Below are 288,358 nucleotides of genomic sequence, written 5' to 3' on the forward strand. Positions count from 1 at the left end.
AGAACCAGCCATCAGAACATCAAAGCAACATGTCGAGTGTGCCCAGGTTAAAAAACAAACAAAACACACAACATTAACATCGTATATTTCCTACCCCTCACATCCTCTCTTCTGTTGGAACACTCCCCCCCCCCCCCAGACTTCCAGCGTCTCAGATTTCTCAGTTTGTAGTTCTTTGTTGATCTAGCATGAATCAATCTACCATCTCCTTCCCTCAAGAACTAGTCCCACTCACCCCCCCTTTTTTGTTTACCACCACAGACTTCACCACCGTCCGTTAACCAGTTCAGTCCACCCAACTCTGCCATTTCGTTTGCCACCACAGCTAGAATTAAAGGAACACTCCTAATCTCCATGTGCCTTACCACCATAGCTTCAACATCCTCTAACGCCTAATCAAACCCTTTTTTAATGGAGCATACAATTGCTTTTCCTCCATCAACCCCTTTATATAGATTCTAACCCCTCTGCACTTACATCTTCCTTAAAGCTTCTCTAGACGAATCCACACAGAGGTTTCCTTGGGGTTGGAGCTCAAGCTTGGCCATTCTTGGGCCACTCTGTCGAGAGAAGAGGTCATCTGGGAAGGTAGTTAGTTTGCTAGCAGAAGCACCTTGGTGGTGGCTTCTTCTGAGGGCAGGGTGCACCGAAAGCTACTTTACAACTCATCTTTAATGGTCTCACTTATTGCCAAGTGTTGGAATTTCAGCCGTCTCCTAGATCTAGGCCCATTGCCTTCTTGCACACAAAGTTGTTGTATGTAAAGCCCACTAAGCCATACCACTAAGGCCTGGAGGTAGGCCATGGTAGATGGGCCACTCCGGTTTATGGAGTATTACTGCAATTTCTCACCCCAACCAAAGACTAACCGTAGTATGTACAGAAGCACGCATTGCTCCTTCCTATCCTGGCCCATCCCTTAGGGATCTTGCAGGCCTCTACCATCATCTAGGAATTGATTCTTATAACAGGCAGGTGATTTCCCTTAGGATTCCACAGGGAATAGGTGGCCCCATATGAAAGCAGCCAAGAAGATGGCCACAGAGGCGACCCTATAAATTCCAGAAGCAAACGCCTAAAAACATCCCTCTCTGATTGTGGAGTTGTCTTAAGGAGCCAAGTTACCCGTTCTGTGCAAGGACCAACTATGTACTTAAAATTATTTGCACTATGGGCAGCCACATATTACGTTAATGGCCCAAGCATCACTCCACACCATGTATGCCTACTCTCACACAAAACACACATGGCTACCATAGTAGGCTAAACCTAGACGGAATGAGGGAGTCAGATTTAAACGTGTACCTACTAACCACATTGAAGAGACTTAGCCACAGCCCGATTATGCTAGACAGCAGTGCAATTATTCCCTTACTTGAAGGGATACTTAAAAAAGGTGCGTTTACCATTTATTTTTTTACAAACAGTTCTACCATTTCTTCTTAGAGTCTAGTGTTCAGGGTACTTGTGTATTTTCATGATGCCACTTGGGAGTAAAAGGTGGCAGCAGACAACTGATGATCGGCTATTGTAGGATTCACTAAGTTTGGTAAATGAGCTGTGAAATCCACTAAAGCCTACAGGTACACAGTAGCACAAAAAGCACATATATTCCAGGAAAACAAACAAAAAGCAGTTTTTATTATTGAAAATGAGTTCTTCCCTCCACCTTTGACCCCCACAGCAGCCGGTCAGGATGTGGATTCAATCCAGCACAAATGGACTTTCAGGCAATCGAATTTAGGAATCCTTGCTTAATGACCCCAAGAAAATGATGACAGGCTCCAGAAACTGTTTCCTTAGTCCATGCGGTCAGGGTCTTTAGGAACCTCTTCCCGACTTACATACTGCTAGCAATTCCCCTAAACTATACAATCTCTCCAAGTGGTAGACTTAACAGAGCGGCCGAGGCCTAACTTTCAAGAGGTGTAGTGGGTTTGTTAACATGTATGGTGTACACACTTCATGTATATCCAATGAGAGATGGCCCCCACACTATATTTTTAATAAAAATATTATTTTCATACAAGAAAACTCCGAGAAAAACCACTACAGTTAAGTAAACTTTGCTAAACAAAAGATGTCACAACATATCAGATAATAAATAGTTTCAAGAATAATTCGTTAGATTTCAACAATGGGCCTTCCCCTAATAGAAAATGCATTAATGGGTAAGTTAACGGCTTACTTATCTAGTCTAGCAAGTTTAGAGAGACCAAAGGAGAGCAGTAATGCGCATTAGAAGCAGTGTTTTGCAGAAAATAAATTTAATTCAGCCGTAGTGTCCCCAAAGAGCAGTTCCTGAGGTTCTGGTGGAGGGAGTCCCCCAGAAGACCAATGGTGATGAAGACCAGGTCTGTGGTTTAAGGACCCTGGGTCTGACAAAGCAGTACTGAGATTTTTTTTTTCCCCACAGGTGCCCACTGTGCAGATTGTTGGTAAACAAGGGGGTGATGGCCCGGCTCTCCTTTCTAATTACTCTATAACAAAAAACACAATGCAGTGATTGAAACTGGTGGTGCTCGCAATCAAATGATCCTACAGAGCCAATGATCAGATCAACAATAAAAAGGTGGTCACAACGCTTGTGCGATCTGAACAATTGCTGCACAGAGCCCTAAAATATGCCAGTAAGGCAAGTAATTACATAGTTCATATTGTTTAATACAATTTGATAGCTCGATTTGTTAAATCAGTCACATTTAAAACATGGACTTTACAAATCTTGATTAACAGATTGTGTACATAACTTTACACACAACAAAAACAGAGCTCAATAAAAATCTAGTTTAATGATAACCAGCTGTGCTGTCTTGATCTTCAGAGACTGTCATCTATACAAAGAAAATATATACATTGTTCTCACAATTTTAAGTTGTCTCATACATGCTTACAAATATATTCAGATAGACTAACCCCATATACAAGATAAAGTGTTGGTTTTGAGAAACCCTGCTTAGCCAAGTGTAATCAGCAAATCTACCCCTTAACTGCTCAGGGTTTTCTCTCCCAGTGCGGAACCATTTTTTGGGACATTTCAGTATGTTGCACTCAATCCCTTGTAACATTTTTGTTATACAGGGCACAATTGCACCCTTTTCTTCCTACATGTAGGCAGTCATAACGCCACCATGGATTCCTAGTTTGCTGTAGGGAGGGGGAAAAGGGGTTTGGGGGGGGGGGGGGGAGGTGAGAAAATAAGCGACCAAATGTGTTTTTTCAGAAAATGAGGTACAAAAGAAGCCTGTGTTTCTTTCCTTTTAAGAGATAGGACTAAATGGTTTGCTCTTTTGAATTTGTCATTTTCCAAGCACAGGTGGAGTGGAAACAAAACATTTTTTATATAAAAAGGTGTTGAGAGAGGTAGGCGATTCTTTCTTTTTCCAATAGGACATGTTTGGACAGAATGGTCGAGGAGGGTAGGGAAGCTGAATGGGAACACAGAAAGGCATACATATCTGAAATATAGACAACATTCCAAGTTCAGGAAGGGGTAATTTGCACAGGTCAGGCAACAACTATGTAGCTAAAATTCCCATCGTTTGGGAACAAATTGGAAAAATTACAGAAAAAAAAAAAAGGTATGTACTGGCCATGTTTGGACTTGTAAGGTAATGACTTCTGTGAATATTGAGAAAAAGCAATGCACTGCTACAATAGCCCCCCCCCCCCCCCCCGGGATTCTAGGAAATCACACGTTTTTCATAATGTTTGACAAAACAAGAATGGCAAGCATACATTATTTAAAGGAGCACAGGCAGACATTTTGAAAGATAGGTGACTTGTGCAGGTTACAAAAGCGTGCAGTGCCTAAAGCAGCAACTAAATGTAGGTCACATTTGGGAAATTAAAGGGTTGTGTAACAAAGTGCAGTAGGAAATGTATGAAAACGTTATCAAAACCAAGAGAAAACAAATGTCCTACCTTCCCAAAGGTGTCCCGATAAAAATGGTATCTCACGCGTCAGTGGACTGACCTGGTCGCAAAGGGAAAACGCTAAACCACTGGCACATCAAACTCCCTGGAAAAAACTATTTGGCCATTTGGATAACCCACAGATTTGGCCCTGGGGTGTCGCAGCCACTAAGGAAAACAGGGAACCCCATGCATTTGTGAAAAGAAGACACCCATGGGAATCTAAAGAGGTCTGACTTTTAATCAACCTAGAATGTATTACTGACAAGGCCCAGCAAAGCCCAAAATGTAGGGAAAAAAACACTATTTTGAGACATTTTCTACCAGGAAGCCACTGAAACACAGCAGCAACAACAACAACACAGGTCCTACCTTCCCACATGCGTGTCCCTCACATGCGTGTGCACGTTTACCTGGGCGGAAAATAATAAGGCCGGTGATGCCGGTCTTCTGATTAAGTCCTTGTTTACAGTAAACACTGGTAAGTGACCCGCACAAGCGTTGCTGAGCATATCGTTGTTCTCCTTAGGTGTGGCACCATAGTCAAGGCGGCGCATGAGATCAACACTGCTTATGACAACAGTGAGAGACCCTTGAGTAAAGTGCATGGTGCTCTGGTTCACTAGAGCGCAGAGAGGACAGATAGACTGTGGGTACTCTTGATAGATAGAGACGGGGAGAAGTTGAACACAATCCTAGCCGTAATACAGTTGATAATAAAGTTACAGTATCAACTTGACAGTTCTGGTAACACTAACCTGGTTACCTGGGGACACACAAAGAGATGTTGGTTTATCTCGACAGCCTCATTCACAGTAGGGCACAGCGAGACCATTTGGAGCACAAGAAAACACCTGGCAAGCTAGATCTGAGAGACGCTGGGTGAGCGATTTGGGGAACTCTGATTACATTTCAACAGCAGTTCGTGATTGATGCACCTTGAAATGCTCTGTATGCAACCATGATTAGGTGAGTAATGCGTACATTTCCATTAACAGGACAGACCGACTCACGACTACAAGTAGAGGTTAGTTACTTTTTGCAACCAAGATGTTCTGCGATTCACAGATGTATACGCCCCTGGGTTAATTATAATTCCCTACATAATTTCAGGTCAACAGATGAACAATAAGAGACTAGAATTGGTTTATGAAGGAAAACTCCAAGTCCTGTGATGGATATAGTGCAATTACATGGTTACTCACCGTAGTGACCACCTTACTTCTAGTCCATAGCCCCCTTTCCTCCATACTTATGGGACATTCCTCCATCCTGTGGGATGGGACCAGAACACATGGTAAAAAGCATCACTTTTTTAAAAAAAAAAATGTCTCATTCCTCTTTTTACCTGGGGTACCGCACGCGGCCGTAACCCCGCCCTCCTTAGCTCCGCCCAGCGCATCACCCATCAATCCTTTTCTATCGCCAGGTCAGAGACCTTTAAGCAGTAATAGAGGAACCTTATTAGAGGGGACGGCGGGCGGGCGTATGGAGGAAAGGGGACTATGGACTAGGAGTAAGGTGGGCACTATGGTGAGTAACCTAATACTCCTATGTCCCATCCCCTTTCCTCCATACTTATGGGAGATTCCCAAGCACTCCTCACAGGAACTACGGGTGGATGGAAACCCCCTACTGAAAAAGGTTTTTTAGCACAGGCTGGCCAAACTGATCAGATCTGGAGCTCAGGTCCAAACAGTAATGTTTGCAAAAAGCCGATGGAGAGGCCCAAGTAGCTGCTTCCGCGATGGTCTGCCAGGGGACATACTTTTAAAAGGCAACAGCAGCTGCATTGCCCCGTACCAGATGTGCATAATCCCTTTAGGAAGCTGGAGACCCTGAACAGTGTAAGACTCCGTAATACAGGCAGCAATCCATCTGGAGATGGTCGCTTTGGAGGCCTGCTTACCCTGCGGGTTAACAAAGGTCATCAAAAGTTAAGAACTCCTAAATTCAGATGTTCTGTCCAGATAGAAGAGCTCTTAAGTTCTAACATCCAGGCAATGCAAAACCCTCTCAGCTTCCGAAGCCGAGTTTGGAAAGAAGACAGGCAGGGAGATTGACCGATTTAGGTGGAAATCAGAAACCACCTTTGGTAGGAAAGAAGGATTTGTCCTTAGGACCACTTTATCCTTGTGGAAAAATAAGAAGGGATGCTCCACAGACAAAGCTTGGAGCTCACTCACACGCCTTGCTGAAGTAACGGCGACCAAGAAAGACACCTTCCACGAAAGGTGCTTAAGATCTACCGTAGCCATTGGTTCGAAAGGCTTATGGCACAAGGCTGTAAGGACCACGTTCAGATCCCACGTCGGATGCTGTTTGCGAACAGGAGGGTAAAGACTCATGAAACCCGCAAAGTGCTGTTTAATCACTGGATTTGACAGTGAAAAAGAGCACTGGTCCGTGGATAGGTAGGCGGCCACAGCCGAAAGATAAGTCCTGCATGACAGTACCCGTACGCCCGACTCTGCTAGATGAGAGACGAAGGACAGCACTGTGTCAATCGTAGCCACCCTGGGGTCCAGCTGTTTGGCTAAGCACCAGCGACAGAACCAAAGCCACTTGCTTCTATACTGAGACCTCATCGAGGGTTTCCTGGCTGCCTGAATAATGCGCATGTTGTCAGCAGACAGGTTGAGATGTTCTAAAGATCTGAACTCAGGCACCATGCCGCCAACCCGAACGATTGTGGGGAGGGGTGCCACAGCTGTTGATCTCTCTGGTGAAGCATATCGGGAGCCAACGGAAGCCTGATCGGTGCACACACTGACAGATGCTGAAGCTCTGAAAACCAGAACCTGGCCGGCCACCACGGAGCAATGAGCAGAAGAGAACAGTTCACTGTGTTCTTCAGCTTGCAAATCGTCCAATGGATCAGGGGTGGAAAAGCATAGGCCCTCATGTTGTGCCAGGGAATCTCGAGAGCATCTCCCAGAGAGGAGGCTCCCAGCCCATTTCTGGAGGCATACAGAGGAAGTTTGTTTGCCAATGTTGTGAAGAGGTCCACCTCCGGAGTGCCCCAAAACAGGAATATCTGTAAGAGGACCTCAGTTTTCAATTCCCACTCGTAGCTGACCATTGTTTGTCGGCTGAGGGCATCTGCCGTAACCTTCAGCTGGCCCGGGATGTGTACTGCCACCAGCCAGACACCATGCTGAACCGCCCATTCCCAAATCTGAATGGCAAGATCCACAAGAGGAGGGGACTTGGTGCCCCCCTGCTTGTTGATGTAAAACATGGAGTCCACATTGTCTGTGCGGACACAAACCATTTTGTTGGCAATGACCGGCCTGAATGCCTTGAGCACCAGGAAGATCGCCAGAAGCTCCAGATTTATATGAAGGAACTGTCTTGGGGCGACTAGAGGTCGGAGACCTGAAGAAGATCCAACGTCACACCCCACCCCAGAAGGGAGGAGTCCGTCGTGATCGTCACCTTCTGAGCAAGGTCTTGAAAACCCGCACCCACCAACAGGTTGCTGAGAGACGACCACCACCCAAGGTCCATTCTCATGAAAGCCGGAATCGATATTATCTTTGAGTCCAGATCCACAGCCTGACGCCAAGAACTCTGAAGAGCCATCTGCGTCCGCCTCATCTTGAGCTGAGCAAAAGGAAGAGCCAATACACATTAGGCCATGATGCCCAGAAGCCTCTGGAACCACCACGCTGACATGCTGTCCGACTGCGCAAAAATCTGACACGTGGCCAACAGATCCACCATTCTGTCCCCGGTCAGGTAAACTCTGCAGTCGATCGTTTTCCAACAAAAACCCAGGAAAGTCAAGTCTTGAGAGACCATCATGGAAGATTACCACAAGTTCACTGACAGCCTAAGGTGAAACAAGAGCTGGAGGAGATACTGAAGATTGTTCGAGGCTTTCAGTGGACAAGGACTGCACAGCAGCCAATCGTCCAAATACGGATACACATGGATACCCTGAAGCCGAAGATGAGCTGCAATAACCGGCATCTTCGTAAAGACACGCAGTGCCGAGCTGAGGCCAAAAGGGAGCACTCGGAACTGGAAGTGCTCCTCCCCCACGTAAAACCGTAGGTATCTCCAGTGTAGATTCCAGATCAGAATATGCATATACGCATCCTGAAGGTCCACCACGCTGAGCCAATCGCCCTTCTGTAAAGAGGACTTTATCTGGCAAGGTGTGATCATCTTGAACTTCTCTTGGGGTAGGGAAAGATTGAACTGGGAAAGGTCTAGGATGGTGCACAGGCCAGCCTGGTTGGGTTTGGGCACCGTAAACAGTTGGGAGTAGAAGCCCTCCCCTCGCTCCCCTAGGGGAACGGGTTCCACCACTTTGAGATCCAGTAATTCCTGTATTTCGGTTCTGAGGGAGGGTGACCCTAACTGCTGGAAGGGGGGATTGCTGGGTGGGGAAGGGGGAAGAGGTAAGCGGAAGCCCGCCCGACAAGACCCACCGGTCCTCGGTTATGGTCTGCCACACCTCCCAATGAGACGCAATGCGTCCTCCCACTGGGGTCTTGAGCGAGCACAGAAAACCCTCATTTAGCTGGTTTGTCGGTGGCAGCACCACCTGAACCTGAGGAGGCGGCTGAGGAGCGTGAGAAAAACCGACTCCGTTGCTGCCTTCGGCAGGAATTTCCCGAAGGGGTGTCAACCCTGCAGGATTTTCGATCTAAAAAACCCCTGAAACCAGAGGAAGGCTGAGGGTTTGACAACAATCTCTGTGCCCTGAAAGGTGGTTTTATCACGACAGACAAGGACTTGGCGGTCCATTTGCTGTCCTTAGTTTTGGTCAGCTCCACGTCTGTTATAGAATGAAAGCGATCCTTGCCATCAAAAGGCAGGTCCAAAACCTTATCCTGCACCTCCTTAGAGAACTTGGTGGCTTGCAGCCAAGCCTGACGAGAGGTATCCACGCCAAGCATAAGGCCCCGGGCCGAGGTGTCGACTTGATGCGCCGCAGCCTCCAGCAGATCCTGTGCCAGGATCCTGGCATCCGACAATCCCGCTTTGAAATCTTCTAGCTTTTCAGGGGGAATGATCTCTTCAAACTCCGACAGACCTTCCACATTTTCATATTCGCCCCCGCTAACACCAGTTCTGCATTGGCTTGACAAAGCTGCAGGGTAGAGTTAGCGAAAATCTTCCTCCCAAAGGAGTCGAGAAGCTTGTCCTCTTTGGCCAGAACCTGTGTAGCCGTCGTAGAAGAGGATGACGCAGGTCTGGATTGCAAAGTGGCTGCAGCCACTACCGTGGAAGAGGGGGGCGGACACGATGCTAAGGCCACCTCTTCCGAAGAATGGAGCCTGTAACGTGCATCAATCTTCTTGTTGACAAACAGTCCAGAGTGTGGTTTCTACGGACCCCGGCTAAAAAGTCCTTCTGCAAGCTAAAAAGTCCTTATGCAAGAACAAGCCGGAATGCTCCGAAGGAGACAAGATGAACGCTCCCAAAAGCACGCCCTCCTGCGGGGCGCGTGCCTTGGGTACTAGAACATCCAACAGACACAAGTCCAGCAACCGGTTGTTAAAGGCTCAGACAGAGCGGGCTGGTCTTCGCTATCCTGATCGCCCTGCACGTCGTCCGACAGGTCCAGATCAGGCTGCTTCGCATCCGGCACCACAACAGCCTTGTCCACTGCGGACAACGGAGGCAGGGGTGGAAGAGTTGGGAGAGGCCCAGCCGGTTAGGGCGGCGCTGGCGGGAGGACAGGAACCGCAGCAGGGACCGTTGGTATGGGCGGGCATTTCTCCCTAAACAAGCCTTGAAAGTACTCCTTCATGGGGTCGGAAGGCATAAGCCTTTGAAACTTGATGAAAAAGGCAACCTCCGCCGATGATTTGGGCGCAACTGGAGGAGGCCTCACATGAGTGGAGTAATTGCAGGGGCAAAAGAGAGGGTTGCCAATAGGACCCTTCCCCAATGGTGTCCACATAATCAAGGGCGCCGATGCCGCAGGAAGCGAGACATTGTGCGGTAGGGGCATCCGAGCATTCCAGTCATAAACTGGACGAAACAGATGTGCACAAGAAACAGATGGTTACCTGAAAAACCACCCCCTACACCTAGGGCCGATGGCGTAGTTGTAAGGGATGTATCCAAAATGGCCACCGTGGTCTTGGTGGGAACGGCTGCCATTTTGTCAGCACCCGAGAACTGCGACACGTGTGGAAGTGAGGCAGGGGTCCCCACAGGTGGGCCAGGGGTCTTCATTTTAGCCTTAACACAAGGAACCTCGGCTGAACCGGTACTGTGTGGCCTAGGATGTTTCTGTGACATGCTAACAGCCAAACTAGCCTTCAAAGGTAGGACCTTGGCACTGCCGGTAACGGAGGGATTACGGTCCAAAACCTCACTCTGTGCCCCCTCAACAGATCTGGAGTCACTGCAAGAGCAGAAACGATGAGGAACACACCTCACCGACAAGACCTTAACAGACCTCTCAGAAATGTTGGCCACCTTAGCCTCTAAATGAGGGACCTTAGACCAGAGTCCGGTAAAAGCCTCTTCACGACGGGCCTCGAACTTCCGTTCGGTATCAACAACCTCGGCAGAGGCCTCAGGGCGTACCCCAGTGTTTCTACGGGAAGCTCCAGACAAGGAGACCTCAAAGCAAGCTCCGGTACCCGACGCCTCAGTAGAACGGGGCCCACAAATAGCCCCCACTTTAGGGGCCTCGGAATGTAATCCAGTGTCAATACGCCCCTTACGGAAGCCCTCAGAGAAATCTCTGGTACAGTTTTTAGGCCTGGAAGGCTCCTCAGGGTAAGCCCTGGTAAGAGCTTTTGGCGCTCCTCCCGGACCGGGAAGAAGTCCCCCGGCCAGGGTGCCCTAAAAACTGAACACACCGGGCGTTTCTTCTTCTCGTCGATGAAAGTTTGAAAATGCACCGGGGAAGTAAGGTGAAACACCTCCCACCGCTCCAAACGACGTTGAAGCGCCAGGACCGAAAGGGAGTCGCAATAAAAGCACAAGTCCCACTGGTGGTCCGGACCCAAACACTAAAGAAAGAGGATGGGGATCCGCCCCAGCGAAGCATCGCTGACAAGAACAACAATTTGGAAAGTCTAGCTGAACCGGCATAGACGGACTACCACGCGACCGCTAAACCGGAGCAAGAGAAGAGGAACTGGAAGGAAAAAATATTCCGAAGATGCAAGTGCGAGCGGAGAAAGTAACTGATTGGCGATGCGCTCAGCTGAGCTAAGGAGGACAGAGTTACGGGCGTGTGCGGTACCCCTCGTAAAAAGAGAGGAAGGGCACTTTTTAAAAAAATGATTTGATGCTTTTTGCAAAGTGCTCCGGTCCCGTCCCACAGGACGGAGGAATGTCCCATAAGTATGGAGGAAAGGGGACGGGACGTAGGATTATAGCCAAAACGTGTTGTCTAATTTATACAACCATTTGAGTGACTGTAGTAGAATTGCTATATTTGAATGACACTAGTGTGAATATTGAACACTTGTATTTGGAATTTTGACTTGTGTTAAAGACCCAAGAAAACCTGTGCAGCTTTAATTCCTGGTACACTTACTGCCCGTGGTTCTTGGGCAACACTGTAATAACCAAATATGATGATCAATTTGTTTTCTGAAAGTTTATTTTATTAAAATGTGTTAATTTATGAATCTCAGTTTTGAAAGTATCTAGAATAATAAATGCCTAGAAGGACATTGTCCGACACGAGTGCACATTGTTTACCTGTGGGCAACTACAGGCTTTTTTCTTTCAGATACAGGATCACCATTGGCCTGGTGACCATACCCATATGCAGCTGAAACGTCAGCAAGTCCAGCAGCAGTCCCAGGCAGCCCCCAGCAGGGATAGAGGGGAAAAGCTCCAACGCAGCCCAGCCACTCCAGAATGGTGGTTGGGGGTGATGTCCCCAGCCTTGGGCACCTGTCTCATGTGCGTCGACCGTCCCAAAATCCAGCAGCGTCCTCATCCCTCCCCAGAGGGAAAAGCTGCAATGCAGCATGGCCAGAGCTCTAGGACAGCCATGGGTGCTGCCCCCCCCCCCCCCAGCCTTGGGACGCCTGCCTCGCACGTGTGTCGAGCGCCCTCCAGTTCAGCGGCAGACATGGGGCAACTCAGCAGGGTTCCCATCCCTCCCAAGAGGAAAAAGCTGTAACGTGGCATGACCAGAGCTCCAGGATGGTTGGGGGTGCTGTCCCGATCATTGGTCACCTGTCTCCCATGTGGGTTGACCGTCCGCAAGCCCAGCTGTGCTCTCAGGGAGCCCCGGGAGGGTACCCATCCCTCCCCAGAGGGAAGAGCTGTAAAGCAGCCCAGTCAGATGTCTTGGAAGGCATGGGGTGCTGCCCCCGGCCTTGGGCATCTGCCTTGCCTGTGTGTTCACCTCCTCCCAGCCCAGCAGCCGTCATGGGGCGAACCGGCAAGGTCCCCGTCCCTCCCTGCAGAGAAAAACTCCAACATGGCTTGGCCAGAGATCAAGGACGGCCGGCGGTGCTGTGACAGGCAACAGGCCAAACAGCCCCACCCCCAAAATCCTTTCCCTGGTGGCCTAATGCTCCTTTCTGCTTCCTACGGGTGGAAAAATGGGGCCAGGCCCTCAATTTTGCCCCTGCCCCCCCGGGAAGCAGAAAGGAGGCGCCTTTCTGTGGGGGGATTCCAGAGAGGACTGTGCCAGCCCCTTGATGCCCCCAAGGGCGCCACTAACAATGTAGTGGAAACTGGTTTTGCCTTCCTTGGGGGTAAATGGTTGAAAAAGCATCCATCTGCCTCCAAAGGCAAAACAACATTGTGCCTCCTTTGTGGCTCTTTGTTGGGGTGGGGGTGTAGTTTGACCCAGGGGTGTGGGGGTACCCCCAAAATCAATTCCCTGGTGGTCTAATGCTCCTTTCTGCTTCCCATGGCTGGCAAAATGGGGCCAGACCTTCACTTGCCTGTTCCCCATGTGGGTGGATAGACCCACAGGCATGGGTCCATCCCCCTGATGTCCCCAAGTGTTCCCCTAACAATCTAGTGGAATGTTGTTTTGCCTTCCTTGGGGAACTGGGTGCAAAAGCAACCATCTGCCCACAAAGAAGGCAAAACAACATTGTGCCTCCTTTGAGGCTTTTGGGGTTGGGGAGGATGTAGTACGACCTGCGGGGACACACACACACACAAAATCAATTCCATGGTGCTCTAGTGCTCCTTTCTGCTTCCCTGGGATGGCAAAATGGGGCCAGATCCTCACTTTGCACCCCCAAATACCTTTTTTCTGCCTTCCTTGGGGGCAAATGGGTGCAAAACAACACCCATCTGCCCCAAAAAAGAAATAACATTGTGCCGCCTTTTTATTTTGGTGGGGGCCTGTTTTGGTAGTCCAGTGGGGAGGAACGAACGATCCTCGACCAGCAATCTGCTTGTGTGAGGGCTCGTCGGAATGGGGAGAGTCTCCCCTTTCCAACGAGCCCTCATATAGACAAATCGCCAAATGAATCTCTGCTACATTTACATGCAGAAGCTTTCATTTCCTGATGATGTTGGCGCACGCTGCGCAGACGGCAACCCCGACTCCCAGGCACGGAATGTTAAGTCCTCCCCTTCCCTGCCTGGGGGTCGGTGAGATCACGGGCGGAGCAGGTGGGGCAAAGAGGGGGAGGGGATCTGCCCCACCCCCCCAAAAGTTAAGCTGTGTGGAGGACGAGGTATCTCGTCCCCTGCACTGGAAACCTAGTGCGAAGGACGAGATAGCTCGTCCTCTGCACTTAAGGTGTTAAAGAAACCAAAGAATAAATTCATATTTTAATTTACTTGGTCATACTAAAAAACAAAATATCCTATTTCACCCAAACCTCCAAGACCTAACACTGCCATAACCACGTGCTCATGTGAAACCACCTTCACCCTTTGACAGTATAATATACTCTTGAACTCTTGGACTTCATAATCTGGATTAAAAAAAGTAAACAAAAAGTTCAATTATTAACACGCTCAGCCACTTGACATGAACCTTAAAGTGAAATTCACAGCCACTTACCCAACAATTAGACGGCTGTGTCTTCACACTCCATGAGGTTTCAAACTGCAGAGTCACACTCCTCCTTAAATATGGCATCCATTGTTACACAGACAAAACTACAATACTTGTTATTTTCTGACCTACCGTGTAAAAGTCACCATCTAAAATGTGACAAAATAAAATATGAAAAAATGGTAAATAAATAAAGTTTCACAGCAGCTTACTGTTATCTATGCCAGGGAAGTCCAAAGCATATGGCAGGGAGGACACTGGCAGAGAGAAAAGCCTACGGGTTTGGGGCTGCAACATGTTGCAGAGAGAGAGTTGGACGCGCTGCGTCATGTAACCAGAAAGGAACGCTAAGCTGAAACAGACACGCAGTGTCTTACCTGGAGGAGAGCAAGTGAATTAATTTGACGCAGAGCGTCCTGGAGCCCAGAGAGAGACACCAAAGGTGTTGGCATTAACACAATAGACTCTTGGTGGACCAGGAGTCCCACAAACAACGCCAAAACCACTCTGCAGACAGAGATGCAGAACCCAACTGTACTGGAAGTACCCTACGACCATCCTCAACAATGGCATGAAAAAGGAAACATTGCAGAATCAAGAGAGAATGCGGACAGCACAGAGAACCGCCCCCGGGCAGCTAGAAGTCAGTGACTGTATCCATAGGATCCCAGATAACATGAGATCCAGGAGGTGAACTGTGAATCGTTATGGGACCAATCATACTTGTTGCAGTCAAAGTAAAGAGACTGAGATCCTAAACCCCGGAGGAGTGAATGAGAATTGTTCTGGAATTAATCATACTCATCTCAGTCAAGATCCAAATAGTGAAACCTCAAGAAGGGAATGAGAATCAATACTGGAAGATTCAATCTTGTATCAATAAAGTACAAGGAAGTAAAATAGGAGACGTGTACATGTGGGATAACTTTACCCTGGGAGGAGAGAAGAACAAATCTATGTAGAGATAATCAAGACGACAATACTAGAACCCAAAAGGGTACTCATCAAGAAAAGGCGAAGTAAAGCCAAGTCCTATTTGCATAGAGATCAGCATTTAAGGGGGTTAAAGAGATACCTACAGTTACTGAGTGACAGTAGCAAATACTAGTTTCTTCTTCATACATGTTCTCAGAGGTATTGTTGAGTTGACCTTTAGGGGAAGCAAACCAACTACAGGAGAAAGGAGTCATTCTCATGTCTTTAGTAATTATAGTAGTAGGGTCAGTTATGCTTAGTTTGGACCATAGACAGATTTGGTTTAGGCATTCACGGACGACTGACTAGCACCATAGCTAGTTTTGTTGGTTATGGACGCCTTATGGCATAGGTAAAGTTATGCCCTTTCCCTTTTCTTTAATAAACTCATAGTGAAATGACTGAGTCAGTGTCCTTCTGACCAGTCACAGGCCCCATGTAATCCAAAGGGCAGGATGGTGAACTGGTACAGAACGCTTGGAGTGGAAACCACATTTTTTTTCTCAGTCCTCTTTCCAAAGCAGTATCTGCCAGTAGCTGTGGGTTAAGTCAATAGTGGTTATGTATTTAGCCCTTCCCAGGGACCAATGCCTTAAGTCATTGATGCGTGGCGTGGCATACGCTATTGTGATATGCTATTTAATCCCTTAACCCTTTAAGTGCCATGGGTATTTCTCCCCAGTGCCAGGGCCTTTTTTGGCGATTTCGGTATGTGGCCATTCAATGGCTTGTAACCTTTTTGTTACATGAGATATCTCGGCCAAATTTGGCTCCTTTTTCCCCCCACATGTAGGCGGTCGTAACGCCACCCAGGAATCCTAGGTCGCTGTAGGGGGGTGAGAGAAAATAAGCAAAAAGGGCGAAAATTTTGGGGTTTTTCAAAAAATGCCAATAAAATGATGTACAAAGAAGCCTGTGTTTTTTTCCTTGTAAGAGCTAGGAACAAATGGTTTGCTGTGCTGAGTTCCCCAATTTCCTGGCTTTCAAGAACAGGTTGAGTGGAAATGGAAAAAAAATATTTTGATGTAGTTATCAACCGTTTTGTGAGAGGTAGGCGACTTTGGCCATTTTTGCCAATTTGACATGCATGGACGGAATGGAAGAAAAGGGCAGGAAAGCCGAATTGGAGGACAGAAAGGCATATTTCTGAAAAGTAGACAAAATTCCAAGTTTAGGAAGAGGTGATTTGCGTAGGTCAGGCAACAACTAGGTAGGGGAAACTGCTATTGATTGGGGGGAAAAGCGGGAAAATGACCGAAAAAAAAGGTATGTGTTGGACATGGTTGGCTTGGTACGGCAATGGCTTCTATGCATTTTGAGAAAAGCAATGCTCCACTACATTCCCCCGACTCTTGCAGTTAGGAGAGCGCACATTTTTTGTAGTGTTTTACAAAACAAGCAATACCACAAGCCAAACACTGAGCCATGGTACACAGGAGTTTTACGCTCACGGCCTGACCAGACACACTTAGCATGTGTAAATCGGGAAAACCAATGTGGCGAGGAAAGGCAAGCATACATTTTTTGAAAGAGCACAGGCAGACCTTTTCAAGGGTAGGTGACTTGTGCAGGTTACAAAAGTGTATGGTGGCTAAAGCAGCGACTAAATGTAGGTCACATTTGGGAAATGAAAGGGTTGTGAGACAAAAGGGCACCAGCAAATGGGTCAAAACGTTATGAAAACCACACAAACACCACATGGCCTACCGTCCCGCGTTCCCACAGGTGTCCCGATGAAAACGGTACCTCACATGTGTGGATGCACCTACCTGGCTGCCAAGGGGAAAGCCTAAAACACAAGTAACCCCAAGTCTGTTTTCAGAGCGGAATCTCAGACATTCTGCCGACCGGCACAACATACAGATATGGGCCTCGGGTTTCCAAGCCACCGGGGAAAACAGGGAACCCCATGCATTTCGGAAAAGAGGACACCCATGGGAATTCGCAGAGGTATGATTTGCGCGCATCGCCCCAGAATTTATTACCCAGACACCCCCGCAAAGTCCGAAATGTGGGGAAAAAAAACGCATTTTCCGCACATTTTGCTCGGCGCACCCATCGAAACACACCCCCAACACCACATGTCCTACCGTCCCGCGTTCCCACAGGTGTCCCGATGAAAACGGTACCTCACATGTGTGGGTGCACCTACCGGGGGCGCAAAAGGAAAAGGGTAAGCCACTGGTAACCCCAAGCCTTTCGCCACTGCCCATTGTGTTCATGTGGGCAACCTACAGATTTGGGCCTAGGGCGTCGAAGCCAGCAAGGAAAACAGGGAACCCCATGCATTTTCCAAAAGAGGACACCTGTGGGAATCCACAAAGGTCTGCCTTGCAGTTTTTATTAGCCACAATCCCCGACAAAGTGTGATATTTGGTGGGGAAAAAACACAATGTTCACTTTGTCTGGGGTTCTGGGTAATAAATTCTGGGGCGCTTCGCGCAAGTCAGACCTCTGCGCATTCCCACGGGTGTCCTCTTTTGGGAAATGCATGGCGTTTCCGGTTTTCCTTGCTGGCTTCGACACCCTAGGCCCAAATCTGTAGGTTGCCCACATGAAAAAATTGTGCTGTGGCGAAAGGCTTGGGGTTACCAGCGGGTTACCCTTTTCCTTTTGCGCCCCCGGTAGGTGCACCCACACATGTGAGGTATCTTTTTCGTCGGGACACCTGTGGGAACGCGAGAAGGTATGACATCTGCTGGTGGCGACGTGTTTCGGTGAGTGGACACAGGGAAATGTCTCTGCAATTGGCTGGAAATGCAGACAATTCTCAGACATCTCCCTATGGCCACTCACCGAAACACACCGCCAACAACACATGGCCTACCTTCTTGCGTTCCCACAGGTGTTCCGATGAAAACGGTACCTCACGTGTGGGTGCACCTATCGGGGGCGCAAAAGTAAAAGGGTAAGCCACTGGTAACCACAAGCCTTTCGCCACTGCCCATTTTGTTCATGTGGGCAACCTACAGATTTGGGCCTAGGGTGTCGAAGCCAGCAAGGAAAATAGGGACCCCCATGCATTTTCCAAAAGAGGACACGCGTGGGAACCCACACATGGCCAAATTGGAGGGGCGGCCCATCTCATGTAGCCCTCCCCAGGGGCAGATAATGGGGGGGCTGTCATGCACTCGTCCCTGGGCTCAGGCGTCCGTTCCTAGGAGCAGATATCTGGTCCCAGGGAGGGCTGCATGACATGGCACCCACTCCGTTGCGGTTGGGGGGTGGAGGGGGTCAATACCCCATCCCATTATAAACTTCCCAGACCCTTTGGGGTGCCCGACAGCCCCCCCTAAAAAGCGTTCCACCATTTTCCATTTTTTGTTTACGAAACTTGCCCTGGTGCAGAGGGGCACATTGGTGTGCCAATCTGGCCCCGGGGTGCCCCAACCTTATTGCCTCACCCACTGGGGGGCCTGTCCCACCATTTGTGGCAGCCCTCTCCTCACCCACACCAAATGGAGGGGGGGGCACATCATGCAGCCCTTCCCAGGAGGCTAAGGGAGTTTTGGGTTGGGGGGGGCGAGGGCCACCACAATAGATGGGGCAGTAGGGTTTGGGCACCCTGGGGGCAGATTGCCACACTAATGTGGCCATCTGCACCAAGCGAAGTTGGGTAAACAAAAAAAATACAAATGCATAGGCTGCTTATTAGGGGGGGCTGAGGGCTACCCTAAATTAGCAGCGAATGATGTACTGCAACAGGGGGTGGCCCTCACCCCCCCACCACAAATGGAGGGCCCCACCTCATGCAACCCTCCCTGGGGCAGATAGGGGGGCCCCACCTCATGCATCCCTCCCTGGGGTCAGATGCCCCTTCCTAGGAGCAGATATCAGCCCCCAGGGAGGGTTGCATGAGGTGGGGCCCTCCATTTGGGGTGGGGGGGGGGGGGGGGTGAGGGCCACCCCCGTTGCAGTAAATCATTCGCTGCCAATTTAGGGTGCCCCTCAACCCCCCCTAAAAACCAGCCTATGAATTGGTATTCTTTTTGTTTACCCAACTTCGCTTGGTGCAGATGGCCACATTAGTGTGCCAATCTGCCCCCAGGGTGCCCAAACCCTACTGCCCCATCTATTGGGGGTCCTGCCCTACCTTTTGTGGTGGCCCTCTCCCCCCCACCCCAAATGGGTGGCAGGGGCACCTCATGCAGGCCTCCCTGGGCCACCTACAACGGCTGCGTGAGGTACACCCCACCTCCATTTGGGGTGGAGGGGGGGGAAGAGGGCCACCACAAAAGGTGGGGCAGGACCCCCAATAGATGGAGCAGTAGGATTTGGGCACCCTGGGGGCAGATTGCCACACTAATGTGGCCATCTGCACCAAGCGAATTTGGGTAAACAAAAAATATTACAAATTCATAGGCTGCTTTTTAGGGGGGCTGAGGGCCACCCTAAATTGGCAGCAAATGATGTACTGCAACGGGGGGGTGGCCCTCAACCCCCCCCACCCCCACCCCAAATGGAGGGCCCCACCTCATGCAACCCTCCCTGGGGGCAGATAGGGGGGGGGCCCCACCTCATGCATCCCTCCCTGGTGTCAGATGCCCCTTCCTAGGAGCGGATATCTGCCCCCAGTGAGGGTTACAAGGGGTGCCCCCTTTCTACTTCGGTTGGGGGGGCATCCCCCCCTTTCATTCAGTAAAAAATCCATGGTGGCTAGTGGCCCCCCACCCCCACCCCCTTTTCCCATCATTTCACTTTTTTTTTTTTACCATTCCCGTGGGGCAGATGGTCAGCCATCTGCCCCAGGGTTCACATGAATGTGCCCCCATGCTTTGGGGGCCGGGAGGGGGGGGAAGAGGGCTGCTTACTTGAAGCAGCCCCCTTCGCCCCCACTTCACAAACGGATCCATGGTGGTCTAGTGGGTTGCTGGTCACGGATCGAGCGCTCTGCGGCGATCCGTCACCAGCAATGCCTCATATATGTGGTGTCCTTGGAAAGGGGAGAACCTCCCCTTTCCAAGGACACCACTTTTTGCCAAATTCCTGGTGGTCTAGTGGGCCCCAAACCCCCTCCCACCTCCCCTCGATTTTATTATTATTTTTTTCCCCCCTTTTCATCCCTGGGGGCAGTGATCATCTGCCCCCAGGGGTCTCTGCTGCTGTGGCCCCATGCCTTGGGGCCACGGGGGCAGGGGGGCCCGCTTACCTAGTAAGCAGCCCCCTCCTCTGCCGGCGTCACAAACGGATCTGTATTGATCCGGTGGCATTGCTGCCCGCGGATCGCACGTCCTGCGCCCGATCCGCGGGCAGCAATGCCACAAAATGGGTATCGTTGTGAAGGGGAGAATCTCCCCTTTCCAACAATACCCGCCTCGATCTCGGGCTTGAAATACAGCCGGAGATCGAGGCGGACAAAGAAGGTCTCTTACCTTCTCTCTTCCCCACAGCAGCCGAAAATGGCTGCTGCAGGGAATTTACTTTCAGTTTCACGCCGACGTGCGTTATGCACGCCGACGTGAAACTGAATGTAATCCAGCCCCCTGGCAGTGAGGGGGGGACCTCCCCCTCACATAGCCCGGATTACAGTTTTGAGCGATCCGTGCTTTGTAGGGATCGCTCAAAACAAGGTGCCGAAAAGGACAAGCTATCTTGTACTTGGCACTGCGTGTGCACTGTCAAGGACAAGATACCTCGCCCTTGGCACTTAAAGGGTTAAAGCCCATACAGCAAGGGACACTGCCATCTGGGCTTGGGACCAACACAACGGGAAAACACCACTGACTGAAAGAGGGCTCAACGACCCTTATTCGCACCATGGATTTTACATATTACCTCTACGTCCCGTCCCCTTTCCTCCATACTTATGGGACATTCCTCCGTCCTGTGGGACGGGACCCGAGCACTTTGTAAAAAGCATCCAAAAATGTTGCACATTTTTTTAGTCCTTCCGATCTTTCTGCGCAGGGCCCGGCACGCGGCCGTAACCCCGATCATCTCGGATCTGCCCGTGCATCGCCCATCAGTCCTTTTCTCCGCTCGTTCGGGACTGGACGCACTTGCATACGCGGAAGATTTTCTTCCCTTTTTTCCTCTCTGGCTCTCGCTAGCGATCGTGTAATAGTCTATGTCGTTCAAACTAGACTTTCCAGATAGTTCGTGTCACCGACGCTTTGCGAGGGCGGACCCCCATCCTCTGAGTGTTTAGGTCCGGACCACAGTTGGGACTCCTGTTTTTACTGTGATTCCCTTTCGGTCCAGGCACTTCAACGTCGGTTGGAGCGCTGGGAGGAGGTGCTTCAACGTGCCCCTCCCTTGCATTTTCAAGCTTTTATCGACGAAAAGAAGAAACGCCCGGTAAATTCTTTACTTTTTAGAGCACCCCGGCCGGGAGATACCTTTCCGGGCTCTTCCCGACCCGGGAGGAGCGTTAGTCGCTCTGTCACCGGGGACTGCCCTGAGGTGCCTTCTGGGCCTAAAAATGGTACCAAAGTTTACTCCCAGGGTCTCCGTAAGAGGCCTGTGGATACCGGAGTACACTCCCGAGGCCCCTCCTGTGGGGGCTGCTTGCAGACCCAGTTCTACTGAGTCGTGGGGTACCGGAGCTAGCTCTGAGGCCTCTTTATCGGCTTCCCTCAAAAATAAAACCGGGGTGCACCCCGAGGACTTGGTTGGGCTTGGTGTTACCGAACAGATGTTCGAGGCCCGCGCTTGTAAGGCTGTTACCGGACCTGGGTCCGAGGTCCCTCGTACAGAGGCTAAAGTTACCAACATTTCTGAGAGGCTTAATCGGTGAAAGTGGTTTCTCACCGTTCCGCTCTTGTGGCAGCGCCGAGGTCCTTCCTGAGAAGGCTAATTTGGCTATTGGTATGTCGCAGAAACATTCCAGGCCTCCTAGTACCGGCTCTGCCGAGGTTCCTTACGTAAAGGCTAAAGTTAAGACCCCTGATCCATCGACGGGGACCCCTGCCTCACTTCCTCACGTGCCGCAGTTCCCCTCAGGTGATGGCAAAATGGCAGCCGTTCCCACCACGACGGGCATTTTGGGCGCTTCCCCTACAACTACGCCATCGGCTTCAGGTGTAGGGCTTGGTTCTGTGGGTGAACATAAAATTCCTTGTGCGCATCCTTTTCGCCCAGTTTACGACTGGAACGCTCGGATGCCCCTTCCGCACAATGTTTTGTTGCCTGTGGGGTCAGCACCTTTAATTTTTGTGGACACTTTGGGGGATGGGCCTTTGTGGCAACCCTCCCTGTTGCGTCCCTGGAATTATCCTCCTCATGAGAGGCCTCCTCCGGTAGCTCCAAAACAGTCCCCAGAGGACGCTTTTTTCGGCAAATTTCAGACGCTCATGCGTACCAACCCCATGAGGGAATATTTCAAGGGGCTTTTTAGGGAGATATGCCCACCCGCGCCTCCGGCTCCACCCGCTCCTCTGGTGGCTCCGCCCTTGCCTACGGTGCCTCCCCCGACCCTTCTGCCATTGCCCCCATTGTCCCCTGTGAACAAGGCAGTGCCTGATACGGTTCAGCAGGATCCTGACCTGTCGGATGAGGCGCAAGGCGATCAGGACAACGAGGACCTGCCCCGCTCTATTAGAGCTTTTCATGACCAGGTACTGGACATGTGCTTTTTGGAAGTTCCGGTGCCCGAGGCACCAGCTCCGCAGGAGGGTGTGCTTTCTGGGGCATTCGCCCTGTCTCCTTTAGAGCGTACTGGCCTGTTTTTGCAGAAGGACGTTTTGGCCGAGGTCCATAGGGTCTGGGAAAAGCCACACTCTGGACTTTGTCAATAAGAAAATTGACACGCGATACAGGCTGCATTCTTCGGAAGAGGTGGCCCTGTCTTGTACTCCCCCCCTCAGGTGGCTGCAACCACTTTACAGTCCAGGCTGCAGCGTCCTCTTCTATGACGGTTACTCAGGTTCTGGGGAAGGAGGACAAGCTTCTCGACTCCCTTGGGAGGAAGATTTTTGCTAACTCGGCCTTGCAGCTCCGGCAGGCCAATGCAGAACTAGTGTTAGCGGGGGCGAATATGAGGATGTGGAAAGGTCTGTTGGAGTTTGAGGAGTTCATTCCGGTCGAAAAGCTGGAAGACAGACGGGATTGTCCGATGCCAGGGTCTTGGCCCATGATCTGCTGGAGGCTGCAGCTCACCACGTAGACACTTCGGCTCGGGCCTTATGCTGGGAGTGGATACCTCCCGACAGGCGTGGTTGCATGCCACCAAATTTTCAAAGGAGGTGCAGGACAAGGTGTTGGACCTTCTGTTTGACGGTAAGGAGCTGTTCCATTCTACAACGGATGTGGAGCTGAGCAAGACGAAGGACAGCACCCAGACAGCTAAGTCCTTGTCAGTCCTGGTTAAAACTCCTTTTAAGACCCAGAGACCGTTATTGCAAAGCCGGCCCTCTTCTGGTTTTAGAGGTTTTCTAGCCTGGAAATCTCAGAGTGGATACCCCTTCGGGTAATAACCGCCCGAGGCAGTAACAGACTTGGTTTTTCTCCCGCTCCTCGGCCTCCTCGTGAGGTTCAGGTGGAAACACCGCTGAAAAGCCTACAAAATGAGGGTTCTCCGCGCTCGCACGAGACCCCAGTGGGAGGACGCATTGCATCTCATTGTGAGGTGTGGCAGACCATCACCGAAGGCAGGTGGGTCTTGTCAGTCGCTCGGGCGGGCTTCCGCTTAGCCCCTACCCTGCCATTCAACCCCTCCTTTCTAGCAGTCGGGGTCATCCTCCCTAAAAGCTGAGATTCAGAAACTTCTGGATAACAGCTGTGGAACCCGTTCCCCTTGGGGGAACGATGGGAGGGCTTCTACTCCCGGCTGTTTACGGTGCCCAAACCCAACCAGGCTGGCCTGCGCACCATCCTAGACCTTTCCCCGTTCAATCTTTTCCTACCCCAAGAGAAGTTCAAGATGACCACGCCAGATACGGTCCTCCTTGCAGATGGGCGATAGGATCAGCGTGGTGGACCTTCAGGATGCATTCAGGAGATATCTCGGCTTAACTGTGGGCGAGGAGCACTTCCAATTTCAAGTGCTTCCTTTCGGCCTAAGCTCGGCGCCGCGTGTCTTCACGAAGATGATTTCGGTGATCGCGGCCTATCTTTGTCTGCAGGGCATCCATGTGTATCTGTATTTGGACAACTGGCTCTTGCGCAGCCCGTGCCCTTTGAAAGCCGCCTGCAATCTTCAGTCTCTCCTCTAGCTCCTGTTCCACCTTGGGCTGTCGTTGAACTGGCGGAAATCTTCCATGACGGTCTCGCAGGACTTGATTTTCCTGGGTTTTCCCTGGAACACGATCGACTGCAGAGTGTACCTGACCGGGGACATAATGGCGGATCTGTTGGCCACATGTCAGATGTTTGCGCAGTCAGAGAGCACGTCGGCCTGGTGGTTCCAGAGGCTTCTGGGTCTCATGGCCTTGTGTGTGTTGGCTCTTCCTCTTGCCCATCTCAAAATGAGGCGGACGCAGATGGCTCTTCGGAGTTCTTGGCTTGAGGCTGTGGATCCGGACTCCAAGTTGATAACGAGTCCGGCTTTCATGAGAGCAGACTTGGACTGGTGGTCGTCTCAGCAACCTGTCGGCAGGGGCGGGGTTTCAAGACCCAGCCCTGATGATAACGGTCACAACAGACTCCTCCCTTCTGGGGTGGGGTGCGACATTGGACCTTCTTCTGGTCTCGGATCTTTGGCCGCCTCAGGACAAGCTCCTTCACATAAATCGGGAGCTTCTGCCGATTTTCCTAGCGCACAAGGCGTTCAGACCGATCATTACCAACAAAGTGGTCTGTATCCGCACAGAAAATGTGGTGTCGATGTATTACATCAACAAGCAAGGGGGAACCAAGTCTCTCCCCCTTGTGGACCTGGCCATCCAGATTTGGGAGTGGGCGGTTCTTCATGGTGTCTGGCTACTTGCAGTACACATCCCGGGCCAGCTGAGTGTCACGGCAGATGCCCTCAGCCGGCGGACGATGGTCAGCTACGAGTGGGAGTTGAAGGCAGAGGTCCTCTCATGGATTTTCCTGCATTGGGGCACACCGGAAGTAGACCTCTTTGCTTCGACAGCAAACAAGGAGCTTCCTCTGTATGGCTCCAGAAGCATGCTGGGAGCCTCCTCTCTAGGGGATGCTCTCGAGATTCCATGGCACAACATGAGGGCTTATGCTTTCCCGCCTCTGCCTCTAGTTCACCAGACGATTTGCAAATTGAAGAACTTGGTGAACTGTTCTATTCTACTCATAGCCCCGTGGTGGCCGGCCAGGTTTTGGTTCTCAGAACTTCAACACCTGTCGGTGTATCCACCGATCAGGTTACCGGTGACCCCCAATCTTCTTCACCAGGGGGAACAGCAGCTGTGGCACCCCTCCCCACAATCGCTCAGCTTGTAGGCATGGTGCCCGAGTTCAAGTCTTTAGAGTATCTTGGCCTGTCTGCGGATAACATGCGTATTATCCAGGCAGCCAGAAAACCCTCAACTAGGTCCCAGTACAGAAGCAAATGGCTCAGGTTCTGTCATTGGTGTTTAAACAAGCAGTTGGACCCAAGGGGGGCTACAATTGACACAGTACTGTGCTTTGTATCCTACTTAGCAGAGTCGGGCATTCACGTTCTGTCATGCAGGAATTATATTTCGGCGGTTTCCGCTTACCGATCTAATGCTCTTACTCTCTGTCTAACCCAGTGTTTAAGAGGCATTTTGCAGGCTTGACGCGCCTTTATCCTCCGATTTGTAGTCCGCACCTGACGTGGGATCTAAATGTGGTCCTGACGGCGCTGTGCCATAAACGTTTCGAACCAATGGCCACGGTGGACCTCAAGCACCTGTCGTGGAAGGTGTCCTTTTTGGTCGCCGTTACTTCAGCATGGCGTGCGAGTGAGCTCCAGGCTTTGTCGGTGGAGCATCCCTTCTTGGTCTTTCACAAGGATAAGGTGGTCCTACGGACAAATCCTACTTTCCTGCCGAAGGTGGTATCAGAGTTCCATCTGAACCAGTAATCTCCCTGCCAGTCTTTTTTCCGAACCCTGCCTCAGAGGCAGAAAGGGTTCTGCATTGCCTCGATGTTAGAAGGGCTCTTAAGTTCTATCTGGACAGAACATCCGAGCTTAGGAGTTCTTTTCAACTGTTTGTGACCTTTGGTAATCCACAAGGTAAGCAGGCCTCTAAAGCGACTATTTCTCGATGGATCGCTGTCTGCATTACGGAGACTTACACCGTCCAAGGGCTAAAGGTATTCATGCACACCTGGGGCGGGGCAAGGCAGCCGTGGTTGCCTTTCAGAAATATGTCCCCTCGGAGACCATCGCAAAGGCGGCTACTTGGGCCTCGCCATCCGCTTTTTGTAAGCATTATTGTCTAGACATGAGCTCAAGATCTGATGCTCAGTTTGGTCAGGCTGTGCTGAAGAACCTTTTTCAGTAAGGGTTTTTTCCATCCACCCATAGTTCCTTTAAGGAGTGCTTGGGAATCTCCCTTAAGTATGGAGGAAAGGGACGTAGGAGTGTAACCAGGTTACTCACTGTATTGACCACCTTACTCCTAGTCCAGAATCCCCTTTCCGCCATACGGCTGCCCGCCGTCCCCTCTAATAAGGTTCCTCTGTTATTGCTAAGAGGTCTTGGACTTGGTGATAGAAAAGGACTGATGGGCGATGCGCGGGGCTGAGCCAAGATGGGTGGGGTTATGGCCGCGTGCCGGGCCCCGCGCAGAAAGAGAGTAAGGCCTAAAAATGTATGCAACATTTTTGGATGGTTTTTACAAAGTGCTCCGGTCCCATCCCACAGGACGGAGGAATGTCCCATAAGTATGGAGGAAAGGGGACTATGGACTAGGAGTAAGGTGTTCACTACGGTGAGTAACCTGGTTATTCTCAACGGCTTTGACTCAGGCTTTGGGTATCCGATATGGTCGCTATCTGACCATGTGGTTGGGTACAGTGTGGTTGGTGCGATAGTCTGACGTTCGGCCCAGAAGTGTGAAGATAGTGGATTCTAACGAGTTCAACAGGAGATGTACTACATGTTGTTGTTAAATCCTTATTGATGTGCATGCCCTCTATGCTCCCTGGTTCCAATTGTGGGTGCATTTCCGGGGTTTCCCTTGAGGCGCTGGTGATTAGGGCCATCAATGGCTCTGGTTCTTCCCATTCCTTCAACAGGTTTACACAATAGGTCTATATAGTTGCCACCTGTCTTCTTGTAGTAACTGATACGTCACCGGACCGATCACACATTCATTTGTACAGGGCCCCTTCCAGAAGGAAAGTCATTTGTTCTCAATAGTGGGGGAGCAACACCATCACAATGTCGCCCAGCTGGAACGTTCAAAGCCTAGTTTCTCAGTTGTAATAGCTCTCCTGGACTCTTTGGGCCTGTTGGAAATGGTCTCTGCCCATGTCTTGTAGTTTCTTCATGTGTTTAGGTAGATGATGAGCGTATTCAGTTACAGACAACTCCAGTTGGTCCTCGTATTCTTCTCTGAGGTGGTTCAACAAAGTTCTTGGTCAACTCTCAGAGCAGTTCAATGGGAAAAAAATCCAGTAGATCTAGGTGTGTTCCTTAGCCTCACGAGTATCAAAAGGCAGCAATCTGTCCCAGTTACAGCTCCCTGGTCCATTGTCTTGCGAAGCATTTGCTTGATGGTTTGCTTGTGACGCTCAACCAAATCAAGCCGTCTTGGGGTGGTGGACTGCCAAACTTACAAAAAAGTGTACGATGTGTAGGGCCTGGCACATTAGTCAAATCAGGTTAGATGTAAAATCCATCCCTTGATCTGCGACGATCTTATTCGGTATAATCAACGCAGGTCATAAAGAGTATGAGTGTGTTACATACTTGAGGGCAGTGATGCTCCCAAGGTAAAAGCCTCAGAGTGCCTTGTTGCATAGTAAATCACTACTACGAGATATTTATGACCCCTACTGGAAGGGTCCAAAGGGCCTGCAATTTCCATTGCTATGCAGTGGAAGGGTTCCTGAATCAGGGGCATGTGTTGGAAGAGGGCTTTAGGTATATTGGCTCTGATTTTAAGTTAATATTCCAGGCACCTTCAACAGGAGTGCCGTTTCTCTGTATACGCCTCTCACCCTGCCCCAAAAAAATAAAAATTAATAATTTGCTGTACTATTTTACTCAAATTGTTTTCTCCAAGCTCTGGTGGCCTTCTACCACCTGGTTGTGGGCTGCTTCCAGCACCATTCTCCTGAACTTTAGCAGGACCAGTAATTGGAAAACTGGTTCACTGTCCTCTTTTTTTTCTACCAGGTAAACTAGGCCTTTTCCTTTCACAAAGTGTATCCTGGGTGAAGGGAGATGATCCTGCGCATTTTCTTGTATGTGTCGGAGGGTTGGCTCGAGCTCCTGAGCCATTCAGTAGATATCTTGTTTATCGCTTCTCCTATCAACAGCTAGCGGGCACATTGTCTGAGTGTGCCACATAGGTTTGTCAGCTCTTCTCCTTTCGGGACTTCATCTCTCTTTCGTCAGGTGTACCCATCTCTTTGTGGGCAAAAGGCACATTCTTCCACCACTCTATTTCGATAATCCAGATTATATCTGTAAATCCAGGTGCATCTGACCCCAGCACAAGGGGTTTAGTAAGGGAGGGCAAGACAGCAAAGTTTAAATGCATGACCAACCAGACCCAAAATCTGTATGGGTACTACTTTTAGGGGAAGTGGGGTTTATGTCACCATCTATACATCGGATACCTACAGCTCAGTCTTAATACTCAGTAGCACATTCTAGCTCTTCGCTTATCAGCGTTTGTAGACTTCGGGAATGCACCAGTGCTTGGGTGTTTATCTAGTAACTCCTTATCCCACTTCCTAGGTAACTGTTACACTGACTGACTTAAATGGCTAGTGGCAGTAGTTACTTTTTACTACCTTTTGTTCAGGTTACTAGCAGACTGATTTCTCAGCTGCAGTACAGCACCCATGGAGGACCACTTTTCCAAAATAGCCAGTCTTCTTTTTTCGCCATTTTTAGTTTGGCAGTACCTTCTGGGCTTTTACTCTATCCTGTACAATAGGTTTGGGTCCTTTGTGTGTTTTGCCTTTGGCAGGCTTCAGCCCTGAAGCCCGCCCAGGCTCCAGTTTCTGTGGGAAGGCAGGAAAAGAGGGAGGAGCCCAAAACATTGCTGTCCTTTGTCTGAAGGAATGCCTTGGTGAAACCAGTTGCAATTGGGCAGCTGGCTGTCCTAGACAGCCACCCTCCAGGTGATTGACAGCTGCGTGATTGAATGAATGTTATCCCGGATAAAAGGTGAGGATTTCGCAATTACAGAGTCAACCACTGGAACAAGGAATCCGAAGAAGACAAGCAGAGAAGCCCGCAGCACCTTCCGGGACAGTGAAAGCACCAGTGAAGCCTTGCAGCTGTGCTGACTTGTTTCCAGATCAACAGGGAAGACCCACAAAGGACAACTTCCTCCCTCTCACCTCCCCCCACCGACTTGGCTGTAACTTTGCTGGGCTGCAATATCCCAATACCCAGGGTACCTGGACCATCATAGAGTGCATTGTCTTCCGAAGAACGAATCTGGATGAAACTTCGCAGGCAGCCGTGTGGACCTACAGAAGCAGGAATTTTGTCAAAAGACCCCTCACCCAAGTTCAGAACCGAGGAAAATCCAACTGGGAGTATTCATTCCTTCGTAGCGCTGAGAAAAAGGCGCCAAAACCACAGAGCCAGTGAAGCAAGTGGAACCCATTGCTGCTTAGTCCCTCTCCAGAGTTCTGCCGCAGAAGCCCGCCAAAGGTCCCCCCCTTTCGTCACCACAACCAAGGAGCAGGAATCAAGATGTACATCAGGAAGTAAGTCAACTACACATTCTGCTTAATTTTTAAAAAGGTACTGCGAGGCTCGGGGTATAAATACCTTTTGCCATTTTCGGTGCTTCTTGGCTTGGGACGTGCTACAATCTTCAATTTCGAGTCGACCTCAACTCCCTCATGCAGGCCTTACAGCTCGTGCCCTAGCAGGTAGGTTCCCCTTGAGCTCCTGTGTTTCTTGAAGCACTACTGACTGATTTAAATGTTCTCTGAAGAACTGCATCAGAACTAGAACTAGCCACTTGACTTTGGGTGTACTGGTTTCCTGAAGGCTCTTCTTCTCAACCAAATTGGCTTTGTCAGTGCCGGTTCCTCCATACATTTTAAATTGTAGAACGCTTATTATTGCTAGGAAACTAGCAACTGTTACAATAGCCTTTCCTCCCAGAGGGCTGTAGGTAAAGCGTGCTCGATCTAACTCGACCCCCCGCCCAACAACTCAATTTTGTAAAAGTGATGATACTGACCTTTATTAATGTCACTGTGTGATGACATGTAAAGCATAGACCAAGTTACTCACCTGCATTATTGTTTCTGATATAATTTTATTCCATTTTCCATTTAATGTTATGGTTGGTTGCTGTATTTTTAGATGCACTGTGCATACATAAATATATATATTTTATATAACTTTAAGTGTGCAAGAGCTTACTTGGATCCTTGCATTGACCGATTTCAAGGGACTGCTCTACAGCTCACATTACCCCTCCTAAGATAAGCCTGGCTGCTCAGCCACTCTACCAATTTGTGTAGTACAGGCTTATATTAAGAGTTGGGTCCCCAATACCAAGACAGGAGTCTTATGAAGTCCCACACCAGATGGACATTAGACAAACATACCTAACGATTGCATGCAATGCGCCCCCGTTTTCCGCACTCATAACACTGGGGTGCACAAGGAGTTTGGGGGGGGTCAGGCTCGGTTGAGGGAGGCCTATTGGAATTCCAAATTTTATTGGTTTCCAAGCTTCCATTTTGGGCCTTGTAAGGACAAGGGCCCAGACAGCACAGGATAACCCCACAGCTGGGAGAGGCAGGGTTAATGAGCCGGGAGGGGGCGGAATCCAAGTAGTCAGTGTGCCTGTTGGGTGCTTTTCTCTAGTCAGAGAGAGATTAACGTTGTTAGTGTGTGTTTTGTAGGCCCCTCAGGAGGTGTGCGAAGGGAATGAGGAACCGTTAAGGTTGGCGTACTGAGACACAAAAAGAAACAGTGGAAGCTGAGAGAGAAAAGCCATGTTGGAGGCATTGTGGAAGAGTTGAAACCTCGAGTTGTCAGCCATGTAAGAGGCTGCCGTTGAAGTTGCCGGAGTAACCCAGATTTCCCTCACAGAGAAAGAAGGAAAACAAGACTACACACTGGATCCGCTGTGCGCGAAGCAAGAGAGGGACGCCCGGTCTCTCGTGACATAATAAGAACCAACAGTGTGTAAAGCAACAGACACACCCCGGTCTCCCCTTGAGATAATAAAGAAAACAAACATTGTGCAAGGTTAAGAGCAACTGATAAGAAATAAAGTTGGTGGGTTTTAACCAATAAAGGTGGTCTGGCATTATCATTGGCAACGTTTTGTGACATTTGGTGGCAAGCAGTGGGATACAAAAGGACACCATGGAAGCTCTATTAGTCCCTAAGTGAAGGACAGCATCAGCTACAACAGGCGTTGCAGGTGAAAATCAACAAGCCCAAGCCAATAGACAGATCTTCCAAAAAGCCATACAGCTTTAACAAATCCAATTGTTGGAAGCAGCTAATTTGAGAAGGCACACGCAAGTGATATGATATGGCATTTATAAAGTGCCAGCCACAGCACTGCAAAAATATACACCAGCAGAGGACCCAGCCCATTCTTTTGTGAACTTTGAAAGGGTGGCACGTAATGCACAATGGCTAGATGGAGTCACTTCCTCGCCCCTCTTATGACAGGGGAAATGCAAAGTGCCTACCAGGCAGCAAAACCGACAGGAGATACACCTTACATAGCTGTAAAAAGGGTGGTATTAGAATCGCTGGAACATGATGAAGCGGCCTACCAAGTGAAATTATGAGAAACCAGGTTGAGGCCAGAGGAAACACCCAGGCAGTTATTCTATTGGGTAAAAGAACAAGCTAAAAAATGGTTCAAACAGCCACTACCACAACACCAGATGGCTGAGAGAATTCTGTTAGAGCAATTTGTTGACGTCTACCCGCACCGATACAGCGAGGGGTACGGCAGCACTATAGACCCAGTTTGACGGAGGAAGTCAATACTGCGCCGGCCTATCAGAAGGCAGGGCAAGGAAGATTGCCGACAGTTGGTCCGTCGGGGAGAACACTGGGAGAGTCGAGACCGATCTCACCAGTAGAACTATTCAATGAAGGATGATGGTTGAACCCCATGAATAGAAGAATGGAGGTAGAGGGACAAAGAAATAGAACAGGAGGAATAGACCTAGCGGTATGGTGTGTAGGGGGCCCCAGTGTATCGACTGCAGGGAATGGGGCCATTTTGCACGAATATGCCCGAAAAGGAATAAAAGAAAGTCAGGCGCGCACTCTAGTTCCCAGTCATTTTAATCCTTAAACTAGTTATAGCAGGGTTTGATCCCAGCAATGTTAAAAAATATACCAGGGTTAAATCCCAACTGCCAGTTCAAATGCACAGTAGTTCTGCTCCTCCAAGTAATTTTGAGACTCAAAAAGGAGTCAAGTGGAGCTGAAAGACATTGGAACCTTTAAAGCCCTAAGAGAAGGAGATTACCCAGCACCTGGAGGCCTGCAACAAACCGCATATACGTATACCTGTGAGGCAGAGGTGGATGGCCAGCCCACTCGAGCCAAGATAGACTCAGGAAGTCTGCAGACGGCCGTCAGCACCGATCTGGTAGTTGAGATGCGTGAGAGCAATTCAAGCATACCGATTAGGTGCGTGCACGGGAATGTGAAAAGATATCCGTCGACAGATAAAACATTAAGTTAGAGGGGGAGCAAAGGCTGGCTAGAAAGCGCCCCATTTTACGATAGCGGGATTTACCCTCCGCCTACCAAGATGCCGGAAAGAATAAAGGAACCTACAATGGAAATGACTTGAGCAGGCGATATTTCACATAACCGTGACTGGAAAATAGATGAGCAAGGCGATAGCTTCAGGATGACCCAGGAGTTAAACCCCACCCTGAGGTATTCCCAAACAGCCAGGCAGGGAACTCAGAAAGGAGAAGGTCCCTACTTTGAGAAAATCAATGGACGGTACTACAGGGCCATGAACATACTGGAAGGAGGGGGTCGTCAGGTAACTGCTGGTGGCCGTTAAATATCGAGCCACCGTCCTGGAAGTGGCTCATCTACAAGTAGGAGAAGGACACCTGGGAGCAGAGAAGACTATCCAGAAGATCCTGGGGAGGTTCCTCTGGGCTGGGGTCCACAGACAAGCAACTTGATTCTGCCAACAGTGTGCAGAGTGCCAAAAGAAAAATAAAGCCAATGTTCCAAGAGCACCCTTGCACCTCATGCCATTGATATCGGAACCTTCATCGCATAGGAATGGATGTTGTGGGTCCCCTCGATCCAGGGCCATAAATATTTGTTGGCAATTGTGGGCTACGCCACTCAATACCCAGAAGCCTTCCCTCTTAGGAGCACAAATGCACAGAAAATTTGTGACATTTTAGTTCCATTCATAGCCCGCGTAGGCATACCCTGCAAAATTGTGACTGATAGGGGCACACACTTTAGGTCTACCATCCTCAAGCAGGTCTGTGAAACCCTACACATCGAACAGTTGAGAACAGCGCTATATATCATCCACAGACCGATGAGCTGGTGAAACAGTATATCCAGACAAATGAGCAGATGTTGAGGAAGCCCCTGAAACCAGAGGACAGGAATTGGGACTGACTGGTTCCATGGATACTAATGACCCTTCGCAACACACCGCAGTCATCCACAGGGTGTGCGCCTATTCGTAAGACCAGTAATGTGCCTCTTGGATCTATTGAAAGAAGGCTGGGAAAAGCAATCTCAACAAGAGATCAACCTGACTGAATATGCAGACCAGTTGAGGGAGAGAGTGGAAAACCTACAGACAAATCACACAAACACACCTTCAACAAGTTCAACGGGGACAAGAGAAACAATATAACCTGGGCACCCGAATGCAAACCTTTCAAGCGGGTGACAAGGTGTTAGTACTCCTTCCCACCTCCGAGAACAAGATGCTAGCCGCCTGGAGAGGTCCGTACACGATAGAACAAGTAATCGGATCAGTTGCAAACAGAGTACAACAAGAAGATTCCACTACAGACCTATCACGTCAATCTCCTGAAGAAATGGGTCGAGCCCCCTCTCAAATAAATACTGAGAGAAATGAGTTGGAAGAGATGCAACAAGGTGGAGAACACATCGGAAAGGAGGCACTAAACATCAATCCGCAACTGCGACCTGAGCGGAGAGAGCTGCATCATGTTATCAAAAAATTTGCCACAGTGTTCTCATTACCAGGACATACCAACCGGGCCTACCACAGCATCGAGACAACTCCAAGGAAGACGGTCAGGTTACGACCCTACAAGATGAGCAAGTGGGGTAAATCAGGCAACCAGACGGGTGCTTTTCACATAGATGGGAGGGGGGAGCCTCCAGGCCATCAACTGAAGCGTGGCTCTTCCCTTGTCCTGGTCCGGCCTTCCTTTCCAGGTCTGCTATACCTTCTTAGTATGCCCAAGTGTTAGCAAAGATTTCTCTTTACTGCACCTTTCCTTCCATTTTAATGGACCCCCAAACTTTTTGCTTTGATTTTTGATCATGTCCTGTACTTTTTACAGTGCAGTGAAGCCTTAAGATTCCCTACAATGTCTTTTGCTCATCGGTTATGGGGAAACTGACATGTCCTCCAGGCTGTCAGTACTGGGAAACATTGTTTCCCTTAGTCTAGTTACTTTGTCACTACTTTTAGTAACTTATCACTTGTGGTAACTTTTATAATTGTACAATGCATCCTACAATGGTGTAAACTTTTTGTTTTGCCCTAGACTAACACTCAAAGGATTTATGGTTACTCTAGGTGTGCTAAATGGACAATCCGGTGGCAGCTTACCATTTTTTGGTGCTTTTTGTTTAAGCCTTACCGCATTTACTGCGTTTGGCTACTAACTGTGCCTAGTGACCATGCCACAAGGTTTTTCACTTGTCCTTTGGCCATCTTGTTATTTAGCCTTCTTCCTGACTGGTGAGGCCAGGTAAATCCTTATATGGACTTCCAGTGCCCAGGAAAGCAGAAGCTTTTGGTGGGCTACTGGAGGGCTATGTGTGTTTGCTGACAGGATGTGGGCTGGGACTGTTTGGTCCAAATCCACACACGGGTTTCAGTGGGTCCGATTATTATGCACAGGCATTCCCAGGGGGTGGGGTATATATATATAGTTCTGCTATTGGGAGTCGGCTCCTAGCTGGCTTTTGGGAATAAGAGGATCCATGCACCCACTCTTCAGAGATACTGGAGTGACTTGAAGGAAGGAAAAAAAAAAAGAAAAAGGGCGGTAGCCTTCTTTTTTGTTACAGTGTGGCCTGGTTCTGGAAGGCAAGGTAAGTATCAAGGCAAAAAGGAAAGAGACTAGGCTACCCCTCCTTTAGGCTAGTGGTTTATTTAACTAGCTAAATAGGATCACACTCGAGGTAATATTTATTCAATGAAACTTTGTTTTATATGTAAGTTTAAAACATACATAAGAAGGGTTACACATTGTTAAATAAAAAAGAGGACAAGAGGACAGGTGTCTTGACATTGAGTCAAGCAAGAAATTCAACATGAAGAAATGACATTGTGTGCAGTAGCAAATACCTAACACATTTTCAACTGACAGTTGAAAATGTGTTAGGTATTTGCTACTACACAAAAAGTAATTTCTTCATGTTGAATTTCTTGCTTGACTCAGTAACTTGAAGGAGCTAAGACTCCTGTCCAGCTGTGAGACCTGTGAAGAGACCGGAGACTTGTCTGAAGGAGGCCTGGCAACCAACTTCTGCTGATGTCCTGGAGGAGCCCGGTCTTGCTACTGATCTTCAACAATCCTGCGACAGAGCTGCGACCCGTGGAGTGAACATCCATTCCAGATGTCTGCTCAGTACCCTGTGAAAATGAGCTGCCAGAACTGTCCCGGGACCGTCCTGTGGCCGACCAGCTCAGAGTTTGGGCTACCGTGCTGCTGACGTTGCCGTTCCGTGTGGAGGCCTGGAACTTGGAGGATCCTCAGCTTGTCCTACAAGACTTACCTCAGTGAAATTTCAGAGTCCTAGCGTCAAGGGGACCCGAGACAGGAGGGGAAAGTCAGACCACGACGAGAGGCCCTTTGCTTCGCCGTGCTGCAGCGACCACCGTCCGAAAGGGGCATAAGGCCCCAGACAACTTAAGGGAGGACTTTTGAAGATAGGGTTAATTAATTCTCTCTGTGGACCTGTAGTGCATAGCCTAATATGTACTTTGTTTTTACAGGGGTTTGATTTGTATTATACCCTACTCTATTAACTGTATATATGTAATCTATTCATACTGTTGCGTGATACTTCTACCTGTTTGTAGTCATTTTTCATAGTGATATTTGGCCATAAATAATAATTTATATATATACTGTCTTAGTGTAATTTGTGATTCCCATTGTGTGTACTCCTTGTGGACACTTTACAAGCTCACCACCTCTTGAGACTTAACCTAGACCCGTCGTCACTGCTACCTTGAACTGGTTTGGCTACAGCTCCCAGAATTGACCCAGGCTTCTATACATCTGTCCACCAGGCCAGAGTATAGAATCAGTCCTAAGAAATCCAGGTGTAAACCCGATGCCTTTCCATGGCCTCCTCTGGCCGGGTCAGAAAGGAGAAAAAACAACCCCCTCATTGTCCTGCCTCCCTTCCGATTGGTTGTCCCTGGTGTGCCATTCTGCTGTGTGTTTGGGATTGCCCTCTCCCTTCCAGGCGAACCCTGTCCTTCCTGGGGTCTGGGCGAGTTGCTTCCCCTGTTACAGACGTTGACAGGAAGCACTTGCGGTTTGTCAGCTATTTGAAGTGTTATGCTACCAATGAGAAACTCTTCAGGGCTCTTGCAGGTTGCCAAGGCCAGTTTAACAGAACCTTTGTCCTAATCAATGGATTGTCCACCACAGTAACACTTGCTGCAATGTTTCTCAACCCAGTGGTTGCTGGAGCATCTACTAACAGGACATGCAAGTACGGTCTGGTATTGGGTGGGCGGAAATCACTACTTCCCCACTTGAGCGGTCTCCCACGCAGAGGTCTGTAGGAGGTCTTCCCCAGAATCGCAGAGATCCTCAGAGTCTAGGCTTAAGGTCCGTAACTCCTGTTGATTTTTAAAACCCCAAGGTCTATCTTTTGGGTGGTCATAATCTTCAGAATCCCTTTGAGAGTTAAGGAATGATGGATTACCATTATCCCTATGGAGCCCACCCCAAGAAGATTGCCCATTTTTATTTTGGGGCCTTGAAGGCAGGAAGAATTTTCCCGATCAGAATTCTTCAACTCTGAGATGTCCCCTTGTTTTGTAAGATACCCCTTCAAGTGCGCAACAGCTGCCAGCTTCCCATGTCCAATACTCCAGTTAGTAAGGTGCTGATACAGCTCTGGTGAAAAAGTATTCCTAACATGAACAAGCATAATTAAATAAACCATGCCTTCAATGAGTTTACTAGTAACCCCTCGCCCACCTTTGAAAGTCACTCATGCATAACAGGTGGGATTTGTTCACTTTTTTTCCTTGCGATCCTTAACATTATTAAGGTATTTAAAGGGAGTCCTACCACACTCCACTATCAACTTGCTGTTTAGCCCAGCTAATACATAGCAGAGAAGCTTGCAGTTGTCCCAGCCCGAGTGCCATGATAGAGAACCGCTTCATGTTGCTGTAATTCTCTTGCTTAGCTCCCTCCATCCAGTCCAAATCGTGCTCAAACACTTTGAAGCAGTTCACCCATCGAGCATAAGAAAAAGCCTGCTCAGAAGCAAAAAAGGCAGCCATTGTACAAGCTTTTTTACAGTACTTAAACCAAAACACACACACACACAGACACGAGAAGGGTGCTCTTGGCCTTTGCTGCTTCAAGCCCGAACTCCTCGATTTTGAGTTCTAATTCGAGCTCTCTGGCCCAGTCAACTCTTGCCTTGTCATGTACCAGTATCTTTTCCGTCCTCCTTGAGGTTCAACTGCTCCAATCCAATTCCTTCCCGTCACATTACTTGTCCTTCTACCAAATTTGTTGTAGTTTGAGGGAATTCTGCATTATATTTTATTTATTTGCATTTGTAAAGCGCACTTACAGCCGATAGGCATCGAGGCGCTGTTGCATGATAATGTCTTAGTTACAGGAAGATTACTTAGCTCATGGTTACAGTGAGCGTGTATCCTAGCAGTGAGAACTTAGTAGGATGCATACATAAGTGGTTACATGTTGGGATATAATACATTTACAAAGAAGGTTACATCACAAAGAGTAAGGCATGCTGCATTGAATGGGAGTAAGGGTTTAATCATGATACCCTTACACAAACAGCAACGTTTTTATCACTTTTCAGAAGGCAAGATGTGACTCAAGACTCATACTTCTAATGTGAGGGGGGGTTGGGGGGTGAAATAGGGTGTTCTAATGGGCCGCAGCCAAGACAGGGAAGCTGGAACCTCCTGCGTGAATTTCCTGGAATTTACGAGTGGAGATTCTGTTAGTGTATGCCAATCTGGTGGGTCTGGCTGATATGGGTTTGGATATTATTTGAGAAAGGTAGAGGGAAGCCAGGTTAAGGACACATTTGTGTATCAAGGCAAGAGTTTTAAAGATGATCCGTTCTTTTATGGGGAGCCAGTGAACCTGCTTCCTGGTCTCAGAGACATGTTCCCTCTCGGCAATGCCGGTGGCAGCCCAAAGGGCATTATTTTGGACGGATTGGAGTTTGGTAATGTTTTTGGCGGACGTCTCTACAAAGAGGGCATTGCAGTAATCCAACCGAGGTCCAATTATTGCTCTAGCAATGGTGAGGCAGTTCTGTTCCAACAGAAAAGGTCTAGCTGCGTTGAACAATTTAGAATGGTATGCCGATGTTGATGCAATGACGTTGATTTGCCTGTTCGTAGAGAGGTTGGAGTCCAAGTAGACACCCAAGGTCTTGAGAGCTTTAGATACAGGGATCGGCATGTTATCAATCATGAAAGAGCTGTATTGTTTGTCCAGTTTCTTAAGGGTGGCAGGTGAACAACCAGTTTTCTGCCATCCATGTTTGGATGGTGGAATATATGAAGTTAAGGGTTTTCAGATCAGCCTCATATTCGCCGGTAAGGGGAATAAGGACCTGCGTGTCATCAGCATAATTAGTCTATGTGATGCCCAGTGCATCCAGAATGTTGAACAGTGGCCTCGTGAATATGTTATAAAGGGTAGGTGAAATGCAGGAGCCCTGTGGGACTCCGCATTTTATGTCGCTCAGGTGGGCACAGGCTGAGTCAGAAAAGACTTTCAGAACCCTTTGCTGGAGGAACAAGGTAATCCAAGCAACGGCCTTAGGGGAGAAGTTGGCAGCGGAACAGAGATGGTGGCAAAGAGTATTATGGTCTACCAAATCAAAAGCTGCAGACAGATCAAGGAGCAGAAGGAGAGCAGGTTTGCCTGCATCTTTGAAATCGTCAATTCGATTTTTAAGGTCTAGAAGTGCAGTTTCAGTCCTGGACGGAAGACAGACTGCCTGAGGCCAAGGAGGTTGTTCGCCTCTAGGAATATTTGGACTTGCAGGTAGGCTGCCTTGTCGCGGATTTTTTTTATAGAAATGGGACTTTGGTGATGCGTCTACAGTTCCCTGGGACCGTTGGGTCAAGTGCAGGTTTCTTAAGGAGAGGGCGTACCCATGCTTCCTTGAGAGCAGTTGTGACTGGAAGGAGACATTAATAAAGGCAGTAAGGAAGTGGGCCAGGGTAGGGGCACAAGCTTTGATCAGTTGTGCTGGTCAGGTGTCCCCTTTACAATGGGAAGGTTTAATGGATTTAAAGAGAGCTAGGGCGTCATGTTCGCTAAATTTCCTTTAAGGCAGAGGGAGGGGATTCACCAGACGTGCCACTGTGTACATTGGATATTTGATGGCTAAGTGCCTGTTGGCGAGCGAGGATTTTACTCTGAACGGTATTGTTTGTCAAGCGAGGTAGATTGAATAATATTGCACCACTTTGTCCTTGTGGAGAGTCTGGGGGGGGGGGGGGTGTGTGTGTGTGTGGGAGCGGGGGGGTGTTTCGAACTCTCAGAAGATAAAGATTTCTTTGGTCCCCGATTTGGCCTTTGATATCCTAGTAGGGGGCTTTGGCTTTGATTATGGCAGCTTTGTATTCTTTAGAGGTAGTAGTAAAAGCTGAGTTAGAGGAGTCATTAGGGTTCGCTTTCCAATGGGAGGGCATTGTCCTTTTCCTGGAGCGTAGCTCAAGAAGTTCTTGTGAGAACCAAGTATTGGAGTGCTTGGTACGTTTACATTTCCTTATGGTGAGTGGGGAGATCACATCAACTGCTTGGGTGAGGACGGATTTGAGAGCACTAGCCAGAATCGCTGGGTCATTAGAAAAAGGGGGCTGCAGCACAGGCCCCAGGAGGTTGGAAGTGAGATTTTCCTTGGTAAGCGGACAAGAGCTTCTGGTGAGTGCCGGAGGAAGTGGAGTAACTTGCTTAGTGGACCCATTTGTAGTATAGAGATCAAATTGAATGGAATGGTGATCAGAAAAGGAATGAGAGAAAGGTCTGTGACCATGAGAGAGCAGTTATGGTGGGCAACCCAGACAAGGGTGCGACCTTTAATGTGAATAGGTTCCGAGATAGCCCGAGTGAACCCGAAGGTAGATGATGCTTTATTGAAGAATACTGCTCGGGAGTCGTTGGGGTCGTTAAGGCCTAGGTTGATATCTCCCGGGAGAATGGATTTGGTGGGTTTTTTTCATATTATCAGCGTGTGTGTGAATCGGGGCTTCTTGGAAGTCCAAAACATGTCCTGGTGGTCGATAGGCGGCATGGAGGGCAATGGTACAGTTCGGGGAGGGGTTAACTTTAAGATGAAGATAGTCACTATTAAATCCAAGTTCCCCTTCTAATCGGAATGGTCTCTTCAGCAAAGAGCTACCCCTCCACCTCTCTGGTCTTGCCTAAAAATAGTGTAGCCTGATGGTATGGCTAGGGATGGGCCCGACGCTGCGTCAAGCCAGGTTTCACTAAGTATCAATAGGTCAATGTTTTCATTGGTGATGAGATCATGAACGTCAAGGTTATGGGCTAGGATTGAGCGGGCATTGATAAGGGCGCATCTAAGGGGGGCATAGGTTGAGGCCTTACGAGTGAAGGTAGGCAATGTAGTGGCATTCCTGGGGACACCAGGTGGTGAAGGAGGCAACAGATAGGCGACACGGACAGGTATATTACCTGTGGTGGCAGGTGTTGGAAGGTGAAAATTCAATGTAGAAGCAGAGGGTAAAGTCAGTTAGATCCAGTATGGTATTGGCTCGGGGGGGGGGGGATGAAGACATGTGCATTAATAGCTCCAATAACAGCATTATTTAGCATAGTCGATGCACGAGCACCCATGTGTGGCGTTTGCGAGACAGAATTGGCAGTATTTGGCATATGTGGTACAACAGCTTCAATGTTTGGCACAGGCAGGGCAGTATTGGCAGCACTTGACATATGTGATGCAACAATATCAGCGTTGGGCACATGCAAGGCGGAATTGGGCGCACTTGGCATATGTGGAGCAATAGTATTAATATTCGGCACATGCAGGGCAGAATTGCCAGCACTTGGTAAATACGAGGCAATAATATAAACATTTGGCACATGCAAGGCAAGATTAGTAATACTTGGCGTATGTAATGCAACATTATTACTATCTGGCATGGACAAGGCAGAAATGGTATTACTAGGCATGGGGAATACAGGAGTAACAGTGTTAAGTCATATGCAGTACAGCATTGCCTGTATTTAGCATGGGGAGGGCAGTATTGGCCTCTGGTAATACCCAGGAGGGGGGAGGGGGGAACCCTGAGGCAATCACGGCAGACCGTGCCATATGTGCATACCTAATGAAGTCAGGTGTGGCATCTGAGATTCCCAGGGTGGAGACGTGCAGAGTCCGTAAAGAGAAGTCCGGTGCTGAGGGGGACGACTGCAGGCAGGCTTGTGCCTCAATTAGTGGGTCGGGAGACAGCACGTGTGGAATGGATGTGGAAGTACTTTACCCTGCGGGAGACGTTTTTAGTACTGAAGAGGGCTCGGAGTGTGAGACACGGGGGCCCTACAGCGATTCCTGTAACAATGTCATATGGCATGCAGCTTGTACGGTATTTTTCAGGAATGAAAATCTGCTGGCTGGTTGGCTCATGAAGGTCCTTTGGCAGGCGTGTGCACCTGGTCCCAAGTCGCGCGTTCCTCATGTGCAGAGATGGATGGTGGGTGATACAAGGAGGAAATGGTGTGCGCACGGAGGCGCACGTTTCTGGTGGCTAATAGGGCCGATATGGATGTGTGCATGGTAACGGCAGGGCCCATCGGGACCACACATGTTTGGAATCGGGCGGTGCTTCTAGGTACAGCAATACCCTTACCTTGAGTAAAAGGGCGGGCTAGAAACGGTGCACTCCCCCCTCCATTTAAAGCAGGGAAGGGAGGACCGGGCAGCGTGGAGGAGCCAATCCAGGCTGTCTGGTGATAGGGTTGGGGACAGATTGGGGAGCAAGAGAAACAGTAAATTCAGAGCAATTTTCCTCCGCCTCTGTAGAGGACTGGTCAAAGACAGATTTGGGAAATCTAGCTCAGACTTTGTGCCATCAGAACCTAGTTCCCTTTCTACGTGTAATTCTCTTAGTTTTGTGTTTGTTCTAGGCACCAACAGTGAACACTTCCATTTTGTGTAGATTTACTTTAAAGGTAGGTAAATCCTGTATTTACTATTTTGTTTCTACTCTCTTTTGAAACCAGTAACCACAGCACTGAGCACCACTCGGAGAACCCGGTGAGGGAATCATTAGCAGCACTTGGGTCAGGAAGATACACCTAAAGACGGACCACAGAGCTTCAAGGCAATTCTCCTAAAGTGGTAACACCAATAAAAGGAGACTCCCTTCTATAGAAGGTGGCATTCTCCACAATGGGAGGGGCACAGGAAATTCATGGGACTGTACATGTTTTCCTCCAGCAAGTAAACAGTTAGATCATTAAATAACCATTTACGCTCCAACAATTTTTTAAACTCCAGTAACACCTTTTGCATGGAAATAAGTTATACAATCCTAATTCACTTTCAATCACTGCAGAACGTGCCGTTTCTCATCAGAGCTTCCCGTCGCTCCGGAGATTCTCCTGATCATGCATGACTGCCATATTTTTAAATATAGAAAAATGATCCACAGAGCAATACAGCTTTGTTCTAATAAGAACATTCGAGGGTGATCTCTAAAATGGCAACACAATTCATACATTGGGTGTTTATTGTATATAGAGTTTGGGAGATACAAAAGTTACAGGCATACCCATCCACTTAATTGTCATGTTCTTCATGTTTGAATTGGTTGTAAGCAGATCAATCACATTCAGAAATGGTCTCGTTTCCGGAATGAAACAGACAGGGTAGGAGACAATACACCCGTTGGCACCACAAGATTGCATCACCTATCAATCTAGTTTAATAAACAAGGCATTATAACCAGTGCTTACAAGCCAGCCAATGGGCCTAGCTACTTGTTCATCCAAAAATCTCTCACCAGCGGACTACATCATCCACAACGAAGTACATTTCACCATTTGGTTCTCTCCTCAATTTGCACCATTCCGTCACTGAAAGCAAAGCTCTTCATATTGCAGCTCTCCTGCAGAGCTTACATGGACAACCCATATCATCTTTCATAGTTACTATTCCCACACCAACTCTGCCAAATGCCAATTAAGTGAATTAGAAAGAATGCAAGTCGTCCACAATGTTCTAGGATTGCACTCTGTTTTAAAGCACACATTGTCAGTTTCAACTCACAAACACTCTTCCCACCATTAACTCCTCTGGCCCATGTTGGGTCATATTTAACCTTCTAGGCTTACAGTTGTCTAGTTAAAGAATGGTTGCCTCGTGAACATCCTAGGCAAGACGGTGGTACAATTTGAAGCAAGTATGCTCCTAAGGGGTAAATCAAGGCAAACCTATCCAATTACTTTGACGATCCAATTTCCCCCTATCCAAACTATACACAACTCATCTTGATTGGTATACTTCCGCTGATTAGGTGTGTACAGTCAGATTGGTCCTACTAGAGCCATACACATTCAAGGAAAGCTTTCTTGGATTCAACTGGTGAGGGGGGTTTGAAATCAAGTGGGGTTGGGGAGGGGGGTGGGGGGAAATCTCCCTAACTTTTTATTGGCTTCTATTCCTTATAAAATAAAATGTTTACAAATCACTTTAAAAGCCGTTATATACGACTTAAAAAGCAAAGTGAAATCGGGCCAAATTCTTTAGTTCCGTTTAACCAGTTTCATCAGATCCAATGTCCCTTCATTCAATGAAAACCATTTAAATCACTCAAAAGTTACAAATTTAAAAAAGAGCATAAAGGTATGCAACTTTTATTGATCACAAAGCATAAAATATAACAATATTTCCCTTCCAGCGCCCATCAGAGATGCTTAAAGCATTTGTGTATCAGACACTGAACCTTTTGCTTTGCGTGTGTAGCCACAGGCCTGTGGTGGGCTAACAAAACAGTTGTGCTCCTGTTAGAAATGCAACCCTACAAAAATGCCATGCCGACAGGCAGGTTGGATGGCACCAAGTATCCACATCTAAGAACAGGAAAGCCTGGTCTAGCAGACAGGATGAGAATTGGCCAGCACTGCCCTTTCACTAAAGCAATTACTCCCTGTGGCAAGGGCAAACTAGGGCTACAACTGCACCTGCCATCATAGACTTCAGCAGAAAAGCAAAGAAGGCTGGACGAAAACACCAGCAGACTCTGCAGAAGATCGAAGTACCTTTTTAACATCCCAGCGATGATGGGACTGCTGAAGCCTAGAATATAGGCATCCCAACAGGAAAAAGGGGTTGCTCTGGTGACTGTGGACATCAAAACATAAGGAGAATTTGTGAACAAGTTCAGAAGTCCCAATTCAATGTACATTTGCCATAAGTTAATTGCAGTTGGACTGAAGCGCCCTTGAATCTAAAATAAGATGCAGAATTACAGAAAAACATTGCAGGCACTACCCAGTCTTTGGCCCAGGAGGCTTAGTAAAGTGCTACAAACTGCAGGACTAAGACTGCACAGACTTCTTTCTCATCTCAGGTCAAGTCCGAGCTCGCGAGAGCATGAAGTAAAAGACAATGAAGGCTGCGATCAGCCCAGCTGACACATAGCAGAGGAGCTTCCGGTTGTCCCGTCCCGATCGTGCCATGGAAGAGAAACGCTTCACGCTGCCAGTTAACAAGCCCGTCACGCTCATGAAGTCAGAATCCTATGAAAGGGATGAAAGCAATTTATCAGAAAGTTAGTTTGATGGGATTGATACTAAGTAATTCAATTAAATAAGCACACAGTCAAACTCCTGTTCCTTCAGCCAGAGAGCAAACAGATTGACAGCCCATCTGCTGGGAAGCGTGCCCAGGTCTAACCAGATAAAACTGCATTTCACATGAAGCTTTACTGTAAACACCCTTGAACACAGACTGCCTGTGCCACAACCTTACCATGCCATCCACGTAGTTGTTCTGCTCTTCTGCATCTTTGTCAATGTCCAGGGCCAACTGCTCAAAAGAGAGGGAAATTAATTAGAAGGCAGAAAGAAACAAAGAGCTGGCCCTGTGCTAGTGGTAAAAATGCAATCAGCAGACTGTTAAAATGGATTTTTACAATCTGGCCTGCTGGGACAGATTTTAGGAGGCTACCCTAGTTCTAGTGAACAGGGTAACTCAGAAGTTAGCAAAACCCAATCAAGGTAGCAATGGGGAACAGTCAAGGCTATTCTCAGGAGAGTGGAGTCAGGGGTCCACACAATGAAGCACACAACAATTCCATTTAGACAGGCAAGTACAAAAAGACTATTTATTGTAGGCCCAAAACACACAATCGAAAATAAACTAAAGCAGGTGATAATCGCACAACACTAAATAATAAAGCATATATACAGTCACCAGAGGTTCTTATAAATGGATTTTGATGATTTCTAACGCGCACCAGGCAGACTTAACTGCATTCGCCGATGATTACTAAGTTTATATCGATAAAAATGACCAGTATATTCCGAATGTAGCGTCTGGCGTATAGATTTCTTAGGTTTACTTAAAGAGGAAGGTTTTTAATGCCTTTCTAAAGCTTTCCAGCGATGAGCATGAACGGATGGTAAGTGGTAGATGATTCTATACCTTTGGGCCAAAGGCCGAAAACCACCTATCCCCCTTTGAGACCTGCTTAGTCCGAGGTATGGACATTAGCATTTTATCTCCCGATCTAAGATCTCTAGATGGCTCAAGATGGTGAATCTTAGAACAGATATTTTGGTGCATTGTCATAATCGCACTTGTGCATCAGACAGGCTATCTTAAACTTGACCCCGGTCCTCCACCATCAGCCAGTGAAGAGATCTCTGTGAGGGCGACACATGATCTCTTTTTCCCAAATGGGCTATCAGCCTAACTGCTGCATTCTGTGCCCTTTGAAGTCTCATCTGTTTGGTGGGAATCCCTGTCAATAAACTGTTACAGTAATCGAGATGGGAGTTAGTTAATGCCCCCACAAACACTGCACGGTCTTCCGCTGCCACAAACGGAAGTACATTCCTAAGGGTGCGTAGTGAATAATCTAATGCCTTCACTTTGGCGCCTACCTGGGCTTCGCTGCCCAGGTTTTCCTGCCATATACATCCCAGATTCTTTACTTTCTTTGAGAACTGAATATCTTCTCCTAGGACCCGTGGGGTTATCTCTTGTTTTTCGGCCCTCAGCTTACTTCCTGCACTAAATAGTATTGCCTCTGTTTTGGTCGCATTAAGCTGCAGCTGATTGCATACCATCCATTTTTTTAAATTTCCTGCATGCACTGATCAATTTTCTTTTAAAAAGGCCTCATCTATGTTCTCCATTTCCACATAAATCTAGGTGTCATCAGCATACAAATGGAATCTCAATCCATACTTCCGTAAGATGTCAAATAGTGTCCGGATGTATAGATTGAAGATCAATGGCAACAGTGCTGACCCCTGTGTGACTCCACATTTTAGCCATAACAGTTCTGATAGAAACCCTCCCATTGTTACCCGCTGAGTCCTATCCTTCAGAAATGAGATGAACCATTTTACCACTACTTCTGAGGCTCTTCCCACCATCCCGATCCATTGTAGAATGATTTTATGGTTGATTGTGTCGAACGCAGCGGATAGATTCAGCATTAACAAGATTGTCGATCTACCTCTATCCGCGGCTTTCAGTAGATCGTCCTGAACTGCTAATAAAGCAGTTTCGGTTCCATGATTAGGCCGGAACCCCGACTGACATTCATCCAGGATATTCTTATTATCCACAAAGTCCTGAAATTGCCGCAGACTAGTTTTTCCAAGACCTAAGTCGTCCAACATAAGTTAGCTACTGGGCAGTAATTTTTAAAGACAGTTGGATCTAAATTTGGCTTTTTCAACAGAGGTTTTATCAGTGCTCCCTTCAGGGTATTTGGAACATAACCCTCCATTAAAGATTTGTTTATAAACTTTTGTTAAGAATGGCGCAAGATTTGCAGCCAACCGAATGGCTGTACACACCGGTATTGGGAATGCCAGATGCTTGGTAGGTTTCAGTTGGAGTATCTGGGTCAGCACTGTTTCCTTATCAACGCTTTTAAAGTAGAAGCTCTCAGCTTCTCCCCTTAGATCTTTTAACTCTTCTGGGGGTTCCTCCCAGTTTTCTCCAATTTTCATTTTGGAGATATTTTCCTGGATATCCAGGATTTTCTCTTAAAAAAAAAAATGGTTAAATTTGTTAGCCTGTTCCTGGCAAGCGATAGTAGGGGCTGCCATACACTTTGGATCCCTGAACTTTGCTACTATGTCAAATAGTGCCCTGGCTTGGTTCCCTGCCAGTTTAATTTGTCTTTGGAGGAACTCTTTTTGCTGTGAAGAGAGATAGTTTGTATTCCTTGGACAGGGTTTTCTTCCTGACTGTTACTGGCCTACACATATCAGTAAAGGAAAAAAGAGTGAGCCAGACATGTGATGTCATCAGTGATGTCATCAATTACATTTGTGATGTCATCTTTGATGTCCTGAGTGTTAGTCTTGGCAGTGCACGGCGGTGGCGCAAGTTATGGTTGCTTAGCTTACCATAACTGGGGAATTTCAGGGGTTTTTCGGTTTTACTTGGAACCATAACGTCCCTTTAACAAAGTTTTTTTTACTGAATATAGATATACATAGTGTGCATTTGATAGGGGTTTACTAGGATTCCCTTAGTTTATATACATGTAACATAGAACATACTGAACCCCAAGCTAGTGATTTTGATGTACGTGGAAATGTCCAGTACTTTGGGATGAAATGAGTGAAGACAGTGATACTAATGGTAGACACAACACTTCTATATATAGGCCTATATAAGCCAAGTAATAACCATTATTTTATGTGTACTTAACACTTTTTTTTAACAGACCATACAAACAGTGAAAATAATATACCAAGAGAGACATTAGAAAATGCTCTGCAGCGGATGGAACAGAAAATGGATATGCCAACGAAAAATATAATTTTGAAAACATTTTGTGGAGGACCACATAAAAGAAAACATTAAATATCACTGTCCCGCATGTACCTGTTCCCCCTCTCCATGTCCCAGTCAACTATCCCCAAACCCTCTCCAAAAAAAAAAAAAACGTTATGAGATTTCCATCCCTTCATCCCCTCCCATCCATCTCCAAACCCCTAACTCCCCTGTATGTTTCAATTTCTGCTTCCCCCTCTCACATACATTTTATATTTGTATAAAATACTATGTGTATTACTTTATTCCTCTGCGTCTTATTTTTTTGAAAAGGCAGTTGAGATATCCGCGGACAGTGCGGGTGTCTGGGATGTCAGCAATGAACCAAAATGGGGGTGTCCTGATGACATTATACCTGTTCGTACTGTCCGCAATGAAAGAACAAGTTACTCTTACCTGGTAACGGTCTTTCGATGGGATGGTCCGACGACGTATTCCATATCTATGACATGTAATCACCACAGCTGTGCTGCTTTGGAAAATCTTTGGCGTCTGCGTCGATGAGCCGCCCTCGAGGACCTCCTCCGACGGCACTGGATGTTACAAGTAGGACGCACGACGCCCGTAGCCTCAGTTGTAGTTTTTGCCCCAGAACGTGTGGCACCAGTCTTCTGCCAGTCTGACACACAAAGCCTTGCGGAAACGTAAGCTGCAATCGCATAAGAAATTCTGTAGCGGGGAAGGCAGGGAGGGAGCGATATGGAATACGTTGTCGGACCATCCCATCGAAAGAACATTACCAGATAAGAGAGTAACTTGTTCTTCGAGGGGATTGGGTCCTCCGACGTATTCCATATCTATGACAGACTCCCAAAGCAGTACCAATGCAAGGAGGTGGGAAAAGAATTTAGAAACCCAATCAAATTGCAGAGTAAAGGATCGCCTTGCCAAAGGCCAGATCCTGCCCACGGATGGAATCGAGGGAGTAGTGACGTACAAAAGTATGTACCGAAGCCCAGGTGGCTGCATCACAGATGTTACGAATAGGAACACCCCTCTGTAGGGCAGTAGAGGCAGCCATACCCCTGGTAGAATGGGCCCGCAAGCCGACCGGTGGGTCCTTACCCGCCAAGTGGTAACACTCAGAAATAGCCAGAATAATCCAGCGAGACAAAGTCTGTTTCGTCACAGCTTGTCCCAAACGCTTTCCAGCGTAACCAATGAAGAGTTGATCGTCCACTCTGACCCGGGACATGCGTGAAATATAAAAGCTTAGCGCTCTCCTAGGATCAAGCCTATGGAGCCTCTCATCTTCCTTACCAGGATGTGGAGGAGGATAAAACGCTGGAAGAACAATCTTCTGGCCTAAATGAAATTCCGACACCACCTTCGGAAGAAAGGAAGAACAAACTCTAAGGACAACCCTGTCCTTATGAAACACAGTGAAGGGTGGCTTAACTTAAAGTGCCTGTAACTCACTCACTCTGCGAGCGGAAGTGACCGCAAACAAAAATACAGTTTTAAGAGTTAACAGTCTCAAAGGGCATGAATGCAAAGGCTCAAACGGAGCACCCATCAGAAACTTGAGAACAAGGTTCAAATCCCAACCGGGCACCTGGAAAGGTGATGGAGGGAACACATTAGTGAGCCCTTTCAGAAACTGAGAAATTAAAGGAATTTTAAAATAGGAACACTCTTCAGACGAACGCTTAAATATGGACAGCGCCGCCAGGTAACCTTTATCGGTACCCACTTGCAAGCCCCTGTGGGCCAAAGAAAGCAAATAAGACAGAACCATGGGAATGTCACATGCAAAAGGATCCACATTCCTAACCCTGCACCAGTCGCAGAACTTACGCCAACGGTGCAGGGACTTTGTTGCGGGCCATCTGGCCGAGAGTAACACCTTCATCACATCTTCAGGGAGGTCCCAATCCTTATACCTCAACCTTTCAGAAACCAAGCGTGAAGGTTGAGGGATCTGACCTCTGGATGGAGAACCTGACCCCCCCCCCTCCCGTGAGAGCAGATCGTCTCGGTAGGGAAGACGACGTGGAGGGCAGATGGACAAGTCGAGAAGGTCCGGATACCACGTCCTCCGGGCCCACGCCGGAGCAATGAGGATCATCTGAGAACCGAACCTCCGCCGTACTTGCGGGATGACGGGGACTGGAAGAAACATGTACAGCAGGGGGAATGACCACTCCACCACAAACGCGTCTCCTAAGGATACTTTTGGAGGAAATTCCCACGAGCAGAACCTCTCGCACTTCCGGTTGACACTGGAGGCAAAGAGATCCACTTGAGGGGTCCCCCAAAGGGCAAAGATCTCCAGGAGAATCTCCTGAGCCAACTCCCACTCGTGAGAGATCACGCTCGACCTGCAAAGAGCGTCTGCCGTCTCATTTTCATCTCCGGCCAGATGAACTGCCGAGACCGAAACCTCCTGCTGGATTGCCCAGAACCAGAGCTGCATCGCCTCCCTGCACAGAGGAAGTGACCCTGCCCTCCCTTTTTGTTGAGGTAGTGCATGGCCACCATGTTGTCCGTCAGGATCAGGACATTCTTCCCTAGCCCAGTCGGCAGAAAAGCCTTCAGGGCTAGCCTGACGGCCCTCACCTCCAACAGATTGATATGGAGTCTGGACTCCGACGGAGACCAATGACCGCCGACTGTCAACTCGTTGGCATGAGCTCCCTATCCCATGAGGGATGCATCAGTCATGATCGTCACCTCCGGCCAGGGTAGCCAAAATGGAGCCCCCTTCATTAGATTGTCTTCGACGGCCCACCACAGAAGGTCCTGGGCGACCGGGGACGGCACCTGAACACATCCAACATCCTGCCGGAGGACTGAGACCACTGGAGCTTGAGTGCTCATTGCAAAGATCTCATCCGCAACCTGGCCTCTGGCACCAGAAGAATGCAGGATGCCATGAGGCCGAGCAATCTCAAGAGCTCGAACGCTGGGAGACTCTGGGCAAGCTGAAACTTGTGCACCATCTGCTGAATGTGAGGAGCCCTCACCTGGGGAGGAAAACACTGCCCCAGGTACGGGTTGAGCACTGCTCCGATGTACTGGAGCCTCTGAGTTGGTGTCAAATGGGACTTCTTTAAGCTGAGGGAGAAGCCCAGCTTGTGGCGGGAGTGGCAGGTGACTGACAGATTATCCAGGACTTGCTCAGGAGAGCGCGCCCTGATCAACCAATCGTCCCGGTAGGGGTAGACGTGAATCCCCCCTTTCCTGAGGTGCGCTGCCACCACTACCATGAGCTTGGTGAAGACCCTCGGGGTGGAGGGCAATCCGAACGGCAAGACCCAAAACTGAAAGTGCGAGTCGCCAACCACGAACCTCAGGTACGTCTTGTGCTTTGGAAGTATCGGCACATGAAAATAAGCGTCCTTGAGGTCGAGAGACACCAACCAGTCCTGAAGTTGAAGGGCCTTGAGGACTTGAGAGAGAGTAACCATCTTGAACTTGTCCTTCCTGAGGAGTTTGTTCAAACCGCGCAAGTCCATGATGGGTCTCAATCCCCCATCTTTCTTGGAAATCAAAAAATAAGGGGAATACCATCCCTTGTTCCTCTCCGCTACAGGCACCAGTTCTATGGTGCCTTTCTCCAGCAGGGATTGAATTTCCTGCGCAAGGAGCGGATCCAGACTCTTCACAGAGAGATTCCCCGGTGGATTGTCTTGAGGCCTCTGCCAGAAAGGAAGACAGTAGCCGTGGGTTATGATCTCCAGAACCCACACATTTGAAGTAATGGCGTGCCGCTCTGCAAGATGCTGCGCCAGCCTTCCCCCCAACCGGCGAACCATGGGACATGGCCTCATGACTGAGCTGAAGCGGCTGCGGCGTTGCCTGAGGGCAAAGAGGCAACAGCCCGAGCGGCCTTGGCACCTCGAGTACCTTGTTTTCCACCTCTGGCACACCTACGGTGGCCCCTTTGACTGCAGCTCCTCTCGCTTTGCCCAAGGATGAGTAATAACGAAAGGAACCTCCCCTCCATTGCTGTCCCCTAGGACAAAAAGACAGAGGTTTGGCGAACTGCAGCGCCCAACGACTTTGCTGCTGCTTTGGAGGTCTGCAACCTCTCAAGGCTCTCGTCAGCCTTGCTGCCAAAAAGATGTTCCCCCGTCAAAGGGAATGTTGAGGAGCAGGGCCTGCACATCAGGAGCAAACCCCGACTTCCGCAACCACGCAAACATGCGTATTACGGTGCACGCCGCCATGGAACAGCCGACGCAATCTGCCATGTCCAAACCCGACTGAACGGCCTCACACATCCTGATCCATGGCAAGGAAACCATCCCGTTCGTCCCCTTGGGGAATATATTCAGCCGCTAAGGAAACATAGTTCCACAGAGTGTGCGTGAAACACGACAAGGCACATACAGAGTTGGCTGCCTGAAGCGCCATACCCCCTGAAGAAAATACTTTCTTCGCCCAGCCGTCAAAATGCTTGTTGTCCCTATCAGGAGGGATGGTAGGATACAACGCCTGCTTTGCGGGGGCCGTAGCCGCCTGCACCACCAAACTCTCCGGAGTGCGATGCTTGGTAGCAGGGGTCGCTACTGGCTGGGTGGTATTTTCGCGGCAAAGACTTGCCCACTGCCGGGAGACTCTCCGGAGCAGTCCAAGCCGCCGCCACCCTTCTCTGTAGAGCCATATGGAATGGCAGTACCGGGTCAGTTGGTGGACCTTGGTCGAGGATATCCGTAAGGTCATCCTGAAGAAAATCCCCTGGGGGAGCAGACCACCCCAAGTACTTGGTGACCACAGACATAAGGCACCGGTACGAGGAGTCGGCATGAGTGCCAGGCTCAGGCCTACAAAACTCCACCTCCGGAGAGGTGTCCAGTCCACTGGCGTCATGCAGGGACTGCCGCAGGTCCTCAGTTTGGCTATGGCCCGAAAGAATCTTGACTGGCACCGTAACAGGAACCATGCCATCAGAGTCCTCCTGCACCTCTGAAATGAACTCAAGATGGCGGTATGAAGGCACAGAATGTGGAACAAAGCCATGCTTGACCTTGGCCAGAGCCTTTCTAGGGGGTTCCACTGAGCCTCGGGGTACCCCCGTCGAAACAGCCTCGAAAGGCGTCGAGTGAATCGGCGTTGACGCTGAACGCGGCGCTGACAGCATCGACACAGGCCTCGAGGCCGGAGCCCCAAGCGTGTCCCTCGACAGCCTGGGCGCCGATGACTTCTTCAGAGGCGGGGCCTCGAAATAGTCTGTCGACGACCTCAGCGCCACCGGCATCGACATCTTCCTCGAAGACACCAAAAGTGCACGCGGTCTCGAGCGCGTCGAGGACCAGGACCTGGAACGGGCATGACGAGGACGATTCCCCTTGTCCAAGCGGGACCCCTCCTGCGAATCGTGCCAACCAACCGAGCCCGAATGCATGCGAGCAGTGTGTCTCGACCGATCCCCACTCAGAGGCGCGGACGGACCACTGCCCTGTGATTCGAGAATCGCTAACATTTTCTTCCCGAAGGAAGCCTAGTCCTCCGGCGTCGCATGCTTGGTGGTATAAGCGACCCGCTGACGGGCGGCGTCCTCGGTGAGGAAGGGGACCGATGACGGCGCTTCCGGGAGTGCCTTGAAGAGGCAGAGGAGTGGCGGAACCGAGACCCACTGGACTTCCGACGACGCGGAGAGTCGCCCCTCGAATCGTCTGTCGAAAGCCCCACAGACCTCGACTTCTGTGGCTTAGACACCTTACCTACCAACAACAACTTCTTCTTGCGCTCCCGTAAGGCTTTGGACGTGAGCGATTGGCAGTCGACACAGTCATCCGTGCAATGGGCCTCCCCCGAGGCACCAGAGGCAGGCGTTGTGCGAGTCTGTCACCGACATCTTGGACCCACAGTCCCCGCACTTCCTAAAGCCCGTACGCGGGGTGGAAGACGAGGTAGACATATTCACGAAGAAATTCTTCACAATACGAACAGGTTTGAAGAACCGAGAAAGAACAGAAACTCCAAAGAGTGGAAGCGCGCCGAGATCTCCAAAGCGAACACGTTCGCGGAAAAAACTTAACTGAGGCTACGGGCGTCGTGCGTCCTACTTATAACATCCAGTGACGTCGGCTGTCAGAGGAGGTCCTCGAGGGCGGCGTATCGACATCATCAACGCAGGAGCCAACGATTTTCCAAAGCAGCACAGCTGTGGTGATTACATGTCAGATATGTAATACGTCAGAGGACCCAATCCCCTCGAAATGGAGGTGTTCTTGGAACACACTCAAAGTCTGGGATGCCTGCAATTAACCAAAATGTTTGTAATTAAAATGGGGGTATCCGCAGGACACTACATCCGTTTGCATGTCTAATTGTTTAAATTAAGGTGTCCCAAGAACATCCCCCTGTTCGCAATGTCCGCAACCAGAATGGACATGTCCGTAGAACACTTATTCCTTCCGCAAAGTTATGATGCACATTTATTTTATTCAGGGACTTCGACACTGTCCATAGAACACATGCGCACCACACCCTTCGGTCCTACGAACATCGAGCCTGTCCGTAATTGTCCGCCGCACAGGTGTCACACTTTTAATAAGTTCGGGGACTAGAACACTGTCGGTAGAACACCCGCACGCATGCGCACAAGGTACCCTGCACATTTGGTGACCCACGGACAGCCGTCCCATTTGCGAACGTGTCCGTGAACTCATCACGTGACCGCACCCAAGCAGAGCGTGTGTCCTTATTTCAGGACACTGTCCGGGCCCCCAAACATTTAAAAAGTGCTTTTCTAGGCAATCGAAGGTATTTTACAATAAAAGTTCACCATTGCACATGTCCCAGACAATGTCCCCGACGATCTACATACTTTTTTTAACGTAAGCCCTTTTTTGGTGTTCGACGTGTATGTGGACAGCGCGGGTCTCCGCGAAGCACGCAGCTTCCCCCCCTATAAAATGCCACACCCCAGAGCTCAACCTCATTGTGCTTCTGACTACCTGACAGAGCATTGCTTCTGACCTGCATTGAGTGCATTGCTCGCGACTTCTGCCTGCTGTTATCCAGATGGCAACCATGGCTGCTTCAGCTTCATCACCCCCTCCAACCCCTCCACCACCCCCACCACCCTCCACCACCCTCCACCACCCTCCCCCACCCCCTCCCCAAGGGCTTGCAGAGGGAAACAGGTGTGAGGATGAAGAGGAGAGGTATGAAGAGGATGAGGTAGTGGAAGTCCCTACTACCAGCACTCACCGCAAGTCTTGGGTGTGGCAGTTATTTACCACTCTTGGAGTGCCAAAAGCTTGTGCGAATAAGTTGATCTGCACTCAGTGCTGCATGGTGCTGAGTCGTGGAAAGTCTAGTTCGTATAGCTTTGGTACGACATCAATGAAGTGACACCTGAGGTCGTTCCACGGTGGGGCTATTCGTAAGGTTGTACCTTGCGATAAACGTAGTAGGTGGAGTTCCCCTGCAGCATCCTCAGTTTCTGCTCCTGCCACCACAATTGACACTCCTGTGGGACAGCGCATCCCTCCAGCTGCCTCGCAGGCCATTCATGATGCGGTTGACCCTTATATTTCCAGGGTCACAATATTGTGCATGTACTGCGACGCAGTACTCTGCAGGTGGGAGAACCTTCGGAGTGCTTTCGAGACTACGGTCAAGGAGCACGGGAGGAACTGCCCACTACCCGAATAAGGTGCACCCTACATCTTCCTCTCTCCACCTGCCCTTTCTTATCCCCGTGATTGGTGTCCCTTCCTTACCCTCCTTTCCTTTTGTGTCGTGTTTAAAAAAACCAAAATAAATATAAAACAACAAAAAAAAAGGCTCTTTTCAGAGCCGCCTTTCACGGTCTAAAAATAGAAGTGCCAAATAAATATTACAGGGCCCTGTGCATTTTTTTTTTTTTATTTTTTTTTTTTAAGAAGTCCAGACAGTCCGAAGACATTTACATTATTTTGAGGGGCTGCCCTATTAGAACCATTGCACTTTTCTCTGGGAGGAAGTGGTGGCTCTGAAAAGAGCCTTTTGGTGGTGATTTTTTATGTTTCAAAAACTTCAAATGATTAACATCTACTGCAAAAGTGATTGCATTACAGCATTTTGTATATTTCGCAGAAAGATCTGATTGCCAACGTAAGTAAGATGTACTCCATCTCGGCGAAAAATGTATGTGCTACGAAACATAATATTTTCATTGTGAAAAGAGGACATGCCAACATCTCTCAAAAAGGCACAAACAGCCTTATTGATATTGCGCCTCGCTTTCTCCATTTGTGGACCAAATGAACGCAGCCACATTTTTCTCTGCGCAATACAGGAATAAATTACTTGGGAATTTGGAAACATGACCTTCCCCAAGTCCTTCTTTCATTGCAAATTGCAAAGAAATTCCAGACACATGTCCTAAACTATTCCCTCCACAATGAATAATGTCTGGATGACGCCGTGTCACCAAAGTAGCACAAAAAGGTACCAAATCCAGCCACTTCATTCCACGTACTCCATGCCAGTGCACTTCCACATGAGGGAATCCAAGATGTGCAGCCACTCCACAGCGATCTGTATGCACCACCAACCAATTTATCCATGAGTATCCCAAAATCCAGATAATCGGCTTTCTGAAACACAGCCATAGCTATCTGCTCTCCTCTCAGAAAAAAATACTTTGACAAACTCTCTCCTTACACATGACACCCATTAAACCTTATTGACCAATCCCTTGCTCAGCTCAGTCATTTGCATGCCTCTCAACACCAAGATCCCTGTATGTAATACGCGCTGCGCTGTCTGCGGACAACCGCGGTGTCCGCGGACAAATCGAAAAATCTGAGTCGGGAATGAAAATGTAAATAGTGCGACTCAATTCCCTTTTGAGGTTGGCTCTGAAAACAGCCTTTTTTTTCCTCATTTTACTCCAAAAATCTTCACATTAGCTTCTCCAAAGCAACCGTTATGTTCCAAAACAGCATGGCATTTACCATAAAATATAAAGACATGCCACCTTCTTTAAAATAAACAATACTACCAGAATCAATGTTCTCATTATTACAAAATAACATACCAGCAAACATGCCTCGTTTGATTGCACACCTAGCAATATTTTGCTGTGAACAAAAAACAGAACTTGTCCCATATTGCCCTAGGTACTAAACCAGAAAAAATAATCTTGGCATTTGGAAGGACCTTCATTACTGCTTGAACCAAGTGTTCCAAATCTGCCAACAAAGTAGGGGCACTGACATAGACCAAATGCAAAGCACCACAGTGCAAAAACACCACATGGGGACTGTTCACCCTGCCCAGATCTTCACAAACTTGTACAATTCCCTGCACATTGAAACCAGGCACGGTGCTCCACACCACCTCCACTCCTTTAACATCAAAATTGTTTGCCACATTCCTGCATTTAGCATACTGCTCCAAAACATGCAAACATATCTCCAACCACCAGCACCCTGTCTTTGTCCACCTCTGCCATCTTCACTACACACAGCCTCTTTCAACACAAACCACAACCTCAACACCTGATTGGCTGATCCCTACAGTCCTATTTCCATGCCAAATATGTTCAGAAGTCCTGTATGTTACACGCCCTGTCCGCGGACAGCCGTGGTGTCCACGAAGCGCTTAACTCTTGGGCAGCCCTTCTACCCTTTCCACTTCACTCTCTGCACCATTCCCTCATTGGCTTCTGTTAAGCAGTCACACAACCATCCACCAATCACATCCAAGAACTCTATATCTAACTCCATCATCATAGTTCAGCACTTCAGATGTACTGTTGATCACTCCGAGTACAAGTCTCAGGTCATTGGAAAGCACCTACTACAAAACCTACTCTACAACTCTCCACGATTTCTGCTTGCAGCTTCATGCATATCCACATGCATGAACACAAACGACAGGTATGTATGTATATTTTCTGCACAGTACATGTACAGCTCTTGTATAAATGCATATAAACAAGTTCCACTTAACCAGTATGGACTTACTGTCATTTCTCCCATCTGCTACGATCAACTGTCACTTGCAAACCTGTCTGCTCTCCAAATGTTTGTTTACACACACAGCTAACAAAGTGTAATTTCATATTAAAATATGGGAGCAATAACAGTATAATTGCGGAAAAAGACTTTGTAGTGTATTATAAAATTACACACAGCTAGGATGAGTACATGCATCTTTATTCATGCACACAGAGACACGATCATTACAAAGGCTCCCAGCTGAAACACCACCACAGCCTCTACATCAAACCCTTCTGCTTTATTTCCCACACCTTCACAAATGCATACATTCCATACTTTTCTATACAGTTCCTGCAATTTAGCCTATAAAAATAGCAAAATAAGTATGATTATTTCTTCCATCTCCTAAACATCCAATAACAGCCTTAAAAAGCCAAGTGAGCTTTATATGCTTACTATTATACTCATTTGTAAAGCATGTAAAGCATGTTCAACTAACAGATTCTAAGTAAAATATACAGGCTGCACACAGGCAAAGGAAACTGCATGTACACACCACACCATGTTCAGTTATCAAAAAACACTACTTCTACAAAAACAAACACAAAAAAAAAATCCATGTCTAAATTAACAGTGCTATAAACACACAAATGCACCAACTTCCTTTTACAATTGCAGTGAAGACCACTCTCCTGCAAAGCAGCATCTGAAGTACGACCAAGAACTCAAAAGAAACCTACTCTTTCAATCCAAAAAAGTAAGTACAATACTACCATAATGTTCTGTTACTCAAACACAGTAGAATGTTAGTATTGCAGAACAAACAACTGTTTTACTTCATACCATTATATTTAGTATTAGTGCTTCCCTTCACCACTAGCATACTTTGTATTGTCATCTGAACCCAGTACAGTAACACACAAATACAAGAATAGCCTTCCCAACTTGTTGTAGCTGCCCATTGTACAATCACACACCTCCACAATCATCCTTACCATCATACTCAGACTCTCATGCACACAACACGCATACATTGCACAACAGCCCAACCCACACTTTCTTTTTTCTCCAACAGACCCCAAAGAATGCCAACCAAAAAGCAACTCTGTAGAAAGCAACGCAGAAGTAGAGCAAATCATAAAAAGTGTCCAAAATATCCATCTCTAGCAGAATTTGTACAAAAAGTTTAAACAAAACAGCTAATACAGTCATTAAACGAAACAAAACAAGCTTCCAGTACAGAAACTTTGCCTCCTCTTTCAAAATGTAAAACGAAACAGAAAGAGATTAACAAGACTTCAGCTACCACTACTGCCAACACTGCACCTATAAATCTTGATGTAGTGGAAAATAACCATACCAAAAAAAATATTTTACAAAACTTTCCACCACAGAGACCTTCAGAACCTTATGACAACAGGAGAGAAATCATGCACAACCCTTAAAACCTACCGTAAAAGATTAATCTTAGAAGCTCTCATGGACAGTGCAATCCTTCTCAAAAGGAAGTTATTTGTTTTAGTTTTAAACAGAATGATACCACTAACAAAACCAACTACTAAACTACAAAAAAGACTTCTCAATAAACGGAATGTCAACAAAAATAAACTTCTTAAAAAGATCTGTGGAGGTGAATGGACTCACACCACGAGCACAAAACCCTATTTCAATGAAGAAGCATACAAACAAAAGCAAACAAACCCAATTGCCATATACAGCAGTGGACGAGGGTATGAAAAGCTTAATAATACCATAATGGAACAAGAAATACTGCTCACAAAAATATCCCCAGAAAACTCAGTATCACCTCTCCATTCCACTGAACCAAAACGTCCAGAGTACAAATGGCCGTGCATGTCAATGTGTAACATTGCCAAAAAATCTTTCAAATGTTTACGCCAGTTCCTCAATCAGTATGTAAAAAGCAAAGACAAATTCAAAGTGAAACTACAACAAAATATGGATGCCTGTCCAGTGCGCAAATACACAGGACTAGAAGGACATTCATTAGCCTGCATTTACGAACTTATTGGCAAAAGCATCTTCCATCATATCAAAATGATATCAACACATCATTCAACTTTAAGAAATCTGATCCATAAACTGTACTTTGCTAAAAGTCCTGCTTTAGCACTAGCCAATTTAAATAACAACCTTCTACATGGTACAACCAAACAACTACTCCAAGAAATAGAGCATATCCAGATAAAATATTTCGGAGGTGAAAGCCACACAAAATACAATAGCTTTACAACAGACGTAGCAACAACTGTACAGATGGCAACCTTCTACTACACATATACAAAAAAGAAATTCAAAATTTAAAAGTACATCCGCTGAAGTACCAAACCATGTGTGTGTGTGTTGCCGCAGAACTTTTTACAAAAAGTAGCACAAAAACTGTAGACATAACGTACAAAATAGAAGACAATGAAGAATCCAAATGGTTTGAATTAGCTCGCAACCTTATAGCAGAAAACAAATACGAAATTACGGATCCCTTAATACTTTGCAGTTACTGCACTGCAAAACTTAACAACCAAACTCCTCCACGTGCTATCACAAATAACTTATAATTATTTCCACTACCAAAACCCCTGCAACAACTCATTTTATCTGAGAGCATCATAATTCAAACAGTGCACCCATTTCAAGCAATAATACGCCTTCAACCAAAAACAGCAAAATTACCTCCCTCTGAATGAGTGAAAAGCATTCGTGGAAAATTAGTTAATTTACCATTAGATCTGAAAGATAATGTACACACTCTGGGAATGCAACGTCCAATAGATCAATCTTTAATTGTCTTAGTAAATGGCGTACCTACCAAAGACAAAAGCATTTGGCAACAACGCGTGGACTTACATAAAGTTAGACAAGACTTGCAATATCTAAAAGACAACAATAAATACTACAAAGAAATTAATATTGAAGAAAACCTGAGAGAAACCATGGAAATAATTCAAGAGTCACTAGAAACTGGTCAATTTCAACTTCTAGATCCTGCTACAGTATCCAATATTTTAGACCATTGTACAATTCATCCATTACAATCTAAAGACACCAAAGATGATGCAGTGGAAACGTACCAAATGCGACAAGCCAAAAGGATCTCCAATCAGCATATGGGATAAAAGTATAGAAGCACGGGCCTTTCCTCTACTCTTTCCTACTGGAAAAGGAGGAAGGTACGATGATAGACCCACACAAATCACAGCATCACAATACTGCTCTTTACGAATGTATTCTGAAGATCTACATTTTGTCTAAATCTGGGAATATACATTCCACCTTCTCTTTGAAAGTGAACTAGCAACTCTATGCTACGGAGTTGCACACATTGAAATCAGGTACCCATTTTCAAAATGTCAGCTACGCAATTACTATGAAAAGTGCAAGAAAAAGATGAGGTTCTACAGTCAAGCATTACAAACCTTTTAGCAAACATGCGTGGTACAAAAAAATACTGGTTCCGACGTCACGGAGATGTACGCTGTATGACAAGAAACCTTGGCCCAACCACTTAGTTTGTTAAATTAAGTTGTGCAGAATATGCATGGAAAGATTTACATGATTTCCTACACATAGCAAACAAAAACAAAAGAAACAGATATAATAATACCTGGAGAACTCTGCTCTCTATATCCCTTTAATGTTTCAAGATATTTCCATCATTGCTTCATTGCTATGCTACACTTTTATTTGTGATAAAACTGTTCCTCCCCTCGGAGAAGTGTAACACTTTTTTGGGAGAAAAGAATACCAGGCCAGAGGAGCACCACATATCCACATGCTTTTATGGATTAATAATGCTCCTAAATTTGGTCAAGACAGTGATGCCACTGTTTTCCAGTTTATCGAAAAATATGTCACTTGTGAAATGCCTTCATGCACACAGTGTCTTTCATGCACACATTTTACAATTTCAAAGACAGAAATGTGGGAAATATTTTCGTCGCAAATATAAAAACAAAGGGAAATACTACACCAAATGCCGCTTTGGTTTCCCTAGACCAGTTACAACAACAGGTCAAGTAAACAACTTCATGTCTTCAGTTAGACATACTGTTAAAAGGTAAATCACCCAAGAACACATATTACATAAAAAGGACAGAAGCAGCAAGATATATCAATGATTACAATGCAATCATTGCCCTTTTATGGAATGCAAACATAGATCTGCAGTACATTGCAGACAATTCCACTGCAGTTGCACGATAGGTCACAGCCTACTTAACCAAAGCAGAAAAAAAGAGCTTCAAGACCTCTGGGATGACCTAGCATCAGACAAAACACTGTCACAGAAATTGTACAGCTTAGGCATAAAAATGCCCTCTCATAGAGAATGTGGCTGCTATGAAGCTGCAGACCGTTTAAACGGTACTGCCTTGTATGGAAAATCTGAAAATATAGTATGGCTAAGTCTTGATCCTGCTAAACCTAGAAAAAGAGTTCTCAAATCAAATGAGAACATAGAAACAATAGCCAAAAATGATCCCAACAGCCAAGACATTTTGAAAAACTATTTACTAGACACATACTACCCAAACAGGAGTACCACTTTGGAAACCATGTGTCTATACCACATAGCCCAAAACTTCACATACAAAAATAATAAAAAACCAGAAGAAAAGGTAGATACAGAGTGGCAAATTGTGAAGGCAGCTTAGTGAAACTTATTAAACAAAGCTTAATCATATCAAATTGTCATTAAAAACTCCTCAACGTAAATAACTATATTACATGTTTCTGCTACAACTTTTTAAACCATGACGAAAACAAGAAGAGTTACTAGATACCTATGACTCCTATGTAAACTTTACACCGTACAAAACAATGCTGCACAATGAACAGCAACACAAAAGAACTCCAGGCCCAACTAGATGAGGACACTCCCGACAGTAGTCAACCTTCTGTAACAGGAAGCCAAGAACCACTGGGACAGCCACTAATAGCAAATGAGGCAGAATTAGCTATGACAGAAGAAGAAAACACCATGTGTCAGTATGAACAAGCTACAGAAGACTTCACTGCACTGAAATCAACAAAGAGCAGCGTAGCATTTTCCAAGAACTAACAAAACAAATTGAACATGGTGTACAACATGAAAATAAAAACTGTACCTGCCAAAACTACAAACCTATACTGCTCTAAGTCAGTGGTCAAGCTGGTTCAGGCAAAAAATTCTTAATCAAAATCATCAACAAGTTCCTTCAACAATTGACAAACAAACTGTCAGCTGTTCTAACTGCCCCCACAGTTTTAGCTGCCTACAATTCAAGCGGTGCCACTTTACACCGATTACTACTCCTTCCAGTAGAACACCAAAACAAATTAGACTATTACAAACTTTGCACAGAAGCTGCAATGGAACTACGCAGAGTTTTGAAACAAATGCAAATGCTACTAATAGATGAGGTGAACATGGTCTCCAACCTAATGTTGGCTTTGATTCACTTCAGATTACAAGAAGTACTCAAAACAGACTACGTAGAGCTTTTGGGAGGAAAGCACATTGTTTTTGGAGATCTTCTTCAATTAACACCAGTGAAAGGTGAACCTATTTTTAAAACCTTAGGGCACAAACTGTGCCGTAAAACTATTGGTAGCATAGGAAATGTCAACCTTTGGCAACATTTCCAATAAAGAGAACTAACTGAAAACATGCACCAGTCTGCAGACCTCGTATACGCCAACATTTTTAAAAGTATTTGAGTTGGTGTTCTATCTCAAGAAGCAGAATCACTATTAAAAGCCAGGCACATCCATGCACTCATGTGCTACTAATGTCATGGAACAATTAGCACACAAAAATGTCAATTGTATGTCCTTGAAGCCAACTCTTGCAAGCTGTTCAAAATTCAATGAAACAATGTTGAAAAAAGAAATGCAGTCAGTAATTGAAATTTGCTCCACAGACAAATTTGACGTACATGGTTTGACACTACACAAGTGTCAACAAGCCACAACAAGACTAAATACCTTCGAAAACCAACACAGCTGGTTTGGAGAAAATATTAAAATTATCTTTAAACTGTAGAGTAATGCTTAAACGTAACCTTGACGTGGATCAAGGACTAGATAATGGAGCACTTGGTACAGTTGTTGGCTTTCAAACATGCCTATGTGACAACAACATTCAGTTTGTCAATATTCTCTTTGACAAACTATCAGAAGTTAAGGATAGGACCCTCAACAGCCCGATTCCTTCTTTTCAAAGACATGTATGTATGCAGAGAACAATTTTCTCTAACTCTAGCATACGCAGTCACCATTCACAAATCACAAGGTCTTACCCTAGATAAAGCATCAATAGATTGATGCAAGTAAAGTAAATGCAGATATTCCTTGCATTCTAGAATGCAATATACTACGTTCACTAATTATGAACTACCTACACTAACATATGATCTTTTCTTTTATCACAGAGATTGAAAAAGAATATCTGCTCCAGTTACCCATGTCATGAAAAAACTATATCCAATCACAAAAAGTCAAACAGTAAGTATATAGTAAATGGACTCACAAATACTGTTGCATAACACAACCATTCAAGCAAACATCTAACCATAAAACACAATCCAAAACGTTTACTTCCATGGGTATGTTATATTGCAGTGCTTGTTACCAAACTCTAAAATCTTAATTGCATGGCCTAGCCAAAACTTCACATACAAACTCTACAAATCAAACAGTACACAAACTTTTGGGTTGTGGATATTTGTTGGATGTTTGATTCTATGGGTGTGTTATGGCATAATATATATACATATATACATACACACAAAGACCTGAATTAATTTTTTTTTACATGAATCGGCAATGATTCAATTCATTTTTACAATAAAGTAACGATGGTCAACACAGTAATTCACAGTGATTCATTACAAGTTTCTGACATCGATATTGGATTCAATGATACATCGGTAGTATACATAACACTAATTCATCAATGTTTTGCGTTTATTATACACTGATAAGGATTCCAGTGCTATCTTAGTTCAGATATCTGAATATGTTCTTATCTGGGTGCTCTGATCCTGTTGGATAATCGTGAGGACACCTCCTAAATTTGACTACGCGTTTCGGGCTACCTTGAGCCTTCTTCAGATGAAGATATCAGGACTTTAATCAATTCTTTCTGCGAGTGTGCAAGTCAGCTCTGTGCCTTAGTAAGAGGCACCAGTTCTGGTAAAGATAAATGTCATCTCATGCCTTTTACGCCGAGTTAATGTTTGAGTTCACGTATCCATTCTGTTTTCTGCTGTGTCCATAAACGTGTTGGATAATGGATTCCTGGTGAGTTAGTGGATGGCATTCCTGGAGGTCATGGTTTGTTAAATACATATTCCTTGGTGGATTAGTGGTTTGGAACAGTTTCTGGCCTGTGCAAGATGCTACACTGGCTCACTATTCGGCAACGACATCACTCTCTCTGCCCAGGCAAGCGTTTTCTTTGTGGTATCCCATGGTGCAGTGCAAGCCACTGCTGTGTCCTGCAACGTAGCCTGCTACTGCTCCTCAGGTAGCCAGTGTAGGGGCGGTCGCCTGTATTCAGCTGAGTCTTCCTCATTGCTGCGTGGCTCCACAAAGTCCCACAACCAGCACCTGCAGGTTCCCGGGCTAGCTATCCCCATTTTGGATCCCTCTGCAGAAGGGAGACTGATATCCATGCAGGTAAGCAGCAGAGGGGTGGTGGGTTCGGGGGGTCCCGTTTGCACTCCTACAGACACCATGGATCGGTTGGGGTGGGCATTCTCCCCCCCCCGGACAGGGCATGTGTAATGCTCACCTGGTTCCCACGGGGGCGCTGGTCTAGTCTGGATTGCTGTGGCCTCTTCTAGCGTGATGCGCAGGACCCGGAACACCGACTGGACAGGACCTTCAAATCGTGCTTGCCTGGCCCAGAGGAATATCCTTCTGCAGATGAGATAGGGGATTAACAGTCTGCAGAATAGTGTGCTAGCTCCCCCCTTGTGGAAGAAAAGCCGTTAAGTATTATGGCTGTTAATCAGGCTTTCCTTCTGTGTTTCTTCTGCTCACCTTTTGTTTCTTCCTTCGCGATGGAGCCGGGAGATGTCTTGAGGACAGGTGAGTGAAGCGTGGCGCTGCAGCGAGCAACGCAATGCTTTTAAATGGAAGTCTTTCTTCAGGGATGCTGGCGAGAAGATTCCGGATGCAGGTAAGAAGTTTGAAATAGTCCTTGGTTTTCACCTTTCTCTTCTCTTCCTTCCAGGTCTTCCAGGTTCGAGGCGGGCGTGGCTGGAGTCCAGGAGCAGGAGCAGACACGGTGAGCGTTAAGCTGCAGGAAGCAGAACAACGCGAAGCATGAGCTGCTGTCTGGGCGTGGCTTAAATAGCCTCCAAAGAAGTCCCAGGTATGTATCCTTCCCCAACTAGGTATGTATCCTTCCCTGGCCACGCCCGAGTGAAAAAATAGTCCCTATGAAAAAATAGTCCCTTTCAGGTCTCAGGGAGGCCTGAAGCGTGCAGCATGGTCTGTATCAGGTAAGTGCACAAAACACCTCCCTTTATGAGCCTGGCGCCTATGGCGCCAGGACTGATGTCCAACATGAGCCTGGCGCCAAAGGCGCCAGGACTGAGTCCAAAGAGCCCCTGGGCTTCAGGCCAAGGGCAAGTCTCACAGTCCTGTTCTGAATAAATTGCAGAGGGCGGAGAGTAGAAGCAGGCACATTTAGAAAGAGGCTGTTGCAATAGCCCAGCCTAGATAGAACCAGAGCTCTGGAGACGGTGAGCTTCTGTGGAAGGAGAGGAAAGGAAGAATACCTCTGAGGAGGTGCAGCTGGTAGAGTGACTTCTTAGAGACGTCAGAGATGTGAGGAGAGCATGGAGTCGAAGATGACCAAGGTTTTTAGCCTTGCAGGTGTGAGCCGGAAGAGGGCCAAGAGAGGCCGGCCAGAGAGCTGCACGAAAGGAGGGAGCAGGTGTGCCGATGAGGAGGATCTCAGTCTTACTGGCATTAAGGCAGAGGTCATTGGCTGCTATCCAGGAGTGGTATGCCGCCAGACAGTCGGCGATGAGGGAAGTAGAGGAGGCGGCCGAGGGTTGCCTGAAGATGAACTGGGTATCATTCGCATAGCACTGAGTTGCAGTGAAGTTAAGTTGGGGCAGAGAGCGGCGATGCGGTGGGCAAGGCGTGCCAGGTATTGGTTGAACAGCCAGGGGGAGAGGTTAGACCCCTGGGGTACACCACAGGTAGAGAAAAAGATAGCGGAGAGGAAGGACCCAAGTTGGACCTGGGATGGTCGTTCGGAGAGGAAAGAAGTAAGCCACGCCAGAGCCTGACCAGCGATACCCAGGTTATCACAGAGACGTTTGAGCAGGAGGGCATGGTTGACGGTGTCAAAGGCAGAAGAGAGATCAAGCAGGAAGAGGACGCAAGGGGTGTTAGAGTCAAGGTTGGAGAGCAGGTCTTCACGGATGTTCAGGAGCGTGCTTCTGGCAGCTCTGAAGCCAGACTGATGGTCATGAAGACAATCAACAGATTCAGTGTGGAGATTAAGCTGGGAGATGGCCAGTTTCTCAAGGTGCTTGCCCAGGAAGGGAGTGATGGAGATTGGGCGGTAGTTAGCTGGGCAGGAAGGGTCGGCCAGGGTTTAAGAAGGGGGTGCACAAGGGAGTGCTTCAGGGGGGATGGGAAGACTCCAATGGGGAAGGAGGGATTGCAGAAATCAGCCAGGGCAGGAGCCAAGGAGTCGATGTGGTCCTTGATAGTTTTGAACCTGTTTGACAAGACTTTCATCGATCAGACATGTCTAGAAACCTCTGCGGAGAACAGGGGGAAAAGGCAAAGGATGGAGGAGAGGTGGCTGTAGACAGGCCAGAGGAAGAGCAAGGAGTGGGGGGAGGGGATAGGAGGAGAGAGAGGACAGGATGTCCCGAGTTTTTGAGATGAAGTGAGAAGCCAGTGCCGTATATAGGGCCTGGGAGGGGGCAGTAGCGGGCGATAGTCGCCAGATGCACCTTGATAGAGGGGTGCGCCAGCCCCGCCTTGGCCAAGGAAAAAGAGTATGGAAGACTCTGCGGGGCCGTGACCCTAAGAGGGTTGATCTCCAGCGCCCAGCACCATGTAGCAAAACACTTCCACTTGTACCAGTAGCACTTAAAGAGTCGATGACGCTCTGGCAAGGACCTCCCTGCTGGCCGCCGGCGACTCGTACCCTCTGAACTCTAGGGCTGCAGGAGCCAAGCTCCCAGGTTCAGCGATCCTGGGTTGTAATGCAGGATTGCGCATCCTTCTCTGGTGAACATGACCACTGGCAGCGGGACCATAGGCTACGTTGACAGGATGAGAAGGTCCGGGTACCAAATCTGCCTCGGCCACGCCGGGGCGACGAGGATCATCCTGCATCGGTACAGTTTGAGTTGACCGATGACTCGCAGCAGGAGAGGCAATTGAGGGAACGCATATAGAACAGGCCTTCCCATGGGAAGGAGAACGCGTACCCCATGCTCCTCGGCTGGTGGAACCTGCTGGCGAATTGCTGGCATTTGGAGGCCGTCACAAACAGATCGATCTGGGGTCTGCCCCCACTTGAGGAAAATGCAGTCCACCTGATCCTGTCGAAGTTCCCACTCGTGGCAGGAGCGCAGCGCCCTGCAGAGGGAGTCAGCGATGGTGTTCGACTCCCGGCAGATGAAAGGGGATAAAGAACATCTCTTGGGCGACAGCCCAGTGCCACAAGTCCTGTGCCTCTCTGGAGATCGGGTGCCTCCCCCTGCTTCCTGATGTAGAACATTGTGGTGATGTTGTCCATGAAAATCCTCACCACTTTTCCCTTGAGGGACGGAAGGGCTCTGAAATCCTGTGCCCAGGCGATGTTGGAGGGTACACCCCACCACATGTCTCCTCATCGAGGGTATTCTGGTCTTTGAAGCTTCCGGACACTTGGATCCAGCGAGCATCCAGGAACTCCTGAAGGGGTCGCATCCGCAACCTGCAGAAGCCGGATCAGGTAGATGCACGATGACGACATGCCGAGCAGTGACTGGATGGTCCGCACTGTGGTGGTCTTCAGTGCCAACAGCCGTTGCACCTTGCCCAGCAGGACCTCCATCCTCTCCTCAGAGGACGCCGCCAGGCAGGAGACCGTGTTGAGCCTGGACACCAGGAACAGTGCGCTCTGCAATGGTTTCAAGCAGAACTTTAGATAACTGACAGAGAACCCCAGATGCGTCAGAAGCTGGACGGTCGTCTGCATGTGGTCTATGGCCATTTCCCTTGACCTTGCCAGGATGAGCCAGTCGTCGAGGTACGGGTACACGTGTATTCCTTGGAGACGTAGATGGGCCGCTACTGGCGCAAGGCACTTCGTAAACACCCTGGGCAACGACTTTAGTCGAAAAGGGAGGGCCTTGATTTTGTAGTGTCTTCCATGTATCACAAAGCGCAGGAACTTCCAATGCTTCTCGTGAATGAGGACGTGGAAGTTTGTTTATTTATTTGTAATTTGTGCCAAACCCAGAGGTATCAGGGCGCAGAGGAGCAAGTATGCGTCCTCCAGATCCAGCGACATCAAGAAGTCTCCTTCCTCCAGTTGGCAGAGCACATGCTGCAATGTGACCATCCTGAATTTTTGAGACTCGAGTTATTTATAGAGACGCTGCAGGTCTAGAATGGGCCTCCAGCCCCTGGTCGTCTTCACCAAGAAGTATCTTGAGTAGACTCCGGAGTCGCTTTGGAACCAGCTCTACCGCTCCTTTTGTTATCATGGCCCGTACTTACTGCAGGAGCTGAAGGATGTGCTGCTCCTGCCGGGGCCACCAGAAGTATCCACGGACACTTCTGCTGGAACTCAAGTGTGTCCATGGGCAAGAGTGTTCAGCACCCATCGGGTCGGTCAGTGGAGATCATCTTCCACTCGCAGACTAAGCCCGCCAGCCAGCCTCCCAACGCGGTGAATGGGTGGGGGCCAGACGTCCTGGCCGGTTCAGTCTGCTTCGGGGCCTGCGTGCCGCCTTGGGGGCGACGTGGACGCTGGCCAACTCCACCAAAAGCCTTGGAACGGCCTCTTGTAGGCCTCCTGGGTCGTGGAGCGGGAGGGTTGATGTTATGAAGAGGACCAACCCTTCACCAATCTGTCGGACATCCCACCGGAGGCGCAAAAGGAAGAGCGGTGTTGGTGAAGAGTGCAAGAGTGCCCAGGGCACGGGCCGTCTCTGTGTCAGTCTTAATGGCCTGCAACGACTCGTCAATGGCCTTCCTAAAGAGGTTGTCCCCGTCGAAGGGCATGTCCAGCACCATCATTTGGACCTCCTGCCGGAAGTTGGTGGCTTTTAGCGAGCCATGACTGAGGCAGACTCTGTTCCCCATATGCCGGAACCCAGTGTCAGCGATGTCCAGGGCCACTGGGATGGCATGGTCCGATGCCACCTCCCCTTCCTTGAGGATGGAGATCGCCTCGACCAGCTTGTCGTCGGGCAGGAACTCCAGAATCTGGACCATTTTATACCACAGCTCCCTGTCGCACCTGGCCAGGAATGCAAGTGCGTTGGCCGCCTAAACTGTCGATGCCGCAGAGTAGATCACCTTTCTTCCCATGGTATCCAACTTCTTCCCTTTGCTATCCGGAGGGACGGAGGATGAATATGATGGGTTAGACGACTTCTTCCTCCCCGTCACCAAAACCACAGAGTTCGGAGATGGCTGCGATCGTAGGCACTTGGGTGCAGACTCCGCCACCCGGTACTTTTTCACCAGCCTATCCCTCTTGGCGGATTCCTCATCAAAGCTAGGCCCTCCTCCCCAACATCTTCCAGGAGGGGCACCACCATGATGGTCAACCTCTTGGACTTGCATGGTTGGTAGAGGAAACCTTCCTTCTTGTTCTCTTCTGGCGTCAGTTGGAATAGTTCAGACGCTCTGGCGACCACAGCATGGAACGACCCCACCTCGTCCGGAGGAGAATCCCTTGGCGGCGGCGAACTGCCCGCTGTGGCGATATCGGCATCCGTAGTCGCTGTGGTTGTGTCTGTCCCTGTGTATGGGTCCCTAGTTGGGGACGGCACGTGGCACTTGTGTGGAGGTTGATCCGGAGCCACTGGGGCCAGTGTCATCGGCATCCTTTTCTGAATCTACGACATCAAGATGTGTAGGGTCAAAAGGATGTCCAGCGATGCATCTCGCAGCGGGGGTCGGAGCGGCCATCCCCCCATGTCCTCCTGGATCGGGTCTATGGACTCCCGATGTTCCTCATCCAAGGAAGAAATATCCGTGCCCTGGATACCGCCGGTGCCAAGGCGGCCTCTCCCCAGCGCCCTGAGGTATCAGGTTCAGGCTTAGCGATGGCATCCTCTTTTCCGGTGTCTTCTCCACCGACCTGGCTGAGGCCTCCCGCCTCAGGGGTAGGGATACTCTGGGCACCGCTGGGGCTACCTTGACTGGGTCAGCCCCTTTAGCATTCGAGAGGGCAGCCAGCACCAACTCGCTGGTTGAAGACTACTTCACCTGGACCGCCTGGGCCTTCTGGGGCAGGTCGGTCATCTTTTCTAATCGTCTTCTCTGGCTTTTCTCACAGCTTCGATGGGTTAGCAGATTTCCTCTTAGAGGAAGATCTGGATCTATGGCTCGAGATGGAGACAGATGGTGAAGATGAACGCACCCTGCCTGTCGCGGGACAGGCTTGCGCGGCAACCCTGACAGAAACGGACTGGCGGTGCTTGGCCTTGTCTTGGGCGCCCATGGGTGGGTCGCCCTCAAAGAACGTAGAAGCCCTCTCCTCGGACTGGTCGGACCTGGGTGAGGCATGCCCCTGCTTGGCACACGGGGTAGAGGCCTCGGCGCTCAGCCACGCCGCCAGTCTTCTGTGACGATCCTTCATGGTTTGCTTGGAGAACCCGAGGCAGAATCCGCTTCCCTGTGGTCCGGATGGAGACAGTAGAGGCACTGAAGGTGTTTGAGAAAGCAGTCATTGGCTCGGGGCAGTATGACTCAGATTAATGATTGGTTTAGAGGAGAAATACAGTTTGTAAGTGAAAGTGAAATGGTTTTGTCTTTTACAGAGAATTCCCAGCCTGACGGGGAATATTCATGAGCACATGAATCCATGCCAGGCCCCATGCTGGAGAAGTTAACATTACATAATACATGGCCGTACTTGGGCAGGAATAATACTTACCTTGTGTCTTTAATTAGACCACTCTTAATACTAACAGGTAAAGAGAATGTATTTTTTTTATAGTAAGACACTGAGGTGAGCATTATGCTACTTCAAAGCTTACTCGCCACCACCACAGCCACCTCCTCAATTGGCTTGAAGTAACATTCCTTGAAAACAGTTCAACGTATAAACTATGCAGGTAAGAACTTTGCCCGGTTTCCCAGCTGTTGAGCGTGGTGCGCTGCCTTCTCCTTTCCGGCATTGGGTCTCCTGACGGAAATGCCAGAGGAAACAGAAGACTGCTCGCTGTTACTCGCACATTACTTTTCACCTTGCAGCCCAATCATTATTTCAGCAATTAAGATGTGCTTTCTTTGTCAGCATTTATACAGCCACGCAGGTTAATTTAGCAGAGGACTTAGACCCTTTTAGGGCGGAATGTGACCTCTCCTTCCCCCTGCTGCCGGCAGCTACAGCTGACAAAGGCGCGACAGCTCACATTACACTGTGGCTTCATTTACCTCAAGATGGGCCTACTTGCTGCCGACACCCCGTGTCCACAAGTAATATTGCATCTTACTTCCAATTAACCATTTATCTCAACATGCATTATTACATTTAATGGTGCTACAATGGCCAGCAATGCTAAAAATACACCATTAACTAATGTGAACTCTGGCATGCAAAAATAATCATGGATGAACTTGCTAATATTCCCTCTTGAATCACTACACACGCTCTTCAAATATTCAAGATCTAAAATGCTTTAAGCATTACATAAAATAAGTAATTGGAAGGCTGGATGAAACTGAAGAAAGAATATCCTTTGTAGAAGGGTTGAAGGCTAAGAGAACATGCAGCAAAGAATATTCCAGTTAGAATCAAACATTACTGACATAGAAGACAGAAACCCTCGAGATAATCTGCGCTTTTATGGAATTCCGGAAAAGCTGAATCCGATTACCCAATAAACCTTATAAATTGGATTCCCAAAATTCTAAATATCACTTTCCCCTTTTCTGGAACCACAATGAGCGTATCAAATAAAACCTTGATTTTCCTCTAATAATTCTGTTCCCAGACCTCTCTCATAGTTCGCTTCCCATGGCATCAGTAAGCTTGTCAAATAAGAGTTAGTTGCACGGACAAAAAGTCTTCATTTCTCCAGACTTTTCAAAAAATACTCAGTCTGAAAGGAAAAGATTTCTTGACATGCAACCACTTGAAAAAAAAGGGAAATCGGATATGGATTATTAGAACGCGCTACAATGATCAGAACGATCCCGGATGGTCCGACCAAGGAATTTACTGACCCTGTTGATCTCTTCAAATTACTTCAATCTTTCCAATCAATCAATGCAAGGTCAATGTCCAAACATGCCACTGAAATATATGATTTGCTTTGCGACGGAGGGATCGACATTCTACTTGTAACAGAAACATGGCTGGACAACAACTACAAGATCACCCTCAACAACTGCCTGCCTGAAAACAATGCGTCCAAGCAAACAGAAAAACCAAAAGAGGGGTGGGGGGACTTGCAATCATCCACAAGGAACACCTGGATATCAAACTGGAAGACCCGTTAAATATCGATAAATGTGAATCCTTAATATCAGTAAGCCCCAAAACAAACCAGAAATTCATACTGATATACAGATCACCAACCTACGATGCAACCTTCATAGACGCCTTCACAGAAGCAATCACCATCCTAGCCATAAAACACAATCACTTGATCGTCCTAGGAGATTTCAACATCGGGTTTGAAGAAAAAACCACGGCTAGACAAAAATCTCTAACCAGCCAATTAGCAGCAATGAATCTCCAAGCAACCCACTCGGCAGGGCATACACTTGATGCAATCTTCGCGAACAAACAACTCCTTACCACGGCACCCCCAATTCAAATACTCTAGAGCGACCACCTTATCCCCTTCATAATCAAAATGACCACTCCAGTATATAGGGAACTAGCAAACCACCGAACACCATGAAAAGAAACTGTAGAACCATCAAAAACTCCAATCTAATTGAACTCTTGGAGCTCAGCAAACCGCACCCAACACTCCTGGAAGAAGCTGACCTGGACAAAAAAGTAGCCCTACTCCACTCTTGGATCACAACAACTTTAGACAACATCGCCGAAGAAAAACCTTTCACGCCTTCTCATAAAAGAGCAATGGCAAAATGGTTCACCCCACTACTCAGCAACATGAAAAGGAAAAACCCAAGATTAGAACTAGATTGGAGGGAAAAAACGACACTGCAAATAAGCTGAAGTTCCTGTAACATAACCGCGCATACAAAAAGGAAATACAAAGAGCAAAGAGGAAACACTACAACAACCGAATCTTTGAAGCACCAAACACCCAATAAGAACTCAAATGAAATTAAAAATCCACCAGGCTGCAACAACACATCAACTCCCGCTACAAAACTATGCAATGACCTGGCAGACCACTTCAAAAACAATCACCAGCATCCAACGAACCATACAAAGCAGACCACCCGATCATACTACGATCCCCACCTACACTCAGGAGGAACACCCAAACAAACTATGACGCTTTCCCGACATTTCAGTGGGGACTTTCATCAAACTGGTGAATCAAAGCAATAACTCAGGGTCTTCTGAGGACTCCGGCCCCCCAGACATATACAAATCTATTCTTAAACAAGAAACTCCCATGGAATATCACAGGAACGTCCTCAAACTTTCAATCGCAACTGGGAAAGTGCCACAAGCCTTCAAATCAGCGTTCATCAGGCCACTACTAAAAGTGGATCTCTCCAACTACAGACCCATCTCCAACATCCCGTACACTGCCAAGCTGCTCGAAACGCACATATACAAAATGACCCAAGAATTCATAGAAGAGCACTGCCTTCTAGACTAAGCACAAGTTGGCTTCAGACCAATGAGAGGAACGAAATCAGCTCTCATCTCAATATGGAGATGACCTAAAAACAAACGCAGACTCAGACAACAGTACTGCCTTGATACTTTAGAACTATCCACAGCATTTGACACAGTTAATCACGACATCCTCATAACGTGATTAGGAGGACTCGGAATAACAGACACCGCCCTATTGTGGATCAAATCCTTCCTAACAAACAGAACGTAAACCGTATGGATGAAACCGTTCAAATCCAACCCGAGAAATTCCACTTGTGGACTACTACAAGGATCATCCTTCTCCCCACTATTATTCAACATCTACCTTTATCTACTAATCAAAATCATCAAAAGTCACAGCCTCACCTGCTACAACTACACCGACGATACACAAATCTTCCAAATACAAGAAAACCTAGAAATAAACAACGCTAGAAAAGTGCCTCTGATGTATTCAACTGGATGAACTCCAACTGCCTCAAAATCAACCCAGGCAAAACAGAAATCATGATCGTCACAAAAAATGGAGGAGAAAACCACTTCATCCCTTGGCCAAGGGAACTCGGGACAACCCCAGCACCTTCGCCAATTGTAAAAATCCTGGGGGTCCTGATGGACAATAATCTCACCCTAAATCCACCAGTAAACTCTCTACACAAGAAATGCTTCTTTCTCCTACAAGCGGCAAAGAGGATCCTATCGTTACTATCATTCGCCAACAAAATAACTACCATCATCGCTCTCGTCATGTCCAGAGTAGACTATGCCAACAGCCTATACTTGGGTATGCCTGAACGACTTCTTAAAAAAAAAAAAAAAAGAAAAAAACTACAACGCATACAAAACGCGGGAGCCAGACTGCTTCTGAAACTACCCCGAAGAGAACACACCACACCTGAGCTAAGAACACTACATTGGCTACCAATAAAACAATGTTCATCGCGCACAGAGCACTACACAATCAAGGCGCAGAGTTCCTGAGAGACAAACTGCGCCTTCATCAACCAACAAGAACGCTCAGATCAAGCTACGACATCCGCCTGCAACCGAAACCCTACAATAAAAGGAAACAGTATCTTCTTTCTCTCACCAGGCACCGAAAACCTGGAACGACCTTCATAAAGTACATAAGTAACACAAGAACCCACCTACTATTCAGGAACAAAACCTGGCTCTTCACGTCAAATTGATGAACGAAGAGACAGATCCTGACCCACAAAAACCAATCAACTGGGAAAAGATTCAAAGGAAAATACTCCACGACATACCGATCGATTAACCGCGAGACAGCCACAACAGGACCCAAAAGACAGAATACATAGTAAGACCAAGCCGGAAGTACCAGGATGACTCAAATAGCACCCCAGCCCTAACCTTAGCCATGCCCAACAGACCCTAGTCACGAAAGCTAGCTAGGAATAGGGAAATCCCATTCTCAGCTCCGAATCAGAGGGTGAGAAACAGACATAAGAATTAACATTATACAATGCTCATTAAGATACAGCGGGGAGCACGCTGCGCCATCACACACAAGCAACAACCAAACAATAGCTCTCAAGGAAGAGGCCCCAAAACAAAAATGAACGACTAACAGAGAGAGTCATGATAGGAGGAAACTAACGACTAAATAAATAGGCTGAACAAAACGAAAGTACTAGGACGTCTCATTAAACAGAACCCTGACCATGAACCATTCCAAGCTCCAATAGACCAATGTCGCAATAGATACAAGAATGGGTAGCACCAACCCTAGTTCCACACCCGAAGGAAAGATTCAGACATACTTATCACACCATACAAGGCTCACTAAGATACAGCTGGGTCTGCGCCGCACCATCACACACTACAGTGAGACGGCCTACAAGGAATCGGTACAAACCCACCTACAGGAATACTGCTGAAACAGAACAAGAAGTATCAGAACTAGGATACAGAGCCTACTAACCTAACTTTCAAATCTCTGCATACTTAATCCACCTAAAACACACAACCATCTCTCGACCCAGCAATCCGCACGCACTTTACCACACTGCATAAACACATAAACAGCACCTACAGTACACGAGGTCTCGTCCGATACTTGCACCAAAGCTCAGCACACTGTTTATACAGAGTTGACGCCGCCAACAGCACACCAACTCTCCCACTACCCCTCCACCCGACAAACCCTACCCACCGTCCTTCTTGTTTACACATCCACCAGAGCACCTGAGGGCCAATTCTGTTGGCGACGGAGCACTATACAAGTACCTTTAACATAACATACACCACCAAGGGAAACCACTTCTTCACCGGACTCATTCTCACCTTCTATTCAAGTACTCACATCCACAACAAACCATCTTTAAGAGACCTAAGAATGAACAAGGAAAACATAGCACCACCTGCAGCAGATCTGAATAGTTGGTCCTTCTGACTGTCCTAGTAGCCCTGATAGGTTCAGAGACAAATCAAGAACTCTCATTAAAGTAGCAGAACCTTCTTTTACCTCTCTGCAATTCTAATTTGGTTAAATAGCAAGCAGTGTTACTTCTTTACTAATCTTCAATATATTACTTTCACATTCTAAAATGCTTTACATTCTTTTTTGGCCTGATTATCTAATATGAATGTCACTTCTCCTGATCTCCTGTTGGTCCTCTGTTAAGATTCCATGCTAAACTCCATTATGTGCTTCTGAAACTCCCATGATACAGCTTTACCTTTGTTATTTCTTTTTCTTGGTTTTCTCTGTCCATCTTCATTGATATAGCCTCTATAAAATCATCTCCTTTTTCATATTTACACTATGTGTTTCTCCTTTTGTGTTTATGTAATGATTATTTAATGGTATAGATCATGAACCCACTTGTAGATTGTTGGTTTTGTCATGCTCCATTTCAGGGTTCCAAATTGAGGGGAGCTGGGAACTATTTAGCTCCTGCTTGTAGTCTAGAAGAGCCTGGTTAGCCGCCAAAAGCAACCAGGTGCTACTTTTGGCACCCCTGGCCAACTCATACCGAACAAGCACACCCAGGCGAATTTAACTCGTGCGTTTGGGACCATCTATGAATAAAACGTTAGTACACACTTGTATGACGTTTAAAGCAAAAGGGGGTCCTACATCATGAACAAAATTATATTTCTCCATTTTATGTGAAGTTAGATTTGCAAAATGCTGTGTACTGGCTCCTGTTTCCCCAGTGGTAGCTCCTGGTCAGTAGTTAATGTAAAATACCCAGGAACAACTTTAAGCTCCTGCTTATACAGTCTTAATATTTCAGGCCCTGTATTCAATCCTTTACTTTTGAAGGTCATCCACTACCACTATACCCGCGAATGACAATCAAAATTGTTATAAGGAATGTTAAAGAAATAAATCATCCTATCAAGCGCCAGCAAATTCTCTCTCAACTTGCTAAACTTAAAATGGACTGTGCTCGTCTTCAAGAAACTCATAAGGACCCGGATTGTGAAAAAATAAAAAATAAATAAAAAAAAGGTTCCTGGACTGGGAAAACCTTATATTCAAATGTACATGAAAAAAGGGGGTTGGGGGGTGAGGAGTTTCTATTTTGGTCACCAAGCAGCACTCTTACTTTAATCAAAGAAAAAGACTTGGCAGGGTGCTGGATCATTATTGATGCTATTGTTAACAGTCTACTGGTTATCATGACTGTTTACAGTCCTACAGTCCCCCTAACCTTTTATTTTGGTCTGACTTTAAACTAAAACTATTGCAAAAAGACTCTAATCGAATTATCATTAGTGGGGATTTCAACCAGATCTACGACTTTACTTTAGATCGAAAATCGACATCCATCTTTGTCAATTCTAAATCTCATAAAAAATGTATTAAACTTATTGGACCAATCTCAACTAGTAGACACATGGCTATCTCGTCACCCTAATGATAAATATTTTACCTTTTTCACACTCCCTGATCAATCCCCATCTAGGATAGGTTAGATTAATCAATCCATCTTTGGTATTAGCTTTAATTAACTTAGAAATAGGTTCCATAACTATCTCGGACCATGCCCCTGTCATTACTACATTAGAATGGGAACATTTCTCCAAACTATCACCAAGGTGAAGATTTCATTATTTCTTCTGAGGGATGCCACATTTCTACAAAAACGGATGCGTTTATTAATGCATTTTTCCACATGAATGGCTCGGAACGATACTTTTCTTCATAATTACAGGGATGCTTTTAAAACAGCTTTTCAAGGTTTTATTATTCAATGTGTAGCATCAAAAGAAAGCAAGCTGAATCCTTATCTGGTAACCTATTGACAATTATTAAAACACTTGCAAGTAATCTATTACAATAACCCAGAACCCTACACTTTTAAAACCCTCATGGGTAAACTTATTGAGTTTCAAACTATGTAAGGCTAAAGCTGCCAATTCTCTACTGCGCTCCCAATCTACGTTTTATGGTGGCTCCAATAAAGCTGGCTAAATACTGGCCTCCTATCTGAAGAATTAAAAAAAGAAGAGTCCATCATTACTGACCCTGCTGGTAAGAAGCTAACCAAAGAAAATCTCATTATTAAAGCCTTCTTGGACTTTTACCCTCTGCATAGCTAGCTATTAAGTTGCCAGAAATCCAGTCATTCTTTAACAAACTACTGTTCCCCGTGATCTTTCTTCTCTTAAAAATTGCATCATTTTACTTGAAATCAAATAGGCCATTTCAGATCTTAAAATAGGCAAAGCACCAGGACCTGATGGTTATACAATTGATTTTTAAGAGTTCAAAAGACTCACTTTCTGCCAAACATTATAATTGCTTCATTGAGCAGAGTAGTAGCTGTGGCACTTTTGGTGAAGCACTTCTCATTCTACTCCCCCAATCCCAATAAAGACCTTGTTAAAAACTACAGACCAATCCCCCCCAATGAATTCAGACTCCAGGTTTGCAAGGGTTTTAGCTAAAAGACTACAGATTTATTTGCTTTTATTACATTTTATGCTAAAAAAGCATTTGATAAGAGCTGATGTTTAGAGTCCTTGAAGTGGCATGGCTTTACACCCCAGTTTATTAACCTTGTTAGAATCCTTTGTTCGGTGCAGTCTACCAGGATTCTTATAAAACTATGAAAACAGAATCACCAAAGCCACCAACATACAAAAAGAAATGTTCAACATTATTAACGAAATGAGAAACCCACCAGGTTGCGACAACACTCCAATACCTTCACAGAAACTATGCAACAACATGGCAAACCATTTAAACAATAAATCAACAACATCCGACAAATCATACAAAATAGACTGACAAAACCTAACACAACCAACCGGATCCAACGAGGAGCCACAGCACAAACTCCAAAACTCCCTGCAAATATCAGTGGAGACATTTGTCAAGCTGGTAAAACATAGCAAGAAAGCAGGCTCACCCATGGATCCCTGCCACCCAGACATCTACAAATCAATCCTCACACAAGGAACCCCATCAGAATATTACAGAAATCTCCTGAATCCGTCGCTCGCAACAGAGACCGTCCCACGATCCTTCAAGTCAGCGTATATTAAACCACTACTTACTTAAGAACACAAGTGGCGATGTGGAAGACCGCTCCAACTACAGACCTATTTCAAACATTCCCTACCCGGCAAAACTCCTAGAAACCTACGTATACAAACGAACCCAAGAGCATGTAGAAATACACCAGTTGCTGGACCAAGCACAAGTCAGCTTCAGACTCGCAAAAGGAACAGAATCGGCACTTCTATCCATCTGGGATGACCTAAAGACAAAACGCTGGCTCCAACAAAACCTCGGCCCCGATTCTGCTCTACCCATCTGCAGCATTCAACACAGTAATCCATGACACCCTCATCAAGAGGTTAGAAGCAATATGTATAACCAACTTAGCACTACTCATCATTCCTAGCAAACAGAACAGAAACGGTCTGGATTAAACCCTTCAAATTTGGTCCGCGAGTTAACGACTGCAGAGTACCACAAGGATCCTCACCATCACCACTGTAGTTCAACATCTACCAGACTACACTAATCAAGATCTTAAAAAAAATACAATCTTACGTGCTACAACTACACAGACGACACTCAAATCATCTAAAAAAATCGAAGAAGCACTCAACTCTAGAAGTACGACTGGATGAATGCCAACAACCTAAAAATCAACCCAAGAAAGACAGAAATCATTATTATATCCAAAAACCAAGATAACACCACCTACATACCATGGCCAATAGAATTGGGAACCGCGCCCAAACCATCAAACGTAGTCAAAAACCTGGGAGTCCTAATGGACAATGCGCTAACATTGGAACCACAAGTAAACACAATAATTAAAAAAGGCTTCTTCCTCCTTACCTCAACAAAAAGAATCCTACCATTCCTGTCCTTCACCCACAAAACACTGCCAATTGTCGTGCTCATCATCTCAAGAATCGACTACGCCATCAGCCACTACCCTGGAATGCCGAAACACCTGCTGAATAAACTACAACGCATCAAAAACGCAGCAGCTTGACTCCTCCTCAAACTGTCTAGGAGATCACATCACACCAGCGCTAAAAATGCTACATTAGCTTCCAATCAAACAACTTATCACGTTCAAAATAATGTGCATAACAGACAGGTCAATCAGCAGCCATAGAGCACAATTCCTACAAAAGAAAATAACCATCTACAAGCTGACGAGACTCCTTAGATCAAGCAATTAAATCCACCTGGAACGAAAGCCATACAACAGGAAAACCTGGAACAACCTCCCGAAAGAAATAAACACCAAAGACCACCTAAAAATCAGAAAACTACTAAAAACCTGGCTCTTTAACACCTCTGAACCAGATTAAAACAACTGAAACAATAAAACCGGATATGCAAAGAGAAGCAGCGGGCAGAACCCATGACGGTACAGATAACACCTAGACCCGACCAAGAGGAGGTGGGGGGGCACCGACAAGAGAGAATGCTAGGCGGAACCGACCACTAGCAACAACCCAATCAGGACAGAACAATAGCTAACAAGGCAGACTAAAACAGGCACAACTATCAACCTTACCCACTATCAAGCATCTCCATGACAGACATGACTTGAGTAAACCCATACATGAACCTTGCATAAACCCCAATAACGCAATTGTGCATCCACATGATCCAACTGCTACCTCACACTCACAAGACAACCATCCACAAACCTACCCCTCCATATAAGCTAACCCGCCAGCCAAATGAGAATATCACCACACTAAGAAACCCACACCAAGCTAGTAAGTAGAAGACAGAATGCACTAGACCTACCTACACGATACCTTAGCAGTATCCCTGGAGATGCACTGACCTCATAACGATTAACCCAACACAGACACACACACCAAAATCACCTGAAACATAGGTATGGTGAGTCACTTCCGTAAATCCAGACATACTGGTAAGGTGTAAACTGTACTGCGTCCCACTCAGACAGAGCTAGGGGCATACGTCGCAACTAGATAAATCCGCAGGGGCCAGTCTGCATCAGGCACAGACTGGAACGAAGGGGCTGGCCTGAGAAAGAACAAAGATAGAACTGTAGAGACTAACGCAACACATGGACAGAGAGAGGAGAGATAGCCTTGTCTTGCTGAAACTAAATCAATATAAAGGAAGACATTTTGTCTAAATCGCGAAACACACAATATGAGTGCGCGTTTCTTCATGACAATGCCAATAACCATTACTAAAACCTCACCCCTCTTCACACATCTCTCAAACCCTAACCAAACACAACCATCTCTCTCAAAACCGCAGCAACCCGCACACACTTCACCACACCGAAACAAACTCACCACAAAGAGCCTTACACAACAGCACACAATGGACTCTGACCAGAAACCACACCAAAAAGCTCAGCAAACAGTGTTAACCGAACTGAAGGTGCCAACAGCACATCATAGCTCCCTTGCTCCTTCTCCAAACGTTATCCTACTAACGCACCATAACCTACCCCCCTGTCTTTCAGATCCACCAGTGGACGCCTATGGTGCTGATATGTTAAAGGATATTTATACAGTGCATTAACAAAAATAATTATCTTTCCCAAATTTTCTGCATAACTGGGGGTACTCGTTAAGGTTGCCCCCTCCTGCCTTTACTTTTTAATCTAGCCCTCGAGTCCCTTCTTCATAATATTAGATCAAACAAGAGCATAACTGGCATTCTTTTAGACAATGTAGAAGTCAAATTCTCTGCATACGCAGATGCTATTTTACTTCATATAAATCTAACCCTGCCACTTCCATTCAAAACGTAGTAACCACAATTGAGGAGTTCTCCCTCGTATCTAGATACAAACAAATCTAAAATCATGCCACTCACCAATGCTTGTACTCTAGCTAATATTCCTTTATTTGGGATGACCTTGCAGTCTATTAAATATCTTGGCTTGCACATCTCAAAAGATATTCAGACCATTGCTCTCAATACTAAAATGACGCTTGATAAAAGCTAAAGACACAGTGTCTAAGTGATCACCACTATTTTGGTCATGGTGGGAGCGTCTAGATAACATCCAAATGATGCTCAACCCATAATTATTTTTTTATATCTATGATGCCCGTTTCTATCTTTATTCACTTCTTTTTTTTAATGAAATACTATGCTCTCCAAATTTTTAGAGAACCAAAAAACACAAAGAATTGCCATCAACAAACAGAAACCCCAAACATGCAGGGGGTGTGAATTTTCACAACTTCTTGTATCACAGAGCATCTGCTCTTAAACAAATGACCTTGTTCCTCCATTACGAGAATCACCTAATAAATTCTCCCACATGGATTAATATAGAAGAAAATTTAATTTCTCACTCTCCCTCATTTTCATCTTACCTCCTCATGGCCAAATATAACTTCCTACTCCTCTCTAAATGTGTTCAAATCTGTTTAGGGCATACTTCCAATTATCTCATTTTCTCAAATGGATTTAGATTTTTAAAAAATCCTGGTTTAATAAATCCATTTCTAGCAGAGTAAATCCCACTATTTTTAACAGACCGTATTTGTTGCAAGGACGAAACCTTGGAGGCAGAATGTAAAAAACAAAATTTCATTTATTAAGCCTCTTAGGTAATCAGCTAACATCAGGTATACATCCATCAGGATTAGGAGCTAGTATAGGCTGGTGAGCTGGGAATAGAGCCCACTCACTCACCCCCCCCCCCAAAGCTAAATCGTTCTTACTGCCTGGGTGGAACATCAAGTCCTACACCAACATTACACTTGCACACCAAACATTCCATCATGACATCCCACAAACTCAGGCAACCTCTCAAGACATCAGCTCACACAGACAGGGGAAAAGGCACGATACAACAAACCTCCTTTCCTTACACTTCCGGGAACTGATCTATCACACCTGCAAAACCAATGCACCCACTGACCCACCAAGTCGTAACTTGCATCCCGCCAACAGACCGCAGGACAATTCTACATCCCCAGGCCATCGTATCCTACACATCACCTCCTACCCACTGCTGCCACCAGGGGGTCTCGAGCCTGCTACACCCGAGCGCATTCCAGCTCCACCGTGGGTAACAAACTACCTCCTTGAACCATCAAAGACACCATGCACCTCCTGTTCACCACTGGCAAACCTCAGGCCTGCCACAACAGAGCACAAACAGAGCCCCCCCCCCCTCCTGGGGCTGGCACATTTAAAAATACCTGCTAACATCCAAAAGACAACCAAAATCTCCAAATGAACCACCACACAGCCATCAACAAGAACCATGTTGAGAATGCTGCAGACAATATAAGACAACTGTCACTCAGACAAAAACACATCAATGTCACTCACCATGTAACACTCACATGGGCAGCAACACAGCAAGCAAGAATCCCTTTCCACAAAAACAGCCAACACATCCACCAGATCCAAAAAGCTGGCCAGGCAATTTGAGAACCAACCAAAATACCCAGCACGATCCACTGAGAACAATTCAGCAGACTACGAGGAAGTTGCCATTATGACCGACCTAAGATGAACACTTAAACTACCCAATTGAAAAACATGGTGTGGAGCAGAGAAGGTGATCAATCACAAATAATCAGCACAACTTTACAGACAAGGCTCAATAAACGCATCACTCAAGATTACAATGAGACCACACATCGTTGACATGCGTCTGAGCACCCAATCACACTAAACGTTGCATACGAAAAGGTATACAGAGTATGCCACAGCCATGACTCTGCAAGGAACAACTTACATCCCAAGTCCCAGCACAAATCAAACTCCTTGTATAGTGATGCATAAAACTCCACAAAACGCAAACTGAAGGCAGACATCCCCAACCAGAATAACTTCACGTTCACGCATGCAAAACTCCAAAGACTAAAAAAATCACTTATAAACTAACAAATGTGATCACATTAAAAGTATGCCATTACAACATGCCTTCCTTAACTCCAACAGTAAAACACTCCATTAACAAGGTCACATTCCTTTGACAGTGTCCTGTTCACTACATCTTGCATGTCATGCATACAACAGAACTCATCTGCATTAGTGGCATTGTTATAAACACTTAGCAACACACTTTATAATACAAACTGCAAATCCTCCAAAGTGGTTAATCTAGCATGCATTTCGGCTCATAAAGCAACATGCTAAAAGTCTGTGTTGCAATAGTGCAATCTTAAGCCTGAAAATGGCTCAATTCTTTTTTAATATATTTTTTTAAACTCTTTATTTCTTAATTTTCAACAAAACACCAAAATGTAACAATAAACATAACTTAGAATATAGAACTATTAACAATACCAAATCTTGAAACAGGGTAAAAGAAAGCAATTAGCAAAAAATGCCTCAATTCCAATTCAAACGACTTTACTAAAAGTGCATGTTGCTACAAAGCAGATTCCTACAACTCTGACAAGAATGGTTACACAAACACATTCCAGTACTTCAAACATATGAAAACAACCAAACCCACCCAGCCTTCTTGCAGACAGTATGCGTCTAATCATGACCCCGTCATCTTCAACATATAAAATCACTCCAATTGCATAAGCAAACCAATACATATAACGCTTCCTGTATGTTGAGGAACTGTGATATGCTAAGAGCCCATGCTGCTTTAAAAGTAGCTACAAGTCTGAAAATCCTCAAATTGTACACATTTTTAAATTACACTAAATATTAATTTTCCATAGATTTTAAATCCCCATCACACTGCTCAGCCAAATATAAGGCAGAGCGGACTGTAGCGTCAAACATATAAACTCCTGCCCGTTGCCTCACGTATGCAAGTCAGCTCAAATCAATTAACCTTGTTCCACCTCCAAGCACAAAATAGTGTACCAGTAAGCTGACAATGCAGTGAACCAGTTAGCGCATGCTAAGCACCCAGACCAGATTTCATTAGATGACTATCGCAAACACCATTTTTGAAAACATGTTGCAGTAAAGCGAGCACCATTTCAGTGACTTAAATTCAGTTATAAAAACAACATATTTCAGTAAGATACATTCAGTGACTACACCGCTTTTTGGTGAAGCGATTAAGCATCTTGCCACCTGACAGGAGAGCTCCTTTCTGTAAAGTCGTAGTTGGCCCATCCAGATAACCAGACCGTTTTACTAGCATCCCCAACAGCTCATGTTGAAGTGCGAGGGACACCCACATAACTGGACAGGTTTTTCAACTTCCTGCAACTGTTATAGCCAAAGTGTTGCTACTACTTCAGTGTCGTAGTCGTTAGGGAGAATTCTCATGAATGTGCCAATTCCCTCTACCTTAGAGCCCTCCAGCTCTTTTGAACTTTTTAATTCTGTTTGTTTTCTGTGTTTATTTCTTTTGGTTATGGAGTTTTAGACAACTCCATAGGCATCTTTTTTGTGTGTGACACACAGCACCCTCAGTGCAGTCACACAGGGATGTCTTTTAGACTTCCAAAAAGGTTTAAATACCTTCCCTGGGATAAACTACTGTTTCCCAGACAATGGAAGGTTAAATTGACTTTACTGTCTTTTTAAATTCCTAGACCCAGCACACACTATCTTATAGAGTGCTGGAGGGGTTACCTAGTATCCCCTGTGTCTAGAAACTCATGTAGCAGTCAAATTCTACCCTTTCCTATCGAAATGGCTGGTGGCAGTGGTTTTACAATGAACTACCATGATTTTTCCCGACCGCGAACACCGGAAGCTTAAAATTGCGGGAGCCATGTTTTTCAAGATGGCACCTTAAGCCCCTTTGTTTAAACAGGTCTCGGTCTTCTTTTTTCGCCGTTTCTTTTTGGAAAGGTCCTTCTAGAGATTGTCTCTGCGCACCAAACCTGTTTTGGTCCCTGGACTGAAGACCGCCTCTGGTATCAGAGTGTCTGGGGTGGGCAGGGAGGGAGGGAGGTGCCCGAAACTCCCTGTGCTTAGTCTCCTAGGAGACCCAAATGCACTCTGGCGCGATTGGCTGACTGTCTGGCAAGGACAGCCACCCTGCTGGGTGAGTGACAGCTAGGCTGGAATGAATGGGAGAAACTGTTTAAAAGGAGAGTCTCTTGGACTGGAAAGCAGAGTCGACCACTGGAACGAAAGAACCGAAGACGAGCTGGAAGAGGACGGCTGCTGCAACTCCTGGACCGTTGGTTTGCCCGGTGAAGCCCTGCTGCAGGACCGAATTGCAAAGTTCATCTCGATAGAGAAGACCCTTCAAGGACGACTTCTTCCTTTGAGTTGGTGGGACCAATGAACTCGTAAGCGGTTTAACCAGGGGTAAGGACAACAGCTTGTGTGCTTGACGACAGCTACTCGAACCGAAGATCTTCCATTTTGCCAGCTTATTTTGCCCCGTCCGCGTGCATGAGTCCCAACGTCCTCCCTCTTGTCCCCACAACTGAGGCTCAGGAACAGTGAGATCTGCAGGAACTGCCAGGAAACGTCTTCAGCTGCATCTTTTTCTTCATACCGAGGTACTATGCCAGCCAACTTACCTCTCGCAGTGAAAGTTCATGAAACTTTCCTCAACTTGCAGGCCTAATCAGCTTGTGACCCAACATATGATTCTTTTTCATACAAACTACTTCTGAGAATTTTGGCAAAGACTCTACCGTTTACTGCAAGAACTGCTCTTTCCCATCCAAGACACTAGCCCATTGACTTTGGCCTAGGCCTATTGAACTGAACCGAGCCCTCTAGTGAACTAAAACTATTTGCACTGCCTAAGAAAGTATTTATGATTTTATTAACTTGTGCCTTTTTCCCCCCCTATTTAAAGTAACTGAAATGCCTTTTTGCGCCCATTTCAGGGGAGCCTAATTTTCTCAGAGACGTATTGGTTTGGAACTGAAGTATATTTGTGTATAATATTAAGTTTCCTTCTTCTAGTGAATGTTTTCTAAATGACTAATAAATTGTTTTACCAAGAAACCTTCAGCGCAAGTGTCTACTTGAACCACTGCGATTGTAAGACCTCTAACATCCTTGTACTGCTCACATTCCCGCTTGAAAAAAAGCATGGCCGCTCAGCTTGCTACCAAAAACTGTGTAGTACAGACTTATACCAAAGGTTGTTTTTGCTTACACCTGTAGTCCTAATTGTATGTGGTGGTCCCAGAGGGTACTACATGCAATTCTGCCTGACAGTAGTCCTTCCAGCAGTCCAGTCAGTCACCATCTCCGGCAAGAGCAAAAGCTGAAACTTTATTCCCAAAGAAGTCAGGTGCGTGAGATCATCACGCTGACTCCACGCCCTAGAGGTCTTTCATCTAATGTATGCATTTCCGCTGAACGATCGCAAAGAGCTCTGTGTGGGAACGCCAAAGCAAGAGATTCTAAAACATCACCATTCCCCTCTGCGGTCCAGATGATGTGATCATTGCGGCAACAGGCAGCGCAGGGGAAAGATCTCCATGCCCCCAACCGCCGCAACGCTCATGGGGGTTGACGCAAACTCTAGCATGGCTCAAGGTACGTGGGCTGCGACTCACATCTGTCTAAATGCAACTGTCTCAGTATATGTTCTCAAGTTGCCCACTGTCACGGTCCAAAACACAAAGGAGTTTCTATTCGGGGTTTCTTGAAGGACAGCCTTTATGGGGTGGGGAGGGCCTGTGTGCTAGCTCTCCCATCTCTGCAGCACATCGCCACACAAGTACATGGAGAAACAGGAAGGTTTGTTCTCCCCACATGAAAGGGCACAGTCACAATCCCTCTGTTCCACTTTCTTTTTGGTGTAGCAAGACGATCCTGGCAGTCAGGGCCAACCTGGCTCTCCTAACAGAGTGCTGGAACACTAATTGTCTTCTTCCCCAGACACTGCCTTGACGCCCTTTGTGACGGGACACATCTCCTTTGGGGGGAGGGGGGAGTGGGCCTCCCTCTTCTCCCAGTTATGCTCCTTTGAACTGCACCCCCGCAACAGCAACACATCTCCTTTCTCCTTGCTTGTCTGTTTGCTCCACTCCACTTCCCCTTGAGCTCAGAGCCAGCTCGTCACCAGGGTTGTAAGGATGAAACCTTGGAGGCAGCAGGTATAAACCATAAGTTCTTTTATTAAGCAACTTAGGTAATCAGGTGACATCAGGTACACATCCATTAGGATTAGGAGCTAGGATAGGGAGGCGAGCTGGGAATAGAGCCCACTGGCTCCCACCACCCAGGCTACATCATTTTAACTGCCTGGGTGGAACACCAAGTCAAACACGAACATTCCACTTACACACCAAACATTCCATAATTACATCACAGACTCAAGCAACCTCTCAAGACATCAGCTTACACAGACAAGGGAAAAGGCACAATATAACAGTAGACGTCTGGTATTTTTTTTTTAAAAAAAAACATCTATTCCATAATCCTATAGAAATTCCGTTTGCACAATTATTGTATCAATACAATGTTCTTGGCTCGGATCTTACTTTGCTCTCTTATCAAGTCCATCTCCAAATCAATTCCAGCCTCAACTCAAAAAGTCTCCTTCACCTTTAATAACCTCAATGCTTAACAAATCCTCCACCAAAGCTGCTAAATTATATTCCCTCTTAAATTAAACTGGAAATAGAAGTGTGTTCAATACCATTATCATTAGACAGTGGGAAGCAGATTGGAATGTTCGCCCCTCTCCAGATATGTTGACCAGTATTGGGCATATCATTCAAGTTTAGTTGCTGCCAACTTAACTCAGACCCAATTTCTTTACTCTACATAGTGCTTTTCTCACACCCTCGATCCATGGTCTTCAAGGATGAGGCAAGTAATTCTTCTGCTTTTTCCAGCCATGAAAGTTGCAGAGTTCACTTGCTGAGGATGCAGCCTCTGTTAGACAGGAGACTGGATACTAGTGTCTCAACAGCAGGCAGGCCTTGTCCAACACCAGGCAACTTCAAATGTTCTTTTGAAGTGAGTGAAGGTAGGGTCTTGATCCCTCCTTGCAAGTCCTTATCTTCACCTCTGAAGTAGAGGACTTCACGTAGAATATACGTAAACAGAGTTACGGGTGAATCCTTCTTGTGGCCCAAAGATCTATTTTACCACAATGGATTGGCACATTCTGTAAGGGGCCAAACTCCGCTGTTGCAACAAGAGTTTTGCCTTTTGATGTCAACTCCCGAAATGCCTTATCTGCAGAAGTGGGGAGGCGGCACAGGAAGCCTACGAAACTCAAGATGGTGGAACCAGTCTCCTGGTTGTAAATTCTCTTTTGAGCAACTAGAACTCCACCTCTCCCTTCCATTACAGGTACTCCACCAATTACCACCATAGCATTATTCCCAGGTTGTGTTGGCAGGGTTTTCCTTTGAAGCAATGGTCCCTTTCGTGACCCCTGGGATATATCCTGTCCTCTTGGGAAGGTGATCAGCCTTCCAGCAACGAAAATATGGAGGTCGTAGGGCTGGGTCCAACAGTCTGTTTTTGGGTGAAACTCAGCCCTTGACACTGATAAAACTCTTGTGGCACTAGAAACAAGGCACTAGAAACCAGGTTGACTATAAAAAGATCAAATAGGTTTTGGCCAGCATAATAATCTTCCCATAGGGACCCATATCAAGCCAGATATAGCTTTAGATTTATTTTGTACCAATGAAAATGCCAGCAAGCATTGGAGAGCAAGTTATGCATATTTTTGATCAAGGGTGCCCACAGTTAAGGGCACCCCATGGATGTTGGAATCTTCAGTTAGCATGCTGTTTACATGAGTGTACAGGTTTCTCCAACTACCCTCTTGCTAAGCTACATGGAAGCTGCTGGGGGTGTCCGTAGAGAGTTCCTGAAGAGATACACAATTTCACTATACTTTTTCAGCATGGAGCCTTAGAAAAGGAACGCTTAATTACCTGCATCAATTTATGCAACTAAAATAAGAAATTCTTGGATTGCCTACCAGTGCAGATGGCATTCCGTCACAGTCCCCTCGCCAGAGGATGTCTGAGCATGTGTATGCCCTGGTTTTGAAATTTCGGAACACTGCTCAGTTGTTGCACTCACTCAAATGTATCCCAGAACAATTTTTATTTACCAAGAACAAATTGCTCAAAAAAACCCTCCGGATTGCAGAATGTCGGAACTATCACACCTTTCGCAGATAAGGCTTGGACTTCCTCATCCATCAGTACAACAGTCCGAGTAATAATCTGGGAAGGGAACCTTGTTGGGTCCAGGTACAATCCTGCCATTGTTTGCAGCACCCAAGCATCTAATATTACACCCCAATTGTGAACAAATGAAGCAGTCCGTCCCTCTGCTACGGAGTCTGGTTTTACTAAAGCACTCTCTTGTACTAAATGCATCCTGTCTGATGTTACTCCACCATCGGCCACAGCCATCTCATCCCCTGGATAGAAAGAAAGTAAATATCTAGTCAATGTGAGTCCTAGTAGGATGACGAGCTGCAGTCTTCCCTGGTACCTATAGTGTGCACGGCCGGGCAAGCCCCCCCCGCAACTGGCCCATCCAAAGACACAGGAGAGGATTCCCCTGTGAATGGGGACTTGTACATTGTCTAGGACTTTCTAAATACTCAATAACATGCTGCACTCTTCCGTGAAGGCATCCACAAACAGCATTCCATTGGCCTCAGGTCCTGCCTTCATGAGGTTTTTCGAGCTTTGGTTTTTACCAAGGTACCTCTTTAGTGCTCAGCTGAAAAAGCAAAATGAACATTGCACTCTGTACCTGGCCTACCAGAATTGTTGGGTCAATGAGTTTCCTTGTATCCAAGATTCACAGCGAGAGCCATTAGTTGGGCTCTCATACCCAAAACGCCAAATAACTTGCAGGGTGCAAAATTAAATTTCAATGAGAAGGAGCTAAAACCAACTCCTGGCTGTCGGACATCAACCAGTAAGCAGGAGCTACCGCGGGGGAACCAGGAGAGCGAAGACCGCGTATAGCAAAATTAACTTCTATGGGAAAAGCAAATTTAATTTGCCCATGTATGAATGATCTATTATGTTTAAATGTGTACTAGATATCTGCAAATCTTTCTTGATTAACATTCTTAAACACAAAAAGATAGCGTCACATATGTATGTTTGTAAGGCACCAGTTGGCCTGGGGAGCCAAAAAGTAGCTCCTGGTAGCTGGTGCTTTCGAGCCAACCAGGGTCTCTGAGGCTAGACACAGGAGCTAAATAGCTCTCAACTTCCAGAAATTTTGAATCCTGAACTTGTGAATGGAATACCAGGGGTAATCAAACCCTGCTTGGGGTCTTTAAAGGCATTTCAAACAAAGTTAAGGAGTTCTGCATTAATTTCTGCAGTAGTTGTCACCTTTTCCCTTCAGAGTCTGTCCGGGACACACTGCTTTAAGTTTGGCCTGAATATCTTTGTCAAGGATCTTCCCCAATCAGGACCCCATATAATGTTTTTAGCTGAATGAAGGGAACCATTCAGGAGATGGACCGCAACAGGGGGTGGTGGCTGGGGTCATGTTGGAAAAATAAAAACACGTCCGAGACGGGCACATTTTGTTAAAGGCTTTGGTCACGAACTACCTTCGGCGCCTACGGACTTGCCATTTATCTTGTGAGACGTCTTCCGAAGTGCAGTCAACTCAATTTTGCATGCTAACAGCAGCCATAAGCACAGTGTTATTCACAACATACTAAGAGCCAGGAGAAACTGCAGCAAGATGCACTGTTTCAATCAGAATGTAAGTCTATTGGACACAGATTACTGGAAAGAGGGCACCCGAATCATCTAATTAGGAAAACTACTGAATCGGTCAAAAAAGTGGCAAGATCGCAGTTATTGACAGAGAAAATAAAGCAGTCTCGTGAGAAATATCCTATACATGTTAATTTCATCACCAAATTTTCGAGTGATAACAAATTCATACACTACATGCTACAAAAACATTGGCATATCTTGCATTTAGATCCAGATTTGACACCGTATATTACTGACCGACCAAACATCATCTTTACAAAGGCAACCACTTTGAGGAATATCCTCGCTCCCTCTTTCCTCAAATCTGAACCAAGCAGACAGGAAAATTGGCTCACCGCAAGGACCAAACCGGTGGGCTTTCATAAGTGTGGGTCATGTAATTTTTGTCAGCTTGCCTTAGCACCCACAACAACTTTCAGTTGTCATAATGGACTTCAAACCAAAATAACAGATTTTATCAATTGTCGGACTAAATATGTGATTTATGGTATACAATGTGTCTGTCAGAAAATCCATATTGGGAGTACGATTCGGGAAGTCCGCTTTGGGATTCGAGAACACTTGAATAACCTCAGCAGCCAAGATATCAGACTCCCACTGGCTTCCCATTGGCAGAAACATCATCAATTGGACAATACCAAAGACGAACAAGTTACTTTCTTACCTGGTAACGTTCTTTCGATGGGATGGTCCGACGACGTATTCCATATCTATGACATGTAATCACCACAGCTGTGCTGCTTCGGAAACTTTTTCGGCGTCTGCGTCCTGCGTCGATGACGTCGATGCGCCGCCGTCGAGGACCTCCTCCGACGTCCGACGTCATCCGATGTGATAAGTAGGACGCACGACGCCAGTAGCCTCAGTTGTAGTTTTTTCCCCCAGAACGTGTGACATTAGTCAACTGCCAGTCCGACACAAAGCCTTGCGGAACGTAAGCTGCAATCGCAACAGAAATTCTGCAGCGGGGAAGGCAGGGTGGGAGCGATATGGAATACGTCGTCGGACCATCCCATCGAAAGAACGTTACCAGGTAAGAAAGTAACTTGTTCTTCGAGGGGATTGGGTCCTCCGACGTATTCCATATCTATGACAGACTCCCAAAGCAGTACCAAATCAAGGAGGAGGGAAAGAATTTAGAAACAAAATTTAGAATAGCCAATCAAATAGCAGAGCAAAGGACCGCCTTGCCAAAGGCCAGATCCTGCCCTCTGATGGAATCGAGGGAATAATGCCGTACAAATGTATGTACTGAAGCCCAGGTGGCAGCATCACAGATGTTGCGAATAGGAACACCCCTCTGCAGGGCAGTAGATGCAGCCACGCCCCTGGTAGAATGGGCCCGCAAGCCAGCCGGTGGGTCCTTACCCGCCAAGCGGTAACACTCCGAGATGGCCAAAATAATCCAGCGTGACAAAGTCTGTTTCGTCACAGCTTGCCCCAAGCGCTTACCAGCGTAACCAATAAAGAGTTGATCGTCCACTCTGACCCGGGACATGCGAGAAACATAAAAGCTCAAAGCTCTCCTAGGATCAAGCCTATGGAGCCTCTCCTCTTCCTTACCAGGATGCGGAGGAGGATAGAAAGCCGGAAGAACAATCTTCTGGGCCAAATGAAATTCCGTCACTACCTTTGGAAGAAAAGAAGGACGAACTCGAAGGACAACCCTGTCCTTGTGAAATACAGTGAAGGGTGGCTTAACAGAAAGTGCCTGTAACTCACTCACTCTGCGAGCGGAAGTAACCGCAACTAGAAACGCAGTTTTCAAAGTCAACAGTCTCAAAGGGCAAGAATGTAAAGGCTCAAACGGAGCACCCATAAGAAACCTAAGAACAAGGTTTAAATCCCAACCGGGCACCAGGAAAGGCGACGGAGGGAACACATTAGTGAGCCCTTTCAGAAACTGTGAAATTAAAGGGATTTTAAAGTAAGAACATTCTTCAGATGAGCGCTTAAAGATGGACAGCGCCGCCAGGTAACCTTTAATGGTACCCACTTGCAAGCCCCTGTGGGCCAAAGAAAGCAAAAAGGACAGAACCATGGGGATGTCACATGCAAAAGGATCCACATTCTGAACTCTGCACCAGTCGCAGAACTTACGCCAACGGCAACGGTACAGAGACTTAGTTGCGGGCCTTCGGGCCGAAAGCAACACCTCCATCACGTCTTCAGGGAGGTCCCAATCCTTATACCTCAACCTTTCAGAAGCCAAGCGTGAAGGTTGAGGGATCCGACCTCTGGATGGAGAACCTGACCCCCCTCCCGTGAGAGCAGATCGTCTCGGTAGGGAAGACGACGTGGAGGGCAGATGGACAAGTCGAGAAGGTCCGGGTACCACGTCCTCCGAGCCCACGCCGGAGCAATGAGGATCATCCGGGAACCGAACTTCCGCAACCTCCGCAGCACTTGCGGGATGACGGGGACTGGAGGAAACGCGTACAGCAGCGGGAATGACCACTCCACCACAAACGCGTCGCCTAAGGCTCCTTTCGGAGGAAATTCCCGCGAGCAAAACCTCTCGCACTTCCGGTTGACACTGGAGGCGAAGAGATCCACTTGAGGGGTCCCCCAAAGGGCGAAGATCTCCAGGAGAATGTCCTGAGCCAACTCCCACTCGTGAGAGATCGCGCTCTGCCTGCTCAGAGCGTCCGCCGTCACGTTTTCGTCTCCGGCCAGATGAACTGCCGAGATCGAAACTTCCTGCCGGATGGCCCAGAACTCGAGCTGCATCGCCTCCCTGCACAGAGGAAGTGACCCTGCCCCCCCCTTTTTGTTGAGGTAGTGCATGGCCACAGTGTTGTCCGTCATGATCAGGACAGCCTTTCCTCGCACAGTCGGCAGAAAAGCCTTCAGGGCTAGCCTGACGGCCCTCAGCTCCAACAGATTGATATGGAGTCTGGACTCCGACGGAGACCAACGACCGCTGACTGTCAGCCCGTTGGCATGAGCTCCCCATCCCGTGAGGGATGCATCCGTCACGATCGTCACCTCCGGCCAGGGTAGCCAAAACGGAGCCCCCTTCATCAAGTTGCCTTCGACAGCCCACCACAGAAGGTCCCGGGCGACCGAGGGCGGCACCTGAACCGGGTCCGACATCCTGCCGGAGGACTGCGACCATTGCGTCTTGAGTGCCCACTGCAAAGATCTCATCCGCAGGCGAGCCTCTGGCACCAGAAGAATGCAGGATGCCATGAGGCCGAGCAACCTCAAGAACTCGAACGCCGGGAGCGTCTGGGCATGCTGAAACTTGTGCACCATCTGCTGAATGTGAAGAGCCCTCACCTGGGGAGGAAAACACTGCCCCAGGGAAGTGTCGAGCACTGCTCCGATGTACTGGAGCCTCTGTGTTGGCGTCAAATGGGACTTCTTTAAATTGAGGGAGAAGCCCAGCCTGTGAAGGGAGTGGCAGGCGACGGACAGATGATCCAGGACTTGCTCGGGAGAGCTCCCCCTGATCAACCAATCGTCCAGGTAGGGGTAGACGTGAATCCCCCCTTGCCTGAGATGCGCTGCCACCACCACCATGAGCTTGGTGAAAACCCTCGGGGCGGAGGTCAAACCGAACGGCAGGACCCGAAACTGAAAGTGCGAGTCGCCAACCGCGAACCTCAGGTACTTCTTGTGCTTGGGATGGATCGGCACATGGAAGTAAGCATCCTTGAGGTCGAGTGACACCAACCAGTCCTGAAGCTGAAGGGCCTGGAGGACTTGAGAGAGAGTAACCATCTTGAACTTGTCCTTCCTGAGGAGTTTGTTCAAACCGCGCAAGTCCATGATGGGTCTCAAACCCCCGTCTTTCTTCGAAATCAAAAAATAAGGGGAATACCATCCCTTGTTCCTCTCCGCTACAGGCACCAGTTCTATGGCGCCTTTCTCCAGCAGGGCTTGAATTTCCTGCGCAAGGAGCGGATCCGGACTCTTCAAAGAGAGGTTCCCCGGTGGATTGTCGCGAGGCCTGTGCCGAAAGGGAAGACAGTAGCCGTGGGAAATGATCTCCAGAACCCACACATCTGAAGTAATGGCACGCCACTCTACAAGATGCTGCGCCAGCCTTCCCCCAACCGGCGAACCATGGTACATGGCCTCATGACTGAGTAGGAGCGGCTGCGGCGTTACCTGAGGGCAAAGAGGCAACTGCCCGAGCGGCCTTGGCACCACGGGTACCTTGTCGTCCACCTCTGGTACCCCTGCGTTGGCCCCTTTGACTGCCAGCTCCTCTCGCTCTACCAAAGGACGAGTAATAGCGAAAGGAGCCACCCCTCCACTGCTGTCCCCTAGGACGAAAAAGCGGAGGTTGGCGAACTGCAGCGCCCAACGACTTCGCTGCAGCTTTTGAGGTCTGCAACCTCTCAAGGCTCTCGTCAGCCTTGCTGCCAAAAAGATGTTCACCATCAAAGGGCATGTTGAGGAGCCGGGACTGCACATCAGGAGCAAACCCCGACTTCCGCAACCACGCAAACCTGCGTATCACGGTGCTCGCCGCCATGGACCTACTGACGCATTCAGCCAAGTCCAAACCCGACTGAACGGACTCACACATGGCATCCTTACCATCCTGGACCATAGCAAGGAAACCATCCCGTTCGACCCCTTCGGGAATATGTTCAGCCGCTAACGCAACACAGTTCCACAGAGTGTGCGTGAAACGCGACAAGGCACAAACGGAGTTGGCCGCCTGAAGCGCCATACCACCAGAAGAAAACACCTTCTTCGCCCAGCCATCAAAACGTTTGTCGTCCCTATCAGGAGGGATGGTAGGGTACGACGCCTGCTTTGCCGGGGCCGTGGCCGCCTGCACCACCAAACTTTCCGGAGTGGGGTGCCTGGTCAAGTAGCAGGGGTCGCCACTGGCTGGACGGTATTTTCGCGACAAGGATCTGCCCACTGCCGGGAGACTCTCCGGAGCAGTCCAAGCCGCCGCCACCCTACGCTGTAAAGCCATATGGAACGGCAGTACCGGGTCAGTTGGGGGACCAACATCAAGGATGTCCGTCAGATCATCCTGCACAAACTCACCTGGGGGAGCAGACCATCCCAGATACTCAGACACCCTAGCCATAAGGCGCCGGTATGAGGAATCGGCATGGGAGCCAGGCTCAGGCCGACCAAATTCCACCTCCGGAGAGGTGTCCAGTCCACTGGCATCATGCAGCGACTGCCTCAAATCGTCAAATTGACTATGGCCCGAGACAATGTCATCCGGCACCTGACTAGGAACCAGGCCATCCGAATCCTCATCCGCCTCCGAAATATAATCCAAGTGGTGGAAAGGCACCCGAGAGTGCCTGCTCTTAACCAGAGCCTTCCTAGGGGGAACACCCGAGACACGGGGCACCTCCGACACGAAAGGCGTCGATGGCGCCGAGCGAATCGGCGCCGACGTCGAGAAAACCGGCAACGGCGCCGAGAGGATCGGCGTCGACGTCGAGGAAATCGGCGTCGACGTCAGATGCAGCGCCTCCAGTATCGGCGGCGTCGACACAGCCCTCGAAGCCGGAGCTCCGAGCGTGTCCCTCGACGACCTGACCGTCGACGACTTCCTCGGAGCCGGAGCCTCGAGAAAGCCTGTCGACGCCCTCGACGCCTCAGACGTCGATGTCTTCCTCGAAGACATCACAGGTGCACACGGTCTCGATCGCGTCGAGGACCGGGACCTGGAACGGGTACGGCGAGAACGAGCCCCCTTGTCCGAACGGGACCTCTCCCGTGACTCGCGCCGACCACTCTTGCGAGCGGTGGCTCTCGACCTCTCACGGCCGACCCCACTCGGGGGCGCGGACGGTTGAGTACCCTGCGACTCAAGAATCGCCAACATCTTCTTCCCGAAGGAAGCCCATTCCTCCGGCGTCGCACGGCTGGTGGGGTAACCGACGTGCCGGGCAGAGTCCTCTGAAGAGGACCTGGAAGGCGACCGGTGTCGGCGCTTCCGAGAATGCCTCGAAGAGGCCGAGGAGTGGCGAGACCGACTCCTAGAAGAAGACCGACGAGACTTCCGACGATGGCGCGGAGAGTCACCCCTCGAATCATCCGTCGAAAGCCCCGCCGACTTCGACTTCCGGGGCTTGGACACCCGACCTACCGACAATTTCTTCTTACGTTCGCGTAAGGCCTTGGACGTGAGCGACAGGCAGTCGACACAGTCATCCGTGTCGTGGGCCTCCCCGAGGCAGGCATCGTGCGAGTCAGTCACCGACATCTTGGACCCACACTCCCCGCACTTCTTGAAGCCCGGACGCGGGGTTGAAGACGAAGTGGAAGACATCGTCGAAGGAACAATTCACAAACGAACAGGTTCGAAGAACCGGAAAGAACAGAACTCTAATGAGTTGAGGCTAGAACCGAGAAACACGAAGCAACACGTTCGCGGAAAAAACGGAACTGAGGCTACTGGCGTCGTGCGTCCTACTTATCACATCGGATGACGTCGGACGTCGGAGGAGGTCCTCGACGGCGGCGCATCGACGTCATCGACGCAGGACGCAGACGCCGAAAAAGTTTCCGAAGCAGCACAGCTGTGGTGATTACATGTCATAGATATGGAATACGTCGGAGGACCCAATCCCCTCGAAATTACATTTATTGGACTTAAAAATATCAAACAACATCAGAGAGGTGGCAACAGAGAATTGATCCCAAGACAACAGGAAGCAAGAATGATTTGTAAATTGTGTTGTCTGTCACTTGGCCTAAACCAAGACCATGAGCTGAATGTGTTCTTATAAACTATGACAGCACATTCCACTGCATACTGATCTATTATCACAGTTTCCCATATGTAACAGAGACCACCCATAATAAGTGTATTTCATGATAAAATGAATCATCAAAAAATAGATTATGTGTAATCAACAAATGTTTTGAGCAACCAATACAATATATGGTGCTAATTATCAGTTTATCTCCCAATAGCTCATGTAAATACAATAACACCACCAGTATTTGGACTGTCCAATAGTTCAGGTTCAACTACCTTTGAGACTAACTTGCATACATTTAGGTTAATAACTGTATGTTCAGCACTAGAGGTTGCTATAAAATGCACCCCAAATATTAAGTATCAATTGTAAGATTAAACCTGCAAGGTCTAATCAATTACACCCGGGAATTGTATTGCTGACAACCAATTCATCAACAAATTAGTAACTATTATTGATTTAAAACAACTATTCCACTTCAATTTGAGTGATTTGTGTTATATAACAGTCCAATATTGCATCAGAACAACACTCCTAATCATAGTACCATTTTTTCTGCACGCCATTGCATATGCAGGCAAGACGTGGTCAGCCTAGGACTCGAGCGCCTAGCATCTGTTGGATTATACCATCTATCGTTCTGGATTAGCTAGTTAGCTACAATAGTTTCGTGATACTCGCTCCCGTTTGATTTGGGTAGGTTACTATGGGAACCACCATATATTGCCGATACATGCAGTTTTTTGTCAAGACACACGCCATTTGAGCGTATTACTAGTTTTAGTGCCTGCCGGCAAGCCCAAGGCGCATTCCCCCATTGCTACATTAATAATTGTAATTGAATCAGTACCAATTGCTCCATCTCATCATATTGATCTCTCTACTCACGCCCAGTAATCATGAATACACTGGTATCAAGATGTATACTCCACAACCTACGCAAATATATTGCATGGGAGTTCGGAATAGCACCACTTATATAACACGTCAACTTATCGCTTGGAGGCATATATATGCTATAATGTTCATGTTATAGGCTGCGATTCAGCGTAACTTACAAATGCAGACATACATAGTCTTGCAGATTATTTTCTGTGTACGCGACTCCACTGAGAAACACTGGACGAGTGCTTTAAATGTTAAATCTCATCGCTTCCGGCTTTGGACGAGTTACTTAGCAACAGGGGTCACGTGTTCCGTCACCTGACCAGCTGTGGGAAGGTTACTATGGTAACCCTCACTCACTGCCGATGCCTGCAGTGCCCGTGAAGACATCATCCGCCATTGTGCTTACGATTATTTGGAGCTCTTGCCGGTAAGCTCAAGCTTTTCTTAACCAGTCAATTTCATTTCTTCCGCTGATAGCCAACCAGCTAAACATGCAGTTATTATTATCTTGCAGATTACGGCCGCTAATATTGGAAAAGCATGTTAACACATCCATGATGCTACATTTGCTGCATCTGCGGCACACCAGTCAAGCAGCAACCACGGCTTGACATTGAGATAGGTAATTATAGTCTTCAGTTTTAGACATTGTACCTATAGGCAATGGACACAATTATCATTGCTAATTAAACCGGGAGTGCAGTTTTTTCGGGGAATTCATGCGCTGTATGCTTATTGGTTTTAAGGCTTACAGATCTGGCCAGCAAACGCATTCGTGAATCACAAATGCCCCAGAATTTTCAAGTACCACTGTGAATTACTTAAGAATAATTACAATAAGGTAGGCCTTTATTTGCTTACAAAACAGTAGATTGATTTATAAATTGCACGTAATATTCTAACGTGCTCTTTTTATTTCTTCTTTCTCCCATCTCGTCATGTCTCTTGCTCCTCCAATTCACTTCCCCTTACTTTGGCTGTTTGGGTACCTAATATTCCATGATTCAGCCACCTATACAATTATTATAGTCTAGGTGACTCAGTTAGAAATGTTTCTTTATGCCCTGGGGACGGCCTTTTTAGGTTGAAACACGTGTTGGCAGCATTTATATTAGTACTAGGCATTTCTATAGTACAACAACCATTCACATTAGCACAAGGCATTTCTATAGTACAACGACCTGTATGTCCTATAAGTATACTGGCATATATTTTCATGTGCAATAATGCCTTCAGCTACTACTGCCAATTATCTAACTCTGGCGCAATGCCTGTATTGAAATTCGTGACTGTGCAGAAAAGAGCGTCTGCATGGTCACTAACGTTTGATGATCACATGCTAGTGTCTAATCTAACAAATAGATTAACTAAATTTGGAACTGTGCTAGAACAAACAAATACATGAATTAATATTTGGAATTGTGTTAGAACGGCCATCTTGCCTAAAAAGTATAACGGTTGTTTCCATTTCATGTGTGCTTTTTTCTTCTGTGAATGAACAGTTTTCTTTTGAATAAAAAAATTGTTGGATGTATTTGTGACTACTTCCCCATCAATTCCGATTAACTTACCACAACAAGTGCTTACTAAATTGGTTTCCAAGCGCAGCCTGTGTAGATGGTAATTTCAAATTATCCGTCTTCCGAAGTAGACAACCCGTCTTTGCCTCATGTATCGGGCTCTCTTAGGGAGTAACAGACACCAGGAGTTACATCCCCTGTGGCTGATGGACTGATGCCGGAGAGCAAACCTTTCACTAGGAGAATGACCCTGAGCTGCTTCAGAGGGACGGGCGATGGGGAAAAACGCTGCTTCGAGGAACACGATCCTCACACTGCATTATGGAGCCCAGTGGGAGTAAAGGAGGCAGATATTTTCTGGTCTAGGTTGCGGTCCTCTGGAAGGATTGCTTCCCAATTGTCTGGAAGCACTGACCAGTCGGTCAAGGTCTCTTTGGAATGAAACTCATCAAGCACTGGCACGCACTTAGAGTTGAGGCACACTTGCATGGCATCCCAGGAGCTTCTGGATTGGCTTAATGCCCTCCATGATGGCGGAGTTCACCATCCTTTATTTTATTTATTTTTTTAACCAATTTATTAGCCTTTAACACATTCTAAAACCAACTCATCATATCACATTTTATAAATACAAATATACATTAACCATTAAAGCAGCAATCAATGAAAGAAGAGGGGAAAAGGGGAGAAAGGAGAGAGAAAAAAACAACACAAAAGGGGGGGAGGGGAATCAAAAAGCAGAACATCTTGAGACATTCAAATGAATTACAGATTCCACATACAAAGCACAGTATGTATCCTAGAGTTTATCTGAACAAGAAGCAAGCGAATGTTAAAACTAACCTATAACAATTAAAATTAATGTTTACTTATCTCAACAAAGGGCCAACTCGATACTGGAAGCATGTTCAGGACAAGTCTGCATTTAAAAAGGCCTTCCAGATCCTATCAAAAGTAGGCCTTTTCTTCTGCACTGAATAGATCACATTTTCAACATTACATGTGCGATAGATCTCCACCAACCAATTGTTTTTCGACAGATAACCAGCAGACTTCCAGTTCCATAGGATTAACTTCATCGCCACCATGGCCCCTCTTAAAACCCATGTGATCTGATGATTGTGATGCTGGAAATGCATCGGAGGGACAGGGCCTCCGTATCCTTGTCCTTTGCTGCTTATTATCGTGTGTTCTGTTGCGTTTTCCGCGCCGGAGTTCATGTGGGACTCCTGGCAGTGCAGCCCTCTTGATTTGGTGTACAGACCCATGGGATACCCTTATGGCACCCATCGGTGGGGGTTCAACCCTGTGCCCCTAGGGTATGTTTTTGAGGACCTGTGTGGCACCCACAGAGCAGGGTATGGGCTGGTGGCAGCTCCATGCTGAATTTGACAGGGGCCCTGAGCGTCCTCCATTTTGGGATGCCCAGGCCCCGTCAGGACATTGAATCAGTCGATTCCGGATGGAGACAAGATGGCCCCCCGTGGCCTCTTTCCTTCCATCACCTTGGTTTTCCCGAAGTCCCTGGAGGCCCAGACTCTGTCTCTTCCCCCTGACTAGCTGTTGGGTGGAAGTTCCATTTATGGTAGTATGGGGAAGTGCCGACCAGACTGGCTGGAGCCTTCCAAACAACTGTATGTTGTGGGTATGCCTGTGGGTGGGACCTGGGTGAATGGAGTGTGTGACGAATATGCATTCTATGTTGTGGAGGTATAGTATCTGGTGTTTGCGACAATGACTGAGACAGCACTGCCCAAAACTGGTATGAATGCAGTGTGTAGTGTTGAATGGCGTGGTACTTGTCCGAATCCACATTCTGTGTTGTGTGTGTGTTTGGATGAAGAATGGCATGAATGCACTGTGCGCCTGATTGGCGGACTGACTGCCTGAATTCCCTTTTGAGTGATGGTTGCTTGAGTGTGACCCAGCAGAATGAATGGGAGATCAACAGTATATCTGGGGGCCTCTCACTGCCAGAATTCGTTCAGAAGATGGAGTTGAAACTGACAATGAAACTGAATCTTAACCTTGAAGCCCTGCTGGAAAAGAAATTTAGCTGCTGCTCTACTTCGTCGATCTGAAAGCTGCTCTGTCTTCAAGAACTGATCCAGAGAGGACCTTGGGTTAGGCACCCTCTTCCCGAGCTACGAGGGACCATCGTGCACTGCTAACCTTCGCCAAAGCGCAGTGGAAGACAGTCTACGAAAGACTGTCAGCCGGAGACGGGGACCGCCGACGAGAAACGAAGAGAAGCACCGGACATTCCATCCACCGTTGTCGACCAGGGTTTGCAGGTTTGCTAGAACCACTGGAGGCCCGTCAAAGTTAGTTGCCCAGAAGCGGGGACTGCTTGACGCTGTGCCGTCAACGACCAGAGCTGCAACGCTCCTTTGATTAAGACATTTGATTCCAGGACGTGCTCGTCCGCACCGCCGCCCGCCTTATCCCGCCGGAGAAGGCCAGGCCGGCGACGCGCCGAGGAGCATCCGCCGGTGGGTTTCTCGCCACCCAAAGACCATAGAGACGCCGGACAACTCGACACCCTTGCTGGGCCACAGTTCCTCAGCAACTCTTTGCGGTCCTGAACTATCAACATCGTGGTGCCCCGCACGCCTCTTCCTTGCAGGACGTCGTCGACTAGCACCGCCAGGACCAAAGCTGCTGCCTCACTGTCGTCGTTCACCCCTTTCTTCGTAGGATCTCGACGATCCGTGGCCCCTGCTTTAAAGGGAGCCGCTCAAAAAGGATCCGTCGTCGAACTCTGCTATTCCAGGTACATTGGGGTGGTAGAAACATTGTAGAAGGAAATAAGACTAATAGAACAATATATGGACTGGTCTTGTAGTATATCTTTATTTTACAGGTTGCCCAGGTGGGGGAGGGGGGAATCTATACACAGAGCTGTGCCTAGGTAAACGGGGCCAGTATTCTGCCAATTTTTCTAACCAACTGCTTTCCTCCTATGTCCATTGTTGGTTACCTTTAGTAATTGATTTGTGTGACATTTGACCAGAGTACAGTTGATGCACTTTAATGAAATCTGATAATTGTGGTATCACTTAGAACTGTATATATTTGCCATTGTAGATTAACTGAGCACAAAGTGAGTTATTGTGATATTGTATATAACCTTGAAACTTAATTATATAAAGACTGTTTAACTAATACAGTGTGCAGACATTCCTTTATGGGTGCTTGGGGACTACAATATACTTAAGAACCAGCCTGCATCACCTTCTGAGAAGCTAGGCCTCGATTGCTACCAACAATAGAGAATCTTGGCTGGGGTCCTCTGTGCCTCTCCTCTACCATGTAGAGAGCAGGAGTACAGACACCCCCTCCAGTCTTTACAATGATGATTCAAAGATTCCAGCTGGGCGGTTTCACCCAAGATCAAAGTCTCAAAATCCAAATCCAGATTTTCTTTGATTACTCTATTCAACGTTGTGGAGATCTCTCACCAGAAATTCCTCACCTTATCGCACTCCCATAGCATATGTTCCATTGTGCCACGTACGGGACCACACCCCCAACAGCTGTCTGATGTCATCAATTTTTGTTCCTTCATCTTGACCAGAGTCAAGATCTTGACTTGACGGATCTCTCTCCTACATTCTTTTGATATTCTCACACAAATCTCTCCATCTGTCCGACAACATCTCCTCCTTCAGATAGCTAGACCAGGCCTGCAGGGTCTTTCCATTCCCTCTTGCCAAACTACTCCGCAAATTATACATCTTGGATGCTGAATGCTCACTTTCGCCAACTTTAACTGCAGACCATAGCTCCGATTGAATCAAAGATGGAATGTTCACTGCTTTCTTCAGTTTTCTGTATTCACCATGCGTGCAAGCCAATAGATCATATTCAAGCTTCAGTTCTCTAAACGTTTTCCACCTCGTACCAACAAAAAGGTCCTCCACTCTACTGATACCTGCAGAGAACCATGCTGGCCAGAACAAGGACTCATTGTTCATCTGGATATCCGGGTTCATCCAGATAGATGAAGTGACAGTCTTACCAGGAGTCAATTTTGCTGCCATCGTGTGATTTCCAAATGGATCTGAGGAAGTTTGTTAGAACCGAATGACCATCCCGCTCTGTCGTGGCAGCAGAGAGAAGGGCCCAGGTACCTAAGGGGCCTGCACCCCTAGTCTCCGCCTTGGCCCACTCATCTCCCACCTCTGCTAAGAAAGGCAAGACATGATGTAAAGAAAATGCCCGATATTGTTCGAAATGTTCAAACCTCCTCTGTCCTCTCACAACTGCAATTTCCAGTTTTCATCTTGGTTTTTTTATTCCATAAAAATCTTTGTAAGATACTATCCACTTTTCTCCATGTGCATTTATCAACAGGAAGGGGCTAATCAGAACGTAGTTTAATTTTGGAGCCAAAACCATTTTATAGCATTGACTTTACCGCCAATAGACAGGTTGAGCTTGCTCCAGCGGTCAACTTCTGAATTTATCTTCTGCATCGCCGCGTCCAAATTCAGGCTCTCCATTGCATTAAGGCGCTATATAAATAACACATCATCACGTCTCTTAAATTCACAGTAATCCAAATACCTAGATATTTGTGTCCGACACCATCTGAAGCCCAAATCCTTCAGCAGCTTGCTGTTTGTCAAGTGGGAACAAGGCAGAGCCTCTGATTTACTCCAATTAACTTTATCATTTGAGAGTGGACTGAATTCTTCAATCAAGTTCATTAACGCTGAAACTGAAGACGCAAGTTTCCGGACAACCAGCAGCAAATCATCTGCGTAGAGCCACGGCTTTTGGCATACTCCATTGAATTCGATCCCCACAATCCTGTCATTTGATCTAATGGTTTCTGCCAAGGGTTCAATCGAGATCACAAAGAGTAGAGGTGACAATGGGCAACCTTGTCTTGTCCCCTGTTGTAATAAAAATTTTCCAGATAAAACTCCATTTGTGTTGATCTCAGCAGTTGGTTTCGTATATAGCACTGACCCAACTCAAACTATAGGCCAAAATTCATTCTTTCCATGGTACCCAACAAGAAGCCCCATTTTACACGATCGAATGCACAAGTTCACCATCTTACCTACAGATCCAACCAAGACCCTCAAAACTCAGAGCCAAAGCACCATCTTTGCTACTCTCCTGTGCATTCAGAGTGCTGGTGCGCACAATCTCGCACTCTGGGCCTGATAGAGGCTGGGGGAGGCCCTTCACCTATACCACCAGTAAACACATGGCAGTTTTGCTCGGATCAGAAAATCCAAAACACCTAATGGGCAGATACCCACTAGGTAATTAAATATTTCTACAAAAGTACATGGAAAAAAGCAGAGATGATTAATAGGCTACTAAACTGCTGAAAGAGTAGCAAATCAAGGAGGAGGAGTCAAGGGCAAGACACGAGGTCAGAGAGCCAAGCTAAGGGATTGGACTATGAATTGGAGTAATTGTAAATAACCACAAAAAAGAACCAGATGTTGCATACTGTTGTAAAGTACCTTGCCGCTGAAAGCTTAAGGAAAGCAAGTGAAGCAGAAAACTTGCCCTGAGGCCATATGCCGTAGAACCATCACATTAATAGGAGTTATACAGATAATTAAATTAAGTTTGATTAAAAGTAAAGTTTTTCTGCTTTACACACAAAAATAAGTCGATCTCGCACACCATACACACACGTGCATCTATTGTTGGGCTGCACCATTTGCATTCACACCACCAATATAAAGGATGCTAAAATTGTGAGTTTTCCGAATAGCCTCTGAAAGGCAAGCACGGCCAGGCAAGTCAGTCACATATCAGGGGTGCCCGACCAAGCATTTTATTCTAAGAAGGGTTATACAACAAATAATAAAGAGATGGCTAATATAAAACAGGAAGACCAAAAATAAAATTAAAAAAAAAGGGCAAAAGTAACCAACAGCTAGGGCAAAGCCTGCCACGGCTAGTTGAGCCTCAATTAACATTCTGACAGTCATAAAAAGAGTGCCACTAAAAAGGGTCATTAAATAGAAGAAAGACATTTGAAGCAAGTACCTATGAAAGGGCAAGAAGGCTTCATCAGTCAGCCATACCATGTGTGCCCAACAGGCCCTTATCGAAGGGTAATCGGATGAGACCTAATGAAGCGTATAGAGTTAAACATTGGGAATTCAGGATGGTCTGGTACCTCTGAAGGCATGGTAGAACCAGTTACTTATCAGCGGTTCTCGACTTGGTTGATGGCCATTTGTTCGGGGGAGGGGAAGCATTTGGGTTGCTGAAGCAGGCCTTTACTTTATCAGGGCAAGAAAATGAGTACCACTGCAGTGAATAATAGAATGTGAACACCAAATAGCCAATCCTTTTAACACTAATATGGTTGCGTTGTCATGCATATTGTGGGGGAAGAAGGGGTACGTGCTTAAAATTTCTGTTTTTTGGAAGGCGTAACAAGAGTGCCATTAAGGTGGGCAATAGTGAATGGAGAGATCCAATATTGTAGGTTGGTGACTGAAAGTGCTAAAGTTAAACTTTGCATCTTTTTGAAAAACCTAGAGATTTCGTGAAATGTTACCACCAAAACATCAGTAAACAAAGGGCAGAATCTGTCACGTCATCGATTCAACCTTAATCCTTCTGGAGAGGATACAGGAGTGTGTAAAAACAAAATATTCAAAAATAAAGTTGACATGAAAACCAGTTATCAAAAAATTACAAAAGACGCATGGGAGAGTTTAAGTAGGGTCAGGGTCACAGGTGGTCTGAAATCCTAAACTAGGTCTCTACAAAGTTCTTTCTTTCAGTGTTTGTTAGTCTATATTTTAACCGTGGGTGGTTCTTTGAATGGAAACGCCAGTCTGCTGGGAGTTTAAATCCACACTATAAAAGACTGTATTTTAACTACTAGCAAATGACAAAATTCCAAACCTGCAAGGCGTATCCTTGCAACATCTTTCCAGTAGCAGTTAAAAACCTACAAAGTAAACAGGATACAACATTGACAATATAGGTGCCTCAGCTTTCTCTTGCTGTTCGCCAGGTGGACACATTTACCTCTGAGATCAGAATTTACTCTTCATCTTAATTTCTCTGTGGGTTGTGGGAGGAGAACAACATGAGAGTTTGATACTGCTGGTAACGCGCCCTCCAACACCCACAAAACACAGCCTACTAAGGGCCAGAATTCACTCTCCTGCTCAACGGAAACAAGACCGTGGCTCCAGATCTGAAGGCCTAAACGTAGGCTGCTTGGGCGATTGCAACATAAAGGCTCCATTGGGCAAAGAGTTGCATCCGAGGGCAGGGGTTGCTTTTGGAAACTTAAGGAAACGTGCAAAACAAGGGTGCAGACATCTGCCCATTTTGCTCCACAATTAGGGCAGGACTGTGCAAGGGGAGTCAACAAAGGGAAAGAGCTTGGTTTTTGGAGGTAAAAGCCAGGCTACCATAGCATGTAATGAGGTGGGAGGTGCTAAGATTAAAAAGACATTAAAGAAATCTAAACACAAACGTGCTCCCAAGCAACCATCATTTGAAGAGTCTAACCAACACACAGTATTTTACTTTAGTCATTGATGCTAATACCCATGTAAAACCTGAACAGGGATTAAAGCCTGTGAACCTTCAAAAATGTGGTAAACAAGTACTTGAGTTACGTAATATTTCCACTCATCAATGAAAGCACCGTAACGATTTGTACCTGTGACTTCCAGGTCAGTCAAGGACATACAAACCAAGGGCTCTGTTCCAATTAGTAAAATTGGTCATCCTTTTTAAGAGAGCTCCTCATAGGAAAAGGCTCTAAATTTGGCAGGGTTCGGATTATACCAATTGCACGATAATGCCACGGTCCAGATTATGGTAGTGTGTCAAAGTCACAGTGGTTTAAATTGGTTTCTCTGCCCTAATCACGGATGGTTCAGATAAAATCAACGATCTGATTATACCCGTTATCATCATCTAAATGTTGCAGTTGTGGCAAACCAGAAGGAGGACTCAGACCAATGAGAGTTTAATGGAGTTTATTAAAATAAAACTATCTTGCACTCGCTCTATGAGGGAATGTTCCCTACCAAGAAATTTAAACTAATGTTGCTTGTCAAAAGAAAGAGTCTTTGGTCCAAATCCAATTTCGCTAACTGGCACTACCATTTAAAGAAAACAAAAAGGGAGGATTCCTGCGCAATGGCCTTGGTCTTTGGCACGGCCCAATCACTAAACTTCCTGTTGCTTCTGTATAAATTGATCAGTATTTCCCAAAGACAGTTCATAACCTTTCTGCAGGTTTTGTCGTCAAAAGTCAGTGGCCCAGCTGTGCTGGTAAAACTGGCAGGCTGCCGCCAGACCCGTAGGGATTTACCTGCTGCGGACTTGCTGGAATTACCGGGGCATTACAGCCCCGGTGATCCACTAATTCCAGAGCCGGAATTCTGCAAATCCCCATTTCTGTGGAGTCCCATAGGACTCCATGGGAATGGGGAAGTGGAAACACTGGCACCATGTGGTAATGGTGCAGGTGTTTCTGAGGTCAGTGGCATCACACCCGCCAGATCAGACCTGGCAGGTGTAACACCACATGGCCACAGAACTTGTAGTTTGCCGGTCTGGAAAGCGCTGCCAGTATGGTTTTACCGGCACCGTTATATCCAGACCGGCTAACTTGTAACGAGGCCCAATATCTTTCATACAGTTCCTCTTCCTCATGAAAACCAGGGGTTGCTTCATACAAGTTTCACAGCCGCGACAAGGTGCTTGAAACACTCCCAATTCTTTTTCTCTACGATTGTTAGGTTCCATAGTTCTTGGACTCTTCACAGCCCCCATGCCCTCTTTTGGTTTTGTAGCCACTTGTCTTGAACAGGGAGTCTAGCCCCTCAGGTTGGTCAGGCTCCTGTAACCTTGCCGGTACACCCAGCCTTGGCTGTCTCGTAGTTCCTATGGGATCTCTGAAGCGCAGTGGTTCATAAAACAGGCTTGCTTTCTTTCTGATCGGGTTTATCAGCTCCCGTAACCTCAGCTTCTCCAGCCGTAACAGTCAAGGTACGTATCTCTTGCTTGTGACTTCTCGCCGGGAGCGTTCGCTTCCCTGTGGTTGGCGTTTCAGCAGCACATGAACACACTTATTTATTACATTTGTTACACGCCCAGAACCTTGGGTATCACGGCGAGGTTACAGACAGCTTGTTGAGATATTAGTCAGTGGCAGTTACAGCAAAGGTTACAGTCAAACAATCTTACAACGCATTTACAATAAAATGTGTAATACAACAATGGATGCAGCATATTTACAGGTTCCCAAGAGGCAGTTTTATTTGTATTGGTTAAATAACCAAGTTTTCAGCTGTTTTTTGAAGCCCAGGAATGATCCCACTTTTTTGATACTAAGTGGGAGGGAGTTCCAATGTTTGGGGGCTAGGTATTGAAAACTGCTGCCCCCTGCTCTGGTATTCCTGTAGCGGGGCATGGCTAATAGGTGGTTATTGGATCTTAGTGTTCTTGTGACTTGGCTAGTGCCTCATTTAGGTAGATGGGGCTTTTTCCTGTTGACATTTGAAGGTAATACATAAAGTTTTGAAGATAAATCTAGCAGCGACAGGCAACCAACGGTGATCTCTTCTGATCTTAGAGATATGGTCCAATTTTCTGATTCCTAAGGCAGCCCGTAGAGCTTTATTTTGTATCGGTTGTAGTTTTTTTAGATTAGTGATGGAGGTGCCTATTGCAAGACATTGCAATAGTCGAGTCTTAAAAGAATCAAGGCTCTGGCCAGTGTAATGCAGTTGGTGGGGGTAAGGAATTGTTGGCTTAGAGCAATTAGTTTGGCGGTGTATGCGGTGGATGAGAGGCTGCAGACGTGTTTGGTCATTGAAAGGTTTGCATCCAAACACACTAAGGTTTTTACTTGCTTAAGGACAGGTATCATGGTGCTGTCAATGTTAATAGAGACAGTCTGGATGGAGGGCACCCATTTTGGACTGGGACCTCACAATGAAAATCTCTGTCTTCTCATCGTTGAGGCAGAGACTATTTAGTGCCATCAATTTTATATAATGGCATAGATTTTGTTGATAGTGCATCTAGGGTGTAGTTCCCTGTGAGTGGGATAAGGATCTGGGTGTCATCCGCAAAATTAGTGTAGATGACACCCATATCATCTAAGGCTAAGAAAATATGTTTTGTATAGGCGTTATAGAGGGTGGATGAGAGACATGAAGCTTGGGGTACTCCAATGGGAACTGGGATGGGGTCTGCAGCTTCTTTGCCTCTAGAGGTTTGGTTCATCTAGGAAAGATGTGATCCACAAGGTGGCGTCAGTGGAGAAGTTGTCTTTAGCTAGTGTGTAGAAGAGTTCGTCGTGGTCCACAAGTCCGAATGCTGCAGATAAATCTAACAAGAGGAGGATACCGAGTTTACCCGAGTCTCTAATGGTATCCATCTGGATTTGGAGGTCCAGTAGGGCGGTTTCCGTGCTGTAGTTGGGCCAGAAGCCAGATTGTCTATTGCCAAGGAACTGGTTGTGTTCCAGATGGGCTTGGACTTGATTGTATGGTATTTTGTCGATGATTTTAAGTAGAAAGGCGGCTGTCGTTATTGGCCGGTAATTGGTGGGTACAGTCGGATCTAGAGAAGGTTTTTTTTTTTTAGCAGGGGTGAAACCCAAGCTTCTTTAATGCTGGGTGGGACCATTTTGGCATTGAATGAAGCATTCACAAAATTGGTTATGATGGGTGCGAGTGTGTGGGCGCATGATTTGACTACTTGAGCTGGGACGGGATCTCCTTTGCAGGTCGAGGCTTGGAGTTTGGAGATAGTGTCTAAAACTAACTCTTGGGAGACTGGGTTGAAGAAGTACACGGAGCTAGTGTTCACATTTGGATTCAAGATGTGGTTATCAATGGAGGATTTGTTGGCTAGTAATTGCCTTTTATTTGTAATTTTGGTGTGTAGGAGATACATTTTGGCGGCTAGGGCATCTTGAATGGTGGTGCACCATTCTTTACTTGCATTGGTGGAGTTTGTAGCCGGGGTGGGGTTTCCAGTTGTCTCAGGATTGGGAAGAGTTCTTTGGAATCAGAGGCAGCGTTGCTGATCCGGGCGTTATAGGCATTTGCTTTGAACGTGATAATGGCTGTTTAATAGTTTTTGTTCGCCATCTGAAAGGCTTTTTCCGACTCTGTGGTGGGGTGTTTTCTATGTACATGTTCGAGGGCGTGTTTTTCTCCCAAGTGCATCTAGGTCATCATTAAACCAAAAGCATGATCTCTTGTCAGTGCGTTTGGTTATGGTGGTTAGAGGGGCTACGGCATTAACGGTGGAGGTGAGGCAGTTTTGGTATGTGTCTGCTAGGAGACAGGGTTTATCACTGTAGATCGACATGGTGCCTAGCGCTCAACGTGGTGCTGAGATTTTCAGGAGTGAGCTTGCGAAGATTTCTGGCTTTGTAGGCATTTGTTAATTTAGGTTTGATGGGGGGCAGGGGGGTTCAACAGAGATGATGGTAAACTGGATGTTGTGGTGATCCGTCCAATTAAGTGGAGAGACAGAATCAATGGTTATGGTGGAATTGTGCGCGAGGATCCAATCTAATGTTCTACCCTTAATGTGGGTAAGGGCGTTCACTAGTTGTATGAAACTCAGATCCTTGAGGGAGGAGTCTAGGGCTTCTGCTATGGTGTCTAGGCTGTCGTTGAATCCAAGATGTACATCTCAGCGGACGACACATTTATATTAGGTTTGATGAGTGGAGCTAGCAATAAAGGGATGTCTATTTCAGGATGGCTGATGGTATTAGGAGCTCTGTAGATCACTACAATGTTGATGGTATTTTTATCATTAATGGCGAGTTTGGCTAGAGGTTCATAGCCAGCAACACTTTCAATTGGGCAGGATCTCAGTTGGAGTTTGGTCTTAGCTATAATGGCTACTCCGCCTGCATGAGAATGGGGCCTGTCGGTTCTAAGGATGGTGTAGTAGGTGGGATTGCTAGCGTCAAGAGAGGACCCGAGGCTAGGTGGAGCCAGGATTCTGTTCCTACTAAGAGGTCTAGTTGTAAATCTGTGAGAAGGTTGTGTATTTCGATGGCATGAGCTCCTAGGGAGCGGGCATTAATGAGGGCATCTTGAAGGTTAGTAATAGGTTTCTGCTTAGTGGCGTTTGTCGCCAAAGTGATCTTTGGGTGCAAGGTAGAATGATCTTGTTTGGTAGTGGTTTTGGGCTTGTGGAGGCATCGGGACCCCTTAGGTGGGGTCTGTTTGGGCGATTTAGGGTCAGGTGTAACGCCATGTGTGCAATATAATGTACGTGATCTTAGGTGATAGCGCCTCGTTTTGCCCAGAATAGGACGAGAATGATGGTCTCCAATGTTAGTGTGCATCTGAGAGTGCTCTGATGTGTGAAATGGTGAACATTTTAGTATCCTGAGTGATGGCATTTGGGCTGGTGGAGTGAAAGTGGTTGGTGTTGGGTGGAAATGGTGACAGGGAGGGCAAGAATGGTGTGGGACAAGGGATGGGGTGATGCCGAGGGCAGACCAGTTTGGAGAGTCCATTTTTGTATGCTACATAGTGGTTCCCAAAACAGGGTACACTGTCATGGATAATCCAAAAGGGGAACATGAAGGTCAAAGAGCTTTGCATGGTTGGTGGAGGACACAGTGGAGGTGGGGGTCCCTTGCGTGATGCGCTACAACACTGATGTGGTACTGGACAACCTGGAATTGGAATGGAGTGTGTTGGCCTAAAGGAGCTAGTGGAAGCTATGAGCGGCCGGTTCCAAATTACACAAAAAGACGTTGGCTAGCATGGGCATGCAACATGAATAGAGCACCTTCTAGCAGCTTTCTGTTATAGCAAATTATTAGGCAAACGGTTAAGCGTAGGGAGGCATTATACCAACAAGAGAGACGTGAGCATAGTCAGAACTGAGTACAAATTAATTTGCAATGCTGAACTGTGGATAGGAGACATGTTTATGTGCTATGGTTGCGCAGGAGACAGTGGAACATCTAACACGTTGTGCAGTTCGTGAGCAGACAATGCTAAACATAACAGGTTATACACTTCTGTAAATAAAACTATTGTATGTGGCAACCAGGGTTAACTTAATATGGGTAAGGCACAATAGTGTTGCATGGGCAGGTATTGATAATCAAGATAGTTTGTGACAGGGCTGCGGAGCATGACCCTTTTAAGGCATTGATGTGATTAATACTGCTGGAGGAGTTACAAGAATGCCTTCAGTCTGATGATGCAGTACAGAGACACAACACTAGTAGTACCAAGGGTTACTTTAGGCAGTTCAATAGTGCTTCGGTGATGATATGCAGGGGGTCATTTACTGTAGACTGGATGTAACAAGGGTCTCTGTGCCTTGCTTCCCGACGCAGACAGGCCCTTAGAACGCGGCTCTTTGGAGTCGCGGCTTCCGCCTCCGGTATGGGTAGCATGCAAAAGAGGCGTTGGGCAACCAATCAGTGGGCAGGTGGTTGCAGATGAGTAGTCAGCCTGCTACTCCGTCGTTAAAAATATGTCGGACATTTTGGAGCTTCATTATATCATGGCAAATATATGCAATTAAGCACTTTCCAAATGAATAGTGCGATTTTGGTGGCAGCGCTTGGGATAAGCAAGGATTATCTCTTACTGTGCAGTATGGAGATATGGATGGGGGTCAATCTGAAATGCCACTGCACATCCAATGCGGGACAGCAGACATGCGAGGTGGTGGAGGGCTCCTGCCCCAACGAGCTCAGCTAATCAAATGCTGACGCAGACAGGCCCTTAGAACGCGGCCCTTCTCGTGCAGAGTTCCTCGATCTGGGATCCCTTGAACACTCTGTCGGTTACCGGGCTCCAGGCACACCACAGCTCCCTTCTAGTTATACCACCAGACGAGAGAGTCACTCTTCCCCCTCTGCCTTGTTCCCAACCTGGGCTCCCCGATCAGTAAGCACGCCAGCCTTCCAGCGTCCAGCTAGCGGTTTCCTCGCCCTCTACGCCACCGATTGTTTCGTGTGGCTCCTCCGCTCCAGGACATCACTACAGAGGCTAACCGCTACATAGGAATTACTCTCCTCCTTTCACTCACAATCACAGCGTTTACATCATCACAAACAAAAAGGGTATGTCCTCCTTTGACTGTGGCGCACAGACACAATCCAGAATTTCCTGAAGCCAAGGACATAGAAGAAATACTGTTGTTTAGTCCTGTTTTGACTCCACCAACCAGTGATATTCCAAGTCCCATGTAGGCAATGTCTTCCGGACCGAGATTTCCTCATCATACTGGGAGTCCCCGTCTCTGGGAGGGGAGTCACTCCCAGTGAGGTTCCACTTGCCTAGAGCCCAAGGGAGGGTCTTGCAGAGCGGGTTCAGCTCCTTAGCCTCATAGGGAGTGGCACCCCTCTAGGGAGAAGGGACGAATTGACCAGATTCGTCACAGTGCTCCTACTATTGCAGGGATTTAAGACAGAATTGCAACTCCTTATACCAGGACTCCATTTATGAAAGTGATCGGTTTATAAGTGTTGTGATGTATCAAAGCTCTAATACAACCAGGGATTCGGATGCTGCAGCAGACAACAATTTTGTCGGGCCGGCTTTTACAGGGTATTGATACAGCTAGGGTTTGGCTTCAGTCCTTCGTTTCAGAGACAGGCCTTCAGTGTTGAGACTTACAAGTTACTCTTGCAAACAGAGCAGTGTTTTGCATGTAGAGAAAGTTGCTGTTCATTTTTATCTTTTTTATTTGCGTTTAGTCAAAAGACTTCACAATTTATAGTAGGAAAAAAAAATAACATGAGAATACATACATAGAGTCCATAGCTGAACAGAGCATTGAAGGGAATAATACGAAGATCCGAATATCAACGTCATCAGTGACTACATGACACGCCCATTGATGATAGTATACCTTCCCTTAAGTGTTTCGCAATGATAGGTTTCAATTCATTCAATATTCTTACAACTTCCAAAGATAGAAACGTTCACTCCCAGCATATATTCTGCTCCAGAATTCATTGAAGTCTATCCAATCAACAGTATGGACGAAACAAGAGAAATATTTAACTCTGGCCACACAAGAAATGAAGAGATGTTTAACACACTGTTGTGTTTCAGTGTTGCAAAGAATACATGAGCCCTCCACATCCATTCCTTTATTCCCCGATTCTCCGCAATTCTCTAGTGTTGAAAAAGTTCAAGCGAAAGTTACTGTCAATAAAAACACAAATATGGGTTCTAGTAGAAGTTTCTACACCGGACCATTACTTATGATACTGGGTAAATTGCTTTATCTTCTGCCCGTGCCTCAGTTCCCCCATGTTTAACATTCGCCCTCTTAGACAATGAGCAACAAGCAGCATTAGGGCTCTTATGTGGAACAATAATGGGGCATTTACATTTCATAAATGCATCAATGCTCTGATCTCCATCAGTCACTATATATCGAATTTTACTCATTCTTGGTGATCTCATTATTCCAGCACGTCAAAAGCAAGCTAAGGGTTAGCCACGATTTACCCAGAATCCTCTTTATTGAAGCCTTTTATTTGCATGCATCACAAAACGTGTACAAATAACACTGCTGAATAGTTAGAAAATCTGATCTTTAAACGCCGAATTTCATGTTAACAAAGCAATCAATGTCAGCCTTCATACCATTTTCTTTTTACTTTTGAAAATGTTAGGATTATATTTGGGAGATGTTATTTTAAAACGAGCAGTCACTGATATGGTTTATATTCTAGTGCTGATATCAGTTTAAACAAATGCAATTTGATACTAAAGAAATAATCCCTGGTGAGAAGAAAAAGAAGGGTTCCATTTTTATTGGAGCCTCAGATAGCAGGGGACAAAGACTTTAGACCAGTTGTGTTAATAGGGGTATTTACTCCTTCATTGCTTCACGAAAGTTTGATCAAAACGACTTTACTTAATGGATGCCAAGTGCCTGTGGGAGGTTAAAACAGCTGTTCTCTTAAGTAAATTACTTGCATGCATAAACAAAACATTTGCTCAGAGGAAAGGTACTGGAGTAATATTAAACAAAAGCAAAAAACAGCAAAGATTGTAAGTGCTGGGCCCTGGCATTATCACAATGCTCACAACTATACCAGTATGAAAGCATGCCACCAAACAGTATCAAAGTAACCACTCGAAGCCAAAGCTAAGTAGTTACTTTAACAGTCCTATATAAACCCATATATATATATATTTTTTGTTGTTGCTGATTTTATCCCTTTGGACATGGGGATTCATCCATCATTAAAAGGACTTTAATTGGCAATTATTTTCTGGAGTAACCCAAAGGAGTTCACTAGCAGGGTGCTCATGCACCAGTTTCATGGTATCTCATAGATACATATACACACACACACTTTAAACAAGCTGGAGTGGATACATGGATACTTGTGGCCAAACAAAGATGACATGCAAGAACTTTAAACTAGGAATTTTCTTTTACAAAGAGACTATGCAGGCCTCACGAAATCTACTCAACCGCACACATGGCCAAGTCGTTTTTATGAAGCTAGAGTACAATTTGCATGCTACTCTATCTTGCTGGAGAGTACAATGCAATTCTGGGGTGCATTTCCTACAAACAAACTTTGCTTCAAGTAACTATGAACTAAATGTTTCACTACTGTATGGCAGTGTATTAATGATGAAGTGACATGCACCATTTTCCAGAAAGCTATAGTAACATTTTTGTCATCTGTCACCATGGCTCAAGTGCATTTCTCTTAGGTTGCGAAAGTAACCCACATTACTTGATCTGTAGGATTTTAAAGAGCGTGCAAGGCCTACAATGACCGTTTTAAATACTGGTCCATCCCCTCCTGCCATTCATGTGCAATTCCAAGATCTAGGATTCAACACCTCATTAAGAGTAACCCAAGGTACAAAATGTGCACTTGTCACTAGCCATTGGCCCGTTCTAGCCCTTGGATAGTGACATCTGAATCTTGGCGAGTAAGAAATGCTGTGTTGTGTGTATGTTTAGAATAGAGGGGACAAGTACTTTTTCGAGTCAGTAGCCTCCAACTAGATTTTTTGCCCCCTGGCTTAATCTACAATCATTAAATATTATATAGATTGGGCATCATTGGCTAAAGCCTATTTCACATACTAAAATTATATTACTTCACTTACACACTACAACTTTCTAAGATGGAGAAAAAAAAAAAAGTTGTCCTAAGCAATAAACAAGGTATAAAATGAAAATGTATTTAAAAAGGAGGGATTTTGTCATTCTGAGGGGAAAGTAACAATACACGTTTGCTCCCATAGCATTACTTAAGTTAAGGACCGTGGTTGCTTTCGTTGTCCCAACAAAAAATACAGAAAAGGAAGCAGTATATAACCAACTGCCTTCTCTGCAAAATGCAAGCCAACCAGTTCCTGGAGGGATAAAGAACCAAGGAAAAACTTCAAACAATGCACCCTCACTGCCTCCATGCCATCAACATAACCCTACCAGTAACTGAATGGGTGGCCCACAAAAGCAACCAACACCTCTTCTTTTAAATAGGGGTCACCTCTCATAGCAAATACAAGACTCTAGCAAACAAGTTCATCCTAAGAACTTCCAAAATCCATTAGCCCCACTATAGAATTGAAAAAGGGCTGCACAACCCACCGATTTGAGCCTGGTGACTTTGGAGGCCAGGCTGTCCGCCATGCGCCTGTTCTCCTCATCCAGCATCTGCTCCACTGAGCCAGGACTCGAACCTGTAGAATAGAAAAAGCGAATTAAGTCAGGGACAAAGCCACAGACAAGGTCAGAGTTGCATGGAAAATGGCTTTTGTTCAGGCATTCAATTAAGATTTATTTTGGGCTAAACTCTTCCATACACAAAATAAATGTGCAATATAAAAATTCAAATACTATACACAATGCGTGTAAAATAAGGCATGTCCCAATAATTTTAAAATCATGGAAATACAATAAGGAAAGCAGCATTGGGCATATAATAGTGCCTGGCAAATGCTTAATATTTATACACAAGTCAAAACTGCTGGCTTTGTCAATGCTTGTTTTAACAGGACTTCAGTGAAGGACACACAAAGGGCTTATAAAATGGAGTGGCTCAAGGCAGACCGGAAGACATTTTATTACACCAGTAACGTGTTTAGTTTATTATTTGTAGAGCGCACCAAACCCAAGGTATCTGGGCGCTTTTCGCTTGAACAAAACAATGGTTAGTGACGATACACAAGGTAGTTGACTCGTGTTGCATACCAAGTAAACATGATGGTCAGATACACAGAGTACAAAGAGAATAATTGATACAGTGGACGCAGACAATAGAAACTGCTAACAAGTGCATAATGTTGCAGAATTGGGCATTCTGGATGGTGCTTAGTAAGTTTTAGTTTTGCTGGGTGAATAGCCACTCTTACTTTCCTTCTGAAAGTCCAGAAGGAAGGTTCAGCTCTGAGTGCTGTGGGCAAGAAGTCCCAAAGCGTGGCTGCTAGCACAGGATAGCTAGACCGCCAGCTTTTTGTAGTTTACATTTAGGAACGTTGAGGCAATGTAAATAATTGATCTAGTAGGTCTGGTAGATTGGCTCCGGGTGAATTTATCGACTAGGTATTTTGGGGCCGTGTTAGAAAGGCATTTGTGCGTTATTACTAAGATTCGAAGTGTAATTCTGTCTTGCACTGGAAGCCACGTATTATTGCCAAGATGTAGCTAGTTCGTGGTAGGTTTAGGGCCAAACCAAGTGGGTTATTTTGGAGCACTTGTAATTTGTTCAGGTTGCATTTGTTGGATCCTAGAAATAGAGTGTTACAATAGTCTAGCTTAGATAGAATCAGAGCCATGGCAAGCAAGAGTAATGCAGTTATTAGCAGTGAGAAAAGGTTTGCATGCATTAATCAACTTTGCTGTGTAAGCTGTTGCGGAGGCAGTTGCACTGACTTGCCTTGTGAGGGAGAGGATCGATTCTAGAGAGATACCCAAGGTGTTCACCTCACTGGATACTTTGATGATATTTCCATCAATTTCAAAGATTTTGTAGTTAAGAGTCCAACTTGTTTAGCAGAGATTGGGAGCCTATAAGGAGTAGCTCCGTCTTTTCGTCATTCAGGCAAAGGCCATGAGTCGCCATGCATGCCTGAATGTGAAGATGTTCAATCAGCGTTTTTGTGTATTTGTCATAGCAGCTCGTAAGACTGATGAGGACTTGGGTATCAGCAGAGTTAGCGTGGGTGACACCCAAGTCTTCAAGGTGATCAAACAGGAGCTTTGTAAAGATATTGTATAGGGTGGGAGAGACGCAGGAGCCCCGAGGGACTCTGCAGAGGATTGGTACTGGATCGGCTGAGGCGGTGGGTGCGAATACCCTCATAGTCCTGTTTGATAAAAAGGATTGAATCCAGGCTGCAGCATTCGGGGAGAAAGAGGCTGCGGTTGTCAAATATTGGTGAGGATAGAGTTGTCAACTAAATCAAAAGCCGAGAGGTTCAGCAGCAGGAGGATGGCTAATGTTGCTTTATCTTTAGATTCATCCATTTGGATTTTTAGGTCGAGCAGGGCCGTCTCTGTGCCATGTCTAGGCCTAAATCCTGAATGACGCAGAGCTAAGAGGTTATTGTCATCAATGTGCTTTTGTATTTGGAGATATGCTGCTCTATCTAAGATTTTCTGACGGAATGGCACAGTAGTTATAGGTCTGTAGTTGGATGGGGTATTAGGCTCAAGGTATGTTTTTTTTTTTTTAAGACAAGGCATGACCCAGGCCTCCTTAAGATTATTTTGGACTGCGCAGGATTCAAAAGGATGCGTTAATCAGGGGAGTGATGAACGGGGCAGGTTCCTTTGCTCCTTCCTTTAGGGCGGTAGCTGGACAAGTGTCCCCCTGACATCTAGAAGGTTTTAGGCTAGCTATGATGTCTTCTACCTCCTTGATGGAGACGGGGAGAATTGGAATAGGTGGCCCTGTATAGTAAGTGGGTCATGAGGTTTGCTGGAGTTGGTGCTTAAGGTCAGGCTTTGCTTTTTGGTTTATATTTTGTATTGCAGCAGAGCCATTTTGTCCAGCAAGGCTTTTTGGATATTGGTGCACCAAGATGCGTGTTTTGTACAGGAATCTGTAGGTGGAGTTGGCGTCTCCAACTCCCCGAGTATGGTGAAAAGCTCTTTTGAGCCCGATTTGGCGTTTTGTGTTCTAGTCTTATAGGTCTCTCCATTAGTTCTTAAGATGGCTTCTTTGTAGGTGGTAGCAGCAATTGTGAACTTTTCCTTATTAATGTCAGTAGGAGTTTCCCCCCACCCATGTAGCTTCAGAGATTCTTTTGGATCTACGTATGGTTTTTAGGTCTGCAGTAAACCAATTTTTTAGATGGGCTATTGGTTTAGCTTTTCTAATTTTTAGAGGAGCAATTCTGTTTAGAGCCTGTAATAAGGTATGGTTGTACAGCTCAACTAGATAGGATGGGTCCTTGTCTGGACCATTGGATAGCTCTGCGATGGGTTGTAGAAGGGGAAGCAAGTTGTCCAGATTGATGTTGCAATTGTTTCTTGTCATGACCTGCGGGGCTTGGGTGACATTTGAGTTTAGACATAGGCTATCATGTATGGTGAAGGAGATGCAGTAGTGCAGACAAAGCACAAGGCGAATTGTCAAGGATCCTGGCAGTGCAATTTAAGTCTGCCAGCCAATCCAGGGTTCTTCCCTGGTTAGGAGTAGGTACGCTGACACGGTGTTCAAAACCAAGCTGCGAGTGCGTTCTCAATGGCTGTAGCATTGGTATCGTTCAGATCTAAATTAAGGTCTCCCAACATTAGAATTTGAGATCTAGGTTTGGTATTGCGCGTGAGGAGGAAAGTGAGGTCTTCCTCAAAGGAAAAGATTGACCCGGGGGCCGTGGTCTGTAAAGAAGACGTATCAGGAGAGTACAAGAGGCTGATAATGGGAATTTGACTGAGAGAATTTCACCTGAGGGGGAAGGGCTCTTTAGTGAATTCTCTAAGGCCTAGTTGTTTTTTTGCAACGAAAGCGACTCCACCGCCTCTGCAAGTGTCTCGGTCTGCTCCAATAACGGTGTTGTTTTCTGGGTTGGCAAGAGACAGAGAAGGTCCTGCTGCTGGGTGCGACTAGGTTTCGGTGATCGCTAGGAATTCAAGATGGTTGGATGGGATAAGAAGGAACTTCGTGAGAGCTACAGTATCGATTAATGGCAGGAAGGTGGACATAAGGTCATTTTACGTAAGGTCGCCATATGCGTCATAAGAAAGGCAGTACGAGGTTCAGTCCAGTTGCAGTCTACGAAGGTGAGAGGTGAAGCGTGAAGATCCACATGGACCGGGATGCGGTTGTAAAGTGGAAAAATATTAAGTGGGGTGAAGCCACCTTGCACAAGTAGTTCTGCTCAATTATGCTTGCATGCGGTCATAGTAAACAGTTCATCGGCTATGGTCCTCTGCAGTAAAACAGGTATACATCAAATGAGGTGGTAATACCGACAAGAGTGCAGTTGCACATGATTATAGTTAGGTAATTGTCCAATCGTTGTAGTTGTATCGCCAGTGATGCAGTTAAGCGAGAGGCACCTCCAACCACCCCAATGAAGGAAAAGCCACTCAGTGGTAGCTTTTGTTTACTACAGCTGGCTGGCTTTTCCTTCATTAGTGCCGCGAAAGCAAGCACAGGCGGGCATCCATTTCACAAAATGAATGCCCCATGTGCTTGTTTTTGTAAATTTGGAGCTTCAATTGGTCAAAATTTTACATTGGCACTTTTTTTTTTTTTAAAGTCCCCATCTATTTTTTTTTATTATTGCCCATCTTTTTTTGCAACAACATTTTTTGGGCGAACCATTCCTTTAAGTGATGAACTCTGCAAAGTCTGCTTTGAAAAAACACTGGTAGGCGCTTCGAACATAAAGGTCGATGGCAAGGCTTCGTAAAAAGGTAGCTCAAAGAGATCCCAGGAATATGTGTTTTGAAAGTGGGGGGCGGAAGTGGGTAGGAACAACCATATGGATTAGCATGGCCATTGGCAGGTAAATAACCAAACACCAACAAGCTTTGTGTCCCTCCTATGCTGCACACTTATGCAATAGTTTTGGCTTATAGCCAATATCAAAGGATACAGAATCAAAATGATTTGAGACATTCTCAATTTCATCTTCTACTTGAAATAAACAGGGCTCAAACTTCACACTCACCACCAACCACTGGCTAGTGATAATTCACTCTTGGAGAGTTGGAAAAGTGTACTGCATGTATCTTTAGAATTGAGGTAGCAAGTAACTTTTTATGGCTGGCTAGTAGCTGGCAACTTGGAATTTGCACCCAGGGATTCAATATTGAGTTTCACAAAGTTAACCAAGAGTGCCAAGCGCAATCATGAAAAACTCTTCTATACAGAAATGAAATCCAGTATTAGATAAGGTTATCAGAAGTATTACATTCAATATTTCACCATTCATAGCCTTCTTAATTCCCTCTCCCGCTCATCTTCAGTTCATACTAACAAGAACTATACTTCTCTTTAAACTTCAGGGCAGTTTGCACAAAAAGACAATGTATATAAAGTCAAGTAGGCAGACAAAGGATACTTTCCAGCCTCCCAAATAACTTTCTCTTAGTTCCTCTGGCAAAATTAGGACAATCCTCCTCCTAGGCAGATAATACCATCTGTAAATTAGTTTTTAAAAAAAAAGAGCCTGATCCGCTTTCGAAACAAGACCACAATTACAAAGCAAGGATAACGAGCCATCATATGGTCACCACTGTGCCAGATTTACCTGAAATGGTAAAGGATCATGGGGTAATCTGGTCATTAGACTCTTGTGGGATTAATACCAAATCCAAGGATACAAATCGGGATTAACAATTTGCAAGTAATGAATAACTGTAGGTTTGGAAGCCATGTCAGACAGAGCTCCGCTCTCTGTGAGAGGATATGCCGTTTAATTGTTTGCCTCCCTCCTCTAAATCGCTTCAGGGTTATAAAAACCAGTCAATTGAAGCAGAATGCTCATCTTGTAACCAGCAGACCTCAAACCCATTGCCCGGAGTTCATGAAACAGTGATTTCAGGAGGTAGACATTGCCTTTCAACCAAATTCTCATCCACACCTTAAAGCGCATACCCGGATTAAGTCTGTTAGAAAGGGAAGATCACATTCAATGTGGGCTGCCCAATCTGAGGGGCCACTAAAGATTTAATACATTGGTTTTCAAATGTTTCTAGGGCTTTAGACAGACATAGATGTAATCCCCGTTAACTTCCTCCCATATAATGCCAGAGACACTGACTTGGCCGTGTACACCTTCATGGGTATCTGGATGTAAACACTACCCATTTTCCTATTAAAAAAGGAGAATATTGAGCTGGTGCGTTCTAGTTTTCAATTGAGTGCTCCATAAATGCTTAGAAGAGTTCGAATTATAAGAGAAAAAGGAGTTATCAGAAGGAATCCACAACTATTCACTGGTTCTTGATTATAAAGAATAGATCTTTCCTTATGACCTGCTGTGATTTAGGTTTCCGCCAGGATTTCTCTGCAAATTGACTCAGTATTCAATCTCAGCCAAGCACAGTCTCCTTCCATACCAACTAACCCTCTGTATGACATCTTTAGTTTGTAACGACTTCTTGCACATCGCCCCCAATCAGTTTGTCATTCTCATAGAGGGAATAATAGGTTATAATATTTAGGGGAGGATTGCATTTGAGCATCAAGTGTTCACCTAACTGGAGTTCTTTCTATTTATCTTTGTTTAGTAAGTGCTTCCATGTTAGGTGAGCAATTGTTGCATATCTCCACAACAGAAAACCATCTTTACAAATCTTCACTAAGCAAGCTCAGAAAAGAGCGGGAAAAAATGTGGGAGAAGCTACTTAATGGTTTGGTGCCTTGAGGGCCATACAAGGGATAAAATGGCGAGCACTTCTTCCACAGTGCCCATACCAGGAACAGCCTCGGATGAGAACAGTGATGCAGACCCACTGGCTGAACATTGCAGTTTTGAATTTCAGATGTCTTGGAACCTCAAAGAAATACAGCTTCAAGGTTGTAATGCTTACCTTTTGAGGTTGAAGTTCTGTGAAATAAACAACAACTCTGGAAGTGGATCTTATAATAGTCACAGTGCGTCACCCTTTCTCAACTCTCATGCTGGACTTCTTTTGCATCTTGTACTCATGGTGGCCCCGAATCATGCTTACCCCCCCACCTCCCCCCATCTACATCTTGTATCCTGGCTTGCAACATTATGTGTTACTACTGACATCTGCAATTGTATTCGCTCTCCCCTCTTGCTTCTCCACTCTTTTTGACTGCCTACTCTGTTCTCCCCTCCCCCTTTTCCTATCTCCTCCCCTAACTTTCTTCTATGCACTTACTCTATCAGAATTGTCCCTGGACCTAGTATAATAACAACCTCGTCTGTCACTCCTCCATCCCCTTACTGTGTCCCCCCCCTCTCTCCCTCCAGCACTATCTGAAACGTTGTCAGGTCTAGTAAGATAGTCACTTGTTTTGTTCCTCCCCTCCCTTTCTGCACCCCTATGCCTCACCTTTTGTTTTCCTCCACCTCTACCAGAAATGTCGTCAGGCCTAGTACGATAGTTAATTTCACATCCTTACTTTTCATGGCCTGTAATAAGGTCGTATTTTCCCTGGTTCCCTCCCTTGCCTTGAAGCGCTTTGAAACACATTATGTATAGGCGCTATATCATAACCCAAACATTCATATCCGTTTATAATGGTCAGGGTTTGAGAGGTGGATTCCACTTTTTGCATAGCAGGCAAACTCAACTCCGCCTGGTGCACCAACACATTGCCCCCCCAAATCTTGGCACATAGACCCTTCAGCCTCAGTTGATTTTGTATTCATTCAACCATGTATGATAAAAACATTATACGCATTTGTGGACTTCGAGTTGCTCAATTTGTTAAGCAAGTGGTGGTTGATGCCAGAGCATTCTTGGTGGTCTTTGCTTCTGTCCAGTCCAATTCCTTACAGTACATAGTGCCTTTCATATTGCCGGTTACCTCCCCCCCACCCCCAAACACCAACTCATGCCAGCTATCAAGTTTACATAATGGCCATGGGGGTCTTCTTCATAATGCATAATCTTGCCCATAGTATTTATGTGTCATGTGTTAGTTGTACTCACTGTGAGGCCTTGTATGTCCATTAGTATAGCATCATTCATATGTATCATACACACTTACATAAAGCACTTGACCTATGGTACAGTGTTAACAGAGGTTAAATTATGCCACTTTGTCCGGTTAATTTGGAGTTGTGAGTGTTCGAATATTGCTCAATAGGATTTCAAGAACTTCAGACATTTAGGGGTGCCAGAGTTTCCACATATTGGAGTTCAACTCCCCAGCAATCAGACAAAGAAAATACAACCCACTGAAGAAAAAGGTTAGCTGCACCCTTTTTTGAGAAAGGCAAGAGCTTTATTTTGTAGACAAAAGAAAAATTGCGACAATGGTATAAATCTGTCACAGAGCTCTCTTGTCCTCCGTGCAAGACTCCCATTATAAACACAAAAATCATCACACATGATGCATTCGATATACAGTATTAATCCCCCACTCGCATTGGCTACCGCCTGTATACATGCAAATGATTACATACAGCCCATCTTCCAATTGGTTCTGTCTTCTTGCCTATATTCAGACGTGGGTGACGTTCTTGTCCATCTTGAGACCCTGCAAAATAATTGGGTACTTTCAACTGGCACCACCCTACCTTTAATCCTAACCATGTGATGTATACCTGGTTATCAACATGGACTCAGTAGTGGACTTCGAGATCAGTCGGTCCTGACAAACAAAGCAGCCCTTGTTTTGCCCCTCCCCCCCCATAATCATATCCTCCCCACTGTATGGGCATCATTTGTGGCTCTCCCTGGCACAAATCATAGATCATGATGTTCTCTGCTTCCCCTTTATCAGTTCTACTCCCAAAGAGTAAACCTAGTGCCCCACTAATCAATCTAGTTCACAAAGGATTTAGGACCATTTCCCCTTCACATCTGGTGGTTCAAATAGAATGACCGTCATTCTGGTGGGCGCATGTGTCTTAAATCTTAGTTCATGTTTTGGCACCCCAGGACCTCTGCTTCACTTCCTAGGTTTATGACCTTCGTGCTAGGCCGCAGCCCCTCGCCTGATGAGCTACAAACATTCCTGCCTGATTGTTCAAAAGACCATGCTGATGTGGGTATATGTGCAGAACAAAGGGGGGGTCTGGGAATCTCTCTACCAGCACGAACACAGCCCAATGACCCCTGGGAGAGACTCTACCAAGTCTTTAGCTCACTGTCCCCTTCACAGAGAAGAAATTTCCCTGCATATCAGCCTTTGTCCTGCCCAGGGGCAGTCCAGCGCCGAAATGCTAGGCAATTCTCCTCTGAACAAGAGTACCATCAGTAACCCCATACACATGTTTCAGCCTTGTTGGGCATCATCAGTGAGGTGAAACTGTTGCCTCTCTAAGAACAGTGAGCAAGGGGTCCATGTCTGGATCGCCCTGTTAACTTAGGGTGAAACCCAAAGTTAATTTATTCAAAACAAAGGGGGGGGGGGGGTCTGGGAATCTCTCTACCAGCACGAACACAGCCCAATGACTGAATGTATATGTGCAGGTTTCCTCCCGTGCCTGGGAATCTGAATCTAATGGTCAAACAGGAGAGGAGGCCTTGGTGTTCTTTATTTTCGACACGGCCTGCGACGATTCAGGCCTACTTCTAAATGCAACGCTACTTCATGTTGAAATTAATATATATGTGTGTTATGTATCCTACATAATCCCATTACAAAATATACTGGTTAGTTCCCCATATACGATTCCCCGTCCCCACCAGTTAATCCCATCAGTGAAATGCCACCCCTTCCCCCACCGATTATCCCCGTTTTAATATACCTTTTGCAATCCAAACCACCTGGGAGGGGCAACAATCTGCACATGCATCCCAACAATATGCTAGAATTTGTCAGTATGACCATACCTCCCCTTTCATCCATTTGAAGTGCACAAACATTCACCTTCCTACACAGTCCACTCTTTAATAGGCCATACTCCGTCCTCATTCTAGGGAGTCCAACAATTAATTTACATACACCATGTTTATGTAACAAGTAGGCCTGGAAAGATAAGTCACTGAATCTTTCAGGATTGCCCAGGCACATTTAAAGCTGAAGCCCCACCCCCACAGATCAATTTAGTGTACTCATTTTTAGATTCAGATTCGCCAAACATGCCTTGTATATGAGATTAACCAGAATGTGTTACATTAGAATAAACCCATCATTTCCACATCATAAATGCTGCAAACAGGACTGACATGCGCCCATGCTATCACAAGCATCGCCCCCACTCTCTCTCCTTCATATTGTCTGGGGCAGTTATCCCCTCTTATTATTCATCTTGTTCCTTTTCCTTCAGACTGTGGTCTAAATATCCATTGCAGCAGCACAATGTACTTACCTTCGGACAAGTCCAAGTGGTGTGAGACACTATGGTAGCGATTTGGCAAAGTATAAAGGGCTAATAACTTTAACAAAACATCTCTCACAAGCTCTTGCACCTCACACTTTAGGCAGTGCCACCATCTCTTCTTTCTGATCACATTGATATGGTCCTGACTCGCTCTATGGTTCTTGGCAGTTGCTTATGCCTGGTCGCCCTTCCTCACTTATCATTCTTGTTCCTGTTGTTTTTACCGTTTACCTCTGCTGATATCCCACTGGTAAGCAATACATTCCAGTTTTAGCATATGCAGATGGCATTGTTACTGGCAAGGACACCCAGTGCCTTACAGATATTAGATGCCTATGCCGTGCACATGAATGGCTTAAATCTGCAGATAAAGGTTTCTAAATCTGCAGTCTTCATTTGTTAGACGGGTAAAACATCCAAATCAAAACCTCAGCACTTTTTTGTCAATGATAAATATCTCCCAAATACTGAATTTTATGATTATGGGATTAAGTTTACTACAAATTTCAGTGGGGAAGTTCCTGTGTCAAAAACAGGCGCCTGCAATTGAAGGTATTAGGCCCAGCCAATTCTAATCACATACTAAGGGTGTATAACGCCAAGCCTAATGCCATAGCATTTTAAGGTGTTAGCGTATAGGCCTTCGCAAAACTACACCTCTTTTAGTAGCTGAAAACGTACTTTCTGAAATATATTTTGGGATTGCCGCACTCAGCACAAGACTATGTGGTTTACAACTGACTTCTGGCTACCCTGAGACTGGAACCAGTAAAGCTAAGGTTAAGGGCTTGAACCAATGATACCTCAAGTGTGGACCAAGGAAATATCCCTGATGTGTAGTGAAAATAAATGTTTCAAAGATACCCTGGATGACTTAACAAAAATGTTTTGTAGGAGGCAAATGGCAACATCCCATTTTTTAGATGGGACTACTTCAAACGCCATGGCAGATTCCTGTACTTCTGCCATCAGTTTGAGATATATGCTGGCCAGAGAACAATTAGAATTAGAGAAACAAGCTACTGGGAGCTACATAATTCTTTCAGAGTGCCGGCTACCAAATTACCTAGAATGTTCAACCTTTTTATGCCAAAGCCTCACTGAGCAAAAAATTAATTGTTCGGGACCCCCTCCACCCCGTCCCTCTGTGTTGGTGTTATTTTTGATAGAGATGGCTGCAGAATGCGTGGTGCCATAATTTTGAAGGGATATGTTTTGGGGAGACATTCCAAGACAGTAGGAGAATCACTTCCAATCCAAACATAGAAACCATGCAAGTAAACACAAAATTCTCCAGCAGGGCTTTTATTTTCTCAAAATACATTCCTATTAGTATATTCAGCAGAAGGCAATTTGATTTTACAGAGGAAGTACTAATGGGAACGGTCGGTTGGTCTCTCTGCAGAAAGTGAGTCAATGTGTGGCTTTATTTCTGAGACCTCCACTCTGATGTTGTCCTCCACTTCCAGCCTTGTGCGGTATTTCGCTTTCAGTACAGCCAATCCTTAAAAGCCTATTTCACACAATTAGGAAGACCCGAGGGTAAGAGAGACTGTATAGCAGACCATGCCAATGTAGGATACTCCATGATTACCTTCAGCCAAAAGTCACCCACTGCAATCTTCCTAAATACAGATTGAAGAGTAGTGTCCGACTGAACCTCAATCAGCTCCTCCTGGACATCAAATGGAAGATGCACCACCTCCTCTGCCAGAAAAGGCTGCATCACCCAGTCATTAATGCCAGCATTTTCTTCAGGGAAGTATTTATCAAAGCTGGACTTTAATGTTGTTAGGTGACTTGATCAGCATTCAGCGAGTAAAATAACCTTGTCAAAATAAAATGCGGCTTTGCATAAAATGAGAGAGAATTTTGGTTTTATCAGGCACAATGAAAGACCCTCATATGAAAAAGCTGAATTGCCTTGGCGCCTCTAATTTGAAAAGGATGAAATGCCCTGGCGCCTTCCCTGGCCACTGCTGCTGCAGGAGAAATTAGGACCTTGGGGTATTTGTTCTATTCACTCGTACAGAGTCTCCACAGTCCGCATTTCTCCCCTGCTTCAAGTGGAACCAGTCTGCGGCACACAGTTTGTAATTCAAAGTGCACATTTTAAGCACCAGGACAAAAAAACAGAAGTCGCTGGCAACATGGGGGCAGTTGCTTCTCCCCCAACCACCCACTCCCATCTGAAAGTAGGGCGGTATGCCAATAATGTGCTATCATTAGTGATTTCCTGCTCTGCATTCAGATGGGAGGGGCGGTCATCCCTGCAAAAGAAGGTGCGAGTTGTAATCAGGGCAGTTTCTAGCCAACTTGGTGCCCAGGGCGAAACATCAGAATGCGCCCTCCCACCCCCACTGACTGGCACACATCACTCACACATCACTCCCAAACTACACTTTTGTTGTGCGACAGAAATCCTCAATATGAATAAATAATTGCTATATAAATGAAGCTGGTTTCATTACATTATAATTCAAGTACTTCACAGAAGAATTCTAATGTGAAAATACAGCTGTTGCTGCCCAAGTAAATTTTTCTGTCACATGCCCTTAGGGAAGGCCTTGCCTGATGCACTCTCAAACAGTCCGTACTGGCACACTGCGGTGTGAACAGCCTATCAGGGTCTGAGGGCCCACTGACTCGGCCCTGTGTTGCAGGTGTTCCGTTTGTACCACCTCACTTGTATTTCACAAGGGTCAATACTAGACGAACCATAGGATTTTCTGATATAAGGTTATCACTCCCAGATGGACAGTCCGGTACACTCTTACTGTACGCTTTCAAAATACCTCAGAGTGGGAAAGGGGACAAAAAGCACAAATGAGGATTCTTATATACGTTTCGTTAAATCACAGAGCATTTCAGGACTATAACAACGATCAGAGATCTCTACATTTGATAAACAAGTCTGTGATAAAAGGATTGCATGTGTGAATGTCTAAATGCATAACTGATGCATGGCTTGGTACTCACATCACGCTTCACAATACTCACCCTAACATTAAAATGTTTGGAACCATACATGCTCATTTGGACAGCTTACGTTTTTGGTTGAGAGCGCAAAATGGCTGCAACATCAGCCACTCAAATGGAGTACAAAGGCTCTTTTGCTTCTTGTTTCTGAAAACTTTTAGAGGAGGAAGGGCTGGGTCTCAATGTGGGCATGCCCAACCCCATTACAGAAACATCTTCAGGGAATTATATCTACAGACAGGGCAGGATACTGCACAAGAGAGACCCAATTAATGCACAGAGGCTACAAGGATCGTACCACTCTTTCAAACTTTAGCCTGACAAGAAATAAGCTGATGAAGCATTTTAAACAAAACCAGCATCTGATGCATTGTAAAAGGCCCACAGTTACTCAGCCACTACCTCCTCACCATTGCGCAGGCCTCAGGGGTTATTTCGGCAAAAAAATAAATACATGAAATTTTTTTTTTTTTTTTTTTTTTTTAAAAACGAGCAGGCCCATGCATTATCTAACCAAGCTGGCATTAGCATCTCTTATTAGTGCTGGCCTGCAGCTAGTGAAAATCATGGTGAGACAGAAAGGCATTCGGCCTCGTGGATTTACTATTTGAGGCAACTTCCTTGACTGCTTTGTGTGTTGTAAGTGTGGGAACAGTATGGCATGATCGTCTGAGTCACATACACAAAACAGTCCAGTGTGCTCTTGTATGGATATTGGGCCCATCGGACAAAAACAAAACAGGTATATGTGCGGTTACATAAGGGAGCACCACATAGCCACCATTAACCAACAGGGTGGCGACTTGTGCAGCGCACAAATCATAGGTGCACACATCACTGCATTTATTTGCCATGGACTACTGTCTGCATGGTGACACATAATGAACTCCACTTTCCTAATAAAGGTGCCAAGTGACATCGAGTAGGTGTGCTCGCTAGGTAGTGGCTGGCTTGTTTTGACAATTAAAAGACTGATGATGCTGAGAGGATGCATTTAGTACATGTCTCAAAGAAGCCACTAGAATACTTAAGCAAGAAAATTACAGTTAACCTTTCCAGGGATGCGCCATATGAAACTAAAAAGTAAGATTTAAAAAAAAAAAAAAATGTGTGTCAAATAAGATACCAAAAATACAGAAAATAGTTTTAAACTTTTCTGGGTGGCATGTTAATTCTCTTTTGCATAAGTTTGGTCAGCTAACTGATACTTGTGCTGGCCTAATGAATAAAAATGACCCATGTTTAGTTCCAACACTGAAATGTTAAGCATATATGTATAAAAACAATGACTTGCTAAATGAGCCATCACTTAAAAGGCTGTCAACACAAAGGATGAGGGGCGCAGGTTGTGCGACTCCAGAGCATTTCACACTCTGTGTTTGAAATATGCATTCCTTTGTTGGCATATTCTGAACGCATCGCAGTCATCCACGAGTCAACAGAGCCAGTCCGCCATCACATATCAGCGCTCACCGGCACAGCAGGCTGCTTAATCTATTGTCTGGCAGCTTTTCAGGCTGTGGATGCGCGCCCCCTGGGCATGAGGCTGTGGCCCACCAAAGGGGTGCGCCCGATAGTTTGAATACTGCTGTCTAGGGCAAGAAAGGATTGCGTCCTTTTTCCAGGAGCAAGATTCAATACCATTTTCTTGAACGGAATTAGTGCCAAGTGGGCGAGGGATAGCTCAATCAGACTTGCCCAATCCGCTTGTCCCACAGAGGATTTGCTACATCTAGTCCTTTTTTCTCCTGCATGCACTATACCCCGCCAGCACTACTTGGTCCCTTTTCTTAGACCAATGGCTTTTAAGCAATGCAGACCAGCTATGTCTGCTCTATTTACTAAAAGTTGGCACAACCCGAATAGATTGGTCATTGTTAAGATATCTTAAAGCCTTGCTGAACATTAGATTCAAATGGTTGTCATGCCAGATTTCTATATAATGACTATTACATAATGCAATCTGGCAAATAGCGCAGCACCCTGAAGAGGCACTTTACCTCTTGCTTCGGCTTATTGGGGCTTAGCAACCTTTAGGTATTGAATTTTAAACTATGTAGGATGATTAAGGGAGCAGGCTTTTAGAAGTCTTATACCTTGTATGATTTGTATGTGCTTTGATTATAGACCACGGTCTGCTAATCTAAAGACGCCTTTTGATGTTTGTTGATTTAGTGTATGTAATATGTGTCGATTTTATGTGATGCGAGTTTGATGGAACTTTATGCTCCGAAAAAAACGTATTCACTCAAATTCTATGCTACACTAAACAGGAATGACATGCACCCATGCCATCACAAAGCAACTCTCCACCCACCTCTCCCTCCTAATGTCTGGGGCAGTTATATTTCGTTCACTCCTTTTCCTTCATAGTATGGTCTAAATACCCATGGCAGCAGCACAAGATGTTGACTCTCCAACAATCCCAAGTGGCCTGAAACTACTACAGTGATGATTTGGCAATGTATAAAGAACTAATAACATTGCCATAACATCTCTCATGAGTTCTTGCCACTTTAAATTTTGTCAGTCCCACATCTTTCTAATTCATGTTTATATTGACATGGTCCCGACATGCTCATCGGTTCTCAAATCTTGCTTCTGCATGGTCTCCCTTTCTCTCGCACTCCTCCTTCCCGTTGCTTTTATACCAGTGCCTCAGTCCATCTTGAGACTGATGCTCCAACATTGTTAAAATTCTTGTCAACCGATTTAATCTATTTTACAAGAACAGCTCCCGCAGTTTGACCAAGTTTGCAGTTGCCCTTTGTTGAGCTATTACTGCTCTCACTGTTTATTATTGGTGTGCTTCACTTTTTGGGTTTATCTAGTTTGTCCCGCTCTTCTAACCTTACTGTTCTCAGCCAACTCCCTTCTCCCTGCTGCCTTTTTCTAGCCTCGATCAATGCTTGAAAACAACATTTGGCATTAATGGGAACAAAAACAAAGTTTACATGATGGCTATACCTCTGAACAGCATCTCTCTTTAGAACTTGTACAACAGTATTGCTGTAAAAATAAATTCTTTAGACAGTGGGGAAGAAAACCATGAACCCACACTAACAAAGTTCTAAAAAGCAAGCGTGTACCCTCGCCCCAAAAAGTGGTTGGTTAACACTACTCAAGCATTTAGGGACCCGAGGGCCCTGAAGTCTCCTGGGTTTGCCTGATAAAAAAATATGGGAACCTAAGGGCCAGTGGTATTATACACTGGGACTCCAATTGTGTATATTTAGCAGCCAACCCTGTACACACAGATGTTTCCTCCTAACAAAGTCCAGCAGTCACTACTAGTGAGTCTGCTTTCAAATGCAAATGTGTGTATATATTACACGGCCCGCGGTAGCGACCCTGTAGTTCTGGTTAAATGGCTAAACTCATAGGAAGAGCACTTTTCCGGGAGCTTATATCGTCGCTCCCCCTGGAGGAATCCTCACCAAACTTGCAACAAAAAGTACATGACCCGTTCAGAATTTTTTTCGCAAAGTTGGGTGAGGTTTCCTGCAAGGGGGGCAAAGTTATAGGGAGGGGTCCTAATATTTTTTTTTCCCCCCATAGACTGAATGGGGAAAAAACTTTGCGCACGGCTATCGGCTGAACAGATTTTCACCAAATTTGCAGCAGGGGCTCGAGTTAGAAAGTGTGCTTGTGTGTGTTGGTGGAAATCAGACCAGTACTTTTGCTGCAAAGAACTGAAATGTACGTCCCAAAAAATGTGCGATATCTGGGTACGTTCTGCGGACCCATTTCCCTGTTCGCTCCACGGACTGAAGTCTCATTGGCCTGCGGTAGGGTGTGCTGTCGGCAAACATTAGACGCGGCCGGTGGTTGGCTGGAGGGAAGTGTGCTGTGCGTCAAAGGTTTTGGGAAATTCCGCCAAGGTGTATCGGAGGACAGTGCGGCACCGAAAGGGATTGACAAACATACTTTACGCCATGTGGTGGTGGGAAGAAGGGAAAGGAGAGGGTGGTGGAATGAGAATTGGTTCATGCGATATATTTCAGTAGGTGGAAGACGGCGGTCATGTGTTTGCAGCTTCCGTGCATATTGCGCCAATTCGTGGCGGCCTCCAAAGGCAACTACCTTGTGTGGGGACTGCAGGCAGTCTGCGTTACAGCACCGTAAACTGGTGAAGCGACCCGTTTCCGTGGTCACTGATGGCACAGCAATGTATACAGTGTTGGTTCCATGGGTGTGGGGATTGGTAGCATATCGTACAGTGTTTCCTGCATGCTTATGGAGTGACCAGTCATGTAGTGTGCCCAGAGGGTGCAGAGGTGAAGTACTGGGTGCTTAGAAGTGGTAGGGTTTCACGGTATGTACTTGGCCACTAGTTCACCTGCATGACTCGGTTATGGTCTGCTGGGTGTGGGCAAGACCTACAATGGTGGGTGCATGGCGATAGGCCGTGGGCAAGGCACAAAAGAGCCTAGGCCTGCACTGTTGCCACAGCAACATAATGCAGGCATGCAGTTTAAAGTATGCATGTATCTGAGGGAGTTGACATTTAAAGAATGGTGGGGCAGGAAATTGTAAACGTGGTAGAAGGGCAGAATTAAACTGATATGCATACAGTACCATATGGTGTATATTATTGCACGTATTGAACAATAGGGAACCACATGTCACCATTTGCCTTTGGTATGGGTTGCCCTTTATACCACCCATTGAATGGTACATTTGTGGATTGCGGCATGCGACAAATTGTTCCCATTCATGGCGCCAATATGCTGTGCAGGGTCTGGACCTTTGGGTACATGGCCGAAGGCCGCAGGCCATTGCCCATGTACCCAAGAGAGTAGGCCTTGGCCACACCCAGCACCACATAAAGCCGCCATACTGGGTTAACTCTGCATCTCTCTGAGGATGCTGACCTTTGAAGAGTGGTTGTCGAGAAGATTTTACACTTGGCGGAAAAAACAAAGAGGTAATATGCGTTCACTAGCACATGGTGTAGGTCAGTGAACACGTTGCACATTAGGGACCAATTTCTTAATATTTCTGTTTGCTATGCGTTTCCCTGTACAAGACACTTGCTTGAAGAAGTGTCTTAACACATTGCGCCATGAGAAGAAGTCGTCAGCATCACTAAGTACACGTGTACTGTGAGTGTAAAATGGTACGGCTGGAGTGCTGTACAGAAATGATAGTGTTCAAGGCACTGGTCTTGCATTTGATTGCTACATGATTGTGTGACTATTTCATACTACCTAATGAGGGAGTGTTGCAAATGTAATAGTGGAAACAGAAGAAGGACTTGCTTTTCTGCGGTGCAGCCTTTGCTGTAGCTGGGAAGAGGCAAATGGTACATTCTGCCCTTCTGAGGATGGTGGCCTTGCAAATGGAATTGTGGGGATTATCCAAGATGTTGATGGGTGGTTCACAGGAAGGGGCGGCAACATGTTCACCCAAAACTCGATGCAGTGACATTGGCAGAGATGGTGAGACGCAAAGTGCTAATCGTGGGTGATACCTTTGTGCAACATCTGCACTTGTATGCTGTGGAAAGAGGCTTTGCTGCTAACTTTCAGATGGAAGGAGTGGAGGCTTTTTGGGGCACAGTCTATGAGTGGTGTTTCGGATGCATAGATCTCCTTTGCACATGTGTGGCTTCTGTAAGTACTGTTGATGTGGTGGTCGTGCATTTTGGAGCACTACATTTGGGGTACATGTCGTGCTGACGTTTGCTCGCTCACCTAAAAAAAAGTTGATGACAGCAGTGATGCAGAGGTTTCCCACTGCCAAGGGGATTTTCTCATCGATGCCACCAAGAGGAGCATGGGACCATGCTGGTGTAATTTGTTCACAGCCAGAGGTCGGGAGGTGGTGGATAAACAGAAGCATGTGTGACTTTATGTGCAGTGCTGGGATGTTCTGCACCGACTATAAAAGCATTAATAACCAGCAAGATTTCAAGTGGTTCCAAGGAAATGGTATTTTTTTTACCTCCATTGGCAATGCTGTTTTGTTTGCCTCTCTGCACTAAGCATTGCAGAGAATCCTGTAGAAATGTAAGAGAAGCGTTGGCCTTCAGTCAGTAGAAATGTCAGGAGGAGAAGCAAACAGACAGTCCGCGAAAGAGAGAAAACACAAAAATGTATGCACGCACATAACAAAAACACAACAAAAAAAGAAAAATAAATGTTTTCAGAGAGAGTACTAAAGAGACAATCCCCCATCTGGTTTTACATTTCAGCCCTCCCCCCACCCCCCTCACCCCTCCCAGTACCCCTCTTCTAGCACGGTAACTCTGCAGATTCCGCGGTACTTTGAGGATTAGATGTGCCTCTTTTCAGGATGGCAGCTATGGCATTGGCACTGTGGAGGTGAAGGCATTGCGCAATGTGGTGGTTGGTTGTGGTGTGTACACAAACACTGTGGCAGAAGGTCGGCTTGTACTGAGAAATGTAGAAGGCTATGGTTAAAGTGTGCAAGGCAAGTGGCAGACTTCCTGTTTGTATGCATGCACTGCACGCACGTGCAAAACGTTGGTAACATACATTCCGTGCTGCTTTTGTGGGATCACTTCTCCAACATTTGCAGTACATGGAATACAGTGGAAAGACCATTCTGTGAAGTCTACAAGGTACGTGGCAGGCATCCTGCTATGAACGCAGTGTGTGCATCATATGATATGATGCGATATGGTATGCTGTGGCATTTGTACTGCGCCTACACACAAGTGTGTGAAGGCGCGATGAGGAAAGGGAGGCGCAACAGAGGCCACATCCCACTAGGCCGGGTGACACTAAGTGCGCGCAAGTGAATGGGTAAGGGGTGGGGGGCAAAGTGGAGTACATGGGAACAACAAAAAATGCAATAACTGCCACTACGGCCGGTGCTGGCAAGTGCAAGGATAAGTGTAGACATCAAGTGGTGGTTGGACTGTTAGGTTACAGCAAACAGTCCCCAAGTGCGGGAGTTGGCAGAAAGCCAGTGCAGGGGTGAAACTATCAAGAGGGAGGGGGCCTGGGGTACAGATCAGAGGGTGGGTAGGAAACCAGTGCACAATCCGTTTTAGGCATGAAGTGAGAAGGGGAGAGGAGGGGACAAAGAAGAAGCACATGGAAAGGTTTTGGGGTGCTTCCAGAGCCTAAGATGGTTCTCCTCAGGTTCCAGGGAGGCAGAGAGCCTGTTCCAGAGGGAGGCCCCAGCAGAAGACACATCTATCTCCAAATACTTGCGTGCAGAAGCAACTGATCCTGAGGGAGAAGGGGGCGGTTGAGGAAGAGCTTGAGCAAGCAGATATTTAGGAAGTGAGAGTGGAAGGTATTGAGGTCCCAGAAGGCCTTGTGGAAAATTCACAGGGTTTTCATTTTTCCTTGCAGCCACTGGGAGCTATTGTAGACATATTAGTCCAGTAGAGATATGATCCCTGGCCTTCAGACCAAGGACAAGTCGCAGAGTCCTCTTATGGATGAGGACAGAGTAGAAGCTGGCAGATTTAAAAAAAAGTGTCTGTGGCAATAGTGCAGCATACAAAGAAGCACAACCGTGCACACACTGACCTTTTGGGAACTGCCTTTAGGTTACTAAAACACTTTCAGTGGTGGCTTTGGTGCCATATTTTTACCATTTATGTAGTGGATGGGTTAGTGGGGAACACAATTCATAGCATTGTCGGAAGGAAAGAAGAGTTCCCGTTAGCTAATACACTGTATGATATGGGTAAATAAAAACGTTGCAAGCAGATACCATTCAAGTGCCACTTCATGGTAGGAGATGGCAGGGGGGCAACTAGTATGCTTTTCAAAAGAATAATGGATTCTTAGTGGCAGATATCGTGTGCAGAGGCACTTAGAGTTGTAAACATACTGCCAAATAAAATCTTATCTTTATTTTGTGGTGATGGGTGCTCATGTGGATGAATGTGCATGCACAAAACCTGCAATGTTTCACTGAACTTTACACTGGATGTGCTTTCGAATAACGGCACACTTGCAGCCTGTTTTTTTGACGGTACATATGACGTCTTGTGGAGAACTGACAGTGTTAGATGCTGACGTCTTGGATGGATTTGGTGGATGCGTGTGTGACTACTTAACACCCAATGAGGGCGTGGTGGGAAGAGGATAGTGGAAAGGGAAGAAGGAGTGGTCCTGATGTACTGGGGCGTGGCCCTCACGGTACCTTTGGGAAGCGCACGTGCCACATTCTGCGCTTCTCAACATGCTGGCCAGTGGAAATAGCACTGTGGGGATTATCCAATCAGGTACTCAGGGTGTGGGTCACAAGAAGGTGCGGTAATACTGGTATTCATTACTGTGCGTAGTGACGCTGGCTGACAAGGAGAAGTGCATTATGTTCACTTTGGGTGATGCCTTTGTGATAGATCTGCACAAGTATGCACAGGAAAGATTTTCATGGAAATTTCAGTTTGGAAGCATTGGACGCATTGTGGTGCACCGTCGATCTCAGTTTAGCCGATATGCATGCACTGCAGAGAACTGGCCAGTTCTGCTACTGTGCTGGTTGTCGTCATGCACTATGGCGGCTTCCATTTGGGTTACGTCTCTTGTTTAAGTTTGCTCCGTCGACTCAAGAGGTTGATGAATGCACTGAAAAGGCTTTTTCCCACAGCCCAGGTGGTTTTCTCCACCATACCACCAAGAAGAGTATGGACCACTCATATTGTCTGTTGTACCCAGCCAGAGGCAGGAAGGCGTCTGATTTTATGTGTGCCGTGGCATGTTTTTCCTCCAACAATGACATCATTATTTCTGCAAATGCAGAGGTCTTCCAATCAAATGGCATTTTGTTGTCGTTCATTGGTAATGCTGTTTTGTTTGCTCATCTCCAAGATGCACTCAAAAGGTTCCTGTAAGAATCGGAGGACGAAAAGGAAACACACAACTCTATGAAACCGAAACCAATTCTTTGTGTGGAAGCAGAAAAACGAAAACGCTCTTTTCAGAGCCACCCTTACAGACGAAAGCCCTTACCCTGGTTAACATTTCTTCCTCCACGCACGCACGCAGGATGAAAGCCTCATCTGGGGATTTTCAGGACGGTGGCCATGGAAGTGGGACTATGGAGGTTGAGGGATTGCGCAACAACATTTCTGGGTGTGGTGTGTACGCAGGGGACTGTTGTAGAGAACTGCTACTGTTACATGGAGAGCACACGTGCCACAATCTGCACTTCTCTCAACTGTGAAAATTGTCCAATCAGGTGGTCAGGGTGTGCGTCACTGGAAAGGGCGGCCATATTTTGTTTCATTACTCTGTCTACTGAGGCTGGCAGAGATGGCGAGACACACAATTTTCATAGTGGGCAATTCCTTTGTGCTAGATCTTCTCCAGTATGCCGTGGAAAGAGACGTTAATGGCAATTTGAATTTGGAGGAAGTGGAGACTTTGTGGTGCGGTGTCAATGTGCGTAGTTTCGGCCATTTGCTTGCAGAATGTCAACGAGTGGCCGCTACTGCACACATTGTGGTCGTGTACTACTTGCTTTTGGGTTCCATGACTTGTTCACGTGTGTACCGTCAACTCAAAAAGATGATGAAAACAGTGAAGCGTGTTTTTCCCACTGTAAAGGTGCTTTTCTCATGTATACCACCGAGTCCAGTATATAACTATTCTAATGAATGTTGTCGTCAGCCAGAAGTCGGAAGGTGTCTTATCAACAGAAGCAGGTGTAACTTCTTGCGTGCTGCTGGGATGTACTCATGTGGGAATGACAACATAGGTTATCGATGTGTGCACCTTCGCAATGAAAATGCCATTTTGTTTTGTCGCCCAGTGGCAATGACATTTTGTTTTCCAATCTGCAGGCTGCACTGAAGACGCTATTGTAAGATTGTAAGTTTGTGCATTCTGGTAAGTGCAACCTATGTTCGTGATTGCGCGTTTAATGTGTGGGCGAGTTGGGTTGAAGTGCTGCTAACTACATGTGGTACGTTTGTGCAAAATGGTAGCTGCCCACGTGGCCATCATGTTAACTGTTGGCATTGCATTTGCTGCTGTGTAGCACCTTGGCCGTGTATAGGTTGGGTAGGAGTTTTGGTGGCAGTGGTGTCTATGTGCATTGTCACAGAAGCTGACATGGAGACATGCATGGTGGAATCAAGTTGGCGCGAGTGTGTTCAAGGCCTAGGCTCTTGGATGTATGGCCAAAGGCCCTGCATTCAAGAGCCTAGGCCTTGCGGGTAATGCTGTTTTCAATGTGCACGAGTTAGAGGGTGGTGATATGTAAGGAATTGGTGTGGAGCCCATTTCAACCGTTATAGGCCCCTGTTGTAAATAGATTGTGGGTAGGTTGGCAGTGGCACAATAGTTTGTTGGTAGTGGGTACGTCCATAGTATGTGATTGAAAGTGTACAGGGATGCAGGAGAGAGGGTCTTGTTTGTACATTATTGTAACTGTTACAATTTGTTACTGCATACCTCCATGGCGGTGCTCTGTGGTTGGAGTTGCTGCAGAGAAAAGTCACGGTGTGTGGGCACTGGGTGCAATGCTTGTGCCAGTGGCGCATATGTGCATAGTGGTAGTTGGCGATATGCCGACATGTATTGTTCAATTACGTTGGGGGGAAATGTGTGCAAGGAGCAGACCCACTGGAGCATTGCAGGTTTGGCAGCGTATGCGGCACAGGGTGGTGATGTTTTGGAAATGCGTGTGAGGCACATTGTCGACATGCTACAGCAGACCAAGTGAGTTGCAAAGCGTGAATTGTGCATTCTATGGTTGTGGTGATAGTTGGAACATGTCACAGTATTTGGTGTGCGGCAAGAGGGTGCAGTGAGAAATTGGGTAGTGTGGCCACAGGGTGCAGTGCGTAGGTATTAGGACTATGGAAATGGGTATCGTTGAAGGGCAGGTTATATGTGGTTGGTTACTCTGCTGTGTGCAAAGTTATTGAAGTAGGCCCAATGTTGTGAAGGTGGTGTGCATTGGTTGGCAGTGACACAATAGCGTGTGATCGTTAGTGTGCGTAGGTGTGGTACAGGCTGCACCATGTGGCTTCTGGTACGTGTGACTTTTTCTGCATGGGTGTTTTATCGTTTGAGAGAGCTGGGTAGAACTGGCGCTACGTATGTAACGTTTGTGGATAATGTTGGGTGCCCACATGGTCGCTTGCTTGGATGTGCAGTGTTGCGGTGGGTGTGGAAAGGGTTGCAATGTTGTCTGCACACCTAAAAAGGTGTGATGGGGGTGTGTTAGGATGTTTGTGGATGCTGCAATACCGCCTTCTTTAGCAGATATTTCTGGTGGAGGGGCTTTGCAAAGAAACGGAACATGTACTGAGTGTTGAACGGTAAAAAAGGAGTGGTGTACAGAAATGACAGTATGCCATGCCAAGGTTTTCTATGTGAATGGTGCATGCGTGTTTTGAAATGGGACAGCCTCCAATTTGGGAAGTGCTGCAAAAAGTGACTGTGCAAAGGGAAAAAGTATTGACACAGCTTTATTGGGCCGTGGCCCTCACTGTAGATGGGCAAGCACAAGTGCACATCCTCCCATTATGAGCCGGGTGGAAATGGAATTGTGGGAAATAGACAATTAGGAGTTTAGGGCTTGGATCATAGGAAGGGACGTTACCATTTTGTGTCAATACTGTGTCGTGAGGGTGGTGGAGATGCAGAGACGAACTGTGCTTATCGTCGGTGATTGTGTGTGCCATCTGCACAGGTGTTGCATGCAAAGAGGCGTTGCTGGTAATTTCGGGTAGGAAGGAGTGGACGCTTTCTGGGTCTGTCAGGGTGACTACAGATTCTGCGGGATGGTTCGCCTTTGCAGATATGTGGCGTCCGTCACAAACGTGGACTGTGTGATGGTGCACTATGGAAGTGAACATTTTGTGTGGACGATTAATCTGTGTACTGATGAGGTTGCTGACTTTTACCTACTGCCAAAGTGCTTTTCTCATGCATCACACCAAGAGCAGTGTGGGTCCATGATGGTGTAATTTGTCCCCAGCCAGCGGTCGGAAGGTGCGTTATAAACAGATTTATGCAGACTGCTGGCATGTTCTTCACCCACTGAGATCATGAGGTCGCAAAACATGCAATGGTTCTGTAGAAATGGCATTTATTTGAGCACCATTGGCAATGCAGTTTTCTTTCGCACTATGCAAGAAGCATTGACCAGAATTTTGAAAATATTTGAGGACAGGCAAACCGAAATGTATACAAAGAGAAAATAAAGAAATAATTAGCTTGCACGGGCGTAAAAAAAAAAAAAAAAAAATTATATAATTCACACATACGCTGGAAGACTAAATCCCCTACCTACTTTAATATTGTTTTAACACCCACCACACCCCTCCTCCCCCCACCTTCACGATGAGGAAAAGTTTGTGGATTACACAGTACTTTCAGGATGGCACGTGCCACGTTCTGGGTGGCCATGTGGATGGAGAAATCATGCATACTTTCATTGAACTTTGTAGTGGACGCATTTGTATTTGGTTTATTTATAAAGCGCAACCAGGCCCAGGGGCAAACGGCACGTGGGTTTTTTACAATGTTACATAGAATACAGTTACAATATCAAGCAGTCGTCAACAGTTGCAAATCGTTGTGGTTATAAGTAAATATATACAAAGGTAGTACAGTAGTAAGCAAACATGTTACAATTGCGGCGGTGGACAGTGGTGAGATAGATAGTAATAATAATTACAGTATGTAAAGCAGTAAATACATGCTCTAGGGAGTTAAGCTGACAATGTGTCCAGGTCATGAAGCCACTGTTTGGTGTTGCGTTTAAATACGTTGAATGAAGTGACAGACCTGATTGGAACAGGTAGTGTGTTCCATAGCTTAGAGGCTTGTACAGGAAAACTAACTCCTCCCGAGTTGTGGAGTTTGAATCTTGGTATAGCCATAGTGTTAATTTGAGCTGTTCTAAGTGGTCTTGTAGATGTGTGTGGGGTAAGTTGGTTGGAGATGTAGGATGGTGCGATGTTCGCCCTTGCTTTGTGGGCAAGGGCGAGCACTTTAAGGGAAATTCTATGCTCTATTGGGAGCCAGTGTAGGTTACATCTGGTCTCAGAGATATGAGACTTATTAGGGATGTTGAGGGCTGCTCTAATGGCGTTATTTTGAGTTACTTGTAGTTTGTGAATATTTTTGAGGCTAGTGCCTAGGTAGAGGGCATTACAGTAATCTACTTTGGACAAGACTAGCGTTCTAGCAAGCGTAATGCAGTTGGGAACATAGATGAACGGCCTACATGCAGTAATAAGGTTTACATGTGCAGGTGGCTGAGGACGCTACTGCATTAGTTTGTTTGGTGAAGGATAATGTGGTATCTAGATAGATATCGAGGGTTTTAGTATTATTAGAGACAGGGATGGAGTTGCCATCAATAGAAAATGATTTGAAGGCAGTATTTAGTTTTTTTATTTAGCTTGAGTACCAAGGATAATCAACTCCGTTTTTTCGTCATTGAGACAAAGTCTGTGGTGTGCCATCCATGCTTGTATTACTGCGTATATTTCGTTGAGGGTTTTGCTATCAGTTGCGTAGTCACCCGAGATAGGGATGAGTATCTGGGCGTCATCCGCATAATTGGTATACGTGACACCCAGATAGTTAAGGATATCAAAGAGGGGCTTCGTGAATACATTATAGAGTGTTGGAGACACACAAGAACCTTGCGGGACACCGCACAGGACTGGTGAAGGTTCAGCTGAGTCAGTAGGAGAAAAAACCCTCATGGTTCTGTTAGCCAAGAAGGAACTGATCCAAGCAGTGGCTGAGTCAGAAAAGTGAGCTGCAGATTTCAGGTGGTGGCAGAGTGTTTGGTGGTTGACCAAGTCAAAAGCTGCTGATCGGTCAAGCAGTAAGAGCAGTGCTAGTTTGCCATTGTCTTTTAGCATTTGAATCTGGGTAGTGAGAACTATTAGTGCAGTTTCCGTGCCATGTCTAGGACGGAAGCCGGATTGCCTTAGTCCGAGCACATTGTTTCTCGATAAGCCTGTATTTGCAGGTAGGCTGTTCTATCTAGTATCTTTGGTAAGAAGGGTACAGTTGTTATCAGCCTATAGTTAGAGGGGTCGGCTGGGTCAAGAGTAGGTTTTTTGATTAGTGGGATGACCCCGGCGTCTTTTAAGTTATCAGGCACTACTCCTGTTTTGAAGGAGGTGTTGATAAGGTTCGTAATGAAAGGTGCCAGTTCACGAGCTGCTGCTTTGATAATTGGAGCAGGACATGCGTCGCCTTGGCAGTTTGATGGTTTAAGTTTCCTAATAATATTTTCTACTTCCCAAGTTGAGAGAAGCTGAATGGTTTACAGGTTGGCTCGAAGGTAGGTGACTTGTTAGGAAGTGGTTTGTGATCAGGGTCGGCGAGAAGCAGTTCTTTTTTGGCATTGATTTTAGATTGTAAGCGGGCTATTTTATCTAGAAGTGCCTTCTGGATGTTGCTGCACCATACTGCATCTGTGACACATTTATCAACAGGGGCAATTGGAGATTCTAATTCTTTTAGAATCTTGAAGAGTTCTTTTGTGTTAGATTCTGCTTGTTCAATCCTTTTGTTATAGGTGTCTTTTTTGGCGAGTATAATAGCTTGTTTATAGTTAGAGGTTGCTAGAATTAGTTCATTTTTGTTATTTACTGACGGGCACTTTTTCCAGTGTGCTTCTGCAGTTCTCTTAGTTTTACGTAGTTCTCTAAGCTGCGGCGTGAACCAAGTATTCAGGTGACGTTGTGGTTTAGGTTTCTGCAATTTTAGGGGGGCAATGGTATTCAATGCTTTCAGTATTGCCTGATTGTAAATGTCCACTAAGACTGTGGGGTCGGAAGTGGCCGCGTTATCAAGAAGGAGGGAGTAATAACGGTAGGAATTTATCTGGTGTGATGTCGTTCTTATTTCTAGTGCTTATGGCTGGAGCGATGATAGACGCAGGGTGTTGTGTGGTGGCTTTGATGGAGAAGGTTATTTTGTGACCAAATACAAGGGTCGTTGGATAAGAGATCGATCGAGCAATTAAGGTTGGTGAGCCGGTCCAATGCTCTTCCTTTGATGTGTGTGGGCTCATGAATAGTATGCATGTGACCCAAGTCAGATAAGGCGTTGGCTAGATCATGGGCATCATTATCCATGGGGTCATTAAAACCCAGGTTGAAGTCCCCTAGTAGGATTGTTTGTGAGTTTGGTTTAGTGTCGGTGGATACAAGGGATACAATATCCTCAATGAATGAGGAGATGGGTCCTGGTGGACGGTAGATAAGGTGCACTGTTGCTGTGTGGTTCGGTGATAGAGGCAATTTGATGGACAGGGATTCAGCAGAGGGAATATGGGCATCCTGGATGACTCTAATGTCGAAGGTGTTTCTGAAGATGAAGGCAAGTCCGCCTCCCTTCACTTGTTTGGTATTTCTATCACATCTTATGATAGCATAGTCACTGGGTATGGCAAGGGCCAAAGATGGTCCGGAGACTACATAGATCGAGCTTTTCATGAGTTATGAAGTCAGCGATGTCCAAAGCGTGGGCAGGTAGGGACCTAGCATTCACCAAGGCTGCTTTGAAGAATGCGTCTTTAGCAGGGATATTTTGCGATTGTAGAGATGGGCCATGTGTGGTGATTGGAATGGCACATTTGTACTGTGAATGTGTAACGGTACATTTCAAGTGTTGCACCGCAGTGACAGTGTTCGATGATGGCACCTTTAATGCGATTGCTGGATGCGTGTGTGCCTGTTGACTAGTATAACCTACGAGGGACAGCTGCAGAGAAGATAGTGCAAAGGGAAGGAGGAATATTCCAGTTTTACAAGGGTGCGTCCACACACTACTTTGGGAGGGGCATGTGGCAAATCTGCCCTTTACACCACCTTGCCCAATTGCCATGGCAGTGTGGGGGATTAGCCAATGAAGTAGTAGAGTGGGTGTGGTTAACAGGAAGGGGAGGTGAAACGGTTGCACATTGTACTGAGGGTGGCTGACATGGCGAAACATATTGCGTTGCCTGTAGGTGCTCCCTTTGCAATAGATGTGCACAACTGTGCTCTGCAAAGAAACTTGGACTGCAATTTTGGTTTGGAAGGAGTGGACACTTTGTAGGAGTGCCATTTCATCGATATGCATGCACTGTGCAAAGACTTTGCCACGTTTCCAGTAGTAGATGTTATCATATTTTCTTACGGCGGTATGCATATGGGTTACCTGCCTTCCTGACATTTGTCCCGTAGACCAAGAGGTTGCAGGGTGTCGTGAGGACGCTTTTTCCCCCACTGCCAAGGTCCTTCTCTCATCTACATTACTGCGAAGAGCATGACCTACTGCTCATGGATTTGTGCTGAGCCACACGAAGGAAGGTGTAACATCAACAGAAGCATGTACACTTTTTTGTCCGCTTGTGGAATGTTCTTCTGCAGCAGTGACCTTATTTATTACTTGTGGACATGCAGAGTGTTTCCAAGAAAATGGCATTTTGTTGTCCTCCATTGGCAAAGCAGTTTAGTTTGCTTGTCTACAGGATGCGGTGAAGAGGTTACTGAACTAATGTGCGTTTTTTTCAGTACGAACTCCCCCTGCCCTGAATGCAAGTTATTACCCCACGGCTGCACAAAAGTCACATGCAGGGATTTTGCGGGTTGCGGCCACGAAAATGAAACTGAGGGGAATGTCCAATGAGTTGCTTAGGATGTGCACCAATAGGAAGAGGGACTTCTGCTTCACTCAGGCCCAGCCCTCGATGTATTTGGGGACTGGCACGTGCCACATTCGACGCTCCCGTTGGGAAATGGGACTGTAGCGATTGCCCCATCATGTGCTGCTCAGAGTGTGCATCAGAGGAACACACGCCAACAGGAAGGAATCTACCGGCTTATTGGGACGTAGTCCTGGCGGTACTTGGAGAAAGGTACGTGCCACAATCTGCATTTGTGAGCATGCTGGCCAATAGAAATGGGACTATGCCATTTGGCCAATGAGGTTGTCAGGGTGTACGTTACAGAAAAGAGCACCAATCGGGAGAAGTCCTCCTGCTTCACCGGGGCGCCTCCCTCGCGGTGATTGGGGGAAGGCACGTGCCACATTTTGCCCTTCTCATCATGTTGGCCAATGGAAAGGGGATTATGGCCTTCGGCCAATCAGGTGCTCTGGGTGTGCGTCACAGGAAAGGGAGGCATTCACTTTTCCAGAACTGTGTGTACTGCGGCTGGCAAACATGGCAAGGCGCACAGTTTTCATTGTGGGCCATTACTTTGTGGAAGATATGTGCGTGTATGCCCTCCGAGAAGACTAGTCTAGCAATTTAGGTTTGGAGGGAGTGGACGTTTTGTGGAGTGGTATGGAATTGTGCTGTTTCAGCTGACTGCTTCTAGAATGTTGACGCGTGGCCTCTTCGGCAACTGTCCTTGTTGTGATCGTGCCTTTTGGAGGCTTCTTTTTGGGTTCCATGCATTGTTCCCGTGTGTTCAATCAGCTGAAAATGTTGATGAAAGCAGTGCAGCACATTTTTCCTACTGCCAAGGTGCTTTTCTCATGTATACTGCGAGAATCGCCTGGCATTATTCCAATGCTTCCTGTCCGCAGCCAGAGGTTGGAAGGGGTCTCATCAACAGAAGCATGTGTGACTTCTTGAGTGCTGCTGGGATGTACTCCTGTGAGAATTAAAACATTGGTTCCCAATACATACACCTTTTCAAGGGAAATGGCATGTCTTTGTAGCCCAGTGGGAATTAAATGTTTGTGCACAATCTACAGACAGCACTGAAGACCCTACTGTAAGATTGTGAGCTGCAGTTCAAAACACACATTCACTTATGAAAACCGCAAAGAAAGTGTTCCTAGGGAAGCACCTTTAAAAAAATACCACAAAAAAACAACAGTTCTTTTAAGAGCCACCACACCAAACCACAAGCGCTCCCCTGGTACAAAGTTATTCCCATACTCCTGTGTATGTGCAGCACAAAAAGTCTGTAAATATTGCGATAGTTGCAAGGTGAGACGTGCTACATACACCCCTTTTGCAGAGGACGCCCATAGAAATGGGCCTGGAGAGGCTATAGGTTTGGACTATCAAGTTTGTGGGTGTGGTGTGTACGGCCCGACGGAGCTACACTGTGCATTTTTTCAGAGGGTGCGGTTATGGGTGTGTGTTTTATGAGGCACAGCGTGCGGATTTCAGGGTATGCCGACATACATTCAGTGAATGTGTACTCGCTACTCATTTACCAATCTATGATGTACATGTGTAGTGCTATGGACTAGGTACAATGAAGTGCCTGATTTTGGTTTGTGCGTGTGATACGCAAACATGCAGACATTACTGTTGCTCATTGTGCAGGAAAATTGCACAGCATGTTACAGGAGTTCCAGTGAGGTTTGCGATGAAGGAGGCACTAACCCAGCTCATGCGTTTCTTTCAGATCTCTTGTATAATTTTCTATCGCAGTATGAATGTCATGAATGTGATTAGTGAACGCATCTTTGATGTCATGGGTGTTAGTCCTGGTGGCACGAGTTATGATTGTTTAGCTTAACATAACTGTCGAATTTCAGGGGGGATTCGGCTTTACCTGTAACCATAACGTCCCTGAAACAACATTTTTCCATTGAATTTCATAGGTTTTTGCTAATGCAACTTAACCGTAACGTCCCTTTAACAAGGTTGTGTGTTAGTGAAGAGCTATATCTCTCAACCAAGTCGCCCTTAACAAACCCACCTCGGGCAAAAATAACATACCCGACTGGGTGGTGTCCCGGAACTTGGATAACACTGTGCCATTGACCATGTTTTTTTTACAGGGCCCGCTACCACGGACTCATAATTCCTGCTTAAAGGAGGGTTATTAGAAGATCCTTCCCACTGATATTGGTATTAGTACGCAGAGTCATATGGCCCAGATATCGGACGAGGACTTGTGCGATTCCTTAGTGTCATCTACCTTTCAGGAACTGGTGGATAGAATAGGCCCTATACGCTCCAAATTGGTCAGGGCGAACCCGGGCCACCAAAAATGGTTCACACCAATCTCCTTAAGAATGAAAAAAGGAAGCTGAAGGACATTTAGCTAAAATGTGTCTCAGCAGAAAATAATTGGAGGGCACCTGAAAATAAATATACAAACTAAATATCTTAAACGCCAAGAAATATTTGTATAACAATCAAATTAATAGTGCGGAAAACTCCACAGGGAAACTTTGTGAAATCCTTAGATCACTCGAGAACCCAAAGGCCTTGGCCATTCCCGTCCAGCCCACAGCTGCAGACTGGGCGTTAGTGCAAAATGCGCTGGAAGCTAAAACGCACATTAGCCAGGCACTATCCCACTCTGACGCGATCTCAGGACCCCGGACAAACTATATTGAGCTACCAGAACAGGACAAATTTGTATTCACTCCACTCACAAATTCTGATATAAGAGTTTCTGTTGACTACTATACGACCTAGCTCATGTGACGAAAATATTCTTCCCCCTAGGATCATATTGGAACATCAAGAACTATTCATTAAGGTTTTCACCCGTATCACCTCTTTGAGAGACAGCTACATACCAGAAGCCATTAAAGTTGTGAGTTTCACCCCCTTGCTAAAAGAAATCTGGCTTGCACCTAAAAGAGCTAAGTAACCTCAGACTGATCACTAGCTGCCACTTTCTATTCAAAATCCTAAATAAGTGCGCAACAGGGCAACTCCAACGTTTTGTGGAGGATAAGAATATTCTACACAATCAGGTTTCAGGCAAGCACACAGTACGGAGACAGCACTCATTGACCTGCAGACTCACATGCTGTAGATAATGGACGATGGGAAAATTGGAGTGCTGGCGTTGCTTGACTTGTCCGCTGCGTTCTATTTACTGACCACGACAAGTTACTGCAAGCTCTCTAATAGGCAGGAAATTGTTCAAAGTGCCAGTCGATTGGATTCACTCCTTCCTTGCCAATCGAATGTGCAAAATGCACTGGGGTGAAGCATTTTCGTGATTGGCTCCCATCAGCTGCGGAGTACCACAGGGTGCCAGTGTGTCACCTGTGCTTTTTAACCTGTACCTTCCACCTCTATGGGCCTTGTTGGAAGACACCAGCACTTTCTTTACAAACTATGCCAATGACACTCAGCTGGTCTTAGAGCCGAGTGGCAATCACACCAAGGACTCCAGTAAAATCTCAGGCGTCTATGACATCATGGAGGCATGGATGACTATGAACTGGATGTTCCTAAACAGCAGTAAAACGGAACTTCTCATTTTCGGCTCCTGGAAGGCTCACGCCAAATTGAGCACATACTTTACAACCTTTAAAATCAAGGGTAGTGCTATCCTAGTTCTAGGATAAGTAAAAACCCTGGGCATCACTTTGGAATCCTCACTGAGCGCTGAAGTCCTCTTAAATCAAATAAGCAAAAACTGTCTGTATCATCTACGCCTGCTTAGACATCAGGCCTCTGATCAATGAAGAGAACTGCACTATCGCCCGAGCTACCATACTTTCGAGGCTGGACTATGGCAACACGTAACTAAATCGGGGCAAACACTGCCTGTCTGGAAAAATGTCAAGACAATTCAAAATAGTGCTGTGCACATTATTAAAAACATACCAAGACGGTACTGGCCACACCTCGGTCAGTAGAAGGGATCTACACTGGCTGAAGGTGAAAGATCGGATCGCTTTTAAATCTAGCACAGCGGTACAGCGCTGCCTCTATGGCACAGCTCCTCTCCATTTGAAATCATTGATCTGCCCATATGTTCCCAGTAGATCCCTGCGTTCAGGAAATGAGGGCCAGATCAATAGCATAACCCACAAACTGGCCAACAGACTGGGTAGATCCTTTCCTGTTAGAGCCACCAAGATCTGGAACACACTCCCAATCTGTAACGCAACAACTTAAAGTTCCATCGTGCACTGAAGGCCGTTCTATTTAAGTAATCATTAACACAGAACGTCTTTTACTTTCATCTCTGTCTGTCCCGTTTATTTTCTTCTGTCTTCACGTTGGCACTCTGATGCCCGAGGGCTTCGGCGCCCTATACATTTATAAATAAATACACATCCTGCTATATTATCAGCTATCCCAATAGAAATTGACCTAACAGGCAGCCCTACAGATAAGGGCCACTTGTATTCACTAGAAATGTGCACATATTACCAAAATCGAAAAATAAGCAATAAAACTCCCCAAAAAAAAATAAAATTTAAAAAGAAATCGCCAACTGACACAGGAGCATACCCCTCGCCTTTTAATGTGCATGAATAAATGGGTGAAAAGAAATATTTAACTTTCAAAAATTGAGAGTAAAATACTCCAACTTCGAAATCGTACCTGGAGCAGTTCTAACAACACCTTTCACTTACGTCTGTCCATCTTCCAATGTCCTATACCAATTTGCAATGGGGCATCTTTCCAAACCAACCAATCTATGCTTTCGCTTTTACCTCAGTTTCTGTCAGCCCAACCATCTAATGTGCATCTTCACCACCTCACCATCACTTACCTCTCCCCCACTCAGCCATTCTACCACCTCTACGTCAGAACTGAGGAGCTGGAACCCGGCAACAACTAATTGCCATTAAAGGAAGAGACCTAGCAACGTGTCCCCGTCACGTGGTGGTACGCGTGGCTCAATGAAACGCAAGCTCGTCAGTATAGTGTGTGAAATGTAAACGTCACGTGATTTTCAAATGTCACGTTACAGTAGTTACTTTACATCGGAGAAACTGGACCATAACAACGACCCGCCTACTCTTTGGCACGTATTTTCCAACGTCACCTGTCCCTCCTCAAGAGCGGGAAAATGGAAGGCAGCCGTGCTGGCTGCCAGCAGAGGCGGATTTAAAGGGCGGCGAAGGCCAAAGCACGCCCCCTGCAGCGGCTTGGATCCTCTTGCATTCCGCTGTCGAAGAAAAACAGTCTCTCTCTACGATAGGGCCCCATGACAGGTTTCGATCGGTGGTTTCCACATTAATATGTAGGGGCACACCTGCATAAATTGAACTGAAAAAACCTCAGTAGACTCCGCCCACTTGCCACACCCACATTTTTTTTAAATGTTTAATTACACATGTGGGCGGAATCGTGGATTAGCTGTTACAAAAGGGGCCAATAGTCGCAAGACCCTTTCTGTAACTATCCATGCAAACAAACAAAAGCAGTGGGCACACAGACTAATTGGTTTGGTTTGGTTTTATTTGCTTATATAGCGCTCTGAACCCTGAGGTAGCTAGGCGCTTGACTTAAAGGACTTGTCACAGACAAGTTATACATAATGAAGTACAATAGGGTACAGGAAAATACAAGTACAATAGGGTCATAGCTCTCAACTCACCCGCTTTTGGCGGGTTTCACCCACCAAAACCATCCATACACCCGCCCCCCCACCAGATCTTTTCTTTCACCCGCCTCACGACACTCGTATTACTATACTACGCAGGCGCTGGCTGCAGTAAATGAGCCAGCGCCGCAAGAAAATGACATTCTCCTCAGGGTCTATTCCAGGCAAGCATTTTGTCGCTCTGACCTTCGGCTTTGTGCTGCCTGTGAGGATCCGACTGGCTGCTTCACTCTGCTGCTGCTGCCCGAACTAACGCTGTGGAGGACTCTGCAGCAGATTAGATCTCTGCTGCTGCTGCCTCTGAATTCTCCTTCTGCTCTTGTCGTGCCATGCCCATAGGCCCTGCTGCCAGTGACCGCAGCCTGCCAAAACGCTGAGGTGAAGGTTCACGACATAATGTCAGAGTCAAGGCCCTGCACACTGTCACTGATCGTTTTGTATATACACATCTGTGGCATTTGAATCTGGTTTTGGGAACACGTTCGGTATTGTCTGACTTCACATTTTATCTGCCGACATAATAAACTTGATACCACAGATATCGAAAGGCTTGGGAAGCAGTTCATATTGTTTTAAATTAGGTAGGCGTCCACAAACCGCCTACCCCTGCCTCAATCTACCTTTTTGTTGACATTAGTGGCAGATGGCATTTTAACACATAACAAAAACAAAAAAAATGCAAATCATTCCAGATGCAGGGAGCACATCTATTAGAGCTCTGTCCAGGCGCTCTGTGGCAAAATACATATAAACCTCCTAATTTGCATCTAGACCGCACCAACAGAAGTGACTTCACAGAAAAGGACTTTGCATCAGTCTTTGATACTTCGAGCACCATGGAAGTGACTTTAGAATAAGTTGCCATAAGTAAGCCAAGTGGCAAATAACTTTGTGGTTCAAAATACCTAAATTGCATGATTGTTATATATGGAGCAACTCTATAGCCAGGCTTTTTAAAATGAACAGCATGATATATTAACATATGCTCTGAAGTAAAACACTGACAGAGTACATTTAGAGAGCTGCAGATCTGCCCAGGATCATACACTTTGGTTAAATGGTGGAACTGGGATATTTACAAATGTAAGCAACTGACCACATCAAAGGTTAAGTTGATATAGATATTCATTGAGGTTTCCCTTTGCATTTCGTGTCCTTAAATAATACTTTATTTGTAGCAATGCCTTTCATAATTAGCTTTACATTATATACATCATCATAGAATTATGTTGAGCAATAAGAGTATGGCTTTAGTTTTATTCTCCCCATCCTGCATGCAAAGTCACAATAGCATCATGCAGGTTAATGTGAGCCACTTGGGTAAAGCCATAGTCATTATTTCACTGGGGTATTAAGCGTGTTGTAAATAAAAAACACAAATAAAGCATGCAACATTATGCACTCTTTCCTTCTCACTGCTGATCACTCCCTCCCATGCCCATTTCTAAAGGGACAAAAGTCCCTGCTAATAGTCCCCCTTCCGCCCAATCAATGCCTAATCGCTCACATTGAAATGCTCTGTTAAAACAGAGCAACGTGAGAGCCCCTTTGCTGCCCGAAGCTTCTTGGGACATTGTCCTGGCAGCAGGACACTTCTCCCGTTCAAAAAGGATAAGGTAGCCATCATTGAGGTGCTTCACGGGAGAAGTGTCCCACTGATAGAAATCCCGGTCAGGCTCTCAAAAAGGCAGCTTGTACCCTGCTTGGTACGCCACTGGTGACAACGCACTGTGGAACACCTGCCACAGGCCTCCTGGTCCTTGTTGGCCATACAGAACCTGAGTATTCAATAGATCCCAAGTGCTGCTTGCATAACATCACAATTTCCATGCCCATTGCTACTAGTGGCAAAAATGCCCTATGTCCACGGCTTCAGCACCCTCTTACACAGAGATTGACAGACTGCCTCTGTTCCACTATTTCGAGTTTAAACATTATATGAGCACAGTTGGTTTCTTGTGACAGTTGTACATTTATTTTTAGGCAGGTGCACTTCTGGGAGAAAAAAATAAATTGTACAGAATGAACATGTATTTGTATTTTTTTAACTGAATTTACTTGGTACAATGGTTGCATGCAAAAGGGCCTAGTGTTGCAGCACCCTAGTTAGTTAATATTGGGATTTTTTGCGCACACCTTCCTGTCACTTCCTGTGATGTCACTTCCTCTAACGCCGTACGCCACCTCCGGTGTCCAACCCAGGCTCTCACCCTCCAAGCAGTTGCGAAGGTTGAGAGCTATGATAGAGAACAGGAAAATATACAGATTTTTACAGATATAGTAAAGATATAGTAAATTAAAGTATGAGGGTGAGGTTACAATAAATAATAGGAAATAGATGGGGCATGCTAGAATTTACAAGTAGCACATTTACAAGAAGAACATCTGGACATGGAAAACAGCTGCTTGCCAGGGGTTGGAGCACAGTGTCAATACACATTCTGCAGCCTGCATTTCAATTCCCTATTGTCATCATTTTCATGCATTAGCTACTATGTATGAAGTATGAATGTCTTTAAAATGGATGCTCTCTTTTACTAATTCTTCGAGGGTCTGAGAAAGAGTCAATTAGCTCACTGGTTGAAAGGAAGTGGGGTCTGCAGCATTAGCGTAGCCTTCCAGATGCACTGTTCAAGACGCAAGATATGGGTGCAGCCATAGTGTCTGTGTTTCCACCCACACACACATACATGTGATTGGACACAGAGGTGGTTTGTTTGTAGACAATCATGTGGAGGTGTGGGTGAGTAGCAGGGTCTGCAGCAAAACCCGGTGACTCCACGCTCTTTCCCCAGAAACCCAGACAAGAGCGTAAAAACCCGGTGTCTACGGGCTAAACCCAGAGAGTAGGCAGGTCTAGGGGACGTTAAAAAAAAACACAATAGGGTGTCTCTTGGCCAATTGTGCAGGGTTCATCCCAACAACAGTACTTTAACATGGTTATAGGTGAAAGGATCGAATCCAAAGGACTGAAATGCAATAGTTTCGAGTCAAAAGGACCGGAAAAAAAAGGTTGCATTTTTTTTTGGGGGGGACCCCCATCCCCTTGTTTTTGGTATAAAAAACACTTTTTTTCCTAAACGGAAACCAAAAAAATATATATATATATTTTAAAAAAGGTATTCAACCTTTTTTTTCGGTCCTTTTGACTCTCAACTATTGTATTAGATTCTTTTGTTTTCGATCCTTTGACCGGACACCCTTTAACACAACAGAGAAACAATACCCAGAGGTTACATAAGCAATTACAACAACTGTCTCACTATTCCCAATTGGTCCTTGTGAGAGGGAGCAGAATTTTCAGAACAGAACAGGAGGTGCCCAGGATAGAGTGAAGTTCTATCTACGACTACCTGAATACCCTTAGTGCTAGGTTGCGCTGGTGTGCCGCTTATCTAAAAGCACACAGAATAAGGAATGGAAACTAACCACAATCCTAATATGCAACTGATGGCAAGATTAAAAATGAGGTTTGAAAAAGCTGGGGCAGCCCCCTGTTATACAAGAGGTGTCAGTCACGCTGCATGAAGAGCGCAGTGTGTGATATCGCGGGCAGTGTTAAAAACACACACTAGGTTAGTCTACTCAAGGTAACAATGCATTTTTAATAACCTGTAGACCCAAAATAATGTGTACTAGTGCAGTAAAAGATGATCGAAAGTTATCAATTCAGTCAGAGAGGGTAAAAAAAACCAAGATTTTTGAAGATTCAAATTGTTCACTATGACGTTTCTGTCATTGAACTATTGAAGAAGACCAAAAGGGGCTAACCCACACTAAGAGTGGACCCACGGGGTAAAGCAGAAGGTGCCCAATCAGTTAGAAAAGTTACAATTGCTTGCCTACCTGTCTGTACTTATTGTGTGCTTCTTCCCGGTAGAAAGCCAAAAAACGTTTCTTTCCTTTCTTGGAGGCCTTCTGACTTAATTTTCTGCCATTCGAATTAAGGGATGCTGTTTGCTGCAAACCTGACACCCGTCTGGTTCGAGATGTCCGTAGTTCGTAGGCAGTGCAAAGGTAATGTTAAAAATATAACATGAATATACCTGCACTAGTAGGACCATGTTCCAGGCAGGATGACATTTGTCAGCCACGCGATGCGACAAGAGAATCCAGATGTTTTGCTACGAGGACGTCTTGCCCTGCGAAGTACAGCCGTACTCCTCGTATCAATCACGTGACATAGTTGACGCTAAAGTCATGTGATGTCCGGCACGTTTAATCAGGCAGGTTGTAGGAATAAAAAGGGTAATTAAGCACTAGAAATAGCAGTTCAACCCCTTCCTAGGCTTGTAATACTTTCCAATGGCCTCAAGACTTTAGCAGTCCATCCCTAAATAGTCCTTCAAAGTCAGTTTGGAGGGAATGTAGGTATGGCACAGCAGCAGAACAAGTACAGTTCCAACAGATTCTTTGATTACAAGTATGGAGAATGCTTTTGTTGGTCAAAAGGGTATCAGGGACCTTGGGAAAGGCTCCCTATAGGTGCACAAGCATTAGGCCTGGGAGAAAGCTTTGGGTGAACACCCAATCACAGGAATCTGCACTCCAGCAACACATGGGGTGAAAAAATGGCTTGATGTAAGTACTAACGACTCCCACACTACCTGAGGAGTGATGAAGAAGATGCAGCTGGATTCTTTCCACTGTGCAACAGTGGCAGACCCAGTTTCCTGTTCCTTGGTCTTGGGGACGAAAGGAGGGAATCTAGAAGGGATGTCACAGCAGCAGTCGAGAGAAAGGACTCTCAGCAGAGGGTTCTTCATACTGCAATTTTGGTGTCTTTTTACAGGCTCCACGAATGAACATTTACCACCTGGTCGATCTACCTCGATTTGTCGACCCGGCACTCTGATGAGGGGACTTTGAGGAGAGGGATCTTGCCTCTCGAGGTCCAACTGGAGCCCACCAAAGTTCTGAGCAGATTAGTTCATGGTAGGACGAGGCACTGCAATTTGGTAAGAGGCCACCTGGTATTGGCGGTTTGCAGCCCTGGAAGGACACAGCATTTTGGGGGATGGCTCGTCTTGCAGGAAGTCTTATGGCTAGTTGGTTCCACCAACTGCCGATTTGAAAATGGGGTTAGGACAGCAGTTGTCTCTTTACGGTTACTGGAAGGGGCGTCTCTGGTCGTCTGCATCATTCTGATCTTCTGTTCCAGTGGTCTGCTTGCCTTCTGCCTCAGGAACCCTACCTTTTATCGTAATTTTACACTCATCCTCTGCAAACTCTACTGCAGTTTGCAGAAAGGGGCGGGTGGCTGTCCAATCAGGACAGCCAGCCCACCAGTGGGAACTGGTTCCTTTCAGGCACACCAGAAGACAAAGGATAGCATAGTTTCAGGATCCTCCCATGCTTCCAGTCCTTGCAGACACACTTGAGCCTCAGCAGGCCACACAAAGGGTTCCAGCCAAAGAGAAAACTAAAAAAAAGAACACCCACACAAGAAATGGCGAAAAAGGAAAGAAGCCAGCATGTTGAAGCAAATGTGATCCTTCTGTGCATAGCCGCAGCTGTGAATGCAGCATGCAGACAAACATAGTACAAAATTCAGTAGAACATGTCCACTGCCACCAGCCATACTTGTATGCTTGTTACTGTAACAGAATGGTTACAGGAGCAGAGAGAAAGGGGATACTAAGTAATCCCTCAGCAATCCACATTAGGTGGTGTGTGCTGATCTCTCAAAAGGAAAAGGTAAGAAGGATAGAAAGTATCCCTCTAACCTCAAGGAAAATAAAATAATATAAATAGGGAGAGCCCAAAGTGCTCCCAGCAACACTATACATAGGGTGGCTGGGTGCTGCAAAAGTGAAACACGGATGCCTTTAAAAGGTATGGAGGAAACCGTGACTCCATAAAATAAAGTAAAAACACAAAGAACAGGGTTCTGTGAGAAACCAGAAAGTGTCTCACCCACTAGTCCCCGGGGATCTGTCATCCAGGTGGCCAGGACATAGCCATCGCTTTTGGATCCAGTTCCTGGGAGTGGACCAGTGCGGGAGGATCACCTGGGTAAGGGGTCTTCGGGGAGTGGGAGTGGGACACCGCATGGTGAGATGCGGTATCCCCTTCCCTGTAACACCTTTACCCCATCTTACCAGGTAGGTTACTTAGGAACTCAACTCCTGACCACCACGCACACCTGACTTCCATTACACTTCCCCACACAGATAAAAGGCGGAGCATGAAAGCACACTCTGAGCCAAGCAATGCACACAAGGAAACAGCAATTCCAAGGTGACAGTTTAACACAAGGAGAAAAATAGGCGAAACCAAAGGGGATAACAAGGAGGTAAGTTCCCTTGACCTTTTTGACAAGGAACCGTTACTTTCATGATTCCTCGAGAATAAAAAGCATAGGACCAGGAAACCAGGCTGAGGAATCACCTCCCTTGCTCCAGGGGGTGTATATGTGGAAGGGTTTGGTGAGGACTGATAAGGGCTTGTAAGCCCTGCTCCCTTTTCCCATGCAGTCTTGCAGCATTTAAACCTGGACCATGTACTGGTCCTTAGGGAACCCCTAACCCTCCAAATATTCTTTGTGGCATAGTGGGTCATTTAAACTGCATTGAGGCCTTTATTTATAATTAATATAGATTTCCTGGTGGGCTAGTGGAAGATTCCATGAGGCCGCTGTAAATGCTGTTATTTATTTGTAAATCCCTGTTGATTTAGTGGTATTTATTTATGAATCCTTGGTGGGTTAGTGGTTTGCTTTACCCATGTGGCCTCCAGTTGACACTGCTTTACCCATGTGGCCTCCAGGTGGAGCAGTGCTCTCCATTTCTCGGTGGCACCTGGTGTGATTGCGCTCGCCACAGAGAATCGCAACCCACCGCCTGATACAGGACATCCTGCAGCATCACCCTCTGACTCTGGGTTACTTCTCGGTCTCCACCGATGACTTCTCTGGTGGGGAGGCAGTCAGATCGCCTCCCTGTACGGTGCTGCTGGTGACCCCCTGGGGCCGGCAGTGCCCCTCTTCAGTGGCATCTTCTGGCATCAGGGCTCCAGCTCCTCGTTGCGGTGGGAATGCTGCAATCTGTTCAGGTAAGGAGGGCTAGGGAGGGGGTTTTCCCACAACCAGACACCATGAAGGGGTGGTAGGGGTCGCCCCCCTCCCCCCCTCGACAAGGCCTCAAACCAGGCCTTGTCACATAGAGCACAAAGGATTGGTGAAGAAAAGAAAAAATGCAGATCACAGAGAAACATGTATTTCGATTAATTACTAATGAGGCAAATGTTTTGAAGAGTAGCAGTTATTGTAGTTTGGAGAGAATGCACAATTTTGGCTGTCAGTCGCTTATTTTTGTGCTCTGCCGACATTCATGCTAGCTGTCAATTGTTGCATACTTTGCTTTCCACGTTGAGATAACTGATACTAGGAAATCTGTTTACAATATTTCAACTACTATTAGGTATTTTTGTCCTCTGTATTGGACTTTATACCTGGAGCAGACACCCTTGCAGTAAATGCTAAGAAACAAAACCTTCAATTGCATCCACCCTGCACTCAGAATGCTCTGCTTCTGCATATCACTAAACCCCTTTTCTCCCCTTTGAGGGAAAGGTCAGAACTGTATTGGCCATGGGATGAACAGAATACACAAACTGGTTTCCTGATTTACTTGTGTGTTTATTTCTATCACCACAGAAATAAGGAAGGAGTAAGGCCTCTGGGGTTTCTCTGTACGAAGTAAAATAAAAGACGGACTCAAAGAAACCGTGGTAAGGGTTTGGGAGTAAAATGAAAATAGTGATGTTTTATGTGGTTTCTCTATTCTCTTAATGTCTGCTGCCTCGTTCCGAATCAGCTCTATGTCACCATTTGTGTGTTAAACATTCACAGTCAACTAGTGTTTCCAGTCACTTTTATTTCTTTTTGGCCACTGAGATCTTTCTTTGTCAGGATGTCACTGTGATCCTTCTTGGCCTCCTGAGATCTTTCATTGTCAAGTTTCTCCTTTGTGATTTACTGCTTCCTGGTCCCACCACCCTAGTGCCTTAGGTTGACTTGACCAGGTCCAGGCATCAGACTCAAATGTAAATAGATCCCAGGGTACTATCTTGCTCACCTCCTCGCTGGGCTGCATCGCCCCTGAACAGCCTTAGCGGGAGCTGTCAGTTCCTTAACACTGCTTTTAACTGATCTCTGTACCCTGTTTCCCTCCCCATCTTTCCTCCTCTGCTTTTCACCCAATGTTCTTTTCCCACCTATTCTCACTTTCTCCCTTTTGTCACTCCAGGTGTCCTGCCCCTCTTTCGTCTCCCTCCTCTCTGGCCCTCTCCAGGTAGTTTCTTGCATCCTCTCCTCAGTTTCTCTCTTATGCCCCTTCCATGTGTTTTCTTGTCTTTTGTATCCCACTCATTTAGATACTCTACTTCCGTCTTTCCTACCTTGCACTCTCGCCTTCATTTGAGTTTTGGTCTCCCACCTCTCCTTCTCACTTCCTCTAGAAGGTCTTTGGCTCCTCCCTCCAGTTGTACACCTTTCTCACTCTCCTCCCGATGTGGTCCCCTTTCTCCTCTCATTCCACATCCCTTCATTTCTCCTCTGCATGTTTGCACTTCTCTCCCCTCTCTTTCACCCCACTCTGTCATTTCCTTTCTCTGTGCCCGCCTTCCCTCAATTCTCACTCTTCTGCCCCATTGCCAACCAACTTTTAACTCCCACAACATTTGATGTCCCTGTGCCCTTTTTATACTCCTCCATGGGTTGTAAATGGGACAATGACTCCCAAATTGGGAGCACCTGGGTTAGCAAAGGTATTTCGCCTCTCCACTGACTGGCACCTATCTAAACGACAATTCCTTCAATTGTCTGTTTGGAATTTGCAGAGGGATGCGTTTCCAAACACCAAGGGCTCCCTGGTAGGCCACCCCCAGGGCAACCGTGCCTAGCCACCAGAGACCCATGACCTGGCCTTTCACAATAGCCTCTCCTGTGCCATTTTTTGACCAGGTACTTTTCGTATTATCTGACATTTTTTAAAATGGTTCCTTGTTTTTGCAGCCCTTGGTGCCATAGTCATGTAATGGCTTTCAAATCTGGCTTTCAGAACAGCAATTGCTTTGCTTATGGTTTTGGGTAACTGAACCTAATTTTTTGTGATAGCAAGACCAAGCGTTTCAATCAAGTGGGTAAATGACTAGTGTACATTAGATGCCTTCAAGCTTGTTTGCATAGATTTCTAGTAATTCGAGCAAGAACCACCACAGAAGTTAGTAACTTGTATTAAAAAAAAGAAATTAAAAAGCAAGTATTGTTTTTAACAAACATTAAAACAACATATTATTTTCATCTCAGCATTGTTTAAATCTCTTAATTTATGTCAGGGGGTCTTGATGGGCTTTGATGATGTAAATGCTAGGGTAATATTTGCACAAGAGCTACATCATGAAGCAGGAGGGCTGGAACTCCTTTAGGAATATGTTGAGGGATGGCACTAAGTCACCGTTTGGGTGAGAGTGAGAAGGGTGTTTTTTATGTTTGTTCATTGCAGCTCAGAATTTTGGGGCTGAATTAAATGTTACATTACCTTGGCGATTCTTCCAGAGATGCAGAGTTTGGCAATTCTGAATAGAGTAGAACGGTGGAGGAAGTACAATCCTGCTGGTGTTGCAGGCCCATTCTGCCCTTTTTATATTTGGCAACCATGCGCTGCTATTTCCGTTGCTGGTTGTGGACTACCAGGAAAGACACTGTTGGGGTGTGATAGGGGGGAGCTAGGGTGAGCAGGCATAAGAAGCCATTACAGTGTGGACCCTGGAGGTAGTACATGAATGATACTCCAGAGTTTCTCCTTTCTCCCCAACATCTGTGTCAGGGGACCCCAGTCGAGTCAGCGGGACAAGCTGCAGAACTGAATGAGGGTGTTGAACATTTGGGCCACCAGTTCACAGACCTCAAAAGCAGAAGCACAGCAATAGGCAGCTTCTTTCATACAGTGGACTGAGCTAGAATAAAACATGCTCCCCACAAGTCCTGAACGGTTGGGGATCTGGGTGCCCCATAAACCGCATATGCAGGTGGAATTGAAAGATGCCTTCCATTGGTGTTGCAGTGACCTAACTCTCACTGAGGACTTTGCCCCTGACATGAGGAGAGCAAACTGCCAAGGGCCTGCCGGGGGCTATATCCCAAATCCTTTCAAGAACCAGAGACCACACAAATTATAGCCCCTGCCTGGGGCTATATCGCGGAGTCTGGTGTGGGCCAGAGACCCAGAAAAGAAGGAGTAACCAGGAGTCTGTTTGGGCTCCAGCCCCAGAGAGTGACCCTTATCAGATGGAATGAGATCAGCAGTCTGACAAGCATTCAGGCGGGGTGGGGGGATATAACTGCCAGGTACGAGCTTTGCATATTCGTTAAAGCAACAGCAACTCATACGTTCTTGTGGTTGGCTTGTGCATCATTTCACAAGCCTAGAAAGGCAAACCGCGACTATAGGTTGATCATATCTGAGCCAAGCCAAGTGTACAGCATGCTGGGACGCTATAAAAAACATGTAACTAAGTGAACTAAAGAAAGCAAGTGTGGTACTGTAATCCCACAAATATGTTTTGTCGATGCAAGAATTTGTACTTGGACATTAGACCCTAATTGTGAGAACAGAGGGATTGAAATTGGGCCTATGGGGACTTGATCCCGGACCCCAATTGCTTTTTAGAAGAGCTCCTTTTCATAGATTCCATTACTGTCGACCCCTTTTGAAGTAAAAGAAGAGACCCTAAATCCAATAGGAGTTCTCACCATACCCTACCATGTCCTGGACTAACTAGTGTGGACATGGAGGGATAGGGGCGTGAGAAAGGGACGTAGAGCTCCAGCTCAGGGGGAAGGTCTTGGAATGAGTAAAACATGAGGGTGCGTGAGAATATCATCTATGTGTCTTGTCCATGGTGAAATGTTTTAACCATGTACTTATACTGACCTTCACAACATACTTTCTTGGGGACTGTGATAAAGCCCTATGCTTCAGGCCAGGGAATGGGATTGGGGTCAGAGTGAGTGCCTGGAAACCACCACTCATGCCACGATGCAGGCCGTGGAGGGGTTATAGAGCAGGATCCAAAACTTCCCAGCCCATTCAAGCCCTATTTACTCTGTCATTTCCATGAGGGAAACAAAAGGACATGTGAGGTTGAGCCAACATCCCATTTAAGTGTGGGCGCTCTCGCTTGCTTGAGTAAGGAGTCGGACAAAGTGGTGGCATTTTCACAACGATATTTATTTAAATAATAATTAAAAAAAGCCTATCTTTCCCTACCCTTAACGGGTTTCCCCGGCCTAACTAAAGAATAACTTGGGTGCTCATCATCAAGGTGGTTGTCAAACTCAATATGTCCGCCCTCTATCCAAATTAACCTACTCTAGCCCTACCACTAACAAAAGACATTGACATAAATAGAACCAGGAGAATGACTCCCTTCGTCTGGTTCAATGGGATCAGCCCTAAGGGTGTATTTCTGTTAGTCTCTAATAATAGTTCAAGTTCTGCAGTTGTATAGAATACCATGAGAATGATTCCCTTCACCTGGTTCAACAGTTCAATGCCTACTTTCTCCTCCTGGCCAACTCATTCAGCTCCCAGGCTGTTTTCTAGTAACCTTTTGCCTGCGTTTCTGATTCAACAACTACTGGGAAACCCAGGAGAATGACCCCTTTCTCCTGTTAGAGTTCATTCAGCCGTTGGCTGTCTTTGGATAGTTTCCTACAACAGTCTTTACCAATCTTTTCACTTCTTCCCAGGCTTCTCTTAGTGCTTGTGTAAAGGTCAAACACTCCTTTTGTTTCCAGCACACAGTTATTTCTGTTTTTTCTTTCCCCTCCTCTTGTCAGTAAAAACAAGAGGAACTGTTCCCACAGTGTCCTTTACTTCTTCTAACACTCTGACAAAGGAGACTATTCCTGTGGCACTCTCCAGTCTGGATGTCTCTTTTGATGATAGAGTGTCCAGGGAGAATAATCCTGATAGCGTTTTCTCTTTCAATCTCTTTGATACAACAACTGAGACAAGGAAGATCACTTGTAGTGTTATCTTTACACTTAGTATATTTATCACAACTCTGGAGACTAGGGAGATTACTCCTGAGGCTTTCTTTCCATTCACTACTCTTGGTACTAAGACGAGGGAGATTACTTCTGATGTCTTCTTCCCATTCGGTACTTCTAGCACAAGTACAGAGATAAGGGAGATTACTCCCAATGCTTTCTTTTTATTCACTACTCTTGATACTGAGATGAGGAAGATTACTCCTGATGTCTTCTTTCCATTTGTACTTCTGGTATGAACTTTCATATGAACACCGAGACGAGGGAGATTACCCCCGATGCTTTCTTCCCATTCAATACTCTTGACACAGTTACCGAGACAAGGGAGTCTCCTCCCGATGCCTTCTTTACACTCAGTACCTTTGAGACAATTACTGAGACGAGGGAGACTCCTTCTGAGGCTTTCTTCCCATTCTGTACTCTTGACACAGTTACTGAGACGTGGGAGATTACCCCTGATGCCTTCTGTACACTCAGTACTTTTGTTTGTGTCCATTGTGTATTCTTCATGCCTCCTTGTGGCCACCTCTTCCAGTTATTTTCTATACTTTGCAATGGAGAAGTTTGTATAGCTCCAATAATCTTCTTCACAGTATTCTTGGAAGATGACTTGAGAGTAGACTGTATGTCTATTTTAATCATCCTATTCTTGGTGGTATCAATATTTATAGGAATACAGGGAGGAGTAGTACAATAACATACAGTAGTGCTTTCAGATTGTTTTCCTAGCAGACTTTATGGGTTTCATGGTCTCACTGGCAAGAGGGTTAGGGAGTTCCATCATGGAATGGGAGTCCTTGTCCCCAGGAGAGGAGTCTCTCGCTGTGATGTTCTGCTTTCTGCCATCCCTAGGGGGAATGTTGCTTAGCAGGCTAAACTCCCTAGCCTTACAGGGAATGGCTCCCTTTGGGGAGAAGTGACGTGATCCCATAAATCATCACAACTCATATATGATAGGCAGAAGTTTCTGAAGAATGCTCGCAGCATAGCCCGCAGTCTCTGATTCACATGGACGCACACATCACATAACACAAATAACTTATATGCAGTCAAAGTAGCAGAGACACAAACCCCCCAGAACAGCCACAGGAAAAGCACCTGCTCATAGGCTAGTTCCATGATGGCACCCATATGACTGAGTTTGCAGTCACCTAGGGAATCTGGCTATTCCTGAACCAACACATATAGCGATAATAAAATGTCTTCACAACATGTAATATTTTTACTTCAGAACTACTTTTTATTTAGGACATTAGCGGCTCTATATTGAAATGTGTTGGCCGTAAGGTAAAATTGTTGTTAACTAAAACATTAACTAAAACATTTTACTTACAGATACAGTGCGCAGTACTTATATTTTCATGTTCTGTTTTTGACCCATCCATTTTGTGAGACGTTTTTGTGAACCAGTATAACTCTTCTCCCAAAACCCCCTTTCATGTCTTCAGTCTTGTTTGGCTGGATGCTAAACAAAAAGCACATGCTATTGCATCTACTTTTCTTGAATTTGAAATCCCAACAACCGAATGCAAGTTGGTATTTAGGGAGGTGTTTGGAGCTTAATCAAAGCTGGAGACCTTGCTCTTTCATGTAGCATACCTCAAATGAGGAATGTTGACATTGATGATGACAAGTTTGATGACATTACCTCAACACTGCATTTACTTAGTTGTGTGACTTGTCTGTTTCCTAATACCACTGCAATATAGGTTATATTATTTCTACTAAGTATTTAGTGAGTGATACTATCATTATAATTTATATGAAAATTTTTCGAAAATAAAAAACTATTTTAACTACTCTTTTCAAGGGTGGTCACTGTTTAACACATTTTATTGTATATCTTATCCAGATATGTGGAACTGAATTTCCAAAGTTCTAAGCAGCATATGAGGAACAGTGAAGATGGACCTATATTTCCCAAAAGAATCTTACAGTCAAATGATAAAGAGGTTAAGCCGCAACCTTGTGAAAGAACATTTTTAATGTTGTGGATAATCAAAGGGGAACGTTTTGTATAAAAAGCAAATCAGATACATAAAAACAATGCTTTGTTAATTTTGAAATTGGTAGTTCACCATCATGCACTTGCAATGATTGGTAAAAAGGACTTCTACCTTGTAAGGATATGTGCTGTACTTTAAGACGTATACATGACCGAGGTTGGGAAAAGTATAACTTTTGGTCACAATCCATTATTTGTCTTGGGCACGGAATGTTTTTCTGCAAATGCAAATGATAAAAAAAGATGAAGTGGATGATACGCCAAACTCAGACTTAAAATCTGTATTACCTGTAAAAAAGTCATGAAGGCTTCACGAAGAAGGACACAGACAACAGATTCCAAATTCAAAATAATCAATTTTTATTAACTTAAATGTCAAGATGGAAAACGACTTAACATACCCTATGCTAAGGTGGGATTTCCCTACCTAATTAAAACTACGGAGAGTCTGAGTCCAAAGAGTACAACTTAGAATCTGTGTCCAAAACCTATGCTTGGTCTCACAGCTATAACTATACAACGTGTAGGGATGTCAGTGTTCAACACAAAGTCCTGAGCTTCTTTCAGCTCGCAGCTTCCTTTCCCATTGATTGTTGTTCTATTGCTGCCCTACTGCTGGCCTTTATTTTACCCTACTTTGTGTATTTGCTGCTATTTTTTAACCTGCCTGAATTTTAACTTCATTTTTATTAACATTTGCTTTTAGCCTTCTTGTATTAATATTGTGTGCATCCTTTCTCACTGTAGCCTCCTTCTGTGTTGGAAACCTTTTTCTAACTCTGTGCGATTTGAATCAGAAACCTTTGTTTCTGCAGGCATTTCAGGTCTAAACTACACTACCCATAAGTCTTTGCCTCCTTTTCCATAGAGCAAGCCGGTCTGCGCCGGCTACATAAGTGTTCTGCTCTCCCCTGCTGCCATTGATTGTTGTTCTATTGCTGCCCTGCTGCTGGCCTTTATTTTACCCTACTTTGTGTATTGCTGCTATTTTTTAACTTGCCTGAGTTTTAACTTCGTTTTTATTAACATCTGCTTTTAGCCTTCTTGTTTTAATATTGTGTGCATCCTTTCTCACTGTAGCCTCCTTCTATGTTGGAAACCTTTTTCTAACTCTGTGCGAATCAGAAACTTTTGTTTCTGCACACACTTCAGGTCTAAACTACACTACCCAAAAGTCTTTGCCTCTTTTTCCATAGAAACCCAGCGCGAACGCGGCGGCGCAAAGGGGGCAAGCCGGTCTGTGCCGGTCCGTGTTCAGGGCGTGTGGGACTAGCTACTCTGCTAGGGAGTTGCCTTCAACCATGGGAACCCCTAAAGTATTGGCGGCCATAACAGCCGGAAGAAACACCTCTAATGTTCGAATGGCTAGCATGTTGGATGAAGCAGCGGTACGTTCTATTTCATTATCTGCTCATTTGCCTTTTGCTAACGCTACCCATGGCGTCCCTCCCTGTGTAGATGTTTGTGCTACTTATTCACTTCACGCAACACAGGCAGCGAGCGATTTGGGATTCGTAAAGAGGAATCCGACTACCGCTGACTCTCCCCCTCAGCCTGACATCTCACCGTCTGACACTCTAACGGCAGAAACTGTTATTAGTAAATCAGAGCTTGTGAAATGAGTGGTCATATCGGCCCCTAAACTAGCATGCTTGCTCCTAAATAATGGATACATGATGCTCATGAGGTCTGTGATTATTTGGAACATAATGACATTGATATCGCAGCACTCTCTGAAACATGGGGTTCCAATACTGCTGGGTCTGCCTTAGATCTAGCTATTCCTGAGGGCTATGTCATGTCTCGCTCTGACAGACCAGAAGGGAGAGGTGGGTGGGTTGCCTTCATATATAAAGCTGACCTCACCATTTGGCCAGTACATTGCCATATTATGGATGGTATGGAAGCCATACACATAAAAGTGGGTATCAATGCAGAATTGACAGTTCATCTTTTTTTAATATATAGGCCCCCCTCTCTAACAGAAAATGTAATTTTAGCAATGTCTAATTATCTGCTAACAACTCTTAAGCCTAATTCTCATCTTGCTGGGCGATTTTAACTACTGGCTTGGCCACGGAGATAACGCACTGGCAACAGAATTAGAGCTGACTTTCACTGATTTTGGGTTTGAGCAAGAAATCTGTGTCCCCACCCACTAACTGGGCCACATATTAGATTGGGTCTCAATGAACAATGTGGATAGCCAGGACTTTCTGGTTACCCCCTGTCCTTGGTCCGACCATGCCTTTGTGCACTTTTCTATTTTGGCTACGCTCCCTTTAAAAGTCAAAAACAGAAAGCCCCATACCAGGTGAGGAACTTGGAATTGCTCACCCTCGAATAAATTGAACCCTTAATCAGCTCTAATACCCTCTTTGGGGACTCCACACCTGTGTCGGATATGTCTAAAAAATCTTATTGATAATCTAGATGACATTCCCAACTCCTTGACCCCCTTGAAATCCAGAAACAACCTGGAAGGAAAGAAAAGCAAACACTGGTTTTCACCGGACCTGCAAAAACTGAAATCATTGGGCCTCATTACAACTCACCCGGTAAACCCGCCGCCACCGTTGTTTCCATACCGGGTGATCACGACTCCTGCAAGCGGAGGCGTCAATCCCGCCAGGTCTGGCCTGCCAGGTTTAACACTGCCCGCCTACAGGCGGACGAGGAAACACCGGCACCATCACGAGATGGTGCCGGTGTTTCCATGATCCCTCTGGGACTCAATGGGAATGGGGATTTATACCATTCTGCCTCCGTAATTCCCGGGTCACCGGGGTTTTAATGCCCCGGTAATTCCGGGAATCAGGGAGGCGGAATGGTAATACGAGTCCAGCAGTAACCAGGTGGTTTTACCGCCTCGGTTACCGCCAGACTTGTAATGAGGCCCATTGTCTCTTAAGCTCTTCCATTTGTGGAAAGCCAATCAATATCCCCAATCTCTGGTGGTTTACAAAGCAGCTGCTAAAGTGTATAAATCAGAGAATGTGGCAGCCAATAAAAACTTTCACAACTCAAGAATTCAGAACAAGTCTGATGTGAAAGAATTATTGAAAATGTTGAAGGAACAGGAGAACATTTCCCCTCCGTTAGCTAATTCCTTAATAAGGATGCCTCCTGGTGTCAACAAATTCAAGACACGATGCAAAACAAGCTTAACGGCATTAGGATGGACATAGTTTAAAAAATAGAAAAAACCTGCTTGTCTACCCCGACAGATGTCATGGGGGGGGTCTTTTGTTAGATGCCTCTCCATTCCCCAGTTTAATTATACACCTATCAGGGTTGAGGACCTGGCTACGGTTGTAAAACAGCTGAAAGCTACCAGGTGCAAAGGAGACCCGTGCTCTTCAATGATAATTAAATCCTGTCCCTCGTCCTCCTGGATGCTATCTGCAAATTCGTCAACTCTTCCTTATCAGAAGGGTCAGTTCCAGTGGATATAAAAAAAGCCTGGGTCACCCCCATACTGAAAAAACATGGCCTTGATACAGAGGTTCCCCTTAACCATAGGCCCATATCTAATACACCGTTCTTATTGAAAATCCTTGACCACATTGCATATAATCAAATTTCGAAACACCTCGACAAATCCCCCATCTTGGACCCCTATCAATAAGGTTTCAGAAGGGGTTTTGGAACTGAGACATCATTACTAGAATTGAAATCAAGACTTTTGGAGCGATTGGATAAAGGATCTCCATCTCTCTTAATATCATTGGATTTGTCAGCTGCATTTGACTTGGTTGACCCCACCATTCTGGTTTCCAGAATGGTGGAGGTGGCCAACCTTTCATCTCTCGCAGCTCAATGGATAGGGTATTTTTTAGCCAATAGAGAAAGTAGGGTTTCTGTGGATGAGGTAGAGGCTTCTCCGGTGACAGTGGACTTCGGGGGCCTGCATCTCCCATGCTTTTATAACATCTTCATGGCTCCCTTCTTTGCCTTTTTGGAGCAGGAAGGAATCACTATCCGGATGACACTCAATGTGTCATCCCGCTGACTGGCTTTCATGCCACAGATGAAGGTGAACTTAAATAGATGGACGGCAAGGATCTCTCCCACAACAGAAGTAAAACTGAGTTGATGACGGTAGGCACCGCATTGATGCTAGCGAAGTTGCACCCTGACTATTGCTGCTTTATGCTTGGTGAAGTGAAACTTTATCCACAGGCAAAAGTAAAAATCCTAGGGGTTACTCTTGATGAACTATTGAATATGAGGTCTCACGTGGCTTGCCTTGTCTCAGCAGCTGTTTATTATGTGAAGCTACTGGCGCACCAGAGACCTTTTATTTCCCAGGATAACTCTGCAACCATAGCAAGAGCGATTATTTGTTCTAAGATAGATTATTGTAGTAGTACTCTGTTGAGCCTACGTAAAGCGACATCAATAGACTCCAGGTCGTCCAGAATGGAGCAGTCCAAGTCGTAGTTGGTCTCTCCTGCCGTGACCATGTCTCAGCGTCGAGGCAGGCTCTGCATTGCTCCCGGTGGAAGCTCGAATCAGCTTCTGCCTTTTGGTTATTACATTTAAAAGCAGATCGGGCCTTCTGCCCCTGTACTTCCAAAACCTTATCCGTAAAAAGGTTAATAGCAGATTCCTTCGGTCCAATAATCAAGATCTGCTGGTCACGCCTAGATGTAAAATGAACAAGGTTGAAAATGGAGCCTTCTTCGCTGCAGACCTGGAGGCATGGTACTTGCTCCCTTTCCGAGCTATGCAGCCTTTCCTCTCTGAGTCTTTTCAGAAAAAAGCTGAAAACGTGGCTGTTTTTGTAACTTGATTGGACACATCCCCTCCCTCCCTCCTATCTGACTAGTTCTGTACTCTGACCTCACCTTCCTCTTATTACCCCCTCGTGTTTATTGTTGTCCGTCTTGTTACGTGCCTTAATGCCGAAGGGTCCATGGCTGCGCTATATAAATATAATAAAGTAAAGTAAAAGTTTCAGCTCCCTTCCCCAAGTATAAAATAGTTCAAGTAAAGTCTAAAAATCCCCTTAGTTAGAACTAGAATGCAAAGAAGTCTCTTCAGGTCTCGGGGTTTCCTTCTCCCAAGTTAGGACTCGGGATCCCCTTCCCTAAGTTCCAAATCATACAAAAATGACTTTGAAATGAAAGGCTTCTCATCAGGACTGAGGGTTCCCTTCTAAAAGTTCCAAAACACAATCTCCAAAAGAAACACAAAATGTCTTTATCTTCCACCGTTTGGTTAATGTTGTTTTGGAATGCACAGTTCAAAGGATTTTGTAGTTTTTTCACAGGTTAAACATTTCTCTGTGTATCAGGCTGCAGTGTCCTTTGTCTGCCTGTTCTTATCATCAAAGCTTTTGTTCTGTTTAACAACAAAGACTTAATTCAATTTGATTTTCAATAATTACTTCTCTGGTTTGGTGTTTGTTTTCCCTTCATATAAGGTTCAATAAATGTTAATTTCACTTTAAATGTATGATTCAATGTGCGGAGATCTCATCACACACGATCCTTCCGATAAAAGATCTTCACTTTTGTTTATTGGTAGACAACTATAACTGCCTGTTTTGCTTTAATTGGATAATTCGATGTTCAGAGACTTTCGAGAATGTGTGGCACTCTGATACAAAGTATTCCCCTTTCTTGTAAACTCAAGAAGTATAAATGTTCGTTCCACTTTAATGGAGCTGTTCACTGTTCAGCTTCGAAAACATGCTTTCTGCCACATGCAAATACTTGGATACAATGTATTTCATAAACTGCTTTAATTCACACATGCGTACTGGGTTTCTTAAGCCCCAGAAACTCACTGGTAGCTTAGGCTGTTTGTGCTGCAGCACGGATCACACAACCTTCTTTCTTAAAAAGAAAGGAACGGGGCAACCTTCCAGCACGGCTCCCTTCACCTCTTTTGGTCCGCTCCAGGGAGTCCTCTCTCCGACACTGTGCTGAATGGTCCTCTGCTGCATGCACCGGCCTCCTGGTCTTTCTCCCGTCGATTCCCTATGCCACTGGGTTGGGCTCCATTTATACACCTGCAGCCCCTTGACAGGCTGCAGGTGTGAATGATTATTCAGCCCTGCCTGACTCCCATTAAAGGGACATGCCTGACCTTCTCTACTCCTAGCAGGCATCTTTCTCTATTTGCCTCTTCTTCGTCCCAGTACTTTCAAGTGTCAATGGTGGCGAAATGAGGAGAGCTGGCTTATAATAGCCCATAAAGATTGGGGAGGGTTTGGTTTGGTTTTCATTAGGGAAAGGAGGATACCATGTCTTGCCCAAAGGCACCCCACTCCTCATTCCCAAGGATCCGCCACCCAGGTGATCCTCCCTCGCTTTTCTGCCCCCAGGGTTCGGATCCAATAGCGATGGCCTTTCCATGGCCACCTGTGCAGAAGATCCAAGGGGTAGAGAAGTGAGAATACCCTCAGGTTTCTCACGTGGTGTATGAATTGTCTGCCACGTAGAACAACACAAAGAAAGAACTGAATGAATACATGCGCAAAATCAATGAAACATATTTCAGATAAAATGTATCTTCTAAAAGATGAAAAATACCTACTAGAGCTAAACAAGAAGTTGATTATTCTTTAATGTGACATAAATACAAACATTCAGGAGAGAAAAGCTTTCCATTAATCTAAGCACGTAAGAGAAAAACAAATCTGATGCAGCAGTTCCGGTTGCACCACTTTCTAAACGCAGGTAGATAAACCTAAATAATCTGCCTCTGAAAGGTTTGGATTAAAAGAAGAACAGCTTCGACAATATGTCTGGCCTTCAACTGTCACACCAAATAAAATTGTGGATGAAGATCAGAAGGCTGTGGGCATACATGACTGCCAAAGAGGTGATGATACATGGGGCCTCATTACGACCCTGGCGCTAATGGGTTAACGGCGCCTTAAAAGGCTGCGGCGCCGTTAACCCATTAGTGCCTGATTATGAGGTCCCTTTGTGGGACCCGACCTTAACGGCTGGTCTACACCAGCCGTTAAAGTAGGGACCCGCAAAGGGACCTTGGTGCTAAGTATGGTACCGCAATTTGCTGTACTGTACTTATCGCCTTCTGCATTCCCATTGAGCCCTATGTAATGGGGTGGTAATTCTCCCTTTCTCCACGGTGGAGTCGGTAAGTTACCGGCATGGACCATGGTTTTCCGCCTGGGTCGTAATGAGGCCCATCGTTTACTATTCATGCAATTAAATTGGCCAACAGTGATAACAGTGACAAGACGCTTTTCAGTCTGATAAATGGTTAAATCATAGAAATCCCCTTTAATGGAAAGTTTGTTGGATACACTGATTTTGGCCAAGAGGTGTATCATACAGAATGCATTTGCAGATGCTAGACTCACCATATGGGGGCACCTTGGATTGTATCATGTATCTTATGGAAGAAAGTTACTATGCATGACTCATTGCCAACATAGGCACTCCAAAAGACAATGAAAAAACAACTAATTATTTAGGCCAATAATCACCTGTGAGAATGACATTCTTGAATACAGTATCTTGTGTAATGACAAACAAGATGGTGTTAATGATTGCGGTCCCTTTGCCATTGCCAATGCAGTCACAATTGCAAATGTAGTGGATTTAAGGAAGATTAATTTCAAACATGAAGAACTGCAAACCCATCTAATTTGCTGCATTCAAGCAGAGGCTTGTTCCCACATCCAGAATGTATACATCCACAAAACGTAAAGATCAATAAAGTAAAATCCAAGCTTTCTGCCATTGCCATGCATACAAATCCAGACAGACCATGATACAATGCGACAAGTGCAAAGGTTTGGCATATTTTGGATGTGTCCACATATCAAAAAATGATAACTGTTTTAATGAAGAAGGGTACTCCTCGGGAAGTGGGGGAGGAATGCCTGATGGCGAGACATGGTATCCCCCTTTCCAAATACCCCTATCCGATCCTATTTTACAGGAAATTCCAACTTTCCAGATCCCTCCCTTTCCTGAGGCTAGCAATTATTGTATAGAATCCCAGAAAGACAAATTATTTGTTATTCCTAATCTTTCTTATTTAGGATCATTGCTCACACTTGTGGAACCCCCCTTGTTTTTTAAGAGGCCTGAACAAGAAAACCAACAACTCCAGAAACAGAGAGCCACATGGTTCTGGCCAAAGCCCAGGAGCTTCAATTTAAAAAAAAGTTAACATTTCTTTTAGGGGTAGCAAGGAAGACCACAGGGATAGCAAGGCAGACCTCAGAGGTTGCATTTGTGACCCCTGAACCCCCTAAATGATGTCACCGCCAGCAGGTGGTAGCAGCATGGGCTAAACTGCGTTGCTGCCAGCGCCATGGTGGCAGTGAGGTTTCTTCTTTGCTCAGGAGCCGCCTCAACTGGCGGACTCATGGTGACTGATAAGCCAGATCCCGCGGCGAATAACTTGCCCAATTGCCACTATGTCCAGTGTTTAGGTACCTCTGGTTCTCTGTCTCAGGATCACAGGAAGTAGCTGAAGCTGGCTGGGTTGACAGGTCCACTTGTGCCAGGCTTCAGAGGTGGTGGACCAGCAGGGGAACTTGACGGGGTTGTTCCCTCCGGAACTGAGACCACCTGCTGAAGGAGCTTCAGCAATATCCCTCACAGGGCTTTCACGATGGTGAAGAGACTCTGTAGTTGCGGGTTCTGCCGCAGTACGTGCCTTAACTGGCTAGTGACTGGTCGGGCTCTGGCCTGCTGCATTTCATGTAATAATGTCCGTGCAAAAATGTCTCCTGACAAAAATGTTAGTGTTTTTTGCGGAGACATTATTAGATTGAACATGCTGGGGACAACCCCGCTTCCCCCAAATTGTTTTCTTTTTTTTTACAAGGGGAGCAAGGGTGATCCCCGCAAACTGTCCCAATACATAATGTCACCAGTTATAATGTCGCCAATGGCTTTTCCCAGCGAGATTATGTATGGAGACATTATGTATGGGGACATTATTACCTGATACCGCCTGCCGGTACAGGTCGGTCTGCTCCAGGAATGCAGGGAGGTTCTGGCACTGACACTGTTCTGGCAGTGGCAGAAGCGGTGGGCCGGGGGTCTGGGCAACGATGGTGTGTGGGTCAGGTTTGTGCTTCTCAGTGGTGATGTTATCAAGTGGGGAGGGGGCACCTTGCTGCATTGGGAGGTGTGGATCCAGAACGGGATTCCATCACACTTCACAGCTGAGTTGGTGACCAGGAGGATCTGGAATGGGCCACGCCACCTCGGTTGGAGGGCAGTCTTTCGATGATGGATCTTCACCAGTACCCAGTGTCCTGGTCGCAGGGGATGACAAGGTCCCACTGCTGGTTCAGGCAGGACCTCGCGAACCTCTGCGTGGAGAGCTCCAACAGTCTTAATCAACATGCAACAGTACTAAATTTATGTGCCAGCTTCTAAGGTGAAATTCAGGGTGCTAGGAACCGTGAGGGGAGTAGTTCCCATTCTCATCGGGCGCTCTGTGAGTGTTTCGTGGGCAGATAACTTATGTTTTCGCTGGGGGTTGTTCCTCATTGCTAGCAACACTACTGGAAGGGCATGGGGTCACTTTAGGCCAGTCTTTTTGCAGACTTTTGATAGTCTCAACTTAAGGTCGCCATTGCGGCGTACTACGTGTGTGCTGGTGCACGGATGGTAAGCACAGTGGAATTGCTGGGTTACTCTGAGTGCCTTGTACACTTTCCAGATAACCTGGGCAGTAAAATGGGCACCACGGTCGCTATTTATACATCGGGGCAGCGCCAACCGAAGTATGAAATCGGCCAACAGCTTTTTGGCCACAGTGAAAGCATTTGCCTTTCTGCAGGGGTAAGCTTCTACCCATCCTGAAAACACATCTACTATCACCAAGCAATACAGATAAGACATATAGGTGGGGCGTTGTATAAAGTCTATTAGCACATGCAGAAATGGCCCTTTAGGGGCGGGACATGCAGCTAGACTTGTGGGTACTGCCCTCCTGACATTAATTATTTAACAAGCATATGATGCAGTGTTCACAGTGGTACTGGGCCATAGAGGCCAAACTGGGCGCTACCCAGTCTCCTTGATCATGCCATATTTACCTGAATGGGTCACTCCATGAGCTTCACGTATCAGATAGGGGAGAAGTACCTTGGGCACCACAAGGTGGCCATCTGGGGAGCGCCACAAGGAGTCTGCTCCCAAGCTATACCTAGGCTGAGTCCAGGTCACCTTCTCAGTCTCTGAAGCTTGATCAAGGAGAATCGCCAGACTGTCAAGAGACGGGATGGGTGACCGTGGAACTGCAACACGAACAAGACATTCATTAGGAGCCAGGGACTCTCTGAGGGCCACAGCACAGCTTGTCCCATCTGCCAAATTGTTCCCTAGGGCGGTAAAGGACTGAGATGTCAACAGCACTTCACAATTGCTACAGCGGCCAGGAGAAGCAGGGCATCTAATAGGACAGCCACATACTTTACATTCTGATTTGGGTCCCTGTGGATTTCAGGTATCCACACTGATACCAGAGGGCAACAAAATCATGAACAGCCTCCCCCCGAGTGTGATTACCTGGAATCAGTGTATAGACAGTTACAGACTTACCGTGGGCCACAGTACACGCACGGTTGAGAGCCACGATCTCGGCTACCTGGGCTGACTTGGCAGTGGGCAGTCGGTATGCTTCTATGACTGAATGGGGGGTGCACACTGAATACCGTGAGACCAGTTCTCTGGTCTCAGAGATGCAGATGCATGAGCCAGCCGTGAAGAGAATGAGCTCTGGGTTTGTCAGAGGCACATCAACCAGGTCAGTACGAGGGGACACACTTTTGTCTACAACTACCTGGCAGTCGTGAGGCTCTCCCTCTTCTGGGGCCGGTAACAATGAGGCAGGGTTTAAGACAGGGCATCTACTTTCGGTCACATTGACAGCCGAAATTAGTAGCCTTTCATACCTTGTGAGGCGTGAATTGGACACATGCTGTGTTGAACCTTTTAATGGCAATGGCAATACGGCATGTGGGACAGAAATTGTGTCTGGATGCCCTTGGACCAGTGTAAGGGTGCAGAAGTACAAGTCTGACATAGGGGTGGCATAGTGGTTGGTATCGATTTTTATTTACAATAATGAAGGAAAAAGAAAAGCCTATCTTACACTTCTTTCTATGAGGGTTTTCCCTACCTCAACAAAAATACTAAGGACCCAGTCAGGATGTCCGTAAAGTAAAGTGTCCACCGTCCTGTGGCTAAACCTATTTCCGTTCCTTACACTTTCAACCTAATTAAAGAAAACTAGATGTCTCATTAATCCAGAAGGAGGCCCCTCTCATTCTGAATGTAAACTCCAAAGCACAGTTCTTGTGAAAGAAGGTATAGTTGGCTATTCATTGTTTGAATGTTCAGACCAACTTAAAGAAAACACAGTTCCTCAGTATCCTGGGAGGAACATTTCATTGGCTCTTGTTTCCACTTGTAACCAAAACACAGTTCTCCAAAACCTTCTGGTGGAATCCTCATCCTCTTTCTGTAAAACAAAAATGTGTATTTCCAGTCCTTTATCAGGCCTTGTTCACTAACCTGCCAGATTTGACCGTAGACTTTTCCAATGGTCTACCAAGTCAGGTTCACTAACCTACCAAACTTGATTCCATAGCTTTTGAGTTCCAAAGATGTTTGCTCTTTCACTGGTTTCCACTTTTTTTATCTTGTCATGTCTTCTGTGGGTCTAAATGACTGCTTCTGGGCTCCAGCCCACTGGTTATACGTATTTTTGCATTGATGTGGGTATTCAACCCTTATATACTTTATTGCTGGTGTTTGCCTGTTTCCATTTGGGTCCACACTGGCGGGGCTTCCCCGCTTTCATATGGGCACCAGACCCTATTTGTCTGCTTCTGCGGGATCCCTGTTCCTGCTTTACCTTTTGTCCACTTGGACATACTTGGTATACTTTCCTGCCAGGTACTATCCCACATAGTTTATTTCCAATGTGCGTGTCAGTGTGCATGATTCTTCTGCTATCCCCTTGTGCTCTTTGGGATGTGTTTATCTGGTTTACAAATTTCGTATTAAGTTGTACAATCCTTCTTTTATCTCCTTGTGCTCTTCAGGATAGATGTACATGGTTTACAAATTTCATATCATATTGAGTGATTCCTCTTTTATCCCCTTGTGCTCTACAGGATATATTTACAAGACGTTTCAGTGTGCTCAGCTCCCTCAGTGCCCCAACAACTGGTCAGAACCTTTCCCTACCTTTAGAAGGTCTCAGGGGGGGTCTCTGCTCTCTTCTGGAGGTGAGGTGGAGCTTCTCTCTTGCTGCCGCGCTCGCCATTATCTTCCTCATGGCTCTGCAGCTCCAGACTGTTCTTCACGTCCCTGGCTGCCAGTCTGGCTTTCTTTCTCTCTGCCACCGGCCAGGTTCACCTCGTTGGTCCTCTCAGATTGTCACGCCTCTCCACGTCTCTGTTTCCAGCCTTCGGGTCACCTACCACGGAACAAGCATCTCGTTCCCTGCTCCTCCAGGACTGGTTCGATGGACCATTCAGTCCCTTGTTCCTTTTTATGATTGGGGCTGCTTCTTGAGAACTATACCGCATGTGTTAGTTCTGCAGTGCGCTTTTGCCTCTTTCTTCCCTCTTCTTCGTCTCAGTGGTAGTTAAGTTTGGCTAAGTCTCCCTCTTCCTTGTCCCAGTATTGTCAATGAGACTTTCTACTCTTCTATAAAATACAGAGGTATGGGGGACCATAGGGGTCTGAGGTGGGTATAAGGAGAGTCGGGGTACCAAAGAGGTAGGTGAATACTGCGTTCTCCCAGAGCTACCATCACTGGTCCCATGAAGGATTTCCCTCCCCTTGAGATCCACCAACTGAGTACCACTCCCAGGCAGACTAACATGTAGCGGCCTAAACTCTCTGGCCTCATGGAAAGGGGCTTATCCCATAGAAGCAGTGACAATACCCTGGGATTCGTCACACCAGGTTTTTGATTTCTGAAGCACTCTCTTGTGCACCCTCTTCTCAAGAAACCCACAGCCGACCTCTCATGCCCGGCTAACTATCGCCCGATTTCCATCACTCCTTTCCTGGGCACACTCCTGAAAAGCTGGCCATCTCCCAGCTTAACCTTCACACTGATTCTGTTGGTTGTCTCCATGAACATCAGTCTGGCTTTAGAGCTGCTAGAAGCACAGAAACTGCTCTCCTGAACATCTGTGAAGACCTGCTCTCCAACCTTGACTCTAACATCCCTTCTGTCCTCATCCTACTCAATCTCTCTTCTGCCTTTGACATAGTCAACTATGCCATCCTGCTCAACCATCTCTGTGATAAACTAGGTATTACCGATCATGTTACACCTTTTCGTCATCGCTGCTTTGTACACTTACATAGGTGGAAAATGTGCAGTTCCGCGCTTTGTTGTGCAGATGCGCGATCTATTTCTGTCAATACCACCAGTTCTAGCGGTACTGTGGTTCCACGTCATCAGTGCACGTCAAGGACAGGTCACATGATTCTTCCACGCAACCAGCTGACTATTACGACATGTCATGTGACGCTATATCAGAACCGAAGGCTTTCGCCTTCGCGCGTCGCTTCTGTCTTTCAGGACGCTCCGTAAGTTCGAACTCTAGGCTCTCCCTATTCTAGTGTATTCAATCTTGCATGGTATCTACCATTCCTTTTTCTCTCTTACCTTATAGTGTGCCCTTCCAGCGCTTCCTTCCAACCATCTCTACCTTTAACTCCGAGAACCCTCCACCTCTCAGCAACAACTAGATTCCTCCAAATCTATCCGTAAGAAACCCCTCTCTTTTCCCAATCGATTCTATTATTCCGCTGTCCTCCTATATTTACCTGTTGTTTTCTCCCGTTAGAACCGGTGATACAGCAATCAAATCGGGAGGTCTGCGCCTTGGATAAACCACCTGTCTGCAAGGATCTCCGACAACACACCTAGGGTTTTTTCCCCCTTGAGGGTTTCCCTGGGGGTCCTGCCTCTTCCTGTTGAAGTTTCTTTCTTCCCTTCCAGCAGAGTAGGGGTCTCAGGACTCTCAGGGAGGCTTTTCAATTCCGCCGCTGCTGTCCCGGTTCCAGCGTTCCGACCAGGTTAGTGGAGTTTTATATCTCATTCTGGACTATCAGATTAGAGTGTTACAGATCAGGCCTCCCAGGTCCAACTTGGGTCCTTCCTTTCCTCTATCTCACTCTCTACCTGTGGTGTTCCCCAGGCATCTAATCTCTCTCCCTGGCTGTTCAACCAATACCTAGCACCCCTTTCCCACTGCATTGCTGCTCTGTGCTCCAACCTTCAGTGCTATGCGGATGACACTAAGCTCGTTTTGAGGCTTCCCTCTGCCACCTCTTCTCCTTCTCTAATCTCTGACTGTCTGTCTGCTATCCAGAAGTGGTGGGCCGCCAATGATCTCTGCCTTTATGTCAGAGATTCTCTTTATCGGCACACCCGCACCCTCCTTTCCTGTCACTCTCTGGCTTGCCTCCCTTGGCCCTCTTCCTGCTGCCACCTGCGAGGCTAAGAACCTCAGGGTCATCTTCGACTCCATACTCTCCTTTTCTCCCCACATCTCTGACGTCTCTAAGAAGTCAAACTACCAACTGCACCTCCTCAGAGGCATTCTTCCTTTTCTCTCCTTCCCCCAGAAGCTTACTGTCTCTAGAGCTCTGGTTCTCTCTAGGCTGGACTTCTAAATCGGCCTGCCTCTACTCTCTGCCCTCTGCAACTCATCCAGAACAGGACTGCAAGACTTGTCCTTGGCCTCAAGCCCTGAGGTCCTATATCTCCAGCCCTGAAATCTCTTCATTGGCTCCCATTGGCTGCAAGGATTACATTGAAGACACTTTGCATTGTCCACAAGGCTTTCTGGGGCCTGGGTCCAAAATATCTTCAACTCTCCCTCCGTTAATACCTTTCCACTCGAGCTCTTCGCTCCTCCACCTCCAACTCCCTCAGAGTCAGTCGCTTCTCCAGGCAACAAATTGGGTGTAGATCTCTTTCCTCGGCTGGGCCTCCATCTGGAATAGCCTCCCTGCCACTCTGAAACTTGAGGAGAACCATCTCTGATTCCGGAAGCAACTCAAGACCTTTCTTCCTCTTTGCTTCTGCCTTCGCTCTTCCTCTCCCCTGCTGATCTGACTGCTTCAGCAACATGCTCCTGGTTACCCTCTGATTTCGGGCTCAGGTCCTTGGCAGTCCAGCCACACACCCACACTGCCTCCTGGCAACCCCTGCACTTGGGTCTGTATCTGTAACCCTACAGTCCTCTTACCTGCACTTATCAGACACCCCTTGTCTGCGCTTTAAACCTTGCACTTGCCACCTTGCTGGCTGCACTACCAGTTGTTGTTGTTTTTTGTCCTTTGCTCAGCACTTTCCACTTCTCCCCTCTCCCTTGCACTTTCCCCCTTCACTCTGCCCTGCACTTGCGCCTTCTCAATGTCACTGGGCCTAGTAAGATCGTTGTTTTGTCCTCCTCTGCCTTGTTGCGCTCTGAAACACTTGTGTGTGAGCGCAATACAAATAAAATATCATATCATAACAGGACCACTGCGGCAAAGGCTCACAGGCATGCTGGCAGCCCTGCAGGCATGGGGTCTAGGGCTGCACTGTGGTAGGATACAGTATGGTGCCTATCACTGTGTAGCCTGGTCAGCACACCCTGAGCAAACCTGTTGTGCTCATTGCAAAATAGGAGAAAGGGCTTGCTATATTCCAGCAATCCCAAAGCCGGAGCTGTGCAAGTGCCTGCTTAATGGTGACAAAGACGTCTGCTTCCTGAGATCATGGCAGGGGTTCAGGGGTCGGATCATGGGTAAGGTTTTGGAGGGGTTTCATGATGGATGCAAACCCGGGGGCCCATTGTCTACAGTAACTACTCATTCCAATGAACTCCCTCATCTGTTTCTTGGTTCGAGGTTTGGGGACCTTTTGAATCGTGGAAAACCGATCAAGTGACAGGTTTCTTTTCCCTGCAGAGAATTCATTGTCCAGGTATTGCACTTTGGGTAGACATAACTGTAATTTGTCTTTCAATGCCTTGTGACCCTTTTCGGCAAGCGTTCTCAACAGGATCAGGGTTTATTCCTCAGAGGATTCCAAAGAAGGTGGAGGCTATGAGCCGATCGTCTACGTACTACGCCAGTGTCGACCCTCTTGGGAACTGCACTGAAGTTTTTCTTCAGGATTTGGGAGAGCATGGTGGGGCTTTCTACATGCCCTATTGGGAGATGAGTGAACGTATATTGGGTTCGTTTATGCGTAAATGCAAATAAATATTGACTGCATGGGTATGGAGAAAAAGGCAGAACATAGATTGACAACAGTGAACTACTTGGCAGTGTAGGACATGGATGATAAAATGGTGGCAGGATTTGGCACCACAGAAAAATATGGTAATAATGCAGCATTTACCGCCCGTAAATCCTGAACGAAACAGAACTCTTCCTTTACTGTTTTTCTTTTTAGGAAGAATGGGGGTGTTGCATTTGCTTCAGATCTGGACAATGATACCTTGTTGGAGTAGGAATGCTATCAACGTCAGGTACCTTCCTCCACCTTTCTGGAGAGGGGATACTGGGGTACACAGGGCAATGGTTTGGCGGGGATCAGTGTGATCTTGACAGTTTTGGCACTTATATTGTTCCTTGTGTATTATTCACATGAATCTGCAACAAACAGGTCGGGACCTGATCTAACAGCCTGCGCCGCGGACAGAGGGTGTCAGACCGGTTGCTTGGTTTCAAACTGGTCATCTCTTGTTATACAGGTAGCATCTTGTGAAGGTACACGCCCTCGGGGGAGCAGTGAATGGTGATGCTCAATTTACACAACAAATCTAACTGAAACAGATTCACTGGAGAACACCGGCTCAATAGGAATGGATGTTGTTCAGAAACAGAACCTATCGGGACCATTATGGGGGTGCACACGGGGTGTGGAATTGGGCACCTTTCATCTGAGTGCAGGGTTTGGGAAAACTAGCTGGTTCTCAGTGGGGAGCGTGAGGCTCCGGCATCTACCAAGCATGAAACCTTCTGACCAGCCAAATTACAGTCAGCATTTGGGGCTGCCTGGTCAACGTGCAACATGCTCGTGAGCCCCCCTGGAAATCCTATAGATCCATCATGAATGGTGACTGTGGGGATGGACTTCGAGCCGCCTTATCAGGGTTAGCCGACTGCACGCCCCGTCCATCATACTGAGGGCATTTCGGGCATTCGGCTTTCCAGTGTCCAGTCTGCTTACAATAATTGTTCTGGTCATAGTTCGTGTTGGGGTAATATAAAGGGTTAAATTTGTGTTAGTGATATCAGACAGGTCAATACCACCCTCAATGACAATGTAGACTTGCTTTCCCTCGAGTTATGCCCCTCTCCCACTTATACCATCCCCATCCAACACGTCTAGCGCCCTCCATGCCCTCCACCACATTTGCAAGAAAACCTCCTCCACATCCTTGAGGACAACTTAAAAACGTCCTCTAGAATCATCCTCCTGGAGTGCCTCGATTTAGGCCTCCATGACCCCAACGACTGTCAGTCAACCTCTCTGGCCAATTCCCTAGAAACCCTTGGTTTCAGGCAGTGCATTACCAACCCTACTCATGAAAAGGGCTGCACATTGGACTGGATTGACGACCACAACTGCCAGGTCACAGCCAGCGCCAACACTCGCTGTCCATGGTTGGATCACCACATTATCTACTTCTCCATCCCCAGCCCAAAAAACCCAAACTCACAGCCACACCACTGCCACCTGCAGTCACATGCAGCTCTCAGAAGCTCACTAAGGAAAATATTATGCCTTGGCTGGACATTCCTCGCCTCAAACCCCCGTTCAGTAGCGACACCAATTCACTAGTGGACTTGTATACCCCCCCTATGCAAAGCCATGAATGCTATTGCCACCGTAGTGCCCCATAAAACCAAACCCATCAGACATTCCAACTCGTGGTTCACCCCCGACCTCCTCGAACTGCGCCAGACAGAACTACTGTGAAGAAAAGACTCTACCATCACCCTGAAAGATGACTTCACAAAAATCGCAATACAATACAAACTAGCAGTAATATCAGCTAAATCAGACTCATTCAATGGCAGAATATGCAATGCCAAATCAGACACCAGAGAAATCTTTACCATCTTTAGGGAATTAGAAACTCCAGCATCACCTCCCATCACCTTTATCAAGGACAAAACCTGGTGCTCAGACATCCAATCAGCTAAGCTCAATAAAATCGTCACCTTGAACAAAAAAATCCTAAACCACCATGCCAAATACTATAGCCACACACACAACCTAGTTTCAGTCACGTCTCCTGACTGCCCTAACCCCAACCCACGTTTAGTCTTAAAAGTAATATCTGAGACTGAAGCCCTAAAAATAATCAAGTCTTAAGCCATCTAAATGCAAAGGAGATATATGCCCAGTGCCCCTCATCAAGGATTTTGCAGAAATCCTCGCTCCAGTTATCACTGCATTCATAAACACCTCCTTCTCCACAAGCACAGTGCCAGCCACCCTCAAGGAAGCCTGGATCCTCCCTCTCCAAAAGAAAACAACCTTAGACCCCTCTATTTCCACCAACTATAGACCAATAACAACTGTCCCCTTCTTACTAAAGATCTTTGATAGGGCAGCCTATCTGCAAGTTCAGCACTTCTTAGAAACCAACCACATCCTAGGAATGCAGCAATCTGGCTTTCCGACCCTAGCACGGCACTGAATCAGCCCTTTTTTTTCAAATATATTTTTATTGTGATTTACAGACTCTGCTGCCGAAACATTCCTGACAGTTAACAGTGAAAACTTTAGCAATCACAGTAATACATTTTGAAATAGAGGAATACCAAGTAGTAAAAGAAAAGAAGAGCCCCTCTCCCCTTAAAAGATCGGGAGTAGATAGCAGGAGGGGGGCTAGGAGAGCCGAGATAGGAGATTGAAAGAGAAAAAAAACAGAGCCCCATTCCCCACTCCCCCCTCCCATAGGTTTGAACTCAAAAAGCTAGCATGCGGCATGTGGGCTGCAGTGGCTTTTGCCAAGTATTGGTGACTCGGGGTTAGCTGGATAGGCAGATATATCAGCAGTTCGAGTGTGGGGTCATTGCTGGATGGGTCATGTTTCATCATTAGGGTACCAAGTATGCATTCACTCTGCGGTTTTCTGCGCTTCTCGAAGAAAGATACTGCAAGAATGGGAGCCATTGCTGGTCAATGTGGGTATGTGTCTCCATTAAGAGTGCAGTTAGGCTTTCCATGTCATAAATTTCTTTTGCTTTTCTCAGCCATTCCTCTTTGGACGGTGGTGAAGGAGCCTTCCATTTAATGGTGACACAGACACACACACCGACATTAGCAAGTTTCTGGGCATGTGGGGGAGGAGTAGGTACCTGTCCTCAATCAATTCTACTCCAAAAAGTACCAGGAGAGGGGAGAGCTCTCTATGGATGCCTTCTATGTCGTGGATCCACCCCAGGATTTCCTTCCAGTATCGTTGTATTTGTGTGCAGCTCCACCATTGGTGCCAATATGTACAAATGTGTCCACACCCTCTCTAGCAGTAGGGAGAGATACCCTCATACATGCTTGCTAACGGTTGTGGGGTCAGGTGCCACTGTGTAAGGATTCTGCAGTTATGCATTTTATATTGCATTGCGATAGAAGATTTCCATACTGCTCTATATATGGCATCCCAGCCTGCTTGATTGTCGTCCCAGCCCAGTTCTGTGTTCCATCCTGTCTTACTGCTTGTTGGTGGGAGATGACCTCTGTCTATTAGGGCACTGTACATACTTGATATAAGACCCTTAGTGCTGGTGTGTGTATCCACTATTTTTTCAAAGGGGGTTAGGGGACGCTCTAGCTGCCCGTTCCATTTACGATCCGTAAGGACTCCTTTTAGTTGTAGATATGGCAAGGGTTTGATGCTTAGGCCCTGCTGTGCGTTCTCCAGTTTGTCTTTTTTTTAGAAAGGATCCATCCCTCCACAACTGTCCTGCTCTAACCAGACCCTGTTCGTACTGTGGTTGGAATCAGAGGGGTTCTGAAATGAAATCTCTTATTAGGGGGGCCCATATACAGCTAAGTGGAGATGGCCATGTCGTAACTCCTTTCATGCCTGTAATGCTTTCAATACTGGGTGTTCCCTTACTCTGCACAGGATGGCATTTTGGGGGGCCCATAACCATTCGCCCATGGTTATTGGGGCAAAGAGGCCGTTTCCCAGGGCTACCCACTGTTTGCATTTGGACTCTTGTAAGTGATCAACTAAGATGCGCAGTTGGGTGGCAGCGTAGTACTCATGGATATCTGGGTATGCGAGGCCTCTCTTTTCTTTAGCTAGGATTAGAGTTTTGTAGTCGATGCACGGTTTTCCACTGTCCCAGAGGAAAGCTAGCAGGGTTTTTTTAACTGTGTTTAGGAAAGTGCTCAGGAGCTGGATTGGGAGGGATTGAAAAAGGAAGAGAAGTCGAGGGAGAATATTCATCCTGATTGCGGTGAGCCTGCCCACCCAGGAGAGTTTGAGCTTACTCCACCTTCCGAGGTCTTTTTGGATTACGGACCAAAGAGGAGTACAATTGGCTTGGTATAGTGCCTAAAGGTTTGTTGTGATGGTGATCCCCAAGTATCTTACGCTTGATTGTGCGAGTTGAAGGCCCCAAGACAGTGCCAGTGTGACAGGGAGAGTCTCAGGCCCCTTGAGTGGAAGGACTGTTGTTTTGCTTTTGTTGATACGGAACCCTGATTGCGCACAATATTCCTCTATTTCTTGCAGGAGAGCAGGGATTGATTACTCTGGCTGCGTGAAGTATGCTAAAACGTCATCTGCGAACAGAGCGAGTTTGTATTCTGTGCCGTATCTGTTTAGCCCTTTTATCCTGGTTTTCTGTCTAATATTTTGGGCTAGTGGTTCCATAACCAGTACATAGACCAGTGGGGACAGGGGGCATCCCTGTCTAGTCCCTCTTGTAAGCTAGAACTGTTCGGAAGCGACTCTGTTAACGACCACTTTGGCATGGGTGTTCTGGTACAACGCTTGGGCTCCCCTGATCCGGTTGGATCCTAGACCTGCTTTGTGCAGTACCTCAGACATGAACCTCCACTCCACTCGGTCAAACGCTTTCTCAGCATCGACCGAGATCAGCGTGGGCCCAGGCTCCAATGCTGGAATGGACGCCATGAGGTCCAGTGTCTTGCGTACATTATCTGCCCCTGTCTTTCTGTGACGTATCCAGCTTGATCGCTGTGTATCACCGGGGGAGAACTCTACCCAGGCGCTTAGCTAGAATGCTTGCATAACTTTTGACGTCGACATTCAGTAAAGAGATCGGTCTATATGACCCGCAGACCAATCTGTTTTTCCCTTCTTTTGGTATCACTATGATCCTTGCCTCTGTAAAGGAAGGAAGGGCTGCGCCGGTCTCTATGATTTTATTGAAAAGCGGAGCAATAAATGGGACTAAAGCACCCTTGAATCGCTTATAGTAGGCAGGGGTAAACCCATCTGGGCCGGGCACAGAACCCTCCTTAAGGTGTGAAATGGCTTGGTCGATCTCCTCAGTAGTCACTGGGTTATTAAGCTGGTATTGGCCTGCTTCTGGCAGCGACGGGAATGTGACTTTGGACATGTATGCTACTGTGCTTTCTGTGGAGGGAGGCGTGTGTGAGGTGTAGAGTTGTTCGTAATATTTTGCGAATCGGGCCGTGATTTCTATCGGGTTAACCAAAATTGAGTTTAGGGAGGATTTGATCTGTAGGACCGCTCTATTAGCCCTTTCCTTTCGGAGCCTGACTGCTAAGAGTGTGTGCACCTTATCTCCTCTTTCGAAGTATCTCTGTTTGACGAATCTTAAACTGGTCAGGGCTTTCCTTTCCCATATTTCTTTTAATTCCTGTCTAAGGTCTCTGATTTCTGGTCTATCTTTTGCTGGGTTTTTTCTTTTTCTTCTATCGCTTGTTTGACCTGGGTTTCCCTCAGGAGCTTCAGTCTTTTGACTGAGGAGCCCTGGGCTATGATTAGACCCCTTATAGTGGCTTTGGCTGCCTCCCAGATGTGGAGAAGGGAGGTTTCCCCATTGTTATTCCTTGTGAAGAAATCTCTTATTTCTTCATCTAAGTTTTCTCTGAAGAGCTTATCCTTGAACAGCGTGTCATTGCATGTTCATTGTTTATCTGTCGTTACGTTACGACCTAAGTCATTATTGACGGTGACCACATCGTGGTCTGACCACCCCACCACTTCGATGTCGGCCTGCATAATGAGGTGCTCTATATGTTCTTCCATGAATACGTAATCTATGCGAGAATACGTTTGGTGTGGAGTTAAGTAAAATGTGTAAGTTCTGTTTAGTGGGTGTATTACCCTCCATGCGTCTACAAGGTGGTGTGATGCGATGAGTTGCCGGAAAGTATTTGTGGTTTCGGGGGGATGGCGTCTGGACGGTATGACTTCCAGTCTAGTGTTGGATCAGTTATCTGATTGAAATCTCCCCCACAGGTCAGTGGTCCTGATCTTTCCTCCTCCAAGTGGCCATGAGCTCCTCATAGAAGGGTATTTGTTGGGTGTTTGGAGCGTAGACTGCACATAACGTGACCATTGTAGGTCCGATGGAACCCTGTATTATGAGGAATCTCCCCTTTGAGTCTCTACGTATTCACGATATTTGGAGTCCCAAAGATGAACGATACAGGATGTCCACTCCCCCTTTCTTTTCGGGTCCCGAGGCCCAATTAGAACCTCCCAAGTTGCTGCCTCTTAAGTCAAACTCCCCTGACTGTTTAAATTTTGTTTCCTGGAGGAAAACAATATCAAGATTGTCTTGCTTGAAGGTTCTTCGCAGCATGGATTTTCTCTGTGGTGAATTTAACCCCTTGACATTGAGGGACCCAATCCTAATAGCATCAACCCCCATCATCACTTATTTTTATGCCTGCTCTTAACATCTGAGTGTGCCATGCGATTCCTTGTTGATTGGCTTTTTGACTCTGCCCCATGCGTCGCTTTCGGTTGGTATGTTGCGGTCAGACCTGTGTGTTCCCTCCCCCCACCCCACCCATTGTAAGAAAGATAGATGAGTAAAGAGTGAAAAGTATGAGAAAAGAAGAAAACAAACTCCCAGTAACTGCAGAGACGCCCCGTGTAAACATAGGGCCACACAACAGGTGCCACCCCCAGAACCCTCCGAGCTTCCGCCTTTTCTCAACTGTCAATTAAACGCGAAATTTCAATGTCTACGTATTCTAGTGTCCAGCCTGGGTATGATTTTTGTATTTTATCCTGCCGTGTTTCTTTCTTCTTGTGTTTTCTGGTCATGGAGTGTTCAGTCTTTGGAACTTTTTGCCCCCTTGAGATTTGCTTTTCAGCCAACCGGGGCCTGATGGTTGTTTCGTGGTTTCCGATGAAGATGGCACTTCCTCACCTTCAGTTGTGTTTACTCCTGATTGCAAGTGTGTATGCACCCCCTTGGATTCTTCTCCAGAAATCACTCTGTATTCCTCGTCTTCGTGACTAAAGATCAGGGCAAACGGGTGGTTCCACCTATATCTCACTCCTTTCTCTCTCAGCCATATGGTGAGGGGGCGGCATGGTTTTCTCTGGGCCAAGGTTGCGGCTGACAGGTCTTGGAAAATTCTAACCTTTGAGTTATCAAAGTCTATTAAATCTAGTTCTCTCGCCCTCCGGAGGATGTCCACTTTGTGTTTATAATGATGGCATCTTGCTAAAATTGATCTCGGACCACCTGGGGGGCTGCCCGCCCGATGTACTCTTTCAAATTCCAATGATGGTGTAATTGGAGAGGGGAGGATGGAGGCTATCAGGTCCTTCACTCTCGCTTCCAATGAAGCAGGCGTTTCGTTGGGTATTTCCTTAAGGCCTTGGATCCTTATGTTCGCCCTCCTTTCCCTATTTTCAAGGTCTTCCACTTTTGCTTCTAGATCCCGGTTTCTCTGTTCAAGTTCTTGGAATCTGCCCTCCGTTCTCATTTCTGTAATATCAGCAGACTGCTGGTAGTTTTCTAGAGCTTCTACTCTGTCCTCCACTTTATGTATCTTGTCTTGAAGCACGTTCACTGTGGCTGTCATGCTAGTTCTGAATGCTCGAATTTCGCCAAATAGGAGACGAATGTCTGCTTTAGTTGAGACTTCTTGATCTCCTCCTGGGATTGGGGGGAGGCCTTCCTGTTGTCTCTGCAGAACTTTTGCAGTTTCTGTATGGTTGCTAGGGTGACTTCGACGGGCATGCGGCGGGTGTTTCCTTTGGCGTCTTTGGGGTACACCGGCTGTGTTGCCTATGTGCTTGGCATGCGCTCTTGTTCGTTTCCCACTTTGCGCAATCACCGACCGGATTTGTCTTGGCATGATTCCTAGGCGGCTTCGTGGGGTAGCTCTTGTGGGTCTCTGTGTGCGATTCTTGGGGGAGATGGAATTCAATTTCTGCCCCTGAGGCTGTTATGTTCCAGCTGGCTTTTCTCCCAGGGTGATTGGTGATGGCCTGGGGAGCAGGCGCACTATCACTTTTCCTGTGTGCCTGGTTTTCCGTGTGTGCCACTTGTCAGGGGTCACATGTGCTGAATGCTGACTAGATGTGTGATCTTCTTGTCATATCTCTGTCCAGGTTTTCACTCCCCGGTTCTGATACACGGGGAGGGGGGGGCTAGTGTCTTAGTTCTGTGAAGGGCGTGTGGGTTTCACCTCTCTTGTGTCAGTGTAGGTAAGGGCGGGCTATTCAATATCTGATTTCCCCTTCGATGCACTTTGGTTGTCTAACTTCTTGTGGTGGCTTCGCTGTCTCTGAGGTGTGAGGGTGAAGACCCCTGACGGCAGCAGTATGGTCGAAGTTTAACTTGGCGGGAGGGGGGGTCGCTTTGGAGATGGCTGGCGAGTGGAGTGTATAGAGGGGCTAGTACTTGCCGGCCGAGTTGTGTGACAGCAAAAAGGATGGTGTTGGCGAGGGGGAAGGTTTAATGGGTGGATGTGTGGTTGGTGGAAGTCTCTGTTAGGCTCAGGCACCTCTCTCTCTCCTTACCTTATGTCGCTTTTGCGGGTTACGGGAGCAGGCCAAGCAGGGAGGACGGGAGGTCCTTCGGGCACTTCTTGTTGCTCCAGGCCTCACTTCCAGGTCCTTATATCGTGGGGCGTCCAGCACTACCACGGCAGCATTTTGTCCTCCATTGATGTAAGAGGCTTTGGGGTTCGCCTCTTTGTGCCCTCAGTCAGAGCGGGGCTAGGGGGGTCTCTTTCTAGGGGATGGGCTGGCCTTCTTTCAGTGTGGTGTGTCCATGGGGAGCCCTGGTTGCCAGAAGGGGGGGAGGAGTGCTGGGCTGTTGAGGCCATTGGTTTGCTGCTGTGATGTCCGCTCACCTCCGGCGAGTATTTAGTGCCGTGAGCACGCCGGACTTGGGGAGCGCTCAGTCCTTCTCCTTACTGGCTCTGCCAGGGCTCACATCAGCTAAGGAAGGAGACTGTAGAGCTGGCTCGACCCGAGTTTGTGAATGGGGGAGGGATAGGCAGTTATTTCTGAAGTCTGCTCTCAGGGTGGGCGACGTTATTTGATGTCATAAATGAATGTTCCTCATTGTTCGTGGCTCTACGAGTCGAGTGCTCAGGTTTTCCATGCACTCTCTGCTCAGAGTAAGGCGCCCTCTGTCGTTTCACGGCAAACACCACACTTTTGCTTTAGAGTTTTCTGAGCCCACGTCGAGGGGGACCACTGCCAGGTCGATGTTTGTGTTGAAGGTGTGCTTGGTTCTAGACCAAACTTTGGTCAAGTGGGCCGGTCGCCTTCTGCTTCATTTACGGCGAGTTTCAATGGTGTGCAGGCTGGGCAAAAATCAAGAATTCGCTCTTTGGCGGAGGTTCACGGGGAGCTGGGTCTTCAGGCTTCCATGCTGCCTGTGCCCCCTAGTGGTCTCCCCGAGTCAGCCCTTCTTGACCTGAAAAATCCACCGGACGAGGTCAGGGACGAGGGAAAGTCAGCACTTCTCCTCCTCCTAGACCTATCTGCTGCATTTGACCTGGTCAAACACAAAATCTTATGCCACCTCCTTAATACCCCCAACCAACTTCACTGCATGGATCACTTCCTTTTTGGAAGGCAGAGTCATGAGGGTATTCTCAGAGAAAGCCAACGCTTTTCCTCCCCCATCCTATACAACATCTTCACTAGGCCTCTTTTCGATATCTTAGACTCCCGCGGCATAGCCTTCACCAACCATGCCGATGATTCCCAAATCTTGCTCCCACTTACAGGCATGTATTCAGTTAACTGTAACACGCTCAACAATACTTACACCCTGATACAGTCCTGTATGGCAGAATACTACCTGGGTCTAAACAGCGACAAAACTGATATCCTGCTCATCGGCTCTCCCAGAACTCTAAATTATATTAATGAACAATACACTGCCTTCCACATCGATGACCCCTGTCTCAGCTTCAGTAAAAACACTCAGGGTATAACTTGACGCCTCCCTCACCATGTCCTGCCAAGTGAACGCCAATTGCATCCTCAGCAGCCTACGCCAGCAAGGTTTTATATGCCGCCAGAACCTGCCTCTCCAAGAACAGTTGCCTGACGATAGCCAAAGCAATCATCAGATCAAGGATCGATTACTGCAATGTCCTCTTTGCAGGCACCTGCTCCAGAAATATCCAGAAATTCCAAGTTATTCAAAACAACGCCCTCCGAGCAGCCCTGAACATCCCTAAAGGAGAACACATCTCTGAAGCCAGAAGAGAGGCCCACTGGCTACCCATCCAAGACAGCATCAGCTTTAAAACCTTATCCATCACCTACAAGTGCCTATCCCCCCTTACCTTTCCCAGTAAATAGCCAAAGTTCTCTCTACAAGACCCACCGGGAAACCTTGCACGAACCTCCTACTCCCACCAAAAATTAAACAAACCAAAGCTGGCGGATCCAGCTTCCCCTACATTGCTGCAATACTTTGAATGCCCTCGCTGAGAACTGAAAAAACATACTGGGTATTCCGAAAAGCGCTTAAAACACAGCTGTTCTCCTACAACTGTAACACCCACTGTGCCTTGCTCCCTGTACCAAATGCATTGTATGTCATTACCTGTACCTGATGCTTTGTATATCATAACCTAAAACAGAATCAGCTGTACCTTTAACAGCTCCTCTCATCATAATGTATTGTATGTAAAAACCGATTGCAGAGAACCTCTTGTACCTTTAACAGCGCCTCAATGCCTCTGAACTGTTTGTGCGCTTTATAAATTAAATAAATAAATAGATAAATCTTTCAGTGATCTGTCCCATTGGCCCAGCCTGGTTGGCTCCCCGTCTCCTTCCATGGCCCTACCCTCTTCCCCAGAACCCTCCCCTTCTCTGCGAGGGTTGTAAATGTTGTACCTGCAGTGCCATAAGATTGGCTTCAGTCGTTTCTTTCTGTCGCTACACCTTTTCATGAAAATGCATGGCTAACAAAACCTCAACTAATCTCTTTCCTGCCCATCCAATCATTATAGCCTTATTATTATTAATATTATTAATTTTATGGTATTTATTGAGCGTGGACCTAGCCTCAAGAAGCAACTGAGCACTTTACAGAGGTATACAACAATAGAGATACATAATGGAGCGCTTTATAGAGGTGTGCAATATTACAGATTCGTAACAGAGTGGTTTTCAGATGTAACAACAGAACAGATATACAGCCGGGGTAGGATACAGAAGGGCCCAGTGGAGGGGTAAAGGCTGAGAAGGCTTGTTTTCTGGTTGTTTCCTTTTTGCAGTGGCAGATTTTAAGCCTGCACATGTCCTGGCTTCTGGTGGTGCGCTGTCCACCGGAGATGCTGAATTTCTCCATGAGGTAGCTGGGTGACTTGAGGGCGACTACCTTATAGATGATGAGCAAGACTTGAAGGTGATTGGTGTGTGCAGTGGGAGCCACTAAAGGTCGATGTGATGTGGTTGTATCTGAGTAGACCCTGGATGAGGCGTGCAGCCGCACGTAGGGCACTTCTCAGGGGCACAAGGGAGGCTGACGGGAGGCCTCCGAGGAGTGCATTGCCCCCATCCAGGTGGGATAGGACCAATGCTTGAGCAGTGGATTTAAAGCTGTCCGGAGAGAGGGCTTGACTTTCCATAGAAGGGAGAGCTGATACCAATGGTTTAGCTCCACTTGGTTGAAAATATTTGACCTTTTCACATTTGACCAAATTTATTTTGGTTGTTTTTTGGTCGAAAATTCAGGGGGAGACCCCCCACAACCCCCCCCCCCCTATTCCCTTACCCCACCCTTTATATATATTTAATTACATTTTTAATTACATTTGACCAATTTCCACAACGAAAACGATTAAATAAATTCTGTCAAAGGTAAAAGGTCAAATGTTTTTCGAACAAGTAGGTTAATACCATACCAAGCTATCTGAGTGTTCTTATCTATGTGTGTCTTAAAAGAGATGTGTTTGGTGATGTGGAACCGAGGGACTAGTTGCAGGAGGTGAGCTCAGCAGTGAAGCCTTCAGAGTTCATGGTTGATAGCCATGTCTGTATGTCTGGGTTTTCAATGTTGTTGGTGAGGAGTAGATATTCAGTCTTGGAGGGGTTGAGCTTCAAGTCTGCAGTGGACATCCAAGACTGGATCAGCGAGAGGCAGGTTTTGAGCCTATGGATGTCCCTGATGGAGTTGATTTTGAGATTTAGCTGTGTGTTGTCGGCGTATTGGTGGATGTAGATGTTGTGTGTGGCTAGGAGGGCTCCCAGCGGCTCCATGTATAGATTGAAGATCACTTGGCAGAGGATGGAACCCTGTGGGACTCCACAGGTGATGGCTAGCATTGGCGATCTAGAGGAGTCCATCTGAATAAACTGCTTGAGGTTCACCAGGTAGGACTTGAACCAGCGTAGGACAAGGCTGCTGATCCCCATGTGCCGATATAGGGTGTCTGTAAGCGCCTAATGGTCTACTGTGTCGAAAGCAGCCAAGAGGTCGAGCAGAACCAGGAGGCAGGGGTTGCCATCTTCAAGGATGTTGAGGGCGTTGTTGACCACCTGTATGGTTGCTGTCTCCATGCTGCATCTGGGTCTAAATCTGCATTGGTAGGTTTGGGGGAGATTGTTGATGTCGATGTGCTGCTGCAGTTGTGCAGTTACCGCTTTCTCAATGATCTCACCTAGGAAGGGAAGATGGGTGCTAGGGCGATAGTTACCTAGTTTGTTGGGATCCAGAGTGGGTTTCTTTAGTGGAGGGAGGATTTGTCCTGTTCTTAGGGTCAAGGGGAACATGCCTTGAGTTAGGGAGCTGTTAATGATCTCCAGGTAGGGAAGGAGAAATTCTGCGGGGAAGGTCTTGAGGATGGATGCTGGGAGGATGTCGTCTGTATACGATGTGGCTTTGAGGGCGGCCAGGGTTTCTACTAGGTCCTCTGTTGAGAGTGTCTTGAATGTTGTCCAGGGTGTGGAGATTTCGCGAGGTGGGTCTATGGATGCAGAGTTGGTGTGGATGTGCTGGCGAATCTTGCTGATTTTGGCGATGGAGAAGGTGTTAATGGCGGTTGATTTTTTGACTGCGTATGGTATGGCAGGGTTGGGTAACGGGTTGACACAGAGCTTGACCGCTTTGAAGAAGGCTCTGCTTTTGTTGTCGGCTTCTGGTAAAGTGTTCTGATATTAGGAGGCCTTGGCTGTGCTGATTAGTTGTCGGCTGTTTGCTCGTAATTCCTTGAGGAGCGGCAGGTCTGATGCGGTCCTGGGGAGCCGCCAGGTTTTCTTTTGTTTCCTGATGCCTCTTTTGCTGAGGTAGAGTTAATGCGTCTATCAGGATGCTGGCAGTTTCGGTTTGCAGGTGCATTGTTTTAGAGGCGTGTGTCGGTCGATGGAGGTTGAAAGGGTGGCGTTGAGTGCTTTGAGTAGAGAGTCACAGTTCAATTGGGGGTGTTCGGTCCATTTAAGAGGGAGGTTGGTGAGGTCTTCTGTGAGGGCTTCCACTGGGAAGTTCTTGAAGGACCTGAACGTTTGTCTGCTGGGTTTCTGCTGGGAGTGCTTGACTGGGGTGGTGTGCAGGATGTTGAAAGGCATGGGTAGGTGGTCAGACCAGTCAAGTGGGAGAGGAGAGCTGTAGTGGAGGGAAGACAGTACGGTGATGATTTGGGTGAGGATGTTACCTTTCTCGTGTGTTGAGTCTTTCGTGTGCTGTGTGAGCCTGAGGGTGTCGAGAAGGCTGAGGAGAGCTATTTACATTGGTTTGGTGGCCTTGTTGCCTGGGAGGTTGACGTCGCCTGGCAAGATGCTGTTTGCGCGCGTGGGGGACATGGTGGTGACCAGTTCGGTGAAGTCTCTGATGAAGGCAGTGTTGGGTTCGGGTGGTCTGTAGATGAGATGGAAGGTGACCGTGTTTGTCGGGGTGACCGGGAAATTGCAAGAGAGGACTTTGAAGGAGCCAATGTTGTCGACGTCAAGTGTGGTGCAGGGCCACAAGGTCTTGTGTATGACTGCGAAGCCCACACCTGTCTTGTTTGGCCGGTCTCTGTGTTGGATGCTGTAGCCGTCGGGGACAAGAACCTCTAGGATGTGGGTGGAGGTGGGTGTCAACCAGTTCTTGGTGATGAAGATGGTGTCAAGGTTGTGTGTAGTGATGAGGTTGACGATGCATGCTGCATAGGTGATAGCTGAGCGGACGTTGGTGAGCATCAACTTCCGTGTTGTGGACGGTGAAGGGGTGTTAATGGGTTTGAGGCTGATGTGGGTGAGGTTGCTGCATTCCGGAGTCCATGCCTTAGAGGAGGGACAATGTTGATGAAATTGGCTTTGCCTGGTGATGGCAGGGATGGCCTGTGGGGACGGAGGGAGAAGACACATGTCAGTGCCTGCTTACCTGTTGTCAGTGCAGGGGTTTTGTTACGCTCACCTGGTATCCATAGGGACGCCACCCAGCCGGGTTACTCGCTGGTATGCTTCTCAGCTTTGCCCTGATGTGGTCTGCGGGGAAGGTTCTGCCTGAAAATACAGGAGGACTGTGTTCAAGACTGACCGACTGGGGTAAGTATCCTCCCTCCACCCCCCGTATGATTTCAGTTACTCTGGCGCCCTCTCCTCACCTTGTGGTAGAATTAGGCGTGCTCTCCGTCCTGCCTTCTTTGCAGGGGCACATTGTCTTTCATGGGCGAGTGCGGTCCAGTTACTTCACTGACGCCGGCCCGTTTGATATTGTTCAGGTAGGTCTTATTGCTGTTCTTTAGTTTTGTTGCTATCCTGCATGCCTTTCTTTGTTTAAAATGTCTCTTTTTTCTCCCTTAGGTATGCAGAGATTCAGCGCAGCGAACTGGCTTGGTTGAGCCCCGCTGGTAAATGTTGACGCATTAAGAGCGCTATGATGCGGTAAGTAAGCGCTATGCGCAGTGCTGCGAAGTCTTGCCTTTGCTAACCTGTGTTTTCCTTCCTTGTAGGTCGCGGTGTTCTTCAGCGCGAGTGGAATGTCCGGAGTGGTGCCAGCCAAGAGGCGACCAGCCAGGTAAGCCTTTTGAGCAGTTCGTAATTTGTAAATGTCTCTACTGCTTTCTTTAATGTTGCCTCTATCTTCCTCTTTCAGGTCGTTCTGTCCGGGAGGCGTGCAGATTCGAGGATGCTGTTCTCAGTAGCTGCGAGTGTTTAAAGATGAAGACTGCAGGTGAGATGCTGCTGCTAATGATGTTCCTTTTGTCTCCTTGCAGGTTCTGCTTCTCCGAGGTTCGAGGGAATAGCTGGACACGGTGAGCGTCACGTTGCAAGCTGCAAAGTAACGCGAAGCTTGTTGTCTTGCTCGGGTGTGGTTTAAATATCCCCAATAAATTAGTCCAGGAAAAGTAGTCCCTAGGCTACCACACCCAAAACACTAGACCGCATAGCTTGGTTCTTAGGACCCAAGCTATGTGGATGCCTCCATGTTGGCTGACAATAATAAAGTAGTTCCCAAGCACCATAGGCGCCAGCACTGGCCCCATGAGGGCTTTTGAAGAGGATGCCAGGCTCTAGAGGCCTGAGTCCTGACTCCACCTGGCCAATGGGTTTGCCAGAGGGGTTTTTGGGCGAGGATCGTGACAGCACTCCCCCCGAAGGCCCCTCCCATGGTGTTCCTTCTGTCTGGCCAGGTTTGGTTAGGAAGTTCCGATGGAATTTCCTGATTAGAGCTGGTACGTGATATTCTCACTGGGCTCCCAGGATCTATCTTGTGGTCCAAATCCTTTCCAATCGACGAGATGATATAGCTTGGTCCTAGAGTATTTAGAGTCCAAGATATCTTTGACTTCGAATTCTGGTTCTCCGTCAACATGTATGGGCTTAGGTGATGTCCCAATCCATGTGCCGGGTTGCATTGGTTTCAGTAGAGACACATGGAATACCGGGTGAATGTGTAGATTAGGTGGTAAATCCAGTTTCACGGCTGCTGGGTTGATAATTGCCTTAATGGTATAGGGTCCTAAGAATCTGGGATGAAAGGTCCGGGTTCCTTTGATGGGTACGAATTTAGCGGCTAACCAAACTTTGTCTCCTACTTGATATTCTGGGGCCTTTTTACGGTGTTGGTCAGCAAAATTCTTTTGTTTTTCTTTGGCATGAATAAGGTGTTCCTTTGCCCTTTTGAAAGCCTGAGCAATGGTTGTGTGTAGAGTCTTTACCGCTGGCATTTCCAAGCTGGCTGGAAGGTCTAGTTCAGAGGTACATGGATGTCTGCCATAAAGGGTATAGAAGGGCGTTTGTCCGGTGCTTGAATGCAAAGAATTGTTATATGCATATTCGGCTATCCATAGTAGGTCTTTCCAATTCCTTTGTTTGTGGTGCAGCATGCACCGTAAATATTGCTTGAGTGTCTGATTGGTTCTCTTGGTTTGGCCGTCCATTTGGGGATGGTGACTGGTAGATAGCCGAACGTCGATCTGCGCCATTGCACAACATTTTTTCCAGAAGTTTGAAACAAACTGGCTGCCTCGATCAGAGACCAGAACCAAAGGGAAGCCATGTATCTTAACCACGCCCTCCAGGAACACTTTTGCTAAAGTGGCTGCGTCTGAGAGACCATTGAGAGGAATAAAATGGGCCATCTTCGAGAATAAGTCAACAACTACAAGGATGGTGTTGAACCCTTGGCTTGGAGGTAGATCAGTGATGAAGTCAAGGGAAAGAGTGTGCCATGGAATGGAGGAATGTCCAATGGTTGTAGGAGACCATATGGTTTTTGTTTCTGTGATTTACTTTGTGCGCAGACACCGCAGGACTGAATATACTGAATGATGTCCTTATGCCAGGTAGGCCACGAAAAGTTCTCTCTCACCTTAGCTAGGGTTTTGGTGATCTCAGGATGCCCTTTGATCAGTGAATCGTGATAGTTTGAAATAATATGCTGTTGTAATTCCTTCTTGGGTACATATAGGCGATCCCTAAAAAAGGGTAGATGGACCTTGATGGTATATTGTTCTCCTTGAGTTTGCCATGCGAGGTAGGCATCAGGATTCATTGTCCGTTGGATTTCTTTTCGTAGTTCTGCTTGTGTTAAGGCTGTCGTGATACCCATGAGTTTGTCTTCAGGTATAATAGGTACTAGGTCTGGGGTTGTATATACTATTTCATCTATGCCCATGCGAGATAAGCATCCTCCTTTCCGTTTCTGACTCCTGGTCGAAATGTGATCACATAATCATATTCGGCGAAGAAAAGGGCCCACCGTAATTGGTGCGAGGACTGGGCCTTGGCTGTTTTGAGATATTGCAGGTTTCGGTGGTCTGTGATGACTGTAATGGTGTGTCTGGCCCCCAGAAGGTAGTGCCTCCAGGCTTTAAAGGTGGATTTGATAGCCAGGAGTTCCTTGTCCGTGATGGCATAATTAATCTCTGGAGGTGAGAACTTTTTCGACCAGAAGGCCACAGGATGTAGCTGGCCGGTTTCCAGGTCTCTCTGTGAAAGGACAGCCCCCATTGCGAGACTGGACGCATCAGTTTCAACGACATAAGGGAGGTCTGGACGAGGATGTCACAGGATTGGAGCGGAGGTAAACCTTTGTTTAAGTTCCTGAAAGGCTTCTTCTGCTTCTTCGATCCAAGCAAACTTTTTATGGTTTTTTCGTAATAGTACTGTGATTGGGTGCACAACCTGAGAGAAGTCTGGGATGAACCGGCGGTAGAAGTTCGCAAAGCTCAGCATGCTTTGTACCCCTTTCAGAGACGTCGGTGAAGGCCATTTCAGAATGGCATCTACCTTGTGCACGTCCATTCTGATGCCTCCTGGAGTAAGGATAAAACCAAGAAATTCTACTTCGGTGACGTGAAAAAAGCATTTTTCAAGCTTTGCAAACAAGCAATGTTGACGGAGCTTGCTGAGGACTGAACAAACGTGCCTGACATGATCTTGTTCCGAGGCTGAGTATACTAAGATGTCGTCTATGTACACTAAGGCGCACACATCAATTAACTCCCTTAAGACGTCATTCATTAAATACTGGAATGCCGCAGGAGCATTGCATAACCAGTAGGGCATGACTTGATATTCAAACAAGCTGTACTTAGTACGGAAGGTGGTTTTCCATTCATCTCCTTTTCTGACTCGGACCAGGTGGTACGCTCCTCAAAGGTCCAATTTGGTATAAATCTGGGCATCTTTAACTTGGTCTAGCATCTCAGGGATAAGTGGCAAGGGGTAGCGGTTCTTCACGGTGATCTGGTTCAATGCGCGTAGTCAATACAGGTTCTCAAGTCTCCTTCCTTTTTCGGTACGAAGAGCAAAGGACTGGCTGCGGGGGACTTCAAAGGATGGATAAATCCGTTTGCAAGGTACTGGTGTAAATAGGTTTTCAAATGAAGGTTTTCTGGTTCTGTGAGAGCGCAGATCCTGCCGCAAGGGATTTGTGCACCAGGAACAAGGTCGATCTGACAGTCATAGGGCCTGTACGGCGGCAATGTATTGGCTTGGTCCTTTCGGAAAAAACATCCTGGAAATCATGGTATTCACTTGGCAAGGTATTAGTTGCTCTGAGGGTTGATACTGTCACTCTGGGAGTCATGGGGATACAGATGTTGGGTTTCTCCTCTTGGTAATAGCAGGCAGGGGAGCTGTCACCGGGGAAGGTTAATTTTCGTGCCCGCCAGTCTATCAAAGGGTTGTGAGCAACCAACCATGGCATCCCTAGTATTAGCCTGAACTGAGGTGCCTTGATGAGATTGAATGAAATAGACTCCCGATGTCCGTCCTGGCACAGCAAGTTTACCCTGGCTGTGCACTGGGTTACTGGTCCGGAAGCGATTTCTGTCCCATCCACGGTGGTTACCTTGTCCATAGTTGGCTTAGAACACAAAGGAAGCCCCATCTCTGCTGCCAGTTCCTGATCAATATAATTTCCAACTGCTCCGCTATCGATGTATGCTTCAACGGCATGCATTCTTGACGACTGTTGGTGGTTAATTAAGATCACTGGTATTGCAAAGTGCGAGGTCAGCAACTCTTTCTTCTCACTCGAAAACTGACCTCTACGTTTGTCGAGCTTGGGAGTTTTCCGATTCCTTAGCTTCATCCTTCTCTGTGGCCCCGACTGTTCTTCTTGGGGGTTTTACTGGACAGTCCTTCAGGAAATGTCTTGGTTTCCCACAATACAAACAAAGCTGTTGTTGTCTTCTTTTGTCTCGTTCTTGTTTTGTTAATGGAGGCCGTATCCCTCCAATCTGCATGGGTTCTACAGCATTTTCAGGTACACGGGGTGTGCTTTCCCTTGGTCGAACATACACGATCCGAGGGTCCGTCTTAGAACGGTCTGCCTTTCGGTCCTGCAACCGGTGGTCTAGCTGCACAACCAGAGTTATGAATTCTGCACAGTCTCTGGGTGGATCCACCACCTGGGCTAAGACGTCCTTTAATTCGCCTTGTAAGCCTTGATGGAATAATGTGGTTCTTTTGTTTTCTGGCCACCTAGCTTTGGCAACCAGTCTATTGAAGGTAGCAATGTACGTTAACAAGTCCTGATTCCCCTGTCGGAGGGACAAGAGTTCATTGTCTACTGCTTGTTCCTGGGTATGGCGAGCAAAAAGTTTTTCCATTTCTCTCTGGAACCCCCCAAAGTCATGTAATAGAGGAACGTCATGGGTTACCAACAGCACCGACCAATCTGCTGCACTACCACTCAGGTATGATAAGACAAAAGCTACCCGAGCCTGGTCGTTTGGAAATGCTCCAAGCCTACAAAGAAAATTAAGGCGGCACTGATTGATGAATGCTGCATACTTCCGTGGGTTGCCTGAGAACCTTTCTGGTGGTGCCAGGGGCACTGTTCCAGGTAACGTGATCTGTACCGGAGTGGGTGGTATGGAGGGGTTTTGCATCGTTGGATTGCTTCCAGGTAGAGGTGTCTGTCCTGCCTGTGATTGCAAGTATTGCCTGCTAATCTCTTCAGTGCGTTCTTTGGTCACTATTAGGTCTCTCCGGAGGGCATTAGTCTCTTGTCGGGCAGAATGAACCTCAGCACGAAGCTCTCCTAGTAATTGGGCCAATTGGTCCATTTCTGATGTCTCCATGGCGCCCAGGTGGATTTGTTATGGGAGGCTTTGCGTTCTGTTACGCTCACCTGGGATCCACAGGGACGCCACCCAGCCGGGTTACTCACTGGTATGCTTCTCAGCTTTGCCCTGATGTGGTCTGCAGGGAAGATTCTGCCTGAAAATACAGGAGGACTGTGTTCAAGACTGACCGACTGGGGTAAGTATCCTCCCTCCACCCCCGTATGATTTCAGTCCCTCTGGCGCCCTCTACTCACCTTGTGGTAAAATTAGGCGTGCTCTCCGTCCTGCCTTCTTTGCAGGGGCGCGTTGTCTTTCATGGGCGAGTGCGGTCCAGTTACTTCACTGTCGCCGGCCCGTTTGATATTGTTCAGGTAGGTCTTATTGCTGTTCTTTAGTTTTGTTGCTATCCTGCATGCCTTTCTTTGTTTAAAATGTCTCTTTTTTCTCCCTTAGGTATGCGGAGCTTCAGCGTGGCGAACTGGCTTGGTTGAGCCCCGCTGGTAAATGTTGGTGCATTAAGAGCGCTATGATGCGGTAAGTAAGCGCTATGCGCAGCGCTGCAAAGTCTTGCCTTTGCTAACCTGTGTTTTCCTTCCTTGTAGGTCGCTGTGTTCTTCAGTGCGAGTGGAATGTCCGGAGTGGTGCCAGCCGAGAGGCCAGCCGAGAGGCGACCAGCCAGGTAAGCCTTTTGAGCAGTTCGTAATTTGTAAATGTCTCTAATGCTTTCTTTAATGTTGCCTCTATCTTCCTTTTTCAGGTCGTTCTGTCCGGGAGGCGTGCAGATTCGAGGAAGCTGTTCTCAGTAGCTGCAAGTGTTTAAAGATGAAGACTGCAGGTGAGATGCTGCTGCTAATGATGTTCCTTTTGTCTCCTTGCAGGTTCTGCTTCTCCGCGGCTCGAGGGAATAGCTGGACACGGTGAGCGTCACGTTGCAAGCTGCAAAGTAACATGAAGCTTGTTGTCTTGCTCGGCTGTGGTTTAAATAGCCCCAATAAAATAGTCCAGGAAAAGTAGTCTCTAGGCTACCACACCCAAAACACTAGACCGCATAGCTTGGTTCTTAGGAACCAAGCTATGTGGATGCCTCCATGTTGGCTGACAATCATAAAGTAGTTCCCAAGCACATTGTTTATTCATGGTGTATGAGCCTGGCACCATAGGCGCCAGGACTGGCCCCATGAGGGCTTTTGAAGAGGATGCCAGGCTCTAGAGGCCCGAGTCCTGACTCCACCTGGCCAATGGGTTTGCCAGAGGGGGTTTTGGGCGAGGGTCGTGACAGGCTTGGGCCCTGGGTCCTCCCGGTCCCAACAGGTCCAAACAGGAATTGCCCTTTTCTTTGTCTGCCCTTTACCTCGCCTTAATCCCTTCTGCCGCCTTAGATTGCAACCCCATGACAAATTGTGCGGTGCGTTATTTCTGGCATCCACAATCCCTGAGTGTTGTTCGAAGCACCGCTTTAGGCATTCAAGGTACTTTGCAGGGTGCTCTCCCTTCACCTGTTTGCATGAGATAACCATGGCCCAATAAGCCTTTCAGCACCAGAGCTCCAGAATAGTGTGTACCAGTCTATCAGTGGAAGCTTTCAAATCTCGGTTTGCCCCAGGCTCTTCGGCTGGCCAGTTTGTGCGCGTCTTGAGCAATGTAAACATGTCTGGGTTAAGACTGCACGTAACAGTTAGTTTAAATCGACACATGAGGGGTGATAACAGTCTATTATTACTTGGAGTTCTTCCAGAAACTTGACCGGGTCCTCTCGAATCTTGGGGAATCTCTGAACCATGTCAAATAGATCTGTGGCACTTCAGGGGGCTTGCACAGTGATTATGGTACCTTCTCTTCCAGGTAGTGTCTGAGTGGGAACACACCCGTCGAGTTTGGGAACTCTTCAAATGTGCCTGAGGCTGGTGAAAACAATGTTGTGCTCTTGATTTGGGGCTAATTGGGCCTTCCATAACAGGGCTGGGTATACATTGGTGATAGGTAGGTGGATGAGAGGAATTGGGGCTGTCGATTTGCTGTTGGGGTGGGTTATTTAGTATAGCCAAATTAGAAAGTGTCCATCATATCTTTGGGGCTTTATTTCAGTGGGGTTTCTCCTTGAAGGACGGGGTACAATCGTTTGTACCCAGTCTTGTGAGTTGGGACTTTTAAGTTTGTACACTCATTCTTCATAGATTTAACTTGCTTCTGAAGTTTTTGTTTGACAGTCTTTTAGTGCCTGGGTCTTAGAGTCAGTTATTCTTTTAGTGGCTTCAGTCTACCAATCGAGATAGCTGTCCCACTGGCATTGGGGCACATGCAACCCTTTTTTCTCTAGTGCTGATCTTAGGGTTGACACCCTGTACAATTCAAATGTGCCTTTCTGTGGGAAATGTCTAGGTGACTCGGTCTTTGTATATTCGTGCCATTGTTCCAGGTACTTGCATGTTTTTGCCGAGAAGTTAGTAAACATGAAGTGTGCTGGACTTCCTTTAGGAGGAAGTGGCACTTTTCTGGATTGCCCTGATCCCATTCCGACAGGGGAAGACACAGTATGGCTTATTACAGTTTCAGGTCCATTCCTAACCTTGTCTGCACTGGGGCATCATCGCATCCCATTGCTGGCTGTTTGGGTACAGCCAGCAATGGGATTGTTCATTGACCTTGAACCACTGTGCCCTGCCTAGTCAGGAGTACAGGCGTCGCCTGCGCCCTCCATTGCTCCTCAGTACAGACATTTCAGAGGCACCATCAGGTGTCGGTCAGATTCAGATAACTGCTGTTCTGTATTCTGTTCCCCCTTTACCCACTATGCAGAGCAGTGCTCAGTTCCTCAGTGACATGGGTAGGTGAGGTTTGAAGACACAACACATAATCGGTGGAACTACAGCCTGTTACAGCTCCCGTGCTAGGATAGAGGAGAGTGTGAAATGTAAAGTGTGATTGCAACCTGCGTTGCACACGAAGGGCTTTGACTAACAAGGTGGCGTCAAGACCAGATAGTCACAGGATTCTTTCATCCAACCATTTCCTCTGCACATATACAGAATGCATTCATCCTTGCCCCTACTTGTCCCTGCACTACTCTGACCGGCCTTGCAGTTCCATTTCTTCTTACATTAGTAGGGAGCATGGATGCGCTGCTTGTGGACTGCGATGGCCACCTGCTGTAGCTCTTTCAACTTCAGATAGTCAGTTTAGTTTTAGGCAGGCTATCTTCCCTCCTATTGTTCCCAATAGAGTCTATATTTTGCATACAAATACAGATGCTTTAACCACTTTCAGACCATCCAATACATGACATTTCGTCACATTGCTGCAGTTACCTATGTTCATCAACCCACGAATGTCCAATCGGTTCTTTCTTTCGCGTCTGCTCCTTCTGCCTACCCCGAGTCTCTGGGTGCTCCGGCCAGCTCCCTCGTCTAATGAAATCATCCTTGTTGGGCCCAGGGGATCACCAGGAAGTGCACCCGGTGGCTCAAGTCCAGCCGTGGAGCTGCGGGATCCGAAGTCTAAAACGGCACCATATTGTAGTGGAAAAATAAGGACCACTGACAACGCTGGTGGATAGATGAACATTTATTAGCTAAAGCAGTTTAGCAGACAGACACCCAATGTCAAACGGGACTGTGGCACAACAACCCCCACCCCCCCCACTCCTCTTTCCTTCTCTCTTATACCTGCAAGAAGGCATAAGTCTCATTGGAAAGGGGGGTGGTCTTTGTTTGGCAAGGTTACACCTTGCACTTTATTGCTGATGAGAGACAATACCTTGTTATTGTTATTTACATAGGGCGGGGCAGGAGAGAGCAAGTCTTCAAGGTGATGGTACTCCCTAAAACATTTCACTATCGCCTCGAGGCAGGCCATAGTCCTTGTACATGAAGACATCCGCTGGCCAGCACTGCTTTGAAAGGCAAGAGTGAGAAACACGGTTGCCAGTGCCAAACAAGATATGCATTAGAGGCTTTGATAGGTGGAAAGCGAGCATTCTTTAATACTGTGCGTGTTACACATTTGAAAGTGAAGGGCGCAGTGGTGGTAAGTGCTTGCGTTGTGTGTCTGTGAACCATACTATAACATGATGAGTGCAAGCGGAATACATGGTTAAACAAGATGGAGGATTGGAGGGGTACTTGGCACGTTTATGCTGTATTCAATTTATTTCCTCCATATCTCTTACCAGAACTGCAGGAAATGGTCAAGGCATTGCCCTTAAATGGCTGACTCTTTTTCACCCTAAGATTGAGGAAGAGTTTACTAAAAAGAAGGCCCGCCCCCCACAACAAGAAGCCTTTTAGCCTACTCTAAGTCTGCAGCACTGGGACAATGGAGTGGCCCTAGGACTTCAGCGCATTTTCGGGGGTTTCTGGCCAGGTTTCAATGTAGGGACAGACTAAGCCAGAGCTCAGAACCGCCAGCAAAAAATAGACGTTTCTTGAGCACCATGTCAAGCTAGGCTGAAAAACCCAAGCTTTTATATCCTCCTCCTCCCCCCTCTCCTCCACCAGTCCCAGCATCATACATTTTCTTTGATTCACACACCATCGCAATACGTTGCACAATGAGTTCTTTCTGCCTTAAGATGCCTATGTGATTTTCCCTTAGACTACATGTAAATAAACACATGTCCCCTGATTGAATAGGGTGCATAACAATTGACATGACTTACTCTGTCTTGTTTTTCCATAGAACAATGCGAGTCCATGTTTAAGTTCTTGCAGTCTTGGAATAGGGTGATTACTTTTAAAACACCACTACAGTTTACTCTAAATAAAACATTCTAAAATCGAAGAATTGTTCAAACTTGATCGGCGGCAACCAACCCCCCCTTGTTATACCAGCTTCATGCAACGCCAGTGGGTGGACAGGTATCCCTCCACTTTTCAGCATGAGGGAAATAACATCAGACCCTTGGACTTTGTTTGGGACAAAGAGCTGATACCACTTTCTCCACCCCAAACCCTCTTCAAAAATGTTCGTCAAATCTGGAAGGACTTCAGAAACTTTGGAAGTTGGATGCAACAGAGATAATGGGCCTCATTCCGAGTCTGGCCGTAAAATCCGGTGTTACCCTGATGGCGGTCCTACCGGGTCCGCCATCTCGTGGTGCCAGAAACAAGGTAGGATTACAGCGTTTGTCGGTCGTACGCATCCCTTATCAGCGGATCCGGTGACACCGCCATCACAGTAACAATCTCCCTGTTCCTGAAGCCATCAAGCCTTTCCGACTGCCACAACACACCCAGGGACATGGTATCAAGGATTCCCCAAACCCGCCAGCAGAAGCCACGCTTCAGTGAGACAGAGCTCACCATGCTGGTGGACCACATTGTGGACAATGCTGGGGAGCTATTCTCTGCAGACCAGCGCCACAGCACACAGCTCCGACGCAATGCAATCTGGGCAGAAGCAGCCCGGAAGGTGACAGCTGTTGGGATGACAGCACAGAGTGTGAAAGACTGCCACAAGTGGTGGGATGACCTCCGGCTAAGGGTGCGCAACCTTCTGGCTGCCCACCTCCACAAATGCACAGCGACAGGTGGCGGACCACCCTCAACCCTGAAGTTGCTTCCCTGGGAGGATAAGTACAGCAGTGTGCTGCATCTGAAGGGTTTAGAGGGAGTTGGCGCAGCAGAGGCAGGAGCTGGGACACCTGTCGAGGCTGGTGAGTAGAGAAACTGCACAAATATAAAGCATGGCTACGACGTAGGCCATGCACCCAGCCCCCCACACCCCAAAGCCGTACATGCAAACACTGATGAACAACTCTTCACCAGGCTCAACTGACAATAGAAGAAAACATAATTCACAAAGGCGACATTGTACACTGGTCACGAGTATAGCACGTGTGTCTGCCGTGCTGCCACTGCCATCACATCACAACACGGGTACGCCCTCACCTGCACGTACACATGGGCACACACTGATAGGGGACTGCATGTTCCTCATATGACCCTGCCAGCCCTACCATGAAAACACTGCACACATCCTGGCCATGCAACCAGGTCAAACATCGACTCCAGGCACATGGGCAGACACGCATGGCACTACCCACAGCCCAACGTGGGTGTGCATGTCAGCATACCCAGCACAGCTGTGTCACAAGTGGAGTCTGCACAGTGCCTGCAGCTGAGTCTATGCAACACATGCATGAGTTAGACATACCATGCAGCACTGCCTGCCCCCACATTGTAATATAGCACAGTGATCATGTTGCATGTAAATGTACAATACTCAGCCAGTCAGTTCCCTAACATCATGCCTTTCGTTCACCCACAGGAACATCATCTGACACGGACGGCGGTCAAGCACACACATCAAGGTACAGCAGACATGCAAGGGCCACAGCACACCGTCCCTCGACCTCTGGTGCAAGCACCTCGACCCTCATGGGAGTGACAACTGCAACGGTATACCAGGCAGAGCTGGCAGACACCCCTGCTGACCCTGTCACACAGGCAGCCCCTCTGCCTGCTCCACCTGCTGCCCCTATCACACAGGCAGCCCCTCTGCCTGCTCCACCTGCTGCCCCTGTCACACAGGCAGCACCTCTGCCTGTGCCACCTGCTGCCCCATCACACAGGCAGCCCCAAGTGAAATCCCACGGGAACATGCACCACCGCCACCCCAGCCCGCTGAGTCATATGGCACAGATAGTAGAGATGGTGATTGGGCTGTCGAGGCAGGCCTAAACACCAGCGAGGACACAGAGCGCATCCCAGATGTTTTGGGCACATTCAGCCACATGAGCCCCAGAAGTCCTATGCGCTCGTCCAACCCCTAACTACAGGAGATGAATGCGCATCTCCAACGCATGGAGGAGCGACAGGACACACTAACTGCACTGGTGCAGCAGCACTTAGAAGAGTCATGCCTTCAGAGGGAGAGCAATCAGGTAAGTGGATGGCGGGTTGCCCGTGCCATTGGGCGTTCTGCTTGTGACACTGTCCTCATGTCTCGGAGGGTCCGTGAGGGCAATAGTGTTCAGCCTAACATTGCAGAGACAATGGCACTGGCCCTACAGGCTATCATGTCCCGACTACCACCTGAAAACACGCCAATGCCCTCCACCAGTACCATGCCTGCAAGCGTCTCAGGCAGGCAGCCCCAGGAGGAGATCTATGCACCTGTCTGGCTCCTCTGAGAAGGACAACCATGCCGCCAAGCGTGGCCGAAAGTAGTGCCGAAACATGGACACTTGTATGCATGTGAATAGTTGGGGAGTGGGAGGTGACAGGGTATGTTTGGGAGTGGGAGGGGGTCCATAGTTTGGATAGATAGTTGGGGCCTGGTAGGTGGCAGGGTATGTTTGGGAGTGGGAGGGGGAGTCCATAGTTGGGATAGATAGTTGGGGCCTGGGAGGTGGGAGGGTAGGTTTGGGAGTGGGAGGGGGAGTCCATAGTTGGGATAGATAGTTGGGGCCTGGGAGGTGGGAGGGTACGTTTGGGAGTGGGAGAGGGGTCCATAGTGGGGTAAAACTGGCAAGGCTACCTCCAAACTTGCAACAGGGTCCGGCACCCGCGAATGGGCAATTACCAGGGTATTCCGGCCCCACCGGACCCGGTAATTGCCCTTTTGCGGAAGCCGGAATCGGGTGATTCCCATTTGAGACCCATGGGGCTCAATGGGAATGGGGATGCCTGTAGCACCGGCACGGTTCATTACCGTGCCGGTGCTACAGGCAAGCTGTGCTCGCGGGTGCCTTTCATTCCGCCAGGTCAGACCTGGCAGAATGAAAGGCACCCGCGAGCAAAACTCAGAGTTTGCCGGTCCAGATACAACGGTACTGGACTGGCAAACTCGTAATGAAGCCCTATGTCTCAGAAATTGTGCACCATGTGCTTGAGAGGAGAGTTAAAAATAAATTGTGAATCAGTGCATCCTGTGCATGTTGATCATCCATGGCATCCCGCCGGGGTCGCACTGCCATTCCATCATCATCGTCATCCCCATCCTCCTCATCTGCAGGGTCCATGTCCGGTCGCAGTGCAATGTTCCGTCGAATACACATACTGTGCAGCATGGCACATGCCAGGACAAGTTTGCCAACCTTGATGGGGCTATACATTAGTGCCCTGCCAATCTGCTGAGGCAGCGGAACCTGGTCTTGAGCAGTCCAAAAGTCTGTTCTATTATGCCCCATGTACAGATGTGTGCCCGGTTGTAGGCCTCCTCATACCTGTTCCGAGGGAGTCTAACGAGTGTCATCGGCCATGGCATGAGAGGGTATCCGGCATCACCTGCATGGGAGTGACACAATGGTGATTGAATGTTTGTAGTGTAAATTTCATGTCAGCGATGTACACATTTCCAGGATGTAATTAGCACACAACATAGTACATGCCACAGATGACCCAATGGATTTTTACAATGTTGCATGTGACAACATTTCGAAATTCTAATGTTTGGTCATTCATTCCATCTGAGCCTGTTTGGCATGCTCACTGTCTACAGTCAAGATATGGCCTTCGATGCTACTACATGTCTTATTCCTTTCAATGTAAACAAGGGTGTGCGTCTGCCTACTAGGAGCCTCATGTCTTGTATGGTGCTAACAATCTGCGTTCTGCACCCGCAGTCCCCAAGAGGCCAGACACTGCTGTGCGCAGCGGGCCCAGTCGGCAGTGTGCACAGGGGAGCACCTGCTACTTTCTCACCATAGACAATACTCCCATGTACATGTCACCATTGCATAGTGTGACACTCTATGGTTAGGGGGACTTTCGATTTGCAGGTACATGGATTCCTGTGACAAAGCAACCTGTCATGGACCTCATGCAGCAGTAAGCCAGGTGCACTCTGGTGAGTGCCTATTTACCCCCCTCCCCCATACACAGGGGTCATGCATTGGTCAGTCTACTCATCCAACAGCCAGGTGCACTCTGGTGAGTGCCTATTTACCCCCCTGTCCCCAATGCACAGAGGTCATGCGTTGGTCAGTCTACTCACCCAACAGCCAGGTGCGCTCTCCAATGTGACATGCCATGTACCCTAGCAACGTGGAGTTCCGCAGGACCATAGAGTCATGTGTGGATCCCCGAAACCTGCACAGCAATGGGTGATGAGGTGTTCAACATCACAGATCATTTGCACTTTGAGGGAGTGGAATTGTTTGTGATTTCTATACACTGCCTCAACCCCCAGTTCAACATGGGTGCAATCTAACACACCTATGCAATTGGGCATGCCTGCAAGCTCATGGAAGGCCACTTTGGTGGCATTGACCTGGGCAGGGGTTTGGGGCAGGGCAATGTGGTCTGACACATGGCGGAAGAGTGCATCCAGTACCTGGAACAATACCGTAGAAAAACAGGGTGTGACAGCCCGTGCAGCTCACCCACGGTGTGCTGTTATGTGCCAGTTGCAAGGAAGTGCAGTACTGACACTACCTTCGGCAAGGGGGGATTGCAGTCCGTATGTTTAGCATGCTGCTGATGTCGTCATTAATGAGGGTGTCTGTTGATATTATGGTTTCCCTGTCAAGCCGGTACAAGGTGTGTATTTGGCTTGGGGTCAGGTTCCAGGGTGAGGCCCTGGTGCAGGGTATTGCTGGCTGCCTGCGGGATGCAACCTGCAGGACATTCAGGTTAGGCATGGCCAACTGGTTCATCATTTGCCTCCTGCACATACGCCTCTGCCTCTCAGCTGCTTTGTCCTCAATATCTCCTTGCAGGTTCACCAGCCCAATTTCTGCTACAGCGACTGCCAGCATGGTTGTGTTGGGAGGTGGGTTGGGTGTGGTCCTTTTCTGCATCCGGAATTACAGGCACGCTGGTCATGGTCCCACTGCAACTTTTATGGCGGTGTTTCTGTGTAACTGGAACTCTGAATGTGCCCGAACTACCGCCGTGCTGGTAATTAAGGGACGTACAGCGACTCTTGCCACTGTTTGCGGTCACGGTGCTACCGGGTGCGGTAGCACCGTAGATGTCACTTTGCGGTGACAGTGTTTCTGCACGTGTGACTCTGAATGTGCTGGTAATGCTTGTAATGAGGCCCAATATGTCTAATCTCACCAAACTGCTATTTCTTGAGATTGTATGCTCTGTCCAAGAAGAACAAGTCAGATTGGAGCACCATCCTCGATTTCTCCAGCTTCACCTTCAGAAAGGTTCACAACGGTTATCCCGGGCCAAATCTTGACATCCCTCATCGAATGGGTTTGGTTTTGCTAGACTTGAAGGATGCTTACATGCACATACCTATTTGTAGACTCACAGAAAGTTTCTACACTTCAACATTCACAATACACACACTATCAGCACTAAGTCCTGCAATTTGTCCTAAATTCTACACTGTGGATGTTTACAAAGGTGATGGATGCTGTGATATGCCAACTGCTATGCTAGGGGATTCATATTTACCTGAACCTGTATAACTGGCTAATTTCTCTAGTAGTGAAAACTGTCAATCTTGTCGACAGGCTGGCTCTTGTTCTGTGCCTGACCATCAACTTGCAAAAGTCTACTCCACATCAGCTCAGAGGCTCCAGTATACTGGACGCATTTGGGATTGCGTGCATGGGAGGGTTTACCTCCTGATGGAAGGGATATTGACACTACGGCTGTTGTGCAAAGAGTTTTTGAGCAGTACACACTTGCAGCAGTGACATTTCAACACCTCTGGCTTGATGGCCTTACACATCTTAGTGATGCTGCACGTGACATTGCACATGAAGGATATACAATTAAACCTTGTGAACCTGTGTTCACAGGCCACATAGGCTCAGACGGAGCAAATAGGTTGTCAGGACTTGCACTAGTGAATAGAGGAAAGCAACCTGACTATGTGAATTCCCTTTAACTATCCCTGAACCGGAACCTTGTGACAGACTCTAGTCTTTCCGGTTGTGGAGCCTGATGGGGCAATGGGAGGTCCATGACCGTTGGAGCTCGGAGGAACATGCACACCATATAAATTGATTAGAACTATGAGTAATCTGACACTGAAGGCGTTTTGCACCATTTCGAGGGTCACCGCGTGTTGATCTACACCGACAACATGACAACCCTCTTCTATGTCAACAAGCAGGGGGGCATGAGGTCTGCACGTCTCTGCATGTGGCACTTGAGTTGTAGGGCTCGTGCCTGCCACATTGCCCAATAGCGTCCCACCTAGCGGGAGAGGAGAATGTACAGGCGAATGTCGGGAGCTGAAAGTCATCCGTCCCCCGCAAATGGGAACCGCATGGGAAAGCATTACAGCCAATCGTCTGAACTTGTGGTATGCTGATTCTGGACCTCTTTGCAAATCTGAAGAAAAAGAAGTGTACTGTGCATGCATCTTCGAAGGGGGTGGGCAAGAACTCATGGGGGTGCCTTTCTCCTCGCTTGGGATGGCTGATCTCTATACCTTTCCACTACTACCTCTAGTGCCCTGCACAAATTGAAGTGCACCAAGAACTGCCATCTAATCCTGATTTCACCGAACTGGGCCAAGAGGTTGTGGTACTCCAACCAGAAGGCGCTGAGTTTGGAAACTCTGCGGCGCTTCCGATTGAGATTGGATGTTCTCAAACAGTAATGGCGGATGGTCTTGCGCCCAAGCTGAATCTGTTTCCCTGATGGTTAAGAATTAGTGACAAGGCGCGCACTCTGTTGCCAGTCAAGATTTCCTGCATTGCCTTCTCCTCCAAACGCACGTTTTCATGACTCCATCAATCTTCAGGGAGGCTGTTAAAACAAATATTTTAAGTGCTGTTTCTTTATTTGCGCTGTTGATGGACAACAGGTTACCCAGTGCTTAAGTGTGTCTAGGCAGTCTACATTTTATTTATTTTATTTTATTTATTGAGCATTTGTTAAGCACCTATACAACAGAATTGTGTTTCCAGGCACCACAAGGCTAAGTGGGGAGGGAACAAAGGGAATGCATAACATTGTCAAAACAGTAAATATACAGTTGTGGTACTACCAGGCCTTGTGGCATTCAGACGTGCAAGTGCAGTGAAGAGAAGTGCTGGAGATAGGGATGGGTGCGGGGGAGGGCGGGCAAGGAATGGGCAGGTGCTGGTGGGGTCCCGGGAGGGAAGTGCTAAGGGGAGCCAAGGAAGAGGCCTCAGGCTAAGTGCTTGGGCGGGCGAATCCCAAGGGTGGGATAAACAGCCACCAAGCAGGCCCCACAGGGGTAGTGCAGTGGGGGGACGGTGCTAGTGTTGACTGGGTAGAGGGCCTGGTATACTGTAAGATTCATGAGGACCAGGCCACCGGTCTCAGTGGCAGTGGGGTGATAAGCAAGGAAGGGAAAGAGGGAAAGAGGTGGGGAAAAGCAGAGTTTTGAGAAGTTTCCATAACATAAGGAGGTCCGGCTGAAGTGTGAGAGGGGCAGAGAGGCTGTTCTCAAGGGAGGAACCCGCCAAAGAGAGGGACCTGCCCCTCACTCTCTGCTTGGAGAAGAGTTTGACAATCAAATAGTTGGAATTAGAGGGGAGGAGGACTCTAGCAGGGGAGTATTTAGGGAGGGAAAGTTGGAGATAGCATGGTCCCAGGCCCCAGAAAGTCTTGTGGATTATGCAGAGGGTCTTGACTTTGATCCTTGTGGCTATGGGAAGCCAATGGAGAGATTATAGGGCTGGAGAGATATGGTACTTGGGCTTGAGGCCAAGGATAAGTCTTGCAGCCCTATTTTGGATTAGACTAAGGGGGGTATTGGGATGAGAGGGGGTGATTGAGATAGAGGCTGTTGCAATAGTCCAGTCTAGAGACGACCAGAGCTCTAGAGACACTGAACTTCCGGGGGAAGGTGAAGAAAGGGAAAATACCTCTGAGGAGGTGAAGCTGGAAGTGGGCCTTCTTGGCAAGTTCCAAGATGTGAGGGGTGAAGGAGAGAGCAGAGTCGAAGATGACCTCGCAGGATGAGTGCCCAAGGAGGGCAGCCAGAGGATAGGAGGAAAGCAGGGCGCAGGTGTCCCAATGAGAACTATCTCTATCTGACTGGCATTTAGACAGAGGTCGTTAGCTACACACCATGTCTGGATGGTTGTCAGACAATCGGGAATGAGAGAGGAGGAAGGGGAGGTTGTAGAGGGAAGTTTAAAGGAAAGCTGTGTGTCATCAGCATAGCACTGGAAATGAGGAGAGAAGGAAGAGATCAGGTGAGCAAGAGGGGCGAGATAGATATTGAAGACCCATGGCGATAGGAGAGAGCCCTGGGGGACGCCGCAGGTAGAGAGTGTGGTACTAGAGGAGAAAGGGCCCAGTTGCAACTGGGAAGGGTGATTAGTGAGGAAAGAGGCAAGCCATTCCAGTGCCCGGTCTGTGATGCCGAGGGCATTACAGAGTTGTTTTATGACCATAGAATGGATGACCATGTCAAAGACAGAGGAGAGATCGAGGAGAATGAGAACAGCAGGGGAGTTAGAGTCAAGATTTGCAAGCATATCTTCACGGGTGTTCAGGAGAGCAATTTCTGTGCCTCTGGATGCCTGGAATCCAGATTGATGCTCATGGGGGCCACCAACAAGTTCAGTGTGGAGGGTCAGTTGGGACACAATCTACAATATTGATCATTCCTCTGAATTTGATGTACCAGGCCTTATCTCTGGAGGGCCCCTTGTAGATTTAACCTGAATCAGAGGATGACTAAGCAATATTTGGAGTTAGGGAATGTCTCTACATAACTAGGGAGCCTCTGGAACCGCCTCGGTTGATTAGCCAATTCACTGTGCAATTTGTAACATGTCAATAGATCTTGATTGTTGCACCATTGTGAAAAAAAATGTTAAACACTCTACCCAGATTCTCAAGTATGTTTTTTTGTTTAGGCGTATAGTGGAGCTCATGTTGTCCTTAATATCCCAATTTTTTGGCCCACCCTAGCTTTATTGCTAATTGAAAACCTCAGGTACTTCAATTCCAATGTTGTCTCTAATATTTCTCTATATGTTGACCATACAGGATGTTTCACAGTACTTGCAGTTGTGATTGTCATTACCAATCTCTCACTCACATTAAGGGTTCAATTATTCAAAAGTAAGAATTCATATAGGGAATTCAGGGCACTCTGTAGACCAATATGGGTGTTGTCAAATAGAAAAATGTTGTTTGCAAATAGGAGAGCAGGAACACTCAGACTACCCAATTTTGGTGAAAATGTATGATATGATGTGATATGATGAGCCATTCATAACGGACCTGTTCACACGTGTTTCTAGGTGCAACAAGACAAGGTAGGGAAGACAGAGGGAGTACAAAACAAACAATCTTACATGGCCTTGTGACATTCAGATCATACAAGTGCGGGGGGAGAAGAAGGGGCGAAGTGCCAAGGGGAGGGAAGGGAAGTGCAACTAGGGCAGGCGGCTCTGGGTAAGTGCAGGGAGGCAGGGGACTGTAGGGTTACAGATATAGTCCCTAAGTTCACAGTACACCCAAAGGTAGTGCAGGGGCTACTGGTCATGGAGGAGTCTGGTGCCTATTGAGTTACATAGTGTAGCCAGGCAACCAGTCAGCGCAGCCGCCGGGTAGGCCAGCAGGGGAGAGAGAGAGAAAGCAGAAGCGAAAAAGAAGTTCTTTAGCTGCTTCCGGAACCTCAGGTGGTCCTGTTCAAGTTTGCAGGGAGGCCATTCCAGAGGGAGGCACTTGCAGAGCAGAGCGATCTACCCACCAGCCTCTGCCTGGAGAAGCTTCTGAACAGAGAGTTGGAGGTGTCTGAGCAAAGGGCTCGAGAAGGGAGGTATTGAGGAATAGAGAGTTGGATGAAATGCTGGCCCCGGCCACAGAAAGCCTTGTGGACGATGGAGAGGGTCTTGAACTTGATCCTTGGAGCCACAGGGAGCCAGTAGAGAGATTTGAAGGCTGGAACGATACGATCCCTGGGCTTGAGGCCAAGGACAAGTCTTGCAGCCCTGTTCTCGATTAGTTGCAGAGGGCAAAGAGTATAGGAAGATTGAGAAAGAGGCTGTTGCAGTAGTCCAGCCTAGAGAGAACCAGGGCTTGGGAAACAGTGAGCTTCTGGGGGAAGTGAGAAAAAGAAGAATACCTTTTAGGAGGTGCAGCAGGTAGTGGGCCATCTGGGAGAGGTCCGTGATGTAAGGAGAGAAGTAGAGAGTGGAATCAAAGATGATGCCAAGGTTTTTTGCCTTACAAGAAGGCTCAGGGAGAGAGCCCAAGGAGGGCGGCCAGAGTGAAAAAGGGAAAGAAGGAGTATGGGTCCCAATGAGAAGGATCTCGGTCTTACTGGCATTAAGGCACATATCATTGTAGACGCACCACTCCCGATTCGTGGATAGACAGCCAGGAATGAGTGAGAGAGGAGAGGAGGCTGAGGGGAGCCTGAAGGAGAGCTGAGTGTCATCTGCATAACGCTGAAAATTAGAGGAGACGGTAGAGACAAGGTGGGCCAAAGGGGCCAAGTAGACATTGAAATGCCAGGGTGAGAGGTTAGAACCCTGGGAAACACCACACATGGCGAGAGAGGTGGTGGAGAGATATGACCCAAGTTGGACCCGGGAGGTTCGGTCCAGGAGGAAGGAGGTGAGCCAAGCCAGGGCCTGATCCGTGATGCCCAGATTCTCACAGAGATGTTTGATCAGGATAGCATGATTGACCATGTCGAAAACAGAGGAAAGATCAAGGAGGATGAAGACAGAGGGAAGGCTGGACTTGAGATTAGGGAGCAGATCTTCACAGTGTTCAGGAGAGCAGTTTCTGTGCCTCTGGCTGCTATGAAGCCAGGCTGATGGTCGTGGAGACATCCAAGAGATTCAGTGTGTAGCATAAGCTGGGAGATGGCCAGCTTTTCCAGAGGTTTGCCCAGGAAAGGAGTGATAGAGATTGGGCGGTAGTTTGCTGGGCAGGAAGGATTGGTGGAAGGTTTCATCAGGAGGGGGTGCACAAGGTAGTGCTTTAGGGGGGGGGATCCAGTGGCAAAAGAATGATTGCAGAAATCAGCCAAGGCTGGAGCAGGGGTGTCAATTTGGTCCTTAACGGTTCTGCAGGAGCAGGGGAGCACCTGCTTGGATGACCCTTTCATAGATCGAACTTGTCTAGAAACGTCGTCAGGAGTGATCGCAGAGAAGGAGGAGAAAGGAGGAGGAGAAAGGAGGAGGAGGAGCGAGGCGGCCAGAGGGAGGCCAGGAGAGGTAGAGGGAGAGGAAGACGAGAGAGCGGGCAGGATGTCCTGAGTTTTAGTGGTGAAGTGAGAGAACAGGAGAGGTGGAGACTGCAGTAGAATTGGCCAGCTCTTTGCAGATTTTGAAGAGTTTGGTCGTATTTATAGAGGCCGCAGAGACACAAGCTTGGATGTGGGCATGCTTCTTGGACAAGACAGATAGTCTGTATTGCCTTTGGAGCAGGCGGCAGGCCAGTTTTTTAGAGGATGCGCCCGAGGTCCTCCACTTCCTCTCAGCCACCCTACACTTGCACTTAGGCTGGCGAAGTCAGAGTCATACCAAGAGTTGCACTTGGAGGTAGGCTTCAGGTGAATTCTCATGACAGGGGCAAGGGCATCCAGAGTGTTCTAAATAGAAAGATGCAGGTTAGTGAGGGCTATGTCAGAATGTGAATCAGCCACAGGCGTAGGAGGAAGAGAGCAAGTAGCAAGAAAGGCCTCCACAGACACACGCTTCATGGGCCTGATGACCGAGAAGGTAGGTGGCAGTGCTGAGGTCGGCTTCACCTGGGGGACAGAGAGCTTCAGGTGGGAGGAGAGCAGAAAGTGGTCAGTCCACGAGAGACGAGTGGTGAGAGGCTTAGAGAGAGGGATGTCTGAAAAGATGAGAACATTCAGGTTGTGCCCGGCAGAGTGTGTCGGGCCAGAGGGTAGAATAGAGAGAGAGTGTTGCAGAGATTGCGGAAGAGCCCAGAGGAGGGGTTTGAAGCATCTAGATGGATATTGAGGTCTCCAAGGAGGAGAAGTTGGGAGGTAGAGGCAAGGAGACATGAGGAGAGGTCAGCCCACTCTGAAAGGAAGAGGGAAACCTGACAAGGTGGCCTGTAGATGGTGGCAACAGTCAGAGTGAGGCCAGGAGAGATAGAAAGCCTGTATACTAGGCATTCAAAGGAGGAGTAGGCCTGCAAAGGAATGGCAGAAGCAGGGACCCAATCCGGAAAGATCAGGGCTACTCCATCTCCGGGTTGGTAGGTTCTGGGTTTGGAGAGGATCTTAATGCCATCGGGGAGGAGAGTGTCAAAACTTGTGACAGAGTTGGCTGTGAACCATGTCTCAGTGAGAGCGATGACATCCAGGTCCAGTTCTCCAAGGAGGTGGCAGATATCAGAGGAGTGTTTAACAGCAGATCGGAAGTCGAGACTAGCGACATGGAGCAGGATGACACATTTGAAAGACTTCCGTGGGAGTGGTACAGGCTTGAGGTACGCCATGCGTAGGTGGTAGAGGGGCCCAAGAGTGGGCAAAGGAGGAAGAAGGAGATGACAGAGTAGCCAAAGAGGATGAGGAGTGTGTCAGAGAGGTAGCATAATGAGGAGGTGGTGGAGGTACCAAAGAGGTGCTGGTAGGAGTAGTACGAGGAGGAAGGAAGTTGATACACCTATCAAAAAGGAGGAGATTGGGCTGAGGGCCCCGGACCAAGACGGTGCCATTCAGATAGACATTAATGATGATCTTGGAGGAGTGGAAGGAGGCCAAGAGGACCTCCCAGCGAGTGCCACCATTAATGGAAGAGGAGGAAAAAGGAGAGAGAACAGAGACCATATGAGGGGTTCATCGGTCTGGTGAGGGAACGACAAAGAGAATGGCAGTAAAAGTCAGTCTGGCAGAAGCACTAATGTGAGTATCAGGGATAGGGAGGCCTGAGTTGGAGACCAGGATGTCCCTCTTGAATGTCTTCCTTCCTGACTTAGTGAGAGAGATAGGATAGGAGATAGAGTAGCAGTTTGAGAAGATGGGGAGACAGAAGGCACCATAGAGGGTGTGGGGATGACGTAGGAGGAGGCGGGAGTGTACGAGTGAAGAGGGATGCACAGCCCTGCACCGCATAGCACAGGATACGCAGTGGGGGTAACACAATAGGTAACTCAAAGAAGGAGCAGATAGGTACGCAATGCAAAACACCCAGATTCAACTTTCCTAAAAAGAGGGAAAACCAGCTTAGTTTTCAAAACAGCAGCAATGCAAAACACCCAGATTCAAACTTTCCTAAAAAGAGCGAAAAACGGCCTAGTATTTGGACACTGCAGCAATGCACGAGAATGGGACTATTAGTGTCATGAACCATGGACATAGCCCCTTCTGGTCTTCCTGGTCCTGGTCCAGACGGAGAGTGTGCTCCTTGATACTTCCAACATGGCCGTGCCCAGTGCCGTGTTCCGTACTAGCCTGTACGTCGGACACGGCACGTTCTATAAATGGACCACGCCCCCGCGCCTCCGCGCGTCTCAACGCTATCTCTAGATAGTGTCTCGACGTGTGTGTGCTGCTCGGCGTTACCTTTCCAAGTTCCTGGCCAACTCCCTTATTACTTCTTCCCTTTTCCCCTGTTTCCAGTATCTCTTACCTTTCTTCGATCCTGGAACACGCGACTTCCTGGAACCTTGAACGCTCGCGCTGGAGTCAGACTCGACTTGCGCACACTTATACAAGTCCCAGTCCGGCCGGGAGAAGGAGTCCTCCGCGGAACACCACAAGAAGAGAACTCAGGTGAGCCGGGGGGAAACCTTTGAAAATTAGAGGAAATGAGAGGCAATTGGCTAAGTGCTCTATCAGGTCTGATAAGTACAGATTAAAAAGGCAGGGTGCCAACACGCCACCCTGCCTAAGACCCATTGTTGTCTTTATTGGGCACCCAATTTTCCCGAACTGTCTAGTGTAATTCCTAGACTAGAGTTCGAGTGCAACTCCACTACAAAGCCTAATAGTCTTCCTGGAATCCCTCAGCCGGTGCAATTTGTTCCAGAGTCGATCTCTATTTATGGTGTCAAATGCACTAGATAAATCACTACTTGCCATTTGTAGCGGGAGCCTCCCCTTTTCCAATGCCTTTTTTTTTAATGAAATGAGTGAACAATCCGTTGAGGTTAGTCCCATAATTTTTCCTGAACCCAGTTTGAAATGTGTCTGGTTTGTTAATTGCTTCAGACCAAAGCATCAAATCTTGATGCAACAAACCAGCAAATAACTTAGACACCTAGCCCAAAATGTTGATTGTGCAAGAATTGCTGGGTGACCTAATGTCGCCCCTTTTAAAAATCGGTACCATGTAACACCTCAATTCCGGAATCACATACAGCTCTATGACTGAATGAAACATTTGAAATAACAATCTTCCCCATAGGTCTGGTCTGATTTGAACACTAAATTAGGAATCCAAATCGGGCCCTAGCTCTAGACCCCTTGAATCTTTTTATCAAAATGCCAATATCTGTCGGTCCAACCCTCCCCGCCCAGGGTTCTAACTTGTTGATGACCAAGTTGCGGCCTGTGATCTCTTTACCACCAAATTTGGCCCTGATATAACTAGTCCAATCCCCTTCCGGAATTACATTTTGTAAATGCCTGAAAACATTACTTAGAGTTCCTATCCCAATCAATCAATAACTTTATTTCAGCCATAAGGCCATAAAAGTACATTATGACAAAAAATAAATCAACAGCAATAATAAAAACGTACACAATCCCTCCATATTTTCAATTAGTGACTCCTTCACCTAAGCGGGGTAGGCCAACATATATCCTCACTTACTACAGTGATCTGGCCCAATAAGAACTACCAATTGTCCTTTTCCCCAAAGGGAGTGAGTTTGCAGCAGGGAGCATAGGCCAGCGGGAGCTGTTCTCCAGCAGAGCGCCCATATTTCCCCTGGGATGGGCTCTCTGAAGTCAATTTGCACATAGTCGTGGGCACTTTCTCCCTGGTAAGTCAGCCTAGTACACCTTCAAATCTGCTCTTGTGTGACGAAAAAGCAACCCAGTGCAACCTGGAGCCAGAGGGTACACTTATTCACCAGGGCTTCCTTGGGTTCATAGTTATTTAGGGATAGTCTAGGACCCTGCATAGACCCTACATAGGTATATTGACCCTCCCCTGTGGGGCACTTCCACCTTGCTGGAATTGGGAGCATGATTGGGAGCGTGATTTGATGGTGCATGGCCAACTCCACTAGATGACTTTCCATAGTGGCGTTGTATCTAGTGCCACCTTCTATCCTCCTGGCGAGAATCTGCGAGGTTGGAAATGGAACCACTTTGGTGGGTTTGAGGTAGATTCCTGCCCACTTGTGGCCATAGAGGCCAGAGGCGATATATCAGACAGGGCACTTCAGATCCAACATCCTTCTGTGGCTGAACTCTAATGACCAGTAAAAGACAGCCCTGCGTAGCTTTGCAGCTAGGACTCCATACTAGGACTCCCCACGCTCTTGGAGTAACCTCCTCTGCGTCTCCCGACCTGCTACCCTGTGCTTAACATAACTGCCTTACCCACGGTCTGCACATATAGACTCACTCCTGCCTTCACACGGCTACAATATACCCTTAATTCTGTATATATTGCCTCGGCAAGATGCCCGCATTACTTGTATATTACGTCTGCAAGATGTCTGTATTATTTGTATATACCTCCTCACACCCTATTCCTGTAAATAGACACAATTTGTATATATCGTCCTGCAACTATGACTTGTATGTAAATTCTATACCTCCTGTGTTGTAACTAAGCTTTGCATATACGTGGAACTGCTGCACCCTGTTACCCCCGGGTATGATGCGCATTATAAATAATAAACAAACAAACAAACCCCAGCCTACCAGGGATGTGATTTTCATTATTACGAGAGGTGACATGCATAACAAGTGTTGCAGTCAGCAAGTGTTGCAGTCAGTAAAGCCTTTGGATCCACCTTTTTGACCTCTTGGGTGGTTGGTGCCTCCCACGTAGTCCTTCCTTTACCATAATCCTCCAGTAACAATACAAGCAAGTTTTTTTAATTAGCATCAACTCGGACAAGACAAGATTGCATTTGCATACTTGGCCCCTTGATCATCCCCCCCAAGCCTGGACATTGGTACTGGTACGGAGTAAGGTGAGGGGGCTAGGGGAAGGATGGAGCGGGGTAAATTGACACCATGATAAGAGCCGCCATTGACCTGGGCTTGTTCAGCCAGCATCAGGACATTCGCAGGGCCCCTTTTAGTCATCCCACAAAAGCTCCCCCTTCCTTGCCCCCCATAGGGTGCGCTGTCTTGTGTTCCAATCAGAGTATGTTTGTCTCTACATACTGCGATTAATGTGGATGGACCACCCCCCAGACTGGTGGCAGCAAACTCCGGGATATCAGTGTTGCCAATTATATCAATTTTGTTCCACGGGAGCTGGGCAATAGTCAGACCAGCAGGGAATTTGATGGTCATGGTGGTGTCCGTAGTGGCTGCTGGGGTACTACTGCCATGAAGACTGAGGCTTCTTATGGCCACTAGTGGATAAAGTTTCTCTGAGATCACATGCATTTTGCTGTGCTGTTCTCAAGGCTGTATTTGGCTAAGTGTAGTCTTGGCTAATCCCATGGGTAAATCCTCAGTGTCCCAGTGCGCAGGGCAACAGGGAACGTCCATGTCCCTTTTGCTGGAGCCTAGGTCATAGTTGTTGGCTTTGGTAATCTGCTTGGTGTCTTTTCCCCCCCAGGGGTTCAGGCTTAAAGGGACGTTGTTGAAGCCAAGGAACTGGTGAATTTCGCTAATGAGGATGTGAGCGTCCACCACAATTTTTGTGAGGATATTAAGCCTAGGTTTTGCTACACCTGATGATGGTGGTGGGGAGGAGCCAGTACGAATGTCCCTCCTAACGGTTAGCATTTTCCTTTTGGGCGAGGTCGGGCCATGGTAGGCAAGACTATGGGCAGAGTTAATAGATGGTGAGAAGACGTTGGAGAAAAGCTTGTTAAGGTTTTGCAGCTGGAGAAGAGCATTTTAAAGTCTTGATTGGATTGAGCCCTCCAAGCATACAAATCTATTGCTGCCACAGAGTTACAACGGTATTGTAATTGTATCACCCCCCCTAGCCCCGTCCGTCTGCTCACCTACTCAGGCGATCAGGAGTGGTTCAGGAGTCCTTCTGCATAAAGTGTCCTCTTGACCTCTCCCCCAGTTGATAAACTAGTTGCACAGTGCAATACCACGGAGGCCCCAACAACTACAGCTATAAGCAAGTTTCAGCGACCCCCCCCCCCCACTTTGCAGGCACTGATCAGCCTGCGGGCAACAATCACCCGTGCCCATAAACCCTGCGGGCTTTGCCCTTGCGTGGGATACTGGGCCCTTTTGTAGAAAGGTGCGGAAAAGCTGGTGGGTGGGGCTTGGCAGTAGTGGGCTGCTGCAGGTTGCTCATCCTGCTCCTGGACCCTGCAGGCGACAATCACCCGTGCCCTTAACCCCAGTGGGCTTTGCCCTCATGGGGGACGCTGGGCCCTTTTGTAGAAAGGTGTGGCAAGGCTGGTGGGCAGGGCTTGGGGGCAGTGGGCTGCTGCGGGTTGCTCCACCTGCATCCTGGGCCCTGTGGGCGACAATCACCTGCACCCTTAACCCCCTGCAGTCTTCCTATCAATCTTCCAATTGAATACATATATCTGGGGTTTAATGTGATCAGTGTAGAAACTGTACTGAATAAAATAATATTATGATCTGGTCTTAAGCTATTGTTGGAAGGTGAGGGAATGATGCAAGGTAGGATAGCTCTTCAATATTCTCTCTGTCCCTGTGCATTAGGGGTTGTTGTACAGAATGTATAAAAACAGTCATGAACTGCTGGGCACATGTGGTAGGTCTACAGCTATTTCATTTACCCCTCATAGCCTTTAAGGGGCTGGTGAAAAAATTATGAAATAGTTATGATATTGAGCAGGTCACTCTCTGTTTATCCACTAAGGTTAATAGTGGGATAGTTTTAGATTATTATATTGAAAGACATAACCGTCCTAAGTATTTTGAGCCCTATCCTCAGTTATATTGTAGCACGCTATATGTGCATTAACTTTAACCTAGTTGATACCCTTGAAATTATAGGTGCACAAAGGGGTCTGAGCAGGTCTTTCAGAGGCTGCAGATTATGTGGTAATTGTGGGACTGAGACTATCAAGCATTTGCTGATGTATTGTAATAGCATGGAAACCATAAGCCACCAATTCATGAAAAAATATTTCTGGGCAAGGAGGGATAAAAGAATCGAAGACCTGTGGGTGAACTTTGCGTCTGGGATTTACTGCAGTTTAATATTGTATGTGGTTAAGTTTTATGATTTTGTAATAGGTATTATAAATGAATTGGATTGTTTTTAATGTTTGTATTTTCTTCTACCCTGTGATTTTAAGATTGTATTATATGTGGTATATTATGATGATGTTGTGTTATTGATGATTTTTAATTGTAAAAATAGTAATTTATGTGACTATGTGTATGCCATAAAAAATGTTTGGGAAAAATTACACTTTCAATGGATTGAGTTGGCTCTGTATAATTACCTGCACAGGAATGTTCCCTTTTCTAAAATATGGCCGGGCTGAATTTATTTGAAATCCTCAGCATTTCTTGGGCTATTTCCTCATCCTAACGATACTAATGATATTTCACCCAATTTCGATAGCCTTGCTTTACATTTTTTATTGACTTAACTATCGCTACCTTATCATCGAGTCTTTTCCTTTGGGTTTTTATTTCATATCTCAGGATCTTTTTCCGTTCTTGCACCTACATGTCAAAATGTTCCCTTTTCATGAATCCCTTATGGACTACCAGCTGTCATCTCTCTATCTATCTTTGCAATCATTACCAACAAAATATTCAAATCGACAGACTCCTGCCTTTGTCCCAGAGTTATCCGAAAATCCTCAAGTTTCATGTTAAATCTCTCAATCATTGAGGATGACCTAAAGACCTTGTTTTTTTAATTGAGACTTCTAGGTCAATAGGCACTCCATTGCACCTATGGTGTTCCATAATCGATTTGATTTGATTTGTCCATTTGTAATGCGCTGGAGCCCTCAGGCATTAGGGCGCAAAGAAGTAAAGAGGAGACAGGGAACAAAGGCGAATCAAATAGGTGGATGGATTTACTCAAAAATAATAATTTTCACCCCTTTCCTAAATGTCAGTAGATTGTTTTCGGCATGCAAGGTTTTAGGACGTTTGTTCCATAGGGTACCAGATTGAATGGCAAAAGATCTGCCCATGCCTCCAGCATGCTTACTCCTGGGCACAGATACACAGACCCCATCACTGGAGCTAGTAAATCTAGCTGAGCGGTGAACCTTGACACAATCTGTTAGGTAGCCTGGGGCTTGGCCATACAGGCATTTATGTTCAAGGCCTTAAAATGAATCCAAACTCCTTCTATGGGAAGAGATAGGTTTGTGTCTGGGTATGTTTTTGATGATGCGTATTGCATCGTTTTGTAAGACTTGGAGGCGCATAAGGCTGTTTTTGCTAGCCCCCAACATCAAGTCATTACAATAGTCTATCCTTGGCATTATTAGAGCACGAACAATAGTGGCACAATTAGCTTCCGAAACATAAAGTTTCACCAACATCAGAAGCCTAAGACATATTGGGCTTTATTAGCAAAACTTTCAATGTTAGCATCTGAGCTCAAGGAGGATTCAAAGGTGACGCCCAGTTTCTTTGCCAACAGTCTTAATAAGATGATTCTTTATGGAGAAACCGTCATACTGAGTATCCAACTTGGATCTCGCCTGTGATAAGCCAACAGCATAAGCTTGGTATTAGTGGCATTCAAGCACATCCCATTATTAGCCACCCACTTCTGAATTATGGCATACACTTTGTTAATAAGCTCCACATCCTCTGTGTACTTGCCGCTCAACTCAAAGACAAGCTGGGTGTCAGAATAGCGTAAGCACTAACCTGTTTGGCTGCCCAGCAAGGATGCAGATGAACAGGCAAAACCTCCCAGAAGACCTTTGTGACTCCATTACAGAAGTGGAAATCAGGAGAATCCTCCGGGAAGTCAGCTAGGGGAAGAACTCTCCATGGGCAGAAAAAGACTTGTGTAGAAGCAGAGGCTGTAAATTGCAACGAACACTGCGAAATGGAGAAGACATTCTGGCACTGGTAGATCCCTTTGGATGACAGCACAGTCTTCAGCGAAGCAGCACCAATCGACATGCAGCAGCAGAGAGAGAAATGAACCCTTTAAATGCCAGCGACGAGCCGGCTCGTCGGTAAAAACCGCTCCAGGTTGCCACCGACGAGCCGGCTCGTCGGTGGCACTTAAGGGGTTAATGAGGGGGGAAATGTTGGCGGGTTTGGGCGGTGAATACCGCGATTTAAAAAAAAAGCCATTGGCACTGGGGGGGGAACCTCAATGGCACTTAAGAGGTCAAGGGGAAATCCAGAAGGGGAGAACTGGAGAAACCAGAGTGAAAGGTAAGTAAAGCATTTCAGTTTTCATATTTAATAAAGCACTCTCAGTGCCATAGCAAGCTCTAAAGCCTCATTGTTTTGAATGTATGGTGCCAGATGTTTCCAGAAATTCCTGAAGTTTGGATGTAGCCACATTATCCAGAATTTTTAGTAAGAAAGGCGTGTTAGAAATGGATCTGAAGTTGGAGTGAACTTTTTGGTCCAGACCTGTTTTTGTTAGTAAGGGGGTCACAGAGATTTTCGTCAAGGTCATGGGAACACAACATTCCCTAAAACATGCATCAATGAGGCGTATGAGAAAGAGGAGAAATAGTTCTCTATTATTAAAATGATTTTAGAAGGCAGAACTTCTCCACAAACCTGGTGGGACTTATTTGTTTCATAATGTTAGCTAGAACTTCTTCCGAAATACCTTTGAAGCCAAAGGCCGACTTGGCACATTGATCTAGCTCCTTAGCGATAAGATCAGGAGCTGTATGCCCCATTCTTGCTAGGTTAGCACTGATCTGAGTTTGTGCTGCAGCTATTTTTAGGACGAAAGCCTTCTGAATGCCTTCTCAATCTGAGTTTGTGGGTATAATTTGATGAAACATTGCCTTAGGTTTTTCAAGATCCCTAAGGATCTGGAAGAGTTTCCTAGAATCATTTTCCATGTGATCAATTTGATCATGAAACACAAATTACTTTAGCATGAAGAATCTCCATTCGGTACAGTTTTTCAAGTGATTTTCATTTGTGCCTATTGAGCGAGGATTGGTCCTTCAGCCAAAGTCTTTCTGCTTTTCTCTTTTGTTTTTTGCGATCCAGCAGAGCAGCAGAATACCATTTCTGGGCATTAGTTTTCTCTCGGACTGATTTAGAGGTAACCAGGGAAACACGATTTAACAGCTCAGTGAAGTATCTGTCAAATTCAGATACCAAATGGTTGGGAGAGTCGGAAACCGAAGTAGATGCCATTAGTGAGAGAAGAAGGATTTCCAAATCTTCCTGATGGATACTGTTATAATTTCTACTTCAAACAATGTAAAGAGTATTTTATTTCTGGGCTATAGGACAGGGCAGTGTAAAATTAAGAATGACAAAGTAGTGGGCAGAACAAATACAAGGTTGGGTGGCTACTTGGCCCAATGGCAGGTTTTTACTAGTAACCCAGTCTAACGTATTCCCTAACTTGTGTGTCGGGTCACTGTCACTTCCAATATCAAATTGGTTAGATGTAAACAGATGAGCAATTCGAGCGGCTTCGGCATCTAGGGGGTTACCAAACCACCTATTAAAATCCCCCAGTACTATGGTAGATGTGTTGGGTTTATGTAAAGAGGAAAATATATCAGCCAAATCGTCATAGAACATGGGAGAATCATGAAGGGGCCTGTATATCAAGATAATGTTCAGGCAATTATCTGGTTTGGTGTGGTTTTAAGGAAAAGAATTTCACATCCCCTACAGACTATGGGAGTCTGAAAGAAATTAAGGTGAGTGTGGGCTATAATAGCAAACCCCCCTCCCCTGCTTCCCTTTCTATTCTGTCCCAAAGAAAAGTAGCCAGGTGGTGTAGCTATGTTGGGTCCACTTGATTCTAGCAGTCAGATTTCTGTAATTCCCATAATATCGATTCCTTGATCCGATATATAGCCTCTAACATCAAGGGCATGCTTGTCAAGTGACCTAGTGTTGAGAAGACATATTTTTATGTATGGGGGATTATTTGCAATGGCAGAGCCTTCTTGTGCACAATCCTGTGTGTCTCTAAAAACCTTCTTGTGTGGCATAAAGACTTTAAGTGGCACAGTGCATGCATTTACCCTAACCCAAGGAGACCCAGGGATCCTCCTGTCTAATGGGAACTAGCCTGTTCACAATGAAGCAGCTATTTCACATTAGAAAAACACCCTATAACCCTGGGAGACCAAGAGGTCCTACCATCTAATGGGAACTAGTCTGTTCACGGTGAAGCAGCTATTTCCCATTCGAGCAATGATCCTGCAACCCATGGACAGCCAGAGGTCCTCTCGTCTAATGAATTAGCCTGTTCACAATGCCGTAGCTATTTCTCATTAGAAAAATGGTGCCCTAAACCTAGAAGAGCAAGAGGTCCTCTTGTCTAATAGAACAAGCATGTTCACAATGTAGCAGCTATTCCCTATTCGAGAAACAGACCTTTAGCGCAAGGAGACTCAGTGGTCCTCTTGTCTAATGGGAACTGTCTATGGGAACATGCACAATAAAGCAGCAATTTCCCATTTCAGAAACTGACCCCTAACCCAAGGAGACCCAGAGGCCCTCTTGTCTAATGGGAAGTAGCCTGTTTGCACTGAAGCAGCTATTTCCCATTCGAAAAATGACCCCTAATCCTGGGAGACTAAGAGATCCTCTTGTATAATGGAACTAGCCTGTTCACGAAAGCAGCAATTTCCCTTTCGAGAAATGAACCCCAAAACCAAGGAGACCCAGAAGTCCTTTTGTCTAATGGGAACTAACCAGTTCACAGTGAAACAGCTATTTACCATTAGAGAAAACGGATCCCAAAACCTGGGGGAGCAAGAGGTCCTGTTCACAAAAGCAGCAATTTACCTTTCGAGAAATGAACCCCAAACCCATGGAGACCCAGGGTTCTGTCAAGAACCAAGTCAGCCAATGTTGCTGTCGTGTAGTGGGCGAGTTCTTCCTAACAATGTAACCCTCAGGTGTTACAAGGAACAAGCTGAGGATTCAATTGTTCGAAAGATGTTTGAATACACTGGAACCCTGATGGCTGCAAGGCAAATGCAAGAAAATTACAGAACTGTAGTAACAATGCTGTGTATCGTACAGATTCGCAAACTAGACCAACCTGAGATAATGGGCAAGGTCTTGGTATGGGGAGGTATGCTATGTAGGGACCTCAACCTACATAGCAAGTGGGACCTCTGTGAACAGAACAAGGTACCACTATTTAGACCAGGGGTCCTCAAACTTTTTAAACAGGGGGCCATGTTAACGGTCCCTCAGACCGTTGGAGGGCCGGACTATAGTTAAAAAAAAAAATATGAACAAATACCTATGCACACTGCATATATCTTATTTTGAAGTGAAGAAACAAAACGGGAATAAATACAATAAATACAATATTTAAAATGAAGAACAAGTAAAGTTAAATCAACAAACTTACCAGTATTTCAATGGGAACTATGGGCCTGCTTTTGGCTAACGAGATGGTCAATGTCCGGTTCCATATTTGTCACTGCTAGTCGTAACAAGTGATGCAAGTGTTCATCCGTTAGTCTAGATCTGGTTGGAGATTTCAGATGTTTCATTCTGGAAAAAGTCTGTTCACAGACATAAGTGCTGCCAAAGATGGTTGCCATTTTGAGTGCATGGTTCCTGAGATGAGGATATGTCTCGGAAGGGAGAGATGCATAGAAACTATGAAGGCTGCTTGACTTGAATGCGTCTTTCAGAGAGTCACAATTCTGCAGTTCAGCCAGTTCCATTTGGTAAATTGTATCCACATTTTCAATGTCAATAGAAAATGGGTTACGGAAAAGCTGTATGTCCTGTTCATGGAGATGAAGCTCTTTAAATCTAAATTGGAACTCCTTTTGCAATTTTTCTAGTGAATCCACACATGTTTTGTTTGGGAATGCAACCAATGGTTTTTCCGCTAACAGATTTTGAGTTGTGGGTAGATGGCAGAAGTTTTCCTCCTTCACTTGTTTGATGAGGAGGCCTAATTTTACTTCAAATGCTTTGACATGTGATTGCATATCACAGATGAGCTTCCCTTTTCCTTGAAGTTGCACATTGAAACTGTTGAGTAGCTCTGTTACATCTGTTAGAAAGGCAAGGTGCCATTTCCATTCTGCATCATTGAGCTCTGGTACTTCTTTGTTTTTTGAAAGAAGAAAAGATGTAATCTGTGGAAGTAAGTCATAGAAACGTTTCAAAACTCTCCCTCGACTCAGCCAACAGACTTCTGTGTGGTACAGAACATCTCCATAGTCAGCATTTAGCTCAGACAGAAATTCCTGAAATTGTCTGTGCTTTAGTGCATGAGCTCTAATGAAGTTAACACAAGATACCACAATTGTCATAACAGAGTCAAACTTCAGTGATTTACTACACAGCGCTTGTTGGTGGATGAGGCAGTGTATGGCTATTGGATGAGAATAATTATGTTTGTCCATCTCTTGGTTAATGCAAGCAATTACTCCTTTCTTAGACCCCACCATGCTAGGAGCACCATCAGTTGTCACACTGGCTAGTTTAGCCCAGTCCAGCTCCAAACCATTCAAAGTTTGGCAAACCTTTTCATAGATATCCTCTCCTGTAGTTGTTCCTTTGATGCTTTGCAGTGCAGCAAGCTCTTCTGTGACTTCGAAATTGTCATTCGTCCCACGAATAAAAATTAAAAGTTGTGCAGAATCACGAACATCATTGCTTTCGTCAAGTGCCAAGGAAAAATAGGAACGTTTTTTTGTCAGGTTTTGCAAATGCTGATACAGATTGTCTCCCATTTCTTCAATCCTCCGTGTAAGTGTAGGTCCTGAAAGACTCACTGTACTAAATAAATCGGCCTTCTCTGGACACATCTCTTTGGCAACAGAAAGAAGGCATTCTTTAACAAATTCTCCCTCCACGAATGGTCTGCCAGTGCGCGCTATTAGCTTGGCAACTTGAAAACTTGCTCTCAGTGATGAAATATTTAGCTGCTTCTGCTTCACAAAAGTATTTTGCTGAGCTGTCAATGTATTTTTCAGTTTTAATATTTTATCTTTTCTCACTTCTCCGACCAAACAATTATATTTATCTTTATGTTGAGTTTCATAGTGTCGACGCAAATTGTATTCTTTGAACACAGACACTATATTCTGGCATATCAGACACACAGCTCTTTCCTTGTACTGTATGAAAAAGTAATCATAAGTCCCCTGTTCTTTGAATATCCTACACTCCGAGTCAATTTTTCTCTTTCTTGACATCATTGTTTCCTAGGGATTCCAAATTGCTATTAGTAAAATACCAATAAAAACAATATACCAGCAACATTCCCCCACATTAGGTGCAATATAGTCCCCCACATTAGGTTGGCAGTATAGTTCCCCCACATTAGGCTGGCAGTATAGTCCACCACATTAGGTTGGCAGTATAGTTCCACCCACATTAGGCTGGCAGTATGTTCCCCCACATTACGTTGACAGTATAGTTCCCCCCACATTACATTGACAGTATAGTTCCCCCCACATTGCGGGGCTTATGTACCGGGCATGGTATCGGGGACTCTAAACGAGTCCCCGATACCATAAAAATGCCTGGTATCAGTCCCGATACTGGTATCGGGACATCCCTTCTGACCACCGCTCCGGCCATAGCAGGACCGGTGGTCAGAACACCGAAGGGACGCGCCGCTGGTAAACACTTACCTCCAGCACGCGTCCTTTCTTCTCCGCTTCGGTTTCCATGGGCGTGCGCATGCATGGGACGTCAGTGACGTCGCTGCGTGCGCCTACTCCCAGCCGTCCCCGCGTTTTTAAAGTAAACGCGGGCCGCAGGGACTTCTCAGAGGCATCCTTGTGTTCCGAAAGCATCTTTCGGAAACACAAGGATGTCCTGAGGCTAAAACACCCGGCGGGCCGGGTAAATGCGCTCCGTGGGCCGCATGTGGCCCGCGGGCCGTAGTTTGAGGACCACTGATTTAGACGGTATGAAAAGGTGGATACTGCAGTACATACAGGGAATGCAAGGTATTAGTAGTCTTACCAGAGTGACCAATGACGTAGACTACACACCAGGACGTTGTTGATGTAATGAGGTGCCGGGTCCTAGGAGCAGGGCTTCCTCATGGATGCGGTTGGTCTTGTTGTGGAGGGAATTAGAGAACAGCCTGTACCGCTGGCACGAGGACGCCTAATGTCTTGGAGTGCTGTAAGGCAGTCTCTAGTCCAGCACTGAAACCCTATCCCTCTGGCACGAGGACGCCGAATGACCTGGAGTGCTGTAAGGCAGTCTCTAGTCCAGCACTGAAACCTTATACCGCCAGCACGAGGACACCTAATGCAGATCCAAAGCGAAGCCAAGTCTGTAGTCATAACACAATTCAAACACAGTCCGGGTCGGCAAAACACAGGCAGCAGAAAACAGAACGTGAGACAAGGTCAGAAACGTGAGCGGTCCATGGTAAAGATGGCAGGTAATCAGTAGTCCAACAGGATGGCAAGACAGGAGGAAGTCCAATGAAACAAGCCAGGGTCAAAACACAGAATTCCAAGAGATCAAAACGCTGCTGTCATGGTTAAAGAACGGGATCAGAAGCACTGGGTCTTGTTGGAGGCAGGGCTTTATATTGAAACCCTTGGGAACGCGGGAGCACACGTGATCGCAGCAGTATCGAAGCACGTGACCCAAGGAGCGACGCCGGCCAGCGAGGCCATGGCAACCTCCACCGCACACGAAACGAAGCGCCGCAGTGGAGGAAACCTGGAGCGTCAAGGTACCGTAACCTGCCCCTGCTATTTCTTCACGACAGTTGAAGGGCACAGTCAAACGGTAAGAAGTTACTTTTTCTTTGGGCTGCTTTTCGCGGCGGTGGTAAGATGCGCAGCGTTGATGTCCCACGCTGTGTTCTGACTGGGTCCTCTTGTCTAATGGGAACTAACCAGTTCACAGTGAAGCAGCTATTTCCCATTTGAGAAATGGTCCACCAGCCCAAGGAGAGCCAGAGGTCCTCTCACGCAATGGAATAGGCCTGTTCATAATGAAGCAGCTATTTCCTATTTGAGAAATGGACCCCTAACCAAGGGAGAGCCAGGGGTCCTCTTGTCTAATGGGAATCAGCCTGTTCACAATGAAACAGCTATTTCCCATTAGAAGAAGGGTCCCCAATCCTGGAAAACCAAGAGGTACCCTTGTCCAATGGGAACTGGCCGGTTCACAATAATGGAGCAAACGTTCATTTGAGAAACGCTCCCCTAAACCTGGGAGACCCAGGGGACCTCTTGTCTAATCGGAGTTAGCCTGTTCACAAATAAACAGTTATTTCCCATTCGAGAAATGGATCCCTAACCCAAAGAGACCTAGAGAACATCTTGTCTAACGGGAACTAGCCTGTGCACAATGAAGCAGCTATTTCCCATTCATGAAACGGACCCTTAACCCAAGGAGACCCAGGGGTCCTCTTGTCTAATGCCAACTAGCCTGTCCACAGTGAGGCAGCTATTTCCCATTCGAGAAGCAGATCTCTAACCCTGGGAGACTAAGAGGACCTCTCGTCTAAAGGGAAATAGCCTGTTCACAGTGAAGCAGCAATTTCCCATTTGAGAAATAGTCCTCCAACCAAAGGAGACCCAGGGGCCCTCTCTTCTAATGGGAACTAGCTTGTTCACAGTGAAGCAGCGATTTCCCATTCGAGAAAAGGACCCCTAACCCAAGGAGAGAAAGTGGACTTCTTTTCTATTGGGATCTAGCCTGTTCACAATGAAGCAGCAATTTCCCATTCGAGAAACGGATCCCTAACCCAAGGAGAGAAAGTGGTCCTCTCGTCTATTGGGAAGTAGCCTATTCCGAATGAAGCAACAATTTCTCATTCATGAAACAGACCCCTAACACAAGGAGACCCAGGGGTCCTCTCGTCTAATGAATTAGCCTGTTCACAATGCCGTAGCTATTTCTCATTAGAGAAATGGTGTCCTAAACCTAGAAGAGCAAGAGGTCCTCTTGTCTAATAGAACAAGCATGTTCACAATGTAGCAGCTATTCCCTATTCGAGAAACAGACCTTTAGCGCAAGGAGACTCAGTGGTCCTCTTGTCTAATGGGAACTGTCTATGGGAACATGCACAATAAAGCAGCAATTTCCCATTTCAGAAACTGACCCCTAACCCAAGGAGACCCAGAGGCCCTCTTGTCTAATGGGAAGTAGCCTGTTTGCACTGAAGCAGCTATTTCCCATTCGAAAAATGACCCCTAATCCTGGGAGACTAAGAGATCCTCTTGTATAATGGAACTAGCCTGTACACGAAAGCAGCAATTTCCCTTTCGAGAAATGAACCCCAAAACCAAGGAGACCCAGAAGTCCTTTTGTCTAATGGGAACTAACCAGTTCACAGTGAAACAGCTATTTACCATTAGAGAAAACGGATCCCTAAACCTGGGGGAGCAAGAGGTCCTGTTCACAAAAGCAGCAATTTACCTTTTGAGAAATGAACCCCAAACCCATGGAGACCCAGGGTTCTGTCAAGAACCAAGTCAGCCAATGTTGCTGTCGTGTAGTGGGCGAGTTCTTCCTAACAATGTAACCCTCAGGTGTTACAAGGAACAAGCTGAGGATTCAATTGTTCGAAAGATGTTTGAATACACTGGAACCCTGATGGCTGCAAGGCAAATGCAAGAAAATTACAGAACTGTAGTAACAATGCTGTGTATCGTACAGATTCGCAAACTAGACCAACCTGAGATAATGGGCAAGGTCTTGGTATGGGGAGGTATGCTATGTAGGGACCTCAACCTACGTAGCAAGTGGGACCTCTGTGAACAGAACAAGGTACCACTATTTAGACCAGGGGTCCTCAAACTTTTTAAACAGGGGGCCATGTTAACGGTCCCTCAGACCGTTGGAGGGCCGGACTATAGTTAAAAAAAAAAAATATGAACAAATACCTATGCACACTGCATATATCTTATTTTGAAGTGAAGAAACAAAACGGGAATAAATACAATAAATACAATATTTAAAATGAAGAACAAGTAAAGTTAAATCAACAAACTTACCAGTATTTCAATGGGAACTATGGGCCTGCTTTTGGCTAACGAGATGGTCAATGTCCGGTTCCATATTTGTCACTGCTAGTCGTAACAAGTGATGCAAGTGTTCATCCGTTAGTCTAGATCTGGTTGGAGATTTCAGATGTTTCATTCTGGAAAAAGTCTGTTCACAGACATAAGTGCTGCCACAGATGGTTGCCATTTTGAGTGCATGGTTCCTGAGATGAGGATATGTCTCGGAAGGGAGAGATGCATAGAAACTATGAAGGCTGCTTGACTTGAATGCGTCTTTCAGAGAGTCACAATTCTGCAGTTCAGCCAGTTGTAAATTGTATCCACATTTTCAATGTCAATAGAAAATGGGTTACGGAAAAGCTGTATGTCCTGTTCATGGAGATGAAGCTCTTTAAATCTAAATTGGAACTCCTTTTGCAATTTTTCTAGTGAATCCACACATGTTTTGTTTGGGAATGCAACCAATGGTTTTTCCGCTAACAGATTTTGAATTGTGGGTAGATGGCAGAAGTTTTCCTCCTTCACTTGTTTGATGAGGAGGCCTAATTTTACTTCAAATGCTTTGACATGTGATTGCATATCACAGATGAGCTTCCCTTTTCCTTGAAGTTGCACATTGAAACTGTTGAGTAGCTCTGTTACATCTGTTAGAAAGGCAAGGTGCCATTTCCATTCTGCATCATTGAGCTCTGGTACTTCTTTGTTTTTTGAAAGAAGAAAAGATGTAATCTGTGGAAGTAAGTCATAGAAACGTTTCAAAACTCTCCCTCGACTCAGCCAACGGACTTCTGTGTGGTACAGAACATCTCCATAGTCAGCATTTAGCTCAGACAGAAATTCCTGAAATTGTCTGTGCTTTAGTGCATGAGCTCTAATGAAGTTAACACAAGATACCACAATTGTCATAACAGAGTCAAACTTCAGTGATTTACTACACAGCGCTTGTTGGTGGATGAGGCAGTGTATGGCTATTGGATGAGAATAATTATGTTTGTCCATCTCTTGGTTAATGCAAGCAATTACTCCTTTCTTAGACCCCACCATGCTAGGAGCACCATCAGTTGTCACACTGGCTAGTTTAGCCCAGTCCAGCTCCAAACCATTCAAAGTTTGGCAAACCTTTTCATAGATATCCTCTCCTGTAGTTGTTCCTTTGATGCTTTGCAGTGCAGCAAGCTCTTCTGTGACTTTGAAATTGTCATTCGTCCCACGAATAAAAATTAAAAGTTGTGCAGAATCACGAACATCATTGCTTTCGTCAAGTGCCAAGGAAAAATAGGAACGTTTTTTTGTCAGGTTTTGCAAATGCTGATACAGATTGTCTCCCATTTCTTCAATCCTCCGTGTAAGTGTAGGTCCTGAAAGACTCACTGTACTAAATAAATCGGCCTTCTCTGGACACATCTCTTTGGCAACAGAAAGAAGGCATTCTTTAACAAATTCTCCCTCCACGAATGGTCTGCCAGTGCGCGCTGTTAGCTTGGCAACTTGAAAACGTGCTCTCAGTGATGAAATATTTAGCTGCTTCTGCTTCACAAAAGTATTTTGCTGAGCTGTCAATGTATTTTTCAGTTTTAATATTTTATCTTTTCTCACTTCTCCGACCAAACAATTATATTTATCTTTATGTTGAGTTTCATAGTGTCGACGCAAATTGTATTCTTTGAACACAGACACTATATTCTGGCATATCAGACACACAGCTCTTTCCTTGTACTGTATGAAAAAGTAATCATAAGTCCCCTGTTCTTTGAATATCCTACACTCCGAGTCAATTTTTCTCTTTCTTGACATCATTGTTTCCTAGGGATTCCAAATTGCTATTAGTAAAATACCAATAAAAACAATGTACCAGCAACATTCCCCCACATTAGGTGCAATATAGTCCCCCACATTAGGCTGGCAGTATAGTTCCCCCACATTAGGCTGGCAGTATAGTCCCCCACATTAGGTTGGCAGTATAGTTCCCCCCACATTAGGCTGGCAGTATGTTCCCCCACATTACGTTGACAGTATAGTTCCCCCCACATTACATTGACAGTATAGTTCCCCCCACATTGCGGTGCTTATGTACCGGGCATGGTATCGGGGACTCTAAACGAGTCCCCGATACCATAAAAATGCCTGGTATCAGTCCCGATACTGGTATCGGGACATCCCTTCTGACCACCGCTCCGGCCATAGCAGGACCGGTGGTCAGAACACCGAAGGGACGCGCCGCTGGTAAACACTTACCTCCAGCACGCGTACTTTCTTCTCCGCTTCGGTTTCCATGGGCGTGCGCACGCATGGGACGTCAGTGACGTCGCTGCGTGCGCCTACTCCCAGCCGTCCCCGCGTTTTTAAAGTAAACGCGGGCCGCAGGGACTTCTCAGAGGCATCCTTGTGTTCCGAAAGCATCTTTCGGAAACACAAGGATGTCCTGAGGCTAAAACACCCGGCGGGCCGGGTAAATGCGCTCCGTGGGCCGCATGTGGCCCGCGGGCCGTAGTTTGAGGACCACTGATTTAGACGGTATGAAAAGGTGGATACTGCAGTACATACAGGGAATGCAAGGTATTAGTAGTCTTACCAGAGTGACCAATGACGTAGACTACACACCAGGACGTTGTTGATGTAATGAGGTGCCGGGTCCTAGGAGCAGGGCTTCCTCATGGATGCGGTTGGTCTTGTTGTGGAGGGAATTAGAGAACAGCCTGTACCGCTGGCACGAGGACGCCTAATGTCTTGGAGTGCTGTAAGGCAGTCTCTAGTCCAGCACTGAAACCCTATCCCTCTGACACGAGGACGCCGAATGACCTGGAGTGCTGTAAGGCAGTCTCTAGTCCAGCACTGAAACCTTATACCGCCAGCACGAGGACACCTAATGCAGATCCAAAGCGAAGCCAAGTCTGTAGTCATAACACAATTCAAACACAGTCCGGGTCGGCAAAACACAGGCAGCAGAAAACAGAACGTGAGACAAGGTCAGAAACGTGAGCGGTCCATGGTAAAGATGGCAGGTAATCAGTAGTCCAACAGGAGGGCAAGACAGGAGGAAGTCCAATGAAACAAGCCAGGGTCAAAACACAGAATTCCAAGAGATCAAAACGCTGCTGTCATGGTTAAAGAACGGGATCAGAAGCACTGGGTCTTGTTGGAGGCAGGGCTTTATATTGAAACCCTTGGGAACGCGGGAGCACACGTGATCGCGGCAGTATCGAAGCACGTGACCCAAGGAGCGACGCCCCCCACCGCACACGAAACGAAGCGCCGCAGTGGAGGAAACCTGGAGCGTCAAGGTACCGTAACCTGCCCCTGCTATTTCTTCACGACGGTTGAAGGGCACAGTCAAACGGTAAGAAGTTACTTTTTCTTTGGGCTGCTTTTCGCGGCGGTGGTAAGATGCGCAGCGTTGATGTCCCACGCTGTGTTCTGACTGGGTCCTCTTGTCTAATGGGAACTAACCAGTTCACAGTGAAGCAGCTATTTCCCATTTGAGAAATGGTCCACCAGCCCAAGGAGAGCCAGAGGTCCTCTCACGCAATGGAATAGGCCTGTTCATAATGAAGCAGCTATTTCCTATTTGAGAAATGGACCCCTAACCAAGGGAGAGCCAGGGGTCCTCTTGTCTAATGGGAATCAGCCTGTTCACAATGAAACAGCTATTTCCCATTAGAAGAAGGGTCCCCAATCCTGGAAAACCAAGAGGTACCCTTGTCCAATGGGAACTGGCCGGTTCACAATAATGGAGCAAACGTTCATTTGAGAAACGCTCCCCTAAACCTGGGAGACCCAGGGGACCTCTTGTCTAATCGGAGTTAGCCTGTTCACAAATAAACAGTTATTTCCCATTCGAGAAATGGATCCCTAACCCAAAGAGACCTAGAAAACATCTTGTCTAACGGGAACTAGCCTGTGCACAATGAAGCAGCTATTTCCCATTCATGAAACGGACCCCTAACCCAAGGAGACCCAGGGGTCCTCTTGTCTAATGCCAACTAGCCTGTCCACAGTGAGGCAGCTATTTCCCATTCGAGAAGCAGATCTCTAACCCTGGGAGACTAAGAGGACCTCTCGTCTAAAGGGAAATAGCCTGTTCACAGTGAAGCAGCAATTTCCCATTTGAGAAATAGTCCTCCAACCAAAGGAGACCCAGGGGCCCTCTCTTCTAATGGGAACTAGCTTGTTCACAGTGAAGCAGCGATTTCCCATTCGAGAAAAGGACCCCTAACCCAAGGAGAGAAAGTGGACTTGCTTTCTATTGGGATCTAGCCTGTTCACAATGAAGCAGCAATTTCCCATTCGAGAAACGGATCCCTAACCCAAGGAGAGAAAGTGGTCCTCTCGTCTATTGGGAAGTAGCCTATTCCGAATGAAGCAACAATTTCTCATTCATGAAACAGACCCCTAACACAAGGAGACCCAGGGGTCCTCTTGTCTAATGGGAACTAGCCTGTTCACAGTGAGGCAGCTATTTCCCATTCGAGAAACTGAACCACTAACCCTCAGAGTTCAAGAGGTCTTCTTGTCTAATGGGAACTGGCCTGTTCATAATAAAGCACACAACTTTCCATTTGAGAAACGGCCCTTTACCCTGGGAGACCCAGGGGTCCTCTTGTCTAATCGGAGCCAGCCTGTTCACAAAGAAACAGTTATTTCCCATTCGAGAAAAAGATCCCTAACCCAAGGAGACCCAGAAGGCATCCTGTGTAATGGAAACGAGCCTGTTCACAATGAAGCAGCTATTTCCCATTAGAGAAATTGACCCCTAACCCAAGGAGAGAAAGTGGACTTCTTTTCTATTGGGAGCTAGCCTGTTCACAATGAAGAAGCAATGTCCCATTCTTTATTTTTCTTATTTGGTTTAGTTAAAAATTCAACTTTACAAATACATAAAATGTGTCATTAATAACATGATATAGATTATCTTACAAGATAATAATTAGAAAAGAAAACATGATAAAACTAAGAGAGAAGCGAGATGTGAAAGTATCATGATTTTAGCATACCGATCTTAACATAAAATAAAGGATAATAATTGAGGATCATTCATAAAACAGTAATTCATTAAGTGCAGCATTACATTTGCATAATAATAACACAGGAGAGATAAGAAGAAAGAATCACAGTTTCATTTTCTTTTTTGCAGTCGCAGAGGAATTCTTATAAGGAAATGCAGCATCAAGGATGTGCAAAGTTGCAATTCTAACTGAGATTTTACCAGATATTACTCACCACTAGTTGAACAGGTTGGGGCGTTGCTCAACCATAGGACACTAGGGTAGAGGGAGCTGCTCCGGTAAGCCTTCAGTCTAAGGTGGAAGGATCAGAATACTGAACTCTCCAGAACCAGACCTCCTCAACTTGAGGAGCGTTTTAATGCAACACACCCCTTTGTTGTTAGAAATATTACAAGCAAAGGAAATGGTTACCCAAAAGAGCAGGGATACCCACACCGCTACACCAAGCTGTGGAAAAGAAAACACTGTTACAAGGTGATAATTGGGTAAACAATATATGAACGTGTTAGCAGTAGGGAATAGTACCTGAAGGAGGCTTGGTAAAGCTTGGTAAAGCTGTAAGGGTATCAAGAGGAGTAGTCGGATTGAAGAACTGGGAAAGAAAAGGAAGATTGATTAACCCAAAGGATACCCATATAGGATCTCTAAAATGAACTGAATAATTGGGAGCTTACCTTAGTAGGAATCAAGTGTGAGGATTGGAAAGAACAATGTCAGGATAAAACAAAAAAAGGGACGATTAATACGGGATGCTACCCTGAACGGCACGAGGGACGCAACTAGATCCGGGATGGTGCACTGGGTCAGGATAGCGTTCAGGTGCACACTGGTGGTGTTCATGCATTCCAATTCAGTTGGTCCAAAAAGGCAGAAAGATAGAAACAGCAATTCCAGTCTTTCACCATTAAGTGAAGAAATGCCCAATCTTGATTGCGTGCACTAGATTAGCTGTCTGTACTTCAAGGAATAAACAAAAGGAAAAATGATCTTACTGAAATGGAAACGGATCTTCCCAGGCAGCTTTGAAAGTGAGGGACGCCAATAGCAGGCAGCGCAGGAAACTCTTTGGCAGTTGCGAGTTCACTATGCCACTCGCGCAAGAGTTGGAGAATGATGCCGTGCTCAGGGAATACACGGTTAAGCCAGCGGAAGGTGGGTGTAGGAGGATGCCCGGAGGCGAAGAAGTTCGGCCGGCGGACGTGACCGCACCCGACCAGGGAGCCAACAGGAGACAGGCCAAAGAAAGCACAGAGGCGGGGGAGTTCGGCCGGTTGACGAGACCACTGCCGAAGAGACCAAAATTGACAAAGCCAGGGAGCAGGAGGAAGAAGTGTCGTTGAAGGAATTCTGAGGTCAAAATCCAATTAGAACAAGGTAAGTGATTTCATCAAGGTAATGCTAATTAGAAGCAGCGTTTGGGTCTCTGCAAGCTGCTTTTGAACACTTCATCGGTGCCTGGGGGCGGAACCTCCCTGCTGTAAACGCGGCCTTGAAGTCATGTGACTTCCACGGACTCGGAAGGCCAAGAGTCCGCGTCTCCATGGCAACCTCCAACGTTGCCATACGTAAGAAGCACCGAGGCGAGGGGATTTCGTAACAGTATCCACCCGCAAAGGCCACGGCAACCCCCTGGCGGCATGGAAAGCCCGCAGCAAGACAGGTGAGTGCAGGTTTGACAGGGGCTCCCTGGTGCGATCCTCCGGACCATAGCCTTTCCAGTCCACTAGATAGAATACGGAACCCCTAGATACCTTCACGTCTAGGATGGCGGAAACTTTGAATTCTTCCTCCCCATCAACCAGCACAGGGGCAGGACGATGAGGCAGGCGTGTGTCCTTGCGGCAAGGCTTAATTAAAGCCACATTGAAGACCGGATGTATTTTCCAAGCTGCCGGCAACGACAGGCGTACAGCGACAGGGTTTATGACTTTCGTGATTTCATATGGAGCCACATATCGGGGCCTAAGAGACTTCTTACCAGGTATATTCAGGTTACGGGTAGAAAGCCATATTTTCATGCCGGGAGAATAGGGAGGAGCAGGGTCACGTTGGGCATCAGCCGATTTTTTAGCCGAAACCTGGGAACGTAATAGGTGCAATCGAACATCCCGATGCAACTGGTCCATATCCCTGACGCTAGCCAGTGCCGCAGGATTATCCATAGGCAAAGAAGGATCCAAAGGCAGGGAACAAGGGTGAAAACCGAATAGAGCAAAGAATGGAGAGACACCTGTGGCTGAATGAAGAGAATTGTTGTAAGCGAATTGAGCTAACGGTAACGCAGACAACCAGAAAACTTGGAATTGGAGGCACAGGCATCTCAAATATTGCTCCATGGTAGCATTGAGGTGTTCGGTCTGGCCGTCGGTTTGAGGATGGAAGGCAGAGGAAAACCGATCATCAATCAGTAGAGAGGATGTAAGCGCTCTCCAAAAGCGCAAAGTAAATTGAGGACCTCTGTCCGACAACATGACAGAGGGTAAACCTGTCACGCCACTAACCAGGAGACCGGGGTCCTCTGCTCCGACTCGCTCTCCTCCCTCTTGGCAGATCTACCCGCGCTTCCGTTTGCGGGGATCCGCCATGGGGAGAGCTTCTGGGGTTCCCGTCGGGAGTCCTCTGCGCATGCGCGGGAGACCACGGTCTCGATTCCGCGCATGCGCAGTTGATTGGGCTCTCTCCTCAGCAAGGGCTCGCGTTCCGAGCCTCGCTTTGGATGTGCCGGCACCCAGTAACGAGGCGGCTTGCGTTTCAAGCCTCTCTTGGGTGCCGGCCATCCTATAAAGCGAGCCTCGATCAGGAGCAAGTCGCGTCTCAACGCGGTTTGCCCTGATCGTGGTTACGCTCGTTACGCTACTTACCTGTTCTGGCTCTGCTCAGTCTCCAGCTTCAGCCTGCATCCTTCCCTGGGTTCCTGCCCCTGCAGCTTTTCTGGTCCTTCTCCCTTTGGGGTCTTGGGGATCCTGTTGGGCTTCTGAGTTCTCCCTGGGGTTCTGTTTAGTTTTCCCTGGGTTCCCCTTCTCAGTCCTTTCCAGTCCTGTTCTTGGGTTGGCTTTCCAGTCCTGTTCCGGGCTTGGTTTCCCAGTCCTGTTCCTGGTTTGGTTTCCCAGTTCAGTTCCTGGGTTGGGTTCCCAGTCCTGTTCTGGGGGTCAGGTTCCCACACTGTGCCTGAGTCATCGCCTGTTTCCTTTGAAGCATTGAGTCTCCCAGCTGCTTTCAGTCGGATCTACCATCTGCCTGCGATCCCTGTTCCTCCAGTGTTTGCGGAAGTTCGACTCTACCACCAACTTCGGACTTCGCAGTCTTTGGACTTACTACATCTGCCTCTCCTGTCAGTGCTTGCACTGTCCTGACGGCAAGCAAATCAGGAGAGTGCGTCCCGTGGCGTTGGGAGTCGGCCCATCTTCCACCCTGTTTAAACCTTGTGTGGCGGAGAGGCCGGTTCCTCGCGTCATACGCTCATCGTCAGTCTGGCTGCCACGTCAAGATCTTCTTCCAAGTCTTCAGGTACGCTTCACTCACGAGATACCCAGCTTAACAGATTGAGACGCCTACCTTCGGATTTGGAGATGGAAGACGGTCAAGACATCAGAGAAGAACTTCAAGCTCTTCGTGCTGAGATGACGGCTTTACGTCAGGAAAATCAGACTTTACGTCAAATGGTATTGCAGGGGGCTATGAGTGCATCGCAAGGAGAGAGTTCACTGGCACATACTACTCCGTTCAAGTTCGATGGAGACCCCCGACGTGTAGCAGAATTCTGCAATCATTGCCGAGTCCATTTTCTCTTCAGACCATCTCATTTTACCAGCGACAAGGCCAAGATTGGATATATCCTGGGGAATCTATCTGGAAACGCTCTTGCTTGGGCCACTCCATTGGTGGCCACCAATAGTCCAATTTTGAATGACTTCATGGCCTTTGAAAAGGCTTTCTTGGAGGTGTTTCAATAACCAAACCTGGCTTCCGTAGCCCAGAACCAGTTGATGGACATGAGACAAGGAAGTGCTGACATAATAACTTACATAAGCCGCTTCCGTCAACTGGTGACCGACTCCCAATGGCCAGAAGTAACACAAAGTACCTTGTTTCGTCGAGGGTTGAGAGATGAATACAAGGACGAGTTACTCCATATTCCCGAGCCCGAGACCCTCCAAAGTCTAATTGAACAAGTGCTCCGGATAGACCAGAGACTTACGGAGCGAAGGGCAGAGAGACGTCGGTCTGAGAAGTTTCATTCCAAGATGCCTAACTTACCAGTCGGATCTTTTAGTTCTCCAGAGTCTGGTTCTGAACCTATGCAATTAGGGGCCATGAGAGGACCTCTATCTGAAGAAGAAAGGAGAAGAAGAAGAACCTTGCGCTTATGTCTCTATTGTGGAGCGGCTGGGCATTATCTGGGTTCATGCCCTCTACGACCTCAGAAGAAGAAGGCGGAAAACTAGGAGACCTGTTGCGTAATGGAAGGGCAGCAACAGGTCCAGCCTCTCTCTCAGGCCTTTCCGCATCTTGTTTTTCTTCTCACCCCATGCAACCAGCTGTCTTATTGACCCTGAAGATCGGGATATCTTTGCCTGATAAGACTCTGGAAGTTCACGGACTGCTGGATAGCGGAGCTTCTGGTAATTACATCGACGAATCATTTGCCAACAGCAACGGTATACCCCTGCTCTCCAAACAGGCAGCCCTACCGGTTGAAGTCATCGATGGTTCACCTCTGTCCTCTGGACCCGTCCGTCTTCATACTGTGGAACTGGTACTGAAGATTGATGATCACTTAGAGACTCTGGCCTTGGACGTGATCAAGTCACCCATCTACAAGTTGGTTTTGGGATTACCATGGTTGCAATGCCACAATCCGGTGATTAACTGGAGAACCTGTACCTTGTCTTTCTCTTCCACCTTCTGTTCCCTGAACTGCAACCTACCAACCCAGACTCTTGTTTCTTCTACACCTTTGGATTAAATTGGCAGAAGTCCGAGACTTTGTTCCATATCTCATGTTCCTCAGGAATATGCCGATTTTGGTCATGTGTTCTCAGAACCAGGAAATATACCATTGCCCCCACATCGCTCTTTTGATTGTTCAATTGATTTGTTGCCAGACGTTGAAATTCCTCATGGACGGCTGTATGCGTTAACCCAGGAAGAGAGGCAAGTGCTACAAGACTACTTATCGGAATGTTTAAGTAAGGGATATATTGCCCCTTCGAAGTCACCTGCAGGCTTTCCATTATTTTTCGTAAAGAAAAAGGAAGGCACTTTACGACCCTGCATAGACTATCGTCAATTGAACGATATAACTATTAAGGACCGCTATCCCTTACCCTTGATTCGTAACATCCTGGAAACCCTCCACACAGCTCGGATCTTCACTAAGCTTGACTTACGAGGGGCTTACCATTTGGTTCGCATTAAAGATGGAGACAAATGGAAAACCGCATTTAAGACCCCCTTGGGACACTTTGAGTACAGGGTGATGCCTTTCGGTCTAAGTAATGCTCCAGCTGTCTTCCAGAGATTCATGGATAAAATCTTCAGTGATTTAATAGGAAGTTTGGTTTGGATCTACTTAGACGATATTTTGATTTTTTCAAGATCTCTTGAGGAACATGTGAGACACGTTCGTGAAGTCCTTCTCCATTTATCCTCTAACCAGCTGTTCGCCAAGGCGGAGAAATGTTCTTTTCATCAACACAGCATCGAATTCCTGGGATATGTGATCAATCATACCGGTATTGAGATGGATCCCAAGAAGGTCCAGGCCGTCCTAGATTGGAAGCAGCCACATGATGTAAAGTCTCTGCAGCGCTTCTTGGGTTTTGCCAATTTTTCAGGCGCTTTATTCCTCATTTTTCCCAAACCACAGCGCCACTCACAAGGTTGACCAGCAACAAGACTGTTTTCAAGTGGGATTCTCTAGCTTCACAGGCCTTTGCCACCTTAAAGACGGCTTTCACCACCGCCCCTATTCTGCGTCACACCCAGGACGAATTGCCCTATATTGTGGAGGCAGACGCTTCCGATTTCGCCATTGGAGCGGTCCTTCTGCAGTGTGATCCTAAGACCTCTGTTGAACATCCAGTAGCCTATTATTCACGAAAATTGAATTCCAGCGAAAGGAACTATGCGGTTATTGAGCGGGAATTGCTTGCCATAAAGATGGCTTTTGAAGAATGGAGACATCTCCTGCTTGGGGCACGCTTTTCTGTAGAGGTCCGTACAGATCACCGGAACTTGCAGTATTTACGTTCCTTACAGTGCCGTACGCCTCGCCAGGCTAGATGGGCTTTCTTTTTTTCTCCGTTTCAGTTCCATGTTACTTACATCCCTGGTACCGCCAATCTGAAGGCAGATGCGTTATCTCGTTCTCTGGAGAGGGTGGAGAGAGAGGTTGGTGGGAGTTCCCCATTGATTTCTCCACACCATTTCTTGCTGGCATTGTCTCCTCACCTGCAAGCCATTTTTGATGCTACCCAAGCGGATCCAGAACAAGCGAACCTACTGCAGCAATCATTGGTGTCAGAACGAGACGGTTTGCTGTTTTTCCAGAAGAGGTTGTACATTCCGGTAGGGCCAATCCGTGATGGCATACTACATGGTTTTCATGACTCTTTGATTGGGGGACATCGAGGAATTAAAGCTACGCAAGAACTAGTGTCCCGACAATTCTGGTGGCCGGGTTGGGCCAGTTCGGTCAAGAAGTATGTGGAGAGCTGCCCCGTCTGTGCCCAGACAAAAGTACAGAGAAGAAAGCCTCTAGGACTGCTTCTTCCTACGGAATTGTCACCGTACCCGTGGCACACCATAGCCACAGACTTGTAGACCTACCTCCCGCCAACAGATGTACCTGCATAATGGTGGTAATTGACTGCTTTACTAAATACGCTCATTTCATTCCCTTTAGCAAGATACCCACGGCTTCTCAGATGGCATCAGCCTTCCTGCATGAAGTATACCGCTTACATGGCCTTCCAGAAAAGATTATTTCTGATCGGGGATCGCAGTTTGTGTCGTCTTTCTGGAGTAGGGTGTGTGGCCATCTTGGCATTCACAGGGCCATGAGCTCTGGTTATCATCCGCAGACCAATGGCCTAACCGAACGGACCAATCAGACCCTAGAGGGGTATCTTCGCTGCTTTGCCAACGCTACTCAGTCCAACTGGAAGGCGTGTCTGGATTTTGCCGAAGTTTCATACAATAATTCCATCCATTCCTCTACTGGAATCAGTCCGTTCTACTGTTCTTCTGGCCAGCATCCGAAACTGATGCCCTTCCATCCTGTACCCACTAGTACGGTTCCATCTGCTGATGACCTGGTGTCTTCCATTCAGAGACAACATGAAGTGGCACGTAAGACTTTGGAGTATACAAGGAGTCGTATGAAGGTTCAGGCTGACAGAAGGCGATGTGTGGAACCAGATCTCCAGGTGGGGGATAAGGTCTGGTTACCATCTAGGAATTTGCCACTTAACAATTTGCCGGTTAAGCTGGCTCCACGTTATTTCGGCCCGTTTAGAATAACCAAGCGCCTGTCCTCCGTAGCTTTTCGCCTTGAGCTCCCACGTTCTTGGCATATTCACCCAGTCTTCCATGTTTCCCTTCTAAAACCTCACGTCAATGACACCTTTGGTCGTTCCCCCCTTCGTCCGGCCCCAGTTTTAGTTCAGGGTGTCCCCGAATTTGAGGTTCAGGAGATTTGTGATGCCCGCTATCGTAGAGGGGTACTGCACTTTCTAGTGGATTGGAAGGGATACTCAGCTTGTGACCGCACTTGGGAACCGCAACAGCACATACACGCACCTCGTCTAGTGCGTGCTTTTTACGAGAAGTTCCCTTGGAAGCCTGGGGCCCGGGTCTTCCTGGGAGGGGTCATAGTGTCACGCCACTAACCTGGAGACCGGGGTCCTCTGCTCCGACTCGCTCTCCTCCCTCTTGGCGGATCTACCCGCGCTTCCGCTTGCGGGGATCCGCCATGGGGAGAGCTTCTGGGGTTCCCGTCGGGAGTCCTCTGCGCATGCGCGGGAGACCACGGTCTCGATTCCGCGCATGCGCAGTTGATTGGGCTCTCTCCTCAGCAAGGGCTCGCGTTCCGAGCCTCGCTTTGGATGTGCCGGCACCCAGTAACGAGGCGGCTTGCGTTTCAAGCCTCTCTTGGGTGCCGGCCATCCTATAAAGCGAGCCTCGATCAGGAGCAAGTCGCGTCTCAACGCGGTTTGCCCTGATCGTGGTTACGCTCGTTACGCTACTTACCTGTTCTGGCTCTGCTCAGTCTCCAGCTTCAGCCTGCATCCTTCTTTGGGTTCCTGCCCCTGCAGCTTTTCTGGTCCTTCTCCCTTTGGGGTCTTGGGGATCCTGTTGGGCTTCTGAGTTCTCCCTGGGGTTCTGTTTAGTTTTCCCTGGGTTCCCCTTCTCAGTCCTTTCCAGTCCTGTTCTTGGGTTGGATTTCCAGTCCTGTTCCGGGGTTGGTTTCCCAGTCCTGTTCCTGGTTTGGTTTCCCAGTTCAGTTCCTGGGTTGGGTTCCCAGTCCTGTTCTGGGGGTCAGGTTCCCACACTCTGCCTGAGTCATCGCCTGTTTCCTTTGAAGCATTGAGTCTCCCAGATGCTTTCAGTCGGATCTACCATCTGCCTGCGATCCCTGTTCCTCCAGTGTTTGCGGAAGTTCGACTCTACCACCAACTTCGGACTTCGCAGTCTTTGGACTTACTACATCTGCCTCTCCTGTCAGTGCTTGCACTGTCCTGATGCCACGCAAATCAGGAGAGTGCGTCCCGTGGCGTTGGGAGTCGGTCCATCTTCCACCCTGTTTAAACCTTGGGTGGCAGAGAGGCCGGTTCCTCGCGTCATACGCTCATCGTCAGTCTGGCTGCCACGTCAAGATCTTCTTCCAAGTCTTCAGGTACGCTTCACTCACGAGATACCCAGCTTAACAAAACCGAAGTGTTGCAATACGTGTATGCGCACCAGGTCAGCCAGTTTGGGAGCAGTGGGCAGACCGGAACAAGGAACAAAAACTGCATACTTGGTGAAATAGTCAATAATGACCATGGAGATCATTTGCCACAGTTTGTATGGCACTGGTAGCGGCTGTAATAGCCCCATAGGTTTAGTCCTAGACGTCTTACATTGCGCACAGACGGCACAAGTTGATATATAGTCCATGACTTCCCTAGACATTGAAGGCCACCAGGACCATCGGCGAAGAGATTCTAATGTCTTTTGATGACCCGGATGTGGTGCAACTACCGAATCATGGGCCCATTGCAATGTATGGAGTCGGGCAGGACCAGGAGGCACATAAACACGTCCCTGAATGAAAGGGAGACCCCCCTGAATGTCCAGATTAAGAGAAGAGACATCAGATGGATTAGCGATAACCCAGTCTTCAATGATGGAGCGTAAGGTAGGTTGGACTGTACAACCACAGACCACGTTTTCGGCAAGTAAATGAACAGACCCCCTCGGAGTCCGTTGATCTCCTGATGACTGTCTAGATAATGCGTCTACAGGAACATGCAAACGTGCAGAGCAATAGGTTATGATGAACTGCAACTGAGAAAAGAAAAGATGCCACCGAGCTTGTCTGGCGGTAAGGCATTTCATTGTCTTGAATGCCAGCAAGCTTCTGTGATCTGAATAAACAGTGACCACATGTCTGGTGCCCAGGAGATGCTGTCACCAATCCATAAAGTCTTCTTTACTGGCAAGCAGTTCCCGTTCAGTAATGGGATAATTCCGTTCATAGTTTGTAAGTTTTCTGGAGAAAAAGGCAACTGGATGTATCTCTCCTGTTTGAGAGCATGACTGCGAAAGGACAGCTCCCACAGCGTACCCCGAGGCATCTGCTTCCACGAAGAAAGGTAAATCTGGATTTGGATGCTGTAATAGTGGAGCCGAAGTGAAAGCCACCTTCAAGGAATCAAAAGCTGATTGAGCAGACTTATCCCAATGGAATCAGACTTTTGAGCTGGTCAGGGCCATAAGGGGTGCCGCAATAGCTGAGAATTAATGAATAAAGCGGCGGTAAAAGTTAGCAAACCCCAAAAATGATTGTAGATCCTTAACTGTGGAAGGGGTAGGCCACTCTAGGATGGCTCTGACCTTGGATTGGCTCATTTGTACTCCGTGGTTTGTGATATTATATCCCAAAAACTCCACCTCATTTGAATGAAACACGCATTTTTCAGCTTTAGCATAAAGATGGTTTTCTCGAAGCCATTGGAGGACAATTGAGACATGATTGACGTGTTCCACCATTGAAGTCGAGTAAATGAGAATGTCATCGCGGTATACCACGACGAATTGGTCTTGTATGTCATGAAAAACATTGTTCATGAAGGCTTGAAAAGTGGCGGGCGCATTACAGAGACCAAACAGCATAACCAAGTACTCGAATAGGCCAAAACGGGTCTTAAAGGCAGTTTTCCACTCGTCTCCGTCTTTGATGCGAATGAGGTTATAAGCCCCTCTGAGGTCTAGTTTGGTGAAAATACTAGAATTGCCTAACTGATCAATGAGTGTCGATATCAAAAGCAATGGGTATTAATTCTTCACTGTCACTTTGTTGAGTGCTCTATAATCAATACAAGGGCGCAGGTCCCCTTCTTTTTTAAGGACGAAAAACAATGGTGATACGGCCGGATATTTTGAAGGCCGAATGAACCCCGTAGAGAGAGCTTTGTCCAGGTATTCTTTCAGAACCTGATCCTCCTTAAGGGACAACGAATAAACACGACTTGATGGGATTTTAGCTCCTGGTATCAAGTCTATAGGGCAGTCATATACACGATGTGGTGGCAGGGTTTCAGCCATACCCTTGTCAAACACATCAAGAAATCGTGTATATTCAGGAGGAACAGGGTTGGTCGATGTCCCTGTAACTGTCCCAATACAGGAAGGCAGCCCTGATAGGACTCGACTTGGTTTCTCGTCCACGATACCCAAGGAAGACAAGCAAGTAAGGTTGCAATACATGGAGGGGAATTGGACCAGGCCCATAGCCCAGTCGATCAAAGGATTGTGCAGCCTGAGCTAAGGAATACCCAGGATCACTCTACAGGCGGGGGCTTGAATCACATAAAAAGTGATGTCCTCCGTGTGTCCTTCGCTTGTGGTCATGGTAATAGGGATAGTTTGTTGAGTCACAAGTCCTGAAACTAGGGCTGACCCATCAACAGGACTTACATTCTCGGGGTGTGGTTTCTCCACTAAATCTATCCCGTTTGTAGTGGCAAAATGATGATCAATATAATTACTGGTGGCCCCGGAATCAATCAACACAGTAACCGAAAATGCGGTCTTAAGTGACCCCAAAAAGGTAACGGGTAGATGGAATAATGTGGTTTGTTTTTGACATGGGGAGTGCAAAGCTATATTTCCCGATGTAAGGACTCTTGTTACTGTCAGGATTTGGCGTTTCCCGCCTTCTTCTTTGGTTTTTTAGGGCATTCCGGTAAGAGATGCTCCGAGGAACCACAATACATGCACAAATTATGACTATGGCAATATTGCCGTTGTGCAGGAGTTAACGGCCCCCGGACCGCCCCTATTTGCATCGGCTCTGGGGAGGGGATTCCAGCTGTTGGAAGGTCAGGGACATAAGGTGGTATATTGGGTCGCTTCTCCCCTTTACGTTCTGCCCGTCGAGCATCGATTTGGAGAACCATTTCCAAAAGCTTGCTAAAAACTGTGGGAACTACAGGAACCGTAGAAAGCATGTCTTTCAATTCCTCAGAGAGGGATTGATAAAAAACATCCTACTTTTTCTCTTCCAGCCAACCGGTTTCTGTCGCTAACTGGTTGAATCGTGCTAAATACGAGAGCAACGGCGTTGATCCCTGCCGAAGCTTGAGTAGCTCCAGGTCGGAGGCCTGTGATGTGACCCTCGTATCAAAGACCCGGCTCTTGGTGGCCAAGAGAGCATCACAGTTGTACAGCACATGGCTATTTGATTCTAGAAGGGGATTTGCCCATGCTGCTGCTGTGCCCCCTAAATGAGACAAGATAAATGCTGCCTTAGTGGTAGATGTCGGAAAAGATGTGGGCGACACAAAAAATGCAATTTGCATTGATTGATAAAGGTTCTGTAGTTCTTTGGATCCCCCAAAAACCGTTCGGGTGGAGCCAGAGGAAATTGAGCGGAGAGCACGATAGATGGGGTCTCCTGGGCAGGCGTTGTAAAACCTGTGCTAGGAGCAGATGCCTCAGCCGCTACCTCCTTTGGAGCAGCGATAACGGACAGGATTTTGTTAATCCACTGCTGGAACTCGCTTTTCATGGAAGACATTTCCATCCTCAACTCCGCAATATGACAAAGGATCTCTGCCATGGTTTCGGAGGGTTCCATCGTTTCGGCTTCTAATTCTGTTACTCACCACTAGTTGAACAGGTCGGGGCGTTGCTCAACCATAGGACACTAGGGTAGAGGGAGCTGCTCCAGTAAGCCTTCAGTCTAAGATGGAAGGATCAGAATACTGAAATCTCCAGAACCAGACCTCCTCAACCTGAGGAGCTCTTTAATGCGACACACCCCTTTGTTGTTAGAAATATTACAAGCAAAGGAATTGGTTACCCAAAAGAGCGGGGATACCCACACCGCTACACCAAGCTGTGGAAAAGAAAACACTGTTACAAGATGATTATTGGGTAAACAATATATGAACGTGTTAGCAGTAGGGAATAGTACCTGATGGAGGCTTGGTAAGGCTGTAAGGGTATCAAGAGGAGTAGTCGGATGCAAGAACTGGGAAAGAAAAGGAAGATTGATTAACCCAAAGCATACCCGTATAGGATCTCTAAAATGAACTGAATACTTGGGAGCTTACCCTAATAGGAATCAAGTGTGAGGATTGGAAATAACAACGTCAGGATAAAACAAAAAAAAGGGACGATTAGTACAGGATGCTACCCCGAATGGCATGAGGGATGCAACTAGATCCGGGAGGGTGCACTGGGTCAGGATAGCGTTCAGGTGCACAGTAGCCACTGGTGGTGTTCATGCATTCCAATTTAGTTGGTCCAAAAAGGCAGCAAGATAGAAACAGCAATTCCAGTCTTTCACCATTAACAGAAGAAATGCCCAATCGTACTTGAATTGGAAACAGATCTTCCCAGACAGCTTTGAACGTGAGGGACGCCAATAGCAGGAAGCGCAGGAAACTCTTTGGCAGTTGCGAGTTCACTACGCCACTCGCGCAAGAGTTGGAGAATGATGCCATGCTCAGGGAATACACGGTTAAGCCAGCGGAAGGTGGGTGTAGGAGGATGCCCGAAGGTGAAGAAGTTCAGCCGGCGGACGTGACCGCACCCGACCAGGGAGCCCACAGGAGACAGGCTAAAGAAAGCACAGAGGCGGAGGAGTTCGGCCGGCGGACGAGACCGCTGCCAAAGAGACCAAAATCGACGAGGCCAGGGAGCAGGAGGAAGAAGTGTCATTGAAGGAATTCCAAGCTCAAAATCTAATTAGAACAAGGTAAATGATTTCATCAAGATAATGCTAATTAGAAGCAGCGTCTGGGTCTCTGTGAGCTGCTTTTGAACACTTCGTCAGTGCCTGGGGGCGGAACCTGCCCTGCCGTAAACGCGGCCTTGAAGTCATGTGACTTCCACAGACTCGGAAGGCCGAGAGTCTGCATCTTCATGGCAACCTCCAGCGTTGCCATACGGAAGAAGCACCGAGGCGAGGGGATTTCGTAACACCAGAGCTAAAAATTTCAGACCATATCTCATTATTGGTTCTCTGAATGTACTTTGGTGTCATGCACTTGACAAGCTTCAGACGCTGCGATGTAAAAGCTTTACATTTTGTAATGATGTGACGCAGGGTTTCTATCTGTGACTCGTCTTTACAGAACCGACAGTAGGCTAGTTCTTTTTTGACTAGGCCTCGTCTGACCAGGGTCTCATTAACAGGCCACAGATTAAGGCGCAATCTTAAAATTTTCGATCTTAATAGATGCGATGGGCATTTTACGAGATAGACTGCCATTGTTCGCAATCGTTTGTGACCAAAGAGATTCCTGTCAAAATCTCTTAATGTTAGACATTTTCCTTGTGTAAATAGCCAATCAGCCCGATAAAGTTTAACATTAGCTCTGTTCGGATTCGTGAGAAGAAGATCAATTGAGATATTTGCATTGGCTAACGCATTCAAGGTATGTGTTCTCCAATTTAAGGGAAACGTCTGTTTAGAGGTCAGCAAATGATTAGCTAGAATGGCAAGGCTATTTCGATTATTGAATCACAGTAGACATTTCCAAAGTAAGGCACACATTTTCCAGGTAACCTGGACATGAATTGATAAGAGACCAAGTTCAAATCTAAGTAACATGGTTGGCGCACTTTTTGGTAGATTAAATACAGTTTTCCAGAATCTTGCTTCTAAATGGTTCCAAAATTGTTGAGTTCTTGGCAGCACAGTTTTCATCCCCTAAGTAATGATTGGAAGGACATTTTGCTGATAGAAGGTCATGATAGGTGTACATGTGAATTTACCAAATTTAGATAGCAAGGTTCTAGCTTGAGATGTTAACATAGTAAGTTTGGATGTCAATGTTAGTTCACGGGATTTTTCTGAGATGAAGTTGTTGAAATTCACCCCTAAGTATTTGTATTCAGACACCTCCTGTAGCTTTTGGTTTGCTATTGACCACTGATCTTATTTGAAAATGACGATTTAGGTTTCCCAAGTGCGATAATTTGCATTTTGTCATGTTTTACTGTTAAGTTGTTACTAGATGCGTATTGAGCAAGTAAATCAAGAAGAGTTTGCAGCCCAGATGGAGTTTGGGATAACAACACCAAATCATCCACATAGAGTAACCAGGCTATTGTTTGATTTTCTGACTTAGGTGAATCAGAAGATGCTATAGCAAAGGAGTCTCCTATGTCCAGTAAGAAAGGATTGAAAAGTGTTGAAGCAAGTATGCATCCTTGCTTCAGCCACCTTGCGGTCTTAATGATGTTGGAAAGGAGGTCTTCCATGTTTAGCTTAATTTGAACAGACGTGTTTGTATGTAAGAGACTCACAATTGTGACTAACGATTGAGGACAGCCATATTTCAATAGTTTGATAAGGAGAAGCTCTCTGTCGATTGAATCAAACGCCATGCAGAAGTCAACAAAGGCCACATATAATGGTTGCTTCCGCATGGCATAAGATGACTTCAAAGCATTAAGTAATGTTAAATTGATTACAGTGCCTAGTCCAGATACAAATCCAGTTTGAAATGGGTCTCTTCTCTGGGTCATTAGTGACCAAACATTCAAATCGCGAAGGACTAGTCTGCAATACATTTTTCCAGGCACATCTAATAGTGCGATGGGCCGGTAGCTCATGGGATTCTGTCTATCTCCTTTTTTATGGATTGGAACTATGATAGAATGAGTCCAGGATTTTGGTAACTCTTGATTATGTTGGATTAGTTAAAACATGAAATAGAGAATGGAAGCCCAAAGATCAACGTTCTTTTTTAGGACTGCATTGGATAGCCCATAAGGGCCAGGGGCACGAGACATGCTAGCCTTATTAATAAAAAAACGAATATCATCTTCATCAAATTTCAATTCGAATCTAGAAGAAAGCACACAAGGGTCCTTAGAGGACCAGGATATTGGAGCTGCATAGATCGCTGAGAAGTGAGTTATCCAATCTGTTTCTGTCACTCCATTTATTTGTGAGGCTAATTGCGAGACACTAGTGGTTGAATTAAGCAATTGCCAGATCTGGGCAGTATTTTTGCTTTGAATCTCCTTTAGCATGAGTTTGCCAGTTTTTTGCTGTTTTAGTATTTTATATTTGTGCATCCAATTTCTATAGGAGGTTTTAACAGCACGCAGGGCTGACGATCTTAGTGCTAGAGGTGATGTTAAAGCTTGTCTTTTCTACTTTCTATACAGAGATTTTCTATTTCTAATCGCATGGTCACATTCTTGAATTGTATGCGGTCTCGATTTCTGAGTGGTAGCATATAACTGCATTTGATCATAAAGTGCCATGTTGTTTAAATGAGGTGTTTCCATGCATGACCTATGACACAGTTTTCACAATCTCGATACTGCAGAAGTGATTTATCAGTCCATTTCAGACGGTTTAAGGAATTGTTTGTTTCAATCAAGCCTGAAAGGAATTGTCTCTGTGGACATGGGGCTTTAGCCATAGTCAGTTTAAATGTTAGTGGGCGGTGATCACTGAAATCAGATGTTATTACTGCAAAGTCAGATACCTAGTTAAAAAGGTTTTGTGTTACATAGATATAATCAATAGTCACACTCTGAGTCCCTCTAGACCAAGTCGCATGTGGGGGGGAGTCAGCAGTGCTAGCACCATTCAACATTACCAGGTTCCAGGATTTGGCAAAATTATTCCACATTTCTACTCTTTCTTCTTTTTTTGTGTTGTTTTTCCATAAATAAATGCAAATTCAAATCACCTGCAACAATAATATGTGTAGTACCACAGGATAAGATGATATTCTCCATTACAGTAGCCACATTTTTAAAAAATGACAAAGTTGAGATACCCATGGATTCCAGTACAAGTTAACACAAGCAATTTTGAATGAGCTAATGGTGAGACATGTACATTGGATGAAGGGATTGGAAACAGATGGTGAGCTCGATTGAATGTTAGCTAGTATGTTTGTGGCAGTTAACAATCCCGACATAGGTCTCCCTTTAGTTGCTTGAATGGCAGGTTCTAAGTGGGTATCATAATTGTCCCACGTAGGAGGATCTGACAACCAAGTTTCCTGAAGTAGTATAAAATCGTACTTTCCCAGAATACTCGGAGAATTATTGATTAAATGACTAAATCCTCGAGTATTCCAGCTAATTACTGATAAGCACATTTGGCATATGGCCGGATCTAGTTACACTCTTATAATATGACTGTATTCCTTGGGACCGTTATGATATTCTGAGACGTTATATTTTGGCATGTTAGGCTGAAGATTCTGAGGAGTTTTAAGACAGGATTTCAGCGGACATTGTGTGTCATCATTAGCTGAGATCAAAAAGCCTAAATTGCATAACGCATCCTTGGCCGCCCAAATGATATTTGGTATTACCAAAGATTTAGTCCATATTAGGGCTATACCAAGATTGCTTTTATTAGGAAATTCAATTTAATCCAAGTCATCGGACACAATTTCCCTAAGAGCAGTGATATCAGAAAAGAGTTTCAAAATACTCTGTTCATAATGTAAAATGGAATAATATCTAGTCGGCATGTAAGCAACAACGAGTGTCTTGTTTCCAATCGAGAATAGAGCTTTTGTGATGTAGTTACAAAGCGTCTAGTGGTCATTGTGTGAGAAGGTGTAGTCATGTGTGCATTCGAGGTCTGAGGATTATTTTGATTATTATTTTGATTATTATTGGAAGAGGTTGATTGACCTTGTCTAGAGTTCATTTGCCATAAACGTGCAATGGAATCTCTAAATTCCTCAAGGTCATTTTTAGAGAAGTTTCCAGGAGTAGATTTCAAATGCGTTGAGCACTCTAATGAGTGGTGCTCTGACTCAACAAAGGATACTCGTTTATGGGTGAGGTCCCTGATTTCATTGGGAGAAGTCGCAGGCAGGGTTACAGTGATAGGAGCTGCAGCACATTTAGCCGGACCATTAGCTGTAATGGGTAAGCAAGATGGTTCTGATTTTCGCTGCTCTAAATATAAGTAAATTTCCCGCCTTAATGCCGCTCTATAGGCAGCGATCTCATTATTAGACAGGTCATTTTCTTTTTAATTATTAGTTGAAGAGCACTTCTGAGTTGATGACGGCAAAGTCTTGGTTTTAGTTAAAGCCAAGGAGTGGTTCTCTACTGCTAATTTGATTAATTCATCAAGAGGTGGATGAAAAGGAATTAGTTTAGCAGAATCACAGGGTTCAAGTTGTTTTTTTTTTTCATTTTCGCCAATGTCACATATTTTTTCATTATGGAACTCGATGCAGAGAGTGATCTGCTATTGGCACGAGTTAAATAGTTAATGAATTGTTTAGTTGAGGAAGTAGCCACTGATTTGGGGGACTTGACATTTTTCGATTTTTTTTTGTTTCTTGTAATGCCTTTCCCTTTGGATTGAATAGTGGCACCTGATTTGTATTTCTTTGGTCAAGGTAGTTTTAGGATCTTGAGCATTGCTCTTGAGTTTGGCCATATGATTAGAGTGTTGGCCGTTATGTGCAGACGGGATGGAATCTATCGCAACAATTTTATCCGTTATGATTCCTTTAACCAGTGGTCCTCAAACTACGGCCCGCGGGCCACATGCGGCCCACGGAGCGCATTTACCCGGCCCGCCGGGTGTTTTAGCCTCAGGACATCCTTGTGTTTCCGAAAAATGCTTTCGGAACACAAGGATGCCTCTGAGAAGTCCCTGCGGCCCGCGTTTACTTTAAAAACGCGGGGATCGCTGGGAGTAGGCGCACGCAGCGACGTCACTGACGTCCCATGCGTGCGCACGCCCATGGAAACCGAAGCGGAGAAGAAAGGACGCGTGCTGGAGGTAAGTGTTTACCAGCGGCGCGTCCCTTCGGTGTTCTGACCACCGGTCCTGCTATGGCCGGAGCGGTGGTCAGAAGGGATGTCCCGATACCAGTATCGGGACTGATACCAGGCATTTTTATGGTATCGGGGACTCGTTTAGAGTCCCCGATACCATGCCCGGTACATAAGCCCCGCAATGTGGGGGGAACTATACTGTCAATGTAATGTGGGGGGAACTATACTGTCAACGTAATGTGGGGGAACATACTGCCAGCCTAATGTGGGGGGAACTATACTGCCAACCTAATGTGGGGGACTATACTGCCAGCCTAATGTGGGGGAACTATACTGCCAGCCTAATGTGGGGGACTATATTGCACCTAATGTGGGGGAATGTTGCTGGTATATTGTTTTTATTGGTATTTTACTAATAGCAATTTGGAATCCCTAGGAAACAATGATGTCAAGAAAGAGAAAAATTGACTCGGAGTGTAGGATATTCAAAGAACAGGGGACTTATGATTACTTTTTCATACAGTACAAGGAAAGAGCTGTGTGTCTGATATGCCAGAATATAGTGTCTGTGTTCAAAGAATACAATTTGCGTCGACACTATGAAACTTAACATAAAGATAAATATGATTGTTTGGTCGGAGAAGTGAGAAAAGATAAAATATTAAAACTGAAAAATACATTGACAGCTCAGCAAAATACTTTTGTGAAGCAGAAGCAGCTAAATATTTCATCACTGAGAGCAAGTTTTCAAGTTGCCAAGCTAACAGCGCGCACTGGCAGACCATTCGTGGAGGGAGAATTTGTTAAAGAATGCCTTCTTTCTGTTGCCAAAGAGATGTGTCCAGAGAAGGCCGATTTATTTAGTACAGTGAGTCTTTCAGGACCTACACTTACACGGAGGATTGAAGAAATGGGAGACAATCTGTATCAGCATTTGCAAAACCTGACAAAAAAACGTTCCTATTTTTCCTTGGCACTTGACGAAAGCAATGATGTTCGTGATTCTGCACAACTTTTAATTTTTATTCGTGGGACGAATGACAATTTCAAAGTCACAGAAGAGCTTGCTGCACTGCAAAGCATCAAAGGAACAACTACAGGAGAGGATATCTATGAAAAGGTTTGCCAAACTTTGAATGGTTTGGAGCTGGACTGGGCTAAACTAGCCAGTGTGACAACTGATGGTGCTCCTAGCATGGTGGGGTCTAAGAAAGGAGTAATTGCTTGCATTAACCAAGAGATGGACAAACATAATTATTCTCATCCAATAGCCATACACTGCCTCATCCACCAACAAGCGCTGTGTAGTAAATCACTGAAGTTTGACTCTGTTATGACAATTGTGGTATCTTGTGTTAACTTCATTAGAGCTCATGCACTAAAGCACAGACAATTTCAGGAATTTCTGTCTGAGCTAAATGCTGACTGTGGAGATGTTCTGTACCACACAGAAGTCCGTTGGCTGAGTCGAGGGAGAGTTTTGAAACGTTTCTATGACTTACTTCCACAGATTACATCTTTTCTTCTTTCAAAAAACAAAGAAGTACCAGAGCTCAATGATGCAGAATGGAAATGGCACCTTGCCTTTCTAACAGATGTAACAGAGCTACTCAACAGTTTCAATGTGCAACTTCAAGGAAAAGGGAAGCTCATCTGTGTTATGCAATCACATGTCAAAGCATTTGAAGTAAAATTAGGCCTCCTCATCAAACAAGTGAAGGAGGAAAACTTCTGCCATCTACCCACAACTCAAAATCTGTTAGCGGAAAAACCATTGGTTGCATTCCCAAACAAAACATGTGTGGATTCACTAGAAAAATTGCAAAAGGAGTTCCAATTTAGATTTAAAGAGCTTCATCTCCATGAACAGGACATACAGCTTTTCCGTAACCCATTTTCTATTGACATTGAAAATGTGGATACAATTTACCAAATGGAACTGGCTGAACTGCAGAATTGTGACTCTCTGAAAGACGCATTCAAGTCAAGCAGCCTTCATAGTTTCTATGCATCTCTCCCTTCCGAGACATATCCTCATCTCAGGAACCATGCACTCAAAATGGCAACCATCTTTGGCAGCACTTATGTCTGTGAACAGACTTTTTCCAGAATGAAACATCTGAAATCTCCAACCAGCACTAGACTAACGGATGAACACTTGCATCACTTGTTACGACTAGCAGTGACAAATATGGAACCGGACATTGACCATCTCGTTATCCAAAAGCAGGCCCATAGTTCCCATTGAAATACTGGTAAGTTTGTTGATTTAACTTTACTTGTTCTTCATTTTAAATATTGTATTTATTGTATTTATTCCCGTTTTGTTTCTTCACTTCAAAATAAGATATATGCAGTGTGCATAGGTATTTGTTCATATTTTTTTTTTTTAACTATAGTCCGGCCCTCCAACGGTCTGAGGGACCGTTAACATGGCCCCCTGTTTAAAAAGTTTGAGGACCCCTGCCTTTAACATACGGCACTGAAGACACTGGCTGTGCTACTTGCTTAGGTGGTGAGGATATAACTATAACTGTAATTTCAGGAATAGTTTTCTTAGTTTGACAAGCAATTTTTTTTTGTTTTGTTTTTGTGATTTTGTTTCCCATATTTGCAGTTTGATTCTGGGCCAGAGTCTGAGCTATTTCTTTTTGTGGGTTAAATAAGTTATTGAGTTTTTCATTGAAACAGGCCTGAAATTGATCCAAGGATATTGACATCGTTTTTTGGTCGTTTTTCATGATATCGAGATTGGCCGTAAACCCGTTTAATCTACTATCTAATGTCTCGAAGAGCTTGGCAAGGGCCATTAATACAACATTCATCACCTCTAAAGTAAGTTGGGAAGTTTTAAAAGTGTGTGATATTTTTAATGAGGTCTGAGTTTCCGAAATTGCCTTGCGTTGCGTTGGAGCAATGTAAGAGTCAGCTAGAGCAGAAATGCTGCAGCTAGAATGCTGGAACATATCGGGAGACTGTGAAAGATTAGAGCCCTCTTCTCGGGCCGAGAAACAAGAATTAATAGAATCGAGTTCTATTACTGCATCTTCATTATCATTTGAAAAATCAGAATTCGATGCACATGGGGCACCAGATGAAGCATTACGTAATACCATGCTATATGTGAGGGAGTTTGCAAGATTAGCATTGTTAAGATCTAGTTCACTCTGTTTTTTTAAATCAGAAGCAGAGGATCCCTGAGCACACGCACCCATGCAAGAATTGGATACGGGTGCACCATCATCAATAGACGGTTGCGGTTCCCTTGGAAGAGGAGTAAGGTGTGTTGCAGCATTCCCAAAGGCCCAAAAGCCATACTTGCGTATATCAACGTTGTTCGTCGTTGCCGCATGCTTCTTGTGGGTAGTTTTTGCTTTGGGACGGGGCGTACGAGCAATCAGAGTTGAGCAAATGTTAGCAGCCTTGACGGCTTTAGGCAGCTCGTCATAGAGTGGTTGCAACTCTGACATGATGCGTTGATGTATGTTAAGGGGCATGGCCGTGGTGAGCCGATACGGGCCCTTTGCTTTGTGTGCCATCCAAGCTCACAGCAGTTTTAGAAGGAACAGCCCCTCCCGCGTACGATTTTACACACCATCAAAAAAAAGTAGCAGTAGCAGCCAGGAAGCACCGCGCCGGAAGCCCTGAACGCCGTGGCGAAGCGGCAAAGCAGTGCTTCACAGGTGCTTCCTCGGTGCGCGCGCGTGCCCAAATAAATACGTTTGGCGTGGATGGGCGTGGTTTAACGCCAAATAAGCGTAAATAGTCCGATAAACAGGCAGTAAGCAGCAGAATCCTCACAAACGGTCCAAGGGGAGTGGGAAAAGCGATGCTTCACGGGTGCTTCCTCGGTGTGTTAGGGAGAATTCTCAGAAATGTGCTAATTCCTCTCTACCTTAGACAGCCCCAGCAACTTTGCTGGATTTTGAGGACTTGAATTTTTAACCTGGAGAGAGTGAGACCCTTTTCCCCACTCTCTCGTGTATTTTAATGTGATTTTGAAATCTGTGTTGTGGATTCTGACAAACTCCATAGGCATCATCTTTTACATTGTGTCACACAGCACCTTCAGTGCAGTGACACAGTTAAGTCTTTCAGATTTCCCAAATGTTTAAATACCTTCTCTTGGATGAACTACTGTTTCCAAGAGCACTAAAGTGAAATTGACTTTACTTACATTTGTATCTTTCTAGACCCAGCACACGCTATTTTACAATAGGGTGCTGGAGGGGTTACTTAGAATCCCCTTTGTCTAGCTTCTCATATAACAATTTTATGTTACCCTTTCCTCGATGAATAGCTGGTGGCAGTGGTTTACTTTTAACTACCATGGTGTGCTTTTACCGCGGGCTGCATTCGCAGCCACGGTAAAGCACTCAAGGGTGCCATTTTTGTCAAAATGGCCCCAATCTTCTTTTTTTGACATTTCTTTGTGGAAAGGTCCTTTGTGAAATTTACTCTGCACGTCAAGCCAGGTTTGGTCCCTTTGTTTGTTTTGTCTTTGGGAGAATTCACGAGTGAAGCCCGCCTCTGTCTCCAGGATGTCTGGCTGGGGCATGAAGTGAGGGAGGTGCCTGAAACTCCCTGTGCTTAGTCTCCTAGGAGACAGGAATGCCCTCTTAGGTGATTGGCCGGCTGGCTGTCCAGCAAGGACAGCCGCCCTGCTGGGTAACTGACAGCTAGGCTGGAATGAATGGGAGAAACCTGCATAAAAGGCGAGGTTTTTTGGCTTGGAAGGAAGAGTCGACCACTGGACGAAGAAATCCAAAGAAGAACTTGAAGAGAACGCCTGCTGCAACTCCTGGACCGTTGGTTTGCCCGGTGAAGCCCTGCTGCTGTGCTGAAACTCCATTTTTGTTTGACTAGGGAAGCCCTGCAAGGACAACTTCTTCTCCCTTTCAGTTGGTGGGACCAATCAACTCCAAAATAAGCCACCTGGACATCCTCTCGAAGCAGGTTAAATTTCCACTGCTGTCGTTGCTGGAACCACATAGACAGGGAGAGGAACACCAGATTATGTGCCTTGCTTTTAAGATGGCCAAGATCTCCAGGAAGATCCTCCGGACTCCTAGGAAGCAGGACTGACCGAGCCTGACCCCCATCAATAGAGTGCAGGACCCCAGATGCAAGGAAAGCCCATCTCGACAGCCAGGAACCACAGTGTTGCTATTTGCGGTAGACGCGAGGATCTGAAACACCAAAGTGCCACTTGTTTGAAGATTGCCAGATGAGGTCGGTGACAGTCTCATTGCAGTGCAGGAGTCCCCAGAAGTCATCCCTCTTGTTCCCATGACTGAGGCACAGGAACACCAGGATCTGAAGAGCTCAACAGGAACAGAAGTCATCTGCTGCACTTTTCTTCAACCTAAAGGTACTGTACAGTCTAAGTGAACGTACCTCTTGTTGTGCCACCTTGCTTGATCTCAGTTGAGACTTGTATCGGTTGCTCTTGTAGAGTTGCTTGCATCTTCTACTACTCACAGGCCTAATAGCTTGTCACCCTACATTTGATTCTACTTTTGCTACAAAGATTTCTAAAACATTGTGCAAGACTTTAACTCACCTGCAAAAAGTGCTTCAGTTCACCTTGACTTTTGCTAACTTAACATTGGCTGGCCTGGCTTCCTGAATGACTCTTCTCTCCTCTGCTTATGTGTTTTGCCTTCCTTCCAGGAAAGGGTTACCTGACTTTGCATTAGGTTTTTTTTTTAAAGTACTTACCTGGTTAAGAATGATTGTGTGAATACTTGTCTTTATCTGAAACCTCTTTTCTTTGACACTCCTCGCCAGTATATCTAAATACAACAGTGATATATTAATGTCCACAACACCCTAGCTATTGAAGTCAACCCAGGGTGTAGGTAGTGTCTGTGAGACATCCAAAATGGGTATTTGCTGATTTAGAAAACTAAGATTGTGTATTTGTGAAGTGTATTTGTGTGATGCTTTATATTGCTCCCTTCTGAAGAAGGCTTACTCTAACTAACCTTTAAATAAATTAATAATTGTTTAATCAACAAACCTTGTGTGTAAGAGTTTATTTGAATACTTGTCACTTTGAATATCTGTGTAACTCCCCTACAGCTCACATTGACCCCTCTTGAGATAAGCCTGGCTACTCGACCACACTACCAACCTGTGTAGTACAAACGTATGCCAAAGGTTGGGTTCTTATTGCCAGGAGGTCAGGGAAGTTGTATGGCACCCAAAGGGTACTGCATACAATCTTGCCTAACAGCAGCTATTTCCCATTTGAGAAATTGACCTTTAACACTGGGAGACCAAGAGTTCTTCCCGTCTATTGGAAACTAGCCTGTTCACAGTGAAGCAGCTATTTCCCATTAGAGAAACAAACCTCTAACCCTAGAAGAGCAAGAGGTCCTCTGGTCTAATGGAACCAGCCTGTTCACAATGAAGCAGCTATTTCCCATTCAAGCAACAGACCCCTAACCCAAGAAGACCCATGGGTCCTCTTGTCTAGTGGAAACTAGCCTGTTCAAAAAGAAGCAGCTATTTCCCATTAGAGAAACGGACCACTAAGCATAGGAGCCTATGAGGTCCTCTCATTTAAAGGGAACTAGCCTGTTCACAGTGAGGCAGCTATTTCCCGTACGAGAAACGGGCCACCAACCCCGGTAGAACAAGAGGTTCTCCAATCTATTGGCAACTAGCCTGTTCATGGTGAAGCAGCAATTTCCCATTCGAGATATGGTCCTCCATCACAAGGAGAGCCAGAGGTCCTCTCCACTAAAGGGAACTAGCCTGTTCACAATGAAGTAGCTATTTCCCATTATAGAAACAGAGCCCTAACCCCAGAAGAGCAAGAGGTAGTCTCGTCTAACGGAGCAAGCCTGTTCACAACGAAACAGCTATTTCCCATTCAGGAAAATGACCCCTAACGCAACAAGACCCATGGGTCATCTTATCTAATGGTAACTAGCCTGTTCACAGTGATGCAGCTATTTGCCATTAGATAAACTGACCTCTAACCCTAGGAGGCTAAGAGGTCCTCTTGTTTAAAGGGAACTAGCCTGTTCACAGTGAGGCAGCTATTTCCCGTTTGAGAAATGGACCGCTAACCCTGGGAGAGCCAGAGATCCTTTCCACTAAAGGGAACTAGCTGGTTCACAATGAAGTAGCTTTTCCCCATTATACAAACAGACCCCTTACCCCAGAGGAGCAAGAGGTATTCTCGTCTAACAGAGCAAGCCTGTTCACAAAGCAGCAGCTATTTCCCATTCAGGAAAATGACCTCTAACCCAAGGAGACCCATGGGTCATCTTTTCTAAAGGGAGCCTGTTCACAATGAAGCAGCTGCTTCCCATCAGAGAAATTGACTCCTAACCCTAGGAGAACAAGAGGTCCTCTCATCTAATGGTAACTAGCCTGTTCACAATAAATCAGCGATTTCCCATTGAGAAACAGACCCCTAGCCTGAGGAGACTCAGGGGTCCTCTTGTCTAATGGGAACTAGACTGTTTACAATGAAGCAGCTATTTCCCATTGAGAAACAGACCCCTAACCCTGGGAGAGCAAGTGGTCCTCTCGTCTAATGGGAACTAGCCTGTTCACATAAGTAGCTATTTTCCATTCAAGAAATCGATAACTAACCCAAGAAGACCCAGAACTCCTCTTGTATAAGGGGGACTAGCCTGTTCACAATAAAACAGTGATTTCCCATTGAGAAACAGACCACTAACCCAAGGAGACCCAGGGAACCTCTCATCTAATGGGAACTAGACTGTTCACAATGAAGCAGCTATTTGCCATTCGAGAAACAGACTCCTAACCCTGGGAGAGCAAGTGGTCCTCTCGTCTAATGGCAACTAGCCTGTTCACAGTAAAACCACTATTTCCCATTCGAGAAACAGACCCATAACCCAGGGAGACCCAGGGGTCCTCTTGTCTAATGGGAATTAGACTGTTCACAGTGAAACCGCTATTTCCCATTCAAGAAACAGACTCTTAACCCAGGGGTCCTCTTGTCTAATGGGAACTAGCCTGTTCACATATATAGCTATTTGCCATTTGAGAAATGGATACCTCACCCAAGGAGACCCCGAGTTCCTCTTGTCTAACAGGAACTAGCCTGGTCATAGCAAAGCAGCAATTTCCCATTAGAGAAACTGACCCCTAACCCTGGTAGAGGAAGATATCCTCTCATCTAATGGGAACTAGCCTGTTCACAGTGAACAGCTATTTCCCATTCTAGAAACTAACCACCAACTTTAGGAGACCAAGTGGCCCTCTCGTCTAATGGGAACTAGCCTGTTCACAATGAAGCAGCTATTCCCCACCCGAGAAATTGACCCATAACCCCAGGAGACCCCAAGGTCCTCTCTTCTGATGGCAACCAGCCTGTTCACAGTGAGGCAGCGATTTCCCATTTGAGAAACTGACCCCTAACTCTAATAAAGCAAGAGGTCCTCTTGTCTATTGGGAACTAGCATGTTCACAGTGAAGCAGCAATTTCCCATTTGAGAAATGGTCTTCCAACCCCAAGGAGAGCCACAGGCCCTCTCGTCTAGAGGGAACTAGCCTGTTCACAATGAAGTACGTATTTCCCATTAGAGAAACAGACCCCTAACCCGAGAAGAGCAAGATGTCCTCTGGTCTAGTGGAAACTAGCCTGTTCACAATGAAGCAGTTCCCATTAGAGAACCGGACCACTAACCCTAGCAGGCTAAGAGATCCTCTTGTTTAAAGGGAACTAGCCTGTTCACAGTGAGGCAGCTATTTTCTGTTCTGGAAACGGACCGCTAACCCTGTAAAACCAAGAGGTCCTCCAGTCTATTGGGAACCAGCCTGTTCACAGTGAAGCCAGAGGAGAGCCAAAGAGAGCCAGAGATCCTTTTCACTAAAGGGAACTAACCTGATCACAATGAAGTAGCTTTATCCCATTAGAGAAACAGACCACTAACCCCAGAAGAGCAAGAGGTATTCTTCTAACGGAGCAAGCCTGTTTCACAACGCAGCAGCATTCAGGAAAATTACCCCTAACCAAAGGAGACCCATGGGACATCTTATCTAATGGGAACTAGGCTGTTCACAATGAAGCAGCTATTCCCCACCCGAGAAATGGACCCATAACCCCAGGAGACCCAGAGTTCCTCTCTTCTGACAGCAACTAGCCTGTTCACAATAAAGCAACAATTTCCCAACGAGAAACAGACCCTCAACCCAAGGAGATCCAGGGGTACTCTTGTCTAATGGGAACTAACCTGTTCACAATGAAACAGCTATTTCCCATTAGAGAAATTGACTCCTAACCCTAGGAGACCAAGAGGTCCTCTCGACTAATGGGAACCAGCCTGTTCACAATAAAGAAGCAATTTCCAATTGAGAAACTGACCCCTAGCCCGAGGAGACTCAGGGATCCTCTAGTCTAATGGGAACTAGACTGTTCACAATGAGGCAGCTATTTCCCATTAGAGAACCGGACCACTAACCCTAGAATGCTAAGAGATCCTCTTGTTTAAAGGGAACTAGCCTGTTCACAGTGAGGCAGCTATTTTCCATTCGGGAAACGGACTGCTAACCCTGTAACACCAAGAGCTCCTCCAGTCTATTGGGAACCAGCCTGTTCTCAGTGAAGCCAGAGGAGAGCCAAAGAGAACCAGAGATCCTTTTCACTAAAGGGAACTAGCCTGATCACAATGAAGTAGCTTTCTCCCATTAGAGAAACAGACCACTAACCCCAGACGAGCAAGAGGTATTCTCGTCTAACGGAGCAAGCCTGTTCACAACGCAGTAGCTATTTCTCATTCAGGAAAATGACCCCTAACCAAAGGAGACCCATGGGACATCTTATCTAATGGGAACAAGCCTGTTCACAATGAAGCAGCTGCTTCCCATTAGAGAATTGGACTCCTAACCCTAGGAGACCAAGCGACCCTCTCGTCTAATGGTAACTAGCCTGTTCACAATGAAGCAGCTATTCCCCACCTGAGAAATGGACCCATAACCCCAGGAGACCCCGAGGTCCTCTCTTCTGACGGCAACTAGCCTGTTCACAATAAAGCAACAATTTCCCAATGAGAAACGGACCCTCAACCCAAGGAGATCCAGGGGTACTCTCGTCTAATGGGAACTAACCTGTTCACAATGAAACAGCTATTTCCCATTCGAGAAATTGACTCCTAACCCTAGGAGACCAAGAGGTCCTCTCGACTAATGGGAACCAGCCTGTTCACAATAAAGAAGCAATTTCCTGTTGAGAAACTAACCCCTAGCCTGAGGAGACTCAGGGATCCTCCAGTCTAATGGGAACTAGACTGTTCACAATGAAGCAGCTATTTCCCATTAGAGAAACAGACTCCTAACCCTGGGAGAGCAAGTGGTCCTCTCGTCTAATGGGAACTACCCTGTTCACAGTGACACAGCTAATTCCCATTCCAGAAACAGACCCATAAACCAGGGAGACCCAGGGGTCCTCTTGTCTAATGGGAACTAACCTGTTCACATAATTAGCTATTTTCCATTCAGGAAATGAATACCTAACCCAAGGAGACCCATAGTTCCTCTTGTATAAGCGGGACTAGCCTGTTCACAATAAAGCAGCGACTATCCATTGAGAAACAGACCACTAACTCAAGGAGACCCAGGCATCCTCTTGTCTAATGGGAACTAGCCTTTTCACAGTGAAACTGCTTTTTCCCATTCGAGAAACAGACTCTTAACCCAGGGGTCCTCTTGTCTAAATGGGAATGAGCCTTTTCACATAAGTAGCTATTTTCCATTTGAGAAATGGATACCTAACCCAAGGAGACCCAGAGTGCCTCTTGTCTAACAGGATCTAGCCTGTTCACAACAAAGCAGCAATTTCCCATTAATGAAACTGACCCCTAATCGTCGGAGAGGAAGAGATCCTCTCATCTAATGGAAACTAGCCTGTTCACAGTCAACAGCTATTTATTTCCCATTCGAGAAATTGACCCCTAACCTTAGGAGACCAAGCGGCCCTCTCGTCTAGTGGGAACGTGCCTGTTCACAATGAAGCAGCTATTCCCCACCCGAGAAATGGACCCATAACCCTAGGAGACCCTGAGGTCCTCTCTTCTAATGGCAACTAGCCTGTTCACAGTGAGGCAGCTATTTCCCATTTGAGAAATGGACCCCTAACTCTGATAGAGCAAGAGGTCCTCCTGTCTAATGGGAAAACAAGCCTTTTCACAGTGAAGCAGCTATTTCATATTCGAGAAATTGAACCCCTAACTCAGCGGTATTCAAACAGTGGGGCGCGTGGCCGCATCCCTGGGGGCCGCGAGAGCCCAGCATGAAATGTAAAAAAAAGATATATTTAAAAAAAACTTTTAAAATTTTTTTTTTATTTTAGTTTGGAAGAAATGGGCAGGGGCGGCTCACATGGTCGGGCTGAAGCATGACACTGCCTCAGGCACCAATGAAAAAGTGGCCTGCAGTTGTAAATGGATATTCATTAACAGACTGTTTGAATAGTACCCAAGGGGGGTGCTTTGTGTTAAAATGTAAGTGCATTGTGATATTTATAGAATATTTATTCAGCAACAATGGTCAAAATTACTAACTGCGTAGGGAAGTAACTCATCAAACTTGCCCACATTGGCCAAAAAGGTGGCCCATTTTGACTGCTCCAAAATAGCATTTAGTATTTTTGGTACAGGCTTTGCCCTATGATATGATATGATACATTTTATTTGTATTGCGCTCGTACACAGCTGTTTCAGAGCGCGACAAGGCAAAGGGAAGGGGAACAGGCCAGAAGGCCAGTCCGAGCCTGGCGGCTCATCAATAATGGCGAGGGGGTGCCCACCCAGTGGCCCCCTCACCCATTATGGAGGAGCTAAGGAGCTAGCCCGGTGAAACAATGAGCACTCCCTCAGCTGCTTTTTCCAGCTGAGGGAATGCTCCTGGGCTGGCTGACCTGTCAAAGGGAAACCTTATTTCCCTTTGACAGTTCAGTTTATTCCCCAGCCGCACATGCTCACTGATCCATGCAAGGCTGGGGCGTTTTGCTTCGCCAGCATTGCATTGCTCATTGGAAATGCTGGCTGGGGCACTGCATGTCTGTGTGTGCGAGGGGGAGCTCCTGCGCCTCCTCGCACATACGGACAGAGCAGCCTGCAACAGGGCGTTTCAGCACCCACATGCAAGCCGAGGCAGAAGGTATGTTTATGTTAAGTTATTTTATTGAATCATGTGTATGGATGCGTGAATGCTTGTGTTATGTGTGAGTGCATGGTGATGTATGCTCGTGTGAATGATAGAGTGATTGCTGTATGAATGTGTGTGTTAGTTTGTTTTGGTCCGTTGAGCTGATTTTGGTAAGTGGTGGATAGAGGGGGGAAGGAGGGTTGTACAACAAAGGCATTTAAAAAATGCCTAAATGCCTTTGTTGCACAATCCCCCTACCCACGTGCCAAAATCAGCTCTCCTTCTGAGGCGCTGTGGAGCCCAGGCGACAGGGATGGTATTTTGTTACTGGATTTCTATCATAGATAGCCAGTCAAAATACCATGCTTTCCCCCTTGGCACACCAGCGCCTTGCATACACACATAACCATGTTGATTTTGTTAGGCCTAGTGGGGCACAGGGGACACGGATGGTATATTTTTGCTCTGCATCTATCCTAGATGTTCAGTAAACCAGGTCATGCCTCCCCCCTTTGCCCCCAAGCAGCAATTGCAATCTGTTTGGATATTACCCATTTTCTTTTAAAGAATGCTCTACAATGCAACATTTTAACCGATTATTTTATTTAAAAATTCACGGGGGGAAACCCACCGAACCCTCCCGTGAAGTGCCCCTCCACTTAAAAAATTCACCAGCTGCCACTGGCTCTCGGACTGTGTTGGGAACGGGATGGGGGAGCCCAGGGACTGTGGTGGGAGCAGGATGGTCGGGAACCATGGGATGGTGGGAGCAGGGTGGGGAAAGCCCAGGTTGTGTGATGGTGTGGGGAGAGCCCAGGGACTGGGTTGGAGTGGGATGAAGGACCCCAGCCACTGTGATGAGAGCAGGTGGGGGAGCCCAGTGACAATACTGGGAGTAGGGTGCAGTGATGGTGCGCAATACATACTGTCCATTTGGCATTTTTTGGGGCGCCCGGCATTCCCAGATTTTGCTCAGGGGTGCCTAGGCTGAACTGTTTTGAAGACCACTGGCCTAGTGGATTTACAATGTGAGGCAACTTCTTTGATTGGCATGCTCGTCAGAGTTTCATATACAAAACAATTCAGTGTGCTTGTGTATGGACATCACACATTTCGCAGCTATCTCTATAAAAAAAAAAGAACATCAACACAGAGGGGCGGGGTAGGGGGGGTCCCGAACAATTTATTGTTTGCTCAGGGGGACTTTGGCATAAAAAGTTTGAAGACCACTGCCCTAACCCAAGGAGACCGAGGGGTTCTCTTGTCTAATGGGAACTAGCTTGTTTACTGTGAAGCAGCTTTTTCCCATTTGAAAAATGGTCCTCCAGCCCAATGAGAGCAAGAGGTCCTCTCCTTTAATGGAAACTAGCCTGTTCACAATGAAGCAGCTATTTCACATTAGAGAAACGCACTATAACCCTGGGAGACCAAGAGGTCCTACCGTCTAATGGGAACTAGCCTTTTCACAGTGAAGCAGCTATTTCCTATTCGAGAAATGGTCCTGCAACCCATGGACAGCCAGAGGTCCTCTCGTCTAAAGGGTATTAGCCTGTTAATAATGACGTAGCTATTTCCCATTAGAGAAATGGTGCCCTAACCCTGGAAGAGCAAGAGGTCCTCTTGTCTAATAGAACAAGCATGTTCACAATATAGCAGCTATTTCCCGATCGAGAAACAGACCTTTAACGCAAGGAGACTTAGGGGTCCTCTTGTCTAATGGGAACTAGACTGTTCACAATGAAGCAGCTATTTCCCATTTGAGAAACAGACACCCTAACCCAAGGAGACCCAGAGGCCCTCTTGTCTAATGGGAAGTAGCCTGTTCACACTGAAGCAGCTATTTCCCATTCAAAAGAATTACCCCTAATCTTGGGAGACTAAGAGGTCCTCTTGTCTAGTTAGAACTAGCCTGTTCACAATGAAGCAGCTATTTCCCATTTGAGAAACGGACACCCTAACCCAAGGAGACCCAGAGGCCCTTTTGTCTAATGGGAAGTAGCCTGTTCACACTGAAGCAGCTATTTCCCATTCGAAAGAATTACCCCTAATCTTGGGAGACTAAGAGGTCCTCTCGACTAATTAGAACCAGCCTGTTCACAATAAAGCACTGATTTCCCATTGAGAAACAGACCCCTAGCCGAAGGAGACTCAGGGCTCCTCTTGTCTAATGGGAACTAGACTGTTCACAATGAAACCGCTTTTTCCCATACCAGAAACAGACTCTTAACCCAGGGGTCCTCTTGTCTAATGGGAACTAACTTGTTCACATAAGTAGCTATTTGCCATTTGAGAAATGGATACCTCACCCAAGGAGACCCCGAGTTCCTCTTGTTTAACAGGAACTAGCCTGGTCACAGCAAAACAGCTATTTCCCATTAGAGAAACTGACCCCTAACCCTGGGAGAGCAAGAGATCCTCTCATCTAATGGGAACTTGCCTGTTCACAATGAAGCAGCTATTCCCCATCCGAGAAATTGACCCATAACCCTAGGAGACTCTGAGGTCCTCTATTCTAATGGCAATTAACCTGTTCACAGTGAAGCAGCTATTTCATATTCGAGAAATGGGCCCCCTAACCCAAGGAGACCCAGGGGTCCTCTTGTGTAATGGGAATTAGCCTGTTTACTGTGACACAGCTATTTCCCATTTGAAAAGTTGTCCTCCAACCCAATGAGAGCAAGAGGTCCTCTCCTTTAATGGAAACTAGCCTGTTCACAATGAAGCAGCTATTTCACATTAGAGAAACGCACTATAACCCTGGGAGACCAAGAGGTCCTACCGTCTAATGGGAACTAGCCTTTTCACACTGAAGCAGCTATTTCCTATTCGAGAAATGGTCCTGCAACCCATGGACAGCCAGAAGTCCACTCGTTCAAAGGGTATTAGCCTGTTAATAATGACGTAGCTATTTCCCATTAGAGAAATGGTGCCCTAACCCTGGAAGAGCAAGAGGTCCTCTTGTCTAATAGAACAAGCATGTTCACAATATAGCAGCTATTTCCCATTTGAGAAACGGACACCCTAACCCAAGGAGACCCAGAGGCCCTCTTGTCTAATGGGAAGTAGCCTGTTCACACTGAAGCAGCTATTTCCCATTCAAAAGAATTACCCCTAATCTTGGGAGATTAAGAGGTCCTCTTGTCTAGTTAGAACTAGCCTGTTCACAATGAAGCAGCTATTTCCCATTTGAGAAACGGACACCCTAACCCAAGGAGACCCAGAGGCCCTCTTGTCTAATGGGAAGGAGCCTGTTCACACTGAAGCAGCTATTTCCCATTCGAAAGAATTACCCCTAAACTTGGGAGACTAAGAGGTCCTCTCGACTAATTAGAACCAGCCTGTTCACAATAAAGCACTGATTTCCCATTGAGAAACAGACCCCTAGCCGAAGGAGACTCAGGGCTCCTCTTGTCTAATGGGAACTAGACTGTTCACAATGAAACCGCTTTTCCCATACCAGAAACAGACTCTTAACCCAGGGGTCCTCTTGTCTAATGGGAACTAACTTGTTCACATAAGTAGCTATTTGCCATTTGAGAAATGGATACCTCACCCAAGGAGACCCCGAGTTCCTCTTGTCTAACAGGAACTAGCCTGGTCACAGCAAAACAGCTATTTCCCATTAGAGAAACTGACCCCTAACCCTGGGAGAGCAAGAGATCCTCTCATCTAATGGGAACTAGCCTGTTCACAATGAAGCAGCTATTCCCCATCTGAGAAATTGACCCATAACCCTAGGAGACTCTGAGGTCCTCTATTCTAATGGCAACTAACCTGTTCACAGTGAAGCAGCTATTTCATATTCGAGAAATGGGCCCCCTAACCCAAGGAGACCCAGGGATCCTCTTGTGTAATGGGAATTAGCCTGTTTACTGTGACACAGCTATTTCCCATTTGAGAAGTTGTCCTCCAACCCAATGAGAGCAAGAGGTCCTCTCCTTTGATGGGAATTAGCCTGTTCACAATGAAGCAGCTATTTCACATTAGAGAAACACCCTATAACCTTGGGAGAGCAATACGTCCTCTCGTCTAATGCGAACGAGCCCATTTACAGTGAACCAGCTATTTCCCATTCGAGAAACAGACCCGTACCCCATGGAGAGAAATTGGCCTTCTTTTCTATTGGGAACTAGCCTGTTCACAATGAAGCAGCAATTTCCCCTTCATGAAACAGACCCCTAACCCAAGGAGACACAGGGGTCTTTTTCTCTAATGGCAACTTGCCTGTTCACAGTGAGGCAGCTATTTCCCATTTGAGAAACAGACCTCTAACCTTGGGAGACTAAGAGGTCCTCTTGTCTAAAGGGAACTAGCCTGTTCACAGTGAAGCATCAATTTCCCATTTGAGAAATGGTCTTCCAACCCCAAGGAGAGCCAAAGGTCCTCTCATCTAAAGGGAACCAGCCTGTTCACAATGAAGTAGCTATTTCCCATTAGAGGAACAGACCCCTAAACCTAAAAGAGCAAGAGGTCCTCTGGTCTAATGCAACAAGCCTGTTCACAGTGAATCATCCGCTATTTCCCATTCAAGAAACTGGTCCCTAACCCAAGGAGAACCAGGGGCCCTCTTGTCTAATGGAAACTAGCCTGTTCAGAAAGAAACAGCTATTTCCAATTAGAGAAAAGGACCCCCTAACCCTTGGAGATCAAGAGGTCCTCTTGTCTAATGGGAACTAGCCTGTTCATAATACAGCAGCAACTTCCCATTTGTGAAACAGCCTTTAACCATGGGAGAGCAAGAGGTCCTCTTGTCTAATCGGAACTTGCCTATTCACAGTGAAGCAGCTATTTCCCATTCGAGAAACTGACCCCTAACCCAAGGAGAGAAAGTGGACTTCTTTCCTATCGGGAACTAGCCTGTTCACAATGAAGCAGCAATTTCCCATTCATGAAACTGACCCCTAACCCAAGGAGACTCGGGGGTCCTCTTGTCTAATGGAAACTAGCCTGTTCACAGTGATGCAGCTATTTGCCATTAGAGAAACGGACCACTAACCCTAGGAGGCTAAGAGGTCCTCTCGTTTAATGGGAACTAGACTGTTCACAATGAAACCGCTTTTCCCATACCAGAAACAGACTCTTAACCCAGGGGTCCTCTTGTCTAATGGGAACTAACTTGTTCACATAAGTAGCTATTTGCCATTTGAGAAATGGATACCTCACCCAAGGAGACCCCGAGTTCCTCTTGTCTAACAGGAACTAGCCTGGTCACAGCAAAACAGCTATTTCCCATTAGAGAAACTGACCCCTAACCCTGGGAGAGCAAGAGATCCTCTCATCTAATGGGAACTAGCCTGTTCACAGTGATGCAGCTATTTGCCATTAGAGAAACGGACCACTAACCCTAGGAGGCTAAGAGGTCCTCTCGTTTAAAGGGAACTAGCCTGTTCACAGTGAGGCAGCTATTGCCCGTTTGAGAAATGGACCACTAACACTGGGAGACCAAGAGGTCCTCCAGTCTATTGGGAACTAGCCTTTTCACGTTGAAGCAGCAATTTCCCATTTGAGACATGGTCCTCCATCCCAAAGAGAGCCAGAGGTCCTCTCCACTAAAGGAAACTAGCCTGTTCACAATGAAGTAGCTTTTTCCCATTAGAGAAACAGACCCCTAACCCTAGAAGAGCAAAAGGTATTCTCGTCTAACGGAGCAAGCCTGTTCACAGCGAAGCAGCTATTCACCATTAGAGAAATTGACTCCTAACCCTAGGAGACCAAGTGGCCCCCTCGACTAATGGGAACCAGCCTGATCACAATAAAGCAGCGATTTCCCATTGAGAAACAGACTCCTAGCCCATGGAGACCCAGGGGTCCTCTCGTCTAATGGCACCTAGACAGTTCACAATGAAGCATCTATTTCCCATTACAGAAACAAACCCCTAACCCCGGGAGAGCAAGTGGCCCTCTCGTCTAATGGGAACTAGCTTGTTCACAGTGATACAGCTATTTTGTATTCCAGAAACAGACCCATAACCCAGGGAGACCCAGGTGTCCTCTTGTCTAATGGGGACTAGCCTGTTCAAATAAGTAGTTATTTTTCATTCAAGAAATGGATACCTACGTTCCTCTCTTGTAATGGGGACTAGCCTCTTCACAATAAAGCTGTGATTTCCCATTGAGAAACAGACCACTAACCCAAGGAGACCCAGGGGTCCTCTTGTCTAATGGGAACTAGACTGTTCACAATGAAGCAGCTATTTTTCATTAGAGAAACAGACCCCTAACCCTGGAGAGCAAGTGATCCTCTCGTCTAATGGGAACTGCCTGTTCACCAGTGGTCGAAGAGTACAAAAAGAAGTAGTGAAACTATGTTCCCTGCTGGCCTGCACCAACTCCGCACAAACCCCATCACCACGCACCCTCCCACACACAATACAAACCCACAAATACATGCATCTGCAGTTTAAGGGAACTTTCAGTGTAGTGCACTGAAAGTGCAGGTTTCAACTTCCTCCTACACTTATATTTTAAAACGAAACCATTCCGGAGTGGCTTCTTTTAAAATAAAAGTATAGGAACAGTAAAACTTATTTTAAAAACGTAGAAGAGCACCGCTCCCAACTGCTCCTGCTCACTTCGACCACTGCTGTTCACAGTGGAACCACTATTTCCCATTCGAGAAACAGGCTCTTAATCCAGGGGTCCTCTCGTCTAATGGGAACTAGCCTGTTCACATAAGCAGCTGTTTCCCATTAGAGAAACAGACCCCTAACCCTGGGAAAGCACGAGGCCCTCTCGTCTAATGGGAATTAGCCTGTTCACAATGAAGCAGCTATTCCCCATCTGAGAAATTGACACATAACCCCAGGAGACCCTGAGGTCCTCTATTCTAATGGCAACTAACATGTTCACAGTGAGGCAGCTATTTCCCATTTGAGAAACAAACCCCTAACTCTTAGAGACCAAGAGGTCCTCCTGTCTAATGGGAGCAAGCCTTTTCAAAGTGAAGCAGCTATTTCATATTTGGGAAATGCACCCCCTAACCGAAGGAGACGCAGGGGTCCTCTTGTCTAATGGGAACTAGCCTGTTTACTGTGAAGCAGCTATTTCCCATTTGAGAAACGTCCCACTAACCCTGGGAGATCAAAAGGTCCTCTTGTCTAATGGGGACTAGCCTGTTCACAGTGAAACAGCTATTTCCCATTCAAGAAACAGACCCCTAACCCACGGAGACCCAGCGGTCCTCTTGTCTAATGGGAATCAGCCTGTTCACAATGAAATTGCTATTTCCCATTAGAAGAAGGGACCCCTAATCCTGGGAAAGCAAGAGGTAATCTCGTCTAATGGGTACTGCACTATTCACAATGAAGCTGCTTTTTCTTATTGGAGAAACGCCCACTAACCCTGGCAGAGCCAGAGGTCCTCTTGTCTAAAGGGAACCAGCCTGTTCACAACGAAGTAGCTATTTCCTATTAGCAAAACAGTCTCCTAACCCTAGAACAGCAAGAGGTTCTCTTCTCTAATGGAACAAGCATGTTCACATTGAAACAGCTTATTCCCATTCGAGAAACGATCCCCTATCCATGGGAGACCAAGAGGTCCTCTTGTCTAATGGGAACTAGCCTGTTCACAATAAAGCAGCAATTTCCCATTTGAGAAACAGACTCCTAACACTAAGTGACCCAGGAGTCCTCTTGTCTAATCAGAACTAGACTGTTCACAATAAAGGTGCTATTTCCCATTAGAGAAACAGACCCCTAACGCTGGGAGAGCAATACATTCTCTCATCTAATGGGAACTAGCCTTCTCACAGTGAAGCAGCTATTTCCTATTCACAAAAACAAACTCCTAACCCTTAGGGGTCCTTTCGTCTAATAAGAACTAGCCTCTTCAAAATGAAGTTGCTATTTCCCATTCGAAAGATGTACCCCCTAACCCTGGGAAACTAAGGGGTCCTCTTGTCTAATGGCAACTAGCCTGCTATTCACAGTGCAACAACTAATTCCCATTAGAAAAAGAGAACTCCAACCTGGCGCGACAACAAGGTTTGTTGTGTGATGGGAACTAGTCTGTTCTCTAAAAAAATAATTTGCCCACATTTTTTAAAACATAAAAGCCTTCTTTTCTACTGCAGGGAGTGGTCTACCCTGTAAATGCTTTTATGACCATCAATAAAATGACCTTAGGATCTAATAGTTCCCATTAGAGATGACTTAAGCTGTTGTGAGGGGAAAAGGATAAGTGTGCCTTTTCCCATACTGAAAGGTCGTTTTTATTAAGTGAAATTAGCTATTTCCCATTCGAAAGTTTAACTTTAACTGTGTGCTTTTTGCTGATGAGATTTGGCATTCCTAGTGAGAATATTGTTAAATCCGTTATTATATGCAGAACCTGGCCACCAGGGGAGCAAAAGGGGCCCTTTCTCTAATGTGATGTAGCATTCTCAGTGAGAGTAATCTAAAACCCAGTGCAGCAGCGATTTCCCATCTGAGAATTGGCCCTAGCAACCAAAGGTCTATTTCTCAGATGGGAACTAGCATCAACCATCACGTTACACTCCATGTAGCAGTAAGTGAGATGAACAACTTGCACGAGATGTTGTGCACCCACACATTAGCGGAAGTGATCTTCAAGCAAGATTGCTGGCCACGCCCACACCGGCTCTCCTGCTAAGAGGGACACAACAGGATCCTTGAGAACTGTCCAGTCTGCTTTGCGACGAAGAGAGCTATACTAAGCGGCTTTTGAACTTGTCTGACTGGGCCCCAGAGCTCTCCAGTTTACCGTGGACATGCGTGAGAAATCCATACAGTCTTTTTTTTCTGTTTGGTGTCTGGGACTGTAGTTTTTTCTTTTCCGTATGAAAATTAGGAAAATGACAAGTCTCAGAATTCCAAGCAAAACACAACTGGGTGGCTTTTCACGTATGGTCACGGGAAAAGTCAGAGATCTGCAAGTAAAATCTCCCAACTCATCCTCATTTGGACGTTGTCCCCAACTTAAATAATTGTTCGTCCAAGCAATAAGACCCTTGTCTTCCAAAGACTTCAATGGGCTCAACCGCAGAGGACAACCTTTATCACCCACCTTAATTGCCATTGACTGAAATGGGATTACCTGCCAAAAGCATCTGATTTTACCTGTCTTGGAGGCTGCACAGGTTGAGGAGTAGGCCTGGATCCATGAGTGCAACTTTTAATTCTCACTGCAGAATACATGCCTACATTCTTGAGCACCTGGGAGGGATATTTTGCCACAGAAAGTGGGAGAAACGAATTTCCCAGTAGGATTGCATTGGGGATTTAATTATTTTAGGTGGAAGTAAGTAAAGAATAGCAATATTTTTAATTGAAAAATCAGGAGTATCCCACCTAAATCGAGGGGGCTGGGGGGTGGGGTTGGCATGTATGCTGCTGGTGCAGAAATCCCCAAGTGACAAGGTGGAGTGTGGGAGCTGACCTCTCCCTGGGATGCTTGGGGATAATTTAGAAGTGATCCAGGTCACTTTGCATTATGAAGCCAACATCATGGATCATGAGCTTTAAAATGCACCCTGTTCACACCCAGGACTACCCCACACCATCCCCCCATCCCCTGCACTATCTCTGCAAGCTACCCAGCCGGGACCCTTTCTGACATGTGTGCAATCTGCCACTGCCTGCTGGTGGAGACAGAGTAGATCTGGCAACACAAGAGGCCACACTTGGGGTACTGTTGCGGTAGCTAGCCATGCCAGATTGTACCTGAGTCTGACATGTGATGAGCATACCTGGAATATCAGGTTTAACTGGCATGTGATGTCAGTATTCCAGCATGTCAGACTGTACCCTGCATAAGAGGGTCAAAGTGCATAAGAGAGGAGTACGGTGGTGTGTATGAGGCAGTGTTCAGCGTATTATAACTATGTGTGTACTGTAAAACACTGTTTTCACCAAATTATAACTATACCTGGCATGGGCTAATAACTGGCAATAGATGGTAGAAACTGGCCAGATGAGGCTGAACTGTCATAGGAAGGCTGTGCCACTGGTCTATGATGACACTGTGCGGCCTGCCCTTGGCATAGTATGCCTTTACTGTGGCATCTCAAGACAGCACCCCAATTACTATACGATTGGCAACCGAAATTGTCTTCTTTAGTGTGATTCTTCTTCTTACAGTCATTGCAGCTTTTTTTAAATGCGTGATGTTATTTCCTTTGAAAAAAACACCAAAAGTCATGTGAAATCATTTCCTATAATGTCATCCCAATGAATGACATCACTTACGCTACCCCTGGCCTTTGGGTGAACTGATGTCCCTGTTGGGAGTGTGAAAAGGGTTCAGGGGTTGCAAAGACAGAAAAGTTGTCACTGAGTCATTATAGGTTTTCCTTTGTAAACTCCTCAAGTAGCAAGTTTAAAACATAGATGTCCAACCTCGCATACTAAGGGTTATCGCCTGTTGATAATTTTCCCTAATTTGGGCAAGTAAGTGAACTAATGCAGACGTAAAAGATGCAAATTGTCCAGGGGCAAGCTGGTTAAGTGGCTGATGACAGCATTAGACTGCACTTCTGTGATTCTGAGAGATGTACCTCTGCATGCCAACGTATGGGAGACTCCAATGAGTCCATGCATGGCAATGTGTGAGGGATAAAGAGATGCTTCTCTATGCGATTCAGCCAGGCACCCTTGCATGAGAACGTTTGCAAGTTTGAGAGGGACCCATTCTTGGAAATGTGTATGTTAAATGTTAAAGGTATTTGTACCGCACACCGTCACCAACGGAATTGGTCCCCAGGCGCTCTGGCGGATCTGTAAATGATAAGGTGGGATGGGTTAGTAAGGTGAAGAGGGAGTAGGAAACTGAGAGGAGTGGTGTTCTGTTGCCAGCTTCAACTCTGTTTACACCAGGTGCTGAGCTTTGGTGCGGGTATTGGATCGGTGTCAGGCCGCATGTGCTGTTGGTCCGGCTTATGTGTGGTTGCAGTGTTGTGAAGTGCGTGCGGCTTGTTCTGCGAGAGATGGTTGTGTGAGTTTTTGAGTGAGATAAGTATGCAGAGTTTGAGGTTATATTGGTTAGTGGGTTACCTGACCTTTAGCATGGTAACATTCACAGTTCTGTCCAAGTGTGGCACCCGTCAACCCCCACAACTCTATCTGGATGCGGCGCAGGCCAATGTCTAGAACTCTATCTGGGTGTGGGCAAGCCAACATTCATAGTCCCATCCAGATGGGCGCAGGATAGCATCTAGAAATCTGCCCAGGTGTGGGCATGCTATCATTCACAACCCTATCTGGATGCTACGCAGGCTGGTGTTCACAATTCCAAGTGTGGCACACGCCATCATTCAAGTTTCATCTAAGCGCGGGCTTGTTATCCTTCAATCAATCCCATCTAGATCTATTAGGGGACCCCTGAACCTACACTAATAGAGCAGTGTGTGTGGGATTATAGCGCTTAACATGGCACAATAAGAAGAATCGAAAGCGATGCTGTTGTGAAGTCATGAGTGGAATTTCCCACTGGGTTTCTTTATCGTCACCCTGTGTGCTGGTTTCCTTCAGCTCGCGCAGGCCACCTACACCCCGTGTCTGTACGGGAAGCGGCACCAGTCCTGTTGTGCCGGCGAGGTGACAGGTGAGGAAAGGGGAAAGTGTTGAGAATCTCGCAGAAAGGATCATTGAGAATCTGTGGAGCACCCGTTTCTGCAGAATCCTCTTGGAGAAAAGGGCCATATTAAAGACTAAACATCCGGTTTGCAGTTTAGATACCTTTCTTTTGAATGTTCCTGCTGCTACAGGATCCCTCAATGTTGTTGTTTTGTGAGGAGCACACTTGCGTTTGCCCCATACCCGCAAAACCCTTAAGATGGGCCTGCTTTTCCATAGTTGACCCCTCACCCAAGGACACAATAAGGTTGCACCCCTCTAAAATGCGCCCCCTGTGAGAACTTAAGTGTCCCAGCTTTGGGCGAACAAAAGCTACTGTGACAAGATCAGCCATCCATTGGCCCCAAGGGAAGGCTGGGGAACTCTGGGAATGGGGAGAAGAGGGGGGGGGCACTAAGAACCACCCACTCAAAGATGCAAGCCCTGGAGGTGGTAAATGTAGGGTCCTCCTGAGCGGTATTAGCCCATCCTTAGTGAGAGCAGAGGTGCCGGTAGCTCCAAGCATGGGAGAGGATATCTTATTAATGGAAGGGCAGAATGGGTTGATTGCCTTAAACCCAAGATTTAATACCGAGGACCTGCAGAAAAAACCCTTGGAGAATAGGCTTCCATATTTGAACATTAGAGAACCGTTTTTCTCAGTCTGCAAACAAACCCCCTCCATGGGTCGTAGTTGATGCCCAAGGTCAGCACACAATGGGCTTATTTATGTATTTATTTTATTTATTTGCATTTACAAAGCACACAACTGCCCTGGGGCATTGTGGCGCTGTTACAGCTTGTTCACCTGGGAGGCATACATATAAGTAGCATCTTATTCAGTTGGTAGGAAGGCATATCAACAAATTTAAGCAGAATAGATGACAGGCATAGGACCTACAGAGCATGCATATTGAGCTGTCATTGGGGCTACAGTTGAGACAGTGTAACTATGCATGATGGTTAGTCCTAGCGGAACAGTGTGGTTTTCGGCATTTTACAGAAGGCAGTGTAAGAACTTTCATTTCTGAGTGTGGTGGGTAGGGCGTTCCAGTTTTTGGGATCTAGGTGTTGGAAGCTGGAGCCTCCAGCTTTCACTCTTTTGAAGGCTGGGACGTAGATCTGGTTAGTCAGGTGTGCTCTAATGGGTCTGTTTGAGAAGTTGAAGGTGATTCATTCTGATAAGTAGGGTGGGGCCTCGGTGAAGAGGCACCTATGCATGGTGGACAGAGTTTTAAAGAGTATACATTCTTTTACTGGTAGCCAGTGAGCTTCTTTCCTAGCCTGAGTGATGTGGTCCCTTTTTGGAATGCTTAGGGTTGCCCTGAGGGTGTTATTCTGCATGACCTGTAGTTTATTGAGGTTTTTGGCCGAAGTGC

The 288,358-nt window shown here is 46.5% G+C and overlaps 4 protein-coding genes across 4 annotated transcripts; 1 reads left to right on the forward strand and 3 right to left on the reverse strand.

Annotated features, from left to right (window-relative positions):
* Positions 1–44,218: 44,218 nt before the first annotated feature.
* On the reverse strand, positions 44,219–154,488 carry BET1L (Bet1 golgi vesicular membrane trafficking protein like). Its single transcript, XM_069623907.1, has 4 exons — positions 154,357–154,488; positions 120,139–120,230; positions 45,366–45,422; positions 44,219–45,133 (listed from the first exon to the last, which is right to left on the reverse strand). The coding sequence occupies exons 1-4, from the start codon at positions 154,373–154,375 to the stop codon at positions 44,966–44,968; spliced, it is 336 nt and encodes a 111-aa protein (XP_069480008.1). The 5' UTR covers positions 154,376–154,488; the 3' UTR covers positions 44,219–44,965.
* A 79,690-nt stretch (positions 154,489–234,178) lies between these two features.
* LOC138505051 (general transcription factor II-I repeat domain-containing protein 2-like) lies at positions 234,179–235,984 on the reverse strand. Its single transcript, XM_069625378.1, has one exon. It carries the CDS (start codon positions 235,982–235,984, stop codon positions 234,179–234,181), a length of 1,806 nt encoding a protein of 601 aa, XP_069481479.1.
* A 4,065-nt stretch (positions 235,985–240,049) lies between these two features.
* LOC138505052 (general transcription factor II-I repeat domain-containing protein 2-like) lies at positions 240,050–241,570 on the reverse strand. The gene has a single exon (XM_069625379.1). The coding sequence runs from the start codon at positions 241,568–241,570 to the stop codon at positions 240,050–240,052; it is 1,521 nt and encodes a 506-aa protein (XP_069481480.1).
* Positions 241,571–264,112: 22,542 nt separating this feature from the next.
* On the forward strand, positions 264,113–265,525 carry LOC138505053 (general transcription factor II-I repeat domain-containing protein 2-like). Its single transcript, XM_069625380.1, has one exon. It carries the CDS (start codon positions 264,113–264,115, stop codon positions 265,523–265,525), a length of 1,413 nt encoding a protein of 470 aa, XP_069481481.1.
* The last annotated feature ends 22,833 nt before the right edge of the window (positions 265,526–288,358 follow it).

The sequence above is a fragment of the Ambystoma mexicanum genome, chromosome 11, assembly GCF_040938575.1.
Source record: "Ambystoma mexicanum isolate Mex_15411 chromosome 11, UKY_AmexF1_1, whole genome shotgun sequence".
NCBI classification, from domain to species: domain Eukaryota; kingdom Metazoa; phylum Chordata; class Amphibia; order Caudata; family Ambystomatidae; genus Ambystoma; species Ambystoma mexicanum.

Coding starts and splice junctions, on each gene's coding strand:
- LOC138505051 (XM_069625378.1), bottom strand. CDS start 235,984: ATGATGTCAAGAAAGAGAAAAATTGACTCGGAGTGTAGGATATTCAAA.
- LOC138505052 (XM_069625379.1), bottom strand. CDS start 241,570: ATGATGTCAAGAAAGAGAAAAATTGACTCGGAGTGTAGGATATTCAAA.
- LOC138505053 (XM_069625380.1), top strand. CDS start 264,113: ATGTGTCCAGAGAAGGCCGATTTATTTAGTACAGTGAGTCTTTCAGGA.
- BET1L (XM_069623907.1), bottom strand. Junction 45,423..120,138: donor AAGTCACCAGGCTCAAATCG/GTGGGTTGTGCA, acceptor TCTTTTGAGCAG/TTGGCCCTGGACATTGACAA. Junction 45,134..45,365: donor ACAACTACGTGGATGGCATG/GTAAGGTTGTGG, acceptor TCCCTTTCATAG/GATTCTGACTTCATGAGCGT.